This window comes from Paramormyrops kingsleyae, chromosome 3 (genome assembly GCF_048594095.1).
Source record: "Paramormyrops kingsleyae isolate MSU_618 chromosome 3, PKINGS_0.4, whole genome shotgun sequence".
Lineage (NCBI taxonomy): Eukaryota > Metazoa > Chordata > Actinopteri > Osteoglossiformes > Mormyridae > Paramormyrops > Paramormyrops kingsleyae.
This window is the reverse complement of record NC_132799.1, coordinates 18,992,115-19,280,472: the sequence shown is the minus strand read 5'-3', so window position 1 is coordinate 19,280,472 and position 288,358 is coordinate 18,992,115. Positions and strand designations below refer to the sequence as shown.

At 45.0% G+C, this 288,358-nt stretch overlaps 6 protein-coding genes across 20 annotated transcripts in view; 4 read left to right on the top strand and 2 right to left on the bottom strand.

The window, feature by feature from the left end:
- LOC111839769 (neuroblast differentiation-associated protein AHNAK-like) overlaps positions 1–8,940 on the bottom strand; it is an 11,077-nt gene extending 2,137 nt beyond the window's left edge. The window contains exons 1-5 of one of the 2 annotated variants that reach the window (XM_023804012.2): positions 8,805–8,940; positions 5,931–5,998; positions 5,449–5,578; positions 4,969–5,117; positions 1–4,890 (exon numbers count right to left, since the gene is read on the bottom strand). The exon at positions 1–4,890 is cut by the window's left edge and continues 2,137 nt beyond it. In XM_023804012.2, coding sequence (XP_023659780.2) covers positions 1–4,890; positions 4,969–5,117; positions 5,449–5,578; positions 5,931–5,945 — 5,184 coding nt within the window. In that variant the 5' untranslated portion in view covers positions 5,946–5,998; positions 8,805–8,940. The remainder of the gene's footprint in view (positions 4,891–4,968; positions 5,118–5,448; positions 5,579–5,930; positions 5,999–8,804) is intronic. The other variant, XM_072709783.1, reaches the window with a different exon arrangement.
- Positions 8,941–21,653: 12,713 nt separating this feature from the next.
- On the bottom strand, positions 21,654–32,490 carry exo1 (exonuclease 1). 2 transcript variants are annotated; one of them, XM_023803782.2, is made up of 14 exons: positions 32,340–32,490; positions 31,541–31,727; positions 31,305–31,424; positions 31,071–31,194; positions 30,157–30,294; positions 29,855–30,067; positions 29,511–29,698; positions 29,298–29,394; positions 28,789–28,972; positions 25,646–25,838; positions 24,902–25,355; positions 24,667–24,732; positions 24,347–24,528; positions 21,654–21,883 (listed from the first exon to the last, which is right to left on the bottom strand). In XM_023803782.2, exons 2-14 carry the CDS (start codon positions 31,702–31,704, stop codon positions 21,802–21,804), a joined length of 2,205 nt encoding a protein of 734 aa, XP_023659550.1. In that variant the 5' UTR covers positions 31,705–31,727; positions 32,340–32,490; the 3' UTR covers positions 21,654–21,801. The 2 variants fall into 2 exon arrangements, with proteins under 2 accessions (XP_023659550.1, XP_072565883.1); XM_072709782.1 differs by having other exon boundaries at positions 24,902–25,340; positions 32,340–32,489.
- Positions 32,491–34,259: 1,769 nt separating this feature from the next.
- yipf4 (Yip1 domain family, member 4) lies at positions 34,260–39,004 on the top strand. The gene is made up of 6 exons (XM_023803794.2): positions 34,260–34,568; positions 34,995–35,151; positions 35,350–35,521; positions 37,611–37,688; positions 37,828–37,941; positions 38,276–39,004. Exons 1-6 carry the CDS (start codon positions 34,511–34,513, stop codon positions 38,411–38,413), a joined length of 717 nt encoding a protein of 238 aa, XP_023659562.1. The 5' UTR covers positions 34,260–34,510; the 3' UTR covers positions 38,414–39,004.
- A 780-nt stretch (positions 39,005–39,784) lies between these two features.
- Positions 39,785–117,195, top strand: birc6 (baculoviral IAP repeat containing 6). Of its 6 annotated transcripts, none has more exons than XM_023803608.2 (75): positions 39,785–40,223; positions 42,504–42,578; positions 44,384–44,565; positions 45,605–45,742; positions 50,813–51,006; positions 51,367–51,487; positions 52,341–52,423; positions 52,592–52,814; positions 53,090–53,253; positions 56,235–56,293; positions 56,426–57,826; positions 58,756–58,905; positions 59,000–59,225; positions 59,462–59,622; positions 59,702–59,836; positions 59,932–60,063; positions 67,902–68,068; positions 68,455–68,588; positions 68,672–68,833; positions 68,919–69,050; positions 69,131–69,228; positions 69,460–69,607; positions 69,759–69,892; positions 70,219–70,365; positions 70,833–71,020; positions 71,198–71,503; positions 71,615–71,744; positions 71,907–72,121; positions 72,287–72,495; positions 72,723–73,069; positions 73,167–73,386; positions 73,485–73,630; positions 73,740–73,877; positions 73,992–74,119; positions 74,208–74,336; positions 74,462–74,677; positions 74,805–74,988; positions 75,094–75,252; positions 75,600–75,733; positions 75,962–76,115; positions 76,191–76,310; positions 76,387–76,541; positions 76,995–77,121; positions 77,741–77,851; positions 77,956–78,089; positions 78,362–78,489; positions 78,649–79,217; positions 79,389–79,585; positions 79,680–79,776; positions 79,940–80,134; positions 80,301–80,501; positions 80,801–81,080; positions 81,339–81,595; positions 81,964–82,072; positions 82,248–82,469; positions 82,563–83,361; positions 83,544–83,687; positions 85,623–85,752; positions 86,619–86,750; positions 87,896–88,057; positions 88,167–88,340; positions 91,014–91,210; positions 91,288–91,588; positions 91,730–91,947; positions 94,090–94,254; positions 94,330–94,495; positions 107,164–107,398; positions 109,148–109,293; positions 109,784–109,894; positions 110,150–110,367; positions 110,615–110,776; positions 111,124–111,201; positions 111,715–111,903; positions 115,500–115,634; positions 116,443–117,195. In XM_023803608.2, exons 1-75 carry the CDS (start codon positions 40,013–40,015, stop codon positions 116,620–116,622), a joined length of 14,724 nt encoding a protein of 4,907 aa, XP_023659376.1. In that variant the 5' UTR covers positions 39,785–40,012; the 3' UTR covers positions 116,623–117,195. The 6 variants fall into 6 exon arrangements, with proteins under 6 accessions (XP_023659376.1, XP_023659385.1, XP_023659366.1 ...); XM_023803617.2 differs by having other exon boundaries at positions 39,786–40,223; positions 74,205–74,336; positions 76,194–76,310; positions 79,410–79,585; XM_023803598.2 differs by having other exon boundaries at positions 39,786–40,223; positions 74,205–74,336.
- Positions 117,196–147,515: 30,320 nt separating this feature from the next.
- ttc27 (tetratricopeptide repeat domain 27) lies at positions 147,516–205,611 on the top strand. The gene is made up of 20 exons (XM_023804089.2): positions 147,516–147,831; positions 149,820–149,994; positions 150,575–150,704; positions 155,654–155,794; positions 156,522–156,624; positions 164,141–164,305; positions 164,617–164,753; positions 166,564–166,676; positions 170,095–170,161; positions 188,162–188,275; positions 191,133–191,228; positions 192,946–193,068; positions 197,741–197,968; positions 198,204–198,302; positions 198,910–198,962; positions 200,449–200,614; positions 203,817–204,014; positions 204,360–204,471; positions 204,970–205,070; positions 205,162–205,611. The coding sequence occupies exons 1-20, from the start codon at positions 147,741–147,743 to the stop codon at positions 205,279–205,281; spliced, it is 2,532 nt and encodes an 843-aa protein (XP_023659857.2). The 5' UTR covers positions 147,516–147,740; the 3' UTR covers positions 205,282–205,611.
- Positions 205,612–209,020: 3,409 nt separating this feature from the next.
- On the top strand, positions 209,021–288,017 carry ltbp1 (latent transforming growth factor beta binding protein 1). 8 transcript variants are annotated; one of them, XR_002837075.2, is made up of 34 exons: positions 209,022–209,710; positions 210,230–210,300; positions 219,709–220,000; positions 235,056–235,192; positions 238,137–238,304; positions 243,972–244,175; positions 244,843–245,090; positions 246,828–246,930; positions 250,848–250,925; positions 252,240–252,362; positions 254,259–254,426; positions 255,572–255,760; positions 256,797–256,819; positions 258,269–258,371; positions 259,331–259,417; positions 264,967–265,092; positions 266,975–267,100; positions 267,515–267,634; positions 268,868–268,990; positions 269,485–269,607; positions 269,910–270,035; positions 270,172–270,300; positions 273,083–273,205; positions 273,432–273,563; positions 276,748–276,888; positions 277,774–277,935; positions 278,658–278,744; positions 278,870–278,998; positions 280,987–281,154; positions 281,654–281,824; positions 285,099–285,263; positions 285,789–285,938; positions 286,387–286,472; positions 286,866–287,005. XR_002837075.2 is itself a non-coding variant. In XM_023803085.2 (33 exons), the coding sequence occupies exons 1-33, from the start codon at positions 209,397–209,399 to the stop codon at positions 287,021–287,023; spliced, it is 4,764 nt and encodes a 1,587-aa protein (XP_023658853.2). In that variant the 5' UTR covers positions 209,022–209,396; the 3' UTR covers positions 287,024–288,017. The 8 variants fall into 8 exon arrangements, 6 of the variants coding, with proteins under 6 accessions (XP_023658853.2, XP_023658847.2, XP_023658861.2 ...); XM_023803085.2 differs by lacking the exon at positions 286,387–286,472 and having other exon boundaries at positions 285,792–285,938; positions 286,866–288,017; XM_023803079.2 differs by lacking the exon at positions 286,387–286,472 and having other exon boundaries at positions 286,866–288,017.
- Positions 288,018–288,358: the final 341 nt, after the last annotated feature.

Sequence of the window (288,358 nt, the reverse complement as noted above, 5' to 3'; positions counted from 1 at the left end):
AGGAGCATCAATGTCAAGATCTGGAGAGTTCAGATCAATGTCAGGGCCGGAAAATTTGGCTTTTGGTAATTTAGCATCAATTTCTGGAGTGTTTAGTTTTCCTTCAATTTTAGGGGCTGACAGATTCACATCTGGTGTATTTAATTCTGTGTCAATATCTGGTCCTTTAACCTTTGGTCCAGAGATCCCAAATTTGGGTTTCTTAAAAGTGGGCATCTTGAATTTGCCTGAAGGAGCATCAATGTCAAGATCTGGAGAGTTCAGATCAATGTCAGGGCTGGAAAATTTGGCTTTTGGTAATTTAGCATCAATTTCTGGAGTGTTTAGTTTTCCTTCAATTTTAGGGGCTGACAGATTCACATCTGGTGTATTTAATTCTGTGTCAATATCTGGTCCTTTACCTTTTGGTCCAGAGATCCCAAATTTGGGTTTCTTAAAAGTGGGCATCTTGAATTTGCCTGAAGGAGCATCAATGTCAAGATCTGGAGAGTTCAGATCAATGTCAGGGCTGGAAAATTTGGCTTTTGGTAATTTAGCATCAATTTCTGGAGTGTTTAGTTTTCCTTCAATTTTGGGGGTTGAGAGAGACACATCTGGAGCATTTAGGTTTGCATCTAATTCTGTTTTTTTCACTTTTGGCCTAGAGAAACCAAATGTTGGCTTCTTAAAATTAGGCTTTTTGATTTTGCCTGAAGGAGCATCAACGTTAAGATTTGGAGATTTCAGGTCTAGGTCAGGGCTAGATAATTTGGCTTTTGGTAACTTAGCATCAATGTCTGGAGTGTTTAGTTTTCCTTCAATTTTGGGGGCTGACAGATTCAGATCTGGTGTGCTCAAATCTGCATCGATTTCTGGACCTTTAACATTAGGTCCAGAGAAACCAAATTTGGGTTTCTTAAAATTAGGCAAATTGATTTTGCCTGAAGGAGCATCAAGGCCAATATCTGGAGATTTCAGATCTAGGTCAGGGCCACTGAGTTCAGCATTGGGTAAATTCATATCTATGTTAGGAGTGTTGAGCTTCCCTTCAATTTTGGGAGCTGACAGATTCAGATCTGGTGTATTTAAATCTGCATTGATTTCTGGTCCTTTAACTTTAGGTCCAGAGAAACCAAATTTGGGTTTCTTAAAAGTGGGCATCTTGAATTTGCCTGAAGGAGCATCAACATCAATATCTGGAGATTTCAGGTCTAGGTCAGGGCCGGATAATTTGGCTTTTGGTAATTTAGCATCAATGTCTGGAGTGTTGAGCTTTCCTTCAATTTTGGGGGCTGACAGATTCAGATCTGGTGTGCTCAAATCTGCATCGATTTCTGGTCCTTTAACATTAGGTCCAGAGAAACCAAATTTGGGTTTCTTAAAATTAGGTAAATTGATTTTGCCTGAAGGAGCATCAAGGCCAATATCTGGAGATTTCAGATCTAGGTCAGGGCCACTGAGTTCAGCATTGGGTAAATTCATATCTATGTTAGGAGTGTTGAGCTTCCCTTCAATTTTGGGGGCCGACAGATTCAGATCTGGTGCATTTAAATCTGCGTCGATTTCTGGTCCTTTAACTTTAGGTCCAGAGAAACCAAATTTGGGTTTCTTAAAATTGGGCATCTTGAATTTGCCTGAAGGGGCATCAATGTCAAGATCTGGAGAGTTCAGATCAATGTCAGGGCCGGAAAATTTGGCTTTTGGTAAGTTAGCATCAATATCTGGAGTGTTGAGCTTTCCTTCAATTTTAGGGGCTGGCACATTTAGATGTGGTGTGTTTAAATCTGCATCGATTTTTGGTCCTTTAACATTAGGTCCAGAGAAACCAAATTTGGGTTTCTTAAAAGTGGGCATCTTGAATTTGCCTGAAGGAGCATCAATGTCAAGATCTGGAGATTTCAGGTCTAGGTCAGGGCCGGATAATTTGGCTTTTGGTAATTTAGCATCAATGTCTGGAGTGTTGAGCTTCCCTTCAATTTTGGGGGCTGACAGATTCAGATCTGGTGCATTTAAATCTGCGTCGATTTCTGGTCCTTTAACTTTAGGTCCAGAGAAACCAAATTTGGGTTTCTTAAAAGTGGGCATCTTGAATTTGCCTGAAGGGGCATCAATGTCAAGATCTGGAGATTTCAGGTCTAGGTCAGGGCCGGATAATTTGGCTTTTGGTAATTTAGCATCAATGTCTGGAGTCTTGAGCTTCCCTTCAACTTTGGGAGCCGACAGATTCAGATCTGGTGCATTTAAATCTGCGTCGATTTCTGGTCCTTTAACTTTAGGTCCAGAAAAACCAAATTTGGGTTTCTTAAAATTGGGCATCTTGAATTTGCCTGAAGGGGCATCAATGTCAAGATCTGGAGAGTTCAGATCAATGTCAGGGCTGGAAAATTTGGCTTTTGGTAACTTAGCATCAATATCTGGAGTGTTCAGTTTTCCTTCAATTTTTGGGGCTGACAGATTCAGATCCGGTGTGTTTAAATCTGCATCGATTTCTGGTCCTTTAACATTAGGTCCAGAGAAACCAAATTTGGGTTTCTTAAAATTGGGCATCTTGAATTTGCCTGAAGGGGCATCAATGTCAAGATCTGGAGAGTTCAGATCAATGTCAGGGCCAGAAAATGTGGCTTTTGGTAAGTTAGCATCAATATCTGGAGTGTTTAATTTTCCTTCAATTTTGGGGGCTGACAGATTCAGATCCGGTGTGTTTAAATTTGCATCGATTTCTGGTCCTTTAACATTAGGTCCAGAGAAACCAAATTTGGGTTTCTTCAAATTTGGCATCTTCAATTTGCCTGAAGGAGCATCAACATCAATATCTGGAGATTTCAGGTCTAGGGCAGGGCCACCGAGTTCAGCATTGGGTAAATTCATATCTATGTTAGGAGTCTTGAGCTTCCCTTCAACTTTGGGAGCCGACAGATTCAGATCTGGTGTGTTTAAATCTGCGTCGATTTTTGGTCCTTTAACATTAGGTCCAGAGAAACCAAATTTGGGTTTCTTAAAAGTGGGCATCTTGAATTTGCCTGAAGGGGCATCAATGTCAAGATCTGGAGAGTTCAGGTCTAGGTCAGGGCCGGATAATTTGGCTTTTGGTAATTTAGCATCAATATCTGGAGTGTTTAATTTTCCTTCAATTTTGGGGGCTGACAGATTCAGATCCGGTGTGTTTAAATCTGCATCGATTTCTGGTCCTTTAACATTAGGTCCAGAGAAACCAAATTTGGGTTTCTTCAAATTTGGCATCTTCAATTTGCCTGAAGGAGCATCAAAATCAATATCTGGAGATTTCAGGTCTAGATCAGGGCCACCGAGTTCAGCATTGGGTAAATTCATATCTATGTTAGGAGTCTTGAGCTTCCCTTCAACTTTGGGAGCCGACAGATTCAGATCTGGTGTGTTTAAATCTGCGTCGATTTTTGGTCCTTTAACATTAGGTCCAGAGAAACCAAATTTGGGTTTCTTAAAAGTGGGCATCTTGAATTTGCCTGAAGGGGCATCAATGTCAAGATCTGGAGAGTTCAGGTCTAGGTCAGGGCTGGATAATTTGGCTTTTGGTAATTTAGCATCAATGTCTGGAGTCTTGAGCTTCCCTTCAACTTTGGGAGCCGACAGATTCAGATCTGGTGCATTTAAATCTGCGTCGATTTCTGGTCCTTTAACTTTAGGTCCAGAAAAACCAAATTTGGGTTTCTTAAAATTGGGCATCTTGAATTTGCCTGAAGGGGCATCAATGTCAAGATCTGGAGAGTTCAGATCAATGTCAGGGCTGGAAAATTTGGCTTTTGGTAACTTAGCATCAATATCTGGAGTGTTCAGTTTTCCTTCAATTTTTGGGGCTGACAGATTCAGATCTGGTGCATTTAAATCTGCATCGATTTCTGGTCCTTTAACATTAGGTCCAGAGAAACCAAATTTGGGTTTCTTAAAATTGGGCATCTTGAATTTGCCTGAAGGGGCATCAATGTCAAGATCTGGAGAGTTCAGATCAATGTCAGGGCCAGAAAATGTGGCTTTTGGTAAGTTAGCATCAATATCTGGAGTATTTAGTTTTCCTTCGATTTTGGGGGCTGACAGATTCAGATCTGGTGTATTTAATTCTGCATCAGTTTCTGGTCCTTGAACTTTTGGTCCAGAGATCCCAAATTTGGATTTCTTTAGATTGGGAATCTTCAGTTTGGGTGATAGCCCATCGATGTCAACATCAGGAGTTTTCATATTCATGTGAGGGGTCTTAATGTTTGCCTTAGGGTCAGGAACTGATAGATCCATGTCTCCTTTCACATCTGGAAGTCGGATGTGCATATCTGATGTTTTAGGTTTGATTTCAGGTAGATTAAATTGTGGCATTTTAAACTTTGGTGCTTTGTATTGTAACCCCCCTCTGTCCACTTCAGATGCAGTTAAATTCATATTTGCGTTTGGACTTTTGGTGTCAATATTTGGTCCTGACAAATCTACTTTTCTATTCGGTAATTGTAAATTTACATCCTTTCCATTTAAATTTGGAAATGTAGGGATGGCTTCAGGGGATCCATTAGTTCTATCCAAACTTAGTCCTCTCAGTTTTGGTTCAGGTACTCCCACTGTTGGCATTGTGACTTTTGACCCATTCACCCTAGGCTTGGTGAGATGCACAGTTGCATCAGGTGCTAGTGAGTTTACAGTCAAATCAGGGTTTTCATTCTTCATACTTATGCTTGGAAAATCCACATTTGGAACTGAGCACATTACATCAGGTGAACTGAGGCAAGCAGTGTTATCTTGTTCTGGTGTCTTTATGTCAAGTAGTTTTCCCTTTAGGCTTGGGGCATTGACTTCACCAGGTGATATTTTCTCAGTTCCAGATGGTAACTCATCTTTCAAGAACTTCTTGACTTTTCCATTGAAAAGTTTGTCGTAGGAGTCCTTGAGTAACTACAAGAGAGAGAGTAAGGGGTAAGAACAGCATTTTCAGCAATAATTAAACCTAACCATCAGAGGAGGTTCACTTACATCTTCTGGAGATCGCAAATGGGCCTTCAGATCCTGTTTCTTCAAAACAGTCATGTTAGTATCATAAAGCTCTATGTTTTTCAGTAACATCGCCACTTCATCCTTCTTGAGCTTGTCAAAGTGAATGGTAGCACCAACAATTTCATCTCCTGTAAATAGCCACAAACTCTGTAATGGACTGCGTATTTTTATCTTTTTATTTGTTACATCAGGCATTACTTTGAATAATTTATTCTAAATAAGTATATAAAAATCACTTATTTAATGTGTTATGTAGCCCAATGACCCCATCTATGGCATGGGAAATGGATGAATGGATCCCAGGAAGCAAAGGGCAGAAAGTAGGGGATACTGGCATCCTGGATGGGATGCCATTGCATTGCAGGAATATAGCTTTCAGTTTGATACATAGACTTTATAAACAATACGCATCAAATTATTTTTAGTTGCTTGTTTTAAAGTTCTCGATCAAGACTTTACCTTCTCTTAGTCCACAGCTGTCAGCAAAAGAAGGATCCTTGATGTCACTAATGATTACTCCACCTTCCTCTGCATCTGCCAGAACCAGGCTTTCTGAGAAGCTTCTGCTTCGGGTGAAGCCATTGTTCTGCTTCAGATGTGTCACACAAGTGATTTGTAAGGTTAATGGGATGTAGCTGAACAAGTCTTAGTTACATACTAATCTTATGTTTATTCATCATTAATGAATCGTGACATGTTTTATCAGCAGTTACTTTATTTATTACCATATCTGTTTATTCTGTAAACCTTTGTTGACTACTGAGGGTACTTATAAGGAACTACTTGGAACAAGTAATAAATAACACAAGTGAAATACTGATCACGTTTGCTTAAAATTAATGAATTTGATTTGTTCATGATTTGTGCAGTAGTTATTACCAAGTATCTGTGGCCCGTCAAATATAGTGTTACCATTAAATGTGTAAATGTGCTGGACTCACCGTGTAGTTCGACATTGTAAGACTTTTCTTTATGGTCTCATACCATGAAATGTTTTCTTTGATGAAATCTGTGAAACGAGAAAACATTTGATTAAATAGGGGGTATTTGGAATTCAATTTACCATGAGCAGAAATGGTGAAACCTTAATGTATTGTTTGGTTGAAACAAAAGCTAGAGCATGTGGAAGGAAATGGAAGAACATGATGAAGGGAACTACACTGCCTGGCCAAAAAAAGTCGCCATTTGAATTTATATCAGCAAATACTTAAGAGCCAATGACTGGATCATTATTACAGCTCAGCAACATTATGCAGCAATAAAGTAAAGTCAGCTGAGTACTTGAATCTACTGAATGGCCAGGTTACACCTCCAATGGATTTTTTTCTTCCCTGTTGGCATGGGCATATTTCAGGACAAGAATGCCAAGATTCATTGGGTTCGATTGTCAAAGACTGGTTCAGGGAGCATGAGGAATCATTTTCACGCATGACTTGGTCACCACAGAGTTGAAGCCTCATTGAAGGTCTTTGGGATGTGCTGAAGGAGGCTTTATAGAGTGGTTTAACTCATTTGTCAATATGGGATCCCAGTGAAAAATGAATGCAAATGTGGATGAAAATAAAAGGTGAGATGTTGCATAAGTTTGTGGGAACAATGCCATGACAAATGTGCGCCATAATCAAAGCTAAACACAGTCCAACAAAAAAAATTTTTGGCTGGGCAGTGTATATCGACACTCCGTGGGGAGCACCCTTCACTTTAACATCCTCCTCATTGTGTTTTGAAGGTGTGATAGATGTAAAAACACAAGTAGAAACAAATAGCATCAAAAAAGACACTGTCAAGCACGGACAGCAATGAAATAACTCAGAGCCTCTAGGAGTGACAAACATTGATGGCTCTCTGTTCCAGGGGAAAGGCTCAGGAATGACTTGCCTACCTACCAAAATGTTTGGCTCAACTGTTTGACACAGAGTCAGCACAACTTCTCACTCAGAAGGAAAGCCCATCACATGATTAGCCTGTTTCGGAATGACTGCTATGTTACAGACCCTTTGCTGAGCACTTTTGTCCGTCACCTCCCACACCCCCAGGTCTGACAGCCCAACAAATATCTTCTGCTGTCCAGCAGGATTGCCTGCAGGTATACCTATCTCCTCCCACATATCTTTTCTGCAAAACAAGAACCTTATGACTGTTAACCTAATCAACAAATACAATGTAAACAAGAATCCACAGCTGGCCATGTGAAAAAAATGGATTACTGTCACTGAAAATTGCAGGTCATACTCAGTTAGGAGACACCCATTCGGAACGGAGCTCTGCCCTCGTAGAATGCAAGATAGGGCCTTAGGATAAAGGTTCACAGAAAGGCTGGGAACTGGTTTGTCCAGGACAAGATTGGGAAGAATTTACATGCCTGAAGTAGGCCTAGTGCTACCCAGGAGAACAGCATACTTCACGTAACCACACCTATCACTCGCATTTCCTGCCCCAAGGAGACAATAAATCTGTCCTACATGACCACTGGACCTCAACTAATGCAATCCTCCTTCTCTAGTTCTGGTCATGCTACCAACATAGGCTACCAACTGCAATTCCAGCATCTATGCAGCTTCAGATTAATGGCTGTTCTTGACAACTGAAAATATAACATTGCATAAAATATAACATGAAACACCACCATACTGAAGTCCAAGTTTGTGTCTATAAATTCAAATTAAGTTTTAAAGCTGCACACTGGTTTACATAACCAGTCTAAACTTTTATACATTCCTTTAATTATTAATGTGCTGGACAAGGTACATTGTTTGTTTATAGCACAAGTGGTAACAACCAAAGATAAATAAAAATACAATAAAGTTATCAGTTATTAGCGCTAAACACTGAGTCACAGGATGCTAGACATATGCTAAAGGTGGCAAAGAGGGTGGATACAAATTACTCCAATTACTCCAGCCAAATCTCCAGACACACATTACAAAAGTGTTTCAGATATTCACATGTAATCAAAAAAGTTCAATTATCATCTAAATCTAATGTGATATGCACTATTATTACACTAAGTTGTCAATTCATTTGAGACCGTATAGTTTATATATACCTGTTAAAAAAACATTAAATATCTCCAAAAGAAGGAATTCAACTATTGTTTCACATTCTGAAACGCAAATGAGAGTGCAAGTGCAGTGTCTTTAACTTAGAACAGTTCTGTGGAAGGCTGCCTAAATGCACTAACTGCTACTTTAAAATACAGCTTTATCAATCCAATATGTCCACTAACAGAAGATGATGTTACACCCAATATGCCATTGTGACACTCAAGTATATATCAAATAACGAATCAATAACTGCTATGACAACTCCATGTAATTGTATAGTGTTCATGCACATTCAACTGGATCCAGCTAGTCCCTCACAGGATGCATTAATGGGGATCACTTTGCATTTTCAGTTCTATGAGAGACATTCAGACTTCGACTGAATGGGTATGCCTCTGTAAATAACCTCTTTTGAGGAGCAGGATGGTAAACATCCTGGTAACAAGGCAAATACTTCTGCATAATCATACTTTTGATTCAGAGACCTTTCTCAGGTGGTCAGTGCACACTTTGCAGCATTTATATAGCCACCTTAGTTGTGAAATTATAGCAACTATATGACTCCCCATTCACAGTGATTCAGTGACCCAGGAGTCACACTAACAAGTCATCCTTGTAAGACTTTGCACTCACTTCAACAGAAAATAAATCCCATGTTTATAAAGTAACGCTTCAGTCTTTGATGACAACCGATAGGTAAACAGCAGCCATAGTAATGGGGATCATTCTAAAGAAAATGGAACTCAGTGAAAGCAAGAGATGACTTCTTACCTGGTGATGCTGTAAGGTCCTCTGCTCAGGCAGAGTCTGTGTGATGTTGACTCGCAGTCGTTGCTGCGCTCTAACGAGTCTGTTTACTTTAAGGCCTGTGCTGGTTAAATGGGATTCACTAAAGCCACCGAACAGGTTCTGATCAACACGCCCCATCTGGGAGAGTGAGAAGCATACTCGTCTGTGAGAGTCGAAACCTGAGAACGACAGAGGGAACCCTCCCTTTCCAACAGGCCCAACCAGATGCCCGAAACAACAGCTTCTGCAGCCCAGCAATAAAGTGGTGTGACTAGAGTGACATACGCAACACGTGCCTGACACAGCCATGTGGAATGTGGATGCTCTGGCTCAGTGGGGAGGAACCCCACAGGGGAAGGAATGCGAGCATGCAAGGGCCATGTGAGCGGGGGCCAAAACAACCAGCCTAGAGTCTGTCCGCCCTTACATCACTCATATTCTGTGGAGGGCTAGTCAACAAATCTGAATAAGAAATGGAAGAGTGGAGATCTGGGGTCAGTGTTAATTCTGACAGCATATTTAGCTTTAGTTTTAGTCTTAATCCTTTGATGAAAATGCTATTTAGTTTTAGTCATATCCTCCTGAGACCCAAGGAAGAAAGAGTCCTTCAATTTTAGGTTTTTTGTCTTTGGAGGAAATAAGACATCTTACAATTTAGATTTTTTCATTTTGTATTTTTATTTTTAATTTCACAGCATGTCCTTTTTAGTGTACAACAGGAATACGTATGTTTCCTTACATCAGTGAAAAGATAGATGCAAAAATAAAATGTCCACTACAATGGACATAAATGAATGGGTGGGGTCTCAGGAGGATATTGATCTGATTGGTTTAGTCATCTGATTTATTTTTTCTTTTAGTCTTGTTTTAGTTGGCGAAAATTACAAGATATTTAGTCAACTACATTGTACAGCACATACAGTCAATGCAACTAATATGATTAGTCATCTATGACTAAATGTCATTTTCACATCTCTTTGAAAGTTTCACTTAATTTTCAGTGTACACATTCTCACACGTTTGTATTCATATTTTTGAAGAGACCGTCCATTTAATCGATAAATGAATAAGTATACAACTAATTATGCCGTTTTTATGACCAATGTCAAAGTCAGCTTTATTGTCAATTTCTTCACATGTACTAGACATACAAAGGAATCGAAATTACTCACTGTCCCATGCGCAGACAAGACACGACACGACAAGACATGACCGGACAGGACAAACAGTAAAGTGCAAAGGCACAACAAAAACACATCCTAACTACTGAGTAACAGTATATAAAGTGCAGGTAGCTTAAGGCATATACTTTTGGTACAAAAGTAGAAATGAGTGTAATAAAAAAGTGTTTCTGTGCTGAGACATTCAATAATAATAATGCTAGTAATAGCAGCTGTAATAGTAATAATAATAATAGTAACAGATGTGTGCAATTTGCATAGTGCAGAGGTAGTCGTTCCTGTGGGTCAGAGTCCAGAGTGTTTTCTTTTGGGGGGGGGGGGGCAGATTCCTAGTCACTTGCCAGTCTGGTGGCTCTGTTGGCTGGTGCTGAGTGTGGGGGGGGGGGAGAGAGTTTAGTAGTCTCACAACCTGGTGGATGAAGCTGTTGCTGAGTCTGGTAGTGCGGGAGCGGAGGCTCCTATACCTCCTTCCAGAGGGCAGGAGGCTGAACAGATCGTGTGCGGGGTGGCTTGCATCGCTCACAATTGTGATGGCTTTGCGGGTGAGGCGGGTGGTGTATATATCTTTCAGGGAGGGAAGTGGTGCACCAATGATCCTCTCAGCTGTGCTCACAATGCGCTGTAGGGCTTTCCTGTTGTATTCAGTGCAGCTCCCTCCCCACACAGAGATGCAGCTGGAAAGGACGCTCTCAATGGTTCCTCTGTAGAAGATGGTCATGATGGGTGGTGGAGCTCTTGCCTGCTTGAGTTTGCGCAGGAAGTAGAGGCGCTGCTGGGCTTTCTTTGCCAGTGTTGCAGTGTTGGTGGTCCAGGAGAGGTCTTCACTGATGTGCACCCCCAGAAATTTGGTGCTGCTCATTCTCTCCACAGCAGCACCGTCGATGGTCAGTGGCGGGTTTTGAGTGTGATCTCTCTGGAAGTTGACAACAATCTCCTTAGTCTTGCTGACATTCAGCAGGAGGTTGTTGTTCTTGCACCACATGGTCAGAAGGTCAACCTCTTTCCTGTAGTGATTGAGCTAGAGGTCGCTGCGTCTACATGCGACACCAAGATGTATACACTCACCTAAAGGATTATTAGGAACCCCATACTAATACGGTGTTTGACCCCCTTTCGCCTTCAGAACTGCCTTAATTCTACGTGGCATTGATTCAACAAGGTGCTGAAAGCATTCTTTAGAAATGTTGGCCCATATTGATAGGATAGCATCTTGCAGTTGATGGAGATTTGTGGGATGCACATCCAGGGCACGAAGCTCCCGTTCCACCACATCCCAAAGATGCTCTATTGGGTTGAGATCTGGTGACTGTGGGGGCCATTTTAGTACAGTGAACTCATTGTCATGTTCAAGAAACCAATTTGAAATGATTCGAACTTTGTGACATGGTGCATTATCCTGCTGGAAGTAGCCATCAGAGGATGGGTACATGGTGGTCATAAAGGGATGGACATGGTCAGAAACAATGCTCAGGTAGGCCGTGGCATTTAAACGATGCCCAATTGGCACTAAGGGGCTTAAAGTGTGCCAAGAAAACATCCCCCACACCATTACACCACCACCACCAGCCTGCACAGTGGTAACAAGGCATGATGGATCCATGTTCTCATTCTGTTTACGCCAAATTCTGACTCTACCATTTTGAATGTCTCAACAGAAATCGAGACTCATCAGACCAGGCAACATTTTTCCAGTCTTCAACTGTCCAATTTTGGTGAGCTTGTGCAAATTGTAGCCTCTTTTTCCTATTTGTAGTGGAGATGAGTGGTACCCGGTGGGGTCATCTGCTGTTGTAGCCCATCCGCCTCAAGGTTGTGCGTGTTAACATAAGAACATAAGAACTATACAAACGAGAGGAGGCCATTCGGCCCATCGAGCTCGCTTGGGGAGAACTTAACTAATAGCTCAGAGTTGTTAAAATCTTATCTAGCTCTGATTTAAAGGAACCCAAGGATTCAGCTTGCACTACGTTATCAGGAAGACTATTCCATACTCTGACTACATGCTGTGTTAAGAAGTGCTTCCTTAAATTCAGTTTGAAATGTTCTCCCGCTAATTTCCACCTATGGCCACGAGTTCTTGTATTTGAACTAATGCTGAAGTAACTATTCGGTTGAACAGCATCCAAACCTGTTAGAATCTTATAGACCTGGATCATGTCCCCCCTCAGTCTCCTTTGCTTGAGGCTGAACAGATTAAGCTCAACTAACCTTTCCTCGTATGACATTCCTCTAAGACCAGGAATCATTCTTGTGGCCCTACGCTGCACCTTTTCTAAGGCCGCTATGTCCTTTTTAAGATATGGTGACCAAACCTGCACACAATATTCTAGGTGAGGTCTCACCAAGGAATTGTATAATCTTAGCATTACCTCCCTTGACTTAAACTCCACACACCTGGAGATATACCCCAACATCCTATTGGCCTTTTTTATTGCTTCCCCGCACTGGCGAGAATGAGACATGGAAGCATCAACATACACACCAAGGTCTTTCTCATAATCAGCTACCTTTATTTCAGTAGGTCCCATAAAATACCCGTACTTTATATTTCTGCTCCCTACATGGAGTACCTTACATTTGTCTATGTTAAATTTCATCTGCCAGGTGTCAGCCCAGTCACTAATTAAATTAAGATCCCGCTGTAGCTGCTGAGCCGCTAGTTCAGTATCTGCTACACCACCCACCTTGGTGTCATCTGCAAATTTCACCAGTTTACTGTATATATTGGTGTCTATATCATTTATGTAAATTAGGAACAAAAGTGGTCCTAAAATTTAACCCTGCGGTACCCCACTATGAACGCAGGCCCACTGTGACTCTTATAACTACTCGCTGCTTCCTATCCGTTAACCAGTTATCAATCCAGGTCACTACAGTTCCTAAAATACCTGTCGCTTTGAGTTTAAGTGAGAGCCTCTTGTGGGGAACAACATCAAAAGCCTTTTGGAAATCTAAGTAGATGACATCATAGGCCTTCTTATCATCAATTTCCTGAGTAGCTTCCTCAAAAAACTCCAACAGATTTGTTAAACAGGATCTACCTCTCCTAAATCCATGCTGGCTATCCCTCAAAATGTTATTTGAGTCCAGGTAATCTACCATTTTGTGTTGTGGCTTCACAAATGCTTTGCTGCATACCTCGGTTGTAACGAGTGGTTATTTCAGTCAAAGTTGCTCTTCTATCAGCTTGAATCAGTCGGCCCATTCTCCTCTGACCTCTAGCATCAACAAGGCATTTTCGCCCACAGGACTGCCGCATACTGGATGTTTTTCCCTTTGCACACCATTCTTTGTAAACCCTAGAAATGGTTGTGCATGAAAATCCCAGTAACTGAGCAGATTGTGAAATACTCAGACCGGCCCGTCTGGCACCAACAACCATGCCACGCTCAAAATTGCTTGAATCACATTTCTTTCCCATTCTGACATTCAATTTGGAGTTCAGGAGATTGTCTTGACCAGGACCACACCCCTAAATGCATTGAAGCAACTGCCATGTGATTGGTTGATTAGATAATTGCATTAATGAGAAATTGAACAGGTGTTCCTAATAATCCTTTTTATTTGAGTGTATATGCATTTATTTATATATATATATTTCATGATTTATTTGTACATTTATTTATTTATACTTATGTCATGTTTAGTCCTCCATATACACACTTGACAGAACTTCATGGATTACATGCAATTAGATCAACATCATCCAATCATGCGCAACTACAATCAACACTAAAGACTTCTGATTGCATCTGTTTCACGTTCATTTCTTCTTGACATTTTCATCTCATTTTTATTCGTTGACGAAAGTGTCAGTATATTTTGTCACAGCTTTTCTGGATTATAAATTATAGAATATATATTTTACAGCACATTTTACTTGAAGAAACACGAATGTAGTAGTACATGCTTACTTAACAGTAACTTAACCAGTAACTGAGTGTTAGTTACATACTGATCCCATGCTTGTTCATCATTAATAAATCATGACAGTTCATGTATTCCATCCAGGCACTGTATTAGTTAACAGTTAACTAATTAGTTAATAATAGTAAGACTTCCCTTGAGTGGGCAAAAAATCCTTAACTTATTTATTACTCAAGAACAAATCATGGACTAATATAGGTTTCCCCATGAAATACATGAACTATCATAATTGTTTAATAATGAATGAACATGGCTTCATCAGAACATCAGATCTTAACAAACCTTAGTTACTGGTTAATTAATGCATTCATGTCCCCTTAAGTAAAGTGTTACTTTTTTATTTCATTATCATCCTGTTATTGTCAATTAAAAATCTACATTGATCAATAATTTTCTTATTTTTCGTCAACAAGATTAACACTGCCTGGGATTCATGCAATGATGGACGACACTAACCCCCATCCTATATGTAAACTAAGCTGAACAAGAAGTTTAAGGTAACACGGCAGTTTGAACATTCCATTCTGAATGGTTACCTGCCAGAAATGGTGTTAGGCTATGGTCTGAAGGTGCTTGCCCATTACTGACACATGCTGAAAAGGGGAGCTGCTTAGTTTTCTTGATGAAGGAGTAGCCGCATTACTAACTCACACCAAACCGCTGAGTGATGCTGCTTGAGTACATTTGTCCCCCGTATCCATGGATGAAATGTTCCTATTCCAGATGGCCAAAATGGAATCTAAACGGACCCTGTATAAACCATGATTTTCATGTCCTTACATATGGTAATGGATAAATTATGCACATTAAGACATCAACATTAAATACAGTAATAATAGAGGTCATTGTACATTATTATACAGTACTGTATTCTTTCTAATGAAAGGGATTCTGACGTATTTGCCTTTTCTCAATTGATGATACAGCAATGAAAAAAATATCATGTATCACAGGATAATGGAGCAATGAAAATCATGCTTTTTATACCACTCAATATACGAAGGAACAATGAAAAAACATACTGTTACACGGCTTTTGCATGTAATTTTTTTTCTGACCGAGGTAAACCACGGATAACTGAAACAGTGGTTACTGAAACTGTGGATACAGCTCAGGGTGTGAGGAGTCCCATAGGGTTAGGCACCCAATGGCTAACTCTAACAACAACTAACAAGAGTGTTTCCTCCACCCATTTATTGTTCTGAAACCGTCAGAAAACAATTGGTTTTCATGATCACTATACACGTGATACATGTGAAACTGGAAATTTCCATGATGCTTGGTTTTGCTGGACTGTTGACCCTTCACCAGTATGGTAGGGCAGCTGATTTAGCAGGAACCAGAACCATAGGATGAGCCATGACAGAACCTCAGGGAGCATGTTGATTTTTATAATAGTTTAATGTTAACTGCCGTTGACCCTGCCTGATTTCATGTCTATAATTGTTAATGTCTATTTGTAGTTTTCATGTTAATATTATGTGTGAATTAGAATCCTTCATTAACAGAAAGAAGAGCCAGGTCTACCAAACTGGAAGACAGTATTAGTCTGTGGATTTGCAGCACCTGGAGTAGGTAACATTCCTAACTGGGGAGATCTGCCTCAAATAGTACTCATATAACGTCACATGGCATTTCCCAGTTATGAATCACTTCCTGGTGGATCATTTTGAGGTGGACAACTGATTATATAAATCACCTCATATCTGGGAAACAGTGTGCAGCTCTCTTGAATCTATTAGAAGCCCTGGACCAGAGTAGCATTAGACACATTTTTTGACTGCAATCGGACCAAAGAATTAAAATTTTAGATAAAATTTGGCCATGTGAATCCAAGCAAAGCGGGTTTTCATATACAAGACACACAACTAATTATTTACTCAATTTACTTCTTGTTTCACTCCAGCTCAAAAGACATTGAACTGCAGTGTGTAAAGTGGGACAGAGCAGGGGGAAAGCTAGGGCAGTAGGGACCTAATTCTCACATTTTTCTAATAACAATAAAATCAGCAGGGAAAGGCAGGTGGCACACTCACAAACCTACGGCCCCGGGAAACTTCATAATCTGCACTACAGGTGTCCCCAGAATGACTATTTCATCCAGCTCTGAGGTCATAGTATATAGCCATTCACACATGAGCTGAAGGCCATGTTTAATACCTGTAAGCAAGGTATTTGACCTTGACCTGCAAAAAAAAATGTCTGGTGGTAACAGCTTTCTGAGAGCTTGCTGTACTGTTGAAGTGACTTGTGCTCTGAAACAGACTTACACATGCTGAGAATGGTGTCAAATGTGCTCATCTTGTAACCAAAAAAATGACTGCAAGCAAAGGATAAATGAATGTGTCCTTACATGTTGGCAGCTGTGAGGAGCACGATTTGCCCAAGGGAGGATTCAGGAGTCAAAACTGCTAAATATGCACTCGCGATTCATGTTTCACTCCAGTGTTACAAGCTCTTCCTCTCATGCCCCAACATGCCTTTTTAGCTCCCCTTTTAATGAAGGCCTGTCTGAAATGTCAGCCTGCAGGCCCACCTGCACCATTAAACAAAGCAGCCACATTGTTTCACTGCCCTGGTTCCCACCGCCATGTATGTGTGGTGAATAAGGTGCGGAGGCTTGACAATCTGAGAGGAAGAGACTTAATCAGCTACAAGGTAACATTAATTATCTGCCGCTGAGACAAGGGAACAAAGTGCAGTCATGTAAACGTGAGCCTGGCAGCGATGGGGTATTTGTGCCACACCTGTAACATTCTGTCACACCACCACCAGCATTCCACAAATGACACTCCTCCCATCAAGGTTCAAAAATGCAATTCTTGGCCTTATCAGAATTTGCTGTCACTCTTAATGCAAGAATTTGGCCCAAGGCATGTCTTGCAAAAGTCCCTGTTGCAGATCTCTGAACGGGTGACAAAGTGTGTTGGATCAGTGCAGAGCAGCAAGAACAGATCTTGCAGAAGGATAATCAGAACCATATACATGTGGTCAAGTGGGGCTCACAGCTGGAGAAACTGAATTCCAAATAAATCAAAATGATTGACCAATTGCCCACAATTAGTAGAACATGAAGCATTCATTCCTAAACCTCACCAGTAGGATAAATGCAAGACCATGGCCTTACCTGGCAGAAAGTACCATTCAGCATTTCACGTAAACAGATTTGATCACTGTGCAAATTAGCCTAATTCAAATGTATCCTAATACCTGTAGTATTTTGGCCCACTCCACTGTCAGACCCATTGTGATTATCAACCATGTTCAGGGGGGCTCCAGCCTCATTATACACTGCTCAAAAAAATTAAAGGAACGCTTTGAAAACACATCAGATCTCAATGGGGGAAAAAAATCATGCTGTATATCTATACTGATATGGACTGGGTAATGTGTTAGGAACGAAAGGATGCCACATTGTTTGATGGAAATGAAAATGATAAACCTACAGAGGGCTGAATTCAAAGACACCCCAAAAATCAAAATGAAAAAATGATCCGGTAGGCTGGTCCATTTTGCCAAAATTTCATTGCAGCAACTCAAAATCGTACTCAGTAGTTTGTTTGGCCCCCACGTGCTTGTATGCATGCCTGACAACGTCGGGGCTGCTCCTGATGAGACGACGGATGGTGCCCTGGGGGATCTCCTCCCAGAACTGGACCAGGGCATCACTGAGCTCCTGGACAGTCTGAGGTGCAACCTGGTGGCGTCGGATGGACTGAAACATGATGTCCCAGAGGTGTTCCATTGGATTTAGGTCAGGCGAGCATGGGGGCCAGTCAACGGTATCCATTCCTTCATCCTCCAGGAACTGCCTGCATACTCACGCCACATGAGGCCGGGCATTGTCATGCACCAGGAGGAACCCAGGACCCACTGCACCAGCGTAGGGTCTGACAATGGGTCCAAGGATTTCATCCTGATACCTAATGGCAGTCAAGGTGTCGTTGTCTAGCCTGTAGAGCTCTGTGTCCCTCCATGGATATGCCACCCCAGACCATCACTGACCCACCACCAAAATGGTCTTGCTGAACAATGTCACAGGCAGCATAATGTTCTCCGCAGCTTCTCCAGACCCTTTCACTTCTGTCATATGTGCTCAGGGTGAACCTGCTCTCATCTGTGAAAAGCACAGGGTGCCAGTGACGGACCTGCCAATTCTGGTATTCTGTGGCAAATTCCCATCGAACTCCACGGTCCTGGGCAGTGACCACAGGGCCCGCTAGACGACGTCGGGCCCTCAGGCCACCCTCATGAAGTCTGTTTCTGATTGTTTGCTCAGACACATGCACACCAGTGGCCTGCTGGAGGTCATTCTGTAGGGCTCTGGCAGAGCCCCTCCTGTTCCTCCTTGCACAAAGAAGCAGATACTGGTCCTACTTATGAGTTAAGGACCTTCTACGGCCCTGTCCATCTCTCCTAGAGTAACTGCCTATCTCCTGGAATGTTCTCCATGGCCCTGAGACTGGGCTGGGAGACACAGTAAACCTTCTGATATTGATGCACCATCCTGGAGGAGTTGGACTACCTGTGCAACCTCTGTAGGGTCCAGGTATCACCTCATGCTACCAGTAGTGACACTGACTGTAGCCAAATGCAAGATTAGTGAAAAAAACTGTCAGAAAAGATGAGAAGGGGAAAAATGTCAGTGGCCTCCACCTGTTAAACCATTCCTGTTTTGGGGATTGTCTCATTGTTGCCCCTCTAGTGCACCGGTTGTTAATTTCTTTAACACCAAAGCAGCTGAAACTGATTAACAACCCCCTCTGTTACTTAACGGACTAAATCAATATCCCAGAAGTTAAATTGACTCGATGCTATGCTCTGATTAAAAAGTGTTCCTTTAATTTTTTTGAGCAGTGTATTTTTTGTCGCAGCCCTCCTGAAAAAAATATTTTTCTACATCTATTTCATGGTTTGTCCAGCGTTGTTATACATATTTTATATATATCTTATTATTAAGGACCCTCACCCCACTCAACAAATTTTCGCTCAAATCCTAGAATTGCACTTGGACATACCTGAATGGTTTATACTGACTTATCATCAGTTACTGTATATGTCAAATGAGTTGAAATATGTTTTGCACTGGGAGCCAAATATGGCTGTCAACATTAATGAAAGCACCAATCTATTAATAAGCTTTGCATGTCCCAGGCTCAAGCATTCTTCAGCAAAAACTTGGAGTGAAAATGCATATATGAAGTTCTCTTCTCAGGTGTTCTGGTAAGCTGACAATAGCTCCTAGGCTATGCTGCATCTCTGCGGTATGTAAGTTGATTGATACTACGTTTGATGGGTGTGGACTGAGTTATGACCAGATGTTGAAAGACAGTGATTCCAGGGAAGGGCCTTGTAACAATATTCTTCAACTATCTTAGTCAAGCTGCAGCCATTATACTTATTGATCCCTGTGGGGAAATTCTCTTTATTTGTTCCCCAGCTTGCTCTCTGTAGGTGAGAACAAGCTGGCTGCAAAGGGCAGCCACCTGTTGCAGTGCCTAGGAAGCTTGAGGAGGTTAAGGGCCTTGCTCAAGGACCTGCAGGCATGCTGAGGCTGGGCTTAAATGCGCAACCTTCTGAGTACAGGCACAGAAGCTTAGTCCACTGAGCCACATGCTGCCCCTGATAACTGTATTTAATCATTAGGTGAAAGAAAATATCATTTGGTGAAAATGCCATGTGAACTGGTATTGGGTAACAAACATTGAACAAACTAAACACAAGCTGTGAAAGGTGGTAACATCGTTAGTTTTTGATGCCAGTATTGGTAACTGAAGTGCATGTGAAAGGCAGCACTTGAATTTTTTTTTTTTGTGTTAAATCATAGGTTAGGCAATATTGGGGCTTGCCAGGGATGCACCAGATACCATGTGTATGCAAGTAGCTGCCAATCTGGACAGGAGCAGCTGTCAGGAGCTATAGGAGAAGAGGAGGCTCCTTTCAGGCTGGAAAGATGTGCAAAGTGGTGGAAGGAATGTGTGATGATAGAAATGCATTTGCAGTTTTGTTCATTGAAAACACTGAAACAACCGGTTAATGAGGAAGCCTTTTTTTTTAACAACAGAGAACGTACCTGTATTTTTTCATCTGAATAACAGCCTTTCATTCCTGTCAAGGGTGTCCGGAAAGCAGCATTACTGTGGTAAAGTTTTTCTGGACGCAGATGATTCACTGAACTAAAATGCTCACCTGACTGGACAAGGGGAGCGGCTCATCTCAGAGCAAGTCCGCATGTAATCCTCAGTAAACAACAGCATAGGTAAACTGCATGATATAAAGATGGATTTTAATTACTTGATTTGGTTCAGATCAGAATAAAGGCTCAAATGTCTAGAGGTAAAAAGGCTAAATCTAAGGCAGTACATGTAAGTTTGTGGATCTTTTCAGAGAAATATCACATCGCAGGTTGGCTCTATGGCAACATTTGGCTCTTGGTAAGGTTGAGTCACTGTGGGGTAATATCACTCGCCTTAATTCCACAGACACCTGTGCAGAAACTTAAAGGACCCGCAATCTCCATACATTTCTTCTTCTTGTCAGCACATCTTGCAAGAGCTGCAGGACCAGTAAATGAATGGCTTGCAACAAAGATTCAATTTCATGTTACACAGGTGAGAAATAAAGTGATTTTTTTTCCCTTTTGAAACTTTTTTTTTTTTTTTATCTGCAGGGACACTGGTTTTGTTGTAGGTGTGCGTATTTACTAGGTGTGCTCTTTGTAGTGGTGGAGGGTTAGGCTTGTAGCACCATTCTGGACGAAAGGGTGTTCCAGTACATCCCGCAGATTGCCACACGACGTCATTCCAGCTCAAAACCGGTTCAAGTCCCTTTGAGAAGCATCAATCAAACTTTCTGTAGCAACATTATTAAATTGGCAACATTTCGATTCTTCTGGAGGCGTTATCAGCCTGCAACGACAGTGGTAAAGAAATGCAAGAGATTGCATTTGAGCAAGAAAGAAACACCTGTGTTTTTTCCCCAGTTGAAGTACCAGCATATTCCAGCATTCCAGAGATGTACATCCTAAAATCTTGCACAGACTATTGCGGCTTCATATGGTTCACGCCAAGGAACACTAACTATCCTTGATAGACGCCATTAACAGTACATCGTCAGTGTTTTCTCTAAAATGGCAAGCAGACAAATCACTGCCTCCTTCCAGATATTTCAAGATCAGTACCATGATTTTATTTAATTAAAAACAATTTATCGGGCCCATAAAGCCTGCAGTCTTAACCTCACTATTACTATGGATATAGTATCGTGGTTCACGTACCACCAGTGGTTTTCAGAGCATCCCTAGGTGGTATGTGAAAAGACCATGGTAATTTCTTACTGTGATTTTTTGTGGTTGTATTTAGTGTCATTTGGTCTAAAATGTTTCAGAACCAGATATAGTACATTAAACTGCATCATTACACTATCTTGACTTGAGCTCAAGGTAAAACCAAGTGCATCAGAGAATACTGTGTGAGTGACCAAAGTGATCTGGTCAACGCGCTCACCTGCTGCACTTGCAGTACCGTTTCCTCAAGGGAATCTTTTACTATTGGAATGAACCCCCACTTGCCATCGTTGACTGTCATTTATCATGAAGACATCATAGAGGCTCAGTGTCAGCAGGACGAATGCCAGAGATTGAGAAGTAAGAGAAATTTAGGAGCAGAGAACTATGGGAAATTTCTTTGAACATGATTAGTACTTGGGCCTCAGACAAAACACAAACACTTTAACAGAATTTATTCAAAATAAAAGCCCAACAAAAACATACATGGTATGTGTATGACATTGGATCTCCCACTGAACGACTGGCAAAGCAACATCAGTTTCTGCTAAAATCTTCTTCTGAATTGACGTTCCTTCGTTGAGTACTAAATGGATTCTGGAGGGAGCACTGCCATGCTGTTCCTCACTGGAGACAGGGCTCCCCGTGTATTGCACTTGGAAATATCTCTGCAGTGCACAAAGACAGATGCAGTGCTGAATGAGAAACATGCATACTGACTAATTTCAGTACCTCCGCATTCTTAGATAAGCAATTTCCAGTGACAATCTGCAAAGCTCCACCAAAAACTGAGTCCCTCCCTTATGTTTAAGCATTCATGTCATACTCTCATCATGTCAAAGGAAAACAGGTGGCTTTTAACTCACTTTAAGAACACTACTAGTCTAGGCCAGTACTAACTAGGAGTGTAACAAAATATAATACACTTAAGTATCATGATGTTTTGTGATACTGTATCAATTCTGTATTGAAGAGAACTATATTAATTTTTAATAGTTTCCATGCAAAGTTCATGGCAGACTGGCTCATTTTGTGTTTTGTTATATCTCCTTACTGCTAGATAGCAGTGTCGTAATACATCTTCAGCCATTTGACTCTTTCACCCAAACATAACAATGTAAACAGTCACGAAGTAAGGTAAAGGTGCAACACTCATGACAACAATAACAAACCTAGCTGACTAGCAACGTTACCACCAATGGCTGAAACTGAAAGAGTTAGACCGGCTCCCAAGGTATACAGAGCTGAAGTATAGGTTCATTTTGGTTTCCACAATAAAGAAGGCACTATGGAGATTGACAAGAGCCATACTGTCTTTGTTTACCTAAAGAATCCTTCAAGAATTTATTTACTTATTTACTTGATTGTTTTATTTAATTTTACTGATATAGGCAAATCTTAATTACTTTGCTCAGACTGCACAAAAATAGTACTATGATGTTGAATGTTACAGGCAGGGGCGCTGCTAAGGATTTTGGGCCCCATGAAAAGAATCTTGACAGGGCCCCCAACACAGCTGAGACTTTTTTCATATTAATTTACATAAAATCATGCGCTTTTATGGTATTTTGACTATCATTCTCATATATTTAAGTCAATCAGACAATTGAACTCCATTCCATGTCCACACCCGTAATTTGTCTTCTTCTTCATGTGGGAGCGCAGGGGCTGATTCAGGGGATGCTGAAGTTAGGGGTTGGGAGACAGCCGGACCAGTTGCTGCTGCTGGTTCATTTGACTCTGTTTGGAATGAGGCATGATTTTCACAAAGTGCGTTTGACTGCATTGAACGTTTAACTAAAACTGTGTATTGTTATTTTTTCCAGCGTTTTCTTGATCTAACATGGGGAGAAAATTGAGTTCCCTTATCATGCACTTTTAACACTAGAACGGCCACCAGCAGTCATTTTAACCGCAACATTTAAACTTAGGGTAATTATCTTTAACACTAGAACGAACAAGGCGTCATTTTGACCGTTTTGAAATTTGCATATTCAATAACTTTGTCTAAATAAATCACAAAGCCTTGCTGCTCCCTGACTTTTCCTAAAACTACATGAATTTTCATTAAAACTAGTTTAAATATTTGTGTAAATAAATATTTAAACCGTAGGCTACGATCATTGTCACACAGGCGGTCCACTAACAATTTAGTCCTACTTACAAACCCACCTTTTCTTCTGAAATATTGGGTAACATACTGTCGACCCTTTGCGTCTTTCACTTGTCTTATTTTTTCTCTTTCCGTTTTTGGCTTCCAGATTTTTGAGGCATTTTCACTTCTGCCGGCGCTATAAGTGAAGTCAAGCTGTTGCCTGGATACAATTTGGGCGGACTGAACCATTTTATGATAATCGAGAGGGGGAGAGGGGCTCACGGACGTTTGTGTGTCCTAAACAAACACATTTTTTGACACCAGGAAACAGCAAATAGTAAAAATTATTAACTTAAAATTATTCTATCAGCACCACAATTTTATTGGGGGCTTCTCTGGGCCCCCTCTCAGTCATGGGCCCCGAGAATCGTCATCGTTTACCCCCCCTTTACAGCGCCCCCTGGTTACAGGGTCTGTAATAAAAATGTAAATCCCACTGTTCTGATTGCAAAAAAATAAACTTATTTACTCTGATTTTATGCATATCATGATGTCTACTATCCATCCATTATCATGACCACTTAATCCCCACTGGGGTTGCTGGGGGCCTGGAGCCTATCCTGGGAACAATGGGCACAGGCAGGAACCAACCCTGGACGGGCACCAACACACCACAGGGCACTCTCACACATCTACAGGGCCAATTTAGACATGTCAATCAGCCTTCCTTGCACACTTTTGGACTGTGGGAGGAAACTGGAGTCCCCGGCGTAAACCCACGTGAACACGGGGAGAGCGTGCAAACTCCTCTTTATACTATGATAGTTGAAAATTTGATTAAATAAAAAAATGTCTTGCTTACAGCATTGCAATGTATTAAATGGTAACCCCTGTATCATGATACACATCGTGTTGCCAGATTCTTGCTGATACACAGGCCTAGTGCTAATGTTCCCATGCATTTATGACTCTCTAGCTGCTGGGTTCGTACCACCTTAGGGTTTGTGCCAATGTGTGACACCAGTGGGGCACTTACTTTCTGTAGCTGAAGTTCTTCCACAAGCTGCTAATGGTAGGCTGAAGTTCCATCACATTCTTGTTGCCGCTACTTTTGGCATCTGGCCTCTTGCGTAGGCCGCTGACCCGGGCAGGTGCCAAGGGGCATATCTTCACTGCAAATCCCATGTTGGTGTTCCTGACCCGTGACAGCCCTGACACCTAGACACACACAGAAGGCGACAATGAGCCTAATAGAGATGCAGCATCTCCTCTCAATCATGTAAAAACATTTCTCCAAAGGTGCACACGTTCCTTCTAACATAAGACCTAGAAGTGTTGTCCTGAAGAATAACAGACCTTTGCTCCATTGGCTAAGGGTCTTTTCTCATCGGTGTCACTGGAGTCTTCACTTGCGTTGAGGTCCTATGAAAAAGGCAAAAAACCAAGTTACAGAAACTGCTAAGCTCCATCAGAAGCTGAGCCTCTCCCTAATGAAAATCTGAGCAACAGTCGCACTAGTGTATTTGGGGGGTGGGGGGGTAGGCCCACTATGGAGCATGCAGTTCCTCTACGGATTGTGCTCATGCCATACCTGCATGGGGCTCTGCTTCCTTTCAACGCCGAGCCAGCTTGACTGGGAGAAATAAGTGCTGCTGAAGGCGAGTTGAGAGTCTGCGGCCTTCTCACCATCCTGCTTTAATTGCTGAGGAAGCAAAGTGGGGGTTCTCTGTGTCTGGGAAGCCCAAGATAAATTCTCTTTACTGTGCTGGAACTTCTGAAGTGGTGAAAATCGGCACTTGTGAGACACTTCCTGGGGTTTATGCGGGGAGAGCCGGATCTGGTTGAATACAACTGCCCCAGAATGACCCCTCTTGGGAGGTGTGGAGCTAAGCAGGTCCGATGAGTCCTCTTCAGCTCCTGTAACCTGAGACTCCTCACAGGTTACCCTCTGGCCTTCATTCTGGCCATCGTGGGTGCACTGAGAAGCTACCAGGGCCCCGTCAACAGGATGTGGGATGTCTGTGAAAGTGCTAGAGCCGAAGAACCTGTAGGTCAGAATGCGAGTACAAAATGTCTACTATGAATGTGCCTCACTTTTCCTAGAGCGGGAACTAAAAGCAATGCAATGAAATTCTGTACAAACTAATAACAATAGATACTGAGATCTAATAACATCTCATCAAGTGGTAGCTACATCTGCTGTACTCCCCCTTAAAAAGACCAGACCGTCTTTGAAATAACAGATGTTAAATGCTCCATGAGATGAAGTGGGCAGCTGATAAGGAGGACAGAGTAAAAGGTTAGTGCAGCACCGGCCCAGGAAAAGTAGCATTACCTGCTACAGGTTCCCTCATCCCCAAAATCGTCCTCCTGATTTCTCCTCTGCAGCAGTGTGGAAAAGCGATTACGGTGGAGACTTGGCTGGGGGGTGCCAACAGTGGGCTGGGCCTGGGCTTTAGCCCGTCTCAGAACCTTCGGACTGGGGCAGGAATATTGTAGCAGCAAGTCCTCCTCAGAAATGGCAGACTCTGCCCCAGTATCAGAAAAGGCATTATGAAAAGCATGCAAAAGAACCCCAACCTCAACCCACAAAAACAGGAGCTATTATAGTTGACCTTGGAGCCCCCCAAGGTTTTTTTTTTTTCTCCCTACTTGTCAGTTTTTGGTTCCTCTCCCCCCATTGTCATCTGGGTTTCTTTCTTTCATTATCTTTATCTTTCCCTGTTTTTGAATTATTCTGTATAAATGATGCAGTATTGCATTACAATACATCCATGTAAAGCAACTTGGGGCAACTCAGTTGTGAAAGACACTATATAAAAATAAACTGAATTATTGTTGTTTATTTATGTTTGATTTATGTGCCATTGCCATGTCTCCTCACACTGACTTTATTTATTTATATTATACACACATAAACACATACATACACACATAAACACATACACACATATACTAGGGCTGTCAAAATTAATGGGTTAACACGGATTAATCCATCATCATGATTAATCTGATTAAAATTAACGCAATTAACCCATCTGCAGCACAGAATGATTAAAAATCCCTGAAATGTCTCCGTCAACCCATTTCGGGCAGTTTTAGTGCGTTCCATTTGCCCTCAGAATACGTATTCCGAGTCGGATTCCGGAGTTTTGAAGCCGGAAGTGACGACATGCGCTCTCGTTTCTCGGAGATCCGAGAAATATCTCGGAGCAGCACAGAGGATCCCGAGTTCAGAATCCAAGATGGCTGCGCCCTTTATCAACAGAAGGGAAAGTTGTAGTTTTATACTGTTTATGCACTACTTCTCATTTGTGGCTCATTAAATCGGTCGCACATGCTATACCGTCCAACTTACTGTGGATGTGTTGCTATGGAGTTTTATATGTAAAGCACCGCACGTGATGTGTTAACTGATATTGCTAATAATGGCAATTAACCAGGCTAGAATTGGACTTCATGATTAGTTGGATTATTTGTCAGATTTACGGTAGTTCGTGCTAATTGTAAGCGAACGAAGATAAAGACCATTTAAAAACTGAGGTACCTTGGTAAATGAGGTCCATGGTATTGCACTTCTGTTGCAGATGGAATGCATCCGACTCATGTTCAAGACGTTCAATAAACATGTTAAGTGCATATATATTCCCTTTATTCTTGAGTCTGTTTGCTCATGCAAAAGTAAATGTGATTAATATAGTTTAAAAATGAATATTTAATCGTGATTAATCGAAATTAATCCACAGCAACCCTGTGATTAATCTGATTAAAAAATGTTATCGTTTGACAGCACTAATATATATATGTACACACATATACACACACACAGTGGTTCCTCGGTTATCGAACTCACTAGAACTCGAATTTCTTGAAAGTCGAACAAACCAGTTTGACCTACAACTCGATCTGAATATCAGAAGTCGAACCATGAACGATAATCTAATATAAATTGTATGCGCCAGGATATGAGTCTCTTAGCGGAAACAAAAGGTAAGGCTTCAGTGTCAGCCTCGCATTTGGTGTAGTAGCAGCGCTTGTTAGTGATAATGCTATTTTATCGAATATACTGTATCAGGTAATACACTGTACTTTATATAATTTTGTTAGCCATTGCTCAACAAAAAGTTACGTAATAGTTGTACAAATGTTACAACCTAAAAGTTTGCTATTCACGAACAAATTAACGAATACAGAGTAATAATAAAAATAAACAATGGACCGGATTCAAAGTTTTTATTGTCATGTACAGACTACAATGCAATTCTTACTTGAATGCCTACTTCACAGACTGAACGATTAACCAAATAAAGCAGCGCAACATTACAGTAATTTACAATAAATAAACCACTAACTTACGTGTACTATTAGAGCATTTATGTCATTTATTTAAACCTTATTTTACCAGGTAAATTAACTGAAAACCAGTTCTCACTACTTTATGTGATATTCGGGAGAATATCGGAACTGCCTGGGATACAAACGTCATGCGTGTAACTAAACTCTTCAGACAATAAGGGCAAAGGTGTGTTGTTACGGAGGCGGTTCCAGTTTGTGCAGCCGGGTGAGAGGTCGCAATGCATCTAACCGTAATGCATTGTGTCAGGATCAGAATGCGTTGCTTTAAGCTAGCGCTGAAAGCAAGTCGAACACACCCAATGACCGGACTGGGGAAATAAACTGAAACGCGGACTTAATACAGAGGACTAATGACAACAACCAGAAACAGCTGATCACATGAGGATCCCACACGAGGTTAACGAGGGAGCGTGGGACATGGAAGGAGCGGACGATTGGGGCAGCACAGGGGTAATGTTGGGATAAGATCTTTATCGTTTTGAAAACCATTAAGAAAAAAAATGCTCTTCTTGTTTTATCCTGTTCATTTTGTGTTTAAATGCTAAAAAAAAAAAAAAAAAAAAAAACATATTTAGGTGTAATTTTGAGGGGCCGGGAACCAATTAATTGGTTTTCCATTATTTCTTATGGGAAAAATTCGATCAGAACTCAAACTTTTTAGGATTCGACACGGAGTCCGGAACGGATTAAGTTCGAGAACCGAGGTACCACTGTGTGTGTGTATATATATATCCACACACACATACATACATACGTCCCTTCATATTGTGTTCTAATGTTGTGTGTATTGTCTGATCCTGTTTATAACTTGCTGCTGTAACTAAAAATTTCTCTTCATTGGGTTATTGAAATTTAATCTTAACTAAGACCAAAAGCGCTACACTACATTAATCCATTCACACCTCACACAACTGGACATGTAAAAAAACGAAATCTTGACTGCTTCAGGAGTGTGGAAGATCCAATAGACATTAACTTAAGAGAAGAACTGAAGGCCAGAGCATTTCAAGGAGTCTAACAGCAACTTGGCATTTAAACGCTGATGCTAGACATGAAGTGTCATTAAACTGCATTTACGCAACACACAAGCAGCATTGCACATTGGATTCCTTTTGCTCCTACCTGCTCTGGGTCTCTTGGCCTGCAGCTCCTTGGCTGGAGGCCTCCCCTTAGTGGACGACTTCTCTGACGGGTTGAGGACAAGGGTCTGGGAGGACAGGGGACTCTTGGGGGTGTAGCCTTTGCTCCAGATGCTGGGGCTCCTCACCTTGCTGGCATCCCAGCCGTGGCTGCGGGGCTTGACCGTCTACGGGACAGGGAACAGGATGTGGTCAGGTGGGCCCTGACTGTCCATAAACATCAGAACTCTTGCAGAGCTCCTGAAGGAAGATGAATGCTGAATGAGAAGTGGCCAGATGTTCAATACAGCAGCCTACGACAATCATTACAAAGTTATGTCACTGGCATTTAGAATACACCCTTAAGAATCTCCAAAAGTAGATAAGTTTATCTGGCGCCACTGTAAAAAAAAAAATTAAAAATAGGACTCAGGGTTGTAACAATTCTGTATGAATAGTGCCATGTCTTTCTTTTTTGGGCCACCAAGCCACATGAGTGAAGATGGGTCATACCTGCATTGCGTTGGGGTTGAAGTCATCAATAACCTCCATGGTGAAAAGATCCAGGTTTCCCAGAGCCAGCTGCAGGCCCTTCTCATCTCCTATGTTGCTGAAGTTATGAATTAAGGAGGCTTTGCTTCCTTACAACCAAAGAAAAGCACACACAGTGACCAACACTGACTCCTGGCTTGAAGGAGCTGTGACATCAGCGAGGAAAAAGGATACCGCCCAGCGTAGCTCAGGGAAGCAGGGTCGATGTTGTCCGGGTATGGATTGAGAGGCACCACCTTCCGGCTGCGGGGGTCAAAGACTAGCTGGTAGAGGAAGGTGTTGTTGGCCTTGACAAAACCCTCAACATACTCATCTGGCACCCTGATGTCCATCTTCAGGTACTGGCCCATCTTCCTGATCACCTAGGTGAGAGAGGCATGCACAGCATCAGAAGGTGGAAAAACTGTGCTCTCCCAGTGTCATATGAACATCTTTCTTTCTAACCCAAAAGGAAATCAGTGATGCAGATGAGCTGCTTGTATCCTTGTAATGGATTCAAGCAGAGGGCCACAAGTCACCTTCAGGATGTCAGGGTTTCTGGCCATCTTGATCAGCTTGCAGGCCTTGCTCAGACCAATCCCATAGATTGAGGGCAGATAGTCACAGCCTGAGAGGATACACATGTAGCGGAACTTCTCCTCCGTAAACATGTCCCCTAGAGACGGGCACCGACCCAGATTCTTCTGGTCGATCTCCAGCCCATTTCCGTTCTTGTCCATCTTCACAATCACCTGCGTGACAGTTAAACACAGCACAAAGTCAAGTAACACACACAAACGGCAACAACTATAAACAGCAGATGTTCATCATGCCTTCGCACATTTTTACAACCAAAAGCCAGCAAGTCCGAGTCCTCTGTGATGACAGCTTGGGCAATTCCAGCCTTGTTCAGGAAGGCCAGCTGGGCATCTGCCTCATAGGGCGCCACCACACAGTCCACATCCCGGGCCCTGGCGGCCTGAAGGCAGCAAAGTGAAGACCAAAGATTTCATTTTAGTTCTAGGACACTCATTTATCTCTTGGCTTTAGGGTTGCAAGACAATCTCATTCTTATTTGACACAGATTCTGCCAGGTTTCCACTAGATGGGAAACCCACTACAAACATTCTGTTTTTCCTCAATAAACTGTATCAACAAATGACATGAGTGCATTATACCATTTGACAAGAAGAGGGGGCAGAAAAATAGAAGTTTTGGTAAACAGCAAAGTAAGTTTGTTTCGCAATTCTCATTGGAAAATCCATCTTCTGAAACCGCTTGTCCTATTCAGGGTCATGGGGTGTTGGGAGTCTATGTGTACAAGGCAGGGGACAACCCTGGATTGAGTGCCAACCTAGTGATATTTCTGAGCTCTTAGATGCAAATTCCATGGTTTGTGTGCCATCTTGTGGTCAGATGTGGTATGGCACAAAGAGCTTTACACTGCATGTTTTTTTTTTTTTTTTTTTTTTAATTTCGCAGATGCTTTGATCCAGTGACATACATTTTTGAGAAAGCAGGGCCAATTGGGGGTAATGCGTTTTGCTCAGGGGCACAGCAGTAACATCACTCTGCTGAGCCTAGGATTTGAACTGGCAACCTGATCACAGGCACAAGCATCCTAACCCACCGAAGCACATATTTTGAATTTAAGTCAATATTCTAAATTGCAGTGTTTCAGTCAGCATTCCCATGCTTAGTGGTGTTTTAGGAAATTCTGGCCCCACAGTTGTGCCTGGGGTGCAGCCTTCTTGCCTTGATGACATCACGGGCCATGTCGTGGGTGATGGCGATGCAGCGGGTGAAACATTCTGCTGCTTCTGTCAAACGTCCCTCACGCAGCAACTGCTTTCCTTTCTGCAGGTTGGCCTGTCGATGCCTAAAGCAAGGTTAAAAAATAAATAAATAAAAGTGTGGCAGTCACATGGCCGGCCTTCCATCGGCTTATCCATCAGCTCTCATAGTGGATGACACGTGTACTGTACTTACTCCCGGCGCGACTTTTCCACTTCCTCCTTTGAAGGCAGATTGCAGCCATCGAACACCAAAATAGGCTTCACTCCGAAGGTCAGCAACATATCAACGTATTTCATACAATAGGTCACATATCTTTAGTGATTGAGGAAAGAAGCAAATTTGCACAAACAGTTCACTGTAATGTACACATTTTAGCATATATCAAGTTTTCAATAAAGAACACAGGGACTTCATGCCTTTTAACATACCGGTCAGTAGGTTCCCCCTTGGCCAGCTTATCAGCGCAGGAGAAAGCCCCCTTGTGGAGCCAACAGTATGTGTCCACTGCCACAGTCTGGCCTTTGTACTTTCTCACGCTGATGGCCTCTGAGGCATCCTTGATGAACGGTAGTAGCCCCGAAATCCCCATCATAAAGTAACTATTACCGCCAAGGCCTAAAAGTGCAGGTTTACAGAAAAATACACATTAATTGACTAAACACATAGCAAGAGGTAATCTGTTAAAAAAATACCTGTAACGAAGAGTAATGAAAACACCAAGGACGTAACCCACCTCCGGAGAACACCACATTGGGTGCTTGGATACACTTAAAACTGGGAACGACAAGCTGTATAAAAGTCGGTGGAGACAATGCATTTGGAATATAAAAGAGACAGTTAAACGGGAAATTGCGTTTATTTTATATAACAATACGCACAGCATAGGGATATACGTAAACACACAGAATATTAGCATCCAACGGCATCTTCTAGCCGAGCACCGAAAGTGCACCGCGTAGCTCAGAACTGCGATTCCTTCTTTTAAATCCGCCGTTGGACGCAGCGGCCGTTACATGTTTAGGAACACTAAGGCGAAATTTTACAAGTAGGAGAAAACACCCACAGCACTCAAGTCACAATCGCCGCACAGATAGGTTGTAACACAACATGCAATATGTACGTAGAACAGTTATGTCAATGCATTATATACAGCGTAAAATATTTTCATTAAACGGAACTAATTATATCCCACGAAACCGACGAATAAATATAGATTATTGTACTCACTTTACTCTTGATCCCAGTCGAGACCTCTTTCCCGCGTTCAACTTCAGCGGCAAAACTCACGGTCGCGTCAGACCGACTGCGATTGGTCAGTTGGTTGTGCTCAACCAGGCAACAGCTTCCGGTTATTCAATTCCTGTTGTGCGTACGCATACACTGCCATGCTGTGAAATTAAACCTGTACGTTAGTGTAAGCATCAGCACATCGACCGCAAATCAGAGTTATTCAGGTAAACAAATGTAATACATGACGACACTAGACTCCCAAATAACATTGTTTGAAGTATCCGCAAACTTAAGCTCTCAGTTTAAAACTGCACTTAAGTGGCATACATCATTTTACTGTATTAGACAAATGAATCAGAAGGTGCATGGATGGATGGGTGGATGGATATATGCTTTTACTATTATTGCATTAAATTATTTTTATAAGTATAGAATTTAGAAAGTGGAAGTTGCATTTCAAAAAACATAATGACGACACTTAGAAGCAAAACAGGGTTAGGTCTGGTTAGTATGTGGATGAAGCTTGTGGTCCTGAAAATTGCTAATTGGTATATGGCTGACCTTCTGCTTTTTACCCCAAGCTTTGCTGTCACCTCTATAGTCCCACTCATATGAGAGTGAGATGGGATATGTGAAAAGTGAAGAATTAGAGAAAGAGGACTTTACTAATCCTTTACAGCAGGGGTCTCAAACTCCAGTCCTGGAGGGCCATAGCCCTACACAGTTTTTGGTTCACCCTCATTTAACACACCTGATTCAACTCTTTGTGCTAATTACCACACAGCTCTTGAGCTGGATCATTTGTGGTGGAAGGGGGAAAGAATTAAGCTACACAGGGCTCCGGCCCTCCAGGACCGGAGTTTGAGACCCCTGCTTTAGAGGGAAATTCCCATGTTACAGCAGCATCAACAGCAACATGTAACACCATACAACAGGCATGTTTTTTAAAAGGAAATTTAAAATAAAATGAGATTGTTTTATTTACTCTAAGATATTCAAGAATATCCTAATAATGTGTAAATAGTCACTAGTATTATGCAAGTAATGTGCAGGACAGAGAAGTAGCTTGTAGAGACCGAAGCTCCACTTGTCAGGCAATGACGTGAATTGTTGTACAGTGCAACAGTGGTTGGTAGGAATGATTTCATGAAGTGTTGGATAAGCCTGTCACTGAAGGTGCTCAGCTGTGTATACAGCATGTTGTGCAGGGGATGTTTGTCATTGTCTATAATGGAGAGCAGTTTATTGATTATTCTCCTTTCCACCACTATCTCGAATGTCTCCAAAGTGGAACCTATAGAATGGAGCTGGCCTTTTTGATTAGCTTAGTCAATTTCTTTCAGTCTTTTGCTGTGATGCTGTTCCCCCAGTATACCACTGTAAAGAAAAATGTATTTGCTACATCAGATTTCCAAAATCTTGTCATGATCAAAAGTCTTGTGCAGTCATCGATCCTTCCCTTTGCTTCCATTAAATTGTGTTGGTTCAGTTTTGGTGTGATTTGTCTCAAAAGTTGATCAGGTCCAGATCTCCATACCATCCTTACAATGTGTCTGAAAACATAAAAAAAAGATCTGCTAGATACTTTTTGAGTAAGTACCGCTGTTCTTCTCTTTATATCACTGGGCAGCACTGCTTTAATTTTAGTGCAATTTTTCTCCAAATTGTCTCGCATTCAGATCTTCCCCATACAACTTGTCTGCAGAGTTTGAAAAAGACCAAACATCTTCTACAGTCTCCGCTTCCCTTTCTGGGGCAATCTGCCTCATGAAATCAGGTGTAGATCGTCGGAGCAATCCAAAAATTATGTGTGCTTTATAACCGGACCGTGAATTCCGTAAGCTATACTTTGACTCTATGCAGCAGTCGCATGCGTAGCCACTAGAGGGTAGGCGTTTGGCTGTTGCGTTGGATGTGACGTGTCGTCTTTCCCAGCTTCCTCTGGGCTTCCGGTCTCCCTACGGCCATGGTTGTTTTTATACTGGCGAACTTCTGAGACGTCAGTTCACGGGCAAAATGGAATAATTTCCGCATACGAAAAGGAAATATCTATAAGCTATTTTAATTGTTTAATTATTTATCTTTTCCATAAACCTAAAACTATCGAGTAAAGACATTCATGTAAAGGTCACTGTGCTTTTGACGCGAAGGTAGCTTGCAAAATAAGAATGCAGTTCTCCCCCACCAACGGAGATTTTACCTTCGTTTCTTCGACCGACGCCGAAGGTACAGTGGGCCATGACTGTCATGTTCTAGTCAGATTGTATCCATTTTTTTTATTTTTATTTTTTACCGTATTTACGTAGTATGTATATGCATATAGTCACCAGCAGGAATGTTGACAGCAGTTTGTGTATGGCAAACCATGTGTGGCTATTGACAGGCTCTTACAGGTATACTACGTCAATTATTACAGACGTGCTAATCGGGGAATTAAGTGCTAACATTATTGAGAACTGTTGTTTGAAAAAGAAATGTATGGTGACATGAGTAGTCTGGTAAACTTGAAATGGTAGTTGTGATGAAATACATGTTGATCGAGTGGGATTAAAGGGGAAAATTTCGAAGGAATGATCTCCAGGGCTGATGACTTTTGGAGCGATTGAGGCAAGCATGGCCTACCGCATAAATTTCCATCCCTTTGGCTCGTAGAGCTCAGCGGTTCAATTGACGCCCCTGATGTCAAAGTGAATATGGGTGGCAGCGAGGCTACAAAGGATACCTATGCCAGCACTTTTCTCAGGCAGCGGGGCTATGGCTGGCTGCTGGAAGTGGAGGAAGACGACCCCGAAGATAACAAACCCCTCCTGTAAATAATTATTTCTCAATTGAAAAATATAATTGCGAATAAACATTATATACATCGTACTAGATACACAATTCACATTATTGCCATGACTACCATTAGTATCTGTAATGTCTGGCAAACTTTATATGTTCCTGAAAAGTAACAATGATACCTTTTTGTTTTGATATGGTCATGTCTCACCATGGAATATGTGAGTAGGGAGGAGCTGGACATCGACCTAAAGGACATCTACTACAAGATCCGCTGTGTGCTGATGCCCATGCCGTCGCTAGGCTTCAACCGACAGGTGGTCCGGGACAACCCTGACTTCTGGGGACCACTGGCTGTAGTGCTTCTCTTCTCCATGATCTCCATCTATGGGCAGTTCAGGGTGAGGTGCAATAAACATCCTGACATTCATATATTACAGCCAAGATTTTGCTCTTCTAGATGGGTGACTTCTATTGACTTAAGTTTGCTGCTATTTAATGATGTGAAGTGCATTTATTTTAATATGTCATTCATTGTAATTCTTTCTTGAAATCTGAATTTAATATTTATGTAAAACACTTGTATTCCAGACAATTGATCCAAACACATAGTTAAGTATCACTAAGATGATTACAATTATCTTGTCTCGGGCAGCCTTGTTATGTACTTCAAGATGACTCCATACGTCTTAAGGCTGGTTCATACTTCGCGCATGTACATGTGGATGTGTCTGTGTAGACTTTTATGACGTGAAGTGTGTGGCTTGACTGGAGAAGTATGAATGTTTCTGTGTCTGTCTATGCAGTGCGGATGCATGAGTGTCACGCGTGTGCAGAGAAGTACAACCCCAATTCCAATGAAGTTGGGAAGTTGTGCAAATTGTAAATAAAAACACAATGCAATGATATAGAAATCTTATAAACTGATATTTTATTCACAACAGAACATGTAAAACATGTAAAGTGAGACATTTTGCTATTTAGTGAAAAATATTGGCTCGTTTTGAGTTTCATGACAGCAACACCTCTCAAAAAAGTTGGGACGGGGGCAATAGGAGGCTGGAAAAGTTAATGGTACAAAAACCCAACAGCTGGAGGAACAATTTGCAAATAATTAGGTCAATTGGCAACAGGTCAGTAACATGACTGGGTATAAAAAGAGCATCTTAGAGTTGCAGTGTCTTTCAGAAGTAAAGATGGACAAAGGATCACCAATCCCCCTAATACTGCATCGACAAATAGTGGAGCAATTTCAGGAAAAAAGTTCCTTGGTGTAAAATTGCAAAGAGGTTGAAAATATCATCATCTACAGTACATAATCAAAAGATTCTGAGAATCTGGAGAAATCTCTGTGTGTAAGGGACAAGTATTCTGGATGCCCATGATCTTCAGACCCTTAGGCAACACTGCCTCACAAATAGGCATGATTCTGCAATGGAAATCACTAAATGGGCTCAGGAATATTTCCAGAAAACGTTATCAGTGAACACAATTTGCCGTGTCATCCAAAGATGCCAGTTAAAACTCTTTCATTCAAAGAGGAAGCTATATTTCAACATGATCCAGAAGCCAAAGCTAATTTAAAATGGACTGTGGCTAAGTGGAAAAACTGTTCTGTGGTGAGACGAATCTAAATTTGAAATTCTTTTTGGAAACCAGGGATGCCGTATCATCCAGACTAAAGAGGAGAATGAACACCCAGCGTGTTATCGCCGCTTAGTTCAAAAGCCAGCATCTCTGATGTATGGGGGTGCATTAGTACATATGGCATGGGCAGCTTGCATATCTGGGAAGGCACCATCAATGCTGAAAGATATCCAGGTTCTAGAGAAACATACAACATCCAAACGACATCTCTTTCAGGGAAGACCTTCCATTTTCCAACATGACAATGCCAAACCACACACTGCATCAATTACAAGATAATGGATTCGTGGAAGAAGGGTCCGGGTACTGAACTAGCCTGCCAGTGGTCTAGATCTTTCAGTCATTGAGAACATTTGGCGCATCATAAAACGAAAATTACGACACAAAAGACCTAGGACAGTTGAGCAAATAGAATCCTGTATCTGACAAGAATGGGACAACATTCCTCTCCCAAAACTTGAGCAACTGATCTCCTCAGTCCCCAGACATTTACAGACTTTTACTACAGACATTTACTACAGAAGAGGTGATGCCACCCAGTGATAAACCATGGCCTTGTCCCAACTTTTTTGAGACGTGTTGCTGCCATGACATTCAAAATTACCTTATCTTTTTCCTTAAAATGATACATTTTCTCAGATTAAACATTTGATGTGTTTTCTATATTTTGTCATGAATAAAATATGGGTTTATGAGATTTCCATATAATTGCATTCTGTTTTTATTTACAATTTGCACAACATCCCAACTTAATTGGAATTGGGGTTGTATGAAACAGTAAGCACAACTTCTTATCTTGGTATTTAAAGGCCAATTCCACATAACCCTTTTGTTATTTCAAAGGTCGTGTCTTGGATTATTACTATTTGGATATTTGGATCTTTGACAATCTTTCTTCTGGCACGTGTTCTGGGTGGTGAGGTAAGTTTCAGTAGTGTGTCTCATGTTCATACTATACATGTCATTTTAGATTAAACAGAAACAGATTACAGTGTGTGTTGAACACTAGCCACTGGAAGTGGAATACAGTATTAAATGTTTTGTACTGTTTTCTTGGCAGGTGTCATATGGGCAGGTTTTGGGAGTAATCGGGTATTCTTTACTCCCACTCATCGTCATCGCTCCTTTATTGCTGGTTATTGGGAATTTTGACATTGTTTCTACAGTAATAAAGGTGAGTATGTTTCCATTTAGTCTGAGGAAATGAAAGTACTCCACAGCAGTGTTCAGGCAGAGGTGTCAGAAGATACTTGTAGTTAACAACACTGCTAATGAGTTAAATTAGCTGCAGAAGAATCTTTGCCTTTTTATGTCAGATTAGTCAGCAGTGTCACCGTTCGCAGTGGCAGGGGATAATCCATCTATGTATCTTACAAATGCTATCCTGCTTAGGGTATTTTTTACTGGGGAGGGTAAGGGAGTGGAGTGGAACCTCAGGCATCACAAAGAGGGATAAACCCTGGATAGGATGCACAGATGATAATTTTATGTTTCATTTTCATTCCCAGCTTTTTGGCGTATTTTGGGCTGCATACAGCGCTGCATCACTGCTTGTGGGCGATGAGTTCAAAACAAAGAAACCTCTCCTCATATACCCAATATTCCTCTTGTACATCTACTTCCTGTCTCTCTATACCGGAGTCTGATTGAACAGGCTTTGGACTTTTTCAAATGGACATTGGAATGGTGGCTTGTAGAGTCAGGCAAGAGGATGAAACTCCTACCTGCAAAATAAGAAAATGACAAACCTGGATCTTTTTTTTTTTTTTACACCTGTTTTGAAAAAAGACAGTCAATAAGTCTCTAAGTGTCTGTAAAGCCAGTGTGTTTAACTGTAGCCATGACTCTTATATTCAAAGAAAAACACTGATTTATTTAATTGGTTTCTTTTTAGGCCCTTTCTGCTGATTGTAATATATCTACAGTTTTTGGTTAACACCAGGAGCAATAGTGCAATATTATGTTAACATTGTTTGTTTCTTTACCTGTAAGTCTTACAAAGGACAGTAGTTTTAAAAATCTTTTGTTCTCAGAAGGTGTTGGTGCCAATTGTATTTTTTAAACAAATTCTTGATTTGGGAAGCACCACAGCTAAAATTTTGTTTCGGTTTTTATCAGAAAGGGACTGGAGTAGAAACAACTGTTTCGGAGATATGGATGTCAGTTAAATTTTTTATGCATCTCCATGCTATATTTCACGTTAGTCCATTAAAAACGAAACCATGCCGGCTAAAGTACAGAGCCTTCCTCTCTTTTTTATGTTTGTTGTAGATTTACCGTACGTTTTTGCACCGAACAGAACATGAGTAGAAGGACGTAGGTCAGAACTTTTTAAGAGGGTGGTGTTATGTATCATGTTTTATGAAAGTAGTGGCACTATCAATAAAATACACCTTTAAATACATAATTTTAATTTATATAAACATTCTTCATAATTTTGTATATCCATTCATCTATTAATCAGTGATCCTAGTTAAGGTTAGTTAGGTCTCGGGCTAATTCTGTATATACAACCTAATGATCATTACAATAAATGTCCACGAATGTCAAAATCATTTCGCCTATCAGACTACATGAATAATAAAAATCATTTATTAAACGTGGAATACGAATATACGTTTTACAATTATTTTAACAAGTCTGCTACCTTCTTTCAAAACGAATGAGACGAAAAACAGTCCTTTGCGGTACTTAGCGTTGGCCTTCTGCGCTATTCAGCGTTGACTTTTAAGTTGAACTACATAATTTCGTTTTACTATAAACACTACACATGTGTAAAATGAATAAATATTGACATATGTGTAATCTTTATATACAAAAAATATGTCGTATGTACATGCACACACACGTCGGGTGAACTACCGGGAACAGCTGTGAGACACTTTCTTTTGTCAACACAGTAAGAATGGCGTCGCCAGTCACTGAATACTGACGCGAACTGTACAGCGCCACTTGCGGCATGGAGGGGGGATTTGCCGTGCTGCGCAAATTCCGTAAAACCAACGTTCCCGTCCCGGAGAGTGGCGTCCTACGCTTCCCCAGTGCCGATGATGAATAGCAACTAGCGCGGCATCAGGAGGAGGAGCAGCGGCCGCAGACGGAGAGCGAGCAGTTGTGCTACAGCGGTAGTTCGGGATTCGGCTTTCTGTCTTTTTTGACCACACAGTTGAGAGAGAAATTACAGATCCGTAAGGAGAGAGGGGGAGAAAGAGAGAGCGGGGAAGGGGGGAAGAAAATACAGGAAGATGGCGGCCGCGGCCTCGCCGGGCTCCTGCTCGTCTGCCTCCTCGGACTGGGTCGTGCTGAGGGACGGCTGCTTGCGCTGCGACGAGGAGGGCCTGCGTAGCCTGTCCTACCACCCGGCACTTAACGCCATCCTAGCCGTCACAAGCCGTGGCGGCATCAAAGTCATCGACGGCACGTCAGGGGCCGTCCTCCAAGCGTCGGCCTTACACGGTGAGCGAATGGACGGCCAGTCGGGGATGGGGGTAAACACTGTGGAAGCCGCTCAGGCCTGTCGTTGGATGGGGGGCCAGGGGGTTGTATCCTAAACAGAATGTGAGGTTAGAGACCAGTGGTCTGAACAAACTAGGTGCTTAAGCGCGTTAGAACATCTGTGAAGCCACCTTCGTCATGATAACAGCGGTGACGGTTAGCCGCCTGTCAGGCCAGCCTGTTAGCATTTAGCCCAGAGAGCCGACCCGGGCACCGGCTGCTCATGATGTCTGGAGCTTCCTAGCGTTCCGGGGAAGGGGGGGGGTTCTCGATTTTTAGATTGAAAAGCTTGGATTTTTGCGCTTATCTGGACGTGTCACGTGGAGGCCTGCCGGCCAGAACCTGGGCCATGGGTAGACCGTTCGGCGGTAACTATTTCACCGCATCTGAATCTGCGACTCCAAGGTTTCATGGGAAAAAAAACGGGCTCCGTCTTTATCTTAAGTAGCTGAAGGTGTCAGTGTGTGGGTATCCGGCATTGCTGGCTTTTTTTCCCGTCATTGCGGCTTCACCCCATAAACTGCAGCACCCCATGAATGCCACCGATTCGTGATGCATGTTTTATCGATGTCTCGTTAGACGTTTCCCTATCTCAGTTTACCTCAAATGACAGCTTCTCGTTTTTTGTCGTTTTGTGTGCTTCTCGTGGTGTCTAAGTGGCACCAATACATGACGAGGATCGGATTATTTTAAATATCATAACTTCAGATCGTTGTAGCATAAGCCGGAAACAGAACGTTTTCATTTCTGCCAGCTAGCCAGATGGGCTTCGAGTAATGCCTTTCATTAAATTAACAATTAATTCATTAAACCCGCCCACTTGGTAGGGCCACAGTGTTTGCGCTGATCGATGCCGTATATCTGCAGTTCGATTAATGGGATGGTTACGTTCTGGAGCAGCAAGGTGACATTTTGACAGCCTTTGATATGTGCGTGGCTGCTTCTCATTGCTACACTTTTCTATCGAGTTGTTCAGTACGTTTAAATTTATTTATAGTCGTCTATGTGGCACGCATAAAATATTAATATGATTAGTACAGTATTTACGGTTATTCAGCATTTTCCTCAGCAGTTCTTGGAGTGAAAGCTGTGATGAAATGCTTTAGACTCTGGATGTGGCTCATCTAATCTGAAGGTTGCACTTTGACCTTAGACTTAGCAGCCTGGGTGAATTTGTCAGGAGTGGTCCTCTGTGGGAAAGAGTGCCAGGGACCTGCCACACTCTTTGAAGGACATCAAAACACATGTTTGTTAAGCATGAGAGTGTTTGTTGACACTGTTATTTTGCAGAGCGGGCAAGGTGTGAGACAACAGCTAGGTGCCGAGAATCTGCTCCTGGACTGACTTTCAGCTGATGTCTGGAGGAGGTGTTTTTTTTTTAAGAGCTTAGTGTACCAACTGCCAGTCTGCGATGCTTCTCTCTGACTGACAAGAAGAGCTCCCTAGTCTGGGTTTGGCATTGCTGGCATGTCCTCTGTTGTCATGAAGGCATGTGGACCCCCCACACTGATAATTGACATTGCCAACAAGTGCAAATCTGTAATCTTGATACAGTAAAAATGCATTTGGTAGTTAGTTGCTATTTGAGGATGAATTGTACAGTGCTCATTGTCACTATTATCAGTGTTGCCCCCAGTCTGCTTCATTCCATGTTCAGTTGTCTTTTGCTTTCACCTCCCATGTTCCTTTGTCCACTGCAGAATTAGTTTCATTTTCAACCTTAGCGATGCAGAACAGTAGATGCTGTGAAATGTTTCATTCTGATTGTGTCAAAGCAAGTCTTGTGTACATTATATACAAACCAGCCAATTTGTTAGCCTTCCTTACCCTCCCTATTATGAGTCCCTCTTCCCGACTGCTTGTGATGGGATTAATGTGCGAATGAGAGGCTTGAGCCATTGCCCTTACCATGACACTTGCGCTGGCTACTCTGAAGCAGCTGCCATGTTTTGTGTGAGACAAGTGAAACCCCCCAAGTTATTTGTAGGAAGCTAAATGTCCACCTCAATGCTAAGGTTGCCTGAAGGCTTTTGGGACAAACTAATTATGTTGGGATGATGATGTTAAATATTCAGATAGTGGAGAGTCACTGTGCAATAGAATGTTTGTTTTTGTGTGCACTGGATGGTGAATGATGTCTGGCAGTGGCATCTGGTGTTGGACGTGGTATACAAGAGCTGTGCTTGGGGTGCAGCATGGCAAACTGACTTGGATTGGTGTATTTTCTCTGTGTTGTGGAAGGAGGGACTGTTGTCGATACTACCATGGAATTGGCTGAAGGAGCTGAAGAGTCCTGTTCTGGGATGACCTGTTCAGGTATTTCTGTATGCTCTGCTTGTGACTGTGTAGAAGGACACGGAGTGAAAAGTGCTTATGGCTACCGTCCAGCTCCACCTGAAATCAAAGGAGGCTGCAGTGAAAGGTTGGCCTCTAGTCAGCATGTTGGAGATTCTGCTTTGTCACAGATGCACAGAGAAACACAGCTGGAGCGCCAAAGAAGCGTGCTGATTTTGGTTTTGCTCATGCCCTCCTCATTACTTTTTTGTTCATGGCCGATTCAACAAAGGGAGTGACATCATGTGCACGATGCTTAAGCCTCCTGCTCATGCAGCAGAGTCCAAGTTGTGATCCATCTGAGTGTGATGAGCATTGGAGCTGATTGGCGAGAGGTGTGTGAACCTGGGGCATATGCGCTGATGCTGTTCTGTCTGGGTCTTCAACCTATGAACTCCTGCCAACATATCATAAATATTGCGAGGATACTTTGGCATCCAAATATCTCATCTGTACCATGGAAAATGGGTAATCTTACTGGGCTGGGAGCTGGGTATTCCTGTGTTGAGAGAAGTACTCTAAACTCTAAGTTCCCTCTCCCTTTTGTGCATAATCCATTTTGCAAGTGTGAACATGTCTATACTGTGACAGGAAACCCAAAAAGTGTCTATGTACTCATGGCTTCTATATTTGAGATGAAGGTGAAGAATGAGGCTTGTATGCATGGCCAGCTTGTATGTCTGCAGCACTGCAGAGCATCCTTAACCTGAACTTTCAGTAGCTATCGGCCAGGGCTGGGTGCAGAGGGCGTCTCGATCACCTTCCTACATGCCGGCTTGGCCCCCTGTGTGCTGCCTGATTACCTTACATCCCTTTTTATTGAGAGAAATTTCACCAGGTGGGCAGTGAGACATCATCAATAGAGAAAGTGAAACTGGACCGGGGCCTATTTACTGCAGTGATGTCAGTGTATGGCCCATCCTGAGATGGGGAATAAGCCGGTACAGAGCCAGGCAGCACATACAGGTGTGCGCTGTCTCCTCCCAGTTCTCTCTGCTGCTGCTGCCTGTCATTCTCCTTTCCTTTTGCATGCAGTTTGAACATTCCGCCACCTACTATGTCTGCTGCTGCTTTTTGACTATCCTGCAGTGTTTGCTGTTATTGTATTATTGTATTAGTGATTGCTTATCAGCAGTGAAAAGTATTTTACCTGAAATTTCCATTGGGGAATTTCATGGGGGGGTTTTGAAACATTTCTGTCTGTATTCAGTGTTTTCCGTTCATTTTCTACCTGCATATATAGTCAGGGGGGCTGGAGACTGTGCCATGCAGCAGGGTTACAAGGCTGGGGTACGTTATGGACAGGATGCCAGTCCATCACAGGGCGCGTACATGCATACGCAAACACACAGTCTGACACTATGGATCATTTGGAGAAGCAAGTTAACTCAATGTCTTTAGACTGTAGAGTGTAAACTGGAGGTACTGAAGAAAACCCTCAAAACATGGGAGAAATATGCAAACAGACAAGGAGGTAGGATTCGAACCACCAACCTTCTAGGTGTGAGGGAACAGCTCTACCCACTGAGCCACTGTACCCTTTGTTGTTAAATGTCAATACATAAGGCATTGTTATGCAACCATATTCATACCAAAGATAAAATTAGTACTGGGAGGATATAATCACTCTGCGTTTTTCCTGGTGTGACGTAAAAGTGCATTTAATCTTAGAGTAAGGAACTGTGCTAGTTTTGCATGGGGTTTTACTGCATTAGGGGGGTTGCCTCATGACCGCTGTGTATTCCTCCTGGCAGTCACCCTGACGACTCCCCACTCGTGTATTGCAGAGAAGCCAACAGGCCGCGTGAAGTGTCAGTACTTCCCAGCAGTGGACAAAGTACTGTTTGTGGATGACTACGCAGTGGGCTGCCGGAAGGATCTAAACGGCATCCTACTGCTGGACACGGCCCTGCAGGCTCCCGTCACCAAGCCGGAGGATGTAATCCAGCTCGAGCTGCCTGTCACCGAGGTGGGACATGCCTCCGGCAAGCTGCTGCACCTCAGTGTTATGCTGTGTGCTCTGTGCGTCTGCTCTGTGCGTCTGCTCTGTGCGTCTGCTCTGTGCGTCTGCTCTGTGCGTCTGCTCTGTGTTATTGCTTCCCAGCTGTGTACTGCAACTGTGTTTGTTGAATCTCTTTTGATTATTGTAGCTAAACCTTGATTAGTATACTGTGTTGATCTGTCCTTTTACACTGTCTTTGCTAATTAATCAGACGAAGAGAGTTCCTAGAACTATGATCCATCGATTGCTCGTAAGCTGTCTGTTAGCATGATTGTCCTGAGTGGGATGCCTTTCACCCGTTAGCATCCTCGTGTGGTTCAGCTGCAGCTCACACTGTCCCGTTTCTCTGATCCATCCACGGGGCTGGGAACCCAAATTTTCTGCTGTTTTTCCAGCCCCACGTGGAAGTAAGAGATGAGAGGTTAATTCAAGATTCAAGATTCAAAGAACTTTATTAATCCCAAAGGGAAATTGCTTTGTCTTGGTTATACAGTTGCTCTGATTAATTTACTTAATGCCAGATGAGGTGGAGCGGCATGTAGATGCCCAGTGAAAAGCTCTGTGTGTGCTGATGTACAGAGGGATGCCTGATTAAGCCTGTTGACTGGCTTCCGCTTGTGGCAGAGAGGCTTGACGCAGCTCCTGTGTGCAGAAACAGCTGAGTGTGCTACCCCATGTCTTTGGCCCACTTTGATGTCACAGACTGCCTATTTTTCCTGCCTAGCTCTACTCCTCTTCTTGGCTTCTGGGGAGGCTGTTTCAGCAGCAGGGTCTCCACATCATGCTGTTTTTGGCCTGTGGAGCTTATTCTCCATACGCTTAATTTTGTGGCTGACCATCCTGATAGGTGTTATCTTAACCTGGTGAAGATCAAACAAAAACTAAAGAATGAAATTTAAAGGTGATAAAACTACTGCCAACCCACTGCGGGGAATAAAGAGTGACGCGTTGTCTGTGTGCTGTGGGGAGTCGCCACTCAGTTTCTGCATCTGTGTCTCCCTACTAGGCCCAGCAGCTCCTCTCAGCCTGCCTGGAGAAGGTGGACGTGTCCAGCATGGAGGGATATGACCTATTCATCACGCAGCTGAAAGACGGGCTAAAAAATACCTCACATGAGACAGCAGCCAATCACAAAGTGGCCAAGGTGAGCGGTCTCCCGGTTACATCAGCCTGGTTTTAACAGTGATGTGTGGATTGTGCCTTGCTGGCAAGTGTGGGTTGTAGTGCATTATTAATCTAACTGGGCTGCCACAAATCACCTTGAATGAATGAGCTGGGGCTGTCGTGACTTCTGACCACACCTTCCAGATCAGTGTCAGCTTCTGTCTTCAGTCAATGTTGGGTTCTCCTTTAGTGGATTGTGCTGATGGGCAGCATGGCAGAAGCAAAGAGAGGCTTGGCATGTGGTGGACAATTGGGGGGCCAGTCAGCCCCCAAAACACCAAGTCACACGTGATTAATGTCAAGCTGTAACAAGAATACTGAATGCTTCCTTAGCACATACTGTTACAGCACTCTGCGTAACCTATGATTTTGTAATACTGATTCTATTAATTTGTGTTTCCTGGCAAATAAACTTGAAAACCAGAGGCTTCCTTTAGATGTTTTTCTTCAGGAAGTAAATTGCTTTGCGTGTAGCTGTGGTATGTTAATGAGCCTGCTACATCCACGCATGTCTCAGTGTTTATCTGGTTGTTCATCGGCATTTCGGTCTGATACATGACCTGGGATATATTCAGATTTGTGGCTCACAGCAGAAAGCTGGCTCTCTCTGCTAAGGGTGTGTGATTTGATTTGTGGCTGTGCGATATGACGATATGTATCGGATGACGTGATAAATATGTCTATTGTTTCTTATTATGCTCTTTCATTTACTTCGTGGTGTCCCAAGATACACTGTTTACGGCAACAATTTTTCATCATTTGAATGACAGTTTACAAGGTTACATACGTCATGGGATGTGGCACTTGTATTGAAGTTTTTATTGGACTTTATTATTTGTAACCCACAGAAGACAATCCACAAATATGTACCATGATCCACAAATATTTAACTCTCCACAAATATGTATTTTTAAATTTGTGTTGTGTAAAATCATATTGGGAGTGATTTGTACACGTGAAACATGTTTTGCACGTTTGTGGATCACTTCCTGTCTTTTTGTGGACCATGTTACATTTGTGACTTCCCTGCTATTTATTTTTGGATTTTTATCCAGTTTGTACTGCTATGGAGGCCTTAGGAGATCTGGGTGGGAATTTTTTTTTTTTTTTTTTTTTTTTAATAGTTTTATGTATACTCACAATAGTTTTGTGTTCCCAATATAGACTTGCCGCAACGTGATGACATGGGTAACCCTAAATAATACAGATGTGTCATGTAAATTGTGCTTTAAGCATTATACTATGGGGGACAATGTACACCATGTTACTTTTTTTATGCTTATTTATTAATAATTTCACGGTGTCTATTCACCGCTAGCGACTTTAAGCAAGACAGCTGGGCTGTTGAATGTGAAGAGTACCCATAAAAACAAATACAATACTTGGAAGTAGAGCTGGGGCAATATCATATCGATATTATATCGCGCATGTGCAATAATCACCAGGGCTTCAGGTGACAGACAAAGCATTTGGCCGGACACCAGCTTTTTGGTGTTATATGGACGTTTATTTAACCCATAATTTGGTAAGTAGATTAATAGTATGTCTTAGATATTAATGAGATGCATTTTGTTATACCCAAAAGTTAGTAATCTGTATAAACTTTATTAAATTCGATTAATGGAGCACACCACATAATACTGTTTTGGTATACTATGGTTTGGTATACCTCAGTGCAATATGCACTGAAGTTGCGGTGAAGAAGAGCAGCCACAACATCTTTTAAAAGAGGAGATCTTGTGGATAAACAAGGTAAAAAGACGTTGGTGGTGTGGCTGTACTTTTGTAGTTTAAAGTCCGACACGTTTATTAAACATTAGGATAAGCCGTATTTATAATGATACTGACTTTTGGGCATCATACAATGCCTCATTAATATTTTAGCCATACTACTAATCTGCTTAACAAATTGTGGGTGTAAATAAATGTTCGTATAGCACCGAAAATCTGATGCCTGGCCAAATCTTTTGGCTGTCATCTGAAGCCCTGGTGATTATTGAACATGCGTGATGCAATATTGGTATGATTATCGCCCAGCCCTACTTGGAAGACCTGAAATATATTACAAAGATTGAAAGATATTACACCCGGAAAACTCCATATGAACTAATTTTACTGCACTGTCACAGTTAAGGATTAAACTCGAACCTGCTTTCTGGAATATTTCGGTATAGATCTGCCTATCCCCACATAATCATCAAATGATAATACCAGGGAGGTATATCCGAAAGTAACTGTGATACTGCAGTTTAGTTAGCTTTATATTCAGTTTTCTGGCTGTAATATCTTTCAACAAAAGCAAGCAACATGCCTTGGTTTTCCATATTTCTTTACGGGTGAATTTTAATTAATATTTCAATGTTTGTGTGTGCACTTGAAGTTCAATAGCCCAGCTCTCGTTTGCAGTCACTGACAGTGAATGGACGTAGTGCCGTTATTAATAAATGTGTATAGAAACACACAAAAATTAAAGTTATATGGTGTGCATTGTCCCCCATAGTTTAATGTTTAAAGCACACTTAACTGGACATGTCCACATCGTTTGGATTTATACTTATTAGCCCATTAATTCTATCTTTTGTACTTTAAATGGACTCAGTACAGTGATTATTAGTAATGCAGAAGTATTGTGAGGTTAAATGGACACAGTACAGTTATTATTAATGGAAAAGCATTGTGAGGGAACGCAAAACTATTGCAGAAAAGAAATATAAAGAAATATTTTCTCTCCCAGACCTCTTAGGGGTGCCGTATGCCATAGCTGATCTGTAGAAAAAAACACAAATGCATCACTATCCACAAGTGTATATATATTTTAATTTGTGTTGTGTAAAGTTATATCCACAAAAATAGAGTGATTTGTACACACAAAAAGGGTTTTGCACATTTGTGTATCACTTCCCATCTGTTTGTGGATCACGTTACTATTTGTGACATCACTCCTTTATATTTGCAGATTTTTGTCCAATTCCTACCGCAGCTGATCGGTAGAAAAAATATGATAGATGAGGTGCAGTCATGATATATATTGTTATCGGGATATGAGATGATTTGTATCGAGAGGAGAATTTGGTCATATCACACAGTCCTGTCTCTACAGTCTCCCTTTACCGAGAGATTGTTAGTATTGTTCTACCAATTGCAGTTGTATGGCTCATACACATATCTAAAGTTTTTGTCTGCCAAATTTGTTTTAAGTTATTGGTTTGGATTTTTTCCTCTCTCCCTTTTGCTCCCTCGTTTCAACATGTAATGCACGACATGCAACACATTCCCTATTTGGCAACGTAGCTGTATGGACGATGTGGAGGAGTTGGTCCCTAAAAAGAACTGAACATCAGTAATATTGGATTTTGTTTGGATTTTCCAAAACCGACACGGGACAAACAGTTATTACAAATTTTGCAAAGGTTTGCACATCGAATGGCAGCATGATGTACCTTTTTTTCACCACCTCAAAAGAAAACACTCCAAAAAAGTATGCTGCTTTACTTTTAGGTTTTATTTTTCTGGTCTGTATTTTTTAAAATAGGGGAATTTGATTGTACTGTTAAGTAACTTAATAATCTTAAAAACTAACATAAAAAAGAATTGTGGTAAGATCATGGATCGTGATCCGGTCTGAAAAAAAAATACAATATATTTTTGCCATATCACCCACCCTCGCTGTCTGCTTTGGTTTAGATTAAGGCATTAGGTGGTCTTCTCATTGCTGTGTCCTTGAGTGTAGGAGAGGCTGGGGAATCTCTGCATCCATTTGGTGCGGTGTGTTCACTGCGATTCTTGGAGTGTTTTTTGCCGCAGGCACGTCCCGTGACGCCCAAGCTGTCACCCGTCCCTCCTGCACCACAAGGAGTATGACAGACATGCTGCTGGACGAGCCTGTCCGGTCTGGCGAGGTGGCCCACGTTCCACCTACCATAGGTGCTGCATTGCTGCATTAACAGCCTGGGCTTAGAGCCATGGTGCTCTCCCTGTAGCAGCGGCCCCACAGGCCTTTGTTCCTCCACCACCACAGCTGCTGTAAAACACACCAGAGTAGCAGCGCTGTCCCCAGGAAGCCTGTGTCACCTGGTAGGAAGTGCCAAGCCACCTCACACTCTGATTTGTACTTCTGGATTGCAGGATCCTGCCAGTTGCTGCTTCAGGCTAGCAAGCTTCTGGCATGTAATGCATCCCCCCCCCCCCGCCAATGTAGCTTTTACCCCCAACAGCTTTTTCTCAATTCTGTTCCACTTCCCAGATTTATAAATATCAGAATTATCAGTTGTCTTCTTTAGTTTCTACTACAACCTCTATGTCATGGCGTTATTTAACCAGTGATGCCTTCCTGATGTTTTCACTGTTCCACATCCCATAAACGTGTGACCTACAGTTTCTCACAGTCTATTTTTTCAGGGATAACAGCACAATATTATTCGGCTGCTTTTCTGGTTCCGTGTTGGGACCCATCTGGAGCAGATGCCGACTTTAAGCTGGTGGCCAGTGGGGCTAGCTCAACGATTGCGGGGAGTCGTGTGAAATGTCTTTAAAGAGCCCTGATGTAAGGGTCACTTCAGTGAAGCTTGGTCATTTGTCATCACTGGTCTGGAGTGAGGTATGCTGCTTTGCTGTTCAGCATTTAAGAATCTGCTGTCCGGTACAATGGTATGGAATGTAGCAAGCAAGAATGTAGTAAGTCCAGGAAATGGGCTAATCAGGCTATTTGAGTTCAGCTGACCACTTCCTTTTAGTGCTCACCTTGCATTAAGTATGCTGGGTGCTGCTTATATATTTGCAGTGACGCTGAGGCCGCAGGCATTTGACTTCCCAGTGATCACCATCCGTCCATCTTTGTGGATGCGGCCACCCTGCAGGCTCTTCATGGCAGAACAGAAACGACTTCCTGCTCTTTTAGCTTGGTGTCATTTTGCCAGTGTACTTTCCTGTGACTTTGGGGGGGAGGGGGTCCACCTTCTGTTCCTCATAAGGTGTGCAGCACATTGTTATAGGGGGACAGTCTGTACAATGCTAAGTGTTCTCTATCCCCTCCTCCCTTCTCTCTCCACAGTGGGCAACGGTAACTTTCCATCTTCCACACCATGTGCTAAAACTGGTCGCTGGTGCCATCGTGAATGAGCTGAAGAAGATAAACCAGAACGTCGCTGCCTTGTCTGTGGCCTCGTCCATCATGGACAGGCTCTCCTACCTCTTACCGAGCGCACGACCCGAGCTGGGAGTGGGCCCCGGGCGCTCTGTAGATAGGTACGCCAGTGGGGTGGATTCCAAATGGGTGGGTTCCAGGCGGGCCTTGCTGAGGGGGTCAGGTTCCAGGCGGGCCGAGCCGAGGGGGTCGGGTTCCAGGCGGGCCGGGCCGAGGGGGTCGGGTTCCAGGCGGGCCGGGCCGAGGGGGTCGGGTTCCAGGCGGGCCGGGCCGAGGGGGTCGGGTTCCAGGCGGGCCGGGCCGAGGGGGTCGGGTTCCAGGCGGGGTTTGCCGAGGGTGTCGGGTTCCAGGTGGGCCGGGCCGAGGGGGTCGTGTTCCAGGCGGGGTTTGCCGAGGGGGTCGTGTTCCAGGTGGGCCATCTGTACTGAGATGCTGACCTCTGCTGCCTGTTTTCTTTGCAGATCGCTAATGTACAGTGAGGCTAACAGAAGAGAAACGTTTACATCGTGGCCCCATGCTGGCTACAGGTGGGCGCAGCCCGACCCCATGGCCCAGGCGGGGTTTTACCACCAGGTAGGCAGTGTAAGCTCTCCCCGCTACCTCTCTGCCATTCTCTGTGTTACTGGCTTCTTCAGCAGAACTTTACAGTTGCCTTTCAAGTGGAGATCCTCCTCCCACCCCCCGTCCCTCCTGTCTGACCCTCCCCCAGCTGAAAGGCAGTCTTGATACTGCTAGGACCAAAGAGAACGGCTGATTGTAACCATGGAAATGACAGGGATTCTCAGGGCCGGCACGCTGTTGGCATGCCAACCCGCACAGCTGCACGGGGAAGTAGGATGGTGCATTTGTATGGAAGGAAGCTCCCAGGAGTGCTGGGGACTAGGGAGAACTGTCAGGAGGAGGGCGAGGTGACCGAGCACTGTTCACATGGAAACGGTCTGGATTATCCACGACTTGTAATTTGGCGTGGCACCAGCAAACATCACCTCTGATGTGGAAGGAGTGCCTGGCTGGGAGAGCCTGACCAGCAGTCCCTTTGCACACCTTAGCCAGCTTGGCAGCCTCACTACATGGTGGCTTTGTCCCCTACCGGAGTGTGCCCCTCCTCAGAGCCCGGTGATGAGACCTTGCCCCTCCAGAGGGAGTGCTCACAGGGCCTTTTTAAAACCAGCACCTTGAATGTTGCCCTATTTTTCAGCTGCTGTTAGATGTGCTGTTTTTAGTTGATATCTGCCTGTGTTTATACGTGGAGCGCTGTCTGTGTTTCTGTAATAATACAACTTGGTCCTCCTGTCTGTCAGTGTGTAATACAGTTAAATGCATTATTAATGAAGCCTGGTCACGATCCAAGCCCCCACCTGCTTGTGATGTGCCCAGGGAGGGCGGAATCCTATCTCAGCCCCCCTCTGTCCATGTCCCCCCACCCTCATACCAGCCGGCCTCCACTGGTGACGACCGGGCCATGTGCTTCACCTGCAGCGTGTGTCTGGTCTGCTGGGAGCCCACCGACGAGCCCTGGTAAGTATACCGCCCCCCCCCCGCCACCTGTGGGACATTAATCCTGTCGGCTAGTTTAGGTTCACCGGTGAGCTTTGTGGGAGGGACGAGAGCTGGCTTGTTCCAGAGAGGTGGTGCTCTGGCCCCGGGATCTTGCTGTTCCTTCACCTCACTTGCCCTCCCACCCAGGTCGGAACACGAACGACATTCCCCCAACTGCCCATTTGTGAAGGGTGAGCACACGCAGAACGTCCCACTATCCGTCACCCTGGCCACCAGCCCGGCCCAGTTTCCCAGCGTGGACGGCTCCGATAAGATTGCCTGCTATGGCTTTGGCAGTTGTCCGCACTTCCTGGCGGCCGCCACCAAGCGAGGGAAGATCTGCATATGGGACGTGTCCAAGCTCATGAAGGTGGGGGCTACGGGGAGGTGGGACTTTTGAGACATGCCGTGATCAGCATGTCTGATGATACTGGTCATGATCAGTAGGGCACTGTTTTTTTTAAAGTTGCAGAGCTTTGTTTTTGCTTCTTAGGGGATTGTAAAAAGATTCTTCACCATATACAATGAATGTTAATATGTATGTTAAATGTAGTTCATTAGTTGAGACTCCAGGGCCATGTCAGTAGAATGTCAGTACTCTGAGCATCAGTTTTGGACTGACACATGAACACCTTGCTGGTTCAGGTGCACTTGAAGTTTGAGATCAACCCATATGACCCAGCGATCCTACGTCAGCTGATCCTCTCGGGAAGTGAGCTGGGCCTGGGGATGGAGTCCAGGAGACCCACATTAGCCTGGCTGGAGGACTCTTCCAGCTGCTCAGATATCCCGAAACTTGAGGGAGACAGGTAGAGTGAGGGGCATGGTGGAGGGAGAGGTCTGGAGCGGGGCCACATAGTAAGAAGTACGAATTAGCATATAAAGGTTTTTTTATATACCTGTCGCTATGGACGTGATTGGAACACCTGATTTCAGTGATCTGGAGGGGTGTCCCAATACTTCTGGCAATATTGTGTGTGTGTGTGGTCCAGGTATACCTTACCTTGTGGGGACCAAATATCCCCTCAATGTGATGAATACCCCTTTTTTTTTTTTTTACACAAGTTTCCTGGTCCCCATATGGGAAAACTCTATTTTATAGAAATCCGTGACTGCGATCTGAATCTCAGAAGTCAAACCGTAAACGCCGACCTAAGATAACTTGTACGTGCGGGGAAATGTCATGCGGCACGTCTGTCAGTGGAAACAAAGGGTAACGCTTAAGTCTCAGCCTCGCATTCGCTGTGATAAACATATATTTAGACAGTAAAAATACAATTACATAATGACAGACAGTAACAGTAATTATTATATAATAAAATACATTTAAAAATAAAGATTTCTTATTCATTATTTTAATATTAATAATAAACCATTAATACATTTAATTTAATGCTGTCAAATGATTAAAATTTTTAATCAGATTAATCACAGGGTTCCTGTGGATTAATTTTGATTAATCATGATTAAATATCATTCATTTTTAATCTATATTAATCACATTTAATTTTGCATGAGCAAACAGACTCAAGAAAAAAGGGAATATATATGCACTTAACATGTTTATTGAACATCTTGTACATGAGTCGGATGCATTCCATCTGCCACAGAAGTGCAATACCATGGACCCATATCAAAAAGCAAGATTTTTTTGCTTAGCCGGACAACTTGTCGGATTTAAGGTACCTCAGTGTAAATGGTCTTTTTCTTCGTTCGCTTACAATTAGCACGAACTACTGTAAATCCGACAAATAATCCAACTAATCATGAAGTCCAATTCTAGCCCGGTTAATTGCCATTGTTAGCAATATCAGTTGATAACACATTACGTGCGGTGCTTTACATATAAAACTCCGTAGCAACACATCCACAGATAAGTTGGACGGTATAGCGTGTGCGACCGATTTAATGAGCCACAAATGAGAAGTAGTGCTTAAACAGGATAAAACTACAACTTTCCCTTCTGTTGATAAAGGGCGCAGCCATCTTGGATTCTGAACTCGGGATCCTCTGTGCTGCTCCGAGATATTTCTCGGATGTCCGAGAAACGGGAGCTCATGTAGTCACTTCCGGCTTCAAAACGCCGGAATCCGACTCGGAATACAAGTTCCGAGGGGAAATGGAACGCACTAAAACTGCCCGAAATGGGTTGACAGAGACATTTCAGTGATTTTGAATCATTCTGCGCTGCAGATGGGTTAATTGCGTAAAAATTTTTAATCAGATTAATCATGATGATGGATTAATCCACGTTAACCCGTTAATTTTGACAGCCCTAATTTAATTATAATAATATTGTCGTGCCGAGCGGGGATGGAATGGAGACAAAGGCGCAGATGTCAGGGTATCGGGGAATACGGGGTTTAATTACAGGTAAGGCAGGCAAAACGCAGACGGACAATACAATGACCGGACGGGGAAAACAAACTGAAACGTGGACGAAATACAGAGGACTAATAACAAGCAGAAACAGCTGATCACACAGGATTCCACACGGGGTTAACAAGGGGGGCGTGGCACACGGAAGGAGCGGATGATTGGGGCAGGACACATTGTTTTTTTTTAACTTTACACATTGTTTGGATACATTTATTTTCTTACTTTACAAATTACTGTTTTGATAAATGTGCTTAGATGTGTTTAGTACAGTATATGCTCTTCTTGTTTTATCCGGGTCAATTTGTGTTTAAATGCTAAAAAAAACATTTAGGTGTATTTTTTTGGGGCCGTGAACCAATTAATTGGTTTTCTATTATTTCTTATGGGGAAAATTCGATCAGATTTTGAACTTTTTAGGATTTGATCCGGAGTTCTGAACGGATTAAATTCGAGTTCTGAGGTACATCTTTGTGTGGGTGTGTGTGTATATTTTATTGCTGCCACCTTGGCCAGGACTCCCTGGAAGAAGAGATAATGTATCTCAATGGGACATTCCTAGTAAAATAAAGGATAAATAAAAAATAAATAAATATATATATCCATATTTTACGTCACGTTTGTTTCGCTATCTGAAAGAAAAGAAAAATGTAAATTCAACTTTTTGGTTTCGTTCAGAGCATGTCAGCAGAGTAGAGTTGGACTGGAAGGATTATTGCCGGACTGGAAGTGAGCTTAGAGCAGCATATTTGGGAAAAAAAAATACTGGAGCATCACCATATCTCTCGCTCCGTCTCGGTGCACTTTCACTGGGTTCCCAACTCTCACGCATCTAGTGTAACACTCACGCTTCCAGACTCTCATGCTTACACAAGAAATCTTACTGTAGATCAGTTATTCAATTGTAAACCTAAAATTTGCTACGTCAAAAGCATTAGGGTTGTTTGCAAACCCTACCCTCTGTTTACAAGGTAATAAAACTATTACATACATGTGCAAACTTGTCTCGAATTGAAATTCTCATGGCAGCCAGCTGTTCGCAACCCAATTCAGTTGAAGTCTCATCGCTCCGCTCGCATGCTCTGGTTCCGCTACACATTTTAGCGCACACTCAACCTGGGATTTGTTGTGCTTTGCGCCGTTGCTGCGATGTCACACTTTGAGAATCACTGATCTGGGTGAACATGTACTACTAACTCTGCCAGGTGTAGCTTTATTATTTCTCATGTGCTTGATTTTGTAGTTTCCCTCTTCATCATTATCAAATTATTTTCCTGTTGACTGTATTTTTATTGTGCTAGCAGATGTTGGAGTGCTCCAAGTCCATATTACACATAGAATGTCCCCTCTTCCCATACCCTCCCCTCCCCCCTCAGCTGATAAACTTCTCCTGTTCTATATCAATGTTTGCCAGTGACGACCAGTTGGAAGACTCAGACAGCGAAGACCATTCCAGATCGGAGTCTGTGACGGGTGAGCCCTTCACTTTCTCTGGGGTGTCCCACCTTTCTCTGGGGTGTCCGTGATGCAGGGTGTGCACATGTGTGTGTGCACGTGGATACATCGCTCATCGTTCTCACTGCCCTGCCCTCTTTCCCCACCTAGGCCACCCATCCCAGAAGGAGAGCATGGAGATGAATCTGGCTGTGACGGCGCTCAGCGTCCTGCAGCAGCCCGAGAAGCTGCAGTGGGAGGTTGTAGCCAGCGTACTGGAAGACACAGTCAAGGACCTGGAGGAGCTGGGTGCCAACCCCTCGTTGGCCCAGGTCAAGGCTGACAAGGCCAAGGAGAAGTCGGTCGAGCACCACAACATTCCCTTCCCGTGCCTGCTGGCTGGCGGGCTGCTGAGCTACCGCTCGATAGCTGCGTTGCAGCGCCGCCCACAGGATGGCCCTGCCAGAACTCGGAGCCCTGAGGCGTCAGCCAACCGGGGCCCCGTAGAGATTGATGGCTGTGGTGCTGAACTTGGCGGCCCTTCGGTGCTGCAGAGGACTATGCCGGTGCTCCTGCTCTATAGTGTCAAGGAGTCGGATGACAAGTCGGGCAAGGTGTTTGCCCAGATGAACAGCCTGATGAGCAAAGGCCTACATGAGGAGGCCTTCACTGTGCCCCAGATCATCGAGATGGAGTTCGATACTCACGAGCAGCTGCTGCTACAGGACCCGCCCATCACCTACATCCAGCAGTTCGCTGATGCTGCTGCCAACCTAGCTGCCCTAGACACCGACAAGTGGAGCTCTGTGGTGCCCAAGCCGGGCACGCTGGTGCAGTGCCTGCGCCTCCCCAAGCTGCTGGAGGAGGAGAACCTGTATGTGGACAGCATCACGCCCTGTACGGACGGTCTGCACTTGCTGGTGGGCCTGCAGTCGTGCTCTGCGGAGTCACTCAGTGGCATCAACCAGGTAGAGGCACTCAATAACCTGAACAAGCTCCACTCGGCTCTGTGCGGCCGACGAAAGGGCGAGTTGCGGCCGCCATGCGGCCTGGCCAATGGGACTGTCTTAGGTGGTAAGGAGCATGAGGCCCACCCTGGTGGACATCAGCAGACCCCGCTTATCCTGCCCTCGGAGCAGCAGAGGGTGGCAGGCGGTGGCTACCTGCTGCTCTACAAGCTGAACTATTCCACCCGCATAGTCACCCTGGATGAGGAGCCTGTGAAGGTGCAGCGTATTCGTGACCCTCAGGACGCAGTCACCTCGCTGGTGCTCCTCCCTGCCGACGTCCTGGACAGCCGGGAGGATGACTCTGAGGAGGGACTGGAGGAGGCGTCGCTGGGCCTCAAGAACGGCGGGAGCATGCCCGCCAAGGAAAAGCGTGGCGAGCCGGCTGGCCTGGGCCACCTGGTCGTTACTACCCAGGGGGGTTATGTCATGATCATGGACCTGTCCAGCCTGGAGGTCCTGGCCAAAGTAGAGCCGCCCAAGAAGGAGGGAGCCGAGGAGGCAGACCCGTTCGTCTCAGTCACCTACTGCTCTGGGACCGACCGGCTCTGTGCATGCACTAAAGGTGTGGGGTGGGGGGGTAAGGTGGGGCTTCTTTGGTGTTCAGGGGGTTGTTGCCACAAGTAATGTGTCCGTGCCATTAGCAGTGACAGAGTTTGTGGTGGTTCTGGGTAAGTTGGAAACTACTGTACTCACCTCAAATTCAAGTTATCAGCACATCTTCTGGCACTGGGAGCTTTAAACCCAATGGGTTTCTAGCCTGGCTGGAATTCTGCTACTAGGTACTGGCAGGTAAAAATAGAATATTATATAGTCTTATGCACTTTAGCAATGGAGTATTCAACAGTTCACTCTAGACCAGTGATTGCCAACCTGAGGTACTCCTCACATTTCAGCACAGAACTGATAAGTTGAATCTCAGGTGCTTTGGACCAGTTTTGACACTTTTCCTCTAGTTGATGCACTTACCTGCTGGTACCTCCTGTTATGGTCGGTCCTTGATAACATCTAGATGTTGTTAGCTACTGCTACTTGCTGGTCACCTTATCTTTTTGATATTAATCTTTTTGTTATTTATATTCTTTTGTATTTTAGTTAATCTTTTTGTGTAAATTCTTGGCCATTTAATTTCTGAATCTTTGATTACTTGAAGCTATTGTATTTTAATTTATTTGTATTTATATTAACACTTTGGGTATATTTGCCAGTCAGAGTGAAGTATTGATTGTAGTGTGTGTCTGACGGAAATGGCGCTGTTGTGTGACAACCAGAGGGCCTTCCTGGTTGCCAGAGTCTTTGAACTCATATATCAATTGCTCAGATCCACACCTTCATTTAAAAGCATTACTCACAGACAGCATCTCAGTGTAAATATTGTCATGAATGAAAATGGCATTAAATAGTTTGTTGTGCTGTATAAAATTTCCTGAGTCTATCTGGTCTCTCTCTTTAGCACTTTGTGTCTTACTCATCTACATTCTGTCTCTGTTCAAGGTGGAGAGCTGCATTTCCTTCAAATTGGAGGTGTATGTGATGATATTGATGACGGTGACATCTTTGTTGATGGTCCCCTTTGTAAAGGGGTAGAGCAGTTGTCTGAAGGGACAAAGCCATCCTCGAATCCTTCTAGTCCGGGGATCACAGGTGAGAGGCCCGTCAGCGGCGTCTCTGAGTGCCTAGACGGCCTCCGCTTTTCTTTTGAGGTATCCTCACTCATGCTTACCTGCCCACTCTCCAGGGGTTGATCTCCTGGTGGACCAAACCCTGGGTGTGGAGACGTTGACATCGCTGGTGGAGCTAACTCGCTTCGAGACGCTGACCCCCCGCTTCTCGGCCACGGTGCCTCCCTGCTGGGTGGAGGTGCAACAGGAACAGCAGCAGCGCCGACACCCACAGCACCTGCACCAGCAACACCATGGCGACGCCGCGCAGCATACGCGTACCTGGAAACTGCAGAGTGACAGGTGATCCGTCACCACGGTGACCACTTCTGCGTATTAAATGAGAGGCGATTTTTCAAGTCTCCCTGTTTTACCTTATACTATCACACAAAGCTGCCTTTCAAATGAGAATTCAGAAACATTTTAGAAATGACAGAAATGTGTTTTTTTTGTTTGTACCTCTTTGAGTTTTGATGAGAAAGCAACTCCTGACTGCCCTAGTTTGCTGGCCCTGTCGTTAACATCCTCTTCTTGCATAGCTCTAGCTGGGACGAGCACGTGTTTGAGCTGGTTCTGCCCAAAGCCTGCATGGTGGGTCACGTGGACTTCAAGTTTGTTTTGAACGCCAACATCACAAACATTCCCCATATACAAGTGACCCTGTTGAAGAACAAAGCCCCAGGCCTGGGCAAGGTCAACGGTAAGCAGGTGGCGGTGGTACAGACACGCATGCCTTTCTGCCCTTGCTTTGAGACTCAGACTCGTTCACCTTCCCACAGAGACTGCCGTGGACCGACCAATTTCCTTTCCCTTATCCCACGCTGTGCATGCCAGTGGGGAAAGGAATGGTCAGCCGCTGCTTCAGGACTGCTTCTCTGAGGATGTCCAGTTCATGGATGTCGAGGAGACTCCAGGTACAGCGTGTGTGGGACTGCAGTAGAGCTTGGCAGAGCTACGGGGAAGCTGCCTGGCGTTTACCATCAATACTGCACTCCTCTGTGTCCCATAGGCTCCTGTCTTTGCTCCTTTTTGGAGGAGCACAAGGAGGACATCCTGTGTGGGCCAGTGTGGCTGGCCGGTGGTCTCGACCTTTCCGGCCACGCGGGGATGCTGAGTCTGACGAGCCCCAAGCTTGTCAAAGGTGAGCTGGAATGTTTTTTTTTTTGGTGAGATACTAACTTTTGAATGTTGAAGCACAATCACTAGGCCAGAAGCCAGGTGGTTCCAGTGAATAAAATCCACATGCTGCTGATGCAGTAGGTTTATTGTACCTGGACAGTATCTTCATCCTAATTGGGCCAGGCTCGAAGGCTACGTTCACACTGCAGGACAAATGTGGCCCAAATCCAATTTTTTGCTCATATGTGACTCAGATCGCATTTTTTCATGACAATGTGAACAGCACAAGTCACATGGAATCCGATTTTTTTCAATTCCGTTTTGGACCTCTTCAGTATGTGGTCATAAATCGGATACAGGTCTGATTTTTTGCAATGCGAGTCTGAACAGTGAAATCGGAATTCATGCGACTTTTATGTCACTCTCGATCGACGTTTGTCAATTCTGCGCAGACGAAAGTCACCATATGTCTCCATCAGAGTGCCAGACATGGAGGAGAGCACAGAAGTTGGCCAGTGGAGGGACAGTGAGATGCTGGATTTAATAAGTATTTGGGGAGATAAATCTGTTCAGGCAAAACTGGAAGGCTCATATCGTAACCGGGCAGTTTTCGAATCAATAAAGTGACGTCTTTGTTTTTGTGCATGCGCGTCGTTGCGCCTTTGTTGTTTTGTGCGCACGCGGGCCAGTTCAGTATAGTGAACTGTTCACATTGAAATCTGATATTGCCCACATTAAAAAGAGTAATGTGAAAACAAAAACTCCGATCAGAGCAGAAAATCAGAATTGAGCATTAAGGCCTGCAGTGTGAATGTGACCTGGACTGCTCCTGAATGTTTTTAATAATGATTTTAAAAAGGTTTATTGCATTAAAGGAGCAGTTCACCCAAAAAAAAATAATTTATGCAGATATGCTGTAATGTTGTTTGTTCATCCAGATTTGTTATGGTGAGAGTTGCCTAGTTTTGGAGATATTGACCATAGAAATTTCAGTCTTCTAGCAAATATAATGGGACTAAATAGCATTCTTTCTGTGGTGATTAAAGCACCAAAGAAATAGAACAGGAATCTGTCATACTAGAGTTTATGACCTGGTTACTTAAGATAATCCACAGACCTTGTAATGAGCAGTTTCATGTAGGAACGGTTTTCTTTCTACCATCACTGTGCAGAAGATAGGGTAGGGTTGGGCTGACATCTGAATTAGCATTATTGGTTATTGCTGCAAAAAAAATAGAATATTGGTAGTAGCTAAACACGCGATCATGAATGAATCAGTGAATGATTTAATTAATATGGTTATATAGCCTGTTTTGCATTTCCTTTTACAAGCAATACATAGGTAAGGTTTGTTAAAATGGTACTGTACAGCCAATAATTTACAATATGTGGTTTGCTAGTACAGTGGTACCTCAGTTCTCAAACTCATTGGAACTCAAATTTCTTAAAAGTCGAACCAAGCAGTTCTAAAAAAAATTACCTAGAGCTCGATCTGAATCTCAGAAGTCAAACCGTGAACGGCGACCTAAGAACTTGCACGCGTGGGGAAATGAGTCACGCGGCATGTCTCTCAGTGGAAACAAAGGGTAAAGCTTCAGTCTCAGCCTCGCATTTGCTGTGATAGCGCCGTGCATGTTTACACTAACCGCTTTGGGCATTGTTTATTTTTGTTCTACAATAATGACCACTGCCTATACACTGTTTACTTCAGCTCTGGTTTCAATACAAGATGAAAAGAATACTTTAACTGAGTCTTGAATAGGGGTGTAACGGTATACAAAAATCACGGTTCGATACGTACCTCGGTTTTGAAGTCATGGTTCAGTATGTTTTCGGTACAGTGGGGGGTAAAACAAAACTTTTTTTTTTTTAATTGCTTCTCTTCTTTCTTTATGAAACAGTTGCTTACTGAATGAAGTATGACTTTCTTAAATAAAAAACTGTCAATACTGCTGCAGCCTACTAAGGAAAAAATTAAATTTACTGAATGAAATAAAATTAAATATCCATTACCTGGCCTGTATTGCATTCACATTAGCAGCATTCCGTTTCACATTAGAACTGTGTAACACAAATATTGTCTCAAAAATACTAAATAAAATACCCATTATGGTGCAGCTTTTAAAAAAATACCTGTACTATACTGTACAGCACTAAGTACAGGTGTGAACGCACCCAAAACTTTTTGGCTACGTTCACACTGCCATGCTGAAGTGACTCAAATTGGATTTTTTGCCTTAATGTGACACAGATGTGATCTTTTCAGGGCTGTGTGGACACGCAAATCTGATCTTTTCAAATCAGATTTGTGTCACTTTCATATGTGGTACTAAATCTCATACGTATCCGATTCGCGGCCATGCGACCTCAATGTGACGCTCAGATCAGAATTCATGTGGCTTTTTGCTTATACGCGTGCGCTGACATCATGAGCCTGCACCGGCAGCGCAGGAAGGTAAAAATGGAGGAGAGCTGCGATAACAGAAAACAGAAAAAGCTAGCCACCTGACTTTTTTTTCTCCTTTTCGACCTGCTCATGTACAGCTAATTCGCTGTTTGTCATCCTCCAGAACAAAGTGCGATACATGCGTGAGCTACTAACGCCTCCATTTTTAATGACATGAGTCGTCCCACAGATATGACGTTTTTTGTTGTTGGTGATGCAGTTGACCCATGTAAAAACGTATCAATGTGCGCATGCGTGACGTTTCAGAGGACCGATGCGTTGACATTACAGTCAGATATAGGTCACTTGTAGTTATGAATGTGAACCGTCAAGATAGACTAGGCCTGGACGATATGGCAAAAATTTATATCACGATATATTTCTTAATTTTGGTCGATACGATATAATTCCGATATCGATATGGGTAATATTAAAAAGCCTCAGGAAAAAACTGCAGAGGACACGCACAATGGTTGTCTGCAAACTGAATTTGCAAAGTCTATAATACCTCCAGGCTCCTCCTATTAAAATTATATAATTTTTTTTTTAAATAAAAACAGTACAAAAAAAAAAAGGTTCACTTTTTTTTTGTATTTAGCCTTTACAAACAAGAAATGTGAAATAAACTATCAAATAAATAAAACTCTCAGACTCAGCTTATTAACAATAATATATTTCCATTTAAACTAGAACAGGCTGATTATTCATATACAGTCGAACCCGGTTATGTCGCCGGCCTAGGGGGTTGCCAAAAAGCGTCGAGATAACCGATGATCGAGATAACCGAAAACCAATATGGCAGCAATATATTAGCATGTGCTTGAAATGTATTTATGTGCGTTAATAACTGAGAATGTACATACATGGGTTTTTGGCATTGCCGCGATTTGTTTTACGCGATCGGCATGCTATAAATATGTACATACATCGGGGCCGGTTCTAGACATGCATATATGAGGGGGCAGACAGAAATGTGAAGGGGGCACATGGTGGCGACAAAGGCGGGAAAGGGGTGGGGTGGTGCTCTGGATAACTGTTTTTGTCATGTAATTGGTTTGCACTTTGTCAGGCCTCTGCCCTAAGACCTGTCCAACTTGGGTGTCCCACCTGAAGGCTAAGCTTCTGCTGGTGTAGCTCTTAGGATCACTGAGGCACGCAAAGCCCCTGACCACAGTAAGGTGGCAATCCCTCAGGGGGAAAACTGAAAAGTAAAACAAAAAATAAAATAAAATATTCCTCATCAGATTAAAAACAAGACATTTACCTTAATTGGATGGCCTATATCAAACATATTTGAACCCAACAAAACACTTTTCACTATTGCCAATATTACCAAAACTAAAAAGGGTAGGCTAAGTTATGAAAAAGAAAAAATCAATTCACCGAGTCTTGAAATATAAAACTGAAAAATAGGATCGGTCAGGGTTCATTTCACTACATGTTGTACTTGTTATAACTATGTATGTGACGAATAAAGAATCTTGAAATCACAACGAACAAGTCGCTCAATGAGAATGAATGACGTAACCGACTGGCTAAGCTGCTTCTAGCGCCAAGGTGGTTCAAATGGTACGATCCACACTAGGGGTGTCTAAAATCGTTTTACATAAAATTTTCCTACAAGGTGAGGTTCTTTCTTTAAAAAAAAAAAAAAACAAGAAAAATGTTAATACCCCCCCCCCAAACTGCTATTTTTGTCTATTTGGGGGGGGTCTTGATCGGGGGGTACTGGGGGGTACAGTACCCCCCGATCAAGACCCCCCCCAAACAGACAAAAATAATTCGAACCATGATCTCACTAATCATCACTATGATTTTGACGAGAGAGATTGCTGTTTCCTCCAAACCTTCCGCAATCACGCAGCTCATTTCGCTTTGCCCTGCCTACTGAGAAACTGGCTCATTTGCATACTAACAGTGATTGGATGTTTAGCTGGGGGGAGGGTGAGTGGGGGATCTGCCGAGTGCTGCGTGAGCCCGCGCACAAACAGAACGCGGAGGGAAAGAGCGAACAAGAAGTGAAACTTATCATCTCGTTTGTGCCTTTTTCAGTGGATTTTTCAGCTACTGTAGTAAATCTTGTCCATATTCAGTTTGTGGGTAATTATTATTTTCTTCCTCAACTTCTAAAAGTTTGATTTAAGGGGGCAGGACGTTTGCTTAAGGGGGCGTTGCCCCAGCGTAGAGCCGGCCCCGACATACATGTTGGCTAACAAAAGGCATACCACCAACTAACAGCAGAGATTTACCAGTATACAATAAAAACCACCGTCGTTTCTTGATACAAACCTTTAATTATATTCTCCAACATTGAAAACACAAAGATCGCTCACAAAATCACAAAAAACCTGCGGGGTGTACTGTAGTTCGTTTTCACAAAAAGCTAACCAGTGTCAAAATTAAATTCACGAGTCATTTCCCTCTGACGCAGCTCTGAAAAGTATCATACACGTGGTTACTATGGTTTCTTTACAAAGTCTAAAATGCTTTGTTGCTTTTGCTTTTAACAGTCTGCTTAAACAAATGCTTCAATATTATTTATGCTGTCTAAAAAAGTTTTACCTGGATCACGTTTCACAGCTGCGTTGTTCAGCAAATTACCATGCAAATGCGATTTGAATACGCGCTGTTTAGCACTTGTGATACATGTAAATGTATATCGAAATATCGGAAATGTGTTTAAAAATCGTATCACCGTTATCGAAAAAAAATATATCGCGATATATATTGATATCGAATTATTGTCCAGCCCTAAGATAGACATATCCGATCTGATCAAAAAATCGGAATTGAATGATGTGGCTGGCAGTGTGAACGTAGCCATTATGGACACATTGAGATCCGATCGCTTAGACCACATTTGGAGGTGGTCTGAGCCACATAGGGCCACATTCTTGTATCGGTGTCAATGCGAATGTGTCTGGTGCTGCATTGAAGGACTGCTTACTCAGCTGATGTTCTCCTGTGAGTGGAAGTACATGCATACTAATTACTCATTACTCAAATGGTATTTGACATATGTTTTATATCAGAATGTATGTCAGTGTACAATGGGCCTCTGTGTAGTAAACTGCATTGTAAAAAATGTCTCTTTCCCTGCAACATTAAATTTGAATCTACTGGGAAGTTGGTTTAATATCGGACTGTCACAACTCATTCGCATGGAAATGTTGTCAAAGTATGCCTCATTAATGTTCCGTGCAAATTCAGGAAAAGATGTTTTGGAATTTGCACAGATCATATATTTAAACATAAAAATTACATAAACCCAAAATTAAAATGTGTAGGTAAGTGTGCATTCCATAGCCTAGATTTGTTACTAGAAACATATATAAATAGTGTAATTGTTTTATGTAGTTTTATATTGTGCTGTCCGGGGGCTTGAACTCCTGGTCCGAAATTCAGTCCCACTCCTGTTCGTACTACTTTGCTTCTTTTACATTACTTGCTCTAAGTCAGATGTAATTCAGCATATCAAAGAAAGCAACGAACCTCTTTGTTGAAATTTTCACAAGTTTTGAGGTTTTTAACTTTTGAGTAAATATTCACCGTAGCATATGGTAATGCTTTACACTAACTGCAGCTTCATAATGCCTTTACAATGCATTCATAGAGCATTCAGTGCACCTTCATTATGCATTCATAGTGCATTCATTGAATATTCATAAGAAACATATAAGTATACCTTAAACATCCTAGCAAACACTATATGGGCAAAAGTATCGGGAGACCTGGCCATTACACCTAGAAGAACTTTTGACCAGTCAAGTTCTAAACACACTAAACTTAGCCAACCATGTTTTTATGGATCTTGTTTTGTGTACTGGGGCTCAATTATGCTGGAACAGAGAAGGGCCTTCCCCAAACTGTTCCCTCAGAGTTAGAATCAGAATTGTCCAAAATGTCTTGTATGCTGAAGCATTAAGAGATCTCTTCCCTGGAACTGAAGGGCATAGGCCTACCCCTAAAAAACAACCCCATATCATTATCCCTCCTCCACCAAACTTTGCAGATGGCACAATGCAATCAGGCAAGGTAATCTGCCAAATCCAGACTTATCTGTCCGACTGCCAGACAGAGAAGTATGATTCTTCACTCCACAGAATATGCTCCACTGCTCCAGAGTCAGTGTGCTATACATCAGATGCTTGGCATTGCGCTTGGTGATATGAGGCTTTCTTGCAGCTGCTTGGCCAAGGAAGCCGTTCCACGAAGCTCCTGGTGCACAGTTTTTGTTCTGGGGTTAATCTTAGAGGAATTTTGGAATGGAGCATAGGCGACTTTTACACACTATGCACCTCAGCATTCAGCAACCCCGCTCTGTACGTGGTCTGCCAATTCGCAACTGAGTTCATAAATGCTTCCACTTTGCAATAATACGACTTGCAGTTCATAGTGGAATATCTAGCAGGGAAGAAATTTCATAAACAAACTTACTTATTGCAAAGGTGGAATCATATGACAGTACCACACTTGAATTCACTGAGCTCTTCCGAACGATTCATTCTTTCACAAATGTTTGTTAACCTGATTGCATTGCTAGGTGCTTGAATTTAAACACCTGTGGCAATGGGTCTGAAGGAAACACCTGAATTCAATAATTTGAGAGGTGTGTCCTAATACCTATAGTGTGCCTTAACAGCTTTAATATACGTTCATAAACAACATTACATGACACACTTTAGAATCATGTAATCAGTTAATGTTTGTTGTTAAAGTATATTAAAGCTGTTACAGTATGTTAGGATGTTAAGGTATACTTACGTACTACTTATGAATGTGTTGTAAAAGCATTATGAAGGTGCACTGAATGTTCTATGAATGCATTATGAAGGTGCAGTTAATATAAAACATACCAAATATACAGATGCATCATGGAAGGGGGTTGGATGGCTTAGTTTATCTCTTATTTATTGGTGGTTAGGCAGGTTTTTACATGCCGTTTAGTTTAAGGATTATTGCTATTATTGATTTTCATGCTGTTTGTTAATTTTGTTTGAGTTTATTCCTTCCCTCTGAGTCACACCTGTGTCTTGTTAATCTGTCTATGCTTAAACCTGTCTGAGTTTTGCAGTGTAAGGTTGTTGATTAAAACTTTTAGTTATACAAATCAGGCCACTTGCCAACAAAACGTGTCCAGGATTCAGTGTCTAAGGAAAATGTGCCACTGCAACTAAACTCTGCAATGCAATAAACAATGTACCGACCCCAACACCCAGGCTCAGCAAATCTTATCTGGGCCTTGGCATTTGTCGTGGTTAAAATGTGACTCTCTGAAGTTGAGTACTCCGGTTCCGGATTGTAGTGTAACAGCTAAAGCTGTCTATTATTACTAATAATTTTGAGTGTAAACGGGGTGTGGTCACATGTTTTTACAAGCTCTGAAAAGGTCTGCTTCCCCTGTGCTCTTGCAGGCATGGCAGGGGGAAAGTACCGTTCATTCCTGGTGCACATCAAGGCCATGAGCGATAAGGGTGTGGAGGAGAGTCTCAGGCCTGTGGTGAGGATGGCCTCTGCCAAGCCGCCCACCAGCAAGGCGCACACACTGTCTTCCTTGCTGCAGAGGGCCCAGGCCACCAAGGTACAGGAGCATCCTCTCCGTCGTGCTAATACTCAGCCACACATCAGTGTCAGTCTGTGCTGTCTCCGTTAATTGGGGTAGTTGTTATACCATGGTTCTTGTTCTTAATGCAGGTATTGCAGTCCAGAAATAGAGCAACTGAACATATAGTTATGATATATTTAAAACCTCTGTGACGTCTTGCGTCAGAGGGAGTTCCTTTAGACAGCTTGTGTCCTTTACTGCCACCTGCTGTTGTCCTGGTGTCATGGCAGCCTGAGCTCTAGTCTTTACTGAATGGTTGTTGCTACTGTTTTTGCTGCAATTCTGGTTCTCAAATAAATTCTACGCCCCCCTGCCATTGAGTCTCTGCTCTCACGTAATGCTGTCTACATTCCTGTGTTAAGGACAAACCTTCCACTTCCAAAGTGGAGCCTCCAGCAGCCCTGAAGAAGCCAGACAGTCTCCGTGGCTGTGACCTATTGCAGGAGGTCTCCATCACCATCCGGAGGTTCAAGAAGACCGCCATACCCAAAGAGAGGTGAGCCCGGCTGCCTGGCATGAGAGCAGTATGTACCCCAGCCCTCCACAAGGCTTTTCTCACTGCCCCCCTGGTTTGTGCAGAGTCCAGCGCTGCGCCATGCTGCAGTTCTCGGAGTTCCATGAGAAGCTGTTAAGTAGCCTGTGCCGGCCATGTGAGGATGGCCTGGTGACAGAGCATGCCCAGAGCCTGCTGCTGGACATCTTATGCTGGCTGGCGGGGGTCTACTCCAACGGGCCATGCAGGTAAGCAGGACATTCTGGCAGGAAGTTCACATCACCTGGGTAGTAGCTCAGATGGGATCATGCCTGATGTTCATTTTGCTTTCAGCTTGAGAGAAGGCAGAGAGGAGTTGCTGATGAAGACCAGGATGAGGCTGAGCGACATTGTGCGGGTCTGCTTCTTCGAGGCCGGGCGGAGCATTGCCCACAAATGTGCACGCTTTCTGGCTCTCTGTATCAGGTAAGACCTGCGGTGATCCTAGGGTACAGCTTTGTGCTTGGGTGACGCCCCCTAGCTAATGATGCTGCTTGTTGTCACAGTAACGGGAAGGGTGATCCCAGTCAGCAAGGGTTCGGAGCAGCTCTGCTGAAGGCTTTGCTGGACAACATGCATTACTTGCCTGCGGCGGCCACAGGAGGTATGTGTCCAGGTATAGGGATAGTATAGAAGTATAGAGATATGCCAGATGACCCTCAACAGCCGTCCACATGGGGGGAGTGTGTGTTTAAATTGGCTTTAATGACATCTCTACTAAACAATGATTGTTTGAAGTGGAGGGCTGCTTGATGTGTTACTGTCCCCTTTCCCTCATCCACGATTAGCATTGTGGTGATCTGACGAGTGACTTTGCCCCTTCTCCATGCACCAGGATCAGTGTACTGGTACTTTGTGCTTCTGAACTACGTGAAAGATGAAGACCTGGCACTGTGCAGCACAGCCTGCGCTGACCTCCTCACAGCTGTCTCCCGCCAGCTCCAGGACCGGCTTACGCCCTTGGAGGCCCTCCTACAAACCAGGTTGGCTCCCTGGCCCTTGGCCCATGTACACAGACTCCCTGACGAGGTCAAACTGATGCCGGCCATCGCGCTCCAAAATGTACTTTAATTAAATCTTTGAAGTCCTAGTTTCAGAGGAGCTCCTCTTTCCTCTCTGCCTGCTTGGTCTCAGGTATGGCCTGTATGGCTCGCCCTTCGACCCGGTTCTGTTTGACCTAGAGGTCAGCGGGTCCTCCTGCAAGAACGCCTTCAGCAGCAGCATCGGCGTGCAGTCTGATGAGATTGACTTTTCTGACATCCTGTCAGGTTTGTGTGTGGCTCCAGGGCCCTTTCGCCAAGCTCGGATTGTAGTGGGGTGGGGTGTTTGCGATTCTGTTGGGGGGTCATCCTTTCTGTTACTGCTCTCGTCACTTGGTGAAGGCCAGGGTGACACACAGCCCAGTATATGAAAGTAATGAATCCCAGGCGCTGAGTAAAAGATCGGGAGTCCATGTCACCGGGCTATGAAAATGTCCATCTGCAAGATGAGTCTCCCTGACCCTTGATACATTGGTTGCGTTGCTGTGTTGCACGGTGAGTTGTGGATGCTTTTGTCACCATCATCAAAGTGACCGTGTGTGGTGTTCTTGCAGGAAGTGGTAAGGTAAACAGCTGTGCCGCGGCCGAGGGGAGCTTCACCGCACTCACTGGGCTCCTCGAGGTCGAGCCCCTGCACTTTACTTGCGTCTCCACTAGTGATGGCACTAGGGTGGAGAGGGATGATGCAAGTATGTTCACCGGTATATACCCTTTTTACTCACTCTCTCTCGTCCCCTGCTGTGGTGACCTGTGGTGATCCCTTTCTGGCAGGTAGCCATATTTTTGGTTACCTCTGAAAGAAAATTGTATCCTGTTGTATTGTGTTAGGAAAATTCATCAGGGTCTGTTGGTTGTTTGTCTGTGATTGTCTGTCTCTCTCTGTTTGGTCATGTTTATATTACATTGTGGAGACTAAATGTCCCCACAATATGATAAAAACCCATTCTTTTGACCGTGTGTGCGAATTTAAAAAAAATCCTTGACTACAATTAAAAAATTAAAAATGTCAAAAGTCTTGTATTTTGTTTGGTTTCTTGGGTTTAAGGTTAAGGCTGGGTGGGGGTTAAGGTTGATAGGAATATATGAACTGCGTGAGTGCGTTCATTTATCAGCATGCCTGTGACCTTTGCCCTCTGACCTTTCTGAACCCGTGTCTCCTCTTGAATAGTCAGTTCATTTGGCGTGACACCGGCAGTTGGGGGGCTGTCTGCTGGCACGGTGGGCGAGGCCTCCACGGCGCTGAGCTCAGCAGCACAGGTGGCACTTCAATCGCTGTCCCACGCTATGGTGTCAGCTGAGCAGCAGCTTCAGGTCCTGCAGGAGAAGCAGCAGCAGCTGCTGAAGCTGCAGCAGCAGGTCAGGCTGTGTGGGTGACAGGGGGTCGGGGGTGCATGTCAAGGGCCCTTCTTCGGGCGTTTTGAGCCGATTTTCTGCCTGCCTTTTGGTGTTTTACCCAGTGCTGTTAGATGTACTGCAATGTGGTGCAGATGCTCTCTCTCCAAGTACAGTACTGATGCTCTCCTGTGCTTGCAGAAGGCCAAACTGGAGGCCAAGCTGCACCAGACCACCTCCGCGGCGGTGGCAGCCGTGGGGCCCCTTCATAACTCTGTGCCTTCGAATCCCTCCACTGCGCCTGGCTTCTTCATCCACCCCTCTGATGTGATCCCGCCTACCCCTAAGACCACACCCCTGTTCATGACTCCGCCTCTGACCCCACCGAATGAGGCCGTGTCAGCTGCCATCAGCGTGGAGCTGGCCCAGCTCTTTCCCTGCTCGATCGCAGAGCCGCCACCCGTCAGCCTGGCCTCCCATAACAAAGCCACACAGAAAGCCAAGCCGGTTGGTGCCTCTCTGCTCACCCCCCCAAAACCTCACTTTCCTTGTATTGGCCAACCTGGGTGATGCTGTCTTGTCATTACCTCTCTCTGTGTCCCGTCTTTTCCACTGAAGGCGTCTGGGGTTTGTGACTCTCTGCCACAGAGCTCTGCGGGCAGTGGCCTGGCGCTGGCCATCTCCCAGGCCTCCCATTTTCTGCAGCCACCGCCACAACAATCAATCATCATCGAGCGCATGCACTCCGGTGAGAGCCCCGTGTGACTCCCTGGGGGGTGGGGTGGCAGGAGCAGCATGGGGCTGTCAGGTGCCACAGAAACGCTTTGATGGTGCTGGTATATGTATCACTCATGACTGGATATGCCAGAAGTGCATGTTGAGCATGAGGCTAAACATGTGTATGCGACAGGCGCCCGGCGTTTCGTCACCCTGGACTTTGGCCGGCCCGTCCTGCTGACCGACGCTCTGATCCCCACCTGCGCGGACCTCGCCTCCCTGTCCATTGACATTTGGACACTGGGCGAGGAGGTGGATGGCCGGCGCTTGGTGGTAGCCACAGATATCAGCACACACTCGCTCATTTTACATGACCTGCTGCCCCCTCCTGTCTGCCGCTTCATGAAGGTGAGTGTGCATACATTAATACCAGAAGGGGGTGCCAGGGCATTCTCACACACGCACACCACACACAGACACACACACCCATACCAACACCAGGAGAGGTGCCGGGTGTCCGGGTACACCAACCCTATGTGACTGTTACAGACTCATTGTGTCGGCTTCATACAGATCACAGTCATCGGCCGCTACGGCAGCACCAATGCCAGGGCCAAGATCCCATTGGGCTTCTACTATGGCCACACTTACATCCTGCCATGGGAGGCGGAGCTGAAGCTGATGCACGAGCCGCTGCGGGGTGAAAATGAGGCCGCCAATCAGCCTGACACGGAGCAGCACCTCAGCATGATGGCTGCGCTGCAGGAGGACATCCAGTGCAGGTGAGGGGGTAGGGCAGAATCGCACAGAACTACACGGAAGTGCTGCTGGAGGGGCCGGCCCATAGCCTCCTCCATAATTTGGGAAAACCTCTTTCGACTTGTCGATTCCTGAAGAATCACTATCCCTCACTGGCCTGGGGCATTCGGCCTGGTAGTCAGGAGGACCTGCTGTGTGGTGGGTACTCAACTGGCTACCCCTCCCACCACCCCACTCTGCATCTCCACAGGTACAACTTGGCCTGCCATCGGCTGGAGACACTGCTACAGAGTATCGACCTGCCACCCCTGAACAGTGCCAACAATGCGCAGTACTTCCTTCGCAAGCCTGACAAGGCGGTGGAGGAGGACGCCCGTGTATTCTCTGCCTACCAGGATTGTGTGCAGCTGCAGCTGCAGCTCAACCTTGCGCACCACGCCGTGCAGCGCCTGCGTGTGTCCTTGGGTGCTAGTCGACCACCACTGCCCCCAGCACCTGACCCCCAGGAGCTGGTCCAGAACTCGTCCACGGAGCAGCTCCGCACCATCATCCGATATCTGCTGGACACGCTTCTCAGCCTACTGCACTCTTCCAATGGTAGGGAGTGCCGTTGCTCCACTCTTCTCACCATTCATCTGCTTCTTTTAGGTGTGTATGTCCCAGACAGGCTGTTTAATGATACCCCATCCCCCAGGCCACTCAGTGCCCCTGGTGCTGCGTGGCACGTTTCACGCCCAGGCCTGCGAGGAGCTCTTCAAGCACCTGTGCATCAGCGGCACACCCAAGATCCGACTGCATGCGGGGCTGCTGCTGGTGCAATTATGCGGCACCGAGCGCTGGTGGGGCCAATTCCTCTCCAACGTGCTACAGGAGCTATACAACTCCGAGCAGCTGCTCATCTTCCCCCAGGACAGGTGTGTGGAGCACTGGGCCTGAGACAGACGCTTTTGTCCAAAGTGGTGTATTAGTGCAGATCAGATGTCAACTCACCGCCTGCTGTGTCCCCTCTTAGGGTCTTCATGCTCCTTTCTTGCATTGGGCAAAGATCTCTGAGCAACAGTGGGGTGCTGGAGGGTCTCCTCAACCTCCTGGACAACCTGCTGTCCCCCCTCCAGCAGCCGGCCACAGCGGCACTATCATCTCAGCGCAGAACAGAAGGTGGGGCTTCAGAATGGCCCACCGCAATGCCCTGGCCCTTGCCATTGGCTGGCCCTACCTCCACATGGCTCTTCAGCCAATCAGCGGTCATGTCTTGTGTGTGCGGCAGGTGTGCTAGACATCCCCATGATCAGCTGGGTGGTGATGTTGGTGTCGCGACTGCTGGACTACGTGGCCAGCGTTGAAGATGAGGCCACTGCCACTAAGAAGCACCTGGGTGGGAAGGATCGCGAGCGTGTTTTCATTGGTGTGTTCTCCCTGGTTTTCACTGGCCTGTGTTCTTGCCCTTGCATGTGATTGGACCATGCTGGGCGTGATGTGAAGCTGCAGCCCTATGACACATTTATTTCCATCACTAAAGGGAATCAGTGGAGCTTCATCAACAACAGCCTTCAGTCGCAGAGCTTGCATCGGTCCAGCAAAGGCAACAGCAGCTTGGATCGACTGTACTCCAGGAAGATCCGCAAGCAGCTGGTCCACCACAAACAGGTAGGTCCACAGTGTTAGCGCTGTGTGCCTTGTGAGCCACTGTGTGTGCTTTGCCCACTATTCACGAGCACCATCTTCACCACAGCAGCTGAATCTCCTGAAGGCCAAGCAGAAGGCTTTGGTGGAGCAGATCGAGAAGGAGAAAATCCAGAGCAACAAGGGCTCTTCATATAAACTACTAGTGGAGCAGGCCAAGTTGAAGCAAGCCACATCTAAGGTCAGTGCCCACCCACTCCCATGAGCTCCCTTGAATGTTTCTGCCCCCTAGTGGGTATGAGTGTGACGTGATGTGAGATGTTCTCTCTTGCACTCTGGATGACCTTTACCCTCCCCCACTTGCAGCACTTTAAAGACCTGATCCGTCTGCGGCGTACGGCAGAGTGGCCACGCTCCACACTGGACACCGAGGCGTCATCGACAAAGGAACCTGCGGAGGTGGAGCCGCTACCCTTCACATTGGCCCACGAGCGCTGCATCTCCGTCGTACAGAAGCTGGCCCTCTTCCTGCTCTCCATGGACTTCACGTGCCATGCTGACCTGCTGCTATTCGTCTGCAAGGTCTGCGCCCTGCCTGACATTCTGTGTACTAAGCAAATTTAAGAGCTATGGCTTCAGGGGAGTACCTTTCCACACAAGGTGAAGATGGAATCATTTCTTGACTTTTCACCTGTCTGTCCCTGTGCAGGTGCTGGCCAGGATAGCCAATGCCAGCCGTCCCACAATCCACTTGTGTGAGGTTGTCAGTGAACAGCAGCTGGAAAGGATCCTGCTGCTACTCGTTGGAACAGACTTTAACCGTGGAGACATCTCCTGGGGCGGGGCCTGGGCCCAGTATTCACTCACCTGCATGGTGCAGGACATCCTGGCAGGTGCAGCATACCGTTGGGTGGGGGCAGGACCGTACCGCTCGTGTTAACCATACTGTGAGGCACTGGCCATCACCATGGTAACTGGGCTGTCATGCCTTCACACAGGTGAGCTGTTGTCCCCGGCCACGCTGGAGGGGATGGACGAGGGGGCGGCAGTTGAGGAGGCTGGGGTGGCCGTGGACTCAGATGAGACCCTACCACAGCCCACCCCTGTTCCTCTCGGGGAGACCCTTGATGAGGCCCTGGCCCCCGATATCATCGCAGGTACATTGGCGACCCCCTCTGTTTTCCGAAGTGCGTCGGTAGGCCTTACTGTGTCACTGTGTCCTTTGCACAGACCCTGTATGCTCTTGTGTATGTTCGGTTATACCCTGGGCTATGTGAGTGACGTGATCGGCTGCTTCTCTCCAATCACTGTTGCCTTCCCTGCCCATCAGTACATCCATGTTTGCGCAGGGCAGCGTTTTGCCGCCTCATAGCCCTTTTGTCCTCACCTCTGTTCTGTCTCGTGTGTTTATGGTTCACATCAGCAGACCATGTCAGCAGACACTCTCAGGGGCCTATTAATGGTACTTGCTTGGCAACATCAAAGCTGTTTTCATTATCCAAAGGTGCAGCACCTCTGGCCTCTTTGGAAAAAGATAAAGACATAGACTTTGACTTGCTACAAGACCTCATGGATGTTGATATTGATCCTTTAGATGTTGATTTGGAAAAAGATCCCCTCGCTGCCAAAGTCTTCAAGGTACAGTATGTCCGCCTTTCTCAGTGTGTCTCCCTATTTCTGCATGCTAGCCGCCCTGCCTGGTCGAAACATGACTCTCGTATTCTGTAAAGCGCGACAGTGTCTCAAGCCTGTAGGCTTTGGATTAGTGTGTCAAACAGAACAGTCACATTAGAATGATTGGGCAAGTTGTCCCCACAACAACGACGTGGACTCCTGAAGTGACATCTCTTTCCTCCCCCCCACAAGCCCATAAGCAGCACCTGGTATGACTACTGGGGTGCTGACTATGGCACATACAGCTACAATCCCTATGTTGGAGGCATGGGTGTGCCCGTGTCCAAATCCCCAGCTGGCCCCGAGAAGCCCGGCTCGCAGAGTCTGTCCATCTCCGTTTCACAAGGTAAGGTCATTCACATGCTTACCATGCCTTGGGGAGAGCCGCACCTCTTTTTGACTCCGCCGCTTTGGTCCCCAGCAGCACTGGACGCACGGTTGGAGGTGGGACTGGAGCAGCAGGCAGAGCTGATGCTGAAGATGATGGCCACACTGGAAGCGGACTCCATCCTGCAGGCGCTCACCGCCTCCTCCCCTGCCGGTGCGTGACATGGCCGTGCTCACACATGCATACATCCACATGATGCGGGTTACATGTCTGTCTCACTCCCCCACAGTGACCCAGGCCTCCAGCGGAACGGACGATGCACTTCTGCGAGGCCTGCAGCCCTCCTCGCAGGGAGGTGGGCTCATGGTGCAGGTCTCCTCCATCCCCATGCTAAGTGCCTGCTTCAACAAGCTCTTCTCCATGTTGCAGGTGCACCACGTGCAGGTAGGTTCCAGCCCAGCCTCACTCTGAAGCCCTGAACAACCCCTTACTGTAACAGGTGCTTAGTGTGGTCACAGTCATTTCTCTGGTATGAAGTGCTATGGCTGCCAGGGATTCCTCACTCCCCCCTGCGATGCCCATTCTGAGCTGCTCTGACTCCTTATCACGTGATTCCCACACTGAGCTGCTCTGACTCCTTATCCTGTGATAACCGGTCGGAGCATCTCTGACTCCCAGCCCGTGAATCCCCTTCTGAGCTACTCTGACTCCTTGTCCCGCATTTCCCACTCTGAGAGGCTCTGACTGCATTGCCTGTGATCACCACTTGGAGTGGCTCTAACTCCTTAGGCCGTGATCCCCTCCCCCCGGACACAGGTGGCTCTGACTCCCTTCCTGTGATCCCATTTCTGAGCGACTTCCAGCCCATGAGTTCTGCTCTTGTGTTTCTCCCTGCAGTTGGAGTCTTTGCTGCAGCTCTGGCTGACCCTCAGCCTCAACTCCTCCTCGGGTGGCAGTGAGGAGAGCACGTCTGACGTCTTTTTGTTTAACTCCAGCCGAGTTCCCACCATCCCTCTGAATCAAGGTCAGCTTTACCTCCTCATATCCTCTGGTCTCATCAGTGGCCTCTCTTGCGTTGTGGCTCTCCAGTGCAGCTGATGTAAAGGTTAACGTATGTTAACCTGAATATTGAGTAGCCATCTGTTCTCAGACCAGCCTGTCTGGCACGGCTTACACTCACAGGGTGAAGGGGGAGATAGGATTTACCATCAGGATGGTAAATTTTACCTTAAAGCCTTAATGCATTAGCCTATCACTCCTGCCTCAGCCTGAGCTGTATATTGGAGCTGGTGGTACCAGCTGGGTCCAGAAAGGGTGATTGTCCTGGAGGCTTTAATGGTGTCCTGCTTGGGGCTGTGGGTGGATCTCTAAGGTCAGCCAGTCTGTAAGACCAAGGACCAGTAGCAGCTGTGACAGCTTGTGGCATTTTGATGTTCTCTTGTCTATCTGGAGGAGCTTGCACTCTCCTGCCTGAATGGAGGTTTTCTCTTGTACTCTCAGCATGTTCTCTCTTGTGATTAATCTGCCATGGACTCACAGAGCTGTAGCTGCTGAGGGTCGGTCCTCCTACCTCTGCCCCATGCTGGCTTCTCTTCTGAACTCTTCCTCGGTTTCTCACCCGGCTGTCTGTTGTTCCTCTGCAGCCTCCATCAGCAGCTTCCTCACAGTCCTGGCCTGGTACCTCAACATCTCCCTACGGACCTGGTGCCTGGTTCTCCACAGCCTCACTCTCATGACCAACATGCAGCCCAGCCGTGAGTGCTGCCCCCCCCCCCCAGTATTCTGGTTTTCCCATCCCACACACTCTGGCTTCCCAGCAGCAGCATTGCATGTGAACCTATACATGTGTGTTTTTCAGCCTCATCCATTGGCATCCTAGGGACCCATGAGAGCACAGCCCAGCAGATGGTGTCGGACCCAGCCCTGGTCCACGTTCTTGTGCGCTTCCTTTCTGGCACCGGCCCCTACAGCACCAGCCAGCACAGCTCCCAGGTTTGCTTCACTTCCTTCTCATGATGCCTTTGGGGGGCGGAGACTTGCACTAGTCCCGCCCACTGACGGAAGCAACTTTACTTTCTTGTGAAATGTTTGTTGATTTTGAGGAAACCATAAAGCATTCAACTGTTTAGTATGCCATACACACTCCAGCCAGCATGATAGATCAGCGGGCTAATCTCTTAATGGGGGGCACAATGAGTCTTGGTTTTGCGAGCAGGCTGTGTTGGAGGCGGGACGCATGTGATGTCATTGTTTGGTGACGACAGGTTGGTCCCACGGCCACGCAGGCTATGCAGGAGTTCCTCACCAGGCTGCAGGTGCACCTGTCCTCCACCTGCCCCCAGATGTTCAGCGAATTCCTGCTCAAACTCATACACATTCTGTCCACTGACAGGTAGGTCAGGTCACCTAATGGATCTTACATCTGAATAATTTTGGGTATAGAGCCAAATGCAGACAGTCTGGATATAGGTGGATTATTAACTTGATTGTATGTGATAAGACCCCATGTCCTAAAGCATGGTCTATGCCATGTTCCCTTTTGCTCCATTAGAGGGCCTTTCCAGTCGGGCCAGGGGCCATTGGATGCACAGGTGAAGTTGCTAGAGTTCACCCTGGAGCAGAACTTCGAGGTGGTGTCGGTGAGCACCATCTCGGCCGTCATCGAGTCCATCACCTTCTTGGTGCACCACTACATCACCTGCTCTGACAAGGTGGTGTCACGCAGTGGCTCGGACAGCTCGGTGGGGGCCCGTGCCTGCTTTGGCGGCCTCTTTGCCAACATCATTCGCCCAGGAGATGCCAAGGCTGCATGCGGTGAGACCACCCGAGACCAGCTCATGTTCGACCTGCTCAGGTTGGTCAATGCCCTGGTGCAGCTGCCACTGTCTGGAGACCGTGAGTTCAGCGGCCGCATGCTGCCCTCCAGCAGCAGTGCCTGCGACAGCGTCTCTGACGAGGAGAAGGTCTGTGGTAGCAAGGAGGCCTCCAGCGCGGGTTCCAATTCCCCCCAGGGCCCCGCAGCAGGCGTGGCCGACCTGGTGCTGGCCAATCAGCAAGTCATGAGCCAGATTCTGTCTGCTTTGGGCCAGTGCAACAGCAGTGCCATGGCCATGATCATAGGTAGGTCAAACAGTCAGCGCAGTATGTCCATCATACCACTAGTGGTCCTTTGTAGATCTGTGATTTTTTTTTTTTCTTTTTTAATGGAAATGACCACGACAATTCCTATTTGGCTGAGTGTGGCATGAAAGTGAGATTTTGTTGCCTTTTTTTGTTGCTCTCTCTTTGAAGCCCATGATGCTTTGCTTCCAGGAGCCAGCGGCCTCCACCTTACCAAGCATGAGAACTTCCATGGCGGCCTGGATGCTATCTCTGTTGGGGACGGCCTCTTCACCATCTTGACCACGCTGAGCAAGAAGGCCACTTCCGTGCAGGTCATGTTGCAGCCCATCCTTACGTATATGGCCTGCGGCTATATGGGCAGACAGGTGGGGGTGACTCGGAGCCAGGCCTTGCATGTTGGGATCTCCTCAGTGCTTTATACCTCTGGAGTAACCTTTCTGTGTGTTGCCTGTCCCCCAGGGATCCCTGTCTACCTGCCAGCTTTCTGAGCCCCTGCTCTGGTTCATCCTGAGGGTGCTGGATACCAGCGAAGCCCTCAAGGCTTTTCACGACATGGGTACATCCCGTTTTGCCTACTGGCAGTCCCCAGGGCTGCTTCTCAGCTGTTTTGGGAGATTAGGGAACTCGGGACGCTTTATTGCCGCCTTGATCTTCCTTTTCCTGGTGAGCAGAGTGCTTCCCTGTTCTCACTTGGTTTGTGTGTGTTTCGGCACCCCCAGGTGGTGTACAACTGATCTGCAACAACATGGTGACAAGCACACGGGCCATTGTGAACACAGCACGGAGCATGGTGTCCACCATAATGAAATTCCTGGACTCTGGGCCAGGGAAGGCAGCAGACGGCAGCCTGAAGGCCCGGGTGCTGGCTTCAGAGCCTGATAACGCGGAGGGACTGCACAACTTTGCTCCTCTCGGTGTGTGATCATTGAGTGTCCGGGACAGGGCTCCTGCTGTACCACAACGATGTACCATAACAAACCGTACCAGTCAACAGGACTCACTGTGATTCAGTATGGAGCTCCAGAAATGGATAGATTCTCACCTTTGTACCTATTTATACATCACTAATGTCCTCCCCAGGCACCATCACCTCGAGCAGTCCCACGGCCCAACCGGCGGAGGTGCTGCTCCAGGCCACACCACCGCACCGCCGTGCCCGCTCCGCCGCCTGGTCATATATCTTCCTGCCTGAAGAGGCCTGGTGTGACCTGACGGTGCACCTGCCAGCAGCCGTGCTCCTAAAGGAGGTCCACATACAGCCCCACCTGGCCTCACTTGCCAGTGAGTGTCCATCACGCAGCGCCTCCTGCCTACAGACCTGAGTCGCTGTCGTCATGCTCCACATGCTCTGGTTTATTAGCAACCACCCCAGAGAGGGCGATTGTTGAGAATGGATTTGTTAATGTCTTACATTGTCCTTTGGGGCTCATTGGCCAGATACGGTCCAGGATCAGTGCCAGAATAAGATGAGCCTCATCTAACTTGAGTCTGTGGTCTGTACTGTTCAAGTAATTTTTGCTCCTCTCAGACACCTGCACATTTAAGCTCATGATGTCTCCCTCTGCCCCCTCGCATCCCAGCCTGCCCCTCCTCTGTCTCCGTGGAGATCAGCGCTGATGGAGTCAACATGCTGCCGCTGTCGGCTCCTGTGGTGACCAGCGGCCTCACCTATATTAAGATTCAGCTGGTGCGGGCAGAAGTAGCGTCGGCTGTGTGCCTGCGCCTGCACCGGCCTCGGGATGCTAGCACGCTTGGCCTCTCACAGATCAAGCTCCTGGGTCTCACCGCCTTTGGCAACACCTCCTCTGCCACCGTCAACAACCCCTTCCTGCCCTCCGAGGACCAGGTGTCCAAGACCAGGTGGAGTGCCTGTCATTAATCAGACAATTGATGCTTCTGCACTGGGTCAATCCTCACTTTTCGGGGGGGGGGGGGCTCCAGCATGTGGCTGAATGTTTAATCTCACTTATTTAAAAAAGAAAAAAAAAAAAAAATGTTTATTCTGGATGGTGTGCAGCCGCTGTAGCTGTGTAGTTGTGAGTAAAGTGAAGCTACTGACTAGGATGACTCCTGGAAAAGCATGCTGTTTAATTGGTCGGTGTCTCATGTCCCCTTCAGCATTGGTTGGCTGCGACTGCTGCATCACTGCCTGACACATGTCAGCGACCTGGAGGCCACCATGGCTGGTGCCGCCGCGCCTACCGCCAACCTGTTGCAGACATGCGCTGCGCTGTTGATGTCCCCATACTGTGGCATGCACTCGCCCAACATTGAAGCTGTGCTAGTCAAGATCGGCCTGCAGTCCACCCGCATTGGCCTCAAGCTCATCGACATCCTTCTGCGCAACTGTGCTGCCTCTGGGACCGACCCCGCCAGTGCGTGTCCTAACGGGGGTGGGGGGAAGAGTTTTTGCTTTAGTGCTCAGCAGCAGCTGGGGGTTTAGTACTCTTGTGCTGTCGGGGTTTAGTACTCTTGTGCCATTGGAGATTGGGTTTAGTAGTCAAAAGCTGTTTAGTGTTCTTTTCCTGTTTAGTACTATGGCATCATCTGGATTTACTACTCTGTGATATCAGGGTTTAGTGCTCTGAAGCAGCCTTCTGGGTTTAGTATTGTTACACCGTTTAACATACTCAAGCACCATCTAGCATTACTACTCTTCGTTGTCACGGTTTAGTTCTCTGATTCAGCCAAGGTTTTAGTGCTCATGCACTGTCCACTCTCTAACACTCTCCTCACCACACAGATCTGAACAGCCCTCTGCTGTTTGGGAGGCTCAATGGCCTCTCGTCTGACTCCACCATAGACATCCTCTACCAGCTCGGTACAACCCAGGATCCCGGGACAAAAGACAGGTATCGTGTGGTAGCTAGGAAATGGCTAGGAGTGAGTGCATTCATAGCCCATTTACCGGAGTTCATTATTCTTTTAAATTATCTGAGCTGTTTGGTCTTTCAGACAGACTCTGGGTTCTCTTTGGGCTTGAGCCTGCTGTTGAGTATAACCTGGTTGACTCTGTCCTCTCCCCAGGATCCAGGCCCTCCTTCAGTGGGTACAGGATTCGTCTCGCGTGGCGGCACTGAAACGGAGTGGTCAAATGGGCTATGGTGGCCCTGGTGGCCCCGCCCGAGAGTACGGTCTGCTGATGCCATCGCCCTCACACCTGCACTGCGTGGCGGCTGTGCTGTGGCACAGCTACGAGCTCCCTGTGGACTATGACCTGCCTGCGCTGCTCAGCCGGCAGCTCTTCCAGTGAGTTGGGCCGGACCAGGTCCAGGAGGGACCTCACTGCAGATCGGGTTGTGTTCCTGTACAGTATTGAACCCTGCTCTCATCATCCTCTAGGTTACTGTACAACTGGTCCATGCTGCTGCCCTGTAACATGGTCCTGAAGAAGGCAGTGGACAGCCTGCTCTGCTCCATGTGCCACATCCACCCCAACTACTTCTCCCTCCTCATGGCCTGGATGGGCATCGTGGCCCCGCCCTCTGAGCAGTCACCGGCCCAGCACCGCCACTCCATGACTGACGATGGCAAGAAACAACATGACCTGAGTGCAGCAGCCCAGACAGACGACTCCAAGCATGCCCGGGCTCCTGTCGTCCTCTCGGAGTGCCAGCTGGCCACATTGGCAGCCGCCTCCCAGTCATCGGGTGCCATAGAGCAGCTGCTGGCCTCTGGTCTGCCGTTGCTACTGGTGCGCAGCCTGGCTGCCTTCTGCTATAGCCTGTTGTCTGGCTCCGAGGCTCCACACCTTGACCCCTCTGAGCCAGCTGACCGCCCGCGACGGGCCCAGCCCCCCTTCTCTGGACGCCTGCCCCTGACCGCCGACCTGGTTGCCCCTGTATTGCGGTTCCTGACTGAGGTGGGGAGCAGCCATGCCATGAAGGACTGGCTGGGCAGCCCAGAAGTGAATCCACTGTGGACAGCCCTGCTATTCTTGCTCTGCCACTCGAGTGCCACCGGCAGCACGCAGGGGCCACAGGGACAGACTCCAGCCTCCGGCTCCCGCTACACCCTTGGTACATCTGGCCGGGGTGGTGGGCTTACCACCCAGCAGAGGACTGCCATCGAGAATGCCACCGTAGCTTTTTTCCTGCAGTGTATCTCCTGCCATCCCAACAACCAGCGACTCATGGCCCAGGTGGGGGTGCTGTGTACTGGGGTGGGGGTGGGGGGGAGTGACATGTAACATGTGACACCCGTCTGCTGTGTTTCACAATACCAAATAACTTAATGCTGGGTACCCCAAATCTGAATTTTTAGAGCCGGTCAGTGCCGCTCGCTGCTGTAGTTTAGCTAACATGCCCCCTGCTTGCATTTCAGGTACTGTGTGAGCTCTTCCAGTCAGCCCCCCAGCGCGGCAGCGTCCCCATCTCTGGGAACATCTCGGGCTTCATCCGCCGTCTCTTCCTGCAGCTCATGCTGGAGGACGAGAAGGTCACAGTCTTCTTGCAGTCTCCTTGTCCGGTGGGTTCTGCTGCCTATGGGTCTGCTTTCTGTGTTCCTGTAGATAGCGGCTTGGCCGGTAGAGGGCAGCTATGTAGTAGAGATGCGTGAAAGTAGACCGGAATACAGAGTAGTGCTGTGTGTGACCTTCATCAGAATAATGAATATTAATGCTGGACATAGATGATTAAAGTAGCAGGTGGATGTGGTTTAGCCCAAAAGGATATTTAATCGTGTAGAACTCAGCATTTTAAACTCTCATGGCCTTGTCCATTATGTCTGATATCACTTCATAAATCCGTACCTACAGTTGCTTGAGGAATCGTAATTGTTGGAGGCGACGTGGATTCTGGCCATAATTTACTCGCGGTTGGCTTGAGATGTGCTACCTGATTTACCAAGTGTTTGGGGCCTGGCTCTGTGGCATTAATCACCCACACAGATGGGCTGATTAATGGGTGGACTGTGAAATGTCATGTTTACACTTTAGATTGTGGGGGCCCAGATTATGAATGGATGCACGGTAGGCGCAGCAGGGCAGCTGACCCACATGGGTTTCAGTTTTGCAGTGACTGTTCTATGATTTGAGCTGCTAGACTAGCTATTGGGTTTTTTCCGGTTGACCTATTACGTCACAGAAGTAAAAAACGAGTTCAATACAGTTAAATTCCCCACTTCGTGTTGTGATGTCATTCGGCGCCAGAATCAATTTTTACTCCAAAAATACAGTAAAATCGCCCTTTAGTTGAACGATGAATTGGACAGCTTTACAAGGCTGTACATTTTGTATGTGCGGTACATTTAAAAAAATTTTTGGAATGAACGAGATGCCTGCTATTCCTTGACTATGGTGTTATCCGAAGGCAATCAACACCACTTTATGGTGCTGAAGTTCACCAACAATGTGATCTCTGCTGTACTCCATGCTTCTTCTGCATACCGTTTATTTTTGTTACTTCCGGGTCAAAGGCCAGGGGGGACACTGTGGAGCATGCACAGAGCGCCTAGGCCAGTTTGAGTCCGATTGAATGTATACATGCAGGAGAAAATCGACTCCCAGTCACATCATCTGGGTTTCTTTGTTCGAGTTTGAGAAATTCAATTTAGTACAATTTCATGTTTACATGTACTTTAAAAGTCCAGTTTTTGTTGGCTCAACACAATAATTCGGTTTTCTTAGTGTTTATTAGTAAACGTACTCGGTGACATAAGTTTTTCCAATTTATTTATCCATCTTAATGTTGTAGCTACACTATTTAGTCATCTTCACATACGCAATGATGATTAGATTTCTGAGATCAAAATGAACTGGCACCAGTGCTTACTATGTATTTTCAGTGTTTCTGTAAGTGTTCCAAACTGTGTTGCAGTGTGTACAAACTGAACATTACTCTGACATATTTACAATATACATTTAATTGCCAAAACAAATTTACAGGTATGCCCTGTTTAACGTCCATTCGACCAACGTCCATTCGCATTAACGGCCGTAACACCTCGTTTTACAGAACATACTGCAGACGTTTAACAAGGGATGCTTATTTACTAGGGGGTAAGTTCATGAAATTGGAACAAATGTGTGATCATACCCTAGTCAGTGAAAGTGTATCCCCCTGCCCTTAGTCTCCAAAGGGTTAAAGCTGCCAGGTTTGGGAATGAAAGCTTGCTGCCTCCCCTAGAACAGGAAGCAGGATCCCAGCATGCATTTGATGCCCAAATCCGCTGTTATCCTCTCCCAGGTATCACCTGTGAGTTGGGGGGCCCTCTGTCCTTATACTGGTAGTCAGGGAACTTCGTTTTTGTTCTTTGCGGCGGACATGTTTGGGCTGAATCTGGTTGACACAGTAACTTTTAATCTGGATGAAGCTTGATGAAGCATCATTTGAGAAGGGAGTGGGACATGTGCAATCAGCTCTTTGCTAATGTCTCTGTCTCCTGTCGCCCTCCCTCCTCCAGCTGTATAAGGGCCGCATCAATGCCACCAGTCACGTGATCCAGCACCCCATGTATGGAGCTGGCCACAAATTCCGTACACTGCACCTGCCCATCTCCACCACCCTGGCGGAGGTCCTGGACCGTGTCTCAGGTGCGTGTCCCCGGATCAGAGCCAATTTCAGCACTTGGGGATCGGCAAGCTGACGGTAATATCTCCATCCAGCCTGATGGGGAGTGATGTCAGTATGACCTCCAGCTCTCTGCTCACATTTATTCCTGTCTGCCTGGTATCCTCTCTTAGAAGGGAGGGTCACTGCAAGCCACTGACCCCCCGACAGCCTTGAGTAAGGCTAGTGGTGCTCAAGCTGGTGGGATGTCCTTGTGAAATCCACCAGACCCGGCTGATCCTTTGCTCCTGTCTAATTATTTACCTGATCCCTCAACCAAGCGCTGCTGTTTTATTTTCCTGAAATAGTCTGTAGCCAAATGTATGCCCCTCCCCCACCTTGGTGATTTAAGGGGGCTGTGGCAGGCAGGTTGTCCAGAACGTGCAGCAACACTCCGGATCTAGCTTGCGTTATCCGGCTGCCAAGGTGGCAGCGGACTCGCATCATCGTGATGAATGTCCATTTCAGGGAGACCTTGAGGAAGGAAGCTCCGCCCCTGTCTTACCAGGCTGTCTGGCTGGTCTGGTTGTGGGGAGGACACTCTGAGGGAGGTTCTGGGAAGCAGCTGCTACTTGGCTCTTACCATGCATCTGCCAATCAACCTGGGTTAATTTTCCAGCCTCCTGCTCCCACTGTTCTGTAAACCCTCACCCAAAGATCACTTTTAATATGGCTCTGAGATGGAAAAAATGTCTGTCGCTGCAGGATGGGGGGGTTGAGAGTCCCCCTTTATGTGCATTTGTGCTAGTGAGCAAGCGAGTGAATGAGTGACCAACCCACCGAATGACCCAACCACCTACCCTGGGCTCTTGATTCCTATTTCACTGATCCCTGCCGCCGGTTTTTGCAGATACCCCCAGCATCACAGCCAAGCTGATTAACGAGCAAAAGGAAGACAAGGAGAAGAAGAACCACGAAGAGAAGGAGAAGATGAAGGCTGACAATGGCTTTCAGGACAATTACAGTGTAGTGGTGGCCTCAGGTACGTGGTGTCCCCTGTCCCCTTCTTCAGTGATGGCTCTTTGTAACCCTCATCATAAGAACATAAGAAATTTACAAACGAGAGGAGGCCATTCAGCCCATCAAGCTCATTTGGGGAGAACTTAACTAATAGCTCAGAGATGTTAAAATCTTATCTAGCTCAGGGTTTTAGCTTCCGCTACACTAGCAGGAAGACTATTCCATACTCTACACGCTGTGTAAAGAAGTGCTTCCTCAAATTTGTTTTAAAATGTTCTCCCGCTAATTTCCACTTATGGCCACGAGTTCTAGTATTTAAACTAATATTGAAATAGCCATGTGGCTGAACAGCATCCAGACCTGTTAAAATCTAATATACCTGGATCATGTCCCCCCTTAGTCTCCTTTGCTCGAGGCTAAACAGATTCAGCTCAGCTAACCTCTCCTCATAAGACATTCCTCTAAGACCAGGAATCATTCTCGTCACCCTCCGTTGCACCTTTTCTAAGTCCTTGTCCTTGTCCTTCTTAAGGCATGGTGACCAAACCTGCACAATATTCTAGGTGGGGTCTTACCAAGGAATTATATAAATGTAGCATCACCTCCCTTGACTTAAACTCCACACATCTAGAAATATAACCCAACATTCTATTGGCCTTTTTTATTGCTTCCCCACACTGGCGAGAGTGGGACATAGAAGCATCAACATACACACCGAGATCTTTCTCGTAATCAGCTACCTTTATTTCGGTGGAACCCATAAAATACCTGTACTGTATATTTCTTCTCCCTGCATGGATTACCTTACATTTATTTATGTTAAATTTCATCTGCCAAGTATCAGCTCAGTCGCTAATTAAATCCACATCCCGTTGTAGCCTCTCTGCTGCTAGATCAGTATCTGCTACACCGCCCACCTTGGTGTCGTCTGCAAATTTAACCGGATTACTCTATGTATTGGTGTCAATATCATTAATGTAAATGATCAATATCATGCCTCCTCCAGCCTTCCAAATGCCATGGCTATTAAAAGCATCACAGTGGAGGAGAGAGATGTGGATGAGGGGTTGTGTGGGGCCACTTTGTGGCAGGTTGGGTCTAAGCGGCCTCAGTCTTTGTGGTTCGCTGGTTGGCTAATGTTAGATGGGCTTCTGTACCTTTCCACAGGCTTGAAGTCCCAGTCCAAGAGAGCGGTGTCTACCCCACCCCGCCCCCCTTCACGACGGGGCCGTGTGATGACTGACAAGCTGAGTTCCTCCTCTGGCATGGACTCCTCCTCCAAGACCATCAGTGTGCCTGTCTTTCACCTGTACCACAAACTGCTGCAGGGTACGTCAGGTGGAGCCTTGAAGCTAAACGATGCTTTGACCTTGCCCACTTTTCTTCACGCTTCTGAAACATTGGCTACAACTTGTGCCTCCCTCGTAACCCCGCACAGGTCAGCCACTGCCTCCTGAGATGACCTTGGCTCAGCTGCTCACCCTCCTATATGATCGTAAGCTGCCCCAGGGCTACCGCTCCATCGACCTGACGGTCAAGCTGGGATCGAAGGTCATCTCTGACCCCAGCCTGTCAAAGACAGACTCCTTCAAACGGCTGCGCACAGAGAAAGGTAATTTCTTCTGGCCATCTAAGGCCTTGTGAGGTCAGTATGGGTGGCGCAGGTCGACCTTCCCACTGAAAGAGGCGGTGATGGCCTTTTCTGGAAAGCCATTGATTTGTCTGGTTTAACAGCCGACTCATCGCCGCCAGGTTACTCCAGAAGTCTCCTCATGTGCTCTGGGTCTGTCGTGACATGAAACCTAAACTAAGTTCAGTCATTAAATTCAGCTGGAACTGAGCCAGTTTTTTGAGGCTTTTACATTTTTATTGGTCAGGCAGAGTCATGTCTGACCCATGATCATTTATAAGGCCGGTTCTGCCTTACACCACAAAGCACCTATTACTGCACGGTGGGCTCCCTCTGTGGCGAGCCGGCCCAGTTCATAGCTCCCCCGTGATGTGGCTAGCAGACCTCATCTCCAGAGTGTCGATAACTGACTCCAGCATCACAGCACCGACATGGCATCCAGGCCATCGGTGTGAGTGGCTCACCCAGGAAACTCGCCAGCTTCTGGCTTTGGTCCTGCAATGTCGAGCCGCTACCCAGACACATCTACATAAACTCCTCCAATGGCAGTGGCATTCAAAAAAACATATTTATTTTGGAATCCATCCATCCATTACCTGCCACTTATCTGGGGTTGGGTCGTGGGGGCAGCAGTCTAAGCAGCGATGCCCAGACCTCCCTCTCTTCAGCCACCGCCTCCAGCTCCACTAGGGGAAATACCATGGCATTCCTAGGTCAGCCAAGAGAGAGAATCTCTCCAGCATGTCCTGGGTCTACTCCGAGGCCACCTCCCACTTGGACATGCCTGAAACACCTCTACAGGGAGGCGTCCAGGAGGCATTCTAGTTAGATGCCTGAACCACCTCAACTGGCACCTATTGATGAAGAGGAGCAGCAGGTGTATTTTGAGCCCCTCCCAAATGTCTGAGCTTCTCATCCTATCTCTAAGGCTGAGCCCAGATACCCTGCAGAGGAAACTCATTGTTTCTGATCTGATTCTTTTTGGCACTACCCAATGCTCATGACCATAGGTAAGGATAGGAATGTAAATCAACTGGTAAATCAAAAGCTTTGCCTTCCAGGTCAGCTCTCTCTTTACCACAACAGAATGGTACAGTATTAAACCGAACCCCTTCACCCCTTGGCTTCGCCTAAAAAGCCCATAAAAGTTATGAACAGAATCGTTGACAAAGAGCAGCCCTGGTGATGTCCAACACCCACTGAGAACAACTGATGTACTACCTCCAATGCAAACCAAACTCTCGCTTCGTCTATACAGGGACCTGATGGCCCACAGTAACAGACCCTATACTCCTGAAGCACCCCCCACAGGATCCCCGGAGGGACATGATCAAAACACATGTAGACTGATTGGGCAAAATCTCATGAACCCTCCAGTGTTCCTGTGAGGGGTGAGAGCTGGTCCAGTGATCCACAACCAGGACGGAATCCACATTGTTCCTCGTGTGATCCCTCCTCTCCAGTACCCCAGCACACACCTACCCAGGAAAGCTGAGTGTGATCCTGCTGAAATTGGAACACATCCTCTGGTCCACTTTTTTAAAGATTGGGACCACCACATCAGTCTGCCAATCCAAAGGCACTGTCCCCAATGTCCAACGTCCTTATTGTCCTTCATCATAAGCGTCTGTGTGAATCACAATCTGGCCGCTCACCTAGGAACAATTTGCCTTGAGAGACCCTACCAGGGGTAATCGCCCCTGACAAATCATCGGATCATAGAGACACGCAGACCTCTAAGGTGGCGATTCATGGAATGGTTTCGTATACTGAGGAATGTGGTATCTTCCTCAGTGTAGAGGAAGTTAAGGCTATTAGCTCTCTGTGAATTACCCAGCAATCCCTCCCTGGGAGCCACTCTCCTGTGTTCTTTTCAGAAAAACACCTAGCAAGTAGTGTTTGCCATCCATTCAGTACCCCCCACCGCTGTCCCCAGTCTGTCCTTGGACCAGGGGCACAAGCTGAAGACCCTAAAAGCCTTTTATGCTGTCCTACAAATGGATAGAGCTTTTTATAGCACTACCCCCCCCCCCCCCCAGATGCGTGCATGTATTACCTTGAAAGCTTTTTTCTTCTTTATATATTCATCTCACATTGAAAGCAGAGACGGACTGTTTTTGGACTAGTTTTTGTCCCATGATTAAGCGACTAAAACCACCAGTAAATGCGCTTCGATTTGCTGACTTCCCCACTGGCCTCCTTGCCACAGCCCCTAGCCATGTTTGGGCGGTTGGGTTGGGTTGGGTTGGGTCGACTCTTTTATTGTTGGCTCCCTGCCTGCCTGAGGTTTTCTTTGTCAGAACTTGGCTTTTCGATTTGCATTTGATCTCAGCACAGCAATAGTGAATCATCATTTAGCTTGCCCCCTCCTCATCGGTTTGGAGGACTCGGTGATGATCTTGAAGATGAACTGTCGCTTGGCTCTGACTGGATGCCCTCACAGAACAGCCACGTGATGTGGAACCTGGATCCTTGACTGATCAGGCTACATTTTTAGTCCATTGTCATTACGTGTAGGAGTGATTTTAATTTGGTTTCTTTGTCTTAAACTTTGAATTTTGAGTTTATAAACTCAAAACTTGTGGAGGTGTCTGTAACCTCCACAAGTGACTGGTCTGGTGGCCCCTCCCTCTAGTGACTACCTCCCACCCACAGAACATGGCGACATGCTGAGCCCCTGTGCCCCGGATGAGCCCATGGGCCCAGGTGAAGAATGCCTGGAGGCGCCCATGGATGACTCTCTGCTGGACAGTAGCCCCATCCAGTCGCCCCTGCAGGTGTTTGCTGGGATGGGTGGCCTGGCCCTGATTGCCGAAAGGCTGCCAATGCTCTACCCCGATGTCATCCAGCAGGCAAGTGGACCGGGGCTCCGGGGTGCCTGCTATGCCTCTTAGCCAAGCGCCACATTGACTCCCTTCATTCTCCTCAGGTGAGTGCCCCTGTGGTGCCTTCAGCCCCCCAGGAGAAGCCCAAGGACAGTGACCAGTTCGAGTGGGTGACCATTGAGCAGTCGGGCGAGCTGGTGTATGAGGCCCCTGAGAGCATTGCCACTGAGCCTCCGCCTGTCAAGTCGTCAGTGCAGCCCATGTCACCCATCCCCGCCCACTCTCTAGCTGCCTTTGGCCTCTTCCTTCGGTTGCCTGGTTATGCCGAAGTGCTCTTGCGGGAACGCAAGCATGCCCAGTGTCTCCTTCGGTTGGTGCTCGGAGTCACAGACGACGGCGAGGGCAGTGAGTTAGCCAGCCACCGGCCTGTCTCTGTAACCACCCCCCCATGAGACACTTCCCTTAGCATGATGTCAGCACCACATGGGATGCGAGCAGACTTTAGGTTTTTTCAACCCACCAAATTCTCTGTCTCCCTCTCGACAGGTCACATCCTGCAGTCGCCATCGGCCAACGTGCTGCCCACACTCCCCTTCCACGTGCTGCGTGCCCTCTTCAGCTCCACACCACTCACCACAGATGACGGCGTTCTGCTGCGCCGCATGGCGCTTGAGATCGGAGCCATCCACCTTATCCTGGCCTGCCTGTCCGCCCTCAGCCACCACGCGCCCAGAGTGCCAAGCGCCGGCACCAACCAGGCTGAGGTCAGGCTCGCCTCTGCAGGCCCAACTGTGTGTGTGTCTCTGTCTGTCTGTCTATGTGTGTGTTCTGTTGAGTCAACCGATCAATTGGCCAGAAAAAAATATCGCACTTTTGAGACTATATGGCTGATATAGTGATGCATGCGGGTGATGCGAATGATTGAGGCGCAGCTACGCATCCCATTCATTTCATCAGTGTTGTAGTGTGGTTTATCAGCATCTACAGTAGTAAACCTGCACGACAACCAAAGGTAAGAATTCTAAATTTGCCTACATCAGTTTTATGGAGTAAGATTGCTGTCAAAAATTACTCGTAAAAACGTACGTCACAAGTGTAAATTACGCTTGCGCCTCTGAAAATTACGCTTGCTTCTGAAATTTACGCTTGCGCTTCTGAAAATTACGAGTGGATTCTCAAGCCTGAACAACCTGAACAAGCGTAAATTTCAGGATCAAGCGTAATTTTCAGTTGCGCAAGCGTAAATTTCAGAAGCAAGCGTAATTTTCAGAGGTGCAAGCGTAAATTTCAGAGGTGCAAGCGTAAATTTCAGAGGTGCAAGCGTAATTTTCAGAGGCGCAAGCGTAAATTTCAGAAGCAAGCGTAATTTTCAGAGGCGCAAGCGTTATTTACGCTTGTGAAACGTACATTTGACGTACATTTTTACGAGTTATTTTTGACAGCGATCTTACTCCATACAGTTTCACTTGATGAATAACATCACCACAAAGCCGAAGTTTTGAAATATTGTTTGTTACTTTAGTCAGAAATTGAGTCAGCAGAGACAGCATCTGTTTTTGATTTCTATTATTTTAAAATGCTTTATGTTTAAAATGTGTAGAGTTTAATTATTGTTGTGTATGTTATTGATGTTAAATAAGTATTTGTTACTCATGGAGTTGTTACTCATTTATTTTTCAACTTCAAAAATCGGTTTTATATTGGTCATCTCCAGCATCCCCCCTGCCTCCCCCCCCCCCCCCCAAAAAAAAAGAAGAAAAATCAGCTTCAGCCACTGGGAAAACCCATATCAGTCAACCTTGAGTGTCTGTGTGTATTTATCTGTATGTATGGCTGGGCGATTTTCCGATATTTGATCATGAATGATTCAAATGTTTCCATGATTCCATGACCCGCCTTTACGGAGAGATCGTTCCTACCATGCTAAAGTGCACATTCTATCACTTGCAGTTCTATGGCTCATACATGCATTTAAAGTTTTTTTGACAGCCAAATCCATTTCAACACACCAATAAACTGGTGATAGCAAACAGTAGGTACTGCCTTGGATTTCTGCCCCTCTTTCTTGTGCTTTTGTCCCAACATGCAACACATTCCCTATGTGGCAACACAGTGACATGGAGGAGTTAATTCCTAAAAAGAATTTGACATCGACTGTATTTGTTCGGATTTTCCAAAACAGACATGGTGCAAACAACAGTTATTTGCATGTCAGATGGCAACACAACAAACTTTTTTTAACCACCTCAAAAGAAAACACCTGAAAGAGTAGGCTGTCATTTTTTGTTTTAGGTTTTATTGTTATAGGGCTATATTTCTTACAATAGCGTGTACTGTTCATTAACTGCAAAACAGTCTTAAATACCAACCTGAAAAAGAATTTTGATAAGATTGTGGATCGTGACCCTGCCCTAAAATTCTCCCTCCCCTACTTGAATGTGTCTTTTCTGTTTCTGTCTGTTTGTTAGTCTGTGTGTGTCTGCAGCATGCGTTTGCTCACAGGTCATTGGCATCAGTGTCCCGCAGCCAGCCTCTCAGAGCCAAGGGGTGCCTCTTCAACAATGATCACCATATTACACAGATTTTTACCGGTTTTATGAACTTCCTGCATATTTCGAGCACCTGAAGGACTCAGATCTTGCTCCACGTTTAAAATATCAGAATGAGGTGCAGAATTTGTCATGTGATTCTGCTTTCAGAGGAGTTTCTCTGGGTTGAGTGGAGATCAGCTCGAATGTACCTATAATTGTACCAATGAAGGTACTGTATGCTATCAACTAATGTGCTGACCTGTCTAAGAGCCTGAACCCATGGTGCTGAGCAATGATGCGACTGACCCGCAAGCGAGTGTGCCGGTGCCCCTTCTCGGCATAGCGCTCACCCCTGACTTGATCCTTTGTTTACAGCCTCAGGTGTCCAGTGGGCATGCCGCAGGCACTGGCGAAGAGCAGCAGCTATACTGGGCTAAGGGCACGGGCTTCGGCACGGGCTCCACAGCGTCAGGTTGGGACGTGGAGCAGGCCCTGACCAAGCAGCGGCTGGAGGAGGAACACGTCACCTGCCTGCTGCAGGTCAGCACCCTTCCCTCCCCCATCTGCTGCATGTTCACAAACAAGAACCTAACAGCCTCTGTGCTTGGGCCCCAGGTGCTGGCCAGCTACATCAACCCTGCAGGCTACGTTGGCTCTGGGGAAGCCCCCCCAGGGGATGCCCGGGGCCACAACAACACCGCCCTGCCTTCAGTGCTCCAGGAGCTGCTTAGCCAGTCCTGCCTGATCCCGGCCATGTCCTCTTACCTGCGCAATGACTCTGGTGAGCCACTGGCATCTTGCTGTCCAGCCCTGTCAATACGTCTGCTCCACTCAGCATGCAACATAATGGAACAGTGAGGCTTTATTCATTCTCAGGGGAAATTGTGTTTTTGCCCCATCCTATCTTGCTCTCAATAAGAGACAGACTTGTATACATGTGAGAGCAAGCCTGAGGGATCACAGCATATGGTCAGCCAGTATGCAGTGCCCCTGGAGCCCGGGGGTAATGGCTTTGCTCAGGAGCCCCACAGGGCATCAGTCTGTCGCCCCCCAGATTCGAACCAGCAACCTTCTGTTTACAGGCACAGAGTCCCAACCTGCAGAGCCACAAACTGCCCAAAAAAGGGGATCCTTGGAAATCACTTAGAGCTGTTCAGCTGCATACACCCTTACAGTACAGAAGGTGCAAAGCGCTATCAGCACAGACCAGCTAGCTCCCAAAGGTTGTAGGATCTCAGAGGAGGGAGCTATATGGCTGGGTGGGGATGGTCTTCTGTTGGGAGTCTTTAAAATATCATTCATTTATGCAGGCAGCTGTTTCATTCAGGTTTTTCTGGTCAAATGCATTTGCCAAAGTCATCCTGAGACCCAGGGTCCATCAGGTGATGAATCTATGTGCCTCCATCCAACTGGCAACTGGCAAGCTGACGGCAGCACCATGATCTGGCTGGACTGATTTTGGCATCAGTAGGCAGTAGACTGGACGGCAGATTTAAATAGAGGCCTAGCCTTTAATTAGTGTCTGTTTTCTTGTCATTCTGCTTTGATTACTTTGAGGTGGCCTGGGTTTAATTGCTGCTGAGGAGGCAGACGGTTGTGCTCCTAGTCAATACTGGAGCTGATTCCTCAGCGGGGTTAGTGACTCTGAGGCCTGCAGCTTCTGCCAATATGGGATGTCTTTTGTCAGGTCCAACTGGTGCTATCCTGTGAAGTTGCACAGAAGCTTGCCATCGTGGTTCATCCTCTGTTGAGTCGAGTATCGATGGCTGTCAACAAGTCGCCCATCCCATGCAGAGCCCCTGTGGGTTTCACTGTGGCTCATCCTCTGTTGAGTTTCTGCATGTTTGCCAATAGCTTAGCTGACAGGTAACTTTACCTAAGTCGAATGTGGTTAAGTTGCATAGAAGGACCATGTGGAATAAGAAGTGGTCACAGAGGGACCTGTCTGCCATTCCTGTCATGTTCCTGTTGTGGTGAGCCCGGTATCATGCCCAGCCTTGCATGTGGTGTAAGAATCGGACAGATCTCTGCAGGTGTCTGCATATCGCAGCTAAACTGCAGGAAATGTGTCCCCTGCAGCCATTCTCACATCCTAACTGATTTGATGGGAGCACAGCACCTGAGACTGGTCACTACGCTGATGGTGCAGCTGGGGATCGGTGATCCCAGCTGTGCAAGAGCCACCAGTGGGCAGCTGTGGCCAGCAGAAGGAGATTCATAGACAGTGGCTTTGTGCTGCTTTTGTGATGTGATTACCAAAGCTATTACTGAGCCCTCCTCTCAGGATGGCTTTCTGGTATTTTCAGGTCTCATTTTTAAACACCAAGCAGACAGACAACTCCCCGGCACACCTTCACTCTGCTCGGTTCCTCTTGGTCTCACGTTCTGTGATTGTTTGCCTGGGCTGTCTGGCACTCAGCTTGTCAGGTCTGCCTGTTTCTCAGTGGAATCCCTGAACTGCTAACCATAGGTAGTTTTGCTCCACCTGGGTCACCCCTAGTACTGTGGGGCTGCAACAAGTTCAGGTCCTCCTGTAATTGAAGTCGGAGTCTGATGTAAAAAGGGCTCTCAATGAGCTGGTGTGGTTGTGTGAGGAGGGTTTTTCTGCCTGGCCCCGCCCCCTCCCTCAGTGTGCGTGCGATGTGTGGTTATTCATGGCTTAATCAGGCTGTCTTCTGCAGAGTGGCTTTTCTCGTTCGCTTGTGTTAATGATGCTGTCTGTACATTGACCTTTCCTGTGATTTGGGGGCTCTGTCCTGGATGAGTGCACTTAGGCCCCCCACTTCTCCCCCTGTAGGCATGTGGGTAGGGGGCCTCCCAGATTGTGCTGTGTGTATCTGCGGTTGATGATCCTCGCATACCTTCTGTCTGTATGGTAACGGCTTTTAAATGGCGTCGTCCATGGTGGTTTAGCGCTTGTAACCCGACAGATGGGTCATTATGGCCTAGATTTAATTTCCCCATTTGTCACTTTGTCTGGAAGCATCAGTACCTCTCCAGCTCAGCCCCGCCGACACCCCCCAGCCCTGAAAACAGAATCATGGACAGCATACACCCGGAATGACTGATGGTGCCATAAAAATGAGCCCCCGCCCACACACACACATGTACACATACATGATAGACAGATCCGTACTGATGCATGATCACACAGCCTCGCTGCTCTCTCACGTGCTGCACCTGCCCCCCAGCGCCTACGTTGGCAGCATGAGCCATATCTAAGCCCCACATATTAGACCCCCACTACCTGGCAGTCCTTCAAACACCCCCCCCCCCCCCCCCCCCCCCCGCATGGCACATGGGGGTGGAGCCATTGTAACCTCCTCCATCCCTCACTGCACCCATTTCTCCATAGCAACCATTGCATCCACACCTCATGTCTGCACGGCAACAACACAGAGCGCACGCTGGGGTATATCTGCTTTTATTGTTCAAACATCCTATAGTACAGAACATCTAGAGTTATGGTATTTAGAAAAGCCCCTTCGGTACAGGTTGAAACAAGGGCACACAGGTGCCTTTCCTCTGCCCTGTAAGTCAAACAGATGCATGGAAAAATGGACGGCTCACCGCACCTGGGGGGGTCACTGCGTCGAGGAGCACACCATATCTCGGCAGTCTTTTGGGAAAATATCTGCGCCCCCACCAGGTCTGTCCACCGTTCCTGCTCTCTGGAACGGCTCATAAAGGCCGGGGTAGAAGCATGAAGCAAAGGCTGGTGTGTGCCCCTTGCCTGCTCCGACACAGCTGTCCAGCCACCAGGGGGTGCCACTCGCGCTACAGAGAAGCCTGTCTTTTGTTTCCCTTTGGCGAGTCCTGTAAATCCAATTTGTTGAATCCTCCTTGTTTACTCTTTATAATCCACTTTAAAAATGCTGTTTTCAACGTGAGTCGTCAGTCAGACGATGTCCGTGGGTAGCGGCCGTGCGCCTGGCTCCAGCTGCTGTTATCTCACCCCTGCTGTGCGTTCCTGTCCTTTCTGTCCAGGGTGGCCGACCATGCCGCCCTACTCTGCCTGTCCCCCCTTTCCCCCCGCGTCTCTCTCCTCACTGATGAGGGGGGGGAGCAGTCCTTCACAGGGTGGTGTAGATGTAAACAAACACGATGACAAAGAGGTTGAGGAAGGTGCCGATGATGCCTAGCATGGCCAGGATGGACTCTTCTTGCTCCTCCTTGCCCTCCAGCGCCCGCACCTCCTCGATGGTGATAACTGTTGTTCCCATGGCGGCGGTGGATATTCTTCCCAGGATGCTGGCCCTTACCGGTGGGGGGATGGGGGGCCAGAGCAGCAGGGTCTCTCTCCGTCGACTGTCGACAGCGGGGCTGCAGCCGCTGCCACTGCAGCTGCCGCCGGCGGGGGATTAGCTGCTAGCGTGCTCCGGGACCACGCAAGCTCTGCCTGGAGCGCTCAGGGGCGACCCGTCATGGTCGCTCATCCCAGCGATTCCTTGCCGAGGCGCACGCCTTAACGAGCTGCCTGTAATTCACGCTCAAGCGTCTGCCAACTCGGTCTGTTTGACCCATTGTTAGAGACGCGAGCACACGATAGCGCACACAGTCCTCTCGCTCACACACTCCCGCCCTCTCTCTTTTGCTCTCTCTCCCTCCCTTGCATTTCTCTCTCTCTCTCTCTCTCTCTCTCTCTCTCGCTCTCTCTCTCATACACACACTCGCATATGCACATGGAGCACAGGGATTGTTTGCAGATGTAAATAATGACCAGGGGGTGGGGGCCACCAGCTTACCCTTAGGCGTTTGAGGAGCAGGGTGACATATTTTTGGACGCTGTCCGGGGAGCTGCATGAGGCGTGCTTAGCCATGGAGGGGGAGCCCTCCACTGCTCGAATACTGTCTGTCGCTCCTAGGAACGCCCACCCCTTGGTCGTGAATGTGGTGGATGGGCTACTTTCCCCCAGCTCTGTGATGGCTGTGGGGAAGGTGGATAGTGTTCGTGGCTGCTGAGGGGACTCCCACGTTGCCAACTATGTGGCTGAGCTACAGCTCTCCGACGCAGGGGCTCTAGGCATGACATAGGATGTGACCTGCGCTCTGCCTGTGGAGTGAGGAAGAGGTGGAGGAGGACAGAGAGAGAGACTGGAGAAGGGGGGCCCAGGGCAAGCAGTTCTGAGAATGGCTTATCATCAGAGCAGCCCGCCCCCTCCGCAGCCAGTGTGTTCCCCATTTGCAGCAGGAGCCGCTGGAAGATCTGTGCACAGAGGCTCCACCTGCCTGCGGTTTCACGCCATAGCTGTTAGCGGGTCCCAGGCTGCCTGGGGGCCTATGTGTTACTGCTGTCATGCACACAGAGACCCCCTACCCCCAGAGATGAGTCAGATGTATTTTCCCCCCTAACTTTCAGCTCCCACATTCCCTAGAGGGTATGAGGCTGTAGGCTTTGTTGTGTTTAATTTGCCTTGCTCTGCTTCTGCATTCAGCATTAAATATGGGGTGTTTCTCAGTACCTAGAACGCAAAGATATCATATTTGTGGTCTTTGCAAGACAGGTCTTGCTAACTTACCTCCCAAGAACGAACTTAGCGTGCAATGAATCATGGGATTGGTCTCGTCTAGCGAGGATGCAACCCATGCATCTTTGGGCGTTTTTCCACTGCACCAGGTACCGTACTTTCGGTACTTTCATAAAGTGCTGAAAGTATGGTAGGCTACTTCTCTCGTGTCGGTTTTCCACTGGCGTAAAAAATGACCAAATGACATCATCAGTGACATCGTCACAACGCGCAGCTTAAATCATAATAAAAATTAAAAAAAAACAGCTCAAAATTAAAACTAACAGTTTAGGCTGGAAAATGCGGTTTATTGTTATGTCAGCTTCTATCACAGTATAAGATTCCGTAATATCCAAATTGCATGAATGCTGCCATCATTTATATTTACGTAGGTACACTTACTTTGGCTAAGCCGATCAAAGCAGAAAGAATTAGCTTACTGCTAATTCAGTCTTTTGAAAGCAAACATTATTTAATTATGTTTTTTGATTTTCAAGTGGCATTGTTCGGTGTTTCGCGTGTGCCCCATTTCTTCTTGGTATTACGGTGTTCCGGGCAATTCAGTTTCCCTATGTTTCTCCTGTCTATCAGGAAATAATGTTTCCCCTAATATTAAAGCAGAGGTATATGAAATGTCTGAAAATCACTCTGGTACATTATTACATGTGAATACAGTATTGTTATTAGTACCGAGGCCCAGAGTTGCTGTATACCTGTTTTAACAGGGGGGGACCAAATATCCTGGATGTCAGGAAATAATGTTTCTCCTAATATTTAGGCAAAGATGTATGTGAGATGTCTGAAAATTACTCAGGTACATCATTACATACAGTAGATCGTCACGCATAATATAGTCTTATAAGCAATACTATACCGTTTTCATCAAGAAATATCTCTATCCAGCGAATTAAATAATTTAATTTATTATCTGTAAAAACAAAAAACATCGAAAAGGCACGTGATGTTTTAAAATATACGGCTTGTTTACCTCAAGGGCTTCGTAAAAAGACATGAAAACAACAGCGAAACCGTATACAAATCAGCGCGCCACAGGGGAAACATATACGGAAACTGAATTGCCCGGAACGGCAAAAGCTTTTTTATTTCTAGTCGTGCCATCCAAATCCCGCTGGATCTGTTTATCCGACCATGTGGCGATTAAAGCCTGTATTTCCTCGTTTGTCCATCCTTCCGTTTTACGTTTTTTATATTTTTATTTCTACTGCTTTTTATTTCGTTTCTCGCTGTTCGCTGTGTGTATTTTCTGTTTCAGTGGCAGGCTATTTGCATAACCAATCGACAGCAAATACGTTTGTAAGTCCCACCCCAAAGTACCGAAGTACCAAAGAAGTACCCCAGCTGGTTTGGCACTTTCGGTACTGGTACTCAATGGAAAAGCAAAAGTACCGTACTTTGTGCGGTGGAAAAACGCCCTTTGATATTTGGGGCAGGGCAAGAATGGCACCCAGGGATTTTTACAGACTTCTGCCAACTGGTTTTTGGCAATGGCAGATGACGTAAAACAGATACACAAGAACACAAGTTCAGTAAGCATGCATATTGAGAAGCATCAATTGTGTTTCTCTCCAGGGAGACAATAGCATGTTTCCTCCATGGTCCTTTCTGGCCCTCTATGCTCTTCCATGCACGCATGAACTGTAGATTATTTCCTACCCCAGATGATTTGCTTCAGATATTTCTTTATATCAGTTTTCTCAAGAATACTCTGATACTGAGTTACCCGGAGCAGCCAGTCAGTCACCTCTCTGTAGGTTCAACAGCAGGGCCTTTACCTGACCTTGACCATAGCTCACTGCTTACAGATAACAGTCTGTGCGTGTGGTTTTGTGTGTGTCTGTTCCGTTTTTCTTATCAGCCTCACAGAGAGCTTGCGCATTTGAATTACCCTGTAGGGAGATCGAACTGTGCTGTAAATTCTGACTGTTTGAACCTTTATTTAATCATTCATTTAATCTGGAGAAGTGTAAGGGGCACACCAAAAGGACTGGATCAGTGTTAGGGATGTGTAATGTGGGTGGTGGGTTTCTTTTTCTGAAAATTATGGATGATTTAACCCTCTGGGGATGAGGGCATCGTCGGCAATGCTGCGTATCTTTCTTGTGTATTTCAGTTCATAACTCGCTGAAATCTTATTGTAGAAACATGAAGAAAACGCTGACTAAATCCGTAATCTGTCTTCTTTTCAAAACATCCATTGTCGGAAGTAGTATTTGTCGGAAGTTTTTAAAATTAGGTTAAATAGGCAAAAAAACATGTGACCTTACTTTGTTTTACCTACATCGGGGGTGTGTAGTGCTGCTCTCACCCGAAGATCACTATTCACATTCTAAATAGCCGCATTACCACGTATTCAAATCGCATTCGCATGGTAATTTGATGAACAATGCAACAGTGAAACGCGATCCAGATACATCCCCACCAGCACCATAAAAGGGGTGGAGGATGTGACCAGGTGTCAATGGCTCATTCATACACATGAGAGCTCCTACATATTCAATGGAAGGAGACCAGAAATATTGATATGAGTTCGTTTTTCTTATTTATCCAACTGAATGTTGCAACTACATCATTTAGTCATCTTCATGTACCCGATACTTTGGTGATCAGACTTCTTTGACATCAAGCAAAATCAAGGCTTTGAGAAGAAAAAAAACTAACTGAAGCAAAAGAAATGTCATCTCAAAAGTAAAATTTATAACTTGCAAACACGATTGGTCTTTTGATAATTTTTGTTTGTTTGTTTACGCTGCCAGCTTTCTCGCTTGCGCTGCCTGACTTTTTGCTTTTGCTTAACTTTTGCTTTTACTTTTTAACGTTAGCTAACTTGCTAATGTTAACCTTATTTTCCACTTTTATTTCCTGTTAGGGAGAGTACAGTGCTTTTACATGAATTCAAGTGTACTTGAATATATATGCACTTACATATCTATACAGAGATGAACAGTGAATTCTCAGAGAATTGTGGGAGTGCTGGGATGTTTGGTGCATGCTAACCTTTGTGCACTACAATCTCCTCAGTTTGAATTACAGTGTGTCACACGGCCGTGCTGTGGTTATAGAGTCTCCAGTGTGTTAATCACCATTGCGTGCCCTGAGAGACAGCCCCTACCTTGGATTGGACACTCGCTTCTCCGTCTGGGAGTTGTGCATATAACAAATTGCAAGCGGATATTGGTGCTTAATTGCTTACACTGACATTTATGGATAATTGGAAGGTTTTACTTTCTGCTAAATGCCTTAAATTTGCACCACGGTGCTGCTACATCAGCAGTGGAACATTCTGGAGTTTGTTTATACACTTTTCATTCTGCCTCTTTGGCTTTAATTGCCAGAATATCGAGGGGTTGACGTAAAGATGTCCCGCAGCCCGTGTGAGATTGTGGGAAGCAGCAGAGGGATGTTTTGCTCTTTTAATCCGGCCCCATCATAGGCTTAGAGCGGCCTGTGTGGCCTGCCGCATGCAGTCGCAACACAAGCACTGGATGTGACTCAGGAGACCCATATGACCAGCTAGACCTGGAAGATTGCAAGTTGTGTTTTTGAAATGCTGATGGGCTGGTTTTGAAAGCTTGGTGATGGGCAGTGGGGTGGTGTGGGGTGGGGGCTCTGTCCTGTCCTCGGGGTTGGGGAGGTGTGTGTGGGAGAGAGCCGCTCATGGGTCTGCAGGCGCATGTGATTGCTGACACCCTGTATGGCTGGGGGGCCCGTCTGTCTCAGATGAGGTCCATTTCAATCAGCACAACAAAACCACTGTTGTCAGGGGAACACTGTGCTCCTTTGGGGGGGGGGGGGGGGTGTTGTGATGGTTAAAACTTCACACTGTCTGTTAGTGACAAATTTCTCCCAGAGTGATGAGCATGAAGCTGTATTGAAAGGGAGAAAGTCACATGCCTTTTTGGGTGTGGGAGGGGGACAGTTTATTGGAATTTACCCCATGACCTGCCCTGCTTGAGATTATTCAGCTTTGTTCCTGGTTCCTGTTCTCTCCATCTCCCCATACCTCCGCCAGAGCCCTCCCTTTGGTCAGTCACACCCAGGATCCTAACCACCTGCCTGCCCATATCCGTGTTTTTCCCTTGGCTTGTGTACATCTGGGGCTCTGCGGGTCCGCTTGCAGGCACCTGGTGTCTGCCCCCCTGTCCCTACTTCCATCCCTCCGCACCATTGTCTTCATGAGCCCTCACCCTTCATTGGGCCAAATCACTGCTTATAAACATGTGCTTTCAAAGGCATTGTTTGGTGTTGAAACATTGGCATATTTATATAGCTGCTGTTGCCGTGGCTGCCTGGTAAATGGGCAGATCAGGCAGGATTTCTTTTGTCCAATTGGGATAAGAGGGTAAGGGTCCCCCAACAGGTGCCCTTTCCTATATAGTGTAAAAAGCATCTTGTGCTGCGAAATGCCAAACACCAGCCCGCTTTAATGAGGCGTCTGGTACCTGGCCCCCCTCTGCTGGGGGGGCGGGCCTTTGAAAAGGGCGAGCTCCCTTCCCCTGGCACACATCGCACGTTCCCTGCTACGTGGCTTCATTTTTCACTTGGAAATGTTAAGGCTCCTTGGAGTTTCAGCACTTGGGCTAAACGAACACAAAGACATCTTAACACTAGTATGGGATCATTTTTCACTGAGGGGGGTGATTAGAGGTCGTGCTTGTTAGGAGGAACAGGAGGTCATCTTTAATAGAGCTTGGGTCGGCTGAATCAGTTAATTCTATTATTCATTTGAAGGTCTATGGAGGCTGCCTGGTAGTGAGTCACAGGTCTATCTTAGGCCCGTTGGGACATCCTCGCCCTCTATCGAGAGACTGAGGGAGGAGCTCTCAGGCCTCTTGGGATGCCCTTGCCCCCCTAGTGGGTGACTGAGGGAGTGGCTCTTGGGCCCATTGGGATGTCCTCGCCCCCTAGTTGGGTGACTGAGGGAGCGGCTCTTGGGCCCGTTGGGATGTCCTCGCCCCCTAGTGGGTGACTGAGGAAGTGGCTCTTAGGCCTGTTGGGATGCCCTTACCCTCTAGTGGGTGACTGAGGAAGTGGCTCTTAGGCCTGTCGGGACATCCTCACCCCCCTAGCGGGAGACGGAGGGAGCGGCTCTCAGGCCTGTTGGGATACCCTTGCTCCCTAGTGGGTGACTGAGGGAAGTGGCTCTTAGGCCTGTCGGGACATCCTCGCCCTCCATCGGGAGACTGAGGGAGGAGCTCTCAGGGCCTTCGGGACACCTCTCCTTCTCCTTAATTGACAAGCACAGTCCCCCTCCCCAGCCCAAATCGTTCGCCTGGGGCAGTAATGTCGTAGCTCTCAGCATCTGTTAACGTGTGAGGTCGCCAGTCGGTGGGCCTTCCCCCAAGCGCAGTGAGACCTCAGGGAGGAGGCGCTGTCATGAATTATGCAGCCACCACTTCACAGGCTCGAGCAGACTAATCTACTGGCCCTCCTCCTGGGAAGGGGAGTAGGGGGCTCAGTCTGCCTCCTGCCCAACACTAGCCAGGAATACTGGGGGTGGGATTTAGCTGCATGCCGCATGCCGTGCTCCCGTCAGGAGTGCACTAATCTGACCGCATGCACTGGCTGTTCACTGGCCAAGCTTGTCTAGGAGAAATGTGCTTCTGCTGGATTCACTTTATTTGCTTTGTGTGATTTGTTATGTGTATGTGCTCTGTGTGTGGAGGGCATGGTGATTGGACAGATAGGACCTTTGTTATTGGCTGTCTGGGTCACCAGCCCACATTGATGTGATGGTGGGGACAGTACTATCACTCCTTGCCGTCCAGCTCCAGAAACCACCTGCACACCCGCCTTAATTAAATGAAAGTGAAAAGGAACTCGTATGGTTTTGAAGCCAGGCAGCTTGTAACAGTTACATAAAAGCAGGTGTCTTCCAGCCTGCCTCGTCATGCTGGGGTGATGGTACACTTTGGGCTATGTGCCCTGAAGGACTTCCACGTCCACCTGCTGGTGAGTGGTGATATTGTGCCAGGCCTTGCTCAGGATCCTCATCCAATTTCTTCATGCTGTGTGAGTTAAATGACATGGAATAGAAAATTGGTGGTGCTCAATATTTCCTATTTAATGGCCCATTAGTTGTTGCCTATTCTTGGATTGAGTTTTTTGAGATTTTAAGGCGACACCGAGATGAGCTGGATATCGCTAACGATTCGGCCGGCCTGCCTGTGGATGCTTCATACACGGCTGGATCCTGAGTGCTGAACGTGTGGCTTTGTCTGCTGGAGGTGCCATTTGTCTGCAGCAAGGATACCTGGCTGATATTTGCTTGGGGCTTTATGACTGGAGCTGCTTCCAGGATATATATATGTGTGTGTGTGTGTGTGTGTGTGTGTGTGTGTGTGTGTGTGTGTGTGTGTGTGTATTAGGTTTACATTACATCGTTGGGACCAAATGTTCCCCAGAATGTGATGAAAACCTCTTATTTTGATGTTGTAGGGACAATTTTTCAAAAAAACTGAAAAAGTCTCGTATTTTGTTTGGTTATAACCTTATGGTTAAGGTTAAGGTCGTCATGTTGGGACTAGAGTTTTCCAGATGTTTTAATATTACGTGTGTGAGAGTAAGAGTGAAAAAGAGTTTACCTGCATATATCAAGGCAGCTCTGTCTGGCTACTTCTGTCCATGTCACACTCTGCCAGCCTATCAGGAGCGCTATCTTCAGGCTTGAAGAACGACCTGGTGTGCTTGGGTCTGGTGGACCTTCCCCCTGTCACACAACTGCCATTACGGAGACTCCAGAACTCTGTCCCAGGCTGCCTTTGAGTGGAGCAGTGGTCTTTCGCCGATGTTACAGGCTGGTTCTTTTTCAGGTCCCTATTGACACCTCTGAGGCCTCATTCCAGCAACCCCCCCCCCCACTCTATTATTCTGTTCTCGCTGGTCTGTCAATGGTGATGCCACTTCTACCCGGTAACAAGCTGCATCTATTGCTGCACCTGCCCCCCCCCCCCCACGACATGTTTACGATTCTGTGTGGCCTCCCTCTGTCGTCGCCCACTAGTCCTTGGCCCCCTCTGTGACAAGCCGCTCTTGCTTCCCCATCACGTTGTGTTGCCATGCGTCACTGTACTCAGAAGATGATGGTGTTAAGGTGAGTCAGGCCCCTGGAGCATGATAGTGAGTCACTGGCTGCTCCATGCACGCGTGAATGCACCAACGCCATTCCCTGTGGGGTAGATGGGGCTGCCCCCACCGTGCATACTGTCCTGGGCCGAGCCTGATTAGGATTTTTTGCGTTTGTGGCACTGCTTATGGCGGAAAGACATAAAATGAGGTTTCCGGGCGCCGTGAACAGGCTGAGCATACTCCGGGTCAGTGCAACGGGCCAGTTCTCGGCAGGATCATGATGACAGACGGACTTAGCGGCTCGTGGACTGAGATGACTGTAGGTCTTGAGCAATGACCTGCTTATCTCGCCATCTGGGGTGCTGTTGCTGGGCCTCTCTGTTCGTTACACTCTGACCCCTGTCCCCTATGATGTAACATAATTATCAGGGGATGTGATGGGGATGGTGACCTTGGAGGTTCCCTTTGGGGTGGGGGTTAGAAGGGTCCTGCTGAGTGGGGGGATGTATTTTGGCATTCAGATACTCCCCTGATCCTGTCAGCTTGCTAGGTGCACTGTTTAAAAGGGTTTTGCTAGGCTGTCGTAGCAACTACAGGCCCCTGCTCTCTAACAGCCACCCGGTGGCTCGTCACTCACCTGCCAACACCTTCCTGTTCATCTCACCTCCTCCCGTCTCTCTGCTGGGTTTAGCCTCTTCCAGTGCATGGCCCTCTTTACCGCAATGAGAATGAGACAGTCACTGTCACTCACCATCGCTTTTTGGGCCCACTTCTGCCAGTGAAGAGTTGATTGAATGACAGTGCTGTGAGCCGTTGTGTTCTGATTGGCTGCTCTTTGTCCCCTTCCCGTCTGCAGTGCTCGACATGGCGCGGCATGTGCCACTGTACCGCGCCCTATTAGAGCTGCTCAGGGCTATCTCCACCAGCACGGCACTGGTGCCTCTGCTGCTGCCGCTGACGGGCGACTCGGCTGAGCGGGCCGAGGAGGAAGAGGAAGGGGAGGGGGATGAGCACTCCGAAGGCCAGACCTCTGTGGGCATGCTGCTGGCCAAGATGAAGACGTGCGTGGACACCTACACCAACCGGCTCAGGTGAACTGGGATCCCCTGGCATGGATACAGGACCCACGAGGGAGTGGTGGAAAGAGAAGCTAAAGATGGGTTTTACCAAAGGCTCAGGGGCACAGGTGGAGCCATCATTAGCCCCCCATGTTTACTTGCTGATGTGCAGGGCCCTTTCCTGGCCCTCTGGTTCTCAGCCCATGATGGTGTCCAGTGTAAATGCCTGTTTCTCTGGCCATAATAAACAAGCTGTGTGAGGGTGGTGGGCGTGTGTGTATGCAGGCATGAGTGTGGGTGTGCGCAGTTTGTATGCACTACATTGTGGGTTCAGATTTTCCAATATTGTAGTAAATCCTCTTGGGACTGGGATATACTTCACACGATGCATATTCAACGCAAGCAGTGTACTGACTCTACTTGGGCGCATAATTTTTTGTCTATCTGGAGAATTAAAGGTCAGGTTCACCAGGCGGCAGTGTGAGAGAATCATCTCAGTAGGCTCCTTTGTTTCCGGTCTCACTTGTTTGTATGTGGTTGTGGCATGAAATGTTGCACAACTGCTGCCTCCACAGCAAGCTGCTAATTTTCAGAGGTGGAGATTTCAGGTCCAGAGAGTACAAATCCAGCCCAGGATTTTGTTTCAACCAACCAGTTGAGTACTCTGTGACTGACTCTTTATACGCAACTGGTTGGTTGAAACAAAATCCTGGGCTGGATTTGTACTCTCTGGACCTGAAATCTCCACCTCTGAAAATTGAAAGTTGTGTTGCATGTTAGATATCTCATAGAAGTTAATATTTTGCGACTAGGCTGCATGATACTGGGGGAAAAACAATTTCTGCAATAAATATTGCAGTATTTATAAAGAAAACAATAGTTCAAAATAAATCAATTTCTCACAAACGTGAGATTCACGACTGATTGAAACAGCAAGGATAAAAAAGGTGCACAAATGATCAATGCAGAACATGTGCATGGCAGCCATGATGCGTACACTTATGAGTAGTGAATGCGGAGTATCAGTATAAATGAGCCCTTAGGTTTTATCTGATGGTGATATTTTTCAGGTCCCCACAATATAAACCTCAATTTAATAAAAATGTGTTAAGGCAATCAAAAAATTTAAAATGCCAAAAGTCTTGATTTTTGTTTGGATACTTATGGTTAAGGTTTAGGCTGGGTATGGGGTTAAGGTTGTCATACTTAGGGTTATGCCCATAGAAATGAATGGAGTCCTCACAATGATAAGAACACAGGAGCTGTGTGTGTACATGTATGTACGTGTCTGTGTGTGTATGTATTTGTATGTGCTTGCGTGTGTGCGTGCACCTCTGCTTCCCAAAGTTGATTTGTGACAGTGGGCTCCTCACCCCCCCCCCCACCCATCTCCGCTCTCAGTGAGCACCTCACGTCCGCCTTCCAGCTTGATCCGGTTCTCAGCCATCTATGAGCGCATGGGTCACGGCTGCATGCGCCCCTGCATTAGTAATGGCGGGTGGCTCCAGGGGCCAGCGCATCCTGAGAGCTGTCCAGGCTTGCGCTGTCCCCCATCCTGTCCTCTGTAGCAGCTTGTTAGCTCAGAGGAACGTTTGCATCAGGCAGCCAGGCCTCATCTGATGCCACTCATTAGGGACTAGCGACCAGAGCACTGCCCAGTATTAGAGAGTGATGTTTTTGGGGTACTTCCAGCAGCTTTACAGGAGTCTCCATGTGTTACATGCCATTTGTCAATGTGCTCTACCAGTGTACCAAACTCCATATGCTTTCGGCGCCTGCCAGGTCAAAGAAGGACAAGAGCAAAGGAGTGGTGAAGGCAGACACCTCGGACCCGGAGCCGGAGGGCCTGACGCTGCTGGTCCCAGACATCCAGAGGACAGCGGAGATTGTCCATGCAGCCACTACCAGTCTGCGGCAGGCCAACCAGGGTGGGGCTTCAGCAGGCACTGTGCCTTCCAGTCTTTTAGATGCTTCTCATACCCTTATGATACATTCCCATAATGTATGAAATAGGCATAATGCAGAGCATACAGTATGTTAACTGGTTTAATAGGGACAAGCTGGAAATCCACAAATCTGCCTAAGCAGAGCATGGCCCCTAGCTGGGTCGCCTGGCTGTGTCTCCTGTGGGGCGGTCAAGCCCTGCTCTCCGAGTCCAGGTGTTTAGTGTCAGTGGGAAGGGGCTCATAAGCGACCCTTTAAAGGTGTGATTGAGTATATAGCCCCCCACCCCCCAGCAGTCTTATTAGCTGCGCTGATCTCGCTAACTTGCCGTGTGCACATCGGTGGTTGCTGCTGATATATGGCGCCTGATTGTTGTGCCGCAGCTCCGCCAGAAGTATTTCCACGATGAAGAACGTTGAATTCCCCCCATGCCCCTCGACCTGGCTTATCTTTCGTGCCTTTTTCCCTGCACAGAGAGGAAGTTGGCAGAGTCTTCCAGGAAGGCTGCAGGCCGGCCCAAGCAGCTGTCTATGCTACGTTCCCTGGAGGACAAGTACGTTGCAGCCATGAAGAAGCTGCAGTTTGGTGAGTTGCCAGCATGCCCAACCAGCCCTTCTTAGAATGTGGTGAGGCACGGTGGCCAGGGCCCCATCGACGGAGAAGATCAATGACACAGCCAGGAGCCACCGGGGCTAATTGGGGCTGAGTTTAATCTAAACAGGTTTGCTTTGGTTCAACTGAGTGGAGAAGATTGGCTCTTAGGTCAGGAGGGGGGAGGTTGTAGCGTGCACCTCTGAAAACAGCCCTTTGAATGCATCTTAACCCCCCTCCCCCCTGCAGACACATTCGAGATGGTGTCTGAGGATGAGGACGGCAAGCTGGTGTTCAAGGTGAACTACCACTACATGTCTCAGGTGAAGAATGCCAGTGATGCCAACAGCGCGGCCCGCGCCCGCCGCCTGGCACAGGAAGCCGTCACACTCTCCACCTCCCTGCCCCTGTCCTCCTCCTCTTCTGTCTTCGTCCGCTGCGATGAGGAGCGTCTGGACATCATGAAGGTGCGTCTTGGCGAGCAGCTCATACTCTCTTCCGGCTTGCAATGGCACGGTGTCAGCTTGTTGGGGGCAGAGCCTGAGGGGTGGGACCTCTGATTTCTGTGTGTTGACTTGTTTCTGAGCCATGTAAATGCCACCTTGATCCCTGGCTTTTCAGCTCCCCTGATGGAGGACGGCCATGTAAATATGCTGTGACATGCATATGTTGGATCACCTGATTAGCTGACGTTCGCTAATTCCCCCCCCCCAGGTCCTCATCACAGGCCCGGCTGACACCCCTTATGCAAACGGCTGCTTCGAGTTCGATGTGTACTTCCCGCAGGACTACCCCAATTCCCCTCCCCTCGTCAACCTGGAGACCACCGGTGGCCACAGCGTGCGCTTCAACCCGAACCTCTACAATGATGGCAAGGTAAGTGGGGCTGTTGCACCAGCCATGCCAAGTGTCACCTCTACCTTCTCTGACTGCTGAACCTCCTCATCATGCTGACTATTGCTGCTGTCCAACCTTCTTTCCTGAGTTGGTGTTACTGTGCTACTGTGGTGCCGTGGGTGGAGACATGCTTTGCAGTGCAGGGTCCCTTTAAACCTCACCTATTTTGGTACATAGATAAGCAGAGGGAGCAGGTCTCTCTCCCACTAGTAACAATCTGTCAGGGAACATTCATTTTCATAGTTGGAGGAGACGGCCGTGGTGGAAAGGCCCACTCACATCAGGGTCATGAATGGTATACTCACGCCGGCCCCCTCTCCCTCTAGGTGTGTTTAAGTATCCTCAACACCTGGCATGGGCGACCCGAGGAGAAGTGGAATCCCCAAACCTCCAGCTTCTTGCAGGTAAGGGGTTTAGTGTTCCTGTGGAATCAGATTTGTGCCAATATTATCAAGCAAAACTTCTTTGACATCAAGCAAAAACAAGGCTTTGAGAAGAAAAAAAACTACACCATTTAGTCATCTTCATATACCCAATACCTTGGTGATCAGATATCTGGGATCAAAACAAACTGCCATTTACTAAGTACTTTTATAATGTTTCTGCAAGTGTTCCAAACTGCATTTTCAATGTCTATACTTTGATGTCAAATTAGAAATTTAACATAAATCTTACATATTTACAATATACATTAAAATTAAGTGTAATGCCAAAATAAATATATAAGAAATAATTTGCCATGAATTAAATTTATGATATTGAAAGAAATGTGTGTTCATGCCCCAGTCAGTGAAAGTGTGTTGTGCCGGTGGACATGAAGCCAGCCTCCCCGCCCAGAGTATTGTCTTCACAGCCCGCGATCTGTCAGCCAGTCCTCTGAAAGTCGACCCCCCCCCCCCCCCCGGTCATGTGTCCAGGTGCTGGTGTCCGTACAGTCGCTGATCCTGGTGGCGGAGCCCTACTTCAATGAGCCCGGGTATGAGCGGTCGAGGGGCACTCCCAGCGGCACACAGAGCTCCCGCGAGTACGATGGCAACATCCGCCAGGCCACCGTCAAGTGGGCCATGCTGGAGCAGATGAGGAGCCCCTCGCCATGTTTCAAGGAGGTACGTTCTGGCTTAGATGGGTAGTGGGGGCAGGAGCAGGGACGTGCGTGAATGGCTGCATGCGTCTGAGAGAGGACAGATTGAGAGAACGTGAGTGGTGTTTATGAGTCTACATCTGTTGGGGGGGTGGATTTGAAGCCTCCTGCCCCAGTGGTTATTAAACACTCACCTGCATGGGGAATATTAAACAGCTATAGGCCATAAATTCAATGTTTATTAATATCCAGGTAGGTAATAACTTCAGCCCATCCACCCCCACCTCCCTTCCCGTGGTAGCAATTTTCTCTTGGCCTTGATGTGAGCTTGCATACGCACTGCATGGTCATAGCTCAGTGACAAAGTCTGGGTGTACGATGCCCATGCTCTCCCCATCACCTCCCGACCCCCCATATGAATAATAACTGTTCTCCAGAGTGGGACTTTTCCATTATTCAATGGGAAATTGGCCTGAGGAGGCAGATAAGGCCCCTGAGCCCACCCGACACTCACCTGACGCCTCATGCTCTGATGGGGGGTGGGGGACAACATGTCTCATCTCCACTGGGCCAGTCCTGCAGCAGCAGTGACTGGGAGGCGGCGAGAGAGAGGACTCTCTGTGGACTATGGATCATGGCATAGCTGGGTGAGGGGGGTGACATGCGTAGTGGTATTGTTTGCCCTTGAGGTAATTTTTTGCGTAGGTGTAATGAGGTTCACTCATCAATTTATCCCCCCATGATGGTGGCTCACCCCCCAGTGCCCCTTAGGTGTGGATTACTGGATCTGAATGAGGAAGCCCTCCCACCCCCAATCACAGTGAGTGAGTGTGTGTGTGGGGGGCGGGTGGCGGTGGCGGTAGAGAAGCACTTGGCAGCCACTGAGGTTTCCATGGTGACAGTGGCAGGGAAATTGATAATGTTCACAGGCCCCCCAACACTGAACCCCTCAGCTCCACAACAGACACCCACCCAGCTGATTAGAGGCATAAGAACAGCTCATTCAGAGTGGCCGTGGTTTTCTGTGCTTGAGGTGCTATATTCTGGGCTGTTTTAGGGGGTGTGGCCTGTTGGTGGCCTGGTGCCTGTTACACATCAGCTTGTAGGCCATCATTCTCCTGTTTATGCAAATAGAAAATGAAGTTGGGCTTTGCTGTTCAGACCATCTGTTCGGGGGGTGGGCTCGTAGATCAGCACATGCTTCTCTTCCAGCTTCCACAGCAGGCATCACACCACTGCCTCGGGGGCCATCATGGTACTACTTGGCGGGCAGGAATCCCGAAGCCTGTAGAGTGACGCGCACTCCCTGGATGGGCCCGTCTTCATTTTCATTAGCTTACCAGCTGCCTCTGGAGGATCACTGACCCTGTGCCCTTTCAGCTCTCCCAGGCTTCACTTCTTGGGGCACCAGGCTGCTTCTCCCTGCTTTACCTCTTATAACAGTGCAGATCATGCCTTCCTGTCCTTTCTCTGTGTTCCTAGTGTGACATTTAGTGTAGCATAGCTGTCAAGTCTCCCGTTTTGGCCGGGAAACTACCGTATTTTACCCCTCTTTCCCGCCGTCCTCCCATATTAGCATTTTCCCGTAAATCTCCCCTATTATAATATCATTAAAAAAAATAATTCCTCTGCCTCTCCAAACTGAACTGTCAGTAGCTTCACGAGAACTGCCACCTGCAGTAGTCTGCAGGTCATTTACAACATTAACCAGGTCATAAATGCGGAGGTTAAAATGGCAATGCTGTGTGCCAAAAACAACGTTACTTTCACCTTCTGTGACGACTTCAACAAGGATACAAAGTCTGCAACAAATCTGTATAATAAGTCATTAGTGAATGCCAGAGAGCCACATGAGTGAACATGAGAAATTAAAAGAAAATGTGTAATGAAAACCACTTGTCATTTACATTTTATTATTTTAGATTTCTTGTACACCTGTCTTAAAATGTAAGGGATACTGGAGCTTGGTTGGGGTGGTGGGGTGGCTCGCGGTGGGTGCCGGAAAATTTCCCTTATTTTCAAATCCAAAACTTGACAGGTATGGTTTAGGGGCTCAAGTCTCTGTGACTCTTGACATTCTGCAACGGCAGTTCTGGCCCTGAAGCTGCTGTGACCTGTCCAGTAGAGCCCCCCAGCCCACATGCCCCTCTGACCCATCCTGTAGAAGCCCTCAGCTCTCGTGCCACTGTGACCCATTCCGGGCTGTGTAGCTGACAGTGTTCGTATTTAAAGGCTGCTCCTGATTATAGGTTTGTGATGGAACTTTTCAGCACGGATACTAGCGCACAGCCAGACTAACTTCTTATGCTAATATAATAAAAATCAGTGTTAGCTATCATTCTTGTAGCTTTACTTTGAATTGTTCATTATTATTTAGCTGGGATAAATTAATGAGTAAATAAGTGCCTGAATTAATTTAAATAAGTTAAACTTTTGAAGATGGACCTTAATAAATAATGCTGTAGCATAATGAACCAGTCCAGAGACAGTGGCTTTGAAACAGGATGTGGATGGCAGCCTCTGAATCTCGAACTGGCCTCCTGGAGGCTGTTGCTAGAGGTCAACTCATGTGACCTGCTCAACGGCCCATCATTCTTCTGAGTCGTCAGAGCATTTGTGAAAGTTTAAGGAGGTACTGATTATGGGGTTGGTATAGGTAGCTCATCCCTGAAAACTAAGTCTGCGTAATAGATGCCTGGGAGGGAATGCCTTGTCCTCTGCAACCTTTGTAATTTTTAACTCTGCGTGAAATACTGCTTTCATATGTCCAAATACGTCCGTGTGTGTTGTGTGTGAATAGAGGCCCATGTCTCTCTCTTGCCTCTTGTCCACATATTTCCACTGCAAAAAACTGGCCCTGGGTCGAAAAAAATTGCTCTAGCCTGGCAGCACAGAAAAGCTGGTCTCAGAATTTAGAACTGTAACGTCATCAAAAGTGGGATAGGCTGTCACATCCAAGCCTTCTGCATACCCGGAAAATTAAGTCAATAAGCACTGTATTTTTTTCTGGTATTGGTGAAGGCAGTAAAACAACTTGCCGGCTTATTAGCGGAATAACATTGCATTGAATTTTTTTATTCTGTGGAAAACGAAAGATCAATTTGATGGGAAGATTTAATAATAAATCATAAATGTCTCGGGTTGAATAAATAAAATATTGTGGCAAGTAGCGAAGAGATCATGAGGCAGACAGCGAAGTTCAGTTGTTAGAGTCTTTTATTGCATGAACTTTGAAAAGAACAGTGTTAAAACAGTGAGCAAGAGTAAATTCACTCACACACACACAGACAGGGAGGCTTTAAGGAGATAAAAGTGGATACAGGCAATAGAGACAGTGCAACAAGTAATATTCTGCAAACTTCTTTTCGGTTCGGCAGCGTATTACAACTTAAAATCGGAAACAAATCAAAATAAAAAAACGGACTACATATGAACCATTACTTTACTCTCACTTCCAACTACGTAACATTTCCGTTCCATTCTTTTGTGAAACTGGTGAAAATGCCGACAGGTTCTCAAAAGGAACCATGCAAGTATCAGCACTGGCACAAGCACCAGCAATAGCACTGGCTCTGTTGGTGGAAATGAAGCATCTGACCCTCTGCTCTCTACCTCACCCAGGTGATTCACAAGCACTTTTACCTGAAGCGGGCGGAAATCATGGCTCAGTGTGAGGAGTGGATCGCTGACATCCAGCAGTACAGCAGCGACAAGAGGGTGGGCCGCACCATGTCCCACCATGCTGCCGCTCTGAAGGTATGCCCTCCCTACGCCTTATGGAGTATGCTTGGTGTGCTCTGTTCACCCCTCAGCATTATTAGTGTCGGCAGACACCCAACGCCCCTCCCCAGGGTCTCCCTTGCATGTTTGCATGCAAAGAGTAGCCTTTCCGTCAGTAACGTGCCTCAAGTAGGGCAACGATGAGGTGCTCATTAAGGTACTCCCCCCATGCATGCACACCACCTCCATGCTGGGACTCTTGCATAAGCTGATGGTCTTGTCATGCACTTGCCCCTCTCTGAAAACCTAAACTGCAGCAGGGGGGTGGGGGTGGACAGAACATTAATTATTCCCTAATTAGACGTGTTAAACAGCTCTAAGTCATGTCTGCTGGGCCTGGATGAAACTGTGCAACATTTCCAGTTCAGATACAAACGTCCACACCGAGCCTTGCAGCTGTGCTTTACTGCTGAGGCACGCAGCGTTCTCAACTGATATGTAGCTTGCCTGTGTTTGTGGGGAACAGAAGATTACTGAACCTGAGTGACTGATATGTCTGTCCTTGTGCAGAACTGTTTCATTATAATCTTGGAATACTTGGCTGGCAGGCTGCCAGGTTGAGCCCAGAACAGACTTTATTAGTAATTTTGTGGTTCTTAAAGAAAGCTAGGCATGCTTTAATGGAAATGTGGAGCCTGCTTCTTGGTCTGGTCCACGCGTAGCCTGTTTCAGTAAAGAACTGAGGTGCTGTGACCCATCAGACTATGTCATGTGGGTTAATTGCATGGCACAGTTTCTTAAGGTCTCACCTCAAACCCGCTGATCCCTTGTGCCTCCCCCACAGAGGCACACGGCCCAGCTCCGTGAGGAACTGCTCAAGCTGCCCTGCCCTGAGGACCTGGAGCCCGATGGAGAGGAGTTCTCTGATAAGAGCTCCGCCCTCATGACCCGGGAACTGCCTAACCAGGACATGGAGAAGCCAAGCGGCAGCCAGGATGCCCATTGCAGTGACAGCCAGCTCTGAGTTCTGCCCCTCCTCCCAACTCTGACGGCTATCTAATAGACTTGACGGCTTTGAAGCACAAGCCAACATTTTGTCAATATTTGTATGTAAGAATCTAATTATGTAATAGCCTAAAATAGAGGGAAAAAAAAAAACAAAACCAAGGTGAAACTGCTTAAAGGAAAATTGCAAATCCCTGAAACTATGCTATGCCCTTAAGGAAGTTCCGACAACACAAATGACCTTTTATTTACCTGTAAAGGAGTGTCAACTTTTTTGTGCTTTTATTTTTCAATTGTGAAATAACCACTGATTGGTATGTTATTAAACTTGTTTATGTATACATTGAGAGGAAATGACAGAATCTATAAGGGAAGTACCTTTAGATAAGAATGTTTACTGAATGTTCATTTTCATTCTGACTGTTAGCACAGGACAGTAACCAAGAAGATATTGATAATTCTTTAAGAAAGACAAACTTTAGAAGAAAACCACACGTTCACTTTCTTCAATTTGAAATATTCTGGTTGCCCATTTACCTTGCTTACTTGATTTCTACAGGATCCTGTAAACTTCAATAAAGGCTTAAATGGACATTCTTTACCGCTGTTTACTTGTCACACGTTTGCAGCCCAGATTACGCATGTGTTGAAATTCATACTGATGCCCCCCCGCATTTTTTTTTTTATTTGCTGGGATATGTGGGTTTTTGGGTGTTTGGGTGGGGTAGGGGGCTTTGCTTGCACTATCTCGGGGCTCCATGGATCGCCTCCAAACAGCTGACAAGCCACTTGCAAGAAGATTTCTATCTAGGATTTTCTGTCTTGGCGCAAAGAGGCGATCAGACATTACACAAGATTGTTAAAAACGCACATTGCAGGCTGGACATTTCAATACTAATCAATGAGTGTGTGTTGTGCTTAGACTGTGTGAGAAGTAGGGGTTTTATTTATTTATTTATTTTTTGGTACACTTGGACACACATTAGTCTTCTGTGGAGAAGCGCCTACAGCAATGGCGCAGACTGTGCAATCTGAATAGGCGTTTAGAAATGCTTTTCTCCTTCCTCTGGTTTGTTATAATCCCTGCACATGTGTAAGAGTGTAATCAAATATATTTTATTAAATGGATGCTTTTCATAATACAGTCCTCAGGAAGTGGTATTCCGTTTCTTTTTACGTGTGTGTGAGTATGATCATGGTACACATGGACAGCGTTAGTCTGTCATTACGGGAACAATTTTCATGTCTTCAGGCAACATTTAAGACTGCTCTGGACTAATTTCTTTCAGACTGGGCATGTGGTTGACTTAAGCATAGTCGTTTAGGAATACCAGCAGTGCATTTATCCTTCTCTCAGACCTACCATGATTAGCATATTTGAGACAACACCTATACCCTAGTACAATGGGCTGTATGCAATAAAAGGATAGGCCCCTCCAATGTGCAGGTAATGTCCCAACAGTGGAGGATCCTGGCAAGGGCAAGATGGGCAATTACCCAGGGTGGTATCTTCAGACGGGACACCGACCCCCACAGTCGTCAACTTTCACCATTGAGTCGATATTTTAGGCGATCTTATAGATATGGCAAATGAACCCCAACACACGCTGGGTCTACTCTATTCCTCCGAAAACTCACAGCCAATTGGGTGCTGGTTTACTCCTCTGCCAACCGATTCAGTCGAGCATCATTCATCCCACTCTCTACGCAGCCTCATAAGAAAGGTCAAGTTGTGCCATTGAGCACTGCCCAACTCCTGTCTTTGCAGGACCGTGATGTTCAGTGACCCGCTCTTAAAGATATAGTAAAGCTGTATTGAAATCGGAACCATGGTAGGTGGTCATGTATGTACATTATTGTAATTTCTTACAAATGCTGGTCACACCATGGAGAATCCACTTTAATTATATTTCAAGTAAGTGTACCCTCACAGCATAAGTTGCTGTATTTCAGTGTGAAACCCGTTGCACATTATGCTGGGCATGTTTCTATACACTTGGCTTAAATCCTGAAATAATGTATTGTGACGCCGTGGAGCTTAATTACTGCTCAGGGCCTACCACTCTCAGGCCATTACCGGTTGGGTTGACGCATGCGTAGAGAACAAAGAAACATTTTTAATCCATTTCATGAGATTTCAAAGTGTAGTTTATCTATTTTATATGTTTGGGAAAAAAAACCCTACACATATATTTCTGCACGATCTATGTTTCATGATTGTCAATCTGTTATAAATCTTAATATATGAATAATTTTTTTTTAATTAAAAATATTTATGCATAAAAATTCAGACAAAAAAATTGCAAATTGTATGTTTATTGATTTCAGCAGTTATCTACGATAACTTGTTAATATCGTGCTTAGATATTTATTGATCACTCTGAACCATTCTGGATATTAATTTAGTTCTTGGTGGTATAATGATTTGGAAACATCTACCACATTATTTATTCTGGATGCATGAAATACATTTATATCAGGATTAAAATAGTACTAAAGTAATGTTGTTACATGAATGGAATGCCATATTGCTCAAAATGAAATAAATATATCTATAAATATTTCAATAACTGTGTCCTTTCGTTTTTAAAATAATATTTCAATAATCAATTAAATGTGTCCTTTTATTTTTAAATAATAAAAGTATTACTTTATATGATAACTTAATTCAAATTATATTTCTCATTATACAACGGTTCCATCCATCCATTTTATGAAACCGCTTGTCCTATACAGAGTCATTGGGTGTCTGGAGCCTATGGGCACAAGATGTGGAACAACCCAGAATGGTGCCCCAACCCATCATAGGGCACATTCATACACACATGCATACCTATGGGCAATGTGGCAACTCCAATTAACCTCAGCAGGGTTTTGGACTGTGGGGGCGAAACCAGAATACCCCCCACAACGACACATGGAGAACATGCAAACTCCACACACATGGAACCTTGGCCAAGGCTTGAACGCTGGTCCCAGAGGTGTGAGGCAACAGTGCTAACCACTGCATCACTGTGCCACCTCTCTATATAATACTATAGAGACAATAGTAATATACACTCACCTAAAGGATTATTAGGAACACCTGTTCAATTTCTCATTAATGCAATTATCTAATCAACCAATCACATGGCAGTTGCTTCAATGCATTTAGGGGTGTGGTCCTGGTCAAGACAATCTCCTGAACTCCAAACTGAATGTCAGAATGGGAAAGAAAGGTGATTTAAGCAATTTTGAGCGTGGCATGGTTGTTGGTGCCAGACGGGCCGGTCTGAGTATTTCACAATCTGCTCAGTTACTGGGATTTTCACGCACAACCATTTCTAGGGTTTACAAAGAATGGTGTGCAAAGGGAAAAACATCCAGTATGCGACAGTCCTGTGGGCGAAAATGCCTTGTTGATGCTAGAGGTCAGAGGAGAATGGGCCGACTGGTTCAAGCTGATAGAAGAGCAACATTGACTGAAATAACCACTCGTTACAACCGAGGTATGCAGCAAAGCATTTGTGAAGCCACAACACGCACAACCTTGAGGCGGATGGGCTACAACAGCAGAAGACCCCACCGGGTACCACTCATCTCCACTACAAATAGGAAAAAGAGGCTACAATTTGCACGAGCTCACCAAAATTGGACAGTTGAAGACTGGAAAAATGTTGCCTGGTCTGATGAGTCTCGATTTCTGTTGAGACATTCAAATGGTAGAGTCAGAATTTGGCGTAAACAGAATGAGAACATGGATCCATCATGCCTTGTTACCACTGTGCAGGCTGGTGGTGGTGGTGTAATGGTGTGGGGGATGTTTTCTTGGCACACCTTAGGCCCCTTAGGGCATCGTTTAAATGCCACGGCCTACCTGAGCATTGTTTCTGACCATGTCCATCCCTTTATGACCACCATGTACCCATCCTCTGATGGCTACTTCCAGCAGGATAATGCACCATGTCACAAAGCTCGAATCACTTCAATTTGGTTTGAACATGACAATGAGTTCACTGTACTACAATGTCCCCCACAGTCACCAGATCTCAACCCAATAGAGCATCTTTGGGATGTGGTGGAACGGGAGCTTCGTGCCCTGGATGTGCATCCCACAAATCTCCATCAACTGCAAGATGCTATCCTATCAATATGGGCCAACATTTCTAAAGAATGCTTTCAGCACCTTGTTGAATCAATGCCACGTAGAATTAAGGCAGTTCTGAAGGCGAAAGGGGGTCAAACACCTTATTAGTATGGTGTTCCTAATAATCCTTTAGGTGAGTGTATATACTATCAGAGTATAACCGCTCTTGGACACTTCACATCAGGTGTATCACTCCGCTTTATAGGTGTATTTAAAAAACGATACATAAGCCTCAGCAGTGTGCGTAGATGTATCTGAGGCAGGGTCGAGGAGGTCCTCAAAGTATTCTTTCCACCTCCGGGTGATGTCCCCAGGTGAGGTCGACAGCACCCCCTCCCCACTATAAATAGTAGGAACCAGGAGCTGCTTCCCCCTCCTGATATTCCGGATGGTTTGCCAGAACCTTTTTGAGGCTGACCGAAAGTCACTTTCCATGGCCTCACCGAACTCCTCCCACCCCCGGGTTTTTGCTTCTGCGACCGCCCGAGCCGCAAGCTGTCTGGCCTGCCGATACCCGTCAGCTCCCTCTGGAGACCCTCGGGCTAAGAGAAATTTACAACATGGCTGCTCACTCGAGCAAGCAGACCCATAAATGTTAAGTAATTTTTGCCATTAATAAGGATTTTTATGACATTTTTTCATTACATGTATATTACCATCAATCTTGTGTTTGTGTTTACGGTGATGTTCTGTAAAGAAACGTTTGAAAAAAAATCGCTAAAGTTTGCTTGCGGATAGCACTGATTGCACAATATTAGGAAATATATTTTTATGTCATATAACGTTACCCGGTAACTGACTGCATGTGGTAACGCGTTGTTTTGTTTTGCTTACGGCCATATGTGTACATGTAAATGAACGGTGCTTACATTATTCGTACTTATTGCAACATGACAACATTTTTGTAAATTATATTCTGTATAGGGACAGCTGAGGAAACCCGAAGGCTCATACGTTTTCGAGGTGAAAACGAACATCTGTTTTTAAAGTCCAAATACGGCGCAAAAAAACTTCGGTAGTGAGTAATCTTTACATGCTACGATGCTGACGGCGACATCTTGGAATTTGTGATAAACATCGGAGCATGTCCTCTGACGTAACGTTAGGAGGTAGTGACAATGGATGATGACGTATAACAGTGTAGTAGTGGTGTCCCATTTCTTAGGGGAAATTTTTTAACCCTACCCCTTTCCACTTCATTTCAAGGGGCAAGGGGAAGGGGTGAGGGGTAGGCAAAGGGGTAGAAAATAGAATTGGGATTGGGCCTTAATATACAAATCTTAATATATGAATAATTTTTTTTAATTAAAAATATTTATGCATAAAAATTCAGACAAAAAAATTGCAAATTGTATGTTTATTGATTTCAGCAGTTATCTACGATAACTTGTTAATATCGTGCTTAGATATTTATTGATCACTCTGAACCATTCTGGATATTAATTTAGTTCTTGGTGGTATAATGATTTGGAAACATCTACCACATTATTTATTCTGGATGCATGAAATACATTTATATCAGGATTAAAATAGTACTAAAGTAATGTTGTTACATGAATGGAATGCCATATTGCTCAAAATGAAATAAATATATCTATAAATATTTCAATAACTGTGTCCTTTCGTTTTTAAAATAATATTTCAATAATCAATTAAATGTGTCCTTTTATTTTTAAATAATAAAAGTATTACTTTATATGATAACTTAATTCAAATTATATTTCTCATTATACAACGGTTCCATCCATCCATTTTATGAAACCGCTTGTCCTATACAGAGTCATTGGGTGTCTGGAGCCTATGGGCACAAGATGTGGAACAACCCAGAATGGTGCCCCAACCCATCATAGGGCACATTCATACACACATGCATACCTATGGGCAATGTGGCAACTCCAATTAACCTCAGCAGGGTTTTGGACTGTGGGGGCGAAACCAGAATACCCCCCACAACGACACATGGAGAACATGCAAACTCCACACACATGGAACCTTGGCCAAGGCTTGAACGCTGGTCCCAGAGGTGTGAGGCAACAGTGCTAACCACTGCATCACTGTGCCACCTCTCTATATAATACTATAGAGACAATAGTAATATACACTCACCTAAAGGATTATTAGGAACACCTGTTCAATTTCTCATTAATGCAATTATCTAATCAACCAATCACATGGCAGTTGCTTCAATGCGTTTAGGGGTGTGGTCCTGGTCAAGACAATCTCCTGAACTCCAAACTGAATGTCAGAATGGGAAAGAAAGGTGATTTAAGCAATTTTGAGCGTGGCATGGTTGTTGGTGCCAGACGGGCCGGTTTGAGTATTTCACAATCTGCTCAGTTACTGGGATTTTCACGCACAACCATTTCTAGGGTTTACAAAGAATGGTGTGCAAAGGGAAAAACATCCAGTATGCGGCAGTCCTGTGGGCGAAAATGCCTTGTTGATGCTAGAGGTCAGAGGAGAATGGGCCAACTGATTCAAGCTGATAGAAGAGCAACTTTGACTGAAATAACCACTCGTTACAACCGAGGTATGCAACAAAGCATTTGTGAAGCCACAACACGCACAACCTTGAGGCGGATGGGCTACAACAGCAGAAGACCCCACCGGGTACCACTCATCTCCACTACAAATAGGAAAAAGAGGCTACAATTTGCACAAGCTCACCAAAATTGGACAGTTGAAGACTGGAAAAATGTTGCCTGGTCTGATGAGTCTCGATTTCTGTTGAGACATTCAAATGGTAGAGTCAGAATTTGGCGTAAACAGAATGAGAACATGGATCCATCATGCCTTGTTACCACTGTGCAGGCTGGTGGTGGTGGTGTAACGGTGTGGGGGATGTTTTCTTGGCACACTTTAGGCCCCTTAGTGCCAATTGGGCATCGTTTAAATGCCACGGCCTACCTGAGCATTGTTTCTGACCATGTCCATCCCTTTATGACCACCATGTACCCATCCTCTGATGGCTACTTCCAGCAGGATAATGGACCATGTCACAAAGCTCGAATCATTTCAAATTGGTTTCTTGAACATGACAATGAGTTCACTGTACTAAAATGGCCCCCACAGTCACCAGATCTCAACCCAATAGAGCATCTTTGGGATGTGGTGGAACGGGAGCTTCATGCCCTGGATGTGCATCCCACAAATCTCCATCAACTGTAAGATGCTATCCTATCAATATGGGCCAACATTTCTAAAGAATGCTTTTCAGCACCTTGTTGAATCAATGCCACGTAGAATTAAGGCAGTTCTGAAGGCGAAAGGGGGTCAAACACCTTATTAGTATGGTGTTCCTAATAATCCTTTAGGTGAGTGTATATGCTTGCGTATGATCAATAGGTCAATCAAGACTTCCTGCTGCAGCTTCCAAGTTGCTTGAGAAGTGAAACACCTCATTCAAGCCAAAAGTCATCAAAGAGGCGAAATACCTGACTCAGTCCACTGACCTGTGTCGTCTATTAAAAGCTACTGAAAAACTCACAGAGAATGATGAAAATTTGTAAGCGTCATGTCCTTGGTTGATATTACTAATAATAATTTTTACATTTTCATTTTATAAATGAATCACGGCCTTGTTTCCCCTAATAGACTGGGACAGTGACATGGCTTCTCTGCTGCTACTTCTTCATCTTTTGCCGCTGACAGCTGGACGGAAGAGAAGGACCAAGATAAGTCCAAGTGATGCAGACAAATTGGTGCATTTTCACAAGGTACATTATATTGCCTCACTGTTTTAAATCTCACAAGACACTTGTTCAGCTCTGTCACTTCCTACCTTTTTCTCTCTATGTGAAGTGTGTTTTTTCCAAGTGAATGACTTGGTGGCCAATTATTTGGGAGTAATGGCTTTCCAGTAAGGCACATGATCTCAAACCAAGTAAGTGGTTTATACTCAGCATAATGGAAAAGTGTATATTTCTTTTTTTTTTTATCTCGTTTGTTTAGTCATGCTGCAGCATTGATGACCACCTCAAAGAAAGAGAGGGTAAACAACCATACATCCTTGCTGTTGGTCGAACCCAGAACAGGATTGACACCTTCTACATCGCAGTTGACAAACAGTTCATCCCCTGCCAAGCCATCAGCTCACTGAGTGCTTTTGGCGAACATTTCAAATCCCATTACGTATTCAGTTTATCTTATGACGAGTCCCTGGTTCATCTCTATAATTTTGTGCAGACCACCATATTCAACATCAATGTCACCTCAACAGATGTGTCACTGCGTGTTTGTGAGTTGCGTGCCAAAATTTTGAATGAGAATTGACAATGTTTAAATGTTTCATCTGCCAAACTCTGCATATCACCAGTCAGGCTTTGATAAGCCATTTGCGACTTTAGTGCCACAAGCACCAAATTTTATTTTATCCAAGCACCAAATTTAAGTTGGCTTGTTCACAAGATGGTTGTGGGTGTCAGTTCACTATGTTTTCTGGTTTAAAGAAACATTTAAATAGTACCCATAATGAAGATTTTTGTCAAAGTTGTGATGCAGAAACCTCAGAGCCATTTCGGCATGATTTTGGCAATTCACAAGGTACTATAGAAGTTGGGGGAACAAGTGTCATACAGAGCCCTGAGGCTGGATGTTCTGAAAATAATCAATCCAGCCAAACAATCAAAGAAAATACTAGGGACATTTGTGCTACCATTATAGCTAAACTTATTGGTAGTGGTGTGGCAAATAGTTTAGTTTTATCAGTTGTTTGTGATTCGTAAGATTTTGTTGATGGACTGCACTCTCAGTTTAAGCAGAAAGTACTGTCCGCTGTGCCGGTAGATAATCCTGTTAGATCTACATTGGAAAAATGTCTTTAGACTTTTGAAAACCCAGTTGAGAACTTTGATACTGATGCTAAAAGAAAAACATATTTCAGTGCAAAATGGGGGATTGTGGAGCCAGTGGATAGAAATTAGGAATTCATTATGATACAAGGTTAAATTTAAATACAGACATTTATGACCAGGTCCCAGTGAAGGACACTTTTGTGTACATTCCAATTTTGGAAACAATCAAATTTATCTGTCGCAATTCTTATGTTTGTGAACTGCTTGCAACACCATGTGTATCAAAAGAAGACACATATGAAAGCTTTTGTGATGGAAGTTACTTTAAGTCACATCCACTGTTTTCAAAACAACAGACTAATTTGTAAATTCAAATGTTTTACGATGACTTTGAGACTGCTACCACTAGGTTCCAAATGTGGTGTTCACAAACTTGGTGCACTGTATTTTGTCATCAGAAATCTTATTCCAAAGTTAAATTCTGCATTGATGAACATTAGTTTGGTTACATTGTTTCATGCAGAAGATGTGAAAAAATATGGCTTTCATCCTATTTTACAGCCTCTGATTGATGACATCAAATTATTGGAGACTCATGGCATTGATTTACCCTTCTCATCTGAAAAGGTCCATGGCACTATATGTCAGATAACTGGGGACAACTTGGAGATGCATGCAATTTTGTGTTTTGTAGAGTCTTTCAGTAGACGTTATTTCTGTCATTTGTGTTTGATTGAAAAAGATGATGCTCAGAATGTGTATAATGAGGATGAACCAAAGATAATCTTGTGAGGGAAAGAGCTTTTTGAACTGCACTGCAGTGAATTGCAATCTGATCCTCTAAAGCTGCATGTGTTTGGTTTAAAGAAGAATTCAACACTTAACAGTCTACAGTTCTTTCATGTTTGCCAGAAGATTTCCTTGGCACTATGCATGACATTCTCGAAGGCATGGCACAATATGAGATAAAGCTGCTGTTGGAATATCTATGAGAATTTTTTTTTGCCAAAACCAGCTCTTTTGTCACGAATCTATGCTTTTGGCTATGGGTTAACTTGGACATTAGTGGCAATAGCATAGGCCTCAATTCTATTCAGACTCTTTGTCTGGTAAGAGATATTCCTTTAATTTTTGGTGACATTGTGCCAGAAGGAAATCATAACTGGACTTTGCTATTGCTTTTACTGCAAATAATTAACATAATTTTCCCTCCATCTGTTACACTACGTATGACTGTGTATCTAAAGCATTTAATAATGGAACACCATGATTTGTTCAAACAGTTGTATCCTGGTAGAAACATGATTCCCAAACATCACTATATGACGCACTACCCAACTTGTATTAGAAAAATTGGACCGTTAATACATATGTGCAGTATGAGAGGTGAGGCTAAACATAAGGTATTCAAAAACAGTAAAACACCCTTAAAAACTTCAAGAACATCACAGTGTCACTTGCCAAAAAACATCAAATGTCCATAGCATACAAGTGGGAGACATCTCCTTTAAACCATGTTGAGCATGGACCCTTGAAATCATTTAATTTTGACGATGAGGAAAATAGTGAAATGATCACTCAAGGCTTGCCTGCTGTTCAGAAGACACTTACTAATTGGGTTAATATTAGTGGGACTGAATACAGAGCAGGATTGGTCATTTGCTGTGGTTCTGAACATGAGACGCCTGTGTTTTGTTGAATAAAAAGGTTAGTTTTAGTCACCTTTGTAGTTAACAAACTTGTCATTGAAAACTTCAGTGAACATTGGCACGCATATAAAGTGTTTGAAACTGGCAAAAAATATGTTATTAAAGCAGAATGTACTATACAAGCCCTTTGATCTACAAAGTGCTTATGGTGATGATGATGGGCTTTACATTGTGCCATTATTTTCTTTGTAAATGTTAATACTCCATGGTGCATGGAATTGAGTCTGTATTAAAAAAAATTAGGCCTATTTCATCATTTGTTCATGTTTTTTCCTGTATAGGTAAGATGACTGAAGGATTTTCATTGAATGTAACACAGTAGTCATAATTGCACTTCAATGAATTTTTAGTATAACACAGTAAATACAGATCAACACATTAGATATGAGGGAATAGCACATATAGAGCACTTTAAAGTGTCTCTCATAAAATAACACTGAATGTTTTGAAGTAACATACCAGGTGACTATACAGTGTGGAAATGAACACTATGGGTGTTAGATTTTAACACTACAATGTACCGTAGTTAAAATACTAACACTATGCAAAGTGTTAATTTAACTCGGAACCAGTGAGAATTATATAAACTCTGGGATAGTGTTGAATTTAACACTGTGGGAGTTGAAATGACACTGATGATTTGGCTGTGTACAATGTCCATAAATTCTATTGGGGCAGATATATGTGGTTTGCTTTTCTTTGGAGAAAACCTGCCCAAGTTGTTATCCAACACTAAATTGAAATCCCCACCCACAACTAAAAGAGAATCAGGATATTTGATCAAATAAAACAATAGCTTTTCTCCCATTGCATCAAATTATCATTATCACTATAAACATTATAACCATAAATGTTAAGTATAATCACAGTAATCAGGTTGAAAGATAGTACCATTAAAATAAAGTGACCTTGAGGATCATTATAAGAGCTAATGATGTCACTAGCAAAATTGTTTTTCAATACAACACCAGCTGAATTTTCACACCTGCCCACTTATCTTTCCCCCATTGAGATTTCCAAAATGAAACATCATCAATAATCGAGAGACTCTTGTAAAAAAAAAACAGAAATCACTGCTGAGTCTTCTAATAAACAAAAAACTGCTTTGTTCTTCAAAGAATGTCTTGTGCCCCTGACATTAACAGAAATTAAAGGTAAAGACATTAATGGATATTACAGTGAAATTTGGTATTAAGAAATAGTAATGAGAACCTTAATCTGAAGCAATGCTCCGCCGCCAACATGACAACCTTGTAACAGTGAACTGAGAGGTAAAGGCTATACAAGAATTAGTAGGTAAACCTTTAACCTGTGGACAAATTTTAATGGGCTACACTGTGGCAGCCAGCCTTAAACTGTCTCAAAAACTGAAAGAACTTCATTAAGAGTGAGGTTTATGTCACAGATGGCAGGATAACTTCCATGGCGTTGACAAAGGCACGGGCACCGACGTAGTATGCCGCCATCCCCGCAGCTCACGCCTCCTTAGCTGCTGGCCAAAGGAGTCGTCTCTTTTCTCTGTCGCCTGGAGTGAAATCATCTGTGAAACGCAAATTCTTTTGTTTCAGAACCTTGGACCCCTTAGCTGCCTTCCTTTCTCTTAGAATACGTGACGAGAACTGCATGATAACAATACGAAGTTTAGCTTTATCACGCTTCCTTTTCCCCACCCTGTGAACTAAGTTTGTTCTTTTTCTCCGGAAAATTCAAGCCACAGGTATGAAACATTTCGGCTCTAGCCTCTTCATTTTCTGTTTCGGCTAAGCCCAGCAGTCGCAAATTAAATCTGCTAGAGTATCGTTCTGCAGTACAAGCTTTGCACGTATCCACCCGCTTTCCCTCAGATGTAAGCCTGGAATCAACATCATTAACTCATGCTTTGATGTTTTTTATTTCTCTGGAGACAAAGTCTATAGTTTTTAAAATAGCTTATATCTCCAGTGTATTAGCTCTCACCAGCTTTTCAGTGTTATCGGTGCGGTAGTTAATAAGCGTTGATAGCTTTGAGACGATGTTATTATGAATGATCAGATTTCCATTTCTTGGGAGCCGGAGATTTGCTCCGTGCTTCAGGCAGGGGATCCAACGAGAAGTTCTCTTCCGCCTGAGACTGCACAGAATTTGAGGATTTGCTGTAAGAATGAATTTCAGCAGCAGCAATGCCGGAATCAAAACGATCTTTCGTCTTTTCACGTTGCGAAATTATTATAGCCTATTATCGGACAAATTGAAACACTTTGTAGCTGCTGTGAGCAGTTTTAACTTACTTTTCCCGTAGTTTCGAAAAAACACATATTAGTAAGCCACTATTTTGGACCGCCCCAACCCCCCGTTTTTTCTACCGCTCTCAGTGCATGTATGGTGACATCATTTCCGAGCCCACAGTGGACTTCCTGTCTGTCAGTGGATGTGTTTTCAGTGGTTCTGCAGCCAGATTCTACCCTCCTCCCTCCTCTCCAATGGGGCATCCGAGTTTAACTACCACACTGTTATTCTTACTGAGTTTGGAGCCCCTAAAGTCCCAGATAATAAATATAGATAATAAATTGTGTGCACAAGATAGTATAGCACCGACAGGGCGCACGTCCCAGCTTCCCTGTGTATAATTGTAAATAGCCCTTATTGTATTGTTGTTGCCTTGGGAGACCCTACCAGGGGCTATTGCCCCCAACAACATAGCCCCCAGGGTCACTGAGGCACGCAAATCCCTCCACCACGATAAGGTGGCAATCCAAGGAGGTCCCAGGGGAGGGGCCAAACAAAGAGCAATCCAAAAGAACCCTATGATAAGGTGTTTTAGCAAAGTCTCGTTTCCCTCGCCCGGACTAGGGTCACCGGGGCCCCATCCTGGAGCCAGGCCTTGGGGAGGGGCTGTTGGCGAGCATCTGGTGGTCGGGCCTTGACCTGTGGGGCCCGGCCAGGCATAGCCCGAAAGAGGCACAGGGAGACAGGGAGACTGTCCCCAGGTGGGCCCACCACCCACAAGGGGAATGTCAGGGGTACGGTGCATTGTGGATCGGGTGGCGGCCAAGGAAGGCTCTGGTGGTCCGATCCCCGGCTGACAAAACTGGCTTTCAGGACATGGAATGTCACCTCTCTGGTGGGGAAGGAGCCTGAGCTTGTGAGTGAGGTTGAGAGATATGGACTAGATATAGTCGGGCTCACCTCAACGCATAGCGTGGGTTCTGGAACCAATCTCCTGGAGAGGAGCTGGACGCTCTTTTCTTTTGGAGTTGCGGCAGGTGAGCGATGCCGGGCTGGGGTAGGGCTACTGGTGGCACAGCTCGGTGCATTAACAATGGAGTTTACCCCGGTGAAAAAGAGGGCTGTCTCCCTGCGCCTTCGGGTCAGGGATAGATCTCTGACTGTCATCTGCGCTTATGCGCTGAATGACGGTTCAGAGTACCTGGCCTTCTTGGATTCCCTTAGTGGTATGCTGGTTAGCACGCCACGAGGGGATTCCATCGTTTTGCTGGGGGACTTCAACGCTCACGTGGGCAATGACAGTCTGACCTGGAGGGGGGTGATTGGGAGGAACGGCCTCCCTGATCTGAACCCGAGTGGTGTTCTGTTATTGGACTTCTGTGCAATGCATGGTTTGTCCATAACGAACACCATGTTGAAGCATAAGGGTGTCCATAAGTGGACATGGTACGAACATGCACAGGTCGATGATCGATTTCATAATCGTATCATCTGATCTGCGGCCTTCTGTCTTGGACACTCGGGTAAAGAGAGGGGTAGAGCTGTCAACTGATCACCACCTGGTGGTAAGCTGGCTCAGGTGGCAGGGGAGGAAGCCGATCAGCCCTTGTAGGCCCAAGCGCATAGTGAGGGTCTGCTGGGAACATCTGGCAGAAGCTCCTGTTCGCCGGAGTTTTAACTCACACCTCCGGCAGAATTCCAACTGCATACTGGGGGAGGTTGGGGACATTGAGTCTGAATGGACACTGTTCCAGACCTCCATTGTGGAAGTGGCCATACGGAGCTGTGGCTGCAGGGTGGTCGGTGCCAGTCGTGGCGGTAACCCCCATACCTGATGGTGGACACCAGAGGTGAGGGGGGCTGTCAGGCTGAAGATGGAGGCTTACCGGGAATTATTAGCCCGAGGGTCTCCAGAGGGAGCTGACGGGTATCGGCAGGCCAGACAGCATGCGGCTCGGGCGGTCGCAGAAGCAAAAACCCGGGGGTGGGAGGAGTTCGGTGAGGCCATGGAAAGTGACTTTCGGTCAGCCTCAAAAAGGTTCTGGCAAACCATCCGGAATATCAGGAGGGGGAAGCAGCTCCTGGTTCCTACTATTTATAGTGGGGAGGGGGTGCTGTCGACCTCACCTGGGGACATCACCCGGAGGTGGAAAGAATACTTTGAGGACCTCCTCGACCCTGCCTCAGATACATCTACGCACACTGCTGAGGCTTATGTATCGTTTTTTAAATACACCTATAAAGCGGAGTGATACACCTGATGTGAAGTGTCCAAGAGCGGTTATACTCTGATAGTATATACACTCACCTAAAGGATTATTAGGAACACCATACTAATAAGGTGTTTGACCCCCTTTCGCCTTCAGAACTGCCTTAATTCTACGTGGCATTGATTCAACAAGGTGCTGAAAGCATTCTTTAGAAATGTTGGCCCATATTGATAGGATAGCATCTTGCAGTTGATGGAGATTTGTGGGATGCACATCCAGGGCACGAAGCTCCCGTTCCACCACATCCCAAAGATGCTCTATTGGGTTGAGATCTGGTGACTGTGGGGGACATTGTAGTACAGTGAACTCATTGTCATGTTCAAACCAAATTGAAGTGATTCGAGCTTTGTGACATGGTGCATTATCCTGCTGGAAGTAGCCATCAGAGGATGGGTACATGGTGGTCATAAAGGGATGGACATGGTCAGAAACAATGCTCAGGTAGGCCGTGGCATTTAAACGATGCCCTAAGGGGCCTAAGGTGTGCCAAGAAAACATCCCCCACACCATTACACCACCACCACCAGCCTGCACAGTGGTAACAAGGCATGATGGATCCATGTTCTCATTCTGTTTACGCCAAATTCTGACTCTACCATTTGAATGTCTCAACAGAAATCGAGACTCATCAGACCAGGCAACATTTTTCCAGTCTTCAACTGTCCAATTTTGGTGAGCTCGTGCAAATTGTAGCCTCTTTTTCCTATTTGTAGTGGAGATGAGTGGTACCCGGTGGGGTCTTCTGCTGTTGTAGCCCATCCGCCTCAAGGTTGTGCGTGTTGTGGCTTCACAAATGCTTTGCTGCATACCTCGGTTGTAACGAGTGGTTATTTCAGTCAATGTTGCTCTTCTATCAGCTTGAACCAGTCGGCCCATTCTCCTCTGACCTCTAGCATCAACAAGGCATTTTCGCCCACAGGACTGTCGCATACTGGATGTTTTTCCCTTTGCACACCATTCTTTGTAAACCCTAGAAATGGTTGTGCGTGAAAATCCCAGTAACTGAGCAGATTGTGAAATACTCAGACCGGCCCGTCTGGCACCAACAACCATGCCACGCTCAAAATTGCTTAAATCACCTTTCTTTCCCATTCTGACATTCAGTTTGGAGTTCAGGAGATTGTCTTGACCAGGACCACACCCCTAAATGCATTGAAGCAACTGCCATGTGATTGGTTGATTAGATAATTGCATTAATGAGAAATTGAACAGGTGTTCCTAATAATCCTTTAGGTGAGTGTATATTACTATTGTCTCTATAGTATTATATAGAGAGGTGGCACAGTGATGCAGTGGTTAGCACTGTTGCCTCACACCTCTGGGACCAGCGTTCAAGCCTTGGCCAAGGTTCCATGTGTGTGGAGTTTGCATGTTCTCCATGTGTCGTTGTGGGGGGTATTCTGGTTTCGCCCCCACAGTCCAAAACCCTGCTGAGGTTAATTGGAGTTGCCACATTGCCCATAGGTATGCATGTGTGTATGAATGTGCCCTATGATGGGTTGGGGCACCATTCTGGGTTGTTCCACATCTTGTGCCCATAGGCTCCAGACACCCAATGACTCTGTATAGGACAAGCGGTTTCATAAAATGGATGGATGGAACCGTTGTATAATGAGAAATATAATTTGAATTAAGTTATCATATAAAGTAATACTTTTATTATTTAAAAATAAAAGGACACATTTAATTGATTATTGAAATATTATTTTAAAAACGAAAGGACACAGTTATTGAAATATTTATAGATATATTTATTTCATTTTGAGCAATATGGCATTCCATTCATGTAACAACATTACTTTAGTACTATTTTAATCCTGATATAAATGTATTTCATGCATCCAGAATAAATAATGTGGTAGATGTTTCCAAATCATTATACCACCAAGAACTAAATTAATATCCAGAATGGTTCAGAGTGATCAATAAATATCTAAGCACGATATTAACAAGTTATCGTAGATAACTGCTGAAATCAATAAACATACAATTTGCAATTTTTTTGTCTGAATTTTTATGCATAAATATTTTTAATTAAAAAAAATTATTCATATATTAAGATTTGTATATTAAGGCCCAATCCCAATTCTATTTTCTACCCCTTTGCCTACCCCTCACCCCTTCCCCTTGCCCCTTGAAATGAAGTGGAAAGGGGTAGGGTTAAAAAATTTCCCCTAAGAAATGGGACACCACTACTACACTGTTATACGTCATCATCCATTGTCACTACCTCCTAACGTTACGTCAGAGGACATGCTCCGATGTTTATCACAAATTCCAAGATGTCGCCGTCAGCATCGTAGCATGTAAAGATTACTCACTACCGAAGTTTTTTTGCGCCGTATTTGGACTTTAAAAACAGATGTTCGTTTTCACCTCGAAAACGTATGAGCCTTCGGGTTTCCTCAGCTGTCCCTATACAGAATATAATTTACAAAAATGTTGTCATGTTGCAATAAGTACGAATAATGTAAGCACCGTTCATTTACATGTACACATATGGCCGTAAGCAAAACAAAACAACGCGTTACCACATGCAGTCAGTTACCGGGTAACGTTATATGACATAAAAATATATTTCCTAATATTGTGCAATCAGTGCTATCCGCAAGCAAACTTTAGCGATTTTTTTTCAAACGTTTCTTTACAGAACATCACCGTAAACACAAACACAAGATTGATGGTAATATACATGTAATGAAAAAATGTCATAAAAATCCTTATTAATGGCAAAAATTACTTAACATTTATGGGTCTGCTTGCTCGAGTGAGCAGCCATGTTGTAAATTTCTCTTAGCCCTTCGTTTGAAGTGAGGTCCCGAAAAATCTTCGTTTCGAGGGCTATCTAGCCCTTCCCCTTACCCCTACCCCTCCCCCTCCAATCAAAAGAGAATTGAGACACCCCTACCCCTACATGTGAACGCGCCAAACGGAGGGGTAGGGGTAAGTGTAGGGGTAAGGGGTAGAATTGGGATTGGGCCTTAGCCAGGGCTCAGTATTGTTAATGTTGCAGTAAGTGATTTTGACCATCATGGGATATATTCACATACATCTATTTTTAAGATGGAAAGTATGATATCTATAATTTTGTAAACCTTTGTCAGATGTTTAATAGCTACACATATCATGCACATTGGCACTTGTGAAATCTGTAGAAAATTTGTGACATCAAATGAAATGCCTCATATTCATTGTTTTCGGTGCAGGTGGGACATACAGCATCCCAGTGTTCAAAAAACAAAGAGCCCAGCAACTTAATTTTAGCCTGTGGTTAAAGGACATGAGTAAAGCTACACATATCATGCACACTGACACTTGTGAAACCTGTAGAAGATTTGTGAAATTAACTTATATCCTTTATTTCCATTTTTTTCTATGGAGGTGGAACATACAGCCTCCTATTGGTCCAAAACCAAAGACTCCATCAACTCAATATCAGCTTGGGGTCAAAGGGCACATGTCAACCTACACATATCATGCACTTTGACACTTGTGAAACCTTTAGATAATTTGTGAAATTAACTTCTATCATTTACTTCCTTTGGTTTCTATGCAGGTGGAACATACAGCATCCTATTGCTTCAAATCCAGAGAATGTAGCAACTAATTTCTCTTACAGTTATATATATTATATTATATATATTTTTTAAACATTAAATTTAATTTAAGAAAATATATATTAATGTATTTAATGTATTGTTTCAGTATTTTCAATGTCTCACGTGTGCTTTTGTTTCATAAACACTATTCGTATTTTCTCAGCGTTTTTGTAACTGGAGTTGTATTGCAGAACAGAAAGACACTGTATGCAGAATGATATTCTCATAGTAGCCAGTGCAATCACTGGTTTCATGACAAATGCCTGTCATTGTCTGTGAAAAACTGGAAGTATTTCTCACAGAAGACGGATGACTGGGTGTGTCCTCATTGCAACTCAGACCAGTAAGATTAGAATAGTTTCTGTTAAGAGAACTAACAAAACTAACAAACCCCTTTCAGTAGATATTTCAGAAATGTTTTATATTTTCATTTTTATGTTTGTATATTCTACATGTACAGTATATAGTTTTTATTATTATAAATATAAATATTTTACAGTGCCTGATGACTTGAAAATTGCTGATCACAGACACTCTCTATCCAATCTGTCTGAGCTTGAGCTATTTTGCAATGAAGAATGGGCAAAAATTTCAGTCTGTAAAATAGTCAATGTTCCACCTGCATAGAAAAATAATGGACATGTTACCATATACCACTATTTACAGTTTCAAGAGTGTTAGTGGGCCATGTATGTGCTTGTCATTTCTTGTAAGTATGTGCCACATCGGAATAGCATTTTAAAGTGTTTTATGTGTTTTGTAATAATCGTTTGTTGAGCTACTCCTTTTTAAAATTTGGGATTTTTATTTTGAAATGTCGCGTTCTGTCAAAACCCAAGCGAACGCGTTAATTCACACCAGGAGCTGCATTATTTTGCTTTTTCACAATTTACTGGATATAATAATTGAATAACCAAGGTGTGGATGTGATTTCACAAACACACACGTATTTGTGAATGTGCAATCTACTTTGTTTTATAATGTTTTAATAGAGTAAATTCGAAGATGATCTATGAATGTCTGGTGAATATCGAACCCACTGCTAACTTTACTCCGGTCGACCGCGCCTGGTTATTCTCTGGCTGCATCGGTACCAGACCAAAGACCTTATAATCAGAGATGCTCAGTGGAGAGGGAAACTGGAATTTCGAGGCCAGTCAGTTAGAGTTGTGGAAGATTACTGCCCTGAAGTCCTCAGCCAGCGATCGGAATATAAACAGGTTATGGCCAGGGCTTAAAAACGAAAAAAAAAATCCATTCGGTTCACTCCGAACAGAATCGATATTATAACGTTTCTGTTCTTGCGTTCCTCATTAAGCAGATAAACCCTGCTAAAATTCAGCCTCGTGTTAGAAAAGGGAATGAGAAAATAAATGATTATAGAGACTTAAAGATCACACTTTATGATCAATGTTTAACATTACTATACATTGAATTTGATGTATGAAAGTATGCTGATGCAGTTATTGTGAGTTTTTGTAATATTAGTCTTGTAAATATGCAGGCTAGGTTTTTTGGGGATCCAGAAGAGCCCCATAATTTGGATTCTCTCCTTGAGGAAGGAGATGGCGAGCCAACCACCGAGGAACATTTAAAAAGAAGAAGTGCTTGTGGATTTCTCTTACCCCGACCTCGTCGGTCTGGTAGGATTGTGGGTGCAACCCAGACTATTGTGGAAAAAAAAAGAGGAAAGAGAGCTCTCGTCTTGCCAGTCACAAACCAGGACTATTCGACTGGGGTGTTGGTGTTCCATTTTTCCCATTTTATTTTGTAATGCCGGCTTAAATTTAAATTGTGTGCGTCTTTGAGTTGCTGAATTATTACTGAATTAGTTGCTGAATTATTACTGAATTAGTTGCTGAATTATTATTTTTTTTGTTTTGTAAATATATTATTTGAGGTTAACCAAAACCCATGCTACTCATTGTGTTTGACGCTCAAATCTTAACCCCTCCCTACAAACCTAGACACTGGTCCACTGTAATCTACCTGCATAATCGGGTCGCTCCCATTGGTAGCGGGTTACACAACAGTTAGCACATCTTGTTAACTGAGGCACGGCATTCCTTCGCCAAATTGACCTGTGCATCTGATGGTCAAAATGAAAAACAAAACACCGTGAGAACGATTGTGTATGCATTTATGGGCTTTTGAAGGAGTGTGATTACTTGAATACAATTCAGCAACACAGCGATTTGAGTCAGGCTAACTTACATTTACTGTATATATGCATTTGAGTGGCATGAAAACACCATTCAACTGATCAGAGTAATCCGCACATGAAAATAAGTTAAACTATTAAGTAAATACTGCTGTATTTAGTGTTTTATCTTATTTTATTTTTTATTATTTATTTTTTTTCTTGTATTCTTATTCTTGTATTACTCTTGCACTCTTTCGGGCTATCTGTCTAGAGCTATGGTAACGCACAAATTTTCCCACTGTGGGATCAATAAAGTCCTATCCTATCCTATCCTAAAAGTAGCAGCAACCTAAGCACAGACTGTGTTTTATAGCAGCCAAACAATAGAGAACAAAAAAACCATTCCAACAGTTCTAAACATAATGAACAAAAACCATTTCACTTCTAAACATAGCAAACAAAGAAGTTCCCATCCTTTCTGACGAACTAATAACTGAACATATTTAAACAAGTAAAACTGTACTTACCGTTCTACTTTCCTTCGCCAATGTCTTGCTAAACAATGGACGCGCTGCTACCGCTCGTGAGGAAAGTATCGTTTTAGAGTCCACCGAACTTTACGCGCGCTTCGGTGGAACTTCAGTGACGTCATTTCTGGGCTCTCAGTGGACGTGAGCCTCAGTGGACGTCTGCAGCCAGACCCTTCTCGGATCATTGGAACACGCAAACCCCTCCACCACGATAAGGTGTCGGCTCCAGGAGAGGGCAAACTTACACTTACTGTATATATATGTATGTGTGAGTGATACAACACTATTCTATAGACCAAAGCAATCCGCAAATAATAGTGAATTAAACTATTAACTGAAAGAGGTAACAACCTAAACAGGAAGTGAGTTTATAGCAAAAACCAGTCCACATCTAAACATAGCAAACAAAAAAGTTCCCATCCTTCTTTTTTTCCCAAATTTTTTATTGAATTTTTTATGACATGAAAATTAACAAGAAAACATTTTCAAAGTCAAACATAGAAGAGAAAAAAGGACCCCCTCCCCCCAAAAAAGGAAAAAACATTATATGCAGCTAATGATCAAACATGTTGGTCACCTAAAGAATTGTTGTTATGCAAAAACAACAAACAGACAACATTCCAAACCCACCAAGGCTACAAAATATAACAATAAATCTTAGTTACTCAGGGATGGCTGCCAACCCTATTTTTTGAACATGTGCCAAAAAAGGACCCCTTATCTTATTAAGCTTGTGCAGTGAACCATTCGGTGTACACCTTATCTTTTCAACTTTATCAAAAAACAAAATATCCTTAATCCACGAGGAGTGAGGGACAGAAGACTTCCACCTCAGCAAAATCTCCCATCCTTCTTAAAGAACAATTAAATACATTTAAACAAATAACACCAAACTGTACTTATCATTCCACTTTGCTACTCAGATGTCTTGCTCAACATCACAGAAATCACGATTAAACAATGGATATGTGCTGCTACCACTCACGAGTGTATTATTGTTTTGGAGTCCACCAGCGGACTTTCGGTGTGCCTCACAGTGTATCTAGAGTGACATAATTTCCAGGCCCACGGTGTCTGCAGCCAGACCTTTCTTCACGAATGAGGCTCAAATCATCCCTATCGTGTATTATTTTTGACATTTCCCTTATCATTAGTAGGCTTATGATAAACACAAGAAATATAAAGGTTCTTAAAACGTTAGCCAGAAAAGGATTTAATGTGCCTGGAAACTGTTTTTGGTCGGGAGACCCACGCTCTAGCAGAATACTTGAAACTCCATGGCCCATCAGATGGGCACTAAATCTGTCGAGATAGAGAGGATAGGAGTGAAAAAGGCGGCCAGACTCAGTTATTTCTCTGGACGGGGAGATGCTGAAAAGTGCTCTAGCAGTTGGACAACTGCAGAATCAGGAATCCAGGCAGCTGTGATTTAAAACTGTAACAACAAGGCTGCATCGCCTTGTGATCTTCTCGAACACGTAGTTCCTTTTTTCTCCGCAAGTTTTTTCCCTTTTTTGCCGCAGTCCAAAATAAACAAAAGGGAGCCAGGGATTTTATGTGTGTGTGTTTTTCACCAGCCAGGGTGCTGCACTTTGGAAATGTGAGCAATTAAGTGCACCGTGAATGCAAGGGTTTTACGTTCAAGCCTTTTATCCAAACAAGCGTTGTGAGAAACCTCTTTTAATGGGTTGCATGCTTGGTGGCCAGTCATGGTTAACCTAATAATGATGAGTGATGCAGTGCAAGAGAACTCAAAATACCACCTGATGTATACCATTTTATACACCTGACGTTATTCATAGAGTTTCTTTCACTACGTAAGCCGCAGCGATCTGAATACTTTCCATATAGTGTACAGGCCATTCTCTTAAATGCCATGCTTGACTGAAAGTCGCAGGAAGCAGAGAAAAAGGAATGCATAAGAGGGAGACGGACTGACTGGAAGAATAAGAGTAGGATAAATTCCCCAGAGCTTTCTGAAAAAAAGGGGGGGGGAAGCCAAGCGTCCTAGTGGTGCGTCATACAGCTTCTAGGGTTCTGAATCATTTAGTTGTTTTTGTCTTATGTCAAATCCCCAGCCTGATGATATCTCCTGAAGAAGCGTATGGTATACCCTCTGGAGTAAAACAATAACTGCGGATGGCAAAAGGGTCAGACCGGAGATCATTTTCATTAATCTGAAGCGCAACTTGACGTTTTTTTCCCCTCCAAGGGCCGTTCTCATTCCGCTTATGTTGCTGCAGTCCTCCATGCTGTGATAACTGAATCGGTTTGGGACTTGGCGCTGTGAGTGATCTGGGGTCTTACTCAGGAATGGGAGAAGCTGACTAAAGTTCGGAACACAAGCCGCCTCAGATTTCCCTTAGGACTTTTTTTTATCACGTAGATTCAGATAGCAGAAAGAGTGTGAATTACCCCTCCATAATTGGTGGGTACTGCATTCTATGACCATTATGATCTGCTACCGCGTCAATATGAATAGTTGCCACCAGGATCAATGTTAAGAGTAGTGTTGGGCGGATCGATCCAAGTATCGATAATAATGTTGGTATTGATATTGATCGATACCAGTTTAATGAGATCGATACTTCAGTTTCAATCTCTTTCCCGAATGCACTTCGGCTGTCTGTGTTCGCGCTGCTGCTCTCAAATGCCGTTCCTGGCTGTCACATGACTCAGCGGCGTCAGGCTAGCAAACAGGCGCGGGCACATGTGATCAGCTGTTTCTGGTTGTTGTCATTAGTCCTCTGTATTAAGTCCGCGTTTCAGTTTGTCTCCCCAGTCCGGTCATTGAGTGCGTTCGACTTGCTTAGAGCGCTGGCTTAAAGCAACGCATTCTGATCCTGACGCAATGCATTACGGTTAGATGCACTGCGACCTTTCGCCCGGCTGCACAAAATGGAACCGCCTCCGTGACGACACACCTTTGCCCTTATTGGCTGAAGAGTTTAGTTACACGCATGACGTTTATATCCCAGGCAGTTCCGATGCGTAATCTGCTATTTCTCCCGAATATCACATAAAGCAGTGAGAACTGGTTTTCAGTTAATATACCTGGTAAAATAAAGTTTAAATAAATGACATAAATGCTCTAATAGTACACGTAAGTTAGTGGTTTGTTTATTGTTAGTTACTGTAATGTTGCGCTGCTTTATTTGGTTAATCGTCCAGTCTGTGAAGAAGGCATTCAAGTAAGAATTGCATTGTAGTATGACTCATTTCCTAATTTATATTAAGTAATTAAGAAGTATCGATATCGGTATCGTATCGGCGATACTTTCCCTGTATTTACTTGGTAACGCAAAAAAATGTCTGATGTCTCCATCTTTTCTTTTCCTCATAGTGTCTGTGAATAAAATCTAATAATCTATATTTAACAAAACATTATCTGGGCTATCAGATGAAGCTTCTAAAAATGTCTATAAATATGAAATTGTAGAATGCAGAATCAATACCACTAAAATTCAAATAATAGGGCTTATTATTTGCTAGCTAGTTTTTTTTACGTTGCCCCTATAGGTTTCACTTATAGTAATGTTTTTTCAGAGCATAACGCTAGAGCTTCTTATGCGTTAACATTAGCCTAATAACAAACCACACAGGCTAAGTGGCGAATTAATTTCAGAAAGGCACAATTTATTCATGATAAAATGAGAATGAAAACATAGGGAGTTCATCTCCTTGGAAAATCACCATGATCGATTTTACCTCACCAAATAACCCTGGTTTAAATAGAGAACCTAGCTTATCTTGCTAGTTCACGTAAATAACCGGTGTTCTGTCGAGTTGAGCTACTTTGTCGAGGTAAGCTTATGGTTAGGGCTATCGATTAGCACTACGTTAGCTTACCTCGACAAAGTATCTCAACTCGACAGAACACCGGCCTCAGAAGGACAATGATAAGTAATTCAACTTATAAAGACGTCAGCTTGCATTAGTAGATGAAACACAAACGAATAAATGAAGGTTGTAAAATAACACATTTTCAACAGGCTAGACTTCTGCTGGCTACTTAGATTTACCAATGCACGACAAAGAGTACCATGACAGAAGAACACAATGAACAGGTCACTCAATGAGAATGAATGACGCAACTGACTGGCTGCTTCTAGCGCCGAGGTGGCAAAATGGTACGGTACACATGTGGGGTGTCTGAAATCATCTTACATAAACTTATCATAACCTCACCTTGTAGGAAAATTTTATCTATTTATTTATTTTTACAAAAGAAAAATGTCAAGACCCCCCCAAACTGCTATTTCTCTCTGGGGGGGGGGGGGGGGGGGGGGGGTCTGGGTCTTGATCGGGGGGATTACAGTACCCCCCGTAATTCGAACCATGATAGCAGAGCAACAAATAACATCTGTATCCAACAAATCAGAAATGGTTTAAAAAGTTATCTATTAATGTAATTATAAGGAATTTGTAACATGGGATTATAATTAGCCTATCACATTAAAGTTATTAGTGTACAAGATATGGGTGGTAAAATTGACCGGGTCGCATTGGTGCACTGCATGGTATAAAAGTTCACAATTTAATTGCCCGATTAAAAAAGTGTGCACCGGATACAATTTGCGATGAACTCGGGATACATAGTTTCCAACATCTTTGCCTCGGTAAAATCCGATTTATTAATGTTAGCATTTATTAATTCCGTATTATTTATTTAGCTCACAACTGGTGTTATTACAGGTTTTGGGGGTCATTGTTCTTCTAGGAGGGCATGTCTTTTATGGAGAACCTGCTTGTGTTTGCAAGCCGTTGCGTGCAAAATCAAACCACCTTTGTCTGTGCTTCGGAAGCTATAACATGTCAACTGTCTCTTCTGACTTTTAGGGGAATAAATGGAACCATCCCTATGTGTATATGTTGACGCATGTTTGATAATGAGCTGGGTGGAAGATTTTGATTAATAAGTATAATTAGGCCAGTAACTGTTTAAATATTGTTTGTTCTAATTTGGTTATATTTGCCCATGTTTAATTGAGCCAACATTGAAAAGTTTAATTTGTAACTATTGCAAACTTGCCCGCAAAAGCTAGCTCTCTTTTCTATCTGTGAAAGGAGAAGAATTGCCAACTCATTTGTATGTTTATGGGAAAGGGAGGGAGAATCTTTAATACAGTCCAAAATTTGTTTTTTTGCTTTGCTACTTTCTCTTTAAGTAAAGACTTTTTTTTCTACAAGCAAGTATTCAGTCTTATTTTGTTGTTTAACTTGTACATTCTCAGAAAAAAGGGTACCAGTTTGTACCTTTGCTTGCCACTGGGGCTGTACCCTCAAGGGTCTGCCAATTGTACCTTTAGCTGTAAGTAATTGCACCTCCTGAAATACAGAAAAGGACTCTGAGGAACATCCCCTAGGCACAAACAACATTAATGTGCCCCCCAATGGTTCTCCACTGCTGTCAGTAGTCAATTCTCCGCAAGTCTCTTGGCCACGTATTTTTGTGAGGTTTGTCCAGTGATGCATTGCATCATATCATTTTGAATCTCACTGCATCGCAGTAGGATTGAATTGTATCATATCACAATAGTACAGTAGTTGCTTCATGTGTATCTTTAATGTATCAGTTCATTGTCAGTGCATCTAGATGTGTATTGCATTGCCTCATTGTACATTCTTAGTACAAGACAACAAAATATATTGTAGCGCCAGTGAGATGGATCCGCATAGAGAAGCGCATTAACAGCGCGGAGCATGCTGGGACATAGCCGCTATGTTATTTTAAATACTTCTTGTGTTCCCTAATGTCATGTATGCCCATACATGTGTCATGCGTGAACCCTGTCTGATCCTCGCGTGTCTTTAGCCATTGTGTAAATTAGCAACTGTATGTGTGCCTTGGCAAACCCCCAGGCTGACATGCGGTCCAGTCCCTGTGGAAGTGGCCGTCGACCTGCCGCAGTCAGGTGTTTCATGGGTGTCCCTTTGACCTGTTCCAGCTGCTTGGGCCCTCAGCAATGAGGACCCTGAGAGCTAGATCACCCTCAGGGAATTGCTCCACATCATCATAGTGCCATAGCTGATGCTCCCTCACAATGCAGCACCACATTGGTGGAAACAAGGCAAGAGTGATTTTACCATTGACCCCTTAAGGGCAGACATCCTTTATGTCTTGAGTTTGACCCTTCCACAATATATTACATTTTTGTTTAATCTATTGATTTTATTTTATCCCCTGGTATCTGGTATTGTTAATATATGTCTTTGTGTTTGTGTCCTTGTTAATCACCACTCTGGCTGTGCGTTGTTTAGTTATATTCTGTTTTACTTGTGTTCCTTGTCTCTCCTAGTGTAGACAGCCCTCGGTGTTTGTTAAGATCACCTATGCCTTGTCCACACGTACACGGGTATATTTTAAAACATACCTTTTTCTATACGTCTTGGGCTTTTGTCTACACATAAATGGCGTCTCAGGTCACTGAAAATAGAGCTTTTGCAAAACTACATCCAGGGTGAAGATTTTAAGAAACTCTGTTTTCAGCGTCGACATGTAGATAGGGAAAACTGAGTTTTTGGCTCGAAACGTCAGATCAGAGCGTGCGCTGTTTGCTGTATACATTAGGCGAGTTTGAGCAATGGCGGATGTAGCCGAAATAGTGCTTGTGCTAACCTTGCTGACAGGACTTCTTACATGTGTACAGATAAATGTTGAGTCACTCTCGCATTATATTGATCAACACAGGTGTCTGAATGTGCGCCATGGTTTTCAACTTAACAGGACTGGCAATTAGGCTTCTGATTGGCTAACATGGCAGTACGGTTAGAGTTATAATGCCGCCTGTTGTTTTGGCATGCTTTTGACAGAGCATTTTAGCGGTTTCATGTGGATGGAAATTTTTTAGAAGACAATGTTCATGTGGACGGGGATTTTTTTTTTAAACGGAGGAGGAAAAACACCGTTTTAAAATATACCCGTGTACGTGTGGACAAGGCACTAGTCTTCTAGCTCTGGTTAATTGTAATATTCCCCACCTGTTCCTTGTTGCCTCAAGTCCTTATTGTTTGGTTGATTGGTTATAGTTTTCACCTGTCCTTTGTCTTGTCTTGTTAGTAGTGTGCTTTTATTCTGTTCCTCAGTGGGTCATTGTAGCTGTTGCCCTGCGTTAGCTGTGTGATTGTTAATTCCTTTGGTATTGTTGTTCCTGGTATTGCTCCCTCCCTTAGTTTCTATTTTACTGTTTTGGTTTTGACCCCTTGTGGTCCCTTTGTTTTATAATTCTCCATTTCCAATCCATTTTGTCACTAAAACCCTGTTTTGTTAGAGCCGCTATGTGGATCATCTCTTCCTCACCATGCTGAACCATGATATCTATAAATGCATTTATAATATGTGTGAATCAAATGCATAGGAGAGACTTTGACATGGGGCGGGTGTACAACTCAGTCATTTTAATGTAAAGGTCTATTTTTGGTGGGATGAAGCTAAATTAAGTAGTCCCCCTTGGGTCCTGTGCTCCCGACATGAATACATCTGCTTCATCGTGCACATAGGAAACTGAATGATCTTGCAAGGTTTGCAGACTTATGGATGCAGAATATTTCATTCAACAACCTTGGTCACCTCATGCAATTTTAATAGGATTCTGAATTAGAATTTTTTTTATATAAACATTAGCATTTGCTTACTTATATTTTCCCTGCATATCTTTTCTAAAAATAAATATACACTAAATCTAAAATTGTAATAAATGTGTATTTTAGATACTTAAAGCATTTTTCTTGCATAATGATTGTCGATATTTTAGTGATCATAATTTTATTGAAAACTTCAAAAAGACCAGAAACGAATTGAGTGAGGTTGAAAAGATATAAGGACATCTATGAAGGAGATTTAAAGAAATGGAATTGTGATAAGACAGCAATGCAGGCTAAGGTAGCACACCAGCCATTTATTACAGGTTGATCTGTTATATTACATTATTAATTACCAGTGATGTGTTCAAGACCATCTGTTTCGAGACCAAGACAAGATCAAGACTTTTTAATCAAGACCAAAACAAGAGCAAGACTTGAAAATTCACAATCAGAATTTAGATTGATTATTTATTTATTTTTTGTATTGGTGGTGTATTTTCATTTAATGTTCCCATATTCTAAACAATAATCCAGAAGCATGAAAAAAAACACACACAATATAACGAAATCACATACACAAAGGCCTCCCACAGCTCACTGAACACAATAGTAAATAACTTTAACAATCAACACTAATACAATGCACACTACCAACAATGTCCAAAAGAGTCCAGTATAGCAGGGGCAGTTGATGGATGAGTGAAAGAAACAAGAAGCAAGTTGTGTGGAGCTATCATAAGAACATTACAGGGCAGTAGAATATTATGGGTATGAAGCATGTGATTTAAGGTTATTTGTAACTTACATATATATTAGTTACAAATAAGCTTAAATTACATGCTATAAAGATAAAGATAAAAAAAGAAAGAACTGCTTAATATCAACACACCATTACAAGGCAACATCAAATACATTTGTTTTGATATCCAAATTTGGCTTTGAAATGTTTCTATGGACACTATTACTGATACCATCCTCCTTATAAGCTGTTTATTATTTTTTATTAATGACGTTATGGGAAACGTTACTTACCCTAATCTAGCCCATTAGGCGTAAAACGAAAAACTCCCAACCTTTAATATGGCCAGAGAACGCTATAGCAATGTGCAGTTTTGGAACGTTTTTTTTTTACAGATAATTTTTACAGATGATGAGATCATTGTTTTGTCTCACCGAATGACATGCTGAGTGCGCACCCTCCTTCGTAATGCTGCATAGTCACACGCACATAACGTCAAGTCGAACTGCTTTCAGTGAAGTGCGCGCGTGGGGTTCACCAGCCACGCATCTTCTGTCATTTTGATACTGAATAATCTAGCTTTCTGTCTATCTCTCTCTCTCTCACACACACACAGCAAACACTAATAATAACACATTCGAACTGAATTAAGAATGCACTTGGCGCGAAGACATTTTCAACTGCTGATTGTTTTTTATTCAGGTGAACATTTAGCTTCAAATTTTATATCTAGCTCTTTAAAAAAATAACATACTATTGCCCTGATTGGAAATGCTCCCCAGACCAAGACGTATCCACTCAAGACAAACTCAAACGGACAGGCAGGCACAGAACAGCACATAGATCTAGATGGAAAGTGTAACCCAAGGTGGTCCAGTTGTGTTCCAATTGGGTGCGAGAGAACTACGGACACAGATGGACGATCGAGACATTCCCGGCGTCTTTCACGTTCATTTTTAAAGGGCTTGCTTGCTCAATTCATTTCCGCTTAGTGAGGAGAAAGAAATATATTTGCAAATCGATTCGTATAATATGGTTTGTAATATTTCGAGACTTATGGCCAAGATCAAGACAAAATGTGCTCAAGGCCGAGCGGTCTCGAGGACAAGACTGAATCTCGAATTAACTCTTAATTACTAACGCGAGTAATGTGGCTAATAACCGTTTCCCTCGCAATTGTGTAAAATGCCAACGGTCCCTAACCGAACATCCAGGATCGAACTTCCCACAATGCAACGCGAAACTGTCATGGCTGCTCACTGAGGCTTTAGGAAGCACATGGGAGCAATAAACACAGGACGAGACAGATACGAAGTCAGTCGGTGTGTCGGTTTCCGCGGGCTGTAGTTATTAATAATAACAATTAAAAAACATTAAATCTAAGGTGAATAGAGAAATCCGGGAATTTGACAGTTAGGTGACTCATACGTGCTGGGAAGATGGTGCGAGATGTGGAGATGCCGGTTCTACGGGGCTTTCTCACTTCTAGCCAGGCGACAGAGTGGAATCAGAGCGTCCTGATGGCTGCCGGTGGGTAATGGACTGAAACGGATAGCATGCCGCCTCTTTAGACCAGAACCGGGTGATCACGGGCGCTATGGGATGTGCCGCGTGACGCCGAAGTGTGTCCACTGATCTTAACTGACTAGCTGGCTGACCAGGTACCAGGCTTTACCCTCTATGGTGAAAACGCGTGTCAACTCGATGGTCAACTTGCCACTTAAGCTGGAAGATTGCGAATGCGCTGTATTCTCGGTTGCAGAATGCTGTTTGTATTGCAAACGTAACGTCCGTATATGTCTGCACTTTAGAAGTAGGCACTGGAGTTCCGTGCTCCAGTATAATGACAATGAAGGCTTTGTATTATATTATACTATATATAGTAGGTTTGTCTCCAGTTCATTAAAATGAGCAATCGACTACTGCGGTTGTTGTAACAGCGTTTTAAATAGGCAGTACTTCAAACGGTTAAACAGTAATTTGTTGTGGTCTATTAACTGTATTTTAAATTTAGTAGATGTTTAAACGAAGCCTTTTTCATTTGTTTACTGGGCTGACTAAAGTGGGCTGCACCCTTTCGCTCTCCTTTTATAACGTATTACTGATGGCGTCTGCCTTGCAGTGTGTTGTCTAAGTGACATTCTGCGCACGGTTATCGATGAATTTCAAGCTCAGTTTAATTCTGCAGTGTGAGACACCGATCTGCTGCCGAGACGGCTACCCACCCAGTCGCTCAGAAAATACAGGCCAGCGGTGGTTACTGTTTTTGCTGTATTTGGTGATTGTGTGTTAATTTAATCTATTTAGGCAACATGTCCTCATTTTACACAGACGCCTAACTTGACAGATCGACTGAAATAAAGTTACCTTCACGGAGTATGAGACGGCTTGGATAACGGAGGTGATTGTAAATCAACACGTTTAAAACGGTTGTCTGAGCAAATAATGGCAGTTGCTACAAATGTGAAAGAGATGAAAGAAAAGCACAGCACATTTTCCTATTTCTGCTTCTGTATTTGGTATTTTTCTGTTTGAGTGTTGAATTTTTTTTTAACAGAACTATGCATCATTGTTATAATGCGCTACTGTTAACGGTGCTGTTTTAGTGCATAGTGGACGTCGGATCACCATTATCCAGGAGGTTTTAAACGCATTAACGATGCAGGAAATAAATACATAGATCGTGGATATTCATTGGCCTCCGATGCCGTGGGATGTGCACTTTTACATATGACTTTTAATATTTGCTCTCCCTCTTAAACTCTTATGACGCTCAGTCCAGGGAATTGCACGGATATCTTGGGTGTTTCTAAAATGTTGGCCTTAATTACTCCTCCGTAACAAATTTCAACCTTAATCGAAAGGTTATTAGCAGTGGCTGAAGAATTGCTTGGAGTATTCATTCCCTCCTCCCCCATAAAACCAGGCCTTTCCAGGATCTGTTTTATTTGGTTTGTATAGAACTCCTGTTCCTTCATGCCTCATTCCCATTAATGCAGGTTTGTCCCTGATCAGTTATTAACTAATCTACTAGTCTACCCTAACTAATCTACTGGTTATTCAGTCTGTGATGACTAGTATTTGCAGGGAGTCCAATACTTGATGCCTATTTTTACAAACACTCCCTGTGCTGTTAGGGGATTGGGTTCAGAGCCATCAGGTTACTGTGTAGGTTAAGCTGTGCAGACAGCTCTGCAGAGGGATGGCTTTTTGGACATAAGGATACAGCAGCAAAGAATAGCTGTTTGGAGATGTGCAGATTTATGGAAGTCATTTAATTTTTGTGCCCCTGTTGCAGTTGTGAAATAACTTGAGAGGCATGTCAGAGTCCCATCATTTTTGGGGCAGGTGGCCTACATGTGTGGTTGAGGTGAGGGCTACAGATGACCTCTGATGCCTGAACATTAAAGTGAGTCCCACAGACTGAAAACCTGCAAGAGCTTTTGGCTTTATTTTGAACTACTCAGTTTGAATGGTGATGACTTCTTGCATTATATCATCTGGTTCCCTTTTGGCAGAGAGTGGCCCGCTCTTTCAGTCCCTCCTGGAGGGTGACTTTGAGGGGGTACTGCAGAGTCGCATCGTGTTGAACCTGCTGGGTGGTGAGAGCGGCCCCAAGGAGACCATCGAATCTCATCTGGAGAAGCGGGTGCTAGCTTTCCTGGCCACAGGCGGAGATGACCAAACAGAGAGGTATGTTATGTATTATTCATTATTAGTAGTATTACACATTGTAATGTATTGATGAATTCCTTATAACACGGAACCTGAAAATTTCCAACCTTCTACTTAAAGAAAAGTAATAGAGAATGACTGAATGAAATGAATCTGTAATGCAAATTGACGTAAACTAATGCTAATTCTGCTAGTGTTTGATGCTAACATAACATGGTGATTCTCACAAATGCGCTAGGAGAAATTAGCACATGGTAAATTATGATGTACACTGTGAACAGTAGATAAGCATCTCTTTAGTTTTACGTCACTGTTGCTCTCTTAACCTGGCAACACGTTTACCAAGCTGATCTAATGGGAAATCAAAGCAACCTGTTACAGTGTTGTCATGTAATGAGTGTTTTTTGTGTTTGATCTGTATCTGGCCTGTGGTTTGATATTTTGTAATGATTAATCTTAATGAAAATCTTAATGAAATGAAATGGTTGGTGGTGAAAAAAACCACCATACATGGATTTGGAAGCAGCAGTCTGGCATCTGGCTGGCTCTGCCTTTCACCTCTATCTCTCATGTTTTTTGTGTTTCACATTATTTACAGGGAGGCTGTGCTGTTTGCATTATCTGTGGCCTGTCTGCACCTCTTCTCTCAAAGCAACTGGACAGGTCCCCCAGTCACTGTCCATGTGGAGGACCTCCTTCCCAGATCTCTGCTGCAGGACTACGCAGAGGTAGTGCCCCTGGTGGACTGGTGTTGTATTTGCAGGTTTTCCTGTCCATGACTTTGTGTGAGAGAGTATGTGTAAGTGAGGTTTTTGAAGACCAGCGTGCTGCAGATATTATATATATATATATATATAATATCTGCAGCACGCTGGTCTTCAAAAACCTCACTTACACATACTCTCTCACACAAAGTCATGGACAAAGTCATGGATATATAGTGATTATTGCACCTGTACCTCAGATGTAGCCAAACCCAGAAAGTTTAAAGGCCCATGAGAAGGAGGTTTGGCCTGGTCAGGGTCACTGTGGTGAATTGGATCTAGTCAGTCAAGTGATTCCACCTTCTCACTATTTTTGGGTGGATTCTAGAGAACAGCAACCGTGTGTCACGGTGTTAATGTATTCTGGTCTGATTTGTGAGTGGAGAGGAGGTGTGTGATGGAGACCTCACAGACCAATGACGGGGGTTGGAGGCGATTGCACTTTCACAGTGAACTCTTTGGGGCTGCTCAGGATGTTGTAGCAGGATCCACTGCATAGGGAGGGTGCTGCTGTCTAAATTTGCCAGAGCTGCTGATTTACTCTTTCAACATGATTTATGGTGATTGGGGGGGATGGTGGTGGGTGGATAGGATGGGCATCTAGTGCTTTCAACAATGCAGATTCTGCTGTGTAGGTGTATGAAGTGCCATACGCATTCAGAAATGCCCTTCAAGCTTTGGGGGGGGGGGGGGGGCACTGCTGAAAATAATTTTAATTACAGGCTATGCCCTGTGAGACCACTTTCAGCCTTTTAAAATTAGGATGATGTAAAGGGAGTCTTTAGAGGTTAGTTGGTAGCTGAATTTGAGGAGCCAGACCATTGAAGGAAAGGCTGTGGGTGTGACCTCTGTGTGGGTGTGACCTCTGTGTGGGTGTGACCTCTGTGTGGGTGTGACCTCTGTGTGGGTGTGACCTCTGTGAGGATGAATTATGTACCTTCATTCCTGTGTGGAATTCAGCAGAATCCAAATTCTGTGTCCTGGCATTCTTCATGCTACTACATGGAGGACATTTTATCCCAGCTTTTTATCACCAGTTGGTTCTTGGCAGACACGTAATGTTCATGGTTGGGCTGCTGTTCTGTTGTTTTGTCGCTCTCTGTAATCTGAAGAGTGTATGACCTATGGTTGGGCGGTGGGTGGATAGTAAGGGACGTATAATTGATAATGAAATTGATATAGTAAATGAATTTAATGATTATTTTTCAAGGGTGTTCACAATGGAGAACACAAGTAACTTACCACCAATTAATACGAATACAGCATCGTCTATGACCAATATATGTATAACTGAGGTTGATGTGATACTAAGCCTAGCTAAACTCAAAATAAATAAATCGCAGGGGCCTGATGGCATCTTACCTATAGTTTTAAAAGAGATGAGGGATATTATTAGCCAACCTTTAACTTTAATATTCCAGAAATCGTTATCTGCGGGTGTGGTACCATCAGATTGGAAGCATGCTAATATAACACCCATATTCAAAAAAGGGGATAGAAGTAATCCAGCAAACTATAGGCCAATCAGTTTAACTAGCATTACTGGAAAAATAATGGAAGCTATAATTCAAGTGAAAATGGTAGATTACCTAGATGCAAATAACATTATAAAGGATAGCCAACATGGATTTAGGAGAGGTAGATCCTGCTTAACGAATCTACTTGAGTTCTTTGAGGAAGCTACAAGTGAAATTAATCACAAAAAGGCCTATGATGTGATTTACTTAGATTTCCAGAAGGCCTTTGATGTTGTCCCCCACAAACGGCTCTTGCTAAAGCTTAAAGCTGCAGGGATTTTAGGAACTGTGGCAGTATGGATCAAAAACTGGCTAACTGACAGGAAGCAGCGAGTAGTTATTAGAGGCACAATGTCACAGTGGGCCTCCGTTCATAGTGGGGTACCGCAGGGTTCAATTTTAGGACCACTGTTGTTCCTAATTTACATTAATGATATTGACACAAATACATACAGTAAATTGGTTAAATTTGCAGACGACACCAAGGTGGGCGGTGTAGCAGATACTGATCTAGCAGCAGAGAGGCTTCAAAGGGATCTGGATTAAATTAGCGAATGGGCTGATACTTGGCAGATGAAATTTAACACAGATAAATGTAAGGTAATCCATGCAGGGAGCAGAAATATAAAGTACAGATATTTTATGGGTTCCACTGAAATAAAGGTAGCTGATTACGAGAAAGATCTAGATATGTATGTTGATGCTTCCATGTCCCACTCTCGCCAGTGTGGGGAAGCAATAAAAAAGGCCAATAGAATGTTGGGTTATATCTCTAGGTGTGTGGAGTTTAAGTCAAGGGAAGTGATGTTACACTTATATAATTCCTTGGTAAGACCCCACCTAGAATACTTGTGTGCAGGTTTGGTCACCATACCTCAAGAAGGACATTGCTGCTTTAGAAAAGGTGCAACGAAGAGCTACGAGAATGATTCCTGGTCTTAGAGGAATGTCTTATGAGGAGAGGTTAGCGGAACTGAATCTGTTTAGCCTTGAGCAAAGGAGACTAAGGGGGGATATGATTCAGGTCTATAAGATTCTAACGGGTCTGGATGCTGTTCAGCCAAATTACTATTTCAATATTAGTCTAAATACTAGAACTCGTGGCCATAAGTGGAAATTAGCGGGAGAACATTTTAAAACAAATTTGAGGAAGCACTTCTTTACACAGCGTGTAGTTAGAGTATGGAATAGTCTTCCTGCTAGTGTAGTGGAAGCTAAAACCATGGGTTCCTTTAAATCAGAGCTAGATAAGATTTTAACAACTCTGAGCTATTAGTTAAGTTCTCCCCAAACGAGCTTGATGGGCCGAATGGCCTCCTCTCGTTTGTAAATTTCTTATGTTCTTATGTTCTTATACCAGTTCATACCGAAAACCTTTTTTTTTAATTATTGTTATGATATGAATTTTTCTTATACCACAATACTGGTTTAAGTAGCTTACATAAGATTCGGAAAGTGGCACAGCTGGAAACTGTTTAAGGGGTGACCTTTTTCACTGCTGCACCGCTAAAAATGTACCGGAAGATATAGCTGACGCTGGGGTTGTCAAAAAATCGATTCTCAGATACTAAGCGATATTAAAAATTAGTATCTGATTAGATACTCATTTTCACCATTGATACCAACATTGCGGTTTTCGCCTCATTCTCCACACTTCACACAGCACCTCTACAGTGCACACACTCACGCAGAAATTTCACGAGGTCAGTAAAGCTCGCGTTCCAGCAACACTGAACTGTTAAACTTATCAAAAATGTTAACTTGGCCAGCGTACACCTTAACATTAGCCGTTTATCTATAACCAGTTAGCCAACAAACACTTTAGCCGTATGTTATCATTCAGGTAGCGGATAGGCGCAATGGCTAATAATAAAATAAAATAGTTAATGTGGGAACAATGCAAAAACGTAAAACAAAAATGTGTCCTGTAAAATGTGGTAAACATCCAGTCATACTTAAAAAATACCGTCATATACTGTGAAACGATACAACTTTGAAAAATACCGTGATATAAATTTTTGGTCATACTGCCCAGCTCTAGTGTGACCCTATTTGCCTAACACATACATTCAGACAAAGGTGGCACTCCTAGGGTGATTGTTCTCTGCTAGGAATGGTCCAGCAGTAGCGCAGAGGAGTGACGCACACACACACGTCTCTGACACATGCCAAGTCTCTGAATGTCTTTGTGGAAATAATAAGCCTGTCAGTTAATGCGTTGCTGCATTCTGTTTTTCATGTTCCAGATAAAGTGAGAATAAATGGTTATTTATGTTATACCTGTGTATGTCTTTATGCCATTTTGCTTTATGGATTGGCATATAGGAAAAAAAGTTTTTCCTAAATAAATGTAGCAGCTCACACTGACGCATATTTATTGAGAGATGTTTTACATTAAGCTGATGGTGTGTGTCTGTGATGTGGGAGATTTGCTCTTGAATTCCCTGCTGTCAAATGAGCCCACTCTGTTCTGTTTTCTGTACTGGTTTGTTTTTGCAGGGTAATCCGGAGCCCTGTTCTTGCCATGCCTCTTAATTTCCAGCTTTTTCTCAGCAAACTGCTGAAAGCTGTTAAGTTCACCCTTTAATACACTGGAGAGAGGAGAGCAGGCTGAATTAAAAGCAGCCTGGGGGGCTAAGAGCGGAGTGGTGGTTCTGAGGCTAGGGATCTGTGCCAGCAACTGGAAGGTTGCTTGTTCAAATCCCGTGAATGCCCGGAGTGATTCTACTCCATTGGGCCCTTGTGCAAGGCCCTCAACCTGCAATTGCTTTGTCCTCGGTATGCCGTTAATCTACATCCAGCCCTATAAGAATGTCCTCCAACTTACTGGGAAAAACATGGGGGCTGGTGGCAGGATTGGCATTCTAGCCACCGGAAAAAACTCACATTGGTCCATTCGGACTAGTGTGGTGCTGAGGTATTACCTGCTGCATGGCTGCACTCAGGTCTCTCCCCAGAGGTGGTTTGTCGTGTGGTTGCGGTGACGCGCTATACAGCAGATGCGCCTTATCTCCTTACTGTCTGCCTGGGGGGCTGAGCTGTGTGGTGTGCAGTTGGGGTTCTGACTGCCCTGTCTTCTTTGGACCTGCCTGTGTGGTTTGGGTTCTGCAATGTAATCGCTTTCATAATGTGGGTGATGTAAGACGGCGGTTGGACTTCTTGTGTTAGTTTCCTAGGGCACCATGACTAGTGTAGGGGGTGCTGTCCATGGGAAGTATTGGACCTCTGGGCCACTGTAACATGACTCAGGTGGCTGTTGGGACGCATCTGGGGGTCCTGCCTGACGGCTGTGCCGTGGGATGGCATTGGGCTGACCTCTTTAAGCCTCGCTTGCTGCTGTGGACTGGTGCAGCTCCTCTCGCCCTAATCGTGCCGCCTCTCTCGTCTCTGCTGCAGCCCAGCTCTCTCACAACAGCCATCCTGAACAGCCTGGTCCTGGATGGCGAGAGCATCTACCCCCTTGTGTCTAAGCCCTTCCTGCTGTTGCTGGCGCGGGTGCTGCTGGTCAGCTGTGGTGACAAGCTGGAGAGCTTTCAGGTGAGCCCCTGCCCCTCCTGCCCTCACAGGTCCTTGTGTCAAACCTGAAACCCGGGCTACACGCACACCACTACCTTATCGTTGTTTTCACATCATTCACGAGAGAATTTCTATCCACATTGAAACTATCAAAAGCATAGCATGCATGCATGAACCAGTGACCGGTAGTTTAGTTATGCAAATTTGCAGCAGTAACACACTGTATACCTGGCAGTGACAATGCCATTGAAAGCAGCTTCTCCATATTTGCCATGATGGAATACGGTTTACTTTTGTGTAACCAATCAGACAATGAGAGGGTATAACTAGTGGGATCAAATCAGGGATGGGCCATATGATGTGTAGGGACCAATTAGAGGGCTTTTAAAGCTGGTTCATACTTTCTGCAGAGTCCTGGACCTCTGATTAAGGGTAAAGTAGCTGATAGCAGTAATGGGCAGCTCTAATTTGGAGGCAGCCCTGTTCTTATGGCACTAATATGCAAATGTTAGTCCTGGGGATTCATTACCATGGCTGCAGTCCCCTGTCCTGACCTGCATGCAGATCATCCACTCTGCTCTGCACTATATATCCTATAGGCAACCCCCCCCCCCCCACACATCCCCAGGCATCATCTTTGACATGCTGAATGAATTTTACCTTTTTAAAACAAGCTGTAACTGAGGAAGATGAAAGAAACCCCACCCACCCAGCAGAGGTACTTATACCTGTCGTCCTTCCCCCCCAGCTACTTCCATGGTGGACCCTACGCTGTGTGGGCCTGCACCAGCAGCTCCTGGAGGAACGCTCACCACAGCTCCTGGGTTTGGCACAGCAATGCATGGACAGAGGTAAGGTAGGGGGGAGGGGACACTGGTTACGTAGATGTGCTGGGTGCCTTCTGTATCGGTCTTTGTCAGTCACGTGTCTGCGTTGTCTGACACGCCCCCATTCGCCATTTTGAGTGTATCGCGGATGTAAACACATTTGGTTAACAAACTTAATATTTCATATTCAGTATTTTTTTTTCTACACAAAAATGTAATGTTTTATGCAATCAGTAATAAGCAGTTTTCATTAGCAAAACACACTAGTAATTTAGGTGTTTAAGAAAGGAAAAGAGTCAAGAACACCACAAAAATGTCATTGCATGGATATAACTTTATTGGTCATATTTAAAATAAAATATGTGGCAAGCAGAATACAAGCTTGGTATACAATGAGTCAGTACAGATCCTTCCAGACATCATGTGAAACGTTAGAAAACGTACTTGCAAATGTTTCTAAACTTAAACTATAGTTGGGCATTGGTTTGTCAGGGCACAGTACACAGGGAGATATCGTGTTGAAAGCGATCTCCTTCCATCTCAATACTGCGACCCAGGCCACCCGACGCCTCTTCGTAACCTCCTCTATCTGCTGTCCATAAAATCTCGTTGTGGTCCACCCTCCTGCCATTTCTACCATGTGACTTAGTATGAAAGCCTTTCACGTATGAGTGTCCCATCTTACCAAAGATAATGTCGCACGCAAATGCTTGCTCCTGAGATGTATAAACCCAAAATGGTGATTTGACCCACAATACACTTCGGCTATAGTGAGTCTGATGTCAGCTGACAAAGACCGATTCCATTGGGGGGGGGGGGGCTCTCAGGTCTTACTGGTCTCCAGCTGACAGCATTTCTCTCCTTCCTGGTGTGGTGTTGCCAAGGAAACAGCTGTGCAAAGCATTGTGTGCTTCGGGTGGGGGATCCTGTCTGACTTAAGTCTGCATGGGGAAAACTCTTCTTCCAAATCAAAATCACATCTTGGAGGTGCTGTGGGCTGAGATGTTATGCATGTGTCAGTGGTCTTGCAATTACCCCCATGTACATTTTCTTACAGAAAACAGTGTGTGTGTGTTTTTTTTTTTAATTAAGCATGTAGCTTCAGGGAAACACTGGCTGGTCCTGAAGCTTGGCCATTTGTCCTGTTCGGCGCACTGGGTCTCAAATTCCAGTCTGTGCGCATTGCTTGGAGTTTCAGGCTGTCTGGGAGCCAATTCTGGTTTGACATCCACTTGACGTGTGCCGCACCTTTCAGAGCAGTAGCATAAAGTATCCTGGGATTGGGTTGCTTCCTACCTCCCTGTGAGCCAAATGTGCCCTCTGTGGTGCCCATCCTGGCCACTTTTTGTCTGTTTCTCCAATCTATTAGGATTCTTCGATAAGCAGTGTTTGGGGCAAAAGTCTAGCTTTTTCTGTCAGGACCCCATATGTGGTGTGCCCAATAATCCCCCCCCCCCCCCGGCGTTCCCCCCAGGTGGCAATGCCGAGCTCGCCCGATCACACCCCCCCCCCCATCACTTGCTTTTTTTCATTGGTGGGGGACACTGCTCACCGCTGACTCCTTTAAATAATGAATACGCTGTCTTGTTTTGTAGGGTATGGTGGTCATCTAAGGGGATTAGCAGGGCTTAGACTTAGCTGACTTCTTGCACAAGCACACATATGTTACGAGGTCTGACTAAGGGCTTAGCCTGTCTTCACATCAGAAACACTTGAGTTGCTGTGATGAATTTCAAATTTTAGTGGATTTAAAGAAATTTCTCAGAGTAACTCATGGTTCTCAGAGCACACCACTTTCCAAAGCCCCCATTTCCTTTGTCTTATGGCATAGGGAGAGTCATATTGTTTAGTTTTGCGTTTGTGTTTTGGGAAAGAAGTTTTGATGTAATGTCAAGGAACCTGATTCAGAAAAACATGCACATTCTCCTGTGCATAAATTTAAATGTATTCCTATGATCTCTACAGGTTTAAAGAAAATTAAAGCTTTATGCTTAAAAGCAATTATCATCAACTTTATGCTTTGGATGTATGATGTCACTGCTTGAATGTGTGACTCCAGGTTTATAAATGACCCTTTAATTGCAGTGCTTTGGATTACAATAGAAGATAATGGCAACCTTTGGGTCTTGGGAGGCCTGACATCAGCAGTTGTTGGATAATGCCGGGCTGTCCAAGCCTGTCTCATTTACCATGTAACATTTTAAAAGGAATGCAGAATCCATGGTGACAGGATGATGAACTGGGAGGCTGTGATGGGAGCCATGGGCTGCAACCGTCGGGGGAAATGCATCCCCTGCTGGAGAGCTCTCTGGACCACGGCCTGTCCCGACACCCCTTTGAAAAAAAGATATCTGGCAAATTGGTTGTTATGATTACTCGATTAAAATTGATTACTCGATTACTAAAACGCATCATTTTAAAATACTCCATAAAATACATGGCAGAAAGAAGACGGTGCCTAGCGGATGAGGGTCCAAATAAAGAGCAAAAGCATCAGTTCTGTGGAAGTACTTAATGTTAAAAGTGAATGAAAATGCAGTCTTCTGTCAGTATTGCAAAACATAACTTAAATATCACCACAAAAGGACTGTAAAGCTAATGCATCTTTAAAGGAGACATTCGGGTTTGACGGACTCACCCAATAATGCAGCGTTAGCCATAGATATGTGCCCTTTACCCTCATGGAGAAGCCTAGTGACACCCACACACGTCGTGAAGGTTCCGGATGTCTAAGACAGACCACACCAAAGGAGAATCATCGTATTGTGCGCCAAGCATTAGCCATTTGCACCTGCCATTTGAACATGGGTATTGGACTCTCTATAATACCCTGTGTCATCTTGTACTGTATCTTGATGACTGGCATCAGCCGGACTACGGGTTCACCATCCCATGTGTAGGCTGCCGTTAACACCAGCACAGAAGGATGTGCTTGGAGTGCTGCTGTAAATGGCAGGCATGTTCTTATGACGATGATAGGAAGAGACAGACTAGCGTTACTCCTGGCATCATGGTGTGGGGATCCATAGGGTTTGACTTTAGGTCATCTCTGGTAGTGATTCAGAGGACCCTGACAGTATAGCGCTGTGTCAGTGACATTGTGCGGCCGCATGTCTTACCCATCTTGTGACAGCACCCTGGTACAGTCTTTCAACAAGACAACACCCATCCACACGTGTGTCTATGGACTGCCTGTGTCACGTTGAGGTCCTTCCGTGGCCAGCCAGGTACCCCAATCTTTCCCCAACTGAACATGTGTGGGATCAGCTTGGACATCAACTCTGACCCAGTGTCAATCTGCTGAATCTTGAGGGCCAGTTATTGGGATTTACAGGATCACGTAACATTTAGACCCATACAGATACAATTGCTACTTATCATATTTATCATATCTAGATCTGTTAAACAACTAAGAAAATAACACCATTAGTTTGAACCCACCCATTTTTCAAGTGAGCAAAATTATTGGAACATGTGACTGACAGGTGTGTTTCATTGCCCAGGTATGTCCTATTACATTGATTATTTAAACAATAAATAGTACTGAATGTCTACTCTCAGTTTCAGCTTTGGGTTTTGCCTGTGCAGACTGCATTTATAGTTAAAAAGGTGTAACCGACATGAAGACCAGAGAGCTGTCTATGGGAGAAAAGCAAACAATTTTGAAACAAAGAGAAGGCGGAAAGTCAATCAAAGACATTGCATGAACATTAGCCATAGCCAGTACAACTGTTTTACAATGTCCTGAAGAAGAAAGAAACCACTGGTGTTGTAAGCAACAGACGTCGAACTGGTAGACCAAGGAAAACATCAGCAGTTGATGACAGAAACATTGTGAGAACGGTGAAGAAAATCCCTAAAACAACAGTCAGTGGCATCACCAACAACCTCCAGAGGGCAGGAGTGAAGGTATCACAATCCACCATTCGCAGAAGACTTCAGAAACAAAAGTACAGAGGCTACACCAGAAGATGCAAACCACTCATTACCAATAAGAATAGGAAGGCCAGACTGGAATTTGCCAAAAAGTACAGAGACAAGGCTCAAAAGTTCTGGGACAAAGTTTTATGGACTGATGAGACAAAGATTAACCTTTACCAAAGTGATGGAAAAGCTAAAGTATGGAGAAAGAAAGGATCCGCTCATGATCCCAAACACACAAGCTCTTCTGTGAAGCACGGCGGAGGTAATGTTATGGCTTGGGCCTGCATGGCTTCTTCTAGGACGGGCTCATTGATCTTTATTGATGATGTAACACATGATGGTAGCAGCAAAATGAACTCAGAAGTCTACAGAAACATTTTATCTGTTAATTTAAAGAGAGATGCAACCAAACCGATCGGGAGATCTTTTATCATGCAGCAAGACAATGACCGAAAACACACTGCAAAAGCAACCAGGGAGTTCATCAGTGGAAAGAAGTGGAAGGTTTTAGACTGGCCAAGTCAATCTCCAGACTTAAACCCTATTGAGCATGCATTTTACCTGCTAAAGAGGAGACTGAAGGGAGAAACTCCCCAAAACAAACAACTGAAAGCGGGTGCGGTGAAAGCCTGGAAAAGCATCACAACAGAAGAATGCAAAAGTTTGGTCATGTCAATGGGTCGCAGGCTTGATGCTGTTATTGCAAGTAAAGGATTTGCAACTAAATATTAAGTATTATTCACTTTAATTAATCTTAAGTCTATCTGTTCCTATACTTTTGCTCACCTAAAAACTTTGTGTTCCGTTACAAACAATATTATCTTCTTAGTTGTTTAACAGATCTAGATGTAAATACCTGGAAATAAAAGCTGAAATACTGATCTCTTGTCTCATATTCATCTTTTGATGTCATACCCAAATGTTTTAAGTGTACAGCAAAAATACAGGAATTGACTTTGCTGTTCCAATACTTTTGGAGGGGACTGTATACGGACATTTCGACCAACATGAAATCACCAACAAACTACTTCTATTTGTTCGATTCATTTTATAAAATTAATACTACGTTTAAAAAATTCCAGTTTCAGGACAGAACATTACGGCTTTTTGAGAGTGTTAGATTCGCTGCTGTTACTAACACACATTAGCGCAAACAAGAGGGCTGCATACACCGAAGTAGTTCTTTCTTGTTTATTGGCGTGGGAAAAGGCGGTTGTAGTGTTATTAGGAGGGTAATAAGCTTTACCTGCAAGATTGCAATTGTTTTTCTTTTTGCTGCAATTGTTTTCATTATTACTTTAGTTAACTTAACACACCACATCTTTAAATTCTCATTCTTACATTAGAATATACACCAGTAATACCATCAATAATACTTTGATGGTATCCCATGTGGTAATGCTGCGTCATATGTTTTGAATTTAATACACACTGAATATTGAACTGAAGCTTGAGATAAAAAAAAATAATAATAATAAATATCGCAAATGTAATCGCAATGTCTGTCAGAAAAATCGCGATTAGATATTTTCCCCAAATCGTTCAGCCCCAAAAGGGCCACAGACCTTCACAAATACATTAGACCTCTCCAAGAGGGAAAGACTTATTTTCTGCTACCCCAATTTAAATGGACTTGATGGGCAGGATGAACAGATTTGGCAGTGCCAGAAAATGTGATTTTTATTTATGTTTTCCAATGTTCATTAATTAATAGCTCTTCCTTAGGTGTTAAACTATGATTGCACTAGCTCTATTGTTAGTGTTATAAAGTGAAAAGATAGACAATTGTCATTAATTGCAATTATCATCAACTATAATTTCATGATGGTGACAGCGCTAGTTGGTGGAGTATAACTTGTGGCCAGGGTGATGTGGGACTGGCCGTGTGTTGGCAGAATGTGACTCGTGGCCAGAGTGTGATTCTTAGCTAAAGCCTGACTTGTGTTACTTGTGGGTTGGCATTCAGAAGCAGGACTGTCAGACATCTGCTGAAAGCCACTCTTGGGGGTAAGAGGAAAAATGTGGGGCTGATGTGATGGTGGTTGAGGAGAGAGATATTCTCACGTGGGTTTTGTCCTCAGGGTGTCCCCTGTGTGTTGATATGCCTTCCTGATAGGTCCAGTGCAGGTATGTTTTCCCATATGGTGTCTCAGGTTTCTAGGCTCAGACAACTGAGCTGTCACATGTTCTGTGACAGTTCTGTGAGTGGCAGGGTGGTTCACAGGGTTGTTTTAGTAGAGTTTGATGCCATGTAAAGCATCTTGGCTAAATGAGGATGATCATCTTAAATGGAAGGCTGCTTAAGATGGTATTGTCACCAGTGGCATCTGCAGAAAATTTTGATTGGGGTGGCCATCAGTTATTTTTGTGGCTGGACACACTGCACTGTATCTACTCTATTGTTTTTTAAAAAAATAATGCATGGATGATTTTTATTATTTTGATATGGGGTAGTGCTGGGTGATAAAACGATCTCGATTTTTTTTTATCAAAAAAAATGAGGACGATCACGATGATACACACAGACTATAAAACTCGATCAACCAAGTTTGCTCCATTTTAGAGAATGCACTGAGACAGACAACTCGATGGCCTATCGAGCAGAGGTTTACTGAACACCAGCACAACAGCCAATCACCGACGACTTCTACTCCTCGTAGTCTGCGAGACCTGACTGCAATGGCAGTCAGGTCTATATAGAAATATCTATATCTATAGAAATATCACCTGCATGCACATTACTTCTTTTACCATAACCAACTCCTGATACAAACTGTTAGCAGTGAATAAAACTATTGTGTATAGTGGCCCTGTGTAAAAAGATAGCTGCCAGGAAAAAGATCAAATACATATATTTCAAGGATTCAAAGTTTTTATTGTCATGTACAGAGTACAATGCAATTCTTGATTCCCTTCACAGACTGGACGATTAAACAAATAAAGCAGCGCAACATTACAGTAACAATAAATAAACCACTAACTTGCGTGTACTGTTAGAGCATTTATGTAATTTATTTACAAAGAATCTAACCATGATTTGGCATTTTTTTGAATAAGTGTTTTTTGTTTGGTTTAGATACTTTTCTACCTCAGAATTTTTAAGAGTTTTTAAGAGACCAGGAATAGAGGAAGATACTTGTTGCAGTCAGTTCTGTCCTGCTTTATTTTATGTTTGCCCTTTAACATATTTGCAATATTATACAGTTTTGCACATTGTTACATTATTATATGGTTTTGTTCATTTGAGCTATGTTTCTTTGAATACTTGAAAATCAATAACCTTTTATAATTTTAAGGGAATTTTGTATATAAACAGTAAAATTTGTTGGAAAATAAGTATTTGTTTACCAATATTGTTTATTTCCATGTATTCATTATTCATTCCAGAATAGGGTTATTTTTATTATTATTTTGATTATTACATTATTACATGGAACATCATTGTGAAACTATTATATTGATAATTATCGATATCTGTCAATACAGGAAAAAATATTGTGATTCGATATTGGGACTTCAGTATCAGAGCCTGTGAGCTTCGCTCTGCTGCTCCAGATGAGGATGCAGGCAAGGTGAACTCCTCCCTCACCTTCTTGTCTGTCTCCGCCCCCTGCAGTGATAAAGTTGGAATCCTACCTGATGGCCGGGGGCCACCGTGACCTGGCTGTGCAGCTGCACCTGGAGTGTGGCTACAGCTGCTTGATGTTTTATGAGTACCAACCAGCTAAGGAGCACTTTGAGAGGTCGAGGGAGCTCTGTGAGCTGGAGGTCAACTTGACGGGTGGGTGGCCGGTCCCCAGTGTGGATGGGGGTACACGCACACACATAAAATACAAGATATGTGGCATTGTTAGTTTTATGGTTGCAGTCACAGATTTTTAAAAATGGTCCCCACAATAACAGGTTTTTAATCACATTTGTGGAGACAGTTTTACATATATCCACTGTATACACTGGGTATGAATGCTTGGCTTCTGGGCATCGTTTGTTTTGCTTGGCACCGGCGCTGTGAACTCTTTCCCCGGCCCAAGCGAGGCAGGCAGCTGTAGGCTGAATAAACAGTCAAAGTGGGTCGGGCTCCCTTCTGTGCAGGTGCTTTGGGGAAGCGGACCCGTTTCCAGGAGAACTACCTGGCCCAGCTCATCCTTGATGTGCAGCGCAAAGATGGCGACCCCCCCCGGAAATCAATACCCACACCAAAACCGACCCCAAAGGACAGCCTTCCCAAGGTAAGGGTGTCTCAAGGTCGCTCCACAAGGAGGGTAAAAGCAATGTAATACTCATCTTGACCACCAGAGGGTGGAGTCCACTTATCAAGCGCTGATGCAATATGCTGAGACACACTGAGCCTTGTAGGCATGTTGAAGGTCTTCTCAAAGCAGCCCGTGGTCCTGTACTGTGATTTATTTATCACCAGGCCCAGCAGGGCCCCCTGTGTTTTCTCAGTGCCAGGTGGCAGTAATGTGGGGTGTCAGCTGTACGGACTCATAAGCATCTGGCACATCTGCCCCCCCCTCCCATTGCACTCTGAGTACAGCTGTCAGGGCTGCTGTCTCTGCACTCCATGTCTCGATGACAACGTGTGGGGGCTCGCCCGTGCCATCACTCTGCCTGCGCCATCACCCCACCTGTGCAATCACTCTGCCTGCGCCATCACCCCACCTGTGCCATCACTCTGCCTGCGCCATCACCCCACCTGTGCCATCACTCTGCCTGTGCCATCATCCCACCTGTGCCATCACTCTGCCCACTCTGATCACATCGGAACATTAGTGATGGATTCATCAAAATGCTGGGTCTTTGAGAGAGTTATGGTGTATTCATGGGATGAAGGTTGAGATTTTGTGTACTGTTGCTATCAATGGGAGTGCCTGGGCTCAGAGAGGAGGCTAGAACAGGCTGATTCATCTGGAGTGAAGCTGACTGGCGCTTAAAGGTTTGGGGGCTCCGTTGTATCTTAGCACCACTCATCTGAAACCAGTGAAGTGCATCTGTGGACTGAAGTTGATTACTTGTTGATTAGATTGTAATGAATTTGAAGTACCGTTACTTTGAAATGTGGCTCGGTATCAGGAGGGTTTAGCTGTGCAACAGCATACAGAGCAGTTTGGGAGTGGTGGTGGGGGGGGGGGTGTTTGCCCCAGAGCAGTCTAGGAAAAAGCGTCACTCCTGAACATCTCCCACCTGTCAGAGAGTCTGTCTGGACCTGAACCCGAGTCATTCTGTTTGTGCTGTCACTGGCAGTTGGGCTCCCTGTCTTTTTTCCCTGCCCCCCGCACCCCCCCCCCCCCCCCCCGTCCTGCTGGGTGCGATAATCATCCTGCTTTATGGCTGGCCTGGTGCCCTGCTTAACTTTGTGATGGCAAGGTGGATGAAGGTGTGCTGGAGCACGCGGAGCCAGCCACTCAATCTGCATGGGTGCCCCCTCTGAATGGGGGCTGTGACAGCCAGACTGGTTTAATAAGTACCTTTCTGAAAATAGTGGATGTGTTTTTAGTGTTATTACAGTGGGTGGGCAGACGGGGATAGGTCAGCATTGTAGCGGCCCATCTCCATACCTTCCCAGCAAGGTTGCCTCTGGTTGCATAGGGTCCAATGCAGCCTGTGGTGTTTTAAGCCCACATGTCAATCTTGGAATTTTGTTCCATTGAATTGTCTAACATGTACGCACCTTCTACACATTGTCTGACACACTCACCTTCTTCTCATACTTGTTCACATTCCAACCTAGGCTCTGAAATGATGAGGTGCTGTAAGCATTTACTATAGAAAGCATTGAAGTCGTTTTTATGCTGAGGCATTTTGCTTGGAAGGAAAAGTACATTCCATCTACGTAACTATGATTATCATATACTGTATCATTTCACTCTGCTCAGCGGGTTGACTGTTTGACCTCTGAATGGGATCCAGTTGTCGATAGTTCCGTCATAGGCTCAGACCAGTTTAACTAGATCTGCTGCTGGAAGTTTCCAGAAATGGAGCACAGTTACCTCACCCCGACCTCATGAAACATGTTCTTCTTTATGCTGCGGCTGGCAGGACCACGACCTGAGCGACGACACAGTCCTGAACAAGGTTGACTTGGCAGATCCCGGGGAGCACCAGCTGCCGGACCTCAATGCCGAAGAGCAGGCTGTCATCCTGGGAGTCTGGTAAGAGCTCTGATGGCACTCTGCAAATTGGACAGTGAGGCCACTTCCCATTTGCTCAAAACATTAGTCTCATAACCAGAGGCCTGCTAACCAGAGGCCTGCCTGGCAGTCATTCAATAGGTGAGAGTCAGTGGGGGGCATGTGGAGGTGGGTCAGGGGGTGGTTTACTCTTTACACTGTCTGAATGTGGTGGGGTGTATTGCTCCTGGCTTCCCGGGGCCCAGCTCTCTGGCCCTCCTGGTTCTGCAGATCTACAGAGTTTGTCTCTGTGGACCCACATCATTTCAAAAGGCTTAGTGATGGCGACGTCCTCTTTGGGAAGCTCTCTGGGATAACAGGCCACTGGATGCAGGCACTCTACTGACACACTGTTAAAAACTCTTCTCCTTGTCTTCAGATAAAGGCCCGAAAACTCGAGCCGTCCTGAGTGTCCTCAGCAGTACAGTTGCCTATTCACTTTATTTCACACGCTCTCACATCTTTATGGCTGTCCACACACCTCGGGGGTGCTGGAGATCCTGCACACGGCAGGAATAATTACCAAACACAATTACGCTGCCTGGGATATAATTGAATTGACTGAGTGGAGATGGATTAGCTATTGTCCCATGAGAGTCTTACTCCCCTTATCTCAGAGTGCAGTATAGCCAATTTTCTGTTACCATGGTGAAAGGCTGCCCTCCACTCCCGTGTACGACTGCATCATCTGAAGGAGGGTTGGAGTGAAAAAAACCTTTGAGCTGCGGAATCTGCACTAAAAATGTGACTAGCTCTGCAATGGTGGTAGCACCACTGCTGTGCCACCTCCTCCATGGTGGTAGCTCTGTGTGGTGCTGGCTCCACCATGGTGGTAGCTTGGTCTGAGCAACCAAGTTCTGAACCCTCCGGATCCCTATTAGGATCGGGTGCTGATGTCGGGTGACATGTCCTGCCAGAAAGTGTTCAGGCTGCAGGTTTCTATCTCCATGTGATTCTGTACAGTACAGCCTTTTGAATATATCACTGTTGCCACGTTTTGACTGCCATTTTCAGGGATGGTAATCTTTGTGCTCATTTTTTGCGAGATGATATTGACAGATTATTATTAACCAAAGAGCTGCTGGCCTTTTTCCCACTCCGACAAGGTTAATTGACCCATGCAGTGAATATCGTTGCACTATGCTTTATCGCTCATTTGCCCAGGGACTGACTGAACAGGAAGGGGACCCCCCCCCTCCCCAGTGGTCTGAACCATTACCAAGTCCGGGAATGAGGCCCAGTCTGTGATGTGAGTGGCTGAGTGGCTTCCTGGGAGGGGTTGGGGTGGAAGAGGATGTCTGTGGCATGCTGACATCATGGCTGGACTCTGACAAATGCCGCAGGATTTATGGCCCAACCCCCCACAGAGATTACTTACTCTGCATAACCTCAGTTTGGGGGGGCACATTGAGTGGTTTTCCTGACCTAGGTCCTTGACTTATGTCCTTCTTTTGCAGATCATAGGTTAGGACCATTAACCCTGAACCCCAAACGCTTTCATATCATCCACCTTTTTCTGCTCTTATTAGGCAGTACACACATAAAGATTTAACTGAACCAGCCCTGTTCAGTACTCTGCTTACCCACAATGCACTCCGATATAAAGTTGGCATGTTATGAGCTGAGCTACAGGAATAGAGGCTCTGGTCTGCATCCTGGTGTGCCAGTCTCTCTCTAAAATGAGTCACATGGTGTATATATGTGAGCGGGTTCATCCCAGTAACGGAGGACCATTCCATCTCCACCTTAGGGAAGAACCAGACATTCTAGGGTGGGTCACGTGTTCTGACACCCCATCATTTTTTGGAGTCATTTAGCAGTCCTTTGGAATCCTTACCCCCAACGTATGGCATCAAGCCAGGAATAGTGGTGTGTGTCAAACAAGACAAAAATGCCACCACCCTCCGGTGACGTGCCAGCCCACAGCTGCAGTGGGGCACTTTGACCCTTAATGGGATCGAGATCACCAGGGGCAGTTTCTTCCTGGAAGTCTCTGTTCCTGTGGAGGGCCACCTTGTCGATTAGTGTTGCGCAGGTCGGCTTTTTTTAACACCCGCCCCAAACCGACCCGTCAGGAGATCCAAACCGCCCCGCCCAACCCGCAAAAATACATGTGGATAATGACCAAAAACCCGACCCGACCCGAGGAGAAGAAAGAAAAAAAAACAAAAAAAAACAGTGAGCCTGTATTGCCATGGAACCTACCAATGAAGTGTCATTTGTGACACTGTAACCCATAGATGACATAGATTTGTGCTAGATTCGCATTGAAGATGATGACACAATTTTATGCAAGATTAACTGTGTACCAAACAACAAAGAAACCGAAAGATCGATTTTTACGTCATTATTTATTGAAGGGTTGTGCAAAATTGCACGAAAGACATCTCTCGCACACACACAAACACACACAAGCGCACATGTATGCAAAACACAATAGTTGTCAAAACTGTAAAATCTGATGTAACATCAGATCTGAGAACTCTATCAGATTTGAATGAACTTAGAACTTAGGTCTTTTAACTGTCTAAAATGAAGTAGAGCAGAGCATACTTAACCGTGACATTTCACCAAACTAGTAGCTTATCCTATCATTCCAGAAGCAAAACAAATTAGAGAAGAAGGAAAAAATGACTTTATTCGACTTTTTTGATATTTGGAAAACATATTTTCATTCTGATACTTAATGATTTGCTTGCGGTTTTCAAAATTTTGATTAATACTTTTGGCACAAAATTAACTCCATATTATCCTACAAATTGAAAACTCCAAAATTGAAAAATATACGCCGATTGCATTTATGACAGCTGTTTGGAAGCACTGTGGAGAAAGAGGATGGAATCCACCGTGCCAAGGTTTAGCCTATTTCGATGCGCTTCCAGCACAGGACCTGCTGAACTGAACGCGCGCTCGCTTGATGCGCTGGTTGCAGGAACGCAAAGCACCGCTCTTGCCAGCATCGAGAGGAGAAGGAAATCGTGACTGTGAGCCCTCCAAAAGCCAAGGACGTCTTTGCATCGCCCTTTCTTAACTTTTCTCTGATTAAGTTAGCCATGTCTTCATCGGAGGTTTTGGCAGTGTAAACTAAAGCTACGGATAGCTTTATTTCCTTTTATTTCCCTGATTGTGATTGCGAGTGGAACTAGGCGACCCTCGTGGTAATTCGAACCCCGTTTACAGCACGTTTTGATCGATAATGAAATGCGTTTTGTAACTTTTTGACCCGCCCACCCGCACCCACGACCCGCGGGTCACGGGTCGACCCGCACATCACTACTGTCGGTAACGTCACACTACCTGGGGGTGACATGGACAGGCCAACCATGTGTCAGAACAGCTAGGTGACGTCAATGCACCATGTCTCCTCATTCTGACTGACTTTTGTATTTTGTGTTGGCAGCATCGATTTCCAGAAGAACAATCCTGTCCACAAGCTGACTGATGAGGAGATCCTTGCCTTCACGTCGGTAAGCATCCAGACCCCACCTCCCTTCATGGCCCCTGTGGGAACCGGCCTCCAGCGAGGCTGTCAAGCCATTTCTGTAACGGTTGAGCTGCTCTGTTTGTCCAAACCTTCTGCTCTAAAGACCATCGGCATCTGAAGAATTTGTGAGCAGCCCTCTAGTCCCTCATGACTGAGGCAGACAACAGATGGGTTGAAAAACGTCTAAACACAGGCTATCACTTCTGAACCAGCTCCACGTTTTCAGTGAAAATATTCAATATCGTAACTGTGGTCCCAGTACTTTGTATCACCATGAATGTTTTAAATATAATATTCAGCACAACATAGTTAGGTGAATGGGTCTCAAGATTGTATGTGTCCCTTATTGCTCGTGAGAAGTTGAGATTTCTGAGAGTTATGTCATTGTGCCTTGTGCTGAAGTATGGTGGCTGAAGTTTGACACAAGACCTTTAACGTGCCCCCAGGCCTTTCCAGTAGCAAAGTGGGTCGTGGTGGCTTACCGACCGGGTTCACATGTAAACCTCAGTTGGCACCAGTTAACCATGGGCATCGTTTGAACCTGAGGTAGCTTACCATAAGCATCCCTGACGATCCACCTCAAAGGCCCTGGATGTTAGTGTCGGAAGAGAAGTGCACATTCCTGCTGTGTCTGACCGCACGCTGTGTCATATCAGGGGGCAGCTCAGGCCAGACTGGGTCGGGTCATGACACATGAGGAGGTTTGGCAAGGATATGTGACGGCTGCTTGTCGACTGGGCCAAACTGATTTAGTCTATAAATGTGACCCTTTATGGGGTAAATTGATAGCCTAACCCCACTTGCAGGTTTACGAATGACTTTGCGGGAGTGGGGTTACATGGGTGTTGTAGGGAGGAGTAAAAATGGGGAGGGGGTTGTTAAGTTCTGGGGAGCTGTATTCGGCCCACAAGCATCTTCTTCCTGTGTCTCCTTCACCAGAGCAGGTTACCGAAACTCAGGTCCTCCTGAAGATGGCCATTAACAGGTGCTGCAGCCCACCTGTGTGGGGTACATGTCAGGTGTGAGTGCTGGACACAGTGACCTCTGTGGCTAAACTGTCAAGCAGCTGAGTGTCCTTGGGTAGGTTGTCCACTGGACTGAAACACAGGTGTGTTCACAGGTGCATGGGGGGCTTAGCTTGTCCTTCTGTTGGAGTTGTGTGCCACCAGTTTCACCTCCTGGTCACTGTGCCTGCAAGGCGGTTATATTATGCACACCGGTAGCAGAGAGTGTGTAGAAGTGTGACTCGTTTTCCAGATGTAATCAGGCCGTGTCTGTTTCGTTTTTGTGGGGTCTGGGCAGATGTCGTTCCCCTGCTTGCTGCCTCTGCATCGACAGCCCACTTGGGGAGTACCTTTGCTCTGAGCCCTGCGCATATGTTCACCTCACACAAATATTTTCCATTACAAACAGCAATGAGAACTTCACTGGGAAATAATTCCTGAGAATTACCCAGAAAGCCCCTGACCCTTCACCTCCGAAAGGAGGGGCTTCTGGGAATTTTTCCCTCTTCCCGTTAGCTGTTCTGAACTGCGTGAGGGGTGGTGAGACCCTTCAGACTGCCTCTGACTTCATTTTTTCATGTAATGATTAAAAGTGTTGGTGCCACTTTATAATAAGGCTCCCTTTTGCCACTTATTAATGAGTTACTACCATTTACAAGAAAACTGTGTTATAACTGTGTTAAAATGTCTATTAATAATTTACAAAGTGTTACAACTAATTAATAACCAGATTATAAACCATTCATAAACTCTTTATATGGGTAGGCTTATTGTAAAGTGGCACCAAAGTGCCTGCTTAGGATGTTAATGAATCATCTAATCATGGAGTGGCAGAACATTCTGCCCAAGCGCGCGCTGCATTTCAGGCATTTCCCAATCCCGATACCTGACAGACGACAGGATGGAGGGGGGACGGTACCTGTCGTGCAGTGTGGGCAGTTCTGGGGTTAGGTCCAGCGGTTATTAGCGGGCCATCTGGATGTGGTGTGTTTTGCCATCCTCTTAGATATGTTAATCTTGCTGTTTGATCAGCTGGCAGCTATGTGCCACCCAGGGGAGTGTCTGCTGGTGCCATGCCTCCCACCCCTGTGAGCGCCATATTTCCTCTTATTGTTGAGTTGCTGGCTGTTTTCCACAGCCCACAGTGGCTTCTGATAACGGCTGCTTGGGGGCCTGGGGCTCCTGACCAAACCACTCTGATCAATCTGAATAAAAATAACCAGGCTTTAGCTCTGGTCACTCCTGCGTGACTTCACACAAGGTTTCAGGGCTGTGACAGATGACACGTAGAGAAAGGTTTGTTTTTAGTTGAAAGCAAGGGGACAGCCCAGCTGTCTGGGGGGTGATTGGCATGCAGCTTGAATGAATCATGGTTGGGTAAATAATCAGAAAAATCCTGATGATGTGTAGCTAACCAGGAAGACCCCCAGCTGCACAGTTGGTAGGAGAAGCAGCGGTGGGGATGAGAGATGGATGGAGCGTTGTCCAATTTCCTGATGAGCGAAACTGCCCAGTTTCGCGGCGGAGACCCATGTCTGAAGATATGTGTTTATGACACAGTAATTGCTCTTGAAAGAGCTTCAAAATACATTAGATAAACTCCTAATGGGAGAGCCTTATAGATTTTTCTTAAACAACTGCAGAGAGTAATTAAGTGTAAAATAGTGTAAAAATCAGTTTCTTCTTTTTTAAATCTTGGTTGACTATCCCAGATTAATCGGGCCCCCAACTTGGGAGTGTTTATCACACCTTGGCTTTCTCAGCGTCTGCCAGGTAGATGTCATGGACTGGGTAAGACAGATTACAGGACGGGGTTGTATGTTCCTGATCTTGTGGGCTCCAGGTGGTGCTGTCTCTGAGGAAGACGCAACTCAGTGTGGCACCTGCAGTTTCCTCCATCCACCCACTCTGAGTTATCGTCCCCCATGCTGTGGCCTCAACCATCGAATCCTGTAATATATGTAATTCAGATCATGTTTGTGGTGTCTTCTGCTCCAGACCCTGAGAAGAAACCAGCCTGACTGCATCTTCACGTCACAGTACAACACTCTGTGTATGTGCTGCAGGGGTCCAGTTTAGTTTTTTTCTTATTTTTTCTTTTTGAAATCCCTTTAAATCTCTTGGTTGAGTGAGGGGGAGTTTGAAGAAGCGTTTTATTACTGTAATTTAATGCGCCAACATTCTTTTCATGGTAACCAGTGTCTTCCAGACAGTAAAAATGTGTCTGGCCACGGTTCTCCCCATTTAATTTTGTTTTTGCAGCAAACAAAAGTAATGGAAGTCTACCTTTGTTTTGATTTTTCTTTTTCTGTAATGACTTGTTGCGATTTGCCTCATGCAGTTCAGATGTTCTGCATGACTGAGATATCCCTGCTGGTTTTGGACCAGCCGGCATGTTGGACTGGGATTTGCATCTAGGGAATTCATTGGGTATTATTAGACTTTCATGTGTTTGTCAGATGAAATGATATGTTGCAATGTTTTCATGAGGCTGACAGCCCTCCATTTAAACCAAATGTCTCTTCCTTTTAGACAAATGGCAATATATGACCACACCCATTCCACAGTTTGTCCCACCCCTGTGGTCACTGACCACACCTGTTCAGGTGCTTGCCCTCCCCATCTTTATGGATTTAATGGACAGTTCCTAGCTTTATACAAGATGATGATGCGTGGGAGAGACTGAGTAGGTCAAAGACTTTATACGTGCACATAGTAAAGTCATTCTTTTCTCAGCTGGTGCTATTAAGGGAAGCTCCTGTGGGTTCCAGTACATGCCTTCATGTAAAGCTGTGACTGATGCTGTGGATCACCTTTATCGGTGTAGTCTGGCTTCCCGGGCCTCTGGAGGTACGGGGAGAACCCGGCACTCTGGGCTTGGAGGTTTTGCCAAGATAGGAGAGCCAGCAACTGCCTGCTAACCGTTTGAGCAGGCATCTTTCCAGCCTTCATGTGGATCCAGGAATCTGCAGGCTGGTTAGATGGTTGTCATGCGCTTAGCCTCGACCACTGGCCTGGAGCCCTGTCTGACCTCTGGAGTGATGCTAATCATCATGTATCTTTCTCGTTTAACAAACTTGCATGTTTGATCTCATTTCTGCCACAGTCTTGGGAACGCAAGCCAGGGTGTTGATCTTTCACATATCTCCATGGCAAATGATACTCCAGGAATACCTTGTTTCTCTACCCCTTTCATTTAAACGTTTATGAAGAATTAGCAGGGAGCTCTCAGCTGAAACCTCTGAAGTTCTGCTGAATGGTCAGTCTAGTCAAATAGCCCCGTAGATTGAATGTTTAATTGTTTCTTTTAACGTGAATTAAGATGGATGGCTGGGCCTGACCATCCCCCCTCCCCCACTGCCATCATATATGGACATCTCACAAACAGTCTATTACAGTAGTGGATGTCCATCTAACTCCAGGGCCCTGCTTAGTAGGGTTTGTTAGGCAGAACTACAGATACCTTCCATATGCCTTTAATGTGCGCCAATGACTGCACTCTACTTAGTCTTACTCTCACTGAGAGGGCTTGAGGGAGACATTAGAAGCTTTATTTTGGGCAGTTGTTTGGCTAGTCCATAGGACCCCTGCCTCCCCCCCCCCCCCCCTTTAGTGATAAGGTCAGTACGGGGCATTCCGGGAAACTGGAGACCTTCAGAGACAGGGTAGGCTGAGATCTGTGAGACGGTTTCTCACGGGACTGCTGCCACAGAAGGACCCGGCGGCCACATACAGGACAGAAGGATTCTTCATATGTAAGCGGAGATGTTTTCTGGCCATTGAGCTTATGGAGGTTAAAGGGGAAACGTCTGTTGTAAAATCATAAGTCATGTTGATTTGTACAAGCGCCAATCTCCAAAGAAGCTTCTGATGTACAACCTCCAGGATGTAACTTCTTCCCTCGCTGTGGAGACAGAGAAGCCTATGAATGAGCAGGCCACACAGAGTGCCCTAGATCGGGCCAATTGTGGGGCCATGCTTAGGGCCCCTGGGAGGAGCCGTCTGACTTCTCTGGAGTGGGGGTGGTGACACGGGGATTAGACAAGTGCTTGTCCACCACTGGTAGTTCTTATTGGAGTGGCCAGAGGTTTGTTCCCAGGCCCTGGGTGACTGGCTCACAATGTCGATCCTGCCCAGGTGCAGCTTGACTGGAGCCATGGGGGGCATGGGCAGAGCATCCCCTAAGTGGGGGGCATGGGCAGAACATCCCCTAAGTGGGGGGCATGGGCAGAGCATCCCCTAAGTGGGGGGCATGGGCAGAGGATCCCCTAAGTGGGGGGCATGGGCAGAGCATCCCCTAAGTGGGGGGCATGGGCAGAGCATCCCCTAAGTGGGGGCATGGGCAGAGCATCCCCTAAGTGGGGGGCATGGGCCTCTCAGGAATCTGCCCCTCAGGTCTCGGCACATAATTTATTACCTTTGCCTTTAAGTACCGGTCCCACAGTAAATCTCAGGATTCCAGCAGCAGGCTGATGTCTTAACCAGAGTCTTCTTTCATGCCCCCCCCCATTTTATTTTTAAAATGCTTTTCAAAATGACAGATTTTATTAGCAAATTTTCTTTATTATGAGGGACCAGGAGAAAGAAATTCTCCCTCCGCTCACTGGTCCTGGTTTGTGGCAAAATGGTTAATATGACTATTCTAGTATATGCCAGATAGTTTGTATATGTGTTGCAAATAAGTGTTTTGAAATGGGGAAATAGTCTCACCTGAATGTGGCCCAGTTTGGGGTGTGCTATCTTTGCTCAGTACCGAGAGATGAAGTGACCCCCTCCCCCCCGTATGTCATCTTAATCTTGCACTGCAGTGCTCCGCATCTCATATTAAATAAAAGTCTCGAATGGTTCCGTGGGGCCTTGGGAGTGTTGGTGCAGACTGTTGGCACACTGTTGGAAAGAACTGGGGCCTCCGCAGAGGGAGTGCTGGTGCAGACTGTCGGCAGGGTGTTAGAAGGAGCTGGGGCCTCCACAGAGGGAGTGCTGGTGCAGACCGTCGGCAGGCTGTTGGAAGGAGCTGGGGTCTCCACAGAGGGAGTGCTGGTGCAGACCGTCGGCAGGCTGTTTGAAGGAGCTGAGGCCTCCACAGAGGGAGTGCTGGTGCAGACCGTCGGCAGGCTGTTGGTAGGAGCTGGGGCCTCCACAGAGGGAGTGCTGGTGCAGACCGTCGGCAGGCTGTTGGTAGGAGCTGGGGCCTCCACAGAGGGAGTGCTGGTGCAGACCGTCGGCAGGCTGTTTGAAGGAGCTGAGGCCTCCACAGAGGGAGTGCTGGTGCAGACCGTCGGCAGGCTGTTGGTAGGAGCTGGGGCCTCCACAGAGGGAGTGCTGGTGCAGACCGTCGGCAGGCTGTTGGTAGGAGCTGGGGCCTCCACAGAGGGAGTGCTGGTGCAGACCGTCGGCAGGCTGTTTGAAGGAGCTGAGGCCTCCACAGAGGGAGTGCTGGTGCAGACCGTTGGCAAGCTGTCTAGCCCCACTGCTGCCACCCCCTCCCCATTTGCACAAAAACATACACTGTTGAAATATATTTGGAGTGCTTGTGGTTTGTGGGCTAGCTGACGATGGTAATGAAAAGAGCCGGGACATCTGTTTCACGCATCACCCAGCAGGGTGCCCCAGCCCGAGGGACCATGCTGGGTCTGATTTACTCCCACCTACTCAGCATTACATCAGGGATGGAGTGCTGTCTTCCCTACCCACTGTACAGAACTGAAAGTGAAAATCTTTGTCTTTTCCCAGTCCCATGTTACCCTCCTTCCAAGGGTACATTTGCACAGTCAGTGGTTCCCTGCAGCCCCTGTTCTGTTGGCTGTCTGTTTTGGTCGACTGCCTGCCTTAAAGTTTGAGGTAGGATAGCATTGTGGATAGCCTAAGCCTCGTGAGAAACTGTCTCACAGATGTCAGCCTACCCTGTCTCCGAAGGTCTCCAGTTTCCCGGAATGCCGCGTAGTGACCTGAGACCTAAGGGAACTGACTGTGCAAATGTACCCTTGGAAGGGGGTTATATGGAACTGGGAACAGATGAAGATTTTCACTTTCAGTTCTGTACAGTGGGTCTAAGGAAGACAGCACTCCATATTGGGTGACTGACAGCTCAGCTGGACGGAAGTCAACGCAACCGCAGAGGCTGATGTAAACAGAGCGTGAATCTGCTGAAAGCATCACCTTCAGACTGACTGTCCACGGGTCAGTGGTGGAAATCTGTTGCTGCTGATTCTGGGTCACATCACATACTGGTTGGGAGGCTTGATATTAGGGGTCTATTTGAGTGCAAAATGAGGTGTAAATGGCTATGGGGGGTTCATTGGGTCTGCTGGACCCTCGACTCCCTTCAGATGGGGGGGGGGGCTGTGTCAGTACAGTAACAAAGAAAAGTGACAGAATTAATTTAAATGCAGATCTGTGTAAGTGTGGAGTGCCTTTCTGACTAGGAAAACATTGATAAATTTAGGCAGTTGTGAGCTGACAATTGCCATGTTCATTATTAATTAATCTTTTGAGCTCTGGTTCCATTGAATGCCAGATTTGCTGTGGAAGTGCTTCACTGGAGTTATGTTCGTATAATGTCCCGTGTAAGATGCTCATCTTGGACATTGTGATATTGTTGGCTTCTGGTCACTGCATGTGCTGGACCTTTTTCATCCTCTATTCATTTAAATGTAACTGCAGGTGTCTGCTACTGACCACTCATTAGCTTTCACTTTACAGAGTTTGGGCGTGGGGTGGCAGCTTTATGTTCTGTGGCTTTTTTATGGGTTGACCCTTAGGAGCTATGAATAAGGCCACTATTATTGTTAGTCACAGTAACAGGCAGTGACACTAATGATGCTGAGGACAGAAATAAACTAGCAAGCTTGATTTTTAGGGATCGTTTAAACTCACAAGGTTACCGTGTCACCAGTAATGAGCTGAAAACTGATTGGCTGTAATCAATATTAATTTGAGTGTCAGTGTGTGAGGCAATGGATGTAGCGAGTCCAGAGTTTGACATGCTTCTGTCTGTGTGTGCATGCTGTCTCGTTAGGATGCATCGTCCTTAAAGCAACCCAGAGTTCGTTCCATCCATCTATCCATCCATCCATCCATCCATCCATTTATTTTCCACCACTTTTCTGGGTCGCAGGTACAGCAGTCTGAGCCCAGACCTCTGGCTAGGGATGGGAATTGGTAAGATTTTATCGATACCAGTGCCATTATTAATTCTGAGTATCAATCCGATTTTTTTTCAAACCAGTTCCCTTATCCATTCCTGATCAGTTTTCTGTGAAAAACTGACCTCTTCTGGGAAAACATAGGCCTACACAGGTTTCCAGCATCAATGCAACCGTTTTATCATCTGTTTGAAGACAATGTAGAATGTCCACCTAACATTTGAACATGTTAAATTACAAAGCTCCTTAAAAGGATGTAACTTGGAAAATAAACAAAATACTGACTGAAAAAATAATTCATCTTTCAAAAAATAGGCATATATACCTAGTAAAATTTGAATAACTTAAAATACTGCGTTTATCTACTGAACGCACATTCTTGCCTACACTCTTTAACTTTGCATTTGTGTAATTTTTACTAGATATAATTCAAAGCATGGAGCAGCTTTGACGAAAATAAGAAAACATCGTCAAAGCACACATTAAATATATGATTTGTGCAAATCATCTTTAATAAATCATTTATTTCTTACAATCAATCAATTAATTAATTAATTAATTAATAATGTGCTCTTTCACAATGTTCCCATGCAAATGTGTTGTGAAAGTCCGACACTAGACCAACATCTCAGCAGTTCTAAGACTAACCTGAAATTTAATATCCGATGAGTACTTCACTCAAATCGTAGGGAGAAAGATGCCTTGTTGTTCACGATGCAGTTTAGTACACAGCGGCCCATTCTGCACTGACATATGTTCCAACGGTCACCATGGTAGAGATATAAGCATGATCTATCCTATTGTAAAAGTTTAGTTGGAAGCATGTAATTGGCTTATTATTAATATTGTGTGTTACATGCTTTGAAATGTGCGTAGTTAAACAAAGCTTTATATCGCAATATGCAAATGTATGCACATTTAAGGATCATTGGCTGAAGTCCTAGACGACGTGACCACACAAGCGAAGGGCATTTTTACCGTGTCTAGAAGGGGAGAGAAATGCAGTGCTGAGGTGTTTTATGCCTCATGGTTTATACCCTGACGACATTCCATGCTGCTGCCGTCATAGGAACTAATAATGTTTGAGGCATGCAAAAATTTGGAACTGGTTTTCAAGTGGAATCGATTCTCATTTCCCATCCCTCTCACCAGCCACTTCCTTCAGGGGTCTACTGAGGTGTTCTCAGGGGGGCTGAGAGATGTAATCTGTCCAACATCTTCTGGGTCTGCCCTGAGTCTCCCCCTGATTTGCAGGGGTAGAGTTACTTTGTTCGGGGGGCACAGCAATGTTTGCCTTTTATCCCCTCAAATATAGGAGGGCACTAAGGCATTTTCCCGTAGGTTCGGAGGGCACCAAGGCAATCAAGAATTACTGGCCAGGGCACTGAGGCAAAAAGGTATATAGCTGGACGCATGAAATATTTAGCATTCTGGCATTTTCAAGGGCAATAAATGCATTAGCACCCTGTGAAATAGTGTTAGACTAGCTATTGAAAAAAAGATGCTGTTGCCTTCATTCACCTACTCATTAATGACGAAATGTTTTATGAAAAAAAACAGAACCAGCTATTGTCAGTGATAAAAACTTTAATTTAATGAACATTATTTTTGCTGAGACATTGACACTAACATGACTAACAGAACTTCAAAATAATGCATGAGTGACCATATTCAAACCAACTAACACTCGCCAACTGTCCCGAGCCATTCAAACACTGTCCTGAGACACTCAAACAGTGTCGCGAGTCACTCGCTAACTGTCCCGCCCAGTGCCGCGAGCCACTACGAACCGTCCCGCAACACTTCCGCGAGCCACTATGAACTGTCCCGTGACAGCAGCTGCAGGACAGTACAGTTTATGCTCTAACTCCTTCTCTGTTTTCACTTCAATTCAATGCACATCTGGTATCAATTATTTCAATCTTCTATGAATTATTACAGTCTATTATAAATTATTACAACGTCAAGTAATGACATAATTTCCATAACAATAGATGCGGTATCATTGGGAAAGACATGCATAACCAGTGAAATTACCTAAAAAATGTGGTTATTTTCTGGGTCTTAGAAGCAGCGGCCGTCATCTCAGCCTGCTTTCTTTTTTCACCCGATCTTTCGTAGGCATTTTAATTGGAACTTTGTGGCCTTATAACAGGTCCTTAACAAGTTGCCTTCAGATGTGAAGAGGAGACTTTCTTCAGGTTTTTAACTTACATGTATTCGTCGATGTAAATCGATGATTGTACATGTGCCAAAAATACCCGCAATACAGCCTCACTTTCAAAAGAACTTCTAAACCTTCTCACCCTCCCTTTTCTATGAACATGTTGCTATTAGTTTCGGAGGGAGGTAAGCATCGGCTAGAATAGCCGCTCTGAATAATTTAACCATGGAGGCGTGGCTAACGTAAAATTATGGGATGCGCTTATCAACCCAGACATCATGGACATGGCGACAGAGAAGTAAAAAACGGAAGAACTTGTTCTTGATTTCCTAAGTTTATTGACTTTATTATGATCTAAACATACACAATAGGGCACAAACGCAACTGAGGAAGAGGGCACTGCAAGTATCTGCCGGCAAGAACTTGTAAATATTCAGGGCAGCACGGCAAATTGCTAAGGCACGGCGGCATTTGCTGTCGATGCCGTCGATAAATTCGATCTCTGGATTTGACATGCCTGGAGCACCTCCCCAGGGAGGTGTCCAGAAGGTTGAGGACCTTAGTCTCATCTCAGCGCATGCACTGCGGCTCAGCCAGAACCAGTCCTCCACCATGAGGATGGCGCTGGGCGGAGAGTCCATGGGTGCATTCGGGGCTGGTAGTCAAGGACACTTTGGAACGGGGAGAGCCGTGTGTCAGGGATCTTGCAGGAGTCAATGAGGTACTCTACCCAGGGCAGGAAGTGGGCCTACTGTGTAGCGAGGTCAGCGCACAGATGGCAGAAAGGTGATTTGGAAAACCTAGGTGGGGAGCTTGGGAAGTGACACATGCAGGAAAAGTGATCCACCACTGTGAGGATACCGTGAGCTACCTTGGGAACGGGGCACGTCTGAGATTAAATTTAGGGCCAGGTGGGACCAGGGTCATTGGGGAACTAGCAAGGGTTCAAGGAGGCCAGCAGATGGATGGGCATTAGCTTTGTGCTGGGTGCGGATGGGGCAGGATAGAACATATTCTTCCACCTCTTCCCTCCAGCCTGGCCACCAATACTGACTGGCTAGGAGACGCACTGTGCCGGCTCCCCTCCCCTCGTGCAGCTGAGGAAGGTGTGTACTCACTGGAAGAGTGAGAGACAGCAAGTGGTGGGGACAAACAACTTGTGGGGGGGGGGCAGCCAGCAAACACAGGCTCCCTGGGCAGGGCCTCCTGCTTGGTGAGATTGAGGTTCCAGGACACCGGGTTCAGGAAGCAAGTGGGTGGCCGGATTGGCATGAGATCCTCCTCTGCCAGGGGGGGCTCGAACTGCTGAGAGTGTTGGCCTTGATGTTCTTCGTACTTGGGATTTAAGACACCTTGAAATCAAACCTGGTAGCAGGGTACCCGCGGTCATGGAAAGCCTGGAAAAGTTTTGGAATTTTGAAGATTTTCCAGGCCCTGGATAAGTTTTGGAATTCTTGGATAGAGAGGAAAAGCTACGGAAAAGTTTTGGAAACTAGTCCCCAAACTAGTCCCCTTTTTCCCGCTTCGTTCCGCAACGCGCTAACAGAAATGTACGAGTGGAAGTCAATAGTTAACTACCTTGGTAAACATCCGTTTCCGCGCAGATTTTGCATATTTGAGATCGCTGCTTTTTTCCTCGTTATTCCAGTTTTTATGGTTTTATCAATTTTTTTGCATGTATTTGAATTTTACTGATCAGTTTCCCGTTTTTGACTCCGTTTGCCTCTACCAATCATAAGGTACATATAATTTTAATATAGGGATTAATTTTCTTAGTTGAACGCTATTTGCACATTGGTGAAAGTTGTCCACCGTCTGTGCTTATTTGGTAAGCAGATTGGCTGTTATCGCACTGAAAATTGTAGTATTACTGTCGTGTCGTATGCGGAACGGGGAACACGGGATTAAATTTTTATATATATACTGTATATGTGTGTGTGTGTGTGTGTGTGTATATGTGTGTGTGTATATATGTATGTATGTGTGTGTGTGTGTGTGTGTGTGTGTGTGTGTGTATATATGTATATATATATATATATATATATATATAAAACCTGAAACGCGGAGTAAATACAGAGGACTAATGACAGCAACCAGAAAGAGCTGGTCACACAGGGATTCTACACGAGGTTAACGAGGGGGCGTGGCACACGGAAGAAGCGGACGATCGGGGCAGGACAATTACTATCTGAAACTGCATGATCATCAAATCAAAGCAATCTTGTGGGTTTTGGAAAATTTTCTTGTGGTACTGGAAAAGTTTTGGAAATTTATTCTGCCAGAACTGGGGGGACCCTGTGGTAAAGAACAGGGCCCAGCAAGCCTGGTGGGGGGTGAGGCTATGGTCGGTCAACACCTGGAAAGGATGAGCCGCCCCCTCCAGCCAGTGCCGCCACTCCTCGAGGGCAAGCAGCAACTCTCAGTTCTCCACGTCGCAGTTGTGTTTTGACGGGGTGAGCATACGGGAGAAGAACGTGCATGGTTCCATCTTCAGGCTGTGTCTCAGAGAGGACAGCACCTACCCCCACCTCCAACGCATCAACCTCCTCCATGAAGAGCCTCAGCAGGTGCATTTGGCACAGTACTGGCGCAGAGCTGAAGTGATCTTTGAGGGTGTGGAAGGCAGCGTTGGCCTTAGTGGTCCATTGGAGGGTAGGGGGCGATCACCTCAGCGGAGGGCTGTCAGCTGGGCGGCCACAAAAATGAACCAATGGATGAAGCACCTATAAAAGTTAATATATGTGAGGAACCATTTGAGTTCCTTGGTGTTGCAAGGCTGGGGCCAGTCTCAGACCACCCTTAACTCCTTGTCATCCATCCCCACGCCCCTGGGATGTATGTGGTACCCCAGGAATATGATTGCCGGCCGATGAAACTCACTTTTCTCCCCCTTCATAAACAGGTGATTCTCCTAGAGTTCCAGAGACCTGGCAAACATGGTGATGTGTTCCTTGCTGGAGCAGGAGTAGACCAGGATGTCGTTGATGTAGATGATGACGAAGTGGTTCAGCATGTCAGTGAAGATATTGCTCATGAAATTCTGAAAAATAGAGGAAAACAGAGGAAAACACCTGAAAGCATAACTGAGGTCAGGCTAGGGCTGGGCAGTTTTGCATCCACAATCAGGAACCGGGCCGACGAGGGATGAGCAGGGGATTCGGGAGTCTCCAGAGACTGAGGAACGAGGACTGGGAATAAGCAGACTGGACAGGACATTCCAGGACAGGGAAGGAAGGTCCAGCGGGTGGAGGTGGAACAGAGCGATCAGGGGTCAGGACATAAGCTGTGATCAGGATCCAGACTGTGATAAGGCAGAGAGAGAAGCTCGGTTTATCTCGTGCAGACTCGACAATACCTCACTGTGCACAGGTCGAGAGGCCACTTTTAAAGGGCCGGGCACAGGTGCAGCCCATTCTCCATGATCTGCTGGCTGGTTCCCGTGGTGGACGTGACACATCTAAGCTCCAGAATGGGACTCTCCGCTTTTCGTGTTCATGCAAATTGCTCCATCATGCATAGCAAATGATACAAGCACTGATGGAATTGGGATTTCCCTCACACTGCTGATAAGGCTTAATAAAATAAAGAATGGGGCCGTTGTTATCAGCTACAGCATGACAGTGGGGCTGTTCACCAAACTTAATAAAGCACAAGTGGAATCACGTTGGAGACATGGCGTCAGAGGTGTTGCTGCTGCAGAGGGATATACTGAAAATGTGGAGTCGGGGGCAGATTTCTCTTTGTGTGTGGGGGGGAGCTCTGAGTATAGCCCATCACGTGAAACTTTGGTTGCTGTGGATTCATTCAGGTGTCGTTCCACTTCTCTGCTCTTGCGTGTGGGTCTTAGTTATCCCCCCTAGCTCTGGTTACATATGTACCTTCTGCTCCAGGCTGACTCATCCTCCCTTCAGCTAGTGTTACAGCACAGGAATGAGTGTGCTTGTTAATTTGACCGATTTCTAATCATGCTGCATGTTCAGACAGGCGACCATGCAAAGTATGACATTTCGTCTCCCAACCCCCAGGGCTGGCACATTTTTAGATCATCGTGGATTTCTAGCTGGTTGTTGTGGGTCTTGGATAGATTGAATAAAATCTGCCTTAAGATTTCATTCTCTTCTAGACTCAGCCAGACAAGGCAGGAGTGAGAGGACTATTCCATAAATTTAGCGGTTCCAAAAGCCAACGGTATCCAAGGGAGATTTCCTTCAGGTGGGGTTATTGAGATCTTTGTACAGGAAGCTTTTACTTGAGGTTATGCATGATGCAATGTCCCATTAGTTATTGGTGAGTGGATGGACGAAACAGAGCTTTGGGTTGCTTCCGTGGGGTCAGTGCATTTGCTATGCTTTACTCGTGCTTTCGCACGCTTCACAGACTGCTTCTAGGTTTACCATTCACAGGTCAGTATATTTCACTACTAAATGGCTATGTTTATGTTAAAATGGCATGCTGTCCTACATTAGCCTCAGGATTTCTCCCTGCCCCATTGTCCCATTTGGGTTTTCTTGTATCTACGACATATTAAGTGACTGGCCCAGTGTGCTGTTGGGTCCACCTCCGACACGTGACAGATTTTTTTCAGTCAAAAATACAGTGATATTCTTCCAGACCAGCAGAGGGCAGATGTCATGTTCTTGGTCTGAATGAAGCTTCACAAAAGCAGGAAGAGATAAGGTTTATAACAGCAAGTTTCAAGTATTCTCAGATTTTTAAAACAATGAAAACATAACATTTTTTGGTAAAACTACTTAACCAATGTCGACCTTGTCTCACAAACAGTACAGACAGTAAATAAGTTTAATATTTGCTGTTTACATCCTCCCGATCATGGTTCTCATTGAAAATGCTATTCCATTCTTGTGATGAAAAATGATTTATGGGTAGAAATCAATTAATGATGACATAGGTAGAATATATCATTAATCTTGAGTCGGATTATTTGTCGGATTTAAGGTAATTCAGGCTAATTGTAAGTTAACTATAGATGCTATTGATATTTGTTGTTTCCAATTGACCAAATCAAAAGGACAAAGTTTACATACATGCCACCTCCTGGATATACCTATTTAATTATCTTGCACATGCAGTCAATGTGCACGGTTTCCGCTAGACATAAAAATCTGTGCTCAAACCGCAGACTCCTGATGATGAAATTTACATCACATCCCCCCTTGCGCAACCAAAAGTGCATGTGGAAAACTGAAGTATGGACTGGCCTTTAGGGCATACTGACACTTGGCCCAGTTGCCTTGTCCTGCATTCGATTATCTCTCTCCGAGTCGGAACTCAGATGAAAACGTCATGAAAAACGTCACTTCCCGTCGGAAACACGCCTCTTTTATGACGTTGATTTTGGACAGAATTTTGTTGCCCGAGTTTCCCCTGTGACATCATTTCAACATGGTGGCTTACACAGTCAACAGTAATTCTATTTTATAAATATTTAAAAATGTTTATTTTGTTAAATGTATTAATAGTTATAAATGTAATTGCACATGTTCGATTTAGAGAATACCATATCATGACCATAAACATTATCCTAGCATGCAATCTCAGATTTTTACCAGACTACTTAGTGTATTTGTTTGTAGTTTGTTTGCCTTTCGAAAAAAGAATGTCGCTGTGAATGTACTAAAATATTTTAAAAAGCTTTTAATGTGGTTTGACTAGTTTGTGTTTCTTGTTTGTATCTCTCGGAAAAAAGAATCTCGCTCCAAATCTGCTAAGATATAAAGCAACAACACACAACAGCGTGTTCATGGAGGCAGCCATGTTTGTTCCGAGATGTGATAACTTGAACGGGTGATTGTCGGACGTGATGTAACTTACCTCGGAATTTCTGAGTTCCGAGAGATAATCGAATGCACCATTGTACCGTGCCCAAGCACGATTGTTCCCCCTTACCACCCCCTACTGGTCTTCTCTCATGTTGCATTTAACAGTCTTGGCTCAAACATGCTTTCGTCATCACCGTGTGAATTTTTTAAGTTATTTAAGTGATCACACAACAGATTGGAATTCACAATTAATATCCTTATTTTGTGGCTCATATGGAGTCATTATGGGCATGATGACACACAGATTTATCAGGTATGCAATGCAGCAAATTTTTATTTATCCATGCTGCATGTATAGGAAGATAGTCCCACATTTTACTCAATATCTCAGAGTTTGTGCAGACTAACGTTGCATGGGATACTGTTACTGAAAAGGTATTGTGGTACTGCACCACAATACCTGAGCTAATACCATGAGCTGCTTGGTATTACATTTTTTTAGTACTGGTACTAATTACATTACAGACATTGCTAACTGTGCCTGAGTCGGATTAATCATGCATTCCATTTGCCCTCGGAACTCGTATTCCGAGTCGGATTCCGAGTTTCGAAGCCGAAAGTGATGACATGCGCGCTCCCGTTTCTCGGAGATCCGAGAAATATCTCGGATAACGCAGAGGATCCCGAGTTCAGAATCGAAGATGGCTGCGCCCTTTATCAACAGAAGGGAAAGTTGTAGTTTTATCCTGTTTAAGCACTACTTCTCATTTCTGGCTCATTAAATCGGTCGCACACACTATACCGTCCAACTCATCTGTGGACGTGTTGCTACGGAGTTTTTTTGCTAACAATGGCTACCAATTAACCGGTCTAGAATTGGATTTCATGATTAGTCGGATTATTTGTCGGATTTAAGGTAATTCAGGCTAATTGTAAGTGAACGAAGATAAAGGCCATTTAAACAGGTACCTTAAATCCGACAAGTTGTCCGGCTAAGCAAAATATCTTGCTTTTTCCATATGGGTCCATGGTATTGCTACTTCTGTGGCAAATGGAACATATCCGACTCGGTTTTCCCAAGTTTTTAGCGGATGTGACGTAATGTCGGAATCCGAAAATCGGATCCCGAAGCAAATGGCATGCAGCATAACCATACTCTGGCCCACCTTACCATGCAGGCAAGGGCATGGTTAAGTGTACTGCATGTGGGCATGGTAAGGAGTGATCACACTAGTTAAATGAACTGGATTTTGGGGGTCAAACTTGCTTGAACACGGTATGGATCGGCTAGTGTCAGTACACCCTAACAGTCTGTCTCAGCTTAGCTGAAATATAAGCAGACTGATCTCCTCACCAGGTTCTGCAGTGATTTACGGCAAGCTGTAATAATTACTTTGGGGAAACTGGGGGAGGGGAATAATTAGTTTCTTTATATAACTGGCTAACTCGTTCACGGAGTGCATCTAGAATCCTAACACCCGCCTAGATGGAATGATTCCTCCAGTGTGACTGTAAACAGACCCTTTTGTTTAGTTTTCTTTGGCAGCTCACAGGGAGACTAATTTCTATGATACACGATATGTGAAGGATGAACAAATGTTTTATAAAGCCTGGTGTGTTGGGCAGAGTTGAATGGTGGCTTCCGCTGTTTATCAGCGAATCGCTCCTTAGTGTTCAGCGCTAGGTGACTCGGTGCTGTCTGTGGGTGTAATCATGGGACACACGTTAACAGTGTGTGTGCTGAGGACATGTGGGTATGTTTGAATAAGTGCCTGCTCTCTGAGCAGTGTTTACAGTGTGTTTCGTGTTTGTGTTTGTGCTTCTGTGTTTGGGTTTGTGAACTGCTCATTGGCTACAAGACACTTATAGGCCTCTGTTCTCTTTCCCCAGTGTCTGCTGTCCCAGCCAAAGTTCTGGGCTGTGGAGGTGGCTGCCCTGACCCTGCGCACAAAGGTGGAGCGGAGGAGCACCCGGCGGGTGGAGAGGGCCATGATGCAGACACAGGTACTATAGCCCTGGAACAGCAGTGTTGCCCCCATGCCTCCAGCCTGTGTGTGTGTGTATATTGCACAATACGAAGGTTGGGAATCCCTTGTCTGCTGTTCGTAAGGTGATGCTGTTTTCCGCAGTATGAGGGTTACATGCTGGCTGTGACTCAACCCTCTGCAGGGTGGTATAGCATGAGACATTGCCTTGCTGAATGCTGAGTCAGTGTGATTAACCCCCACCAGATGGGTGATAACTACCCCCAGTTGGAGCCTGTTCGCCGCTTAATGGTGGAGTAGCTGGAGCCTTTTAGCACCCCTCCTGTGAGTGTATTCACGTTGGATGGTGCTTGCCTGCTTTGCAAGTCTTCATACCTGAGACCCCGCTGAGCCATGCAGGAGCGCCCCATCTATCACGGTGGCAGAGGTGGCAGAGGTGCCAGACAGCCTGTCCCCAAGGGGAAGACAGCGGCAAGGCGTGTGGGCAGGTTTATACCAACTGGGCAGGATTCTGGACTTCCTGGGCAACTCAGGCCATTCTTTTTCATTGCTGTCCCCCATCGGAATTCTTTAATTGAAGCCATGTGGCTCACAACCCACCCGCAGAGTCACTCCCAGTATTACTGGACTGTCCAGCTGATATCCTACCTTCCTTTCCTCTTCAGGTTTGGGGCTAGTGGCCTAATCCATCATAGAAGGGAAACTAGACCTTCAAAGAGTCAATAATCTTGTTTTTTTTTTCTTAAAGTGCCGCTGCAGGGTAGCCTTGGAAGTAGAGTTGTGTGAACCAAAGAAACACACAAAGGCAACATTACTTAACAGCCTTGAGTTGCCTCTGATTCTCTCCTTTGATGAACAGCCAAAGTGTGGTGTGGGCATTTATTGTGTGTTTACTCACATCTGTCTGGAGATCAGTAACACGGTCGGTAGCCTCATTCTATCTAGGGCAGATTTGGGCATCGGACGGCCTGCGTTTTAAATACCAAGATAAGAGAGGCAAGCGGGGGCAGATGGACATGCATAGTGGGGTTGTATTTCTCCAGGCTGCTTCACCTGGATGGGGGCAGGCGTGAGAAGGTGAGAATGCTCCAGCGTAGTGTGGTGTACTTGTGTCTGTTGTGGCACTGTCAGGTCTCCCCTGAAAAAGCTGTTTTTAGCTCTTTATATTCATGAAGGTGGTTGGGATTGGACTTGTGTTTGGCCTTGGGCTCCCTGTCCATGGGATCCTCCATTGCAGCCACTCGTCTTTGCCAGGGGAACCTCACTGTGAAATATTGTCAGCCCTGAACATGGTCCCCATCTCTTTGGACTGTCCCTAATTTAGTGTTAATTTGAGCCCCTATACCTGCATCCCTGGTGGCTGAAGTTCCTAGTGTTCTTAGCAGGACAGAGGTGATACTGCTTGGAATGTGGGTTCAGTTGGCAGTGAATGAAACACAAACTTAGCTTGAGCTTTAAAACTGCAAGCTATCCTTTTCCCTTCAGTTTTGCAAGTTAAAGGTAGTAAGCTCTCATTTGACGCCCCACTTATTACACCCATAAGCATAAGTCCCGTTGAGACAATGGATGTCGGCTGTTTTGATGTGTGTCCTGATGACTAGTGCTAATAACAGGCTCATAACACTAGTCGATGCAAAGTCAACTCGCCGGCTCATCTGTAATGGCATGTGGTGGTTTTTTGTGATTCGTGCCTGCCTGTACCCGGCCACCAGGGGGAACACTCAGGAATGAAGATGATCTGGGTCACCGGGCACCCAGTATACTCTACTGGTTCCGTGCCTTTGTCTCCTGTCCTTGAGCATATGGAAGCTTTCAGGAGGCAGCTTGTTATTTTGCTAACACTACATAGACTCTACATGGACTTTCCAGAAGGCATCTGATGTTTGGAGGGACCGCAGTCCTTCCCCTGATGACCTTGATGAGTCACACAGTTATGTAGAATGCTGCATGAGAGACACAGGTGTTCGCCATCTTAAAGCGTGTCTGTGTGTCTGTAAATGTGCACATTGGCAGAGAAAGTGCATTTGAAGGCGCTCGCTGGCTGTGACAGTGGGAAATTAGCTACCCAGGATCCCCTTTACTAATTAAACCTGGTTGTTAAAAAAAACGATTGTGGCAAGTGAAGTGGAAATGTAATTTCCGGACAAGCCCTGTTCTCACCACCTCCTGGAATGCAGAATCTGAGGTGGGGTGGCGAGGGGAACGACATAGTGGTTGTGTTCATTTATTGACCTGCCGTTTGGGTAGTCCCTAAGGGGTGGGGATGTAGTGTTTTTCCTGCCACTCCATTATCTGTGCATGTGACACTCCAGTGTGCATCAATGGGATACCAGCAGCAGCCCCCCCTTACCCCATGTCGGTGTCTTTGACAGAACATTTGACTTGAGCTAGTTCTCCTAGACAATGCAACAGACAAAAGAGTGGATCACTGCCATGATGTTAGTTTGGTTCCGTGCGTCCGGCTGACTTGGTGGACAAAGGGGGCACATAGCTGATATTCATGTGTGTCACCAAGCTGATGGGCTGGCCAAAGCACTGTGCTCGACTATGGTTCTGCTGACTGCCTCTCTTGGCCCGTCTAGATCCCGTCACTAGAAATCTGCTCTTCTGAGGTCTGTTTTCCTCCTCTTTTACTCACAGGAGGGTGCAGTTACCCAGTTGTAATTAATGTGATGCAATATAACCCTGCTCTTATTGTTGGGGGTGGGAGGGTCCAATTATCAAAATTCCGTTCAGGATACTTGCTACAGCACTTTTGCCCTAGTGGAAAAAAAGAAAACTTTGTGGTTGGTCTGAATTGCATTTTTTAAGCCTGCTGGTAGTCTGAGTAGAGTGCCTGGCTGACTTGTGTCACTGTCTCCCCCCCTGCCCCCAAGACCCTGGTGGACCACTTTGAGGAGAGGAGCCTGCCTGTGAGCGAACGTCTGAAGGTCTTCTATTGCTGCCAGGTGCCGCCACACTGGTTGCTTCAGGTAATGGCCACGCCACTCTCGCTGCCATGGGCGACGATGATGTCATCCTCCTGTGTAACCATGCTTGACAGCCTTTTCCGTAGGACCTGTTTGATTTTGTGTCTGATGTTTTTGGAATCTTTGCTAATGTCAGCTGAGTGCTTTTACGCACATTACCTACTGCGACTGGACACCTAACAGTATATTAATGTCAAGGCAGTAATAAGGAGCAGGGCCACTGTTCAGCTACAGAGGAGATTCAGTGCTTCTTGAAATGCTGCCAAACGGCCCTGACCTGTGTGTGATGGCGTGTTCTTCATGAAGTACCGCCTCGAGTTCTTTGAGGGATGAAGGAGGTGCAGAACTGCCTCACGGTTCAGTAATGTTTAGATCTACTGGTTGCTAAGGCCTTGGACGGCTTCATCCTGGTGGTCATGAGGTACTTCTGCTCCCACAAAATGCCGACACTTCACTATGGTATGACAAACCAGGTATTAGGGTAATGGATGGATGTGACATCGTTTCTACTGACCGTTTAGTCAGGTTTTCCTTTCTCCTTTCAGCTTGTACATAAAGAAAGAGCCTGGTGTTGCCAGCGCCCCCTATGATTTCAGTGGTTGGTCCTCTGCTGTTCAGGAGAACATATGTAGCATGAGATGATGAAAAGATATGAAAGAGCCTTGTAAGTGAACAGTGTAGGTCAAGAGCCCCCCCCCCCCGGTTTTACTTACTGAGACATTCAGTACGTGTACATGCATAGCTAAGTCTAGCTCCGGTTATAGCTCGACTACGCCATTTAATCGGACTCCTGTCCTTGTCCCAGTGTACATGCACAGGAGGGGAATCGATTTATTGACCGAAGTATGTAACTTCGCTACAATAGATGGCGATATGGCTCCTATCAGCTTGTTAGTACTGGGTTTTTTCTGGTTCACCATTCAGCACCGGAACCAGTTTTTACGCCAGTGGAAAACCAACATCTTGAAGTACCGTACTTTTGGTACCTTCTTGAAGTACCAATATTACGGTACCTGGTACGATGGAAAAGCACCATTTAGTCTAGTGGTGAATTGGACAGCTTTACAGCGCTGTATATTTCATACGTGCTGTACATCCTCTGGTACGCTCCATGCTTCTTCTGTGTACCGGCTTCTTCTGTCCCTTCCAGGTCAAAGACAGGGGGGAGAAACTTTGGAGCATGCGCAGAGCGCCTAGGCCAGTGTGAGTCCGATTGAATACATGCAGGAGTAAATTGACTCCCAATTCCATTATCTTGGTGTCTTAGTCCAACAAAGAGAAATTTGATTTAGTACAATTTCAGTCAGACTAACATGTTTACAAGTACTTTAAAAGTTCAGTTTTAGTCGAACTAACACAATAATTAAATTTTCTTAGTGTGCATGTAAACATACTGAATAACTCCCACTTCACCCCCACCCCCACAGGTGTGGCCCTGTGTGTTGGGTGGGTGGTCTCGGCTTCTCTCAATAAGGTTCTTGTTGTGCAGATGGCAGCGTGCCAGCAAGCTGGAGGCGTGTACATGGGTCCTTTCGGGGTGGGGCTGGCGAGGTGTCTTTTTGTGTGTGTGTGTGTGTGTGTGTGTGTGTGTGTGTGAGAGCGTACATGCATGCCTGTCTGCCTGCCTGTGTGGCTTCTATGAGCTTCCCTGAGCAGTAGTAGTTTTTTTTTTTTTAAGCTGTTCTTGCCCATTGTTTCTCATCCTCCTCTTCCTCTTCAGCGCCAGCTGGCTACTCTGTTGATGGACCTGGGTTGTACGAGCTCCGCGCTGTTACTGTATGAGAGGCTGCAGTTGTGGGAGGACGCTGTCATCTGCTACGAGAGGCTGGGCCAGCATGGCAAGGCAAGTTACTGTCACTGATTATTCCCTGTCCCTCATCCTTCCTCATTAGCCCCTGGACCAATGGTTATGCGTTGTCCTCCTTTTATAGTTCATCCTGCCCCAATCACTGTTCAGCACCGAGCTTCAGGACATAGTGACTGGCAGCTTGGTCGCCCTCCATATGCATGTATGCACATATATATATGCAGGGATTGACATAACTGGTACGCAAGTACACATTCACCATTAAAAGAAATATATGCAGCATTTGATTAATGTAACAGCACAAATACAGCGGTACCTCGGTTCTCGAACTCACTAGAACTCGAATTTCTTGAAAGTCGAACAAACCAGTTTGACCTAGAACTCGATCTGAATATCAGAAGTCGAACTGTGAACGCTGACCTAATATAAATTGTACGCGCCAGGAAATGAGTCATACTACAATGCAATTCTTACTTGAATGCCTTCTTCACAGACTGGACGATTAACCAAATAAAGCAGCACATTACAGTAACTAACAATAAGTAAACCACTAACTTACATCTACTATTAGAGCATTTATATCATTTATTTAAATTTTATTTTACCAGGTAAATTAACTGAAAACCAGTTCTCACTGCTTTACGTGACATTCGGGAGAAATAGCAGATTACGCATCGGAACTGCCTGGGATACAAACGTCATGCGTGCAACTAAACTCTTCAGCCAATAAGGGCAAAGGTGTGTCGTCACGGAGGCGGTTCCAGTTTGTGCAGCCGGGTGAGAGGTCGCAATGCATCTAACCGTAATGCATTGCATCAGGATCAGAATGCGTTGCTCTAAGCTAGCGCTGTAAGCAAGTCGAACGCACCCAATGACCGGACTGGGGAAACAAACTGAAACGCGGACTTAATACAGAGGATTAATGACAACAACCAGAAACAACTGGGGATCCCACACGAGGTTAACGAGGGGGCGTGGCACACGGAAGGAGCGGACAATCGGGGCAGGACAGGGGTAATGTTGGGATAAGATCTTTGTCGTTTTGGAAGCCATTAAGAAAAAAAATGCTGCTCTTGTTTTATCCTGTTCATTTTGTGTTTAAATGGTAAAAAAAAATAAAATAAAAACATATTTAGGTGTAATTTTGGGGGGCCGGGAACCAATTAATTGGTTTTCCATTATTTCTTATGGGAAAAATTCGATCAGAATTCGAACTTTTTAGGATTCGATCTGGAGTCCGGAATGGATTAAGTTCGAGAACCGAGGTACCACTGTACGTACATATTTTCCGTGCATTTTAACCTCTATACCGCAAATGAAGTTCGAATTAGCATATAAAGGTTAAAATGCACAATAATTTCTTTTCATATCAGTGCAAATGGCAATATCTTATCCTATATACACCTTTTTGCATATGCACACTTCTACTTTAGTTACTTGCCTGCTTACTTTAACATTCTTATGAAAGATGACACTTTTTGTATTTCTTATTTTATATTTGGTATTTTAAGCTTTTTGTTGTTTATGAGAGCAATGGCTTGGCACGATAAATAAAAATGTAATCTAGTCTAATGTACTATTTCCTGTTCCCCTGTGTCTGTGACCACGCCCTGTAGTAGCCTCACACATGAATTCTGTCCGCTGCTCTAATGCCAGTAACGCTCTTCTGTCACATGGCCATCCTGTTCCATCGCTTATGTTGAGTTGCAGCTGATCTTAGTATAGTTTTGATGTTCTTGGGAGGGTTTGATGATACAGACCCACTGGCCTCTTTCCTTAACCTGGGGTGTCTTACCTAGATTAAGATACATGCCTCAATGATCAATACTGCGGTTGCTATGGGAACCTTCATCGTGTTATCATCCAGGAGCTGGCAGCCCGCACTCGCAATGTGTTCTAGTGCCCTGAGAACCGCGGGGGGCGTGATTTGTCGCCCGAACGGGTGCATCGTCCTTAGTGATGTAGCATGACTGTCTTGCTGGTTAAGGGGACGCGAACACCCCGCTGGGTGACACGCATCCGCACACTCCCACGCACAGATGCACACACACACACGTCCATACGGATGGGTTGCTGTGAGCCTCTGGACACAGCGCTCACCCTCGGCACGGGTGGGGATGCTGAGAGACTCCAGCCGAGTTATGTAACAGCCATCTGCTGTGCATGGAGCCGCGTCACAGCAACCACCAACCCCCCCACCACACTTTTTTTCATTGTCTTGTGCGTCAAACCCCCCCTTCCTCTTTTTGTCCACCCTGTGCTTTGCAATGCTGCTTTGTTTCATCTTCGGTTATGTTGACAAGGCCTGTATGGTCATAGGCCAGGCACACACACACACATGCACATACCCCTTCACTCACACACACACACACACACACACACAAGCATTTACACAAATACATACACTCACGTACACATGCGCACACACAGACTCACACGTACGTGCATTCACACAGACAATGACAGACGTGCACACGATGAACAGTGAGTGTATTGCCGGTTTCCCCCTAGGTGTGTCAACGTGGCCTCACTGTCTCCTAATATTGCCACCACGCAGGTTCACCAGGTTAACAACCTGACAGCCCCCCCCAGCTCAAGGTATCTGTGTCTGACCTCTCCCATGCTACTGCAAATCCCCCCGACCCAAATTAGATCACCATGTGTCTTTGCTTGCCCTGTTAATTCCTCCTATTTTGTCTCCCAGTCTGATTACTGTGCTGCATTTTTGGCAGTTAAAAAAACAGTTAAGGGAATGGACCCCCCCCCCCCTCATGGCCTAGGGCCAGATCACTGTGTAATGCAGTAAAAATGCAATGTGAGCCATTAGTTTGGCAGGAGCACGTATGAAGTGCTGCATCCTGGCTGTCTGTCGAGGGGGCCCGCACGGGTCGCAGCGAGTAACGACCTGAAGCAAGAACGCCAGGAACGCTGGAAGCTCAGAATTCTTTCTTGTAATGAAATTACTGAGGCGTGACCAGGGCTCTAAGTCATTGAGCCACCAATGCACTAAGAGGAGCCACTGCCCCGGGTTCCACCCATCGCCAAGAAGACAGCCTTAATTATTATTATCATTAATTATTTTAACTCCTTCTCTGCTGCTGACTTTATCAGCAGACTGACATGCCTGATCTGTCACAGTTGAATCTCTTTGCCCAGCTATGATGGGGGTTCTTGCTAATACTAAAATAATCTTGCCAAGTTACTCTACACAGTGTTGGCTGTTGGCTGAGCTCCAGAGCCTTACACCCCGGTGAGCCCCCCCTTAAGGGACAGGTTTACTAGTGCCTTCCAATGGCATTCTGCCGTTTCCTCAGTCACACTCACAGCACAGAGAGGATGTCGGAGGATGAAGAGGCGTCTAGGATGGCGGCCCCTCCCACAGTCAGTCACATGGCAGGGCCCCTCTCTCCCCACTCCACATTGCTGTACTTTATATCCCAGTCACTCTTTTGGGGAGGGACTCGTCATGCTGCCCTCTGTCTGCCTTTGAGGAGGTGGCACTGCCCCCCCCCCAGTAACAGCCAGGCTGACTTTCCACTCTGGGATTGTATTAATCCGCACCTCTCCCCCGCCTGACACCCAGCTGTCCCCAGTCATGGTGGGGCAGCGGCTGAGGCCTGGATTGCCCCCCCAATTTGGCTTGAATGCTGATAGGAATATGTGGGGTTGTTATTCCTATTTATGTGATTGATGGCCACGGTGATGATACCCCCGTGATTGACAGCGTGTGACTGAGTGGAGTGGGGGCCATTTAAAGAATCAGTGTGCTCTGGAAGGCACGGCCATGCCACCCGGCTCTGCCCCACCCCGTGGCACTCCGCATGTTTGTCTGCGTGAAACATGAGTGCGTGTGAAAGACGCCTCACTCTAACAATGATCCCTAAGGTGCAGGCAGAGGTAAATCTATAGGGCTCTCTGAGTCACCTTGAAAGCTGGTTTACCGGGGAGGGACGCTGAATAGGATTCGGTGGTGCAGGGTGTGTGCTGTGCCAGAACGTGTGGGGCAGCTACATTTAATCTGGGTGGGGGCTGACAGACAGTGGAGAAGATGGAACAGGGAGGCATCTGGGCTGGGAAAGTGAGGCGCACAGATCAGCTCACAGGGCAGAAAGCCCACCCCCTCCATTATAAAAAGCTTACATGATTATTTCAAATTGAATAAGAAGCAAGCGATGAGCCAAGCCATTCCTGTAAACTGAACCAGGAGTCTGTGTTGTGTGCCTGTGTGTGCGTGAGCGTGCACATGTTGGACATGTTCTGCGTGTCTAATTGTCTTTATTACAGGCGTGTCAATATCAGTGTTTGCTCACTGGAATAATACTGATGTAAACAGTTTTCTGTCCTGATCGCTGAGGGGAGTGAAGGGAATTAATGATTAATTAGAAATTCAGCTTCTGTAGCGCTGTTAAGTCTGAGACCAGCTCAGGGAAGAGGGGCATGTACGGGTGTGAGATCAAAGTGGGAGCTGGAGTTTAAAGACGTGTTGTGAGCCAGAGGCTCTGAACTTAGAAATGAGTGACAGTGATGACAGTGTTCTGCCTGTAGGAGATGTTAATGAATTTCACAGTGAGTCTTTCTGTTTGGGTGGGTGGGGGTATTCCTCATCCTCCTCTTCACTCTGATTGTAGATTAGATTTCTGCTTTTTGTGCCATGCTTTGTTGTGTTACAACTTTTGAACTCTCCTGGTGGCCCCCCTCTCTCACCCAGGCCGAGGAGGTCCTCCGGCGCGAGTTGAAGCGGAGGGAGACGCCCACACTGTACTGCCTGCTGGGCGATGTGCTCAGGGAGTTGCAGTATTACGAGCGTGCCTGGGAGCTGTCCGGCCATCGCAGTGCCCGCGCCCAGCGCTCCATGGCACTGCTGCACCTGCGTAATAAGGAGTTTGTGCAGTGCATCGAATGCTTTGAGCGTTCACTGCGCATCAACCCCATGCAGGTGTGCCTCGCCTGACTTCTGCACTAGTCTCCTGCATCCACCCAGTAGCGGGAGAGGTGTGACATGTGCTTTCCAAAGAAGACAGGCTCCATGTGTGACTGCTGATGTTTGCTCTGCTTTCACTGGGCCCTGTCCAGTATTTAGGCAGTGACATCAGTATTGATTCTGCTATACAAGAAGCACTTGGTCTCTGGTAACTTCTGACCCCTGACCAAACGACTTTGCCTTGCTACAGCTGGGTGTGTGGTTCTCCCTGGGATGCGCGTATATCGCCGTGGAGGACTATGAGGGTGCAGCCAGGGCCTTCCAGAGATGCGTGGGTCTGGAGCCAGATGTAAGTCCCACCGACATTCTCATTCCTAAGGGGCTGGGAAGTTAGATAACACTTGGCAGTAACAGGAACCTCACAGTGAGGACCTTGGAAGCACCCTCCTCTTCCCAGTGATGTCACTGTTAGTCAGCACAGAAATTTCCAGTTTGCCGTAAAGTCTTTGCTAACCACACTGCTGCATGTGGGCAGTGCTGGCTGAGACAGAGAGGTGAATGACCTCTGCAATAAACCATTAAAGTAACCTCTGACCTTTAAGCCTGCTTATTGTTTATGGGGGGGGGGGGTCATTTGAAAGATGTGGAGCTGTGTTAAGATCTGTCCTATGCGTTTCCTATTATGGTCAGTCTGGCTCACCAATGTGTCTCTCCCTGTCTCTCTCTTACGGTCTCTGTGTATTTCTCTGTCTCTCCCTATGTCGCTCTCTGTCTGCCTCTCTCCATCCCTCACTTTCTTTGTCTCATTCACTGTATCTCTTTCACTCTGTCTCTCTCTTTCTCACTGTCTCTCTACCTGTGTTTGTCTCTCTCTCCATCTCACTGTTTTTCTCACGATCCCTCTCCCTCTCTCGCTGTCTTCCTCACTGTGTCTCTGTGTGTTGGTTCACCTCTAGAATGCTGAAGCCTGGAACAATCTCTCGACTGCCTACATCCGACTTCGACAGAAGTAAGTGGGGCTTTTTCTGTGGCAATGGCATGTGGAGGGTGGAGCTGGGAGGTCTCTCTGTTGGGGTGATCATTAGATGGCTATACAGTTATGCTGGGGATTTATCTGCACAGCTGAAATCCTTACACCACATCGCATACACCAGGGCTATTCAACTCACGGTCCTCAAGGGCTGAGCCCTGCTGATTTTCCAGCCTTCCTTCACCTGTGAGCCAGGTGTGCAGCCTCTGACCAATCAGAATCAGTAATTATTAAACTAACTACCTGGGAGAACTGAAAACAAGGCCTGGATTTGGAATCGAGGGCCTGAGTTGAATAGCCCTGGCATTCAACTTGAACCTTGATCTGTCATGAAATCACAATGGGTGGGTGTAATTTTGGGCAGAGAAGTAACCCCACGCCCTCCCCCTCCCCACTGCCTGCCTCTTCTCTTTGGCTGTGTCTGAATTCAGGGGCTGCATCCCTCTAAAGGCTGGTTCATACTTCTCCGCACTTGCGTATCCACTCTGTGTATGCGAACATGGAAACGTGCATATTTCTCTGGTCAGGCTACATACTTTGCATATGCGCACAATGTGTTGTGTTTATTTGTTTATTAATAATATAAATTATTATTCTGATATTCCCTGCACACGTACTACAGCAGTGAGGTTTGTGTTCGTTTCTTTATGTTTTCCAAATTCAGAGAGCCAGCTCACAGGGCTGCCAACTTTGGTCAGCTGGATGGAGTGAGATTTTCAATTTCAAAGTCTGTACTCACACACACACACATTTACATGTATGTAACAGTTTTATTACCTTGTAAATAGGTAATAAAGCTGGGGTTTGCAAACTACCTCAACACATCCGTGTTGGTATTTAAAGTGGATGCTAGCGAATTGATCATGTGCAGTGTCCAGAGCTGTGCATATACAGCTGCACAGACACAGAGTGCAGCAGGCGTTCATCTACAGAGGCGAACAATGACGTCTAATGCATCATAAATGCTAGTATGCGTGTGCAGAAGTATGAACTGAATGATTCGGAAACCAAATGTGTTACAGCAGTGCGACAAGGCTGTCCCATTTCGAAGGCTCCTTAATGTGGTCTAGGAATGTGTCCCCCTTTTGCCGACGGTTGGATCCTTTGCTGCTCCACATACCCCAAGATTCATTGTATGGACCTTTGAAGGACTCAGCCTACTAAGGCTGCATGGACCACGTCCTTCAAAGGATGCAGCCCCCAAACCCAAACACAGCCTTGGTCTCTCCTGTGCCAGCCCTGCAGGGACCCTCTTACTCTGTGCTACACCCCCCCCCACACACATACACACACACACACACACACGATCACCTGGCGCTTTCAGCCCTGAAATTAGACTGTAGGCTCCTATTAAAACTTCCATGGTGCTGTTAATTCGGTGGCAGCCTCTTTGCACATTCCAAGCAAGTGGGGGGGGGGCTTTTTAAGGTACTGCTTCTCAGTGGACTGACTCTCTGCCTCCCAGGAACAAGGCCTTCCGCACCCTTCAAGAGGCCCTCAAGTGCAACTACGAGCACTGGCAAATATGGGAGAACTTCATTGTCGTGTGCATTGACGTGGGCGAGTTCGCGGAGGCCATCCGGGCCTACCACCGGCTGATGGACCTGAGAGACAAGTACCAGGATGTCCAGGTTAATCACCTTGGCCCATACCTTTCACCCCACACTCTGCTGTCAGTAACCCGGTACACTCCCACCTTAATCCCCGCAAGGCACTGTGGGCCAGTCCCAGCGTGATATGACCGTAATAATGCTTTTTCATAAACACCTCAGTGTGTTTGCAAACCGCTGTGGTGCTCAATTGCATACGAAAGGAGGCCACTTTGGTGTGCTGTGGCTTTAAGCCCTCTGTATCCTGTTACAGGCTGGTACTGCTGTGAGACACTCATCTTGTAGGAGTTTGTATTCTCTGGGCTGCTGGGTACACATCTCCCACCCATGTTTTATGGGGTTCTTAAATCGATTTACGTCACACACTTCCATTTCTCATTCCTTCGCTTTTTCCACTCCTGTTTTTCTGTTTTTTGTCTTGTCCTTCACTAAACATTTTTTCTTTGTTGTTCACTTTTTTCAGGCTGTTTTTTTGTGGCTGAGTCCCACAGTCCTCTGCTCACCACAGTTAGGGAGATCCACTGGTTTGGGAAACTGGTGGTTGTGGTTGCTGGCCTGAATGACCGAAATGCTCCAATCCTATCAAGGATTTGGTGCCAAATTCTGATACCCAAACAGTAAATCTCAGCACCTGTGAGCTAATAAGCATGCAGCATACTTGTGTAAAGATCTAAAGTCATTGGTGATTGGCTGTCTAATGTAACGTTACACAAACATGTATGCCCAGAGACAAACTTGTAAACTGGCTTCCATGTGTGTTGTTCTTTTTGTTTGTCACGTAGTGTAAAAATGCCTAAGAAATCAAATGTGTGGCTCCTGGGGTTGCAGGCTATGACCATTTAGTCGCATTTTGCGACCATTTTTGGAGACAGTGCTACTAAATGTTATAACTAGGCGCATCAACATGACTTGCATATATGCCCCTCATTTATGTGTGAGTGAGTTAATTGGAACTCGTTCCGATTCACTTCCTCAAAGGCACTACTGTGGAGCCACTTTCAGCGATAATCTTGCTGATTGCTTGACTACAAGCACTGGTGCTGACATGGATGTTACATGGAAGTGTATAAAAAAAAGACAGCAGATGGAATTATTTTTGTACCTCAATATGACTGAATACTTTTTGCCTGCGTCTCCAGCCGGTGCCGGCAGTGAAACATGCCAGCGCTTATTAGCGGGATAATGATGCATAATTTTTTTGTTCTGTTGAAAATGAAAGATTGATCTGCTGGCCATATTTATTTATGTATTATAAAAATGTCACAGGTCATACAAGTAAAATCAGGGCTCTCAAGTCACTCACATTGACTGAAACACACACATTTCAACCAGTTCACACGCCGCACCTTGTATTTCTCATGCTAAGAAGTAAGGGATAATGCTCATCAAGGTGTCCCTATATAGAATTAATGGACGAGGTCCGGTATACAGAGTGGAGTTTTCTGCTGAGTTCGTAGCTGTCCCGACTTATACAGAGTTAACAGCCACCTACCCGTCAATCAGAAAATAGCATTTATTGTTTCTGGTTAAATTCCAAAATGTTACTTGTGATCCTACTGCAAGAGTTCCTGCACACATGAGGAGTGCAGACAAGGTGGAAGTGGCAGTGCAAGATCCGATGAATGCAGTATGCAGGGCTCTCAAGCCTCACGCATTGACCGTGAGACTTGCGCTGCATTCCTAACAGATCTCACTAGACAGCAAACGCTCTAAACGCTCTGGGCCTGCTAACCCATCCTTCCCTGGCACGGAGTCTGGCCACCGCAATCTTGTGAAAACAGCCTGGGAGCCACGTTGGGCAGCTTTGCAGCCCGGCCACCAGCTGGATTCTGCACTCTTCAGCCTGCATGCTTCCTGAGAGATGCCTGTCACACTGCCATGCCGTAATTTGAACAGATGTACAGAAGTTTTCTGCATGTTAACCTTCTGCCTCTGTGTGTGTCTGCATGCATGTGGCTGTGTCTCTTTTAAAGATCCATCGGTTGTATGCTGATAACATCTGGATGGCCTTTTATGCTATTTTTTGGTTCTTTTGGTGCCCCAAAGCCAGCAACTCTAAACTGAAAGCAGGGCACTGTTTAGGGTATGACTACATGGCAAGCTATGACCTGGCCATGATGATGTATACCGCATGGGATGATGTACATCCCAATCAGAATGTGGTATGTAAGTTGGAAAGCCCAGACTGGATCATCTTGTGAACACCTGGTGGTCTCGCTGCCTGCCGTTCAACTCCCACTGTGACTCCCACCCGGCCCTCTCAGATGGCCCCTGTGATGTCAGCTCTATGGGACCCCAGGAAGGGGGTCAGCTTGATCAGCATCTTGGCTTGAAATATGTTTAACCCACTGCTTCCTACTGTGCCTCTAAAAATGGATCCATAAGGGTCTGTTTGTTTTTAAACTGGTATCCATTTTAAAATTTAGCCAGTTCGCAGGGTCTTTCGTGGCACCTTTTCCTTAGCAGAGAGATCCAATGAGAATGTCCTTTACTTTGTCTGGATGCCAATGAGCAGTGGCAGCTTTGGCCATAGGCGACATGAGCGGCCACCCAGAATGAGGCTTCCTGCCGGGGGCGGCATGGGACGCTTGCAAAAAGAAGAAAAGAGAAAAACAGAATAGTACATTTGTATGATATTGTTTTGATATTGCTTATTTACGTGTCAACTCAGTGACATCATGTCACTGTGTGGGTTGGAGTGAGTGCCCTAATTCTTATTTGTGAGCTTCTGTCTGAGCACATTCAGAGGTGGGAAAGATGGGGAGGGGGCGGGGGTAGGCTGACCTCGGATCTCCCCACTAGAGTGAGGGAACGGGGGAAAGGGGAATCTATCGTATACTGCACCTCTATATTCATACAATACTAAGGCAGTTAGTAGAACTAGTCACACTAAGAAATGTTATCAAATAAGCTACAATTAATTTATAATAAAGGGAATATCTAGATTTATAGACATAATTGAGTCTGGGTAATTGAATTAATTAACATAAAACCTGTCTGCATGCCTCCTGTCAGTGGTTTAGTCTTTTGTTTTGTTGTGGTGGGACAGAGTGCAATGGGGTGATATTCGACCAAAGTGCCATTCAAGCTAGAACCGCCACTGCCAATGAGAGTGCTATTTACTTTGTATAGTTGGCCAATGGGAGTATCTGTTCATTTATAAAGAGAACTAATAGCAGCAGTAATAGCACTAGGTAAAGAGATCTAATGGCCATCATTACAGGTCCTGGAGATCTTGGTACGGGCAGTGGTGGAGGACCTGTCGGATTGCCATGGCGAACAGGCCACCTCGCTCAGGCCCAAGGTGCAGGAGCTTTTTGGCCGTGTCACATCTCGGACCACTACTGATGGCCAGATCTGGAGGAGCTACGCCAAACTGTACGGGGACGGCCACAGCCAGAACCCAGAGGACAACGAGAAGGTATGTCTGAGTCTGTGGGTAGTGGGGGAATGCTGAGCAGGAGCAGTATTAATGAGTGCTTTGTAGGATCATTAATAATTGATATTTGGCTGTAACTAACAGCATAGATTAATGCCAAGCCACTTGGCTGAAAATGATGGATGGGTTCCTCAGAGCAAATAGTTAATGCGGTCTTGATGAAGTCATAAAGACTTAACCGTGGATCTGATGGGGGGGTATACGGTCCAGAAGCTGCCCACTTCCGTGCATCAATGCTGTTTTGTTTTACAACTGGGGACTCCTGGTCGTTTTGCTGCTGTTGTGTGAGTTAAACAGTAATTTGATATGTGCATGTGTGTCCCCCAGGCCCTGCAGTTCCTCTCGAAGGCTCATCGTTGCAGCACTCAGGCCAGTGGTTGGGAGAAGGATAGGGGCAGCCTGCGGGAGCTGATGAGGGAGGCGGAGCAGCTGGCAATGGGTGAGTCTCCTGATCGGCTATGTGCCTGTTGCCTGTCATTCACCGTGCAGCTATATTGATGCCCCTCCCCCAACGCTGGGGGCACAGGGACTGCCAGCCTCATTTTCACAAACTTTGTACAAACCCTGCAACTGATTCCCCCCCCCATTGACACTGGTCCTGCACAGCAGTGCAGAAACACATAAAGGTTTGTTGATTTATCTAAACATATATTCATCCCCCTCCAAGCACCAAACACCTCGATTTATGCTGTGAAGCTAGCAATCATAAATCAGTGTCTTGAGCTTTCCCTGCTGATGCGGTGTAGGAGCCACGGAAGAAACTGGAAGGTCCGTCCACCTGCACCCTCTGGCTGAGGCGCTGCGTCAGCAGCATGTTACATCCCCCGTGGTTGCTTTAGCTTTCTGTGTATGAGCCTCACCTACACATGCCGTGGCTTCGTTACAGGATTGCAGCGACTTGACCTCTGACCTACTCTCTGGCCCCCTGTCTCCCTAGTGTCCATCAGTTGCAGCAGAGCTAAGACTAACCCCCGGGAGGCACTGCAGATCCTTTCATCTGCTCGGCTCACCCTGCGCAGCCTGACCACCAAAGCCAAGGTATCTTGGATGCAAGTACTGTATGTGTAGTTAGTGTAGAGGTACTGTGTTCATGACTAGTGCTATGTGACTCCTGCTTCTGTTTCTAAAGCAGGCGCACACGGATGTAGCCACAGGTGAGATCCACGAAGACCTGGCCGAGGACATCAGAATTCTGGAGCAGCTTGTCACGGAGCTGCAGGACTTGTCTGCCCAGCTGCGTAACTTGTGAGGGGCCGTGTCAGTGCCCCCTGTCCGGGGTAGCCAGCTTCGAAGAATCTGACAGAGGCTCGTGATATATCCAGACTCTTTTGAAAGTTTGACTGAGCCCTGTGATCGATGGCTTAAAGGCACACCTCTAATTGCACCAGAATAGCTGCCAGTCTTTCTGACGGCAGGGTGGCTGTGCTGGCTGACGGAAAACAAGTGTACGATCGATGTGCTGTTCGATGATCTGAAAACAAGCTTGTTTGTGCACAACATAAATTTAGGTTCTCATTGATCCAAAGAAGACAAACTGGTGACTGAGATTTGGGCAAATAAAAAAGTATATAAAAAAGTAAGTAAATGTATATTATCATTATTTATTACTATTATTATTTTATTTTAATATCCATAGATAGGCCTTTTTAACATTTGTGACAAATTCTTTGTTGTGTTGTTTACACATTATCACTCACTCTAATGGAGTGTGATGCGAGTTTTCATGGGCTTCATCTGTTCTTCAGCTGACAATGAATGACACATGGTCAGATGGTCCCACTGCCCAACCCCCCCCCCCCCCCCCCCCCACCACACACACTCTTTAAAAACAAGGTTATCCATCTGGTTGAGTAGATGGCTTGGTGGAAGGTTCTGGAATTTTCCCTGACTCCACATCCTTTTTCCGGTGGCCCTGGCTTCATCTCTCACTCGAGGGAATGGCGAGTGGCTGTCTGCTTCCACAAAAGGATGTTTCCGGCCGAAGGCTGCCAAAGGTCACTTTGATTTAAAGTCTGGTGGGATGACCACTTTTACGACAGAGTCATGGAGTTTTAATGCTGCTCAGGGGCAGCGTGTGGCTCAGTGGGCTAAGCCTGTTTACCTGTGATCGGAAGGTTGCTGGTTCAACCCCAACCTTGGCACATCTGTGGCTCTTTTAGCAAGGTTCTTAACCCCCAGCTCCCTGGGCTTTGCTATGGGTGGCTACACTTTGCAGGCAGCTTGCATTCACCTACAGAGAGCAAGTTGGAGAAGGCGTAAAGAGAGTTTCCCTACAAGGATCAATAAAGCATCATTAATTAAATTCCACTGGATGCTTTTCTGAGCACAGTTTGTGGTATTGGTCAAAAATGATGACGTTTTCTTAAAGAGCATCATATTTCTCTGAACAACATCTGTGGGAAGCACATTTGACTTGTCATTTTTGACATCGTACACGTTTTTGCAGTTGTACCTTGCAGCAACCTACATCTTTATCTTTTATAATAATCTCCCCTGTAGACGAACCAGCAAGGACTGATCTAATAATAGCAACATCTTCCTTCATGTTTCTTTGACTGATGCATAAATGAAACATACTACCTGAGTTGTTTGGTCTTTGCCCAAAATGACCCTTATGGTTGCAGTAGCAGGGTGCAATGCAGGGTAGTAGCGCTTCACAGCTCCTAGGCTATGAATCCCAGATCAGATGTGATGTAATCACGTGCCAATCAGGGGAAATCATTCTCCGGCAAGGATTCAACCAGCACATTTCAGTTGCAGCTGAGATTTACAAGGATGTCATCATGATAACCTCAGGAATGTCAGTGTGTGTGAGCGAGGTTGGTGCAAACAAACATTAACTGTTTTGGCTGCTGGGTTAGGTGCTTTGAGGCCCTCCTGTGAAACACGACATAGGACTATGTTTGGTCTTTTTTTTTTTACATGAATTCCATGATTTCCATGAATCGGTGGTTGACTGTGACTGTGATCATACGCATTTTGTTGCTGCTTCCCTGAAGAATTGCATCAGGTAATTGTTAAAAGCACTGGGAACCATTCCAGGAAACGGCTGTCTAGACCAGAACTCTCACAGGTGTAAATGCTCCATCCACCCTCACAGTTTCCTGTATTCAGATGTCCAGATATTGGTGTCTTCTTGCACATGCATGGTCTCATGGAATCTGTGTGAACCCTCTGTGGGTTGTCCTAGTGTTTTCGGTGTTCGGATCTTCATTTGATCCTAGTGCCTCTGTGCTCTTCTTTGAGCCCTTTCTCCCTCATATGCCCTCAGTATTGAATGCAGTGCTGATGAATCATTCCACACACTGACATGCTTCAAATGAGTCATTAACCTCCCTCCACCAACCCCAAAGCACCTATTTGCTCTCTGTGTTTGAATCAAGAAGTCAAAACATTCCTGCACTATTATGCAGGTCTTTTCGAGAAGGCGGGCTCTGGACAATTCTTATAATGGTCCCACATGTCTGTTCCCGTAAGCTTTGAAAGCACCTGAACAGGAGAAGCTCTATCGGCATGTGAGTCTTAGTTTTGGCTTCTGCATTGAAGTCCAGCTTCAAGGAAGCCTTCATGTCCCTAAAACTGTAACTGAACAGCTTCAGAAAACCTTACTCCCCTTTCTTGTTTTGTCATGGTTTCTGAGGAGACCATATAACCACTTTATAAGCTCCCTGTGAGTGATTATTGCTTAGCTTGTCAAAGTTTTATGATGAATACAGCCATGTTTAGCGAGCATAGCAGTGCTTTTCAGACTATTTACAGTCTTTCACATTAAATGCCTGCCACGTCTGTCTGAGGGCTCAATTGGAGATCCTACCATCAAAATGAGGTCAAAGGACATGACTGTGGCTCCATACCCCATAGCTGCTTTGGTTTGTGTCCAGCCAAGTAGGGTAACCCATCAAAGGTCAGAATCCTTCTCTGCATCACTTTCCTTGAAGATGAGTGATGTGATGTTTTCATCCCCTAGTGAACTGTCTCCCTTTAGCTACACCTCGACTGATTCGTCAACCATTTAACCACATTACAACCTGGTATCAAATGGTCTATGATGTCACCCTTACCTTTACCATTGGACTCGCTTCTCCCATGGTGCCCCAGTGATCTAATTACTGTCACTGCATGCTGTCGAAAGTAACTTCTGCTCTTTGTGTGTGTGCTAGGGGTGGGAACGCATGGCCCGGCTTATAAATAACCCTCTGACACTATTGTGCATTCGACTCCATGTGAAGGGAGCCCTCTGCATGGAAACATTACAGCTCCACAAAGACCGCAACCTGCTCCCCTGGGAGTCACGTTTCTCCTGAGGGACATTAGAGCTCAGATCCAAATCAGTCTGCTTACCAGGACACAGGGAGCTTGATAAGTCACTGCTGAGACATTTTTGACAAGAGTCTAATGGTAACTGAATCCGTACATGCATGGCGAGTGAAATCAAAAACCTGGCTGGGTTAGGTCGAGACCTCAGTACAGTGCGTTTTGAGGGTGACACTGTCATGCTGTAAGCAGCAAGTGTTACAGGAGTGATGCATGCAGAGAGTGCTTATAAATATTGTATACTATGATGCGTCTTTGCATTTGAGTGAATCGCAAATGGAAACGGTTGTTAAGTAATTTGACCCTTGGACCAGAATGGTATGTGCGTGAAATAATAATTACACAAAAACAGTAGTTTACAATATAGAGTCACGAAATAAATGTCCACTTGTAATTTCTGCTGTATATAGAGGGAAAAATGGACCACTGGAAATAATTTCATTTAAAGTGTGGAATCATAAAACATTGCCTAATTGTTCAGTAATTAAAAAAGTGAAATGACTCGGTACAAAAGGAATTTATTTGAGTTCCCAGACACATAGCGTGTAGGATCCTTTTAAAGACCCCAAAGCGAAAGCTTTAGGGTCCGTCCCGGGGAGAGCTTCCCCCTCCTGACGTCACATCTGCTCGGCTCTGACTCCGGCTCTGACTCCTGTCCTTACACAGTGAAACTTTTAAAAAACTCCCTGATCCCGTTTGCGGCCGGCAGCGTCGCGCACATCTGCCGCTTGGCTCCCCCTTTGCCCCGTTTTGCCGTCCGGCCACGCTTTATTCCGTTTTAGGTTCGTTTCGCGGAAGCCTTGCTATTTTACTACTTTGAATTTAAAATTTCCTGTGTGTGTTTTAGAAGCGCTGGGTAAATGCATGGACTCAGGGTAGAAGCTTTAAATCACTTATCTCTTGCTGTAGAATAGTTTTTCCCCCCCCAGTTTTCGGATATAGAAAGTGGAAGCAAACATCTGGAATTTCTGCAAGGGACGCATTTTAAAGCTTTGTTTTTTTTTTTTTTTTACTATTAAAAAGTTCGGTGCGTCCCGATACGGAGTGAGTATGGCTTGGCTGAGATGGGACATTTTGCTCCCGGTGTGGGTATTTGTCTTGCCGGCATTCGCGTCCCCGGAGCAGAGCGGGTTCAGGAGATACTACGTCCTGCAGCCCGGCATGTCCGGGACACTCTCTTCCCGGGCCGGCTCCGCAGCGCAGCCCCGCTCCTACAACGTGGAGCTGACTGCCAGCATCGGTGGCCAGGTCCGCAGTCGCAGGATGGGCAGCCAGGCGAACCCAAATCTGCCTCTCCGCCAGGATTCCAAGTTCATGCAGCAACATCAACAGCAGCAGACGGCGCACCAAATTAAAATATCAGGGTAAGGAGATGTAGCGTGTGCTGCTGTCACTTTGTAGGTAACTGGGGTTATACGCTTGCGTCTGCATTTCCATCCTCAGCCGCAAAACTGATTATTCAATACTTTTGCGCAAAGTACTTAAGACAATAATCAGGTGGGTAAAACGCTCACATGAAACCAAGAAGACAAAGAGATCTTTATCCTGATATGAAAAATAAGGGAAGATAATTATTAGAGAAACGTCTATAATTATTATGCCGGCAACCGTTATTATTAGTCAATGGGGGAAAATCATTGTTTTGTAGATCGCAAATTACAACAAATACTGCCTTTGCAACAACTTAATATGGGAGACATCTGCAGTCCACGTGTTCTGTATCTGACTTATGTAGTTTTGATGGTAAATGCTAATTTTTATTTAGTTTTCAGTTGGGACATCCTAAGCTTACAGAATTTATATTGAAAATCAGACAGTTTTTCCCAGGGCACACCCTGAGCCTGTGTCTGTATGCGTGAAGTTTTTTCTGGGTGCTGTTGCAGGATTAACATCTGTGGTGGTCAGTGCTGTCATGGATGGAGCAGGGCTCCCGGATCACAGAGGTGTACAAAACGTGAGTATGCAAGTTGCGTGGAGCCACATGGCACGGGGAAGGCTAGACTGGTGGGCTGGCAGCCTCTGCACAAGGGGGCTTGGCATCGCACTGCGGGCGTGCTCCCATTGGTGCGAGCAGCCATGTGTCTGCATACACTGCAGACCATGTGGGCATCTCCTTAAGGAGTATTGCTCCAGTCACAGGCCTAGTCACAGGTCTCTGAAGGTGGAGATCTAGTTTCTGGCTGAACTGTCTCACCTGTATCCCTTTAAGTTACTCCGGCAGGCTGATGTATTCTCCAGCAGGTTATGATACTTCCCTTGAGACAGGGTTCATGAAGAGCAGTAATAGCAGGCCATTTGTGTGGTGTAGATAGATAGATAGACAGATAGATAGATAGATAGATAGATAGATAGATAGATAGATAGATAGATACTTTATTATTTATCCCCAAAGGGGAAATTCGGATATCCAGTAGCTCCTTCAAAAAGAAAAAAAAACCTACTAATAATAAAGATCGATTGTGAGGTTTCCCAGTGTTTGTATACTGAATGTGTCGGATGGAGTCCCAGCTACCCTGTTATGTGCATATTTCCACGGATCTGCTTTGTACTATCATTTGCAGTATCGTCACCCTGAAAGAGGCACACCGTAGTTCATGTTATCAGCTACAGACACCCAGTGTCATGCAGGGGGTAGTGGAAACATGATCGGAGAGCCGACAGCGTGTGTGTTGGCCCCCACCACCCCTTCTGGTCAGGAAACTTACAGTGGGGTAGTGCTGCTTTGACCAGTAGCTAGGGGATGGGGTGCTGTAGCACACGTGGTTTATAAAGTGGGTATAAGGCCCGGTAGGCATGAGAACAGGCTGGTTTTGTGCCGGTCTATAAATAACCATAGACACCTGTGAAACAATGACAGCTTCCCAGGATGGGGTGCGTGTGGCCCTTGTGAACGCTGGTACTGTATAGTCTCACAGCTGGCCCAAGTATGCACCCGTTTGGTCTGCTGGCAGCCACTGCTTGCCCTCACTCACCAGAACACCTCACTGCATAGGAAACGGGAGGCTCCTTGTGTCGAATGGCATAGGCCCCCTGCTCATGTCTTTCTGTCTGCCTTGCATATTAAACAGTCCAAACGTGGCTGGTGACCTTTTCCCCAGCTTGCTGTCTACAGTGGGATGTTTGGTGCTGTTACTCTGACCTTTCTTCTTGGTCACACATGATTGTGCATGCCACATGTCTGCGTGGGGGGTGCTTTCATTTTTTTTTTTCTCTCACACATTGTCCGGCATGGTTTTCCCACAATCTCTCTGGGAGGGTCATTGAGGGGGTTATGGCCAGGCGCCAGGGGACAGACAAGCCTTCATCTGCTGGCAGGTGTGCAGGTGGCAGAAGCTGACAGAGTAAATGGACAGCAAGAAGAGACAACATGATGGTTACTCCCCAGGAAAGTGACTCCCTCCCCCGACCAACCATCTAGTTATTTGCACCACAGATCAAGTAGGGGACAAAGGTAAACTGGAGTTCACAGCTTGACCTCAATGGACAGTGGAAGAATACACATCTGCTGTCTACAGTCTGGACAGCCTTCTCTTCTTGGGAATAATCTTCAAGACCAGTACAACCCAGTGTGCTGCTTACAAATATTGTTGTTATTCACTGAATGCCAGTTAATCACACAATCTTGCCAAAAGTTTAACAATCCAGAGCTAACCATCCTGTTCATGGTTTTACCATGTCATAGGCTCCATTAAGGCTTTGGCTGTCCTGTTCAGTGTTGGCACACTGAGGCACTTCAGCTTTCGGCACAGGATTCACCAACAAGAAAGCATGTTGCTGTACAAAAGAACAATACCAGCAGATGATATATAATTTCCTGCATGAGATAAGTGGTTTTCTTTGACGTCTCTGTCATCTTTCCACACAGGTGGTCTTCAGCTACCTTGCTGTGCTCTGCTTGTGAATGAGTGACTGGGTTGTAAAGCATTTGAAAAAGGTTTAGTGATGCCTCCATTTAGACATACACCAGCATACACTCCCACCCTTGCATCCCAGAAACAATTTATTCCTTAATAGAAATAAATTCTGTTTGTTCTGGCACTGTTCAGAGTGTGTTTGATAAATGTGGTGCATGATTACGTGCATTGGTCTCTGCTGGCAGTCCCGCAAGGAGTTTGCTGGATGAGATCTATAACAAGCAGGAGTTTATGCTGGGTCTGACCCAAAGGCTGCCCTGTACCACTCCATCCCCCTTGGGGCCTGGGCAATAATCGGTGGAAGTGAGGAGATCAAGTCTGCCACCATAGTAAGCCTCTATAAGGACAGACTCACACTGACCTGTAACCTGGACCGGCTCCAAGGGACAAATGGATTGTAAACAGAATGTGCTTGTGACACAGTACTCTGAGTGTGAATGACATGCATGGATTTGAGGATTTCAGATGAGTTCAGTAGAATTGAAGAGCTTCAGAAATGTGGTTCCGCTGGCATTTTGAGGCTTCTGATTGTCTTTTTCAAGTTGGGTCCTGGAACTTGAGTGTGTCACCTCCTCCTGGGCTCTCCTCATACCCTCCTCATACCCTCCTCATACCTTGGCCCTCCACATCTACACTTTCTATCAGTAAGGGCTCTCTTTCCCCTCAAGCTGTCCTTTTGTCTTCCAACTTGCCAGGAATAATATTGAGTCTATGTAATAAGAAATGACAGGTGGATCTCAGTGTTTGGCTTCCTGAATTTCTGTTTGCCATCTACAAAGCAGGATGATTTTAAACATAAAAAGCTGGGAATTAATGTAGAAAGGAAAGGAAGAGAGAGGCAGCATCTGTGCAACCTGTCACCTCTGAGGATTGTTCCATTGATGGGACATTGAGTGTCACAAGGCAGATGGCTGTATAAAAGCAGGATTCCTTCTGCCTCTCTCTGTTTATAGTTCACCTAGTGGAACATTCATTCTGCGCTGTGTGCTGTTGTACCGCAGACATTTTGTTTTGCTTTCGAGAAAAGAAAGACAGTCAACACCCAGGATTCTGTTTTCCTGGGCGGTTAAGTCTTCTGTAGACAAAAGCACAGACTGATCCTGTCAAACGCCGAAGTCAGCAGTGCATGCTTATATTCACTTTGGAGAGAAACTGATATTAGCCAAAGTAAGCTTTGATGAGCCCAGTTATAGAGAAGTAATAGTTGAGAGCCACAAAAGGCTCATGCTAATGTGTATCTGATTAAAAGTCTGTGTATTTTGTAGGTTCGGATAAGTTTTGCTTTGCCTGATTTTTAATTTTTTTATTGTGTATATTAGTATTAAATGCTTAATGATAAAATAATAATGATGCAGATGTGGCCCAGTGAGCTATATTTCAGTGGACCCTCAGTATGGGGGAGGTGAAAGAGAAGGTGGCTCCATGAAAGATCTCATTACTGGTGCCCAGTGCGTATTCAACATTAGAAGATGGCCTACCAGGCTACCCCAACCACACCATTCTCTGGTGATCATGTGCTATGTGGAGAATGGGGTGGGTGGGGTTAAGTCTTTGTGCTTCCTTCACCCGCACACTTTATAGCTCCCCAAGCAATAAAGCTACAAAGGGGATTTATTCTTCCAGTGTCCTTATCCCAGAGCAGATCTCTTCTCTAGTAGACATGTACCAAGGTGTGGGGGAAACTATGTAGTCAGGAATCTTCTGTCAGATTCACCTGGATGTTTCCCTTTGCTGTGAGCATGAATTAAAGAAGAAAGAAGTGTTTGTGTATGTATATGTGGTTTATGTATATATTATGTTGCAGGTACCAAAAAAACCCAGTTATTTTGAGGTTGTGGGAATCATTTTTTGGTCCCCATTTTATACAAATCTGTGGCTGCAATCAAAAAAGTAAAAATGCCAAGTCTTTTATTTTATTTGATTACTTACGGTTAAGGTTAGGGCTGGGTAGGAGTTAACATTGTCATTGCTGGGATTAGGGATTTGCTGATAAAAATTAGTGGACAGTGTGTGTGTGTCTTTGTGTTTGTAATTATTACATTGTGGGGACCAGATTTCCCCACAATGTGGTGAAAACCTGTAACATAGAAATGAATGGAAAGTCTCCATAAACATGAATACATAGACTGTGCGTCTGCATGTATATGTATATGTATATGTATATGTATATGTATATGTATATGTATATGTATTGTATGTACTTATACATGGATGCACGTTACTGGTACCCAAGTACGCATTGGCCGCATGAAGCAATATGTGTGGCAAAATTACAGTGCATTTTAACATTTATGCGGCTAATTCCAACTTCATTTGTGGTATAAAGGTTAAAATGCACAGTAATTTCTTGTCATAACAGAGTACATGTGCATAAAAATAAGTAAACATCTCTGTGATGTTATGACAAGAAATTGACAGGCATAGGCTATGTCTTTATTCCTAGGTTAATCTTGGTCTAGTGCCTGTTGAGATGATAATAATAATTATAAATGAATGAATGAATGAACACAATAATATAACATACACAGGTTAAGCAATGAGGCTGGCATGGTGGTGCAGTGGTTAGTGGTATCATGTTTTGCCTTTGGGACCTGGGTTCAAATCCTTGCTGGAATGTTTGTGGGGTTTGCATGTTCTCCCTGTGTTGTTGTGGGGTTTCCTCCCCACAATCCAAAACATGCTGAGGCTAATTGGAGTTTCCAAATTGCCCATAGATGTGTGTGTGTGTTTGAGTGAGTGAATGGTTTGTGAGTGTGCCCTCTGATGGGTTGGCACTGCATCCTGGTTTGTTCCCTGCCTTGTACCTGTAGCAACTGGGATAGGCTCCAGACCCCCTGTAACCCTTAATAGAAGAAGCAGTTTCACTCCTCCAAAGCACTCCAAAGTTGCTCAATAATATTCAGATCTTGTGACTGCGCCAACCATGGGAAATCAAGAGAGTGGTTCAATAAACCGCTCTGTCACTAGCCACATCTTGACTCTTCTATTTTCACCTGGACTGTTTGTCAGGAGCTCCACAGTGTCAATATTCATGATTGGGCTGATATAACCAAATCTTTGGTCACTTGTGCCCAGGGCCGGAATGGGACTCATTTTCAGCCCTGGAGTTTCACTTTAGATCACAACCTATTATTATTAAAATCATGTAATTATAACCTTTGTTAAGTCTACAGTAGTGCACTGTTCTGTAAAGCCTTATAATTCAGTGTATTTTTCTAAAATATTTCCAATTCAGTGCAAGTCAGGGCTGAAGTGGAGCCACTTTTCAGCCCAGGAGCTTCATGCCCATGACCAGCCCACTTTTTTCAGGAAAGTGAGAACTGGATAAATGAGGCAATACTTCACTTCTTATTATTCACTGGTTTTATTAGCTTTTATTCAAATATGAAAGAAACAAGTTCTTCACATGTGAGGTATGTTGCACTACTATACAAATTTTACCTGTAAATGGCTTAAACAACATAATATCTATAACAGTAGCCATCTATAATGGTAACAGCTGCCTGAGTAGTGTACTGGTCTCCGCAACTTTGTTTATTACCGTCTCATTATCTATCAACATAAGGATTTCCTTCTCTGTGTACATTAGCATGAAGGCCTCCAAGTGCTCCTGAGTCAGCGAGCTTTATAACCTGTCCTTAACAAATTTAAGGGTACAGAAGCTTTTCTCACTGGCAATCTGAGTGATTGAAAGTGTCAAAATATCTTTTCATATACAACACAATACGTTTGTGCCTGAAATATGCTGCACAAAAACATGCGACTTATTAGTCTTTTAATTTCACTAATACACATCTGTGTAGTTTAATCTAAAATGTAAATCTCATCAACTTCCGAATAGTGACACCCGCTTATCACGGAAGTTACGTTCCAGATCCGTGACATACAAAGACCATATAAACAAACATTTTTTTATATAGTTTTTTTTTTTTTAAATATAGTTTAAGCCTTAAAATACCCCTCCCACACACTTCAAAAGCGTTAGGTGAAAATCCGCGATATAGAAATACCATATAAATAAACACTTTTTATATTCTAAGCCTTAAATTGTAGGGCTTAAAACAAAACTAAAAAGTTCACAAAAAATTTGCTCACAGCAATCGGACCACAAGCAAAGTACGCGATACGTAGAGAACTGTGATGCGTCGGGGGGAAACCCGGCATATAGCGGGGGTTCACTGTATGTGGACTTAAATTAAGTAACTTTAATTCATATATAATACCTGCCCTCTTAGCCGTCCTGGCACGCTCACTGGTCAGAAACTACAAAGGTTAAATGGTTATTTTACTGAATACTTAGATCGTGCTTTGGTTTTTTATATACATTTTCTTTCTTAAAATTACATCTGCGCACACATTGATTTGTCATTATAAGCTATAGAAATACGCTAATATTTGAATTGCTTTAATATTTTGCAACAGGTTAACCACATTTACCTGTTGGCAGTTCTTTTTGTTCTTTTGAAAAAATCTCTTATTTTGGCACATTTGGCCGCATCCTCCTCCAACGCTCTTTTTTTTCTTCGCCTGGCCTTTTCAGCCCCTCCGGTCTTTTCTTTTCCATAATGTTACGCTAAATGCTATTTTACTACATTAAACTGGAGACCTCCCTCAGGTGGTAGCGCCCATGTAATCTATCGTTATAGAAAGGCTGTGATGTCAGCTGTAAATGTGGATCTTACGTGCTACTGTTTCAGATTCACTAATGTGAGGACTCAAATCAGATTATTTTATTTCCGACCGGCCCAAAAGTCAAGCGGCCCACCGGGAAATCTCCTGAATCTCCCGATTAACCACTCCAGGCCTGCTTGTGCCAATGCCAAAGTCGATTTCTATGGTGCCAGCTGTGCAAATCTTGGACTGTGGACAATGTGAATTGTATTGTTCTCTATTGAGTCTACCTTCAAAGTCTTATCCATGTCCAGAAGAGTTTGGGTGTAGAGAAGCCCCCAAGAGGCTTACAACCTAGACTGTTATGTATCCAGACTGCAGCACGGGGTGGATCAGTGATGATTTGGGCTGCAATATCATGTCAATCCCTAGGCCCAGTACTTGTTCTAGAAGGGGGTGTTACTGCAATGGACTATCAAATCATTCTGGAGGTTCCTATTCACCCAGTGTTCACCCACATTGTACCCTGAAGGTGGTGCCATGTATCTGGATGATAATGCACCAACACACACAGCAAGACTGATGACAGAGTGATTTGATGAACATGAAAGTGTAGCTGAATATCTCCCATGGCCTGCACAGTCACCATATCTAAATATTATTGAGACATTTTGGGGTATTTGGAAGAGCTAATCAGGAAACAGTGCCACCAGCCATTGTTCTGCAAGAGGAATGGCTCGAAATCACTCTGGCCTACTCCATACTAATAAATTATTGTGGTCTAATCCCAGGTTTTTTAGTTTCATTGTCCAATCAATGCATGTGTTTTGTTGCTTAAAAAAAAAAAAAAGTAAGATCAGCAGGCCCCCTAGAGTGCAGGACCCAAGGTTGTTCACCCCCCCCCCCACCCCAGTTCTTCCCTGGTGCACTTGTAAGGCCTCCAGAATTGTGGAGGATGGCTCCCACCCTTCCCTTAGTCTATGTCCCACTTCCGTCTGGCAGAAGGTACAACAGCATCCAAGCCAGTTTTGCCAGTCTCTGTAATGCCCTCTTCCCCATGGCCATCCAGACTCTGACCTCTTTTCTGTTCCTTTCCTCACAGATATGAATTCCACACTAACTCTGATGACCACCAGTACTTCATTGCCATTTGCACCTTTATTGCACTTTTCCCACTTATAGACATGGACAAATTGATGTGATTTCTGTACTTCACAATGAGATGCCTGCATTTACCAACAGGTAGTTTGGCCCACTCTTCCTAAGCAAACTGCTCAAGCTGTCTCAAGTTTGAAGGGTGGCGTCTCCACATTGCAATTTTCAGATCATTCCATAGATGTTCTGTAGGATTATGATCTAATGAGTCCAATGTTTTTTCTCAGCCATTCTTGAGTGCTTTTAGCTGTATGTTTTGGGTCATTATTCTTTTGGAGGACCCATGACCTGTGACTGAGGCTGACCTTTCTGACATTGGGCAGGATGTTTCGCACCAGGATGCCTTGGTAGTCTTGAGACAACATTGTGCTCTGCAAGGTGCTCTTTTCTTTTAAAGCTTCTTTGTTCTTTCTGTAAACATAGAGCTGGTGTGATTGGCCAAAAACCTCCAGTTTTGTCTCATCAGTCCAAAGGACATTCTCCCAGAAACTGTGGGGCTTGTCAACATGCATTTTGGTGAATTCCACTCTGGCTTTTTTGTGTTTTTCTGTCCATAGTGGAGCCCTCCTGGGTCTTCTTCCATGGAATCCATTATTGTTCAAAATGCGACAGTTGATGTAATCAGAAAGTAACGTACCTTGACCTTATAGCTCAGCTTGAATGGTTTTGGATGATTTCCTTGGCTCTTTTTCTACCATCTGCACTATCCTTCTGATCAACCTGGGGTTGAATTTCCTCTTGCATCCACATCCTGGGAGGCTGGCTACAGTCCCATGAACCTTATACTTTTTAAAAATATTTTAACTGTGGTCACAGGAACATGAAGCTGCTTGGAGATGGTCTTATAACCTTTACCTTTGACATGGTTATCTATAATCTTCTTTCTGAGCTCCTCAGACAGCTCTCTCCTTTGCTTACTCTGGTCCATGTTCAGTGTGGTTCACACAATGATACCAGACAATACAGTAGCATATTCTTTACCTTTAAAATAGGCCGAATGGCTGATGAAAAGCTTGAAGGCACTTGTGATAGTAATTAAGGTTAAACACTTAGTTTTAAACATGACTATAATGCAAGGATAAGTAGTCTCTTTAGGGGTACCGAAAAATCTCTCCATACCATTTTAGCATGTCTTTGTAAAACAAACATCAAATCATTTCTTTTCACCATTTAATTGGTTTACTCTATCACATACTAAAGGCATGCAGGTATACATTAGACAATTGCTTTTAATTGAATCACTTTTCAGGAGAAATGAAGCATTCTATCAATAAGCTATAAGGGTACCAACATATTTGTCCATCTCTGTATCTATTTTTATTTATTCATTATTACTCCCAATCGCCACTCTGCTGCTCCATCATTTGCCATTTTAAACATTCCATTAGTCTTTACTTTTACATTGTGCTCAATGTTGTTAAGATGCCCCCCCCCCCCGACTTGTCCTGTCTATCCACGTACTTTAAATATATATATAGCAGCGCAGTATGAGGAACGTTATTTCACCTCACCGTATGCAGTGTATTGAATATGGTTGGTGTGACAATAAAGCCCCACTTGACTTGACTTGAGCTAGGTGTACTTGTTTTGTAATCTGTTGAGACTGATGGCTTTGTAATGCTGCTGTATAACAGGAGGGCTTCTGCGTGTGTGCACCCCCCACCATTTGCTTTGTGTTGCAGCCACTTGCCAACCCCAGTGTCAGAATGGCGGAATGTGCCTCCAGCCCCAGCTGTGTGTCTGTAAGCCAGGCTCCAAGGGTAAGGCCTGCGAGCTGAAGACCACGGCATCATCCAACCCGACCACGACGGGAAACGACCGGCCCAACGGGCATGGTGTGGTACTGCAGCACCCCATCCCCCAGCAGGCATCCCCTCTGAGTCACACCCAAGGCCATACTCTGGTCCCCCACAGCAGCGTGGCACAGATGACACTCACTGTGAAGCAGTCACCACAGCTCATCCGTCCCCAGCCGTAAGTTCCCCCTGACTGTCGTTATCTATTGTTCTACTTTTCATTGTTAGAAGTTCAGAAGCAGTGAGCTGTTTTTACAACCATTTTTTAATGGAATATTGCAGTGAGTAACATATCATTCCATAATTATCTGCATGTCATTTTTCCATCAATTAAATTAGCTCACAAATTCCTCCGCCTTGTTTTCCCAAAGATGGTGTGGCGCACAAACTGATTTCTTCTACTCCATGCTAGGTTCTTTTCTAGATCCCTGTTTTTCTTAACATAAACATTAGCGTGACCTGTAGGTATAGGCCCCTACCTCAAGATCAATACCCTGAAGCTGTCTGATACCTGGGTGTTCACTGTTGTCTTCTGTCAAACGTATTTTATGTTTCAGGTGCTCTCCTGATCTAATCAGTACCGTTTTGGGAACACTATGGGTCATCCCTAGTGCAGTACAGCTTCCGTACACCTCCTGTTCTGGGGGTTCAAATCCCGCTTCTGCTCTCTGTTTGTGTGGGGCTGGCATGTTTTCCCTGTGGTGTTTGACATGCAGTCAAATGAACAGGTACTTCTGTAAATGTGTGAGTGTGTGCACCTGTGATGGACAGGCATCCTGTCCTTGATCTATGCTTGCTTTGTGTTTTGTGCTGTCTGAGATAGGGTCCACCCTTCTGCCTCCCATGATCCTGTTCCAGAGAAATGGCTGGAAGATGCTTGTATGGGTCATGGGCTTCCCTCTTGTTGGTACATAAAACCAGTCTGAGTGTTTTAACAATCGGTGTGTGTCACTGGGCCAGGTGTGGCTGACCGCTGACTGGCTTAGCCTGTCCTTACCTTGTTTTGCAAAACTTGTCAGCCATGCTAGGTATCACGAGCAGCTCCTGTCCTTGTTATGATGAACTGGAGCAAAGGTGGGCAAAGGTGTTCAGCGTTCTGCCTGAACACCAGATGATGTGATGATAGAACTGCTCAGAACTGAACCATTTCACACTTAGACACTTTGGACTCAGGCAGGGGCGCTGTAAGGGGGAGGAAAGTGACAGGGGCCCTAAAAAATTAGGAAAATAACTGGATTGGTTTGGACTGGGGGGCCTAATATGATATGCTTTCATGGGGCCCAAAATCTCTAGCAACGCCCCTGGACTCAGGTATGCATTTATTGCATTGATGAATAATATTTTAAATATTTATGGATTTTTTCCTTGTGGATTCTTAGTAAAATCTCCATGGTTGAGGTCTGCTCATTTTTTTGAGATGATCTGTCCTTGCTTCTAGGGGCCTGTCTGATGTTATATCCTCTCCCGAATTTTGGCCTTAGCCATACCCATTGGCTGGTGGCAGATGCAGATCTGGCCAGGCAACTGTCCTTCTCCCAGTATGATGAATAATTATTTCATGGAGAAGTACTAATCTGCATAGTGGGGGAGGGGGGTGACTGGATGGACAGGTCACACTATAAGGAAGCACTGAAGCTTATCCCTCCATCAATCTGTCCTCACACATACATCTCAGGCAACAGGTTAATACCACTGTAATTACTGTCAGCATGGTTCAGTTGTTGGAGTTAAATGATGTGAGTTATTTTAATGAATATTATCAAATATAACAGAGATGGAAGGCATTGAGTTTTGGCTACCATTCTGGCCTTGAATCATAGGTGAAATTTCCCTGGAGTATGGAGTGGCTGTAGTCCAGAAAATTCCTTTTTTCCCTTTCATTAGAGTCAAGTGGTAGACCACTAACTCTGTATTACTGTGCTTGAATAGGAGTTGCGTGGATTTCAGGGGCACTGTGGGTAATGCACTTTGTTTGGTACAGCTTTGATCTAAAAATTTCCATGTTTCCTGAATGCTTGATCAGGATTTTAGTGAAGTCGAGGCTTTTGGAGCTCTGCACCCAGGGAAAATGCAATGTGTTGTGGTTCCTCATCTGAAACTCATCAGAAACCCAAGGGCTGGGGCCTTCTGGGAAGTTCGGGGGAACCTAATTATGGGCATGAAGTCAGTTACTGCTGGGTACTCCGGTCCATTGGTCGGCTAGAACAAAGGTTCACACATTATCCACAAAGGTCACCTCAGACCCTTCTGGGACTTTGAGAGAACTTTGCTCACTTTGTCACAATTAACCAAATAGGGATATATGGCGGCAGTGGAGATCTGGACTATCCTGTGTGATGATGAGTCAGGACAGCCTTATTTTTCTGCACATACACAGGTATTCCAAAGTATTTCAAGATGGGTTGACTCCCCTGTGTATGGGATCTCTGTGAAGCTCAGTGTGGAAGGCCCTTGAGCCATTTAGTCTCTGTTTGATGTTCTGTTTAATAACCTGCCACATGCTGGGGGTGAGCCTTCTTTGTCTGACACACACCCATGGTTTTAGAGATCTGACCCTGCGACAGTTTAGGAAAACATTTCAAGAGCTAGATATACTTTACATTGTTCACATTGAGCACATGAGAAGGAAATGTCACTAGTGGAGTGTATGTGTCTGTGTCTGTACCTGTGTGTCTGTGTTTGTGTGAAGTCCATGATCAGTTCTGTCAAGGACATCTGTTTAGAAGATATGTGAGTCAGACTCCCACACTGCCATAATTGACCATAATGAGTCAGGGTTGGCATGCAGTCCATAGCCATGCAGTGCCCCCCCACACTGTGGGATATCCTAAAGATGCTCTGGTTGTACAGCTTGACACTTAAAACTCTGTTTAGAGTGGGGGTCCTGATAGACGGCGGGCTGTCAAGGGCACATAAGTACTGAGACAAGACATGGATCACTGTAACTGCACTTCATACATGGGAGAGCCGAATTCTGGAGTGGTTAGACATCAACGCTCATCACAAAGGTTCATTACCACACTCCAGCTGGCCTGCACTGTCATTTCTACTTTCTTCTGGACCCATCCATAACATGACCGTTTGGTGAATAGCAGAATGTCGAGATTCCTTGAGAAGTCTGGTAACAAAGAAATGGGGAAAGTAATGGAAGCTATAAGGGGACGCTATGTATTTAAGGACATGTGAGAAGCTTTGGCCATGTGGGATCCTGACAAACCTGAAAACCAATCCATGGGTACCACAAAGTATAAAAAATCCCTGTTTTTGGGTTTCTCCATTAATTACACAGTACATGCCAGCACACATGCCCTTGCCAGATAATTGCTGAACCTGGAACAGGACTGTATGTTTATAATGTCTCTATCCTCAGAGTTCTCATACTAAGAAGCTTGAACTGGGCTTCAGTAACCATCTCACTTCGTTCGTTTCCTTGCTAACCCTCAGCTATATCTTGCTACATAACAGTTGGCTGTGATTGTGAGGGCTGTGATTTTCTTCATTGTAGACTATGTACCCTTCTGCATGGGAAGTGAAATTCACATCCTCCCCATAGACGTCAAGAAATTGACCTTGCTATCTTCAGAGACCACCTCCTTCCATGCTGAAGAACACCTTGTGTGCCTGTGCCAGGGTTGCCTTTCTGAAAATAAACTCAGCTGCCAATGAAGTGGGAGAGGGAGAAAGGAGGAATCAGAGGGTTAATTCAATCTACTAGCAAAACAAGATCAGATTTTCCCACATGCTTCATGATGGGAAGGTCTCCTGACAAATTGTCTCTTTAGGCAGGCCTTTAGTGGTTTCATTGTTTATTCTGCTGGTGGTGTTAGCCATGCCTTAATTGCCTCTTATTCTGTGTCCCTTACATTGAAAGGGCTGCAAGGAAACATCTCTTGCTCTATTCCGGGAGTGGGTTAACATGAACATGGCTACGGCTATTTAAGTAATCATGGTGAGTCCAGCTATGTGCAGAGGTATCGCGTTCTGTTTATTTATACTTTGGACAGCCTTGCTTGATCCTCTCCTGCACTCCTAAGCTAACAGTTGGGGCTACATCTGATGCTAACCCTCTGTTACCCACCCCCATTACAGCTTTTTTTCTGGGCTTCTAATCCAGGAAGAAGTCCCATTGGCTACTCAATAAGTGCCCGTAAACACCAGCAGCAGCTGCATGTATCCAGAGGAAACTGAACTGCCCCCACCCCCCTATACAGTACACCTTCAAAGATTCTTGGGTCCCTGGTTTGTCCGTCACATCAAAGATCTGCTGTCAAACATATCAGAGTGAACACTGGAGGCATAGTTCACTGTTGATGTTTTGAGCTTTTTGGTTAGTCTGCATGGGGGGGTGTCATGATTTGTTATGTTCAATCATTAGAGGATGACACTGTGCTAAAGCCTCTTGAAATCCATCACATTTCTTTCTGAGACGTTAACTTCTATTGTGAAATTGATGCTTTGCCTGTCTTGGGTTTCCTTCTGCCTGACTGTTGGAATGGCAGGTAATCTCTCTCGGTATATCGTAAGCAATAATTACTTCTGTGATGGGACCTTCACAGCACTTTGAAACACCAGTCATGCCCCATAATTTGAAGAAATTCTTCATTTTTTTCACAATAGCATGTGTGTATCCCATTTGAATGATGCAAACAACAGTTCACCTGAGGTAGTCTTGACTATTCAGGTACCCATTTACCAGTTTATTTATTCTCTCAAAAGGATTATTATAACAAGCACATAAAAACTCCTTGAGCTCTGTTGTGTGGAATTTGCTCAAGCTTTGGGGAAAGGGGGCAGGTTGCATAATCCTGAAGTCATATTGACCAGCAACATCTCTCATGAATGCTTTCCTTATGTTCTGCTTTACCCTGAAAATCAGTCTGATTGTCCATGCATGCATGCATGCAAGCATCCATGCATGCATGTATGCATCCATTCATCCGTTATTTGCCATTTATCTGGGGGCAGGTCATGGGGGCAGCAGTCCAAGCAGGGTTGCCCAGACCTTTTCACCAACCAGCTCTTTCACTTCCACTTAGGGAATCCCAAGGAATCCCAGGGCAGCTGAGATTCATAATCTCTCCAAGGTGTTCTGGGGCTGCCCTGGGGTTTCTTACACCTGATCCACTGAACTCCTTGCCCCTAATTGGATATTTATCTCTGTGGCTGCTCTAAGTCCAAGACAAGCCGAGAACTGCTGCATGGTTTGCATGTTTCTAGTACGAATGGAGAACCATGCTGAATCATTGAATCCACAAGGCTAGGTAATCTACCCTGCCGTTCGAAATACCAGAACTTTTTCTCCTCATCTGGAAGAAGCCAACTGATTTGGGTTTGAGGGAGAGAAAGTGTGACTCAAATTGCATCCATCGCAGTGACATTTGTATCCAGTGTCAACAAGGACGTGGGTAAATTTGGCCATTTGGCAAAAACAGGTTTACAAGCAGAAATCCTGCAGCTAACTTAGACTGGCAAGTGAAGCTCCATGCTAGAGTTTTTAGTATGGGTCATTTGGTTTGCATTGGACTTTTTGTTGGCTTTTTTATGCTTTGTCCACACTTACACGGGTATTTTTTAAAACGTACCTTTTTCTATACGTCTTGGGCTTTTGTCCACACGTAAACGGCGTCTCAGGTCACTGAAAACGGAGCTTTTGCAAAACTCCATCCAGGGTGAAGATTTTAAGAAACTCCGTCTTCAGCGTCGACATGTAGATAGGGAAAACAGAGTTTTTGGCTCGAAACGTCACATTGTGCGCTGTTGTCCACTTTGTTTAACATCAGACCGTGCGCTGTTTGCTGTATACATTAGGCGAGTTTGAGCAATGGCGGATGTAGCCGAAATAGTGCTTGTGCTAACTTTGCTGACAGGACTTCTTACATGTGTACAGATAAATGTTGAGTAACTCTCGCATTATATTGATTAACACAGGCGTCGGAATGTGCGCCATGATTTTCAACTTAACAGGATGGGCAATTAGGCTTCTGATTGGCTAACATGGCAGTACGGTTAGAGTTATAATGCCGCCTGTTGGTTTGGCTTGCTTTTGACAGGGCATTTTAGCGGTTTCATGTGGATGGAAATATTTTAGAAGACAATGTTCGTGTGGACGGGCATTTTTTTTTTAAAACGGAGGAGGAAAAACACTGTTTTAAAAAATACCCGTGTACGTGTGGACAAGGCATGAGTTTGTTGTGTTTTTCTGTGCAGAGCTTTTTTCATAAACTGCAGCATGATGGCAATAACTCCATTCTGTCATAAAGTCTGCAGTGACTGGTGGCAAAGGCTTTCATTAAGGGGTCACTTTTCTTTCTTTTTAACATTTTTCCTATGTAGGCTACCTATGTGGACAGGATTCAATGAATGGCATTTTTACTTTGTATGTTAATAAAATTTCAGAAAGACTATATCTGTTAAGATCATGTTAACTGCCAGAACAGACAAATTTAGTGGGGGTTGGAAGTAGGGTTGCCCTGGGATGCCTGAGGATTTTTTTCAGAAATTTTGTCCTGGATGCTCAAAAAAATTCATTCTGGAACACGAAATATTCCACTGCTTTTTATTATTGTTCTTTTGCTGGTCATTATTTATTAGCATTTGTTCTGATAATGTTTTTTTTTGTGTGCCCCGGAGTTTTACAGGCACTGGGAGGAAAGTCTATTTGTAAGGCATTAAACTGTGACAGTATTATGGGCCAGTCCCCAGAGGACATGGAAGTTGACAGCCCGTTTTAAGGTGTAATGGTGCTGGAAAAAGCATATCCTCAGCAGCAGGCTGCCCTGGTTCTGGTGGCAATAGGGATGGAACCCATGCTTTCCCTAACTGGTACTCTTTGACTGGTATGTGAGGCTGATTCTGATGGCACAGGTACCGTCTCATATTGATTACTCTGGGACCCTGCTTTGCAAATCTCCAGGTCCATCTGCCTGGCCTTATTTCACATTTTGGTGCCTGAGTGAGCTTGACAATACTGCAAAAGGACCAGACAAGAAAAACCAACATGCAGGCTCTCAAGTGGGAATGCATCTGAGTAGTGTTTGTGTCAGCTTTTCAGTTGGAGTATCCTCAATTTTTGTGTCAAAAAGTTACTTCTTTTCAAAGAAAGTTTGAATTCAAAGCACATGGTGCTGTTGCCATGATCTGGTGGTATCAGTAACTTATTTTCCACTTACCAACAGTTCTTGGAGATCGCCAACAAACCCCCAGATCAGAGGCAAACTACTGTTTGATTGGCACTGGCAAATTGATGCTCGACCCCTATGTGTGAACTCTTCAAAGATGTGATCCAACGGAGTTGCCGATGTGTTGCAGATGCCCATCAGATATCTAGCATGCTAAATATTTGGACCTGTCGATAACTCCTAATCTTGTAGTGTGAAAAGTTTTGTGACTGGCAATGAGTGTGGTGACAAACCACAGCCAATGAGAGCCAAGACACGGGGTGAGGTGAAACCTGAGGGAGGACTTTAGAAAAGGTTTCAATATTTCAGTTTGATGGCTTTTTTAGTTTGTTGTGTTTTTCTGTGCAGAATCTATTTCATAAGGGAATATGGGGGGAGCCTGTATCATAGGGGGCAGTGTGTGGCTTAGTGGGCGAAGCCTGTGTGCCTGTAATCTGAAGGTTGCCAGTTCAAAACCCCCCCTCAGCACATCTGCAGGTCCTTGAGCAAGGCCCTTAACTCCTAGCTCCCTGGGTGCCGCTATGGGTGGCTGCCCCTCATGGACAACTTACTCTATAAAGAGCAAGTTGAGAGAGGCATAGAGTACATAAAATTTCCCCACAGGGATTCTTGAAGTATTAAAAAAAAAAATGTGTAAAATTTAATATGCCAGATCACTGAAGAACCAGAGTATGTAATACTGTTTCCTGAAAGTTCTATGTATATGAGGCTTAATTGGCATCTGCAAATGTTGAGCATGTGTTGACATTTGATTAAAGTGTTTAAACATTTTGTAGAGTGTTGACACTAGAATTGTGTTTTCCTGGTGTCATTCACACATATAACTGTACTTTGGAGACCAGGCAGACTCATAAGTGATTTCCCCTAGTGAAAGATCTTGTACTGAGAAACCCCCTATTGCTGATAAGCCATGTAGTGTGCAAACCACATCGACTACAAGACTCTCGAATACAAGATAAGAAGTCGTGTAGTGTGAACTTAGCATTAGGGGTTCCGATACAAATTGACCAGTTTCCAGTCATGAGTGAGAGAGGTAATATTATGTATTTACTTTAACACCCCACAGGAGGCAGAGAGGGGTCAGAACTCCACCTGCTGTGAATAACACTGCTTAGTCTTCTGTTCCGTGTTATACATATTTTTTTAATAAATATAATCTTTTTGAGCCATTTTAAGCAGATAACCAGCAGTGGGCCTGACTGGCCTGATCAGACTGCAGTTTAGCTCTTAATAAGGCTGAGGGTGGCTGTATTGACAGTTCTGAAACATGCTTCATCGTCCAGACCTAGCGGGATGGGAAACTGTGTCTGCGAGGTGTGTGTGATAAAATTTTTGGAAGGAGCCCCCCTTTCTCCTAACAGCCCCCAATGGTTAGGTTCTCTAGCGTCTATAACAGCTTCTTAGCAAGGACTAGTGCTTAGTTCAATTGAAGCTGCTTTTCACATCTGACTGGCAGTCAGGTAATTGGGTTAACGTTCATGAAATGATTTGTTTTTGTGTTTATCCCAAAACCTCCAGCATGTTAGAAAAAATGCATATGAAAATATGTGTTTTCTGTATAATACAAAAAAAGAACAAGCAAGTGCTTACCATCAATAATTTGGTTCACAGTGACAAAAGATTTTGGGATTGCAGATCAAATTTCAAGGGAATTGGGTATAAACAGCCCGTGGCAGAGTGCAGACTCCCCCAACTAGCCACCATACCCTTTTCCCCTTGTCTGGTGACAGTGATATGAAGGCCTGAGTTTGAAATGGCTTACATCTACCCTTTCTAAAGGTACTTCAAAGATATCATTTGGCTGCATAATGTTCAAAGGATACCCACTACGCTGGGGTCAGGTCAAAGGGCAGGCCTGACATGGCCTTGGAACATGAAATGGGAGCATCTATAACCTCAGAGCCATGCTGTGAAGGTCTCTGCTTCCTTCACCCCAGGTTGAAAGGGCAAAGTGTGCATTCATGTGTGTTTTACTAAACATACAGCATGTATGCATCTTAGGGAAAATGTCCCCATAAGGATATCAAACAAAAATGGATGTCCCGTAAAGTTTAAAATGTTTTGCAACACTTTTAGCTTTGCCTTCCGACTCAGCTCTGTCATCATCACGACAGACCAGTACAATGTCCACATAATTCATGATGCTGCACTGATCTGTCTGTCAGTCTCCTTTTCCATTCTTCCCTCACTTGTGAATAAGACCCCGAGGTACTCAAACTCCTCCATTTCAAACAATAACTTACCCCCCACTAGGACAGGGCGATCTACATCCAAACTGAACGACAACCGTCTCTTGGCTATGTCTAGAAATTCTGCCTATGAATGTTATTAACAGAATTGGTGACAAAGGGCAGTCCAACATCCACCTTGAATGAGTCTGACTTACTGCCAGCAATGCAAACCAAGCTCTTGCTCCAGTATGCAGAAATATACAGTACATTACAGTGCAAATGTGCTTTTATCAACGTTAATGAGGAAGGTGGAATTTAAGAAGTCTGCTAGCCTGGGGAACAACCTCCCCAGGGAGGTTGAGGAGTATGATCTAGGGATGCACTAATCCGACTTATTCAGTTCCGATACTTATACCAATAGGTGGGTTTTGGGTATCAGCTGATCTTGAGTACCAATCCGATACCAGGGTTTAGAATTAATAGGCTGTGTGTCTCATTGTGGGGAGGAGACATCAGGCTTAAATATTTTATTTAAATACAGTAAAACCTTAGAACTGGAGCGCCTCTTAAGTCGACGAACTCGGATGTCGAACGGGTCTGTTGAATTTTTTTCAACTTGTACCTTGACCGAAATCTTGGAAATTGACCATTCTTGCTAAAACTTGTATGGGTCGAGACACGTTCAACTCTAGCAATTCAGACCTCGAAGGGGTCAGTCAAGGAAAATCTAACCACAGCTCGACCGATAACTCGGCACACGACAAAACAAATCAGAAAAAAAAAAAACTTGTACAGATCGAGATGTCTCTGATGGGCTGAAACAAAGGCAAACGGACCTACTGGGATGCCTATGAATCGCTCTCAGTCTCATGGTACCTCTCGACTGAATTACCATGCGAAAGCTGTGTTCCTGTGTTCGGTGTGAATTTTTTTGTGCTTTATCTACAGTACATTTAGTGATACAGTAATCATGGCCCCAAAGAAAGTGAGCAGTGATAGCAGCAAGAGGAAAGTGGTGAGGATAACTGTACAGCTTTTTTAAATTATAGTGTGACTTGAAGGTGGTGCACGTGTGTCTGCTCTCACTTCAGACTATGGGATTGTCATTTATTTTATGTTTATTGCTTTTGAATGTGTGCTTTTGTCATATATTAATTTTATATTGATTGTTAATCCTTTTTATCATTAGTTAGGTAGGTAAATATAAATAGGTGAACATTTGGTGGTCTGGAATGGATTAAATTAATTTATATTATTTCTTTTGGGGAAATTTGACTTGGAACTTGACCAAATTGCAACTGGGCCAGCCTTCTGGAATGAATTAAGTTGGTGTTCCAAGGTACGACTGTACTGTTTTACTATCTTTGTAAGACAACGTAACAAATACACACACACATATGTATACACTAAATTATTTAACAATCAGCTGGCTAATGGTTACTTTTATTCATTAATCCATATTCATATAATTTAGTTAACACTCTGTGTGGACTGCAGGCCTCTAGCAATAACATACCTGAGGATAGGCCTGGGCGATATCATGGCAATATTATATTGCGCATGCGCAGTAATCACCAGGGCTTCAGATGAAGGGCAAAACATTTGGCTGGACACCAGCTTTTCTGCACTGTACGGATGTTTCTTAAAACCCACAATTTGGTAAGCAGTTTAGTAGTATGGCTAAAATAATGAGGTATTTTATGATACTGAAAAGCTAGTAATCCGTATAAAATCGGCATATCCTTATGTTTAATAAATGTGTCAGATTTTAAACTGCAAGGAGTACCACTACACTACCCATGTCTTTTACCTTGTCTATCCACAAGATCTCCTCTTTTAAAAGATGTACTGGTTGCTGAGCTGTTCCTTTCTTCACCGCCACTTTAGTGCATATCGCACTGAAGTATACCAAACCATAGTATACTAAAACAGGATTATGTGTTGTGCTTCGCTAACCGTATTAAACATAAAAGAAACGGCAAGCGTATACAGATTACTAACTTTTCAGTCTCAAAACGCATGTCATAGGCCAAACGTTTCGCCTGTCATCTGAAGTCCTGGTGATTATGCGATGCGTGAAAGAAAGCTAGAGAGCTTCCCCATGCCCCCACCCTCACACATAGGCTGTGAGAGAGATCTCTCTTTTCTGGATTAAGAATAGCGAAAATGCAATTAGACACGTACACTTCACTGCGATTGCAGCCCCTTTTATATAACAAGCTATAGTGAGTGCGTAAAACTGCCCAAGCTAGCGACTTCCACATCTTGCTTTTTTCGTATTACTCACATTGCGTGTATTTGCGTGCGCTTTGTGTAGTGGGATTTTCCACTATACGCTGCATCCACTGCTCAAAAGTTTGTTTTTACAAAGATTGCAAATAGCTGTGCTACTGGATGTTGTTTCAAGCATAAAATACTTACAGATCGCCAATCACTTCTCCTCCTACTTCGAAGGGTATGTACATGCAGTGTTGTGAAAATGCGCTACACACACAAAAAATAAAAAATAAAAAATAAAAAAATAGAATTGACATGGCGTCACAGAAGACGGAAGTCACCACACTCACAATTACTGGCAAAAACGGAGTGGTTAGCCTCAGCTGGAATGCTCCAAATAACGCAACTAAAATGGGAAAGAGCTATCTTGAGGTTGATTGTACAAATTGATTTAACAAGAAATAGGGGGATCTTTTTACAGTCTGCCGAAAACGAAATATCGGGCGTGGATTGGTCACATATGGGCGATACCTGATCCAGCTAATTAGGTATGGATCGGTGCTGATATCAATCTGAATATCGGATCAAAGCACCTCTAGTATGATCCCCCTGAACTTGAAACCCACCCTCTGGTCCCCTTTCTTAAAGACTGGGCCCACCATCCCAGACACCAATGCAGAGGCACTGTCTTCAAACTCAATGCAATGTTGAAGAGGCTGGTCAGCCAAGACACTCTAACAACATCCAGGATCTCAGGGTAAATGTTATTCACTCCCAGAGTCCTACCACCAAAGACTTTTTTTTGACTACCTCAGTGACCTCAGCCTTAGTGATATGTGAGTCTTCCTCAGAGTCCCATGACTCTCCTTTCTCCAGGGAAGTCATGTCAGTGGGATTCGGGGGATCCTCAGAGAGGGCGCGCTGTAACACTCCACCTAAGGTCTCCAAGATGGCCGGATACTCAGAACTGATGTTTGGTGTATAAACATAGAAAACAGCTAAAGCCTGTCCCGCGACTCAAAGCCGAAGGGGGGCAACCCTCTCATTCACCCAATAAGCACTGAACTGGGGAGCTATGAGTAATCTCACACTTGCACAACACCTCTCACTCAGAGCAATGCCATAGTGAAAAAGAGTCCAGCCCCTCTCCAGAAATTTGGTTCCACAACCCGTGCTGTGTATTGAGGTGATCCTGATTATATTTAGAGATCTTCTGCACTAGCTTAGACTCCTTTCCTACGAGCAAAGTTACCTTCCATGTCCCTAATGCCAGTTTTGTAGCCAGGGTTGTCTGTCAAGTTTTTTGCCTTTGACTGCTGCCCAATCCACATTTAACCAGACCTTTATGGCTCCTCCTGCAGGTGGTTGGCCCAAGGAAGGTGGTCCCATATAGCTCTGTAAAGGCATTGTCTGGTTGTGTCCCAGCTGCTAGCCATCAAGCTCCCCCCCCAGGTCTGGCTCTAGGACGGAGCCTTGGTTTCCCTATTCAGACAAGGTTTCTGGTTCATTGATATTTTTCTTAATGATGGTCATTTGAATCATACTTAGTCTGGCCACTCACCTAGGACCAATTTGCCTTGGGAGACCCTACAGTGCTCTTTGGTGTTTGCATGTTGGTGCCTGGTAGGATGAGGGCATGCTTTAAGGGTTTTCTAGTCTTTTCAGAGGTGGGGGGGCTCTGTGAGTGAGTTGCCTGTGCTGACACCGTTGTGGGGAGGATTTCTCTGAACATCCTCGTGGCGGCTGGGATGGGATGAGATGGCAGACATCCCCAACTATCGCTGCTGGGCCACAGATAATTAGCATGACGAGTCTGAGCACCTATGGAGATTGAGTAAAACAGGCTTCATTGGTGGTGCTGAAGGTCAGGATCACAGCTGGTGTCACAGCCTTGGGGCAACAAACAGATGGAAGCCTGTGCTGGAGTCGGACATGTAAGCTTATGGGCAAAAAGCTTTTGGTCTTTTACATTCTTTCGTGTGTCTGTGCATGTGTGTTTCTGTGTTTGTCTGTTTATGTCTCTGTATGTGTCTCTGTATATATGTGCACTCCTGGGCAGAAACGATGGGTCAAACCCAAAATTGCCTGGTCAGAGTTCAGATTTGAACCCTGCGGAGAATATTTGGTCTCACACTAAATAGAACATTTTTCAACTGCTCATGAACTGTTTGAAGCTATTAGCATTAGTCATTAACGAAATCAGAGGGAGAAGCTAAGTTACTTTATCTCTTTGTTTAATTCACACCAATGTCCTGACTAGTTACTTGGTGTTGGAACCATTAAAAGCTTAATGTTTTGCAGTTTTAGGTTTGGCCCCTTTTTGCCCATGTGTGTATCTGTATCTTTATTTTCACTGTTTCAGTGTATTAAGCACTACAGCTGGGTGAAAGATCAATTGAAAGTCCCTTTCAATTGTACATGTAGATATTCTCGACTTCCAGTTTCCTGTGGTTTTTTAAGTGGAGGAAGGTAAGGAATAGAATGTGAGACCTCTGAATCACACGTTATCATGCTGCTCAGTGTTGGGTTACTCTGAGCCTTGTTCCCAAATGGTCAAACATCTTCTTCCAGAAGAGCTCCATTGAGTTTTTATGAAGCTCGGCTGGTGCTTTTTATGCATGGATGGGGGAGTGCTTCTTGCACCAGTGGCTTGATGGTCTTGGCTTGGGTTTCCATCAGCACACTGTCCATCATCACACCCCCGGTCCAGCTGGAGGAGCCCTGTCAGGATGCTTTGGGTTTTTTGTTTTACTTTTGGCAACGTTCCTGGTGATTAGAATGTATCAGAGTTGCTTCAGGTCTCCGCTGGAGGAGATTAGTAGGAACAGACAGGAAAAGGGGCCGTCTCCTGGTGTAAGCCACAGGGCTTGCTAAAGGGGGGAAGCTCCAGGTTTGAACCGCGAAAGGTTCCCTGAGGGGGGATTCTGAAGGCAGAACCTTTAACACGAGAGTCTTCTCTGTGTACTGTCAACCTGTCATCTGACCAAGAAAAAGACCTGAAATTACAAGCTCTGAATCTGTCATTGTGCACCTTCAACTTTCCATAATGGCCATGGAGTGCGTCAGGTGCAGATCCATGGGGTTTTGTCATCCCAAAATTGTGGAGGTATGGTCGAAACAATAGTTTTACTTAGAATCCTCTCGACAGAGGTTTATATGCTGTGTTAATATCTGTATTTCCAGGGTAATCTGGGAATGACTTTAAAATCTCAGTTATCCTGTTCTTCACAGACAGAATCTGAAACTTGATATCAAGGACTTTGTGTGAAAGTCGTATTTGATTTCACAAAGCATAGTGCAGGCAAGCTTACTACATGCAACAAACATACAACAGGCATACTAAGAGCCACAAATACAATGCTCTTGTAGATCAGGGATGCCCAACTCCAGTCCTGGAGGGCCAGAGCCCTGCACATTTTTGGGTTTCCCCTCATTTAACACACCTGATTCAACTCCTTGTGCTAATTACCACACAGCTCTTGAGCTGAATTATTTATGGTGGTACAGGGATAGAACTAAGCTACACAGGGCTCCGGCCCTTCAGGACTGGAGTTGGGCACCCCTGTTGTAGATGGTAACAATATTTTCAAGAAAATGCAAACTTAGAGCATTGCATGGTAATGAGTTTGAAATGTAACATGTTGTTCTTAACTTCTGTCCTCCCCAGGGTTCGAACCTCCCTCTCCAGGACAGCCTACCAGGGCCAGAGCCAGCAGTTCGTTGTCAAGCCCAAGTACTACCCCTCCTCGAACCAGCCGGTGGACCGTGCCATCCCCCTGTCTGGGGGCTATGGCTCCACCAATGGTCAGTCTAACCTTTTCCGCTGGCGGGTCAGCTCTGGCTGACCATGTGTAATCTCAGCTGTTTGAAGAATAAGCAGCCTCTCTGTTCCTTTTCCTGTTCCTTTTTATTTTGTTTGTTTATTCTCTTGGACTTTGGTTTGGCCAAACATAGAAAACTGTCTCGGGGTGGCTTGCCCGTCTTTGCACCATTGGCCAACAATGAACAGCTAATGTATTATTTTAAAACATGAGTTTTTGTTATTGAATAAACTGGTCGTCGGCTTGGTGTTTTGTGTGTCGGCGAAGTGTGCTGATTTATTCTGGTGGCCTCTACTGCCTCAGGGTGGAAATCTGCCCCCTCATTAATCACTGTTAAGCAGAGAACCCTCAGTTAGGTCAGCCTTGGTTAGGTCAGCCTCTCATTACTGTGTTACTCACTGGGCCACACTCTTCCCCGCAGTATATGGCTGGTAAACAGCTTTTTCTACTGCATGTGGCTTCTCCATGATACATTTTGGGTTGCTGCCTCCTGTCCTTGGACATCTTGGGCAGAGGTCCTCTGGGCTTAAATACTATACTGGTTTGGATATTGGTTTTGTCCTGGCTTAGCTGACCCATCATCCAGCTTACTCTTGGCTTGTGCCGTTGAGACAACATCCACAGCACTCCGGCGTTGAGTAATTGTTTAGTCGAGCATAAACAGCCCTCATCTGAGAGGTCAGATATCTAAGAGGGAACAAGCTTCCAGGATAAACATCTGTCACAGGTGACACACCACAGCACCTGCTCGTCCTCATCGTTAGACCTCACGGTGTCTTCTTCCTCCATCTTTAACGTGTGATTCCATCCCCATCGGCCATTGTACAGATTTTGCCATTGTGCTTAAAGCTCAGCTCAATGAGTATGTGGCTTCTCATACTGCTACCTTGGCAGCGGAAGCCTAAAGGCATAGAGTGGACTGACTGAAGCAGGACATGGCATGGGTCTGGGCTTCCTAGCTGGGACATTAAACAAAGAAAGTGTTTGCTGTCTTGCTGCTTGAGCACATTTTGTTGTGATATTCTTTGTTGTGGTGCCTGTGGCCTGTGAAGGAGAGCACATGTGGGTAGCCAGCAGCAGGCTGTGAACCCATAGTGTTCCCCAGGTCCTCTGGTCTTCTTTAGGGGCTTTACTACGTGGAATTCACTTAGCCTGAAGCTGAAAGGAAATCCTTTCAATACCCAGTTCCCCACCTCCCTGCCTCCCCTTGTGAAAACAGTTCCGCTCTTGGCTTTAATCAGTGCGACACTTGAAGATTAATGACTTCATCCTGGACAGCTGTGAGAGGAGTGTCTATCCTTGCATGGCACTGACATATTGGAGCCTGTCCAGTGCTATGTCACCATACGTCAGAGACTCATTCATCACAGTCCTCTTTTCCAACCTGTGGCTTTGGTCTGGTATGTTCTACCTGGGGAACTATCTCCATTTTTGTATCATGTGATGCTGATGTGTCGGTCAGAACCCAGATGCCAGGATCTTATAATTTCTGTCCGGATTGGATGATGGAAGAATCTGGAGAAGGTCTCAGAGGCACTGTCATACTGTCAGATGTGTGGACACCTGAGCAGAACGCCTGACCAACTCTGATCTCAAAGTGGTGCTCTGTCGAATCTGAAGCACGACTGTCAGTGCTTATAAGGTTTTTATTATTATAGTGATTGTTGCTGAAAATGTTTTCCACACAGCAGCTGAAAAGCTCACCGTTGAAAAATGCATTTAATGGTGGTGTGACTCAGTTACTTAGCATGTACTTAATTACCATATCAATGTCTTTCACCAGTTTCAGTCTTTTCAGTAAAGGCAGCCCAAACCTGGAATATTCAGTCAAATTTGCTTTCCTGTCTTTCTGAAGACTTCCCATGGGACATTACAGTGGTTGTATTTTTGAGGGAGTTTAAATAGGAGCGAGTTGGCGGCGGTGAGCAGGCTGGCATGATGACACATGCGTTTCAGCGCGGTGCTCCCTAGTGCCAAGCCATGCCAGTGCTCTCTCCAATGACTGGCTGGCTCTGGGCCCCGCTTCTCTCTACTGTCTGGTGCAAACAGCTGACAGCCGCAGACTAAACCTACGAGTGCGGAAACCAGCTGTGCTAGGGCGGGGTGGGGTGGGGTGGGACAAGGAAGGAAAGGGAAGCGGGGGCCATCAGGAAAACGTGGGGAACTGCAGAAATGGGATGAGTGAGGTGGAGCGCAGGGATGAGTGGGGAGAGGAGCAGGGGTGGCTGCAGGAATGGTGAGGTCACCTGACATACATGGCATCAGCAGGGAGGGGGACCCGGAGTGAAGGAATGAGGGGTTGGGACTCGGAAGACAGATGTTTGGAGACAGAGTGGGAGGGTGGAGAGGATGGGGTGGGCGGGGATTTTGAGGCAGAAAGCACAGGAGTGACTTCATCAAAGCGAAGTGCAGAGAGGGGAGAGTATGGAGAGTGAAGACACGCCAGGGCACGGTGGGGGCGTTCAATGGGCTCGGGGTGGGGGGGCACGGCTTGGCTCCACTCCTTATGTTGGCTGGGTGGCTGGCAGGATAGTGAGGAGGGTGACGGGGGCGGATGGGCGGAGAGCATCCCCACTTTCGGTCTCTGTCAGGATAGAGTGAGGTATTGTGAACGGCTCTCAAGACCTCAGCACTTCCAGGGCGCAGTTGGAGCCCATCCCGGAGTTTTGTTTGCTGAGGTTTTTTTTTCCGTATTTCCCTGCTCTTGTTTCAGAGGCGCCACTGGATTTAGGAGCAGGGAGAGAGAGAGGAAGTAAAAGGGGAGAAGGAGAGGGGCAGAATCAGAGTACTCGTGAAGAAGAGAGAGGCCGCCTTCCTTTTACGCTTTTCAACTGAAGCCTTTTTTTTTTGTAAAATGGGGGGGGCGGTGCCAGTGGATGTCACACTAACGTCTCTCTTCTTCCTCTCCTGCGTGTGCTGGCTGGCAGGGGGCAACCACACGGGTCGGATCAGGGTAGTCTTCACCCCAAGCATCTGCAAGTTGACCTGCAGTGGAGGCAAGTGCCAGAACAGCTGTGAAAAGGGCAACACCACCACCATCATCAGCGAGAACGGGCATGCCACGGACACTCTCACTGCCTCCAACTTCCGAGTGGGTAGGTTTCCTTGGACCGCCACTGCGGCTGTCAGTGCCCAAAGCACTGTGGCAGCCCTTTAGCCCTATGTGCTCCACTGATACCTACAGTAATATTACAATGGGTACAATTATAATAATATAATTAATATATATTTCTTGATATTAAATTGTTGGCCCTGGATGTGACGCTATGACCATAAGTGTTATTCAGATGAAGATTTTCTTTCAAGAGTATAGCTTGTGTATTTTTCTAGCTGCAGACATCAGGTTCAGCAAATGGTTAATATAGGGGTAGCTGTAAGTTATCTTCACATGTGCGTCACTGTCTAATGGTGACAGTTTGACAGTTTCTGGTTTGTATCGTGTTGAGGTTCCTGACTGATTTGAGCCGCGCGCAGTCTTGGAGAGCTCAGAGACTCTCCACACAGCTCTAGCTACTCAGCTAGGCTAAAAGGCTTCTTGAGTGGTTCATGTAGATGGTCCACTTGCTCATAAAGAGTTCCAGGATTTTAAAACCACAGTAATTTTGTTTCTGCATGCTGGACCTCCTCTTAGAGTCTCCCTGAAGAGACGCTAACCTGCTCTAGGTCCTTATATGGCCGCAAGTGCTTCATGCAGGAGTTGGTGCTGCTCTGTGGAATGGGCCATTCTGCTCGAGGGAAGCTTCTAGCCCATGCTTACCCAAGTACCCTGTGTGTTTGACTGGAGGGGTGTGCATGCCTGACTGACATATCCAAGCCTTTCCTGTGGTACAGTCTCATCTGGTTCCGGCCTCATGTTGACGCTGAGGGATGGCACGGTCATCTGCTTTGTTTACACTACCCCGCAGCTACACACTGATGCACTGTTGGCTTTAGGAGTCATGATTCATTTGTCTCCACTGCATTTATAGTAAACTCCACCCTTGCCGAAATGACAGCTCCGCATTTCAATGAATCACGCCCATGCTCTTCCCTGTGGGGGCCACTAATCCTGTGCCTTGTTCTGCTGTTGTGTTGCTGCCTGTTGGCAGGGGGGGTGGAGGTTTGGGGAGGGTGACAGAGTTGTGAGCTGGAGAATGAATGCTGGGTGTGATGTGAGCAGCTGGGTAAAATCAGCTGGCAATCGGCAATGGTAATCCCTCCCCTTTCAGACAACTACTACTGACCAGTCTGTGTCTGACAGCACATATGAAAAATTATGCTTTTCTCTCACCTTCCTGGAGCCTCAGCGCATACCTGTGTATCTGACAGGTCGCCTCTGTCTCTCCACACTAACAAAGGATAGCATTATTCCTTGCTCTCGACTTATTCACTTGATTTGCTTTTCGTTGTCAAAGATGTACTAAGTGACCTAATTTGGTTCCCACACACAGCATGAGATGTGGGGAGATGTACCTGTTCAGGAAGACCTCACAAGAGTTGTGTTTACTCATTCTACAAGAAAGTACGCCGGGTTTAGTGGTGGTCAAGTTACTGATTAGTCAGTCAAAAGGGCATTGTTCTTGTTTGTATAGTTCATGACATTTACACTCTTAATGGTGTATTAGATGAGAATGACTGTAGTGTTTAGGGATGATGAGTTGGGGATAGAGTTCTTTGGGGTGGGGTGTTGGGGCTAGGCCTTCACCAATTTATGCACAGAAAATATGACAGGAATAATTTGGTGCTGGATGGCACATTGTGGTATTTTTCAACCTGGTCTCCAACCAGGGTTAGGGATTCCAGCATGCACTTGATTTACAAGCTGCAGTGCCATTTTTCACAAATTCCCCCAGCCGGTATCCTGCCGATGGGTACACCAGTGGTTTGGGCTGCTGTGCCACCCTGTGCTGACTAGAGACATCATCGGGGGCAGCATCTCCTTTGGCTCATACATGCTGCCTCCCCCCATCCCTGTGCTAGGGTGGCTATCACTTACTTGCAGTCACCTGGGGAAGTGTGGGGGAGCAATTTCTGGAACATCTGGGCAACGTTTCTGGAATGTTCCGGTGGTGTAGGTGTTGGCAGGCCCGACCCGTGGTACCTAGCACCGTACCAAGCTCTCTTATTAGACAGAGGTCCCACTGCTGGTCTGATTGTGTGTCACACAATACTGCTGTGTTTAAGCTGGCTTACATGAAACTGAGGGCTTTGGCAGAGAAGTTGAGAAATTTTTACTTTCCACTTTATTTTATTTTATTTTATAGTCCCTTCTTTGTTTCCTCCCCCTACCAGTGAGATGTGCAAAACAGGACTGAAGAGAGCTTACAATGACAACATACTTCATCCCCAACCTGCTCTGTTGCCTCCATATCCACAGTAACCTGTCCAGTTCACTCCTGATGGGCCTGCTGCCTCAGTCTCGAGGTCTGGGGATGATCCCACAGGCTCTGTGGCTGGTCCAACAGCTTGTGACATCAGGGTCCCCGGGCACTGAGTCAGTCTGCAGCCCCATGGTCTCATAATGTAGCAGCAGAGAGCAGCCCGGACCCTGTCCTGTGGTGGAGCATGCCGAGGCTGCAGGAGCACTGCAGTCTTGGACTTATATGGTGCTGGTGATCGGCCCCGGCTGCCCGTCTGCTAGCTGTCATTTCCTCCCTGTCACATTTCATTAGTTCACAGTTGCTGTGCTGTCATTTTTTCCTTCCAAGCCCTTTTTTCAGATTTTTTTTTAACCTGGCAGTTGGAGAAGTGGCTCATTACAGCTTCTCATGCCTAGAACTGTGGTGGCAGGAGGAAGTGCGTGAGGCTGGGGAGTGTCGTGTGTCAGGTTGCCAGAGACCATGCCCACAGTAAATGCTGACCGCTGTCTTTTTTGTGTGGGGCCGAGTCGCACACCTTGAAATGCCATCAGGAGTCCTGGAGCCAGGTACACAGCACCATAATGACCCTGCACCCTTCCCCCAGTCACCCTGCTAAACCATTAGGAGTACAACAACATCTGGAAGGCCGAGTCCCACTGGCTTACACTCCCAGCATGCCCCCTAGAGACAGGGCCCTGTTTGAATATGATTTTTATCATTGAACAAGTACAACGAAATTGGGTGCAGTCCCTTTCAGTGCAGAATGATTTTAGAAGGCAAAAAAAGCAAGTATGACTTTGAACCCAATCAAAGTACAGTATAATATATGTGAGTATAACAAGCCGCGCATCATTTCCTTTAGGTAGGAACGCAGGGCAGGAGAGCATAATTATTCCATGAGATATAGCTGTTCTTTTTAATCTCTCTTAGAAGTTGTACGGTGATTGCTGAATTTTACGTGGAGTTTTAGTGGAATCGATTGAGGGCTTACTCTCCTGTGTTGAGTGCTAATTGTGATCTCTCATTGGCTAGCAGTCTCTTATATTCGGTTGTACTGGAGGTGTCTGTTATTTGAAAGTAATCACGGATTTCACTAACACTGGATAGTTAAGCATGTGTATGTCTTTCACATCGAGTGGGATGCTCACCGTAGCTGCTGGGTAGCAGTCATAAGGTTATTATGTATCAAGGAGCTCTGCAAGTGGGGTTGAAAGTGATCGTACATTCTTTCTAATTACATCCTGAGAAATGAGACTGATGCAGACATACTGAGTGACTTGAGTACTTTCCAGGATTCAAACCCAGGCAGCGGCTCTCTTACTGGTAAAGAAGCTAGACTTGCCATTGCATCGTCCTACCAGGGATCCTCTTAATTAAACTAAAATCTAGTAATAACTGCATGTGAAAGCCTCTCCAAACACATAAATAACACACAAACGGGCACCTGATCCTACAGTCCTCAGCTGGGCCTGGTAGCTTGATTACAAAGCTGAATTCCTCATGCAGAATCATGGCAGACAGACTTCTGTGCTGCCTCCAGACCCAGGGATGCCAAGGCACTGTTATTCTCACCATAATAAGAGGTTAGGGGAAGTCAGATTTATTACACCGCTCGTTAACCATGACCGCTCCATCCCCCCCCCCCCAGTTCCTGAGTCGCTCCTCCGCAACACAGAAGTTCTGGGCTAGTTTTGTACTCCTGGATATTTGCTTACAGTGGATTCTGTGGCTTTTCCTTTGCTTGGAGTGTTAGTGCTTCAGGGGCACCACATCTGGATGGGCCTATGTAGAGATTGCATGGCACTTTCTGTTAGCGTGGTTCGCCAGTTTCTCAGATGGTGGAAAAATGGCACGTTCCGCCTTACTGAGCCCTCCTGCCTCAAACACAGAATGTCCCGCCTCACCGTGCCCTCCTGCCTCAAAAACAGCACTGCCCACCTCACCAAGCCCTCCTGCCTCAAAAACAACACTGCTCACCTCACCAAGCCCTCCTGCCTCAAAAACAGCACTGCCCACCTCACCAAGTCCTACTGCCTCAAAAACAACACTGCCCACCTCACCAAGCCCTCCTGCCTCAAAAACAACACTGCTCACCTCACCAAGCCCTCCTGCCTCAAAAACAGCACTGCCCACCTCACCAAGTCCTACTGCCTCAAAAACAGCACTGCCCACCTCACCAAGTCCTACTGCCTCAAAAATGGTACTTTACACAAAAACAGCATCAAGTTCTGTTTCCTCAAAAATGGCATGTTTATCATCCAATTTGATTCCTGTTTGCTGTCTCACAGGACTTTTGAACATTTACGACTGCAGATAAGTCAGTGCTGTGCCTGCGTGACAGCAGGGTTATTTGAGCATCTTTCCTTGCAGGTGGTTTCATAGTGGTAATGAATCATTCTCCAGTACAGATTCGATTCTGCACTCAAACGTGAGCCATTTTACAGCTGGAAATCCTGTGTCAGGACCATGTTTGAAATACATAAATATATATTATATAAATAACAAGGCTTTATCTTGCAAGTGTATCTGGCTCTATGTCCTTGCTAGAGGTGCCTTTTTGTAGAGCGTAATAAAATGTTGAGAGCTGGTGATTGTTGGCTTCCTTTCACATTTTTTCTGGGAAGACCTGCAGTTTTTCCTACAGACGATCGTTAATTAATAATCATTTGTTTTCACCAGTGGTCCATCTGGGGCTTTTCGGGGTCCCGCAACTCCTTCTGGGTGGCAGTTTTGCTGTGCCTCTCTGTGTGATGCACATGACTCCCGCCATGAAGTGCACACCCAGCTTGCTGCTGCCTGTGTGGAGTCTAGCTGTGACTGTGGAGGAAATTCCTTTGTGGATGAATAAACCTTGGGTGACTGACAATTCTCATAGAGGAAGGCAGAGTGAGAGCAAGCACAGACTGAGCTGGGTGCAGGGGGGGGGATCCTGCAGCATTGAGCTGTAAAGCTGGAAGGCTAAGCCATCTTATTGCCCCCCCCCCCCCCCCCCCCCCCCAGAGATTAGTGGCAGCCCCTAGAGGTGCTTTGCGTAGGCCTCCCCTCCCTGAATTCTGCATGGGATGGCACACTCTACTCAATCACAGGATGATTTTTGCATCAGAGAAATCAATGACCGCTGCTGAAATGCACTTTGACAGCCATGGGGAATTTTGGTGGAATTATAGCTTCCTTGGAGCAAAAGACTGCATGCTGCACCCCCCCTGCCCAAAGCTCATTTTGTGATGGTTGTCATCAGCATCCCCCAGTGTTGGGACTCGAGGTGGTGTTTGTACTCATGTACTAACTGGTACCATACCTGCACCAGTTTGCACTCCCATGCCATCACTGTCCACCTGAAACTGATCACACAATCCCCCTGAGAGTGAGACCCAATGAGCTTTGGATATGGCTCCCCTGACCCTCTCTGCACCCCTCTCCCAGTGGTCTGCCACCTGCCCTGTATGAATGGGGGCCAATGCAGCAACCGTGACCAGTGCCAGTGTCCACCTACCTTCACTGGAAAGTTCTGCCAGTTGCCTGTCCATGGCGGATCCCAGAAGACCCTCTCCGTCAGCCATGGCCGGGCCACGCAGGTGCACTCCACGCACACCCTGCCGCTCACCTTTGGAGGAGGCCAGAACCAAGGTACGGGCCTATGTAACCAGCATTTAAATATAAGTGCATGTGTATGTGTGTGTGTGCACACGCACGCATGCATGCGTGTGTGACTGTGAGCTGTGATCTTACTGAACGCTTTTGATTATAATCAGTTAAACTTTATTTTTAAAAACTTTAGCTGATTTTTCATTGCATGACTTTAATGGACACATTGCTTGAAAGCAACAGTCTGGAAAGGTCTATTTGAGCCAAACGGCAGGCAGGAATTTGTTTTATAATGGGTTCTGGATCCAGTGCTAGCGGTTACTCCATCAGGATGTCGCAGGGCTTTCAGAGAAATGTACCCTTTGCTAGTTCAGCCAGTCACAGCTGTTTTTTTGAAGACCTCTGTTCTCCCCATGAGAACCTGGAATGCTGCATATGGACTGTCCTTTGTCCTGACATATGGCTTCTCTCTGAGAACTCTGAGGTTTATAAAGCTTTAAACAAACCACACACTGGCTGTCTGTAATATTAATTGTCTTTTTAGTTCTTTCTCAGAACTTAACTGGAAGTGTTTAAGTTGAGCTAGCTGTTTTATTTTTGAATTAGAAGTCTTTTCTTTGTTATTTACCCTGTTTGTCCCCTCTATCCCCCCATCCTACTGTTGGTCCTCATACTCTTTCTTCCTTCCCTTCTCTACACCCTCCCACAGTAAAGTTCACACCCAGCATTGTGAACATTCATGTAAAGCATCCTCCTGAGGCGTCCGTGCAAGTCCACCAGGTCTCACAGCTGGATACCAATGGACAGCAGGTTAAGGGCTCCCAGTCAGGCTACACCACCCACAAGGGCCAGCAGACCCACCATGTCTACCCCAACCAGCAGACTTTCATCCATCACTACCCTGTCACCTCTAAGAGCACATTGGGCCGCTGCTTCCAGGAGACCACTGGGATGCAGGTAAGGGACAGGCTTGGCTATAGGGCCCTGAAATAGGGAGTATGTACTCGAGCTTCAGAATGAAGTGTCCATCAAGAAGATAAGATACCAGCTTCAGACAGAGGTGATTCTATGTATAACAATTCCCAGCTTCCAGAATTTATTGTAAAAGTGACTTACCAACTTCAGAAAGAAGTGTCCATCAAGGAGATGAGATACCAGCTTCAGACTCTGGTGTCTCTGAGGATATCAGGTCCCAGTCTCCAACATTTTCTTCTGTAAGTGAATATTCTATAAATAAATGACGAGCTTCAGAATGAAGTGTCCTAGGTTCCTGACTAAGATGTTCATTCTATAAGTGAGTAACCAGCATCAAAGTGACTTGCTTACCACATAGGTGAAGTAGATGTGAGCTTCAGCTCAGGAGTCTACTGGATAAGCCGTATCGAGTTCAGATTCAGCCCTGTGATTTAGGAAGCATTGTTCAAGTCTTTCTGTTCTGGCCCAGGTAATATCAGGGTAGTAGATATTTTTTAGGTTATTTCTGAAATCAAATATCTCCATGCGGTTCAATTTCAGTGCTGCCTGATGGATTTTGATCCCCGCCCCCAGATCTCTCAGTGTTGAACTGAGCATGTTTGTCATGGGGAGCTCCTGCTTCAATCCCCGCGTAATTCCACACTCCTTAAACTCGCCTGTGATGGTGGCAGTGTCAGGAGCCGAATCTAAGCTGAAGATTAATGGGCTCAACGACAATTACAGGCAAATGAGTGAGCTGGAGGGAGGCCAGCGCCTTGGAAGGAGCAGCCCGGCAGGGTTGGGGGGCTGTGATTAAGGCATCCATCCAAGGCATTCATCTCTCTAAAGTAAGCTCCCCCAGGGATGTCGCCTGCACTGTTTATTTGTGGTCAGCAAGCCCACTTTGAACGTAGCTCCGGCCGTCCTCAGGAACCACTGGGATTACATTTCCCTGAAGCAGATGCCTTATAGCTCTGAGTGTCAGAAATCACCCCCAACCATATTTACCATTTTGCCACCATACGTGGTCATTAGATATACTCTATGCGCAGTACATCAAGTTCTAATTAAGCTGTCGATTTAATCCGTCTGCGTTGGCTACAATGATTCAAGATCTGGTGAAGATAAGAATGGATTTATTTGGCACACCTCTTGTCTGGGGAATATGGATGAGCCGTAAAAGGTGAAGTTCCCTTGGAGAATGCTTGTGTTCTGACATACGCCCAGCCCTACACCTCAGACCTTGCAGCACAGTGGAAGTTGTTTACTCTATGCCATTTTAGCACAATGGCATAACATCCTTCATAATTCTATAATTGCTCAATTAACTACATTTCCAATCAAATTCACAGCTGCACGATTGGGACCATTTTTGCATTCACCCTCCATCTTACTTTTTTCAGGAGGAGATGGGTACTTTCTTAAAGTGGATGTTTGCTGGGCTGAGAAATTGGGACTCTGCAATGCTAATATGTTTAACATGCTAAGCTGTTAAGAACAGCGTATGGTTTGATCACTTACCTGCAGGAGAGAACGAGAAAAAAAAATAGATTTCCCGCACATGGCCAGCAGGGGGGATGGAACTTAGTGACAACAGAGACAGTGTTAATTAACTCTTGATTGCTTTAATGCATAGCATTTTCTAGTAGTAAGTCTTCAGAGGTTAAACTGCCTCACAATGCGTGGAAAATACATGGGTTCAGACCTAAAATTGCTAACACTGTTGTCTGTGAATTGCAGTGTGGGAAAATGCTTCCTGGCCTGTCCAAGCAGGAGGACTGCTGTAATTCCATCGGCACCTCCTGGGGTTTCCACAAGTGCCAAAAGTGCCCCAAGAAACACTGTAAGTAGCAGTTTTTATTCTCTTGACCCAGATTGCCGCTAACAAGCTTTATGCTATCTTATGTGCCAAGTGTATCAAAACAGATTTATAAGTGCCGTTTTAAATATTGCATATAGTTTTGTCGGGATTGATTGGTGCTCTGATTGGTCTGGTCGGTCAGCTAATCAAAATCCAACATGAAGAGACAGGTGACCAATTTGCCCAATCTTCGACCTGTCCAGGCATCAATCTCTACCTACTTGCTGCATGGAACATCAGGACCTGATTAACCAATTAAAACTCAAAGCGTGTGGTGGAGGAGGCATTCTATGCCTTCAATCATATCCAAGAAAAGGCAGAAGATAGTTGAGGTTACACAGGATAGGATAGTGCTGAGTCAAGTGGCCCGGTGAGGCCCCACAAGGAGCCCTTTCCATTCATCTGAAACACTGGCTGAACCGCCGACCTTGCTGCTGACTCATTTTATAGCTTTCTCTCGAACAACTTGGCTGTCAGCAGCGTGTGGGATGCCTGGGAATTGACTCCTAATGACGTTTGTTAATGTTTCATCCGTATATGGATGTGAGTGCAGTCACGGCCATTCCAGCCCTGTGTCATCCTGATTTAATTTTTTGTTGAGGACATTGGAAAAAAAAACACCGTCTGTTTTTTGTTTACAAGAATCTTTGATGGTCCCTTCTCAGCAGATCCCTAGGGGTCTATGTGATCGAGCCATTAGCAAAGACAGGCAACACTGAAGCTCTTTTTAAATTTCCTTTCCTATAAAGTTTTGGTTTGGATTGTGACACCAGAACATTAGATTCTGCCTTATCCTTGCCTAAATTAATGCTCTGTCAGCAGTAATTGATGTTTTTGCCCATACCCAAACAATATGTCGGATTAGCTATTTCTGTTTAATGGCACAGTGAACAGCACCCACCCTTCCACCTTCTCAATAACCTGATCAAAGGATCTGATCATGACCATTGGTCCATGAGATCATATTCCTTTTGTATCTTCCCCCATTTCCCTTTGTGCATTTTCTGCCTGCTGCATGTGGAAACAGGCAGAGTGGAAAATGTGTCAAGGGGTGACTTTATTCCCCTTTATTTATCCCTGGAAGAAAACAGCCATGCTGGGCTCTGGAAGCTTAAAATGCCTTGGGCCGAGTTTGGCTCCCTGGAGCCCCTCTCTTGCTTTTCCTGTGTTATTTTTACCCTTCGTTGCCCAGCTGAGACAGGGAAGGTTGACCAGCATGTGGTGGAGCATTAGCCACCCGTTGACCTGGTAGGACTGGAGGGGCCTCATGACAGTCTAACAATTGTGTGTCAAATGTGCAGTGTGTACCACACCAATGTGAGAGGGAATATGTGGAGACAGAAGGGCCTGCTCCACTTTATCTGCAGTGATTTGTACTGTTATCTCAATGCCTGTATGCCAAAAAGCAGATGAGAAGATCTGTTATTTTTTTTTATTTGTGTTTTAAAAATCTTCCTTGCTGCCTTCATTATCCATTGTGTTTGTCTGGCACAGATCTAAAACAGGAGTTCAATGTTCACCTCTCACCACACACCACGGTTTTGACAGGCCTAACACACATGCTAAAAGCTCTAGCTCTAGTCTGGCTCCTTATAGGTGGGGGGGGGGGGCTCGGAGGGCTGTCTTTGCCGCCCCCCAAAACTGGAGCCCTTTGAAGAAATAACAAAGGCCTAGTGTTCGCCCTTGGCTGCAGTTGAGAGCTGCCAGGCTGCAAGGTTAGCCACTGCATGAGCCGTCTTACTGAATGCCAGAGACAGCCGGAGCCGGTAAATGAATTAGCTTAGCTGCAAAAAAACATGGTTCTTGCTCCCAAGAAGCCACTTCGCATGCAGATATTTGAGGGCCGGCTGGTTACTACTTCCACAAAACATTCCCTCCTGACGAGCCCAGTACCTTAGCTCAGTAATACCTGTCTGTAGCACCTAGTGAGTGATACAGCCCTGTTTTTATGGGATTACTGGTGCCACATAGCAGCTTTCCTCTTAGGTCCTTCCTCTCCCATTGACCAAACGTGGCCCCACCCCTCAGCAAAATGGGCTAGAGGAGCATCTTCTTAGACACTGACTCGCAATGAAACACTCAAAATGGGGCTCCAATTTTGACAAAGCGCTCTTTTTTCTTAGTAGTGTGTCCTTCTAGTCTGACTGAAGGGACTGGGTTTGTTGTGTCATTTGGCCTGCATTTGAGTATCATATCAAAAGCGTATTTATTTCCTCAGAAGTCAGTGCTCAAGTGCTCCTTCTGGCATACCAAAGCAGGATGCTAAGATCTGAATATTCTTAAATGTGTCCAGTCCTCCAGTAAAGGGCAGCAGCTCTGTCATGCCTGTGTGATGATAACTGGTTAGTGCAGTGTTTCTCAAACCGGTCTACTATCTGGGAGGGAGCAAAAATGTCTGGGGGTCCCCGAAGACCAGGTTGACAAACACGGGGTTAGTGTAATAATTTTTTTTTTGTGTGATGCCTACAGTATTTATGTAAGTCATGCCCCCAGCCAGTTGGCCAGCAGTGGGCACTGTGGAGCAGTTCCCCCTAGCTCCCCAAAACAGTCTAACCTTTTTCTGGCAGCACACCTGCATTCCAGGAAAAAAGTGTGTCTTGCTGCCTGGGTTCAGTGCCACTTCCTTGGCACTCTCCGGAGTGCTCTAGCCCTGGTCATCATAATGTTATGTTTGGTCTGTCTGCCCAGTCGAGTTGGTCCTCCCAGCTTCTGGCAGTCTGGGTTTGGGTCCCAGAAATGAGGGCTAGTCCCCACCGAGGGGGAGAGTGTCCTGGAGCCGAGAGGGATTCTGAGAGGATCCTTGGTCCCTCAAAGACCGGTCCCCATATTGTCTCCTGTTATTCTCGTCTATTCCCCGTCTTCCAGTCGCTCTCTGCATTTGGACCCACTTTCCTAGTCCCTGCCATGACAATGCATGGACACTTGCTTAGTCAATTCATAGAGGAACACTTGAAACTGCTGCTATTTGAGCCCAAGAGTCATCAGGAAGGGGGTGACATGATGACACAGTGGTACAGTACAGTGGTTAGCATTGTTGCCTTAGAATTCTGGGCCCAGTGTTCAAGTCTCTGCCATGGCTCCATGTGTGTGGAGTTTTCATGTTCTCTATGTTGTTATGGGGTTTCGTCTGAGTACTCCAGCTTCCCCATACAGTCTGAACAAATAATGTGGGTAATTGGAGTAACTGGAATTGCCTGTGGGTGAGTGTGCTCTGTGAGCCTTGTGCTCATAGACCCTGAACCCCTGTCACCCTGAAAAGAAATGGTTACAGAAAATGGATGGATAGAGACTTTAGGAAGTTAGTGGGACCTTCCATCAAATCTGCATATTTATTTAAGTTAATTAGCTTCAGTGAGTCACACAGGGTTTATTGAAAAGTCAGTCAAACCACCCAGGTGCCCACATTATCTGAAACATCGCCACAGTTGGTGCGGCAGTGAGGCTGCTATTCCAGCTTCACATCACATTCAAACTTCTTGCTACAAGGCCCTGTTCTCCTAGGTGACACGGTAATACAGTGCATCATCAGACATATGAATTCAGGAGGTAGCTTTAGACTTTGGGCAAGAGTGAATATTAAGCACCAGGATATTGTCTATTTTAGAGGCTATAATGTTGGTTAGATTAACACCTCCAGCTTACTTGACCTTTAAGCTCTGAAAGGAGCTGTAAGCAGCCCTGAAGTTGGCAGCAAAAGCTGGACCTCAGAATGATTCACTTGCTTGTTGGTGGAAAAACTGGAAAAACCTTGGATTCCTTACGAGACAGAGCCCAGGCTAGGCCATCTGTTTTATGACACAATAATAAACCAGCGTGATAAGTTTGTGAGCTGTCTCAAGCCCTTGAAATACCCTTGACTGAATAAAAGCTACAATCTGCACCCCCACCCCCACCACCAGCTATCCCTCTGACAGATGCGAGACACGGAATGGACTGTCCCCAAGGATATACGCGAATCAACAACTCGCACTGCCAAGGTAGGAGCTCCAGCTTGCTTCTTGTTAAATATGTCTGTGGCTGTCTTGCCTGGCTCATCTTTCACGCAGAACGGGGAGAATTCCATTGTTTTCTCAACGCGCTGGACAGCTGTGCCAGAAGAAGTAAGCCATAAAAAGTGATTTGTCACAAACAATGTAAAAACTGTGTGCGCAGAAAAAAATTAAGAATATACCTTTTGAGGCAAAGGTGATTTTGCTCATGCTGGATTCCTGCATGAGGTCCTACTGCTCCAAATGGCCCATGCTGGCAGCGAGGGCTCACAATTGCACTGCGGAGGTCTGCCAGGGCACTTGAGTTCTTCATTTCCACTGCTGCATGCCAGCAGCTTTTGGTAGCATCCCCTGGAGTCACCTGAAGTCCATCACATGACAGTTTCTTCCCTGTCGCTCTGTTTCTTTTCATATCTTTGTTGGCTATCAATCCTGCCTAGGTTGGGCTTAAATACCCAGTGCTGAACATGGGGGAGGGTAAAGGCAAACAGCAGGTGCTGTGTTTGATTGATTCCTCTAATTTGTGTTGGATTCGGATATGATTGCGTGCAGTGACACCAATACATTAGGACTGACCAGCGAGCTACTCACAAGGAGAGCCATGATGAATCACTGACTTGATCCAGCTGCCCTTAATCTCGTAAGGTCTAGGCTCAGGTCCACTGGGATGTCCTAGCCAAATCCAAGGCTGGGCAAATGCCACCCAATCACAGGAAGCAAAAAAAAAAACTACTCCAGACCATCTTGTGGCCCATCTTAGAGCTTGTCATCAGGGGGCCCTAAGTGCCCTTGCTCTATACATTAGGTTCCTGGTCAGTGCAGAGGTCCATGATGTTGTTGGTGCATCATAAATGTAATTCCTGTACTTCTTGGCCTGCAGAAACATGCATTAAATGTGACACCATGTCCTACTGGCTACATTAGCACAGGATTGGAAGCCATCATTGAGGGCTTCTTATCAGGTCTTCTTCCTGTTATAAGTGGCACATTCTTGGCAATAAGCCTTCCATCTGGGTTGGGACTGTGGAGACATGGAGGGTGAGTTCCCAGTAGACAAGAAATATTTCCCCTCCAGTTGTTTTGTGCCAACGGCCGGATTCTGGCAAGAGACGACGTGCTTCATTTCCAGCTTTTCTTTTTCCTGACTCTCTGATGAGATCCCTTCTTCCCCATTCTGTTCCTCCTGTCACCCCACACCTTTGAATTACCTGTTAGAAACCTGTTGTATTCCTATCAGTTCATGGAGTGTTAAACACTGACTGCATTATGTTTTTCTGTCTGTCTCCCCACTGTTGGCTGTAGATATCAATGAGTGCCTTCTGCAAGGTGTGTGCCACAACGGAGACTGTCTGAACACCGTAGGTAGCTACAGGTGCACATGCAAGGCGGGCTTTCTACCTGATGCCACACTCACCAACTGCATCTGTGAGTTTCTTCCGGCAGCTTCCAGTCTGGCAGTCCTCTTCCTCTTGTGTTGAGTTTTTAAACTTTTTAAAGTGCAGATATATTTACCTTTTGCTAATTTGCTGTTTATGTATATTTTGTGCATTTGCATGCATTTATGTATTATATTTATGCATCAAAAATGTGGGTTCTGATTAGTGAGCTGAGCTGAAGAACTGAAGTAATTTACAGGTGCTGAATTCAGAGAAGCAGATTCCTCAAATCGTCCTTTATTACAGTTATTCAGCTATGCAACAGGGAAACAAACGGCTTATTGGCAGAACTAACGTAGATATTGAGGGGCTGAGGCAGCCCAAAGTGGGTGTCCTCACCATCCAAGCAGCCCTGGTTTAGGTACACCTTCCCAGATATTGTTCGTTAGCAAGCACCATCTTCTGGACACACTTGATAGTGCTGGTAAAAATTTCTGTGATCCTGGTCCTTCCAGAGTTTGCTTTTTGAAAAAATAAAGTTAGTAATGGGAAAAGTTTAATATTTATATTGAGGTTAATAAACACACAGATAAGAGAGCGGCCTGCCACTACTCTGACCTGAAAGGGCCAGGCTTTTTACTGTAGTACTGGTTAAGTAGCTTGCTCAAGGCACACAGCCCATTGGGATTGTCTGTTATGGTCTCCTGTTTACAAGTCCACATTCTTACCCACTCCGCTGGCTACTGTCTGCTAAGCAACGCCTGTGTATGTTAGCTTTTATACCCCTTTCATATTTCATTTCATGCATGTGTGCATGACTTGACCGGCCCCTCCCACTGCTGATTGTACAAACAGATCACCGCATGTTTTGGGCAGCTCCCACCATTTGGGCATGCATGGCAGTCAGAGAAACAAATATAGTCGCCTGTCAAGCTCTGGAATGTTCCACTGCTTTTGCCGGGGAGTCTTGGGAGTTCACCTCTGCTACTGCTATTGTGTCTGTGTTTGTAGCAGTCAGTCATCCTTGCAGCCTACTCTTCAGTGCAAAGCAGTTTCCGTTATGCTACTGTAGAAGTGTTTCTAAATGAAAGAAGAACAATGTATCACATCAGAACAACTACACCCACATGCTCCCCATCCTGTCTGCTGTGCCACCTCAGAAACCAGCACTGACTCCCTAAAATCTCACTGGTTTGGGATGAGGGCCCCCACCTGCCACAGCAATAAAGGAAGAGCTGTGTGAGTCTAACAGAGGTAGGCTGCAGGAAGGGGGATCAGGGAGTGGTTGGTTATTGCTCATCACTCCCCGCCCCTCCTACAATATCCTCCAGTAATGAAGTGCTGAGTCTGTTTTACAGGCACAACCCCCCCCCCCAGTCAGGTTCTAATCAGGCCCCATCCTGGTATCTGAAATTGCTTTGAGAAGAGAAAGGAAGCCTTTCGTTTCCTCATGGCTGAATAAGTTAAGGAATAGCTTGTATTTTTACAGCCATTTGAACTCCTCAGCATCCTAGTATTCCCTGATGCATCTTCATGACTAGCTGGGTAAATTATAAATTTTTTTCCATCCATATATGTTTGAATATATGTATGTTTTCTGACAGATTTTTAAAAGCTGTCAGCTTCTCCTCAAGCTGCTGACCACACTGTCCTGCTGCTCTATCATGCCATATAAACATGAACCCAGAGCTTGCTTGGCCCTGCCCCTCTGTGCTGCATGTTTATATAAGCTGCCATCTCTGACCAAAAATACGTTGGATGTAACATGTAGCCCTCAAGGCCCCTTCTGATAGGTTAGGTATCTCCAAGCATTTTTGCACTCTAAGGAGATTCTGGTGACGGGAGTTTCTTCTCTCTCTCTCTCTCTCTCTCTCTCTCTCTTCTCTCTCTCTTTCTCTCTCTCTTTCTCTGCCACACCCCGTCCTCATCCCCCGCTGCACCCCAGCCGATACCCCCATGGTCCATGAGCAGGAGGGGGCTTGTTTCCGCTTTGTCAGCTCAGGGAGGCAGTGTTTGCACCCATTGTCAGTCCAGCTGACCAAACAGCTGTGCTGCTGCAGTGTGGGCAAGGCCTGGGGCCCAAGCTGTGACAGGTGTCCCATTCCTGGAACCGGTAAGTCCCGCCCACACCCTGCCCCATGGGGTGGAGCCTGGCCTCTCCTCACCTGCCCCTTCACATGACCCCTGCATGTCCACCATGCTGCAGTAGTCGCTTCTCACATCATTCTAACATATCAGGGCTTCTACTCAGCTCCGCCTGGTGTCTCAGACACTCTGGTTCAGAGGTCTTGAGTATATTGGGGCTGAATAGGTTCCTGTAGCTTTTTCAAATATGGTTTTCAGCACATGTGTTTCAAAACCAGACCTGCCTGGATATATGTATTTTTTGACACTTTGCTTTCACCATGGTTGTAGGAACAGTTTGCCTTATTTCAGCTTCAATCATTAACATCTGCTTGTGACCATCAATAAATACCTGAAGGCTGTCCAGATGTCTGTGATAACAGCAAAACAAACGTGTAGCAACAGCAATAATAATCATGAGGTATATGAAAGTTGTAACAACCCTGACATCAGTGAAGAGAGCACAATGCTCAGTATGCATCCCATACCAGCGAGGTGTGGGTCTCAACACCTTCATGGGGTTTCAGTTCAGCTTTTTCCAAACTAGAAGGTTGAGAGAATGGGCTGTTTGTTGGAAACATCTCCAAACAGGTGGATTAAGAGTGGCAACAGGGCTAAGTGGAAGGCCCACTCTTTTGTGGAAATGGACTGGAACAGACAGATGGGATGTGCAACATCATGCTGTGACAGGCCTTCCATGGAAGAACAGGCTTTCTTTTCTGGAAGCCTACGCCACCTGGGAGCTTTAGTGGGATCACAGGAAATAGTCAGAAATCTGTGCTGATCTGCAAGCTTTCTTTAATGCAGTCCTGTGTATAGTGCACTGTTTTCAGAGTTACAAGTGTCCATTAGTCCAGCTGGAGGGGATAAATCTGTGGTCTGGGTCTGTGCTGAGATAAAGCAACAAACATAAGCCCATAGTAGAGTGGAATACAGATGTACCTAGAAGTGATGATCGGGATGCCTACTTTGACACTAGTGTTGGATTTAGCTTGTCATAACTCTCTTGTGCCATAGTTTGTGATATAAGGAATCAGCAAGAATTTTGGATCTCTGTCTAGTTATAAAATACGCAAGGTTCATGTTCTTCTGCTGTTTTACTTGTGGGGGGGGCATGTGCCTCTTTATGTGTAGCTGACTTCAAGGATATCTGCCCCGGAGGAATGGGCTACACCGTCACAGGAACCTACAGGCCAAAACCCTTCAACCAGCCGAATTTGGTCATCCCCCAGAAGCCCCTGGTGCCTCTTCTTCCTTCACCCACAGTAGAGAGGCATGTTGAGGCCCTCAGCATCACTGAAAGGCAGGTCCCAGCCATCCCAGGTGAGTGTACTGTAACTGTGTGGCTGTCTCCACACAGATACCTGACGCACCCACTTCTGAGGACATGATTTGGGTTAATGCGGTCCTAGTATCAGTGACACACCTCTTCAATTAATCAATTAACGTCTTAACTTAGTTCTACTGCTCTATATTCTGTACTACATAACGGCTAAGGACATAGACTCCTGTTGAAAACTCACAGAGGACTTTCTGTTGCACCCTTGAGTGAGATGCTTAAGCCAAATTTCTGATGGTATATAATTGGAAAATTATATGTTGATTCATAGAGAGCCATCACTTCAAATTTCCTAAATAACAAGGGTGGGAAACCTACCACCCTGCAGGGATTTAACGAGGATCTCTGAGTCATGTGACCAGTTCCCATTTTTTGCTTTGCCCTTTTGTGTCTTATGCACCACGTTTTTATGCACCGTAGATTATAGCTCATGCAGAGCCATGGTGCCTGTAGCCCTCTTTACCTTCTGTGTTGTCCTTGTACCCAGTGCTTCCAATCCTCCTCAGATACAGATCATGTCTTGATCCCCAGGGAACATAGAAGAACATATAGCATGTCTGCTGTGTAAAGTCAGTTGAATATGTTCACAGTTCCACGCAGGAGGAAGGCTTGCAGGCTCTAGCTAATGGATGCCTTCCACAACCTTCTTTTGGAATGAAGTGGACCTTTTCCCTTTTGTTCCTCTGGACATGTTAGTCACTTGACAAGGAGAAACCTGGCATCATTAGCAGACATGTCAGTTAAGCCCAGAGAATGGTAGGGATCACAGAGGAGTGTGTAACGTTGGCAGAGTGATGGGCTAGTTGCATGGTCAGTGCTGACTTCTCACTTGTAAAACCTGCATCGTTTTAGTCAAAAAGGTCTGAAGTGTGGGAAAAATTAACCATGGAGTTTTACCAATGACTCGGTTTATTACAGCATTTTCGAGATGAGGGGCACAAACAAGACATGCCAGTCAATCACATTTACATTTCTACAAATGTGAGAACTTATTTTATTTTTTCCCCCTTGCAACTCCAGTAGTTACAACAGCACCTGAGCAGGTAGGTTATGAAACCCCATGTGGAAAAGGGCTGTGCCTTCCAGAAGCATGGCAGTGACCTGACAGACGCAGCAGCAGGTTACTGCTTGCATGCAAAGGTGGCATCATCTCTGCATGGTCCGCCTTTCCCCTTGGCTGTCACTTTAGCATCTGCTAAAAAACAGAGCATAACAGAGCAGCTTTTCCCCCGATATGCCTACAGTCATATATCCAGCTTCTTGGGTTGTTGCCTTTTAGGTAATTTCATTCCCCAGCTTTGAGATCTCCTATGATCTGCAGATGCCCTGGATATTCATGTGTAGTTGGAGTATTGGTTTAGTTGCCTCTTTTGAAATTTTTGTTGGTCTTTGGATTATTTAAATTCAACTCACGGCTTGAAATGCAAGTAACAGGAAAAAATAAAAGCTATCTCCCTTTTGGAGGAGGAAATAAATCCATGTTCATCTCTCCTCTTTGCCCTTCACAAAAAGAAGCGGAATAGCTGAGAGTTCAGTATTAGCATTATTTATATAAGCACATTTTTCCCTGACATCATCACCTGGAGCAAGGTTAATCTTTGCTCACTTTAACCACCAAAGAGGTTAAGCCAGCAGTAAATACACTGGCAGTAAAATAATTTATACCGGTGGAGGCTTCTGAGAAGGTACGTGTTCGATTGCTTTGGGATTTGTCAAAACCATTCTTAGCCAGAAAGGAAATTGTTGACTCACCCGCTTATCATTACTAATGAATAAAATTTATTGAATCACACTATGAACCGAATGTAGAGTGGAACAGGGATTCTCCGTTAGTGAATAGAAACTGTAATCACTTATGGGCTTAAGGCTCAAATGTTTTTTGATGCCTTTGAGTCTCTCTCTCACATTCTGCTAAACTCTGTTCATGGCTTCCACAGGGAAAGGTGAAAAGATTTGGCTCCCACAGGGACAGAAATATGCAGAGAGGGCAAGATTTTCCAAGGTGTGAAAGGACCACAGGAGAGTTTTTTTTTTTTTTCTTTTTCGAGAGGATCACTTGTTTCAACGGAGAGCATTTGGCTGCAGCAAAAGGCCAAATGGGGTATGAGGCTTAAATTTAAAATCCAGGCAAGGGCCAAGCAGCAGGGAATTGAAATGGTCGGAGGTGGAGGACTATAAACATGTGTTCAACATGCTTGTTCCCATTAAGACAGGAGCAAACAAGCAGAAAGGTTAGTTTCTTTGATGTCCCGCTTTAAGACGCAGCTGGGCCCTGAGGCCAGTACCTCCGGCTGGCTCTGCTCTCTCTTTGCGACTTAACTGTTTTGCCACTGGCTTTCACATCGCTCCATGGACGTGAAGCAGCATGCGCTCACTGCATGGGTTGGGAGGGGTGGAGGTGGGGATGGGCGCTATGGCTGTATTCGACCCCATTCTGGTCCGGTTGTCTGCTTTGAACCCGACTCCTTCTCTGTCTTGTCTTTGTGATCCAGGAGCTCATTGTTTTTGGTGCTAATAATAAGTCAGGGGGCGCGCCTGGCCAGCCCCAGCTGTCCCCTGGTGTCTCGACCATACGGATGGAGCCCATCTACCCAGGTGTCTAAACACCCACCCTACCATCTTGCAACTGGAAGGGTGCTGGCATCATAGGCAATAAAAGTATACCACAGACATGAAGTATCTGAAGCATACCATAGATATCAGAAGTATACCATAGATGTCAAGAGTCACCATTACCATGACAGTATGAAGTGTAGAAATCTACAATTTTCAATTTGTAATTCAGCTGAATGTCTTGTCAGTACTGTAATTCACTTAGAAATAAATGTTTGCTATTTAGCACATAATGCGTTATACAATTACACAGCCGTGTATTACACTCTTGGCTTTGTTTCAGCTGATTGGTTCGTGCTTTAATGTGATTAGCAGCACTCAAGTCCATCCTCACTCCATACCATCTCACACGTAGTCTGACAGCTGTCTAGGACTCCTCCACTTCCATTCCTCACATGTGCTGCTTTCATACTTACTCCCATTTTCTTCATCTGACATGACAAGTCATTTCTGTGTCTTTGTGGGAGACTGCCCCCCCCGTGACAAAGAAAAATATTTAGATGCGAAACCCAAGGCAGTGAAGCCCCCAGACGTGAGTGTGATAGGTTTATGTCCCAGGGAGCTGTAATGAAATTCACACCAGTACTGACTCTAATTTTTGTTAGACAAGGAATTAAGCAAGTTTTACAGAACCAGAAATCTTGTCAGAAAACAGCGTTTTGGGCTGCATTGATGGCGGCCAGTCAGAACCATGTCACCTGGCGGTGCTGTTTGTGTGTGATGTCGCACTGCTCTGTATCTGGCACACAGGGCATCACTCTGTTGTTGACAATCATCTTTATCAAAGTGCTGGTGAGGTGTTGCAGGCATGCTGTATGTTTTCCTGAAAAGGTTCTTGGTACAGTCTGCATTCTGTACACAGGTCTCGATGCTTAAATTTCACCTACCAGCTCATTTCTGTAGCTGATTCCATTCTCTCCTCTCTCTTCATCAACCGATAGAGGTAGTGGAGAAGACCTCACCGCCCGCCCCTGTGGCCATCCTGCCGTCCAGCGCCAGCCAGGACATTGCCCCCACCCAGCTGGCAGGTGAGACCTTTTGACCCACACTACACCTATGACCCATCAAGCTGTATTGGTGACCTCTTCCCCCTTCCTCTACATTGCATCTTTTCTTTTTATCTATCTCTGCAGCCACATTTATCCCATTTCTCCAGGCACAATGTTGGGAGTCCCAGCTCTTGTGCTCATTTCTAGTCACAAAACAGGAAATGAATAAATGCATGTGTGTCTGGGCAGGTTGTTTACATAGTACAAATTCTATTATTCCTGACAGTACCTGCAGGGGCATTTAACCTGCATGTAAATTCATAGTAAAATTTGATAGATTAAGAGAATTTGCTTCAAATGGAGACTTTACAGTTTCTCTGCTGTCAGTCCCATTGTTGTTGTCTTTGGGAATTGTATCCCATTTGGGGGCTGTTCTGAGCTTCTGTACTTAGGATAGTTTCATTTGGGGGATGGAGGGATTGATAGCTGTAGCAGCTTGGTTTGATTTGCATTCCTGCTTATTAAATAAGCATCAATGGCAGTTGGTCAGAACCATGCCACCTGGTGTCAGCATCTCAAAAATAGGCTGGGTCTGGTTTAAGCAATTTTGAGGAAGTAGCTCAGTCTTGTGTCTGTGTGCTGGAGCTTCCCACTGCTGTTGTCAGGCAGGGGAAAGGCCAGACCACTAATTGGGTGGGACACATGTTTTTATTTGGATGTTCTGGATGGTGCTGCCACAGTCTGAGGCCAAAGAAGGCAGTGGCAGGAAGGCGTGGCTCGGCCAATCATAGGCAACATGGATATTTCTGGCCATTGAGCTCTGGGAGGAAATCCAAAACCCCAGACTGCTTTCTATGTGTGTTTGGCTTTGCGTCTGTGAAAGGTGACACCAAATTAAGTGGCCACAGAAATGTTATGAGGAGCATTGACGAAAGACATTTGGGAAACATAGCCATGGAATCGCGTGTCCTTTTTCATCCAATTAAGAAAGTTGGCCCTGTAATTAGAAAGTCATCCATGTTGTGTCTATGGAAGCCTAATTTAAATATACCCTTAATTACACTTGATGTACATTCCAAAATTTTATGAGGAAATATTAACTGCTGCAACTTAATTGCAGTTGACACCTAGAAAAATGCACTGGCAATAAGAAGAATAATGAGAAAAAGGGATGGACCAAACCATCCATCATCATTGACAAAAATGGTTCAGCTTTCAGTGAGGCTTCTCCTTCCCAGCTGCCATTTTTGCTTCTGTAATGGAGTCCATTGTGTTCAAGAGCCCCATGGAGGTTTGGTGAGAGTTATTAGCTGAATGTGTGACACTTCGGGCAGGTGAAGGGTTATGAGCTCAAGGAGCCTCTCATCAGGTTTTCAAATTTGCATTAGTTTTTATTTTATTTAGTTTTCCATTTTGTATTTCAGTTTTAGTTCAGTTTCTGTTTCTTTTAAGAATGTACAAATAGTTTTGGTTTTTATTTTATGAAAATTTCTAGTTTTAATTTAGTTTTGATTTAGTATTAATTTTAATTTTCAGTACCATGTTTTGATACCACACTGGAAGTGACATACATGTTTCCGCCATTTACATATACAATAACACATTTGTGTGTGTCTGTGAGACAAAGAGAATGGAGAAAATGTGCAGCAGCACTCACTAGATAAAACTTAATCTCTCCTCTCTGGATCAAGGTTATTTACAATATTTTAAATCCTAATGAATGCTTTACCTTTGTTGCAAACCCTGTTGTTGGTCCAGCAGCTGGTTCCCGGCCTCAAAAATTACACCTTAATATGTTTTTTTAGAGCATATACTGTACTAAACACATCTAAGCACATTTATCAAAACAGTAATTTGTAAAGTAAGAAAATAAATGTATCCAAACAATGTGTCCTGCCCCGATCGTCCGCTCCTTCCGTGTGCCACGCTCCCTCATTAACCCTGTGTGGAATCCCCGTGTGATCAGCTGTTTCTGGTTGTTTTTATTAGCTTTCTGTATTTCGTCCGTGTTTCAGTTTGTTTCCCCAGTCCGGTCATTGTATTGTCCGTCTGCGTTTTGCCTGCCTTACCTGTAATTAACCCTTGTGTGGTATTCATGTTTTTGTTACTCAGCTGGTATTCGTGGGTATGGTACACCCGCACTGTTTTGGGGATTTAAGAATAATTTAAAAAAAAATTTAAGTCAAACTACTTAACACATGTTGAATTCATCTCACTTTTAAACAATATAGTCAGTAAATAGATTTAATATGTACTATTAAACCCTGCTTAATCACTTTTCTCAATGAAAGTGCTGTTTGCTTCTTTTATTTTTGTGCAGAAATCAATAGTATTAAAGACAGAAGTGCAATATATCATGAATAGTGACCAAATATAAATGGGACAAGGATTCCAGAGCTATCAATATTTATTGTTTTTTCAATTTAACAAATTGAAAAGGATATATTGAAATAAAACAATTCTACAATTACAATGAACACAAATTTCTAGCATTTATACACCACATGAAAAGCAGGCTTTCAGTATGTGTTCCATGCAAATGTATTTTTTGCATTTGATACATGTAAACTGGGTTTTTCTGTCCTTCTTGGGTCCACAATCATCACAGCGTTTCCTCTTGCAGTGACTGGTAGCAACCTAGAATTTCCAGTGTATACCTGCATGTTCCATGCATAAGATGTAACGGCGTCACAGGCAGCCCAAATCTTGATTCCATATTTGGCTGGTTTAGAAGGCATGTACTGCCTGAATGGGCAGCGGCCCCGAAATGATATAAGCTGCTCATCAACAGTTACACTGGGCCCAGGGTTGTAGCACAGCGGAAGGAGTTCCACCCACTTGTCCCACACTGTCCTGATTGCAGCTAGCTTGTCTCTCTGTCTTCGAGCTGGTCAGGTGTCTCGGTTATCAAAGCGGATTATCCTGGAAATGTTATGAAACGTTATCATAGACATTGTTGCCCGGAAAATTTCTCGGCCAGTATCTGCATCCCATAGGGATTCGGTGGATTCCCCACTGGATTGGAAAACACCAGCAAGTATAAGGAGGCCGAAGTATGCATGTAAGCTGATTTGGTCCATTTCCTTCCACCTCTCTCCAAAAACACGGCTCCCCTCCAAATTAGTGCATTCCAGAATGATTTTCTGGATGGTGTCTGGAACAAAAAGTTCAAAAGAAGACACGATATCATGTGCATGCGTGACTGCCATCCGTGTTGGCCCTGGTTGCATCTTTATCACATTGGCAGCAAGACATGGTGGCTCCTTCCGTGGACAAGAATGCCATTCGATGGTATCATTTTTTGACATCCATATTTCTCCACTTGTCAAAAAGTCAGTTCTGTCGTCTTCTTCAAACTCACTGTCAGACTCCAAATTGACAGAAACTTGATCCTCGCATTCTGAAAATTCTTCATCCTCTAAAGTGAGCACTCCATCCACGTTGTCTTCACTTTCTTCTAAAATGATGTCTAAGGCCTTCTGAGCAGAGATTCTCTTCGCCATACTGGATTGTTTTTAGAAAGAAGCCGCATAAGCAGAGCTATTTATTTGCTGTGTCCCTCCCCAGTTCCATTTTGAAAAGAAATTACAATGATGGGTCTGATGGGATTAGGTATTGTGCATGAATGGGAAAGTTACAGTATTTTTGGGGGTTGGATGGGCATGGAGGAGTTGATGGGGGTATTTATGGTTGATGGTGATGTAAATGATTAGTGTGATGGGTTTAGGTTTGGGGTATTTGGAAGCAATGCTTCTAAAGTGGTGTTATTGTTCTCTTAGTGACAGTTTAGAGACCTACACTGGTCCAAGGTATTACTGGAGGTTGGATGGGCATGGAGAAGTTGATTGGGGGTATTCATGGTTGATGGTGATGTAAATGTTTGGTATGATAGGTATGATGGGATTAGGTTTGAGGTATTTGGAAACAATGCTTCTAAAGTGGTGTTATTGTTTCCTTACAGACAGTTTCCACACCTGCATTGTTCCCGGGTCTAGCAGACCGAATACCACCAGTGACATGTAAATGTGTTGGGGGGGGGCACAATATGTACTCGACAACAAATTGTCCCTTACCATGCTCGTTAAAGAAAATAAGCCAAGGACATTGAATCTCAGGTTGAAAAAAAAATTTGTTGTGTTTTTTTTTTTTTTGGAAACAGTGAACTTGGGTCCCACATACCCGAATACCATAGTAGGGTTAAACCCCGTATCCCCCGATACCCTGACGTCTGCGCCTTTGTCTCCATTCCGTCCCCGCTCGGCACGACAATGTTATTATAATTAAATGTATTAAGGGTTTATTATTAATATTAAAATAATGAATAAGAAATCTTTATTTGTAAATGTATTTTATTATATAATAATTTACTGTTACTGTTACTTATCATTGTCTAAATGTATTTTTACTGTCTAAATATATGTATTCAGCTAGTGTAAACATGCACGATGATATCACAGCGAATGCGAGGCTGAGACTGAAGCTTTGCCCTTTGTTTCCACTGAGAGATGTGCCGTGTGACTCATTTTCCCGTGCGTCCAAGTTCTCTTAGATCGGCGTTCACGGTTTGACTTATGAGATTCAGATCAAGCTATAGGTAATTTTTTTTCTAACTGGTTGGTTCGACTTATAAGAAATTCGAGTCCCAATGAGTTTGAGAACTGAGGTACCACTGTACCTCAACCAGACAAGAAATGCACCAACATGGCGGACGACAGTCTTTGCTTCCTGTGGGTGGTACAGTGTCATGTAAATTGCAACCCACAACCAGAGCGCAAATGAGGGAGTAAAAACAAAAACAGAGCTGATTCTACCTGCATTTCTATTTAGTTTTTCTTTGTGTTGCATTGTTCATTGTATTTGTATTTTTCATTTGACATTTTTATTTTTAGAGAATTACTTGAAAACGTGTATTTTTTGTAGTTTTTTAAAAAAATGTAGCACGATTTACCAATTCCTTCTACCATGGGCACTATATTATACTAACACAAAATGCCCTCAAAGCTCACCTTTACTTCATATCCCTTCACCACTTAACTGCATTACTTGGAAATCGACATTTCTGCAGTCTACGAGACCGACATTCAGTGTGTAATTTTAATATCATTAGAGGAAAACAAAACCACATCCAGAAGCCCAAAGTGGTTCCCTTTTAAATGTTTTTTTCTGAGCAGCTCAAGGAAGTTGTTTAGTTATATTTTTTCTGAACTGTAAAAAGGACGGAGGATATACAGTGGCCACATTGTTCTGTGTCTCTATAACTTATTTGATTACCAGCAGCAGGATCACAGGGCGGTAGCGGCACGCTGCAGAATCTGAGAGTTGGGCCAGTGGGGTGGGCCACATCCAGTGTTGTGTGAATGTGACCTGAGATGTGAGCCCACACGGGGTCTGGAAAGCGGTGGGATGGTGTGTACTAAAAGGATTAGGCTATATTGGAGGGGGGGTGTCTAGGCTGGCTTTGGAGAAAAGTACTGTTCAGTGTGCAAGGTTTCACCTCCAGCTTTGACTGCTGTATAGAATCCAGAGTGAGTCTTGACCAGATTAGATTTTAACTGCCACCACCCCCCCCCCCCCCCATCCTTCTGTAGAGGTGAACGAGTGCCTCCTGAGCCCTGATATATGTGGCCCTGGGATATGCTACAACACTCCAGAAGGCTACATCTGTGTATGCCATGATGGTCACCAGCTGGATGAGGAGAAGACCACCTGCCAAGGTAAAACTGTGCCCCCTTCAACCAGTTTCAACTCTTATTCTGCTCATAGGAATCAGCTAGTCTGATGTACTGGTGCCTCATCATAGTTCTTACCAGACTTACTTACCAGAGCTTTCCTGTACTGCAAAATAAAACGAAGGGAAAATGCAGATGCCTGGATGCATGGGCAGGGCACTTCCTGACAGGAAGCACCATGCGTTGGTCAACATCATGTTTTAACAGACCGGGACACATTTGGGATGGCAATTAGGTTTCTGTGTGTATTAGTCTTTAGTTTTCTTGTCAATTGGTCCTGGCTTTGAAGCGGTGTCCCCAGAGGGAGGCTGTTTTTTGGAAATGTCACAGTATGCACCATTAGCAAACGCTCAAATAATCGTCTTCCTGATCTGGCATATATAAATATTGCAGACGCAATAATTAGGTGCCCTGCACTGGGTAGGAATGGCCTTTTCTTAATTTCCTGCGAACATAAAGTTTTGCCCATAAAGTTGCATGCTACATGCATGCCTCAGAATATCACCACTGTCCCCACAGAAACACATGCTAGAGAGCGGTGCCAAAGGTACATAGTGGTGAACTGCAGTGATGGGTAATACAATGTTACCTCACTGCTTTAATGAAGTGTTGGGTAGTAGTTTGAGTGTCACCATAAGCTCATGAGGTCATTCAGACATTTTTTGTAATTAAGTTTGATAAATGTTTGAACAAACTGAAAGAGATCTTATGGCTTTAACCCAGACTAGAAGAAGTCTGAGGGTTTTAATCTTGTCTGAAAGAGATCTGAGGGATTTAAGCTCTTCCGAATTAAATCTGAAGTCTGTGACCCAATCCAAAAGAGATCTGACGGCAATGATCCTGTCTGAAAGAGATCTGAAACCTTTAACCCAGTCTGAAAGAAACCTGAGGGCTATAATTCAGACTGAAAGAAATCTTTGTTTTCATGTTGTTGATGGTAGCATTTTGATGCATGCTTGCAATGAGTGGCATGTCATACAGATTAATAATGGAATGGTAACCCTTCAAAAAGACCAACCCATTATCAGTAGAGTGTATTTGGATGGGTTGATTTTCATTGTAATGTGTCTACTTGATCTGTAGAATAGACTCTATTAATCTCTATCCAGTCTTTTCCCTCCAGCCTCCAAATGTGCTTCTAATGAGTAGCAATTGTTCAGCCCTCAGTTGCACTACTTCTTTAATTAGCATCATTTAAATGTGAAAGTTGCCAGGATGTTGGGGAAACAAAATTGTCTGCCTAGAAAATGCTGAATTAAAATGCCTTTTCTGGTTTGTCCCAGTTCTGTGTGACCATTTCAAGCAACTTTTACTGGACTTGTCAGGCCCAGACAAAGAGCTGATTTCTCTGCCTATAGAACAGACTTATTTGTCATTAAAAACACTGAAGAATTACTGGCTGAAATGAGGGGTAGCTTGTTAAACAGCCTAGCACACAGTACAGTGGTTTTCCTCTCCAGACGACAACCTCTGGAAAGCTGGCAGGAAATCAGACAAGGCCCAGAGGACATGGTGGGCAATGAAAGCAGCTGCTCAGTGCAAAGGTCGAATCTGGGTGCCAGTATTGGGCAGAGGAGCTATTGATCAGTCTGGTGGGAACTGAGAAGATTTCCCCTGATGCACTGGTGCTGGGTCAGAGGTCTCACAGGAAGACAAGGGCCAGTAACACTTCCCATGATGTATCAGAATTGTTATGAGCTAACTCAAAGGGAGTTAATCATTAACAGGCAGTCTTGCTTTGCAGGCAGGGTTTGTGAATGGCAGCCAGAGTTTTTGAATGGCAGTTGGTGATGGTGGCCACCCAGCTGCTAGGTGAAGGAACATTTGACAGCAGACATGCTGAATGTTCCCTTTCTGTTCCTTGCAGATGTGAATGAGTGCCAAGACCCCAATGTCTGCGGCCAGGACAGCCTCTGTGTCAACACACCAGGTTCCTACACCTGTGAACAATGTCCAAACGGTTACAGGATGAGCCACATGGGCCGCTGTGAAGGTACTGGTATTAAAGTGGGCCTCGTTGTCTTGGTACCTGTAATCAAAGAGCTGATGGAAAGCCTATAAAAGTCTTTTTTGGTACCGTTTCCAAACATGAAGCAATCTGTATAATATACCATTATTTTCAGGGACTGTTCACTTGTATACTCTTGTTTTTAATATATTTGCTGAGGAAAAGAAAGTATATGGTGCAAAACAGGGAGAAACATGGAAGGTGCGCAATTTAGTAACCTTGCTATACCTTTGTTCTGCCCATGGTGTACCCTGGACTTCAATTTTATTTGCCATTGGTGTACCCTTAGCCTACCCTTGGTGTACCCTTGGTGTACTCTTAGTGTACCTTTGGTCTGCCTTTGGTGTACACTTGACCTACCCTCGATATTATGTACTCTGAAATCCTCCTGTCTTGCAGATATTAATGAATGCTTGGACCCTGATATTTGCCCAGCTGGGATGTGCACCAATACCCTTGGGTCCTTCATTTGCGACCCCTGCCCTGAAGGCTTTGAGGGTCGCGGAGGCCTTTGTGTTGGTACGTCACTGAGATTCCCTGTCAGTACCTAAGCTCACTCATCAAACGGTTAGGCTATCTTCTGTGTTTAATTTAATGATTTATTTTATGTAAAATATTGGGTGGTGTGTATACCTGTCACCAGAAGGTTCTCATATCTCATATCTGGCATTTCACTAGTAGGTCCTTGAGCATGGCTCCATTAATCCCAATTGCTCTAGGGACCCTGGCTGACCCTACTCTTTCACTAGCATGTCGCTTGGATAAAAGCATTTGCTAAATTAACAAGTTAAATTCATTTTCAATTAAATCGGAACTGGAAAAGTGTGATTGCTGCGTGTGTGTTTGTGTGTGTGAAAGTGAGAGTTTGTTTATGTGTGTGTGTGTGTGTGCACAGTGGAAGCTCTACCAGTGCATGGATCTGCTTATTAAGGTCTAGCAAGGTAGGACAATGTCCTTTGGATGGTCATTGCTTTAGTCCAACACAATTCTGCAGGATGGAGCCCAGCCCAGAGTTTGTAGACCTGATGCTCAGGGGCAGGGGCTCAGGTCTGTACTGTCTTGTCTGTGCATTTGTAAGTGTGTTTGTGCAGCCCCAGAATGGACTAGCCCCATGATCCAGACCAGCAGCCACACTTTCAGAGCTGAAGAATTCTAAAATTCATGTCTGGTGTTCTCCATGACAATGCATGTAAACCCAAAGGGGGAGGTTCTGTGGAATCATATATGTAAAGCAGCGCAGGGTCTTTAACTATGGGCAAAAATAACATATTACGTAATATGGACCGTTTGCTTTATACTAGCTCCAGTCGGCATAAAACTGAGCCCATGACCTTTGACCTTTTCATTGCTTATGTTACTGTGTAACTAGCATTTTGGGGGTAGGTGCCATATGCTGGCAGTGGTTGAGAACACAAGGCACACCAGACGCTCCAGAGCTCTAGTCATCGTTCCACAGTACATCCCAGCTGAATGAAAACCCCACCGAAACCAACTCCAAGCGTTCAGATGATTACAACAAGGTGCTGGACTTTCATGATGCAGTCAAGAGAAGGCAAATTAAGCTCATATTTATGACCTGAGACAGACACAGTCCAGACAGTTCTGTAGATTAAGGCTGTTGGTGAGGCCCTGTACTGTTCTTCTAATTTGTAAACATGTCTCAGGCCCGCACTTTTTGAACTTATCCGATGGTCGAGAATCCCCACCATTTTACTGGGTCCTCTGACAGATGCCCCTCTGATCTCTGACCAGATATCGACGAGTGCCGGGACCCTAGCATGTGCGCCAATGGCAACTGTGCCAACCTAGAAGGCTACTTCCTGTGTACCTGTCACAGCGGATATGAGTTGACAGTGGATGGCAGAGCATGCACAGGTACCGTTTATGGGGGGCAGGGTTTTAAAAAGCAGTCCCAAAACTGGAGTCACAGATTCAAAGCAAAAGACTCCCAGTAAACTTCACTTTATTCATAAAGCCACAGACTGGAGGTATAGTGACAAACTAAATATGGCACCTTTGGTGCACAGGTTAATGAGCAGGAGCATAACTCACAGTTCAGCACAGTGTCTGTGGTCCCTGCTGTGCCTGTCTCAGGGTCTCAGCCATCTAATGGCCTGCTGGGAGTTATGCTGAATAAAACATACAATTCCACAAATACTGACAGAAGTAGTAAAAACTTAATGACAGTGACATGCAACGCTTTTGCTTTGGGGGTCTCGTACTGTGAGGACTACCCAGTTTGTTTTCATGCTTTTCAATATCTTTTTTGACACCCTTGTGGGTTTTGTGCTTAAGAGTTGCATCGTAGACATGTTCTGGCATGCTTGCTGCCTCCTGCTCATGGCCAAATACTGTTCCTATGGAAACAGACATGGACGAGTGCCAGGATGAGAAGGTATGTGCCATGGGTCACTGCCAAAACACCAAGGGCTCCTTCGTGTGCAGCTGCAGTCCCGGGTTCAAGCTCTCTCCTGCTGGCAACCAGTGTGATGGTAAGGTCTCTGTGGCGAGTGGGTCTTGGTGTCACCAAAGTTTGTGTTAGTGGTATAGTAATGCAGGATTATAGTGATGATAAGTGTCCATTGTTATACAGAAGTTTAGCCTGATCCTAGAGTCAGATACATTCAGGGTTCTAGCCCAGACTCGGCACCGAGACTCGGCTTGTTTTGTTGTATTTTGTGTAGGACTAATCTAAGGAAGGGCAGCCTGTGAAGAGATGCTTACTAGTGATGGGGACTGACCTGTGGAGAGGGGTTATACCTGTAGGGAGGCTAACCTATGAGTACACTTTCAGATGTGGACGAGTGCAAGGAGCTGCTGCAGGCCTGTGGGGGTGTGGCTGACTGCAGGAACAGCCTGGGCTCCTATTTCTGTGTGTGCCCCCCCGGCTTCCATCTGTACAACAGCACCCACTGTGAGGGTGAGGGCATACATCTGCGAGCACATACGTGTGAACACACACATTAATTGTCACACTATACTGTACCTATGCCCACTTGCACCCCTTCAGGCAAGTGCATTTACCTGTGACCCATGAATCTTTTCCACCCCTCTAGACGCAGACGAGTGCGTGGATGACCCAGAGCTGTGTGGTCCTCAAGGCACATGCATGAACAACCAAGGCTCCTTCCTTTGTGTCTGCAATGCTGGCTTTGCGACAGACTTGGACCCCCACACCTGTCAAGGTTTGCCTATACCTCCTTTCCATGGTGATGTTGGACTTGCTGGCTCTTGGCCACAAACCTCCTAGATATGTGAATTCTGTTACTCCAGTGTTGGTGTGTCAGTAAATTATCCTCCTTGGTGTCTGTCGCTGCATTATCCACATGCTGTGAGTGGCCGCCACACATTGGCGGTGCTTGAGACAGAATGCCCTATGTAAATGAGCACTGGTGTCCCTGAGTGCATTATCTGTCCTGCTCTCTCCGGGTCCCTGGCTCTCTGCATAAGGGAGTTTATAACGGGGCTGATGTTTTGGATTTGTCTCTGGAGGGGGAGGGTTATGTTTAATGACTTCCCCATCTGCTCCTTCTGTTTTTCCACCGGGGACCTGGGCCAGGACCCTCCCCTTGTGCCAGGGCTGCTGTAAATGCCCACTCCCGCCACAGAGAAGATGTGCGGAGGAAGTGTTCAGCCAGCTGTCTAGACGCACAGGAAGACAGCCGCTGCTCTCTTTGTGCTAACGTCTCCAATGGCTCGGGCGTGCTGTGGAACCCTGCCGGCCCCTTACCTCTGGGTTTGAGGGAGCTAGATTAACCTTTCCGAGTTGAGGACAGTTAGCTAATTGGCAGTTTTATTCCTGTTATTGACAATATACAGCTATACTGTCTTCTTATAGTCATATGGGTCTGACAAGGAACCCAGATGTGGAAATGTCAGACAAGAATAGCAATGTTTGTTTGTTAATTCAAACGCCAGGGTTTCACCAGCAGGTGGCATAGCAAAATTGGGTTCTGAGCACAGAATACAGAACCATGGCTAACAAAGAAAGAGGGCAGAGATGAGAAATCCCCCATCCAGTTGGATTGTTCAGACCAGACACCACAGGGACTCACAGCAGAGGAGAGTAAAAGCTGACATGTATCAACTCTGGTATCATTTCTGGATGTTTTAGGAAGGGGAATGATAGTTTTGATTCTGTCCTATTTACTCAGAACAGATCACTGTATTGGGGTGGCATGGTGGTGCAGTGGTGGCCTCACACCTTTGGGACCAGGGTTTAAGTTTCCACCATGGCTCCATGTGTGTTGAGTTTGCATGTTCTCCTTGTGTTGGCATGCGGTTTCCTCTGGATACTCTGGTTTCCTCCCACAGTCAAAAAACATGCTGAGGTTAATTGGAGTTACCAAACTGCCCGTAGGTGTGCATGTGGAAGTAAATGGTGTGTAAGTATGCCCTGCGCTGGGTTGGCACCCCATCCTGAGTTACTCCCTACCTTGAGGCTGTAGCCTTCGGAATTGGCTCTGAACCCCCCGTGACCCTGTTACAGAAAATGGATGGATGGTGATCACTGTTTATGTCCTCTTGTCATCGACCCTTTGGTTCAGTCTGGATTGTCTGTCTATACTACAATCCAATCTGATCAGAGGGATCATGGGTTATTTTCTTGTTAGGCTAGCTTCTTTCAAGTCATCAAATTGTTTTGTGAGACGAGAATCGGGTGTCTCTGCTGTTTGCTATTCTGGCTTTGTTTTACATTTTGTCAAAGATGATCGTTGAAGCTAATTAAAATCCTGAGCTGGTTTTCAAATGAAGTGATTTGATGTGGTAAGAGCTGTGATGTGGCGGATTGTAAACAATATATCTTTCTCTGGGTTCAGTTGCTGGTGCTGTCCGGCCTGGTTCAAGTTCTTGGTGAGGGGCTTTGTAAATTATTTTTTGTGATTGGAAATCCTCTATCACCCCTTAACCAGTAAAAGGCCAATCACCAGCTTTTATCCAATGTTTAAAAAAAATGACATTTTTGCTGTGGTTTACATCTTCAGTAATCGGTATCATATACAGCCATGGAAAAAAAGTAAGAGACTACTCCATATTTTTAAACAAATTTGTATTTTTAAATCCTGGTTTAATTGTGGTTCTGTTGGCAAAAGGCTACGCTGAGCAGCAGGTTGCTTCCAGAAACAAAATTTCTAAGAAAGCAGTACACAAGAATAAGGTGAAGCAGGAGACACTGGGAATGACCAAGAGCCAGCCAGGTAAAGGGCAGAAGTGATATTCTAATGCCAGAGATGACGGTTATCTGACAGCTTCTCATGAATCGAAAGATGACATCAAGTGACCTTCAAAACGATTGGAAAACATTAAGTGCAGGTGTGACGTGCACTGCTAGGATAGTTTGTATCAGGCTCCTAGAAGCAGGACTGAGGTCCCATAAAGCAAGAAAGAAGCCCTTCATTAATGAGAAACAGGGAAGAACCAGGCTGCAGTTTGCAAAAAATATGTATTATTCACAGAAGCACACCCATAAATTGAAAAATGAAAAATGAGTGAAACAAAAAATTGTGCTGTGGTCTTTAAAAATTTTTCCAGGGCTGTAGAGCACTCACTGTGAAATCATCATCCATTTTTATTTCATCATATTTTATTTAGTCATTATTTATTTATTATTTTAATTTATTCATTTATTTACTCTAATGAGTTCATGTTAGTGATTTTCTTTTGATAATTTGAAGTAGAATAGCCACTCCTACCCCACCCAAATAGTCTGAGTACTAACTTGTGTCACCACATTGTCACCACATGTTCCTGTGTGTTGCACTATTTAGCCCTGGGGTGCATCAGCTTATCTTCATTGGAGCCCCCCTTTATGGGATGTAAACCCAGAACCTTTAGGTTATTAGTCAATGCAATCTAGACCCATGACCATATGCTGCAGTGTCTGCTCTGCCTTTTAGCTGCACCGGTCTGGCTACAGGGCCGCCACAGAAGGATGTGCTGACCCCTATGGGTTTGTGTGTCTTGCAGATGTGGACGAGTGCTCGGGTGGAATCCGCTGTAGCAGTGGCTCCTGCATCAACACTGAAGGCTCCTACCACTGCCAGTGCGAGCAAGGCTATCGCCTGCAGGTAGACAACAGCACTTGCCTGGGTAAGCTCTAATTCCCAGCATGCTGTGCTCATGCAGGCAATGGCGTTTGCTACTGGACCTGTGTAGTAAAAACCTGTTTAGGTTTTATTTAGATATTTACATATGAGATCAGTATGACATAAATGTACTTTCTCTGGGTAAAAAGCTTCTAGCAGCAGGCCTGGTTCTGGGTTGTGTTGTCTGTTCACTGTGCCATCCAACACCTGACTCCTGTGTTTCCACACAGATGTGGATGAGTGTGAGGAGTTTGGGCAGAATATTTGTGAGGGGTGGCGCTGTGAGAACACTCTGGGCTCGTACCGATGCAGGGCCGACTGCCCCCCAGGCCACCGCCTGGGGCATCATGGAGGCTGTGAGGGTGAGTGCCCCCCCCAACCCACTTCACTGCGTTGCCCATCTCCTGTAAATCGAAATGCCCTTTTGCTGCAATTACGTATCAGCTTCATTAGAACTATGTGGATCACTTCAGAAGCTAGATCCATGATTGCTTGGGTGCGAGAGGCATCAATCCTGACATCGGCTAGTGGTTGAGTGTGAGCTGAGATCACATGATTCGTGGCATCATATGTGGTAAAATAAAAAGTAGGATTTGCCCCCACTGTCCCCAGCTGGCCATCGTTGTTTAGGTGAGTTAAGGTAACGCTGCAGTTCCCATCAGATGGCATTAGATGGCATCTACCCCACTGGCTTAATGAGCTGAGCTTCTGTCTGGCTCCCTGGTAGTGATAGTCAGATAAATTACAAATAAATATAACAAATTACCCTTGGCACTTTAAGAAAATGCCATTGTAATGTTGCCTTTTTAATTGCCTGATTTCTCCACTTGTTTTATACTGAATTATTAATAAGTACAGAAAAACATGTTGATAGGGGACTTGGATCACACCCAAAACATGCTACCCTAAGTTAGGTTTAGCTGCGATCCTGTTACTGTACTGCTTCCATAATCCACACATATCCAGAGCAGCTCAGCCTTCCAAAAACCTCCATTAGTCTACTAGGAAAACTGCAGTTTCCATGAGGTCTGGCTCTCCATGTTCGCTGGTGGTGGCCCAGCTGCTGGCCTCCAACATGCCATGTGCTTTCCATCCTCTGTGGTGCCTTGTGAGTAAAAAAGTAATGCCAGATAGCTGGAGGCTGTAATGACATACAACCTGACCCACCATCAGCACTGCAGCCTTGTAGCATCTGCATCTGCTTTGTAGAGTCTGTGCAATGAAATGCTGTGTTATTTAGTATCTCCAAGGAGGCTGCTTCCTGTTGCATGGCCTTGACGCTGGCCTGGGGCTTTCTGAACTAACCCTTTTCCACTGGAAAATTTGTGGAAAAGCACAGAAGAAAGATGATTCTGTCTTGTTCAACAGCCTGAAGATACCTTTTGTGCAAGCAGCCGGTGGGCCAGTTAGCCTTGTTCTTGACCGAACCTACATCGGGTGCTTGAATCTTTGTTCAAATTAATGTGACGCAGCCTTGTTCTTGTGCTAAGATTTCCATTTGCTCTTGAGCCACTCCACCTTAGAGTAAGTTTGGTTTACCGTGCATCGTGGCTTTAAAAAGCACCCCGAGGACCATTATAGCACAGAAAACATCATGAGAACACGGCTGGTGCTTTTTTTTCCTCATGGCGGTCCTCTGTCCCTCCACCTGGAAAATAAACAGACACACAGAGCACACTCACATTTATGAGTACTTGAGGAATCAACAGGGGAGCAGATACAAGCATCCTATGCACATAAACAGCAAAAAAGAAACGGAGAAAGAAAATCTGTCAGGCTTCCACCTCACACTCACCACACTGATAGTACCAGCATACCCCCCTCCCCCCTTCTCCAAACACCCGTGTGAGGAGCTGAATCCATTCCCAGACAATGATTGATGCCACCATTTATTGTCATTCCATTTAAAGCCTGTTGGGGGGGGGGGTTAATGTTTTAAACATAACCCCAGTGTCTGTTGCGCTCTTCTGCCCCATGATTGTTTCTGAGTGGTGCGACACGAAGCCAATAGATCACAGCACTTTATCTGGGCTGAAGCAGACTGAAGATTCAGAGCCGCCAGCAGATATCTCTGTAGGCTTCCTGCTACAACTGGCCCATGTCTCTCAAAGATTACTGACACACAGGTAAAACCTCAACATGCTCCATCTGGCGTGGTCAATGGCCCCTTTCAGAAGATATCAGCTGTAGCCTGAAATGAGGAAACACAAGCAAGAAAGGCCTGGAGCTGTTTGTCTTGTAGTTTCTGTGGACAGGGCTTCCATCTTTTCCAGTTTCCTTTTTCAAGAAGGCAGGCCACAGTAGCCAGCAGGTCCTACAGTATGTGTGTGATCCTTCTGGAGCCGACTGAACTCCACCACTTCCGTCTTATTTGGTAAACCTGCTTGCAAGCCTCAGCTCAACCATGTTTCTCCCTTCATAGAATGAGCCTGTCCCAAGCCCTGCCCAGTTTTACACAGCCCCAGCAAACTCCAGCCACCTCCAGAACCACAGCCAGATCTTCACCTTGTGTCATACAACCTCTCCAGGCACATCTGACCTTGCTTTGCTGCATCACCCGGCTTCTCAGATCTGCTACAGATGTTCTAGAGATGTTCAGTTCTTTTGTTCGACTTCATGCTAGGGAGCTTTTTGTGGTTCTGGCCCACTTAGGGTTGTTACACGGTTCTGATATTTTTAATATCAGTACATGTATGTAAGTGTTTGTTCAGCTGAGATTACTAATGTGTCAACTCTGAAATAAGATTTGGTATGCCCCCGCAACCCAACGGCACCCTCTGTCTGTATAAGACTTCCATTCTCATGACGGTGTGAAATCTGTCGATTTACCGAATCATGATGCCTATGGTTGCACAGTAAGACGCCACTTACCAGCAAGCAAAAGGTTTTCTTCTCAGACAGGAGACATGGTTCCTGGGCTGGACACCGAGCTGAGTTTTGATACAATCAGTGCTCTGAGACGGCAAGGCTCGGTGCCAAGGAATCTGGACAGCTTCTGGCTAATAAAACCAGAGGCGGCCTGGCCATATCCAGTGATTTATGGGTGTTCAGCTACCACCTCATCAAGGCTTTGGGGTCTCGCTTCTTTTTTTTCCCCTCTGGATGAGTAGTAACGTGGTGTCGCTACAGCACTTTGACACTCCTTTGCTGGCGCATAAAACCATTCCATGCCTCTCCTGGGAAACATGCCGGGTGGCTGCTACGTGTGTTGTTTTCATGGTTCAGAGACGATAAGGAATTACGACCTTGGAGCTTTTACACAGCCTGAGAAGGGTGTGGGGTGGGGCTGTGCTTGTTTATGGCTGCTAGAGCAAAGCCTTCTATTCAGAGCCTTCATCTACCATCAGCATGTCCCTAATTTCACATTCAGACTTTTGGTCTTGAGTAGGGATTTGAAACCTTGAGCATTAAGGTAGCAATGAGCTAACAACCAAATTGCGTGCTCTAAATCTGGACAAGATTCCCCTCGGCTCTTGAGTGATGGTGCATTGGTGATGAATAATAATGTGCAACGGGCTGCATGCTTCCCTGTTGCTGCCTTCACAGATGTGAACGAGTGTGAACTGTTCAGCGGGCTGTGTGGCGAGGCAGTCTGCAACAACCTGGAGGGGTCCTTCCAGTGCGTGTGCCCCAAAGAGAATCAGGAGTACGACCAGATGACAGCAAAGTGCAGGCCTGCCCCCGCAGGTACGTGCCCCTTCTGACTGCATGCCATGATGTCATGAGATGGGGATGTTAGCTGTGGGGCCAAAGAAGACCCAGAGCAATCCTGCATGCTATCCTGATGGGAAGCAGTGTGGGAAGCAAGCACCAACATTGGCCCCCCAGGGAGGAATTTTGCTTGTGCATTATTTTTAGGTTGCACAAACATTTCCAGACAGCCTAGTCTCCTGTGATTTCAGCCAAAGAAAATGTATAAATTGATTTTGCTGTTAAGAAATGGGCAGGTGTGAGCTTTGCTCGTCAGACAAATTGTGTAGTACTGCCCCCTACAGGTCCATAATGTAGTTGATTAGTAAGACAACAAATTATTAGTGACACTGGGCATGCTCAGGTGTGGGATTTTTTTTAAAGGAAAGACTGTGTCCAAATGTTAGCAAAGTTTAGGTGTTCCTCCAAAAGGGGCAGTTGCAGACGAATCATGGCTGATCTGTAATTATCAAGAGAGATTTATGGTGTAGAGAACACAATCTGACCTAAGAAATGGGGTGTGGTGGTACCTTAAGTCTCCAGGTATATAATTAACCAGATGTTTTCCCTTAAGCCACAGGCTGATTCCATTTATCTCACTTGCATTCATAGTGCCCTTCAGCTGGAGTTGTGACTGACACAGATCACTGATCATGTGAATTGGCAGGCACCAGCCTTTTTAGATAGTTCCAGTAGCCTTAGTTATCCTGGCTGCTTTATGGAATTCTTATACTGACCTGTTGGGGCTCATTACATACTGAAACATATTCTGACTGGCTATTCCTGAAGCCACTATAAGTGTGTAGGAAATCCTTAGGTAGTCCAGAGTGAGGCACTGTGGATGTTCTCTGACTGTCTGCCTGCCTGCTGCCGGATCTCTAGCCACCTCAGTGGAGCGCAAAGAGTGCTACTATAACCTGAACGACGAGAAACTCTGTGACAATGTGCTGGCCAGCAGCGTGACCCTGGAGGAGTGCTGCTGTACGCTGGGGGCCGGCTGGGGGGACAACTGTGAGGTGCACCCCTGCCCTGTGGAGGGCACCGGTGAGTCTCTCACCCCCCCACCTCATCTATGTGACTCTATCTGGCCAAGCATCACATTATCTTATTATGTATGGAGTAATTTGTTGCTAATAAGCCAGACATGGTTATATGACCCACGGAATGCATCTAAACTGTCCACTTGTCCTTTTGCTTTCAAAAAACTCAGATATAACAATTTGTTTTAAAAAATTGATATAATTCAGGTTTTATTTTAAAAAGTGCATTAAATAATTAGTAGGTATTTTTTCATGATTGCTCATCACTATACTCTTAATGATACTTCAAGTTACGCAGGCACGGTTGCCCCCACCCCCGGTTCTGTGGTCCATGCTTGGACTCCTTAATTTACTGAATGTAAAGTAAGGGAATCTAGGTATTTGAAATCAACAAGGCTTTAACACAGCAGAACATGTAAATGAGTATACTGTGAGAAACTTCAGGAAGTATGGAATGAACATTTTATTCTCTCTAATCTCCTCTGAGTTTCAGCCCAGCTGGTTTAAATAGTGGGCTAATAAGTTTTGTTAATATAGTCCAGATAGGCATCATTAAGCAGGAAATTCCCTCGAAACTGCATGAAAATGGCCAGTCCTTGCATTTAGCAGCTCCACGGCCTGATGTTTTTATCTGGAATTGTTTTGATGACACCATTTAGTGAGGTTTCACCCATGAGCAAAGCAACCTGCCCCTTGTGGTTTAATATGGTTTTCCATCCTCAACAGACCAGTTTAAGTGGATGTGTCCAGGTGGGAAAGGAAGTGTCCCCACCAGTAACGTGGCTGGAGCAGGGACATCACCCAGCTACAGAGGTAGGCAGGGACCCCACAAGGCAACCGCCTAAATGTTTCAGAAATAACCAGGAGAATATTACCCACATGATTTACTATAAAACATAAATATAGTAAGCTAAGGGGTAGCCTCTTGTGTCTGCCAGACGCTGACGAGTGCGCCCTGTTCAGCCAGGAGGTCTGCAAGGGCGGCTTCTGTCTGAACACGCCGCTGGGTTATGAGTGCTACTGCAAGCAGGGCCTCTTCTACGACGACGTCAAGCTGCAGTGTCTCGGTGAGTCGCATTCCGGATCACGTCAGGCATCTGTTGCTGCTGGCCCATCATCGCTCAGCCAGCGCCAATTGTAGAACTGCCCTGGCAGCCTATTTCTGAGGTTCAACCAGTCTGGATTGGCTATCCCCTGAGTCTGGGGAGGTGGGGTGCGAGATGTGGGGCGCCATGACGTGTCTCTGACCACAGACCTGGGGCTAGGTGGATACAGGAGCCAGAGCTGCTCCGGCAGGATGCCGTAGGGTGGTTGGGGGGGAGGGGGGAGGGCTGGTCGGTGGCCACAGTCCTACTGCATGTGCGCTGTGGGCTTGGAGCATGCAGAAAACCGCTGACCATGGGTCAGACGCGGAGGTGAATGTTTTTCTAGGTCTGGAATGCTGAATTGCTTTGGATATCACAGCCGGCCCTGTGTGCCGTAGAGATGCACCTGGCCAAAATCCGAGAAGCTCTGTCTGCACGCTGCATGATGCGTTTAACTTTGAAAGCCATGTAGGCATAGTTGAAAATTAATTCATACAAATCCCTGGACCCCCTTAAATGGGTGGAGACCTCAACCCCTGCAAAGCTCAGCCCAAAGTTCTGCATAAGAGTGACATTTTTGGTGGGACAGAAACCCCCAGCATTCATATATGTTTTGATTTTGTATAGCACCGTTTCCATGGCTGGGTTAGCCCTTGCAACCCTATCCATTTTTAAGCTTTTTTCTGTCCCTTTGATTATAGGCTTATTACATTGTATGTACATGATTCAGCCATATATGCTTTATGGTTACATTCTGGGCTTCTTAAACATGTCATAATTTGATGTGTAAATGCCAACATAGTCTTGATATCCTTTTTATGAGGAAAAACTGCTTGCGCTTATTGAAATTTCTCCATATTTAATCTTATCTAATATAAAGACTACAAACATCTTATCAATGTTGAGATTAGAGTCTCAGTGGCTTAGTATTGTGAAGGAATACATGGTTAGTGCCAGGCAGAAATGAATATCTGACTTTGTATTCATTTGGTAACTTGTTGAAGTTATCTGATAGACAGCAATGCATGGTTTTATATATATATATTTAGTACTTTATAACATCTGAATGAAATTGAAATAGAAAAGCGTTCTTTAGTTTATGATCCACTGGATAAACATTCAGTCTAATGCTGAATGTTTAACATTTTTCCACCTATATACACTATGATATAGTGAAATCTGAGAATGAAACTTTTAGTCTGAAACAACAAATCAACACTGTAGCACGTCATTGTGTTTGCATGTGGGAGGTGTTCCACTTACACAATGGGTGGTGCATTCTATGTGAACTGTTTTGTGGGAGCTCAACATCAAACATACACGTGCAAACTTTTGTGAATAAATATTACGAAAATATCAAGTAATTCTCTTCCTAATAAATAGATTGCTGGATTTTGTTATTATTTCTAGTAGAAGTCCAGCCAATTTTTGAGTGTTTTTCTATCCCTTTATTTCTAGGTTTATAATAAATAAATTATAAAACAAATATTTTCCCCCAGAAGAGTAGTACATGGATCAGTGTGGAAGTAAATATGCACTTTGTTTTCCATCTAATGTGAATAATATTGATGTCCTATGGATTAATTGGGGTACGTTTTGGTGGAAAATATTTAAAATATATGCCTTGTTACGTGTGCACAGGATTACTCTGGGATACATTAGTGCACTACATTGCAACCTGGATGACCGGACTCTCAGTCCTCTCAATTCCAGCGATATGCAATTCATGTCTGTGCGTTATGCCTATCCAGAGTTACAAGCCTGAGATTAATAGGTGCGAAAATCAAAGCATTTTGCATTTGTCGGGTTCTATGAGTTAGGGTTAGACTCATTAGAGCAATGGGCAGATAGGACATAGCACTGGGGTAGTTTTCCTTTCGGACCAAGGCATCAATTTTAGGATGTTGCTCTTGGTTTCTGATCTGGTTCTTGAATCCAAAAATATGTAACACCCCTGCGCCCTTCTGTAGACATCGATGAGTGCCTGGACACAGAACTCTGTATGGGAGGCAAGTGTATCAACATGCCGGGCTCATTCATGTGCTTCTGCCTGCCCCCCCTGGAGCTGGACCACACCCAACAGCGCTGCGTGTCCTCGTCCCCTCTCACATCTCGGCCCCCCACCGTGGCTCATCACGGTACGTACATTATGTGGCAATTCCCAAACTTACAGAAAGGAGTGGTCAAGAGCAGATGATGATCTCTTTGGATGTTTGAATCAAAAACACGGAATTTAAATACAGCATATCCTACACCTACCCAAAAGAATTACGATGATAGAAGAACTCAGTATGGTCATAGTTTTGAACAAAAAGTGTCTGTAGTAATGAGTGTGTGTGTGTGGATTGTGTTTATATTGCATTATCCTCCAGCATGTACTAAAAACCAGTTATTTTGATGTTGTAGGGACCATTTTTCAGGTCCCCACAAAGATCTGTGAATGCAATAAAAAAAAAACGAAAAATGCCTCGTATTTTGTTTGGTTACTTATGGTTAAGGCTAAGGCTGGGTAGGGGTTACGGACATTGGGATCAGAGTTTTCCCCATGGAAATGAATGGAGAGTCCCCACAAAGATATAATTACAAATCTGTGTGTGTGTGTCTGTATCTGTGTGTATCTCTGTTTCCATACTCCAGAGTCACCAGAGATGGGGGAGATCTTCCAGAGCATCTGCTGGCAAAAAGTGACCCGGACACTGACCTGTGGCGGCCCCATGCTGGACAGGCCAACCACCTACACTGAGTGCTGCTGCTTATACGGCGAGGCCTGGGGCATGGAGTGTGCACTCTGCCCCCGGGTGGACACTGGTATGGCTTCACATCCCCCCCCCTGTCCCACTGTTCTTCTGGAATGTCCTCTTTCAGGTGACTGTGTAAAACCTTACAGTACAGAACACTTGTGAACTCTGTCAAAGGGACACTGTGGGCTCCATTTAACTAATGTTTAATTAGCTTCATAATTTAATGTTTTATATTTTCAGCATATCTTCAGAGGTTCTTTGAAGAGCAGTCAGTGTTTCTCAGGACTTTCAGAGTTCCACATTGTCCAACCGGCCAAGAGGTTGCAGATTTTCACATGGTCACTGATAACCACCCCATTGAGCCCTGAGGCTGACCTTGCCCATTGTTCACACAAAGAAGTACAGTGGTACCTCAGTTCTTGAACTCATTAGAACTCGAATTTCTTCAAATTTGAATCAACCAGTTCGAAAAAAATTTACCGAGAGCTCGATCTAAATCTCAGAAGTCAAACCGTGAACGCCGACCTAAGATAACTTGGATGCGCGGGGAAATGAGTCACGAGGCACGTCTCTCAGCGGAAATAAAGGGTAAAGCTTCAGTCTCATCCTCGCATTCGCTGTACGTGATAGCACCGTGCATATTTACACTAACTGAATACATATATTTAGACAGTAAAAATACATTTAGACAAAGATAGACAGTAACAATAACAATAGTAATTATTATTATATAATAAAATACATTTAAAAATAAAGATTTCTTATTCATTATTTTAATATTAATAATAAACCATTAATACGTTTAATTATAATAATATTGTTGTGCCTAGCGGGGACGGAACGGAGACAAAGGCGCAGACGTCAGGGTATCGGGGAATACGGGGTTTAACTACAGGTAAGGCAGGCAAAACGCAGACGGACAATACAGTGACCGGACTGGGGAAACAAACTGAAACGCGGACGAAATACAGAGGGCTAATGAAAACAACTAGAAACAACTGATCACACGGGGATTCCACACAGGGTTAACGAGGGGGCGTGGCACACGGAAGGAGCAGACGATCTGGGCACGATACATTGTTTGGATACATTTATTTTCTTACTTTACAAATTACCATTTTGATAAATGTGCTTAGATGTGTTTAGTACAGTATATGCTCTTCTTGTTTTATCTGGTCCATTTTGTGTTTAAATGCTAAAAAAACATATTTAAGTGTAATTTTTTTGCGGCCGGGAACCAATTAATTGGTTTTCCATTATTTCTTATGAGGAAAATTCCATCACAACTCAAACTTTTTAGGATTCGATCCGGAGTTCTGAACGGATTAAATTCGAGTTCTGAGGTACCACTGTACTTTGACATTGACCTGTGGAACAGGCAGAGTTTAGGCCTTCACGGTTACAAGTTTTGTCCAGTGAGAGCATGAGTTAAGATTGATTAGTGAGCCCTGCTATCTGCCCGTTCTTTGGTCTGCTAATGCACAGGTCTTCATGATCACGACCGGTCTGGTGCACTTCCTGTGCAGATGGCCTTGTGGGAAGAAGAACTATAAGCAGGCAGGGGTTAGCAACGCTGAGAACCAATCCCAGACCAATCCCGGCTAACAGGCTGTACTTCATGTCTCTTACTGTATATAGCCTTAGAGCGAAGGTCATCGTGCCTTTTTTAGGCGTCACTTTTAACAAGTGACTGGAACCCACTACATCATCATTCCTTTTCAGAGACTGAATTACGCAAATTCTGGTCCAAGTCAAAGAAGTTTCTGGTGTCATGTTTATTTGTCCTGCAGGCCTCTTGACGTGCGGCTTTGTGCCTAATGAGTTATTGACTTCTCAGTATCGGTAAAGTTAAAATATGACTCCATTGATGCTGAGCAGTTTTCTAGTTGTGCCCCACAGGCATATGATTCAGGTCTTTCACCCATATCAGTGTAGGAATTTTTTAAAAATATTTGGAGGGCAACCTTTCCCCCCACTGTTGGGGTACTTACAAATTTTTGCGGGCACTTTTTAAAAATAGTAATTAATGCATAAAGTTTCTGTTTTTAAGGTGAAATGAGCACAGATTAAATTGCATACAGTAATCACCACTTTGTGCAATTGCTATTCCAAAGAATATATGTGTATAGAACACTATCTGCATGTGAAAGAAAGCACAACACAAAAGGCTTTTAGGTTTTTATTTAGCTCTTAATAATATACTGTATGTATATGTGTATATGACATTAATTTCTAGATATAGTGAAAACCTTATCACAGTCTTTCAAATGAAATAGTTTGTTGGGTGGCATAGTAGTATAGCAGTCAGCACTGTTGTCTTGCATCCCTGGGACCAGGGTTCAAGTCTCTGCTGTGGCTTCATGTGTGTGGAGTTTGCATGTGTTGTTGAGGGGTTTTCCCTGAGTACTGCAGTTCCCCCCCCCCCACAGTCTAAAAAGATACTGAAGTTGATTGGAATTACCAAAATTGTAGGTTTTCTCTGGGTACTCCAGTTCCCCCCCCTCCCCCACAGTCTAAAAGGGGCCTATTAAAATCAGGGTCTGAGCACCGCTGATTTAATAGCCCTCCTTTACCTGTGAATGGGGTGTGAAGCCTCTGTGGCCAACCTGGAGCAGCACTCTGCTCTACTCTAAAAACATGCTCAGGTTCATTGCCCATAGGTGTGAATGGTGTGAGTGTGCCCTGTGATGTGTTGTTCACTGCCTTGTGCCTGTAGCCACCAGAATAGGCTCTGGACCTATTAAAGGTCTATTAAAAATATTTCACAAAAATAAAAGGCAGTTTTACACAACACTGCCTTTTATATACAACTGTAAATGCACACTGGGCTGTTCAACAAAATAAAACAAATATTGAAATTATGATATTTTTAACCTGTGGCAATGTTTTAAAATAAAATTAAACAACTACCAATTATTCTTTGTCTCCTTCAACTACCCCGTGAGACACTTACTGAATGGTTTGATTTTAGCCGTGAATTCTGGGAGTCTGTGCAACATCCTGAGCAACTTCATGGCTATCCTGACCATGGGTAATGACAGACAATAGCAGAGACTGCCTGTTTTGTTTTTGGATGAATGCTTTTATTAAAAGATAAAATTGGCCTCTACCAGGTATCATAACAGTGTTACACAGTACAATGTAGTAATATATTACATAGAATTATGTACGTATGTAGTGTGAACAACGGCGCTGTTTGTATGAAGTTGTGTCTTTTCTTTTTTGGGGCATTTTAGGGGCATTTTTGCCCTTTGTCCCTGTTAATTTCTGACGCTGCCCCATATCCAGCAGCAGCACCCCTGCCCCACAGTACTTACGCCTTCTGTTGTTGTCTCTTCCAGAGGATTATGCCACCATGTGTAACTTGCCCTATCCTGGAGTTCAGCGCCCGTACGGCCGGGACGCACTAACTGCCGGTGACGTGGACTATTATGAAGCTGGTCCAGACTTCGCCCCAGGAGCCCAGAGCCCCAGTCCCATCCGCTTCTATGAAGACAAGGAGGAAGGTACGCGGGCCTCGCCTGGCAGTCCTAGTTAACCGTTTAACAGCAGCCTGAGGAGGAAGAATAATTAGGGCCTGAAACAAAGCTCGCAGCTGCCATCTGGTGGCCACAAGTTTAATATTAAATTATCAGTGTTCTTTAATGACATCCTGTACCGTAAGTTCTCCAATTACAGTGTAGAAGAAAATAAGCAGGTAATAGAACTCAGTATGAACATTGTTCCTGACAAACCTGACATTATTCATTTTTTCATCATGGAAAAAATCATGTTAAAATTAAAGTTATGTTTTTGAGTTATTACTAGTTTGATTATGAAGGTATAATTATGGTGTTTAAAATGAATAGAGATAATTAGTGTATATGTCGGTTTCACATACATATCTGCCCTGAGGTGAGAATTGTCTTCATGATTGAATGAATGACAGAAACATCAAAAAGTCCTCTCTTCTTCTGCATTGGCCTTCAATCTTGTCTCCCTCCACCCTTCCTCCTTCACCCTGCCCACTCTCCCCCACCCCCCACCCATAGCAGGCCAGAGACCTTTTGAGGGCCTACGAGCCGAGGAGTGCGGGGTGCTTGACGGCTGTGAGAACGGCCGCTGCGTGCGGGTACAGGATGGCTATACCTGCGACTGCTTCGACGGCTACACCCTGGACATGTCGCACATGGCCTGTATTGGTGAGCTCCTCTGGGTAAGGGCAGGGTGGGCACAGGTTGCTGGAGGGTAACTTTGCGGGTGGCTCCTAAAAGGGGTAAATTCTAGGGGGGTTCTGATAGATACAGCTCATTTTTCTTGACATTAAATGGACAGTGTCAGCTGGTCATATGTTATCCTTACTAAGGTTGTATTATCCTCCTAAAGTTACATTGGTGGTTCAGTGCAAAAAAGCACCCATATGTACAATATATAATACATATATACACACACACGCATACACACGCAATGTCCATGTTCTACGATTGAAGGATGTGGGGTAGAGGTGTTTTTCTTGCACAATTAAACACTGTCTATCCTAATAGTTGAAAAAAGAAAGAGCAAACCACACTGGCATACGTAGAATGCGTCACACTAATGTGTTTGAAGGACATCGCTATTCAATTTGCATGATTCTCCCCATGTTACCAGAGGAGGCCAGTCAGTAGTCATGGCGATTAGAAGGAGGGGGGATCCCTGGCCGTTCCACCTTTGCCAGGACTTATACATCCTGCAATGTAGGTTTTAAAACTTCTTTTTAAGAAAAGACTGCATTTGCTCTCCATTTAGCCTGATAGCCATTTCCCACAGAAGGGCTAGGTTTATTGAGTACCTCGCACTGAGAAAAGAATGGTGCTCTCATCTGAGATTTTATTGATTTCCCTGCATTCCAATAAGTAGTGGGAGCTTGGTCATTGATTAACAGACTTTTATCAGAAGGTGAAGGCTTTCATTCGTCAGGTAGTTGGGGGCAGAATGGCATCTTTTAGGTGCAAGTGCAGTTTCTTCACCACTATTCCTCCTGGGAAGTTTCAGTATTTCGCAGCAAGAATGTGAAATGGGTTCTCTTGTTGTCAATCCATTCAGCATGGCCCCGCCCTCGATGTCATGACACTTTCATCTTCTCACAGATGTAAACGAGTGCTCTGAGCTCAACTCACGAATGGTGCTGTGCAAGAACGGCAAGTGCATCAACACACAGGGGTCCTACAAGTGTGTGTGCCTGCCAGGGTTCGTGCCCTCAGCACGCCCCAACTACTGTGTGGCCATCGAGAAGGTGACAGAGTGACCCAGGCTGCCCACAGGGGGCGACACAAGAACACAAACATTAAACAAAAACACTTATTTAATCTAAGCCCATATACTCTGCACTGTATAAAGTAAACTTAATGAAACAAAAATAATCTTACTTGAGATGAAGATGAAATTTAACCTACTATGAGGCATCTGTATGGAGAAGTGAAACACAGAATTGTATAAATATGTGTTGTTGTTTTTTTCATTTGAAGTTAAGCGCATGAGGGGAACACTTGTGCTCCCTCAGTATTGATAAACCATATGGACTTTTGCTGGGTGCTGGAGGATAATGTTTTTGATTCCTGCCCAGTCAAAACACATTTAGTGTGGGTATTTTATTAAGTGAAGAGGCTAGCTGACCAGCGCTTTCCCTACCACGATCTCCCAGCTCTCCCTCTATCTCCTGCTCCGCCCGCTCTTTAGTTGCTATAATGGACTGTCCGCTTGCGAACGGGTCGACATACCTAAACTTGAGCTTTGCGGCCTCTCAACAAGAAACACACACAGTATGTACAGTACTGTAATAGAATGTTGATGTAAATTCTTTGAAATAAGCTTTTTTTTCAAGGCATTTTTATACTGTTAAAAATAAAAAACACAAAACCGTACTTTTCTGTGTCTCAGACATTTGACAATGGCAGATTACTTTATGGTGTGTATTTTACTTTATTTTTTTGCCTGCCCTGTGGAGCAGCCACTTATGCACCCACCGTCCCTCCCACACACACACACACACACACACACAGATTATATACATGCATATATATATACACATAATTTTTCTATCCTCTCTTTTTCTAGGTTTAATGAAAAAATACAGTGCTCCATTTTATGATGCTGCTAGACAAAAGCTGAGTGTTGTACATTTAGACTTAATAAAACCGGTTTTATGTGTTGTAATTTGTACATGGAATCAGCTTTGTATGAATACTCTTTCATAATACTATGTATATTAAACCCCTTTAAATAAACTATTTGGTAAACTATTTAGTCGTGTTTTACTGGGCTTTCACCTGGTGGAATGTTAATTCTAGAAGGACTGTTCCTGAAAAGATACAGGAAGTGGTCATGAAAGGTAAGAAGTTATTCTGTCAATTTAGTGCAGAAAAGTAGATATTTAGGCACCCAGAGCAAATGTGTAATAGTCTATGTTATGAGCCATATTTGGATTTTTGTTTTTTTGTTTTACTTTAAACTTTTGACATCACTGAATATCTGAGTTGCCTTTTAACATCTTGTGATATTAATAATGAATCAAAACTAGAAATTGTGAAAAATTATAGTAATGTATGTATGGTTCTATGAATTCCTCCTGACTGCCTGAGGT

What these genes read in the sequence shown, in the direction of transcription:
- exo1 (XM_023803782.2), bottom strand. Translation starts at nt 31,704, where the DNA reads ATGATGGGGATTTCGGGGCTACTACCGTTCATCAAGGATGCCTCAGAG. An exon ending in AAGGGGGAACCTACTGACCG is followed by an intron (nt 31,425 to 31,540) that starts GTATGTTAAAAG and finishes CAATCACTAAAG; the next exon opens with ATATGTGACCTATTGTATGA. An exon ending in GTGGAAAAGTCGCGCCGGGA is followed by an intron (nt 31,195 to 31,304) that starts GTAAGTACAGTA and finishes ACCTTGCTTTAG; the next exon opens with GCATCGACAGGCCAACCTGC.
- yipf4 (XM_023803794.2), top strand. Translation starts at nt 34,511, where the DNA reads ATGCAGTTCTCCCCCACCAACGGAGATTTTACCTTCGTTTCTTCGACC. An exon ending in CACGTGTTCTGGGTGGTGAG is followed by an intron (nt 37,689 to 37,827) that starts GTAAGTTTCAGT and finishes TTTTCTTGGCAG; the next exon opens with GTGTCATATGGGCAGGTTTT. An exon ending in TTGTTTCTACAGTAATAAAG is followed by an intron (nt 37,942 to 38,275) that starts GTGAGTATGTTT and finishes TTTCATTCCCAG; the next exon opens with CTTTTTGGCGTATTTTGGGC.
- birc6 (XM_023803598.2), top strand. Translation starts at nt 40,013, where the DNA reads ATGGCGGCCGCGGCCTCGCCGGGCTCCTGCTCGTCTGCCTCCTCGGAC. An exon ending in TGATGCAAGTATGTTCACCG is followed by an intron (nt 70,366 to 70,832) that starts GTATATACCCTT and finishes CCTCTTGAATAG; the next exon opens with TCAGTTCATTTGGCGTGACA. An exon ending in CATCGAGCGCATGCACTCCG is followed by an intron (nt 71,745 to 71,906) that starts GTGAGAGCCCCG and finishes TGTATGCGACAG; the next exon opens with GCGCCCGGCGTTTCGTCACC.
- ttc27 (XM_023804089.2), top strand. Translation starts at nt 147,741, where the DNA reads ATGGTGCGAGATGTGGAGATGCCGGTTCTACGGGGCTTTCTCACTTCT. An exon ending in GGAGATGACCAAACAGAGAG is followed by an intron (nt 149,995 to 150,574) that starts GTATGTTATGTA and finishes CATTATTTACAG; the next exon opens with GGAGGCTGTGCTGTTTGCAT. An exon ending in ACAAGTACCAGGATGTCCAG is followed by an intron (nt 200,615 to 203,816) that starts GTTAATCACCTT and finishes CCATCATTACAG; the next exon opens with GTCCTGGAGATCTTGGTACG.
- ltbp1 (XM_023803079.2), top strand. Translation starts at nt 209,397, where the DNA reads ATGGCTTGGCTGAGATGGGACATTTTGCTCCCGGTGTGGGTATTTGTC. An exon ending in AGACAACAGCACTTGCCTGG is followed by an intron (nt 273,206 to 273,431) that starts GTAAGCTCTAAT and finishes GTTTCCACACAG; the next exon opens with ATGTGGATGAGTGTGAGGAG. An exon ending in GACATCACCCAGCTACAGAG is followed by an intron (nt 278,745 to 278,869) that starts GTAGGCAGGGAC and finishes TGTGTCTGCCAG; the next exon opens with ACGCTGACGAGTGCGCCCTG.